The sequence below is a fragment of the Alosa sapidissima genome, chromosome 22, assembly GCF_018492685.1.
Source record: "Alosa sapidissima isolate fAloSap1 chromosome 22, fAloSap1.pri, whole genome shotgun sequence".
Classification (NCBI taxonomy): Eukaryota; Metazoa; Chordata; class Actinopteri; order Clupeiformes; family Clupeidae; genus Alosa; species Alosa sapidissima.
In genome coordinates this window covers 29,176,479-29,422,985 of record NC_055978.1, presented here as the reverse complement: position 1 = coordinate 29,422,985, position 246,507 = coordinate 29,176,479, and the positions used below count along the sequence as shown (strand labels likewise).

General features: G+C 41.3%; 4 protein-coding genes, 1 long non-coding RNA gene and 1 pseudogene across 16 annotated transcripts; 2 read left to right on the top strand and 4 right to left on the bottom strand.

The window, feature by feature from the left end:
- Nucleotides 1–6,088: 6,088 nt before the first annotated feature.
- hgfa (hepatocyte growth factor a) lies at nucleotides 6,089–31,678 on the top strand. Of its 4 annotated transcripts, none has more exons than XM_042079452.1 (20): nucleotides 6,089–6,196; nucleotides 11,586–11,739; nucleotides 11,910–12,022; nucleotides 14,879–15,035; nucleotides 15,124–15,236; nucleotides 15,549–15,663; nucleotides 16,514–16,653; nucleotides 18,085–18,205; nucleotides 19,010–19,128; nucleotides 19,882–20,047; nucleotides 21,230–21,363; nucleotides 23,126–23,219; nucleotides 24,362–24,489; nucleotides 26,850–26,882; nucleotides 26,981–27,083; nucleotides 27,969–28,043; nucleotides 28,458–28,595; nucleotides 29,392–29,498; nucleotides 30,610–30,752; nucleotides 30,836–31,678. In XM_042079452.1, exons 1-20 carry the CDS (start codon nucleotides 6,148–6,150, stop codon nucleotides 31,013–31,015), a joined length of 2,382 nt encoding a protein of 793 aa, XP_041935386.1. In that variant the 5' UTR covers nucleotides 6,089–6,147; the 3' UTR covers nucleotides 31,016–31,678. The 4 variants fall into 4 exon arrangements, with proteins under 4 accessions (XP_041935386.1, XP_041935389.1, XP_041935388.1 ...); XM_042079453.1 differs by lacking the exon at nucleotides 6,089–6,196 and adding an exon at nucleotides 10,401–10,446 and having other exon boundaries at nucleotides 11,586–11,668; nucleotides 11,970–12,022; XM_042079455.1 differs by lacking the exon at nucleotides 30,836–31,678 and having other exon boundaries at nucleotides 28,458–28,564; nucleotides 30,610–30,696.
- A 2,594-nt stretch (nucleotides 31,679–34,272) lies between these two features.
- Nucleotides 34,273–41,206, bottom strand: pax4 (paired box 4). 9 transcript variants are annotated; one of them, XM_042078134.1, is made up of 11 exons: nucleotides 40,976–41,202; nucleotides 40,828–40,887; nucleotides 36,867–37,077; nucleotides 36,677–36,765; nucleotides 36,460–36,590; nucleotides 35,972–36,187; nucleotides 35,818–35,887; nucleotides 35,580–35,729; nucleotides 35,250–35,332; nucleotides 35,094–35,166; nucleotides 34,273–34,635 (listed from the first exon to the last, which is right to left on the bottom strand). In XM_042078134.1, the coding sequence occupies exons 4-11, from the start codon at nucleotides 36,708–36,710 to the stop codon at nucleotides 34,403–34,405; spliced, it is 990 nt and encodes a 329-aa protein (XP_041934068.1). In that variant the 5' UTR covers nucleotides 36,711–36,765; nucleotides 36,867–37,077; nucleotides 40,828–40,887; nucleotides 40,976–41,202; the 3' UTR covers nucleotides 34,273–34,402. The 9 variants fall into 9 exon arrangements, with proteins under 9 accessions (XP_041934068.1, XP_041934071.1, XP_041934067.1 ...); XM_042078137.1 differs by lacking the exon at nucleotides 36,867–37,077 and having other exon boundaries at nucleotides 40,976–41,203; XM_042078133.1 differs by having other exon boundaries at nucleotides 40,828–41,202.
- On the top strand, nucleotides 39,775–177,057 carry snd1 (staphylococcal nuclease and tudor domain containing 1). The gene is made up of 24 exons (XM_042078130.1): nucleotides 39,775–39,996; nucleotides 42,073–42,222; nucleotides 43,626–43,746; nucleotides 44,393–44,474; nucleotides 48,839–48,999; nucleotides 49,486–49,577; nucleotides 49,718–49,876; nucleotides 50,222–50,328; nucleotides 52,033–52,123; nucleotides 59,676–59,780; nucleotides 74,519–74,620; nucleotides 82,162–82,259; nucleotides 83,103–83,213; nucleotides 84,279–84,351; nucleotides 84,595–84,736; nucleotides 95,145–95,254; nucleotides 137,182–137,370; nucleotides 152,394–152,538; nucleotides 159,724–159,847; nucleotides 161,331–161,400; nucleotides 162,874–162,987; nucleotides 164,369–164,572; nucleotides 175,328–175,372; nucleotides 176,194–177,057. The coding sequence occupies exons 1-24, from the start codon at nucleotides 39,919–39,921 to the stop codon at nucleotides 176,257–176,259; spliced, it is 2,739 nt and encodes a 912-aa protein (XP_041934064.1). The 5' UTR covers nucleotides 39,775–39,918; the 3' UTR covers nucleotides 176,260–177,057.
- lrrc4.1 (leucine rich repeat containing 4.1) lies at nucleotides 112,607–115,387 on the bottom strand. Its single transcript, XM_042078131.1, has one exon. It carries the CDS (start codon nucleotides 115,380–115,382, stop codon nucleotides 112,740–112,742), a length of 2,643 nt encoding a protein of 880 aa, XP_041934065.1. The 5' UTR covers nucleotides 115,383–115,387; the 3' UTR covers nucleotides 112,607–112,739.
- Nucleotides 173,063–194,424, bottom strand: LOC121696953. The gene is made up of 3 exons (XR_006026362.1): nucleotides 194,413–194,424; nucleotides 185,135–185,147; nucleotides 173,063–173,140 (listed from the first exon to the last, which is right to left on the bottom strand). It is a non-coding gene; the product is annotated as an uncharacterized LOC121696953 (long non-coding RNA).
- Nucleotides 194,425–242,334: 47,910 nt separating this feature from the next.
- Nucleotides 242,335–245,493, bottom strand: LOC121696827 (annotated as a pseudogene).
- Nucleotides 245,494–246,507: the final 1,014 nt, after the last annotated feature.

Sequence of the window (246,507 nt, the reverse complement as noted above, 5' to 3'; positions counted from 1 at the left end):
AAACTTTCTGTGATAAAGATGACATGACACTGTGTAAGCGAATTGATTAATTAATCAGACTCATATTTTAGCCTACTAATGGCAATGTTTCATAATTACATTACATTTAAGAACAATTAGGAAATATGAAAGCGGAGCTCGAAAAAAGAGAGAGCGGCAGCCAGACGTTCTCAGTAAGGCGCGCCAAAACCACGGCCGTATCCAAGTACGCACTGTGCGTATCAGGCTACTCGAGAGAGAATTGCCCGTGTGTGTGTTCACACCAAATAGGCCTAGGCTACCATAACTTCCCAACTCTGCACAGTATTCCATTAACTGCATGACAGTAGGCTATTTACAATTTTCTGTAAAGTAAGTTTGTAAACACGTTATCAAAATCAACTTAATGCAGAACTATGCACGCGCGCACCTTTTCTTTGAGCAGGAGAGCCTACATACGCATGCTACAGAAGTTGTCGGATAGCTTGTTGTACTATCTATGCTGGTTATCAGCACACAATGTTATAAGCTAATTCATTAACTCGAGACTCATCATGGATATAACACGTTTTTTAAACAACGTACAGAAAGGATGGAGACAGCAAAGCGAGAGGAGTTATTTCAAATGGGCAAGCCGCAAGCACAAGGTAGGCAAGATTAGTGCTTGTCAAAATGGCTAGCATTACCCCTGTTTAAAGCCATACGTGAACGTGGCCTTCGCTAGAACAAAACTAAAGGTAACTTTAGCCTTTATAGGGCTATACAAAGTTGTCCAAATAAATAGGTCGTTGTTAGGCGTTGTTGTTGTAAAGATATTGCATATGGATGTCATTAGCCTACTATGTAGACTACTTTTTAACTGACCAATGCAGGAACCTAACCGGGACAAATATTATCAAAGCATTGAAAGTTAGGTGGGTGTGTGCGTAGTCCAGAGGTGGGACCAAGTCACTGTTTGGCAAGTCCCAAGTCTTAGCAGTCAAGTCCAAGTCAAGTCCCAAGTAAATACAGAGAAGGGCAAGTCGAGTCCAAGTCACATCAAAGCCAAGTCGAGTCCAAGTCCAAGTCCCAATCTTTTTCAAGTCCTGAACAAGTCATCAGGTACTCTTCACTTAATAATGCCATTATTAGACTATCGATCATAATTTTAACACATCAATCTAATCTACAGTATTTTTTATAAATGCAGATTAAAATATGTTCAATGTTTCTGTCTTGAAATCCTTTACGATATATGCATGTGCATACCTGTGAAATATACGCATAAGCATACCTGAGTAATCTCTATGAAACGGATAGCTACAAGACACTCAGCACAGCAGCATATTGTTTTTCCAAATTGCGGCGTCCACTGTAAGGATGAGTACTAATTTGACTGATGGCGACTCATAAGGGATGCCAAGGTCATGGTTAATGATTACATTAAATGGTGACGAGAAGAATCGTCACATAGGCTACATTAGTAAATTGCTGCGGTTAAATATTTTACGTTTTTATTAGGGCTGTCAAATGATTAAAAAAAGAACTAATTAATCTCATATTTTGAAATGAATTAATCTATATTAATTGCGATGAAAAAGTACATTTTCTCACTAAAGACTAAAGCTTCTTATATGGCATATTAAATACAGCATAAATCACAAAATCACTGAGTAACCACAAAGGTAAAAGTAAAACTCTTTTTAACACTATAATACTGTAAAGGTAAAACACTTTTTAAAACACTATTTAAATGATAATAATGACAGTAATTTTGTTTTAAAGTATTCATTTCTTAAGAAATACTACACATTTGATGCTGTTTAACTCATTTGTAAATGGTGCACTGTCCCTTTAAGCCACTGTGCCACTGTCCACATGTTCTCATAATGATCTTTTTTACCAGCTCCATTCAAATGTAGCCTATGGCTAGTCCACAAACTCTAACATTGTTTGTGCCACATGTATAGCACAATATTAACAATGATAAGCATGATATTAAGTTGGCACAAACAGCTTTCATTCCTTTGGAAATAAAAGCATGTAATGACATGATGCTTGCTAGACATTTTCTGTTTGCAATTAAAAGTAGCCAGAAAGCCAAACCATCCACCTGTCAACTTGACCCCCTCCCCACACAACTTGTTAAAGCCAGCCTCCCCTCCCTTGCCCCCCTCATTTCTGCCATTATCCACTCCTCTCTCACCACTGGAACTGTCCCTACATCCTTCAAAACTGCTGCCATAACCCCAATTTTGAAAAAAACCTGGTGCTGACCCCTCTGACCTCAACAACTTCCGTCCTATATCCAATCTACCCTTCATCTCCAAAATCCTTGAAAAAACAGTTGCCACCCAACTCCATTCTCACTTATCCAATAATAACCTGTATGAACAGTTCTAGTCCGGTTTCCGCCCACAGCACTGAAACAGCACTTATTAAAATTACCAATGACCTCCTTATGGCAGCTGATTCTGGACTCCTCACCATCCTCATCCTCCTCGACCTGAGTGCAGCCTTTGATACCATTTGTCACACCACCCTCCTCAACAGGCTGTCTTCCATTGGCATCACCCACACTCCGTTCAACTGGTTCACATCCTACCTCTCTGGCCGCAAGTCCCTTAAATCCATCCCCTCCTCCGTCACTTCAGGTGTGCCCCAGGGCTCTGTCCTGGGGCCCCTACTCTTCATCATCTACCTCCTTCCCCTCGGCAATATCTTTCGCAAATTCAACATTAATTTCCACTGTTATCCAGATGACTCCCAGCTCTACCTCTCCAGCAAACCTTCGTCCACTCTCCCACCCACCTCCCTTACTGATTGCATCTCTGAAATAAAAACCTGGTTCACCCAAAACTTCCTTAAACTAAACAGTAACAAAACCGAGGTCCTCCTCATTGGTACTAAGTCCACTCTATCCAAAACAGACAGCTTTTCTCTTTCTATTGATAACTCCTCTGTTTCACCCTCCCCTCAGGTTAAGAGTCTGGGTGTCATCCTTGACAGCACACTATCCTTTCAATCCCACATCAATAATATCACTCGGTCTGCTTACTTCCACCTACGTAATATCAATCGCCTCCGCCCCTCCCTAACCCCCCACACTGCTGCCATTCTTGTCCACAGTCTCGTCACTTCCCGTCTTGATTACTGCAACTCTCTCCTTTTCGGCCTCCCCCACAAATCCCTCCATAAACTTCAACTAGTCCAGAATTCAGCTGCCCGCATCATAACTCGAACCCCCTCCATTTACCACATCACTCCCGTCCTCCATCAGCTCCACTGGCTCCCGGTTCAGTTCCGCATCCAATTTAAAGTCCTCCTGTTTACTTTCAAGGCCATTCACAACCTCGCCCCTCCATATTTGTCTGATCTCCTCCATGTTCCCACTCCCTCCCGCTCTCTAAGATCCTCTTCCTCCATACACCTGTCTGTCCCCTCCCGCTCTCTAAGATCCTCTTCCTCCATACACCTGTCTGTCCCCTCCCGCTCTCTAAGATCCTCTTCCTCCATACACCTGTCTGTCCCCACCGCCCGTCTCACCACCATGTGGAGCAGAGCATTCACACCTGTCTGTCCCCACCGCCCGTCTTACCACCATGTGGAGCATTCAGTCGCTCTGCTCTCCATCTCTGGAATTCACTACCACCCCAACTCAGAAACATTGATTCATTCCCCCACTTCAAATCACAACTCAAAACACATCTTTTTAAAACTGCTTATTCCATATGATGTTATTTTTGTTTGTTTGTTTTGTTTCTGTTTTTGTCTTTTCTTGCTTGTTTATTTTTAAATATTTTAAATTTGTATGTACGGTGTCCTTGAGTGCCAAGAAAGGCACCTTTAAATAAAATGTATTATTATTATTATTATTATTAAAAGTGAATTATGAGCCTGGTAGCCAGTAGCCACCTAGCTGAGTGGAATGCGTTTCAATCGGTATAATATCATGTGCTTCATGTAAACGAATTATTGAAGACTTCAAGACTCACCAGTTCCATTACACAAAGGCAAAGACAAGTCTTCATTATTCTTGTCCATTTTCCAAATCACAGTGAGTGCAGCCTATGTCAAAGTGCCCTGGCTCTCAGTTTATAACAGTAGTGAGAACCGGATAAATCCGCAATTTCCTATAATCTCGTCTTTGTTGCCTTCATGATTTCCTTTTATACGTTACTTATGTTTAAAAGGAGATATCAATCATCATCAACAATGACAAGCCAGCTGGAACCTGCCACTAGGCTAGCATTCGTTGAAGTCATTAAAAATTCGTTTAAGTTTGATCTTAATGGAGAGGACCCGAAAAGTATCATCTTTATGTAACATGCTGTTGGTGCATTTTGACATTGTAAACATTCTCTAAGAGTGCAAATCAGTTTGCAGTAAGGCTACTATTTATTTAATGTTGGTCCTTCCTCTGTCTCTTGGTGCCCTACACACAGTGCGTGATTCGTGTGGTGGTAACAGCACTCATCACTGTGCTCTGCCTGTTTGTGTCCATTATGTGTTTTGTTTTTTCGTCGCGGAAGTGAAAGCATCTCTGGGGTGACTGGTCCACGATCAGGAAATGTATTTTTTGACTCGAGACATGTCAAGTCATTACAAGTCAAAGAGGCAAAGTCCGAGTCAAGTCTCGAGTTAATAGTATTCAAGTCCAAGTCAAGTCGCAAGTCATGCCGAATTTTATCAAGTCGAGTCTGAAGTCAATAAAATCATGACTCGAGTCTGACTCGAGTCCAAGTCATGTGACTCAAGTCCACATGTCTGGTGCGTACCATCGCATTCATTCCTGCAGGCGCCTTGTCCACTTTTTTCAAAACGAGGATCAAAATAGTGAAGTCCACGTCCACCCCTGTCCCTGACAACGTTACCGTTATCGGCTCCAACACCCCCCTTGTTTGTATTTGATGTGGCTGGGCTGTGTGTGTGCGCTAGACTGCGTGTTTCAATGTATTTGACGTTGTGTCTGGCTAGGGCTGTGTGTTAACAATGTATCATGATGTGGCTGTGTGCGTGCGCGCCAAACTCTAGGCTACAATGTTTCATGAGTTTGGGAGTTGCACATTTTAGGCTGACCTGGGTACCACTGGCAGTTTTTTTCAAGCCTTAGTTTAAGTAATTCATTGATAGTAATAATATAATATTTCATGGTTGATTTTTTTTGTGCATTGCCCCATGTTTGTAGGCTAGGCCTACTTGTTTTTTGTATGTTGGTACAATTGTATGTTGGTTAACAGTTCCACAATATAAATGCAAATTTCATTTTTACATTATCTGTCATAATTTAATTGTCTCTCTCTTTCTCTCTCTCTCTCTCTCTCTCTCTCTCTCTCTGTCTTATGTATATTGATGATAATAATAATTATATATTGAAAAAAAATGGGGGGGGCTCGGGGAGGCCTCTGCCCCGGCCCCCAGATGACCTTAACCTGGCCCTGGAAACGACCCCCTGTTCGGATCTGTTTGTACACGGGGTGAAACCGGATGCATTAAAGTAGCGTTAAAGTAGCAACGTTGAGCTCCCCCAGGAGCTTCCAATTCTGTGAAGGACGAGGTAGCACACAGTCTATGAGCATGGGGGCGACATATTCCTATTTTGCCCAGGGCGCAGGATTGCCTTCCGTCGGTCCTGTGTTAGCACACACTTTACTCTATTCTTTGGTGCTGGCTCTGTTAGGCTATTTTTATAGAAATCTATTCAGTTTGAACTAGGCTACTAGAGGAAGAGCCAGCAATAGGCTAATTTACTGTATTTATTATTATTATTATTATTATTATTTTATGTATAGTGCATATTTAGATCAATAGCCTAAATAGTATAGGCTACCTTGTGTAGCCTACGTATGTTTATTTGGTAGGCTATTATTATTATACCTTTACCTATACCTAAATTTCAATTAATCCAAATATAGGATGCATTGTAACAGTATCTGTGTTTATGCTTTATAAAAGTCCATTAAATCAAACGAGTGTGTATGTGTGCATGCGCGTTCATGTTTGTGTGGTGTGGGCATGTGTGTTGGGGGGTTGAACCGAGGACAATCTCTCCAGAAAGAAGTGAGGTAGGCCTACAGTCTATGTTCAGATCTTTTCATGTTAATTCTGTTGGAGCGGAGGGAGAGCCAGACGTTAAAGCTCCGTTGACATACAGTAGGCTACTTGCCAAACACGGGACGGGTCGATATCATGTGGATTTGCAAAGCTTTGTGGTACATTGTAGTTGCGGTTACATTAGGTAAGCAGCTTACATGTCTTGTAATTTTAGTTTGTGGTTAAAAACAAACAAGGGCGTGTTTTTATTCCATAGAATAGGCTACACATTTTCTATTTCTAGTTGTTTGTGCCAGCTGTTTTGGGAGGTATCTATGCTGAAATGATGATACACTGGTTTTCAGTATAAGCATGACTGAAAGCAAAATTCTAATTTAGCCTACACTTGCTGGATTCACTTTATTTGCGAAGCTATTGAGGCGCTAAAATGCACCTGGCTCTTTTGAAAGCGTGGGTTTGCAGCTTACATCCTTATAAGATCTATCACCCAACCCAGGCTACTCTAAAATTATTCACTGGGAAATAGTAATTCTGATGACAAAAACATTTTTCTAACAAATAACATTGGAAACGAAATGTGTCACTTACTGCTATCGTTATAACTTATAATGCGCATATCAATGGCGAAGGAAGAATTTCCCAGCTAACACACAAGGACGTTGCCAGAAAGTTGTCATTTGGTCCCTTCTGGCCACGTCCTTGTGTCGCAGCAACGTTGTACAGAGAATGTTGTCATTTGGTACAGTGGCAGTGACATAGTAAGCTGGTCGCCTGATAAGTTGGTACCGTGGATAACGTTACCACAATGTCGTGCTATGATCATTCGCAAAATGTTGCTGCCATGCATAAAGTTGCCACAACGTCGCGACCTGGTCGACTGATAATGTAGCCAGCTGGTACCTAGGATAACGTTATCACAACGTCTTCATTTGGTGCCATGCGTAAAAGTTATCGCCACAATATCGCGACCTGGTCATCTGATAAAAAAAGTCAGACTTGTGAGAAATAAAGTATCAATTTAGCATATTTTTTTAATTTAGTGGCAGAAACGGGTATCCATTGAGAACACCACCTCAGTTTCAAACCTATATGTTGTGTCTGCTGCTGTGTGAGTTTTCCCAGAATTCTGAGAGTGTTTGCCATGTGACTGAATAATGTGTAGTGTTGGTTATTTTAGTCGTATTTGCGTTTATCATGTGTGTGTTTGTTACTGTGTATAGTCTGCCTTTGGTTGTGCCCCATGTGTTGATTGTTGATGTGTGTGATTACCCTTATTGTGTGTTGCGTGTGTGGGTGAGCCATCTCGTTTTGCCCCATAACTTTGGCCCAATCCAAAAGTCTGGACCCACAGACTCACGGACAGTTCAAAGTCTAAGGCAGAGCCCATAGAAAATCCGAAAATTACAAAGGTGACCAGTAGAGTGCAAAAAGAGGCAAAAAGAGGCAGACAGCATGCACTACGAGGTTTAAACGGCCCCCCGCTTCGCGTCGGGGCCGTTTTACAACCTCGACCGTGCATTAACTTCTGTGAACAGACCACGGTGTCGTCCATTATCTCTTACTTATACTTATACCAGAGATGGTTGATTACGAAGATACTTCATGAGAGGCCATTTCCTGTCCCTGGAAATTTATGCAAATAGGGTAGCAGTACACGCCCCCGCACATTTATGCAGTGATCGGGCTCTCTTTTTAACATTGAGGTCTATGGCAGAATCCAAGAATTTCCCAGAATTTGTCAAAGCCTTATTTTTCTGAGCAATGGATGCACATTTCATGATCTCCAAACCCTCCTCCCTATTTCAGTAGAATGTCGTGATAGTATGACCCTCCAGTCGGGAGAAAATCAACATTAATGAAGGTGTACACCAAGTTTATTTTGTACTCCGGCTTGTCTGGCGTGGAACCGAGGCTTAGAATAAAGATATTACGAAATACATCTCACGATGAGTAGTTATTCACCATCATTTGCAAATTGGTAATTATGGTTAAAAGTGATTAGATAGAAAAAAAAATACTAAAATACTAAATACTAAAAATACAAAAAAAAAACTAAATAAAATATCCACATAGTGTGCTTAAGGATGATCAGGCATGAGGCTCTTGCAGTGATAGGGCAGGGACTGAGCCTAGTTCCGTATGCATGGTAAGGTGCTCTATGAAGGTGAGTGTCATGGTGATGGTGCAAAAAAGTAAGTTCAACAGTGCAAAAATAAAGTCTAGAGACCAGCATAAAATAAATATGGACATATAAGAGAATAATGTAGAAAAGTAATATAAAAACTATATCAGTGCAAGAATAGGTTGAAGTAATAGGGTTGCAGCCATTGGTCAAGTACTGAATAAAAAGTATTAAGTATTAAGTACGGCCACAATCCAGGCTGTGGGAGGGAGGAAGGGGTTATGCATGTGCTAATATAGCATGTAAACAGCGTAGCAGTAAAGCAGTAGGCTAGTGGACAGTACGTACGAGGCGAGAGACACATATGGAGCACAGCTGAAGACGCACTGTCACGAGATATAAGCAACTCCTCTGCAGGATAAACATTGTTTTATTCGCTTTTGAACAATATTAGGCTAAGTGTTGCTTTTTTCAGCCTATGTTTTCGATGGTAACCCATTGTCAGTCAATAGTGAAAATAGCTTTGTATAACTGTTTTGTCTTTGACTGACACGTCAGTGAAGTTAGTTTGACTTTGCCAATGAGTTCAAATAATAGACGAGTGCAAATGTGTGAAGGCTATACTAGGTTTTAGTAAAGCATGGTTTAGTGGAATGACTGTTCCATACGGTCTCGCAAGCAAACTCCTTCAAATGCGCCTCTGACTGTCAAAATACCGACGCATTCTTTGACGTCGCACTTCGTGCTGTTAAAGGGAATGACAGATTCTCATTCTCATTGGTTTAAATGATGTTACGCCCCAAACACACCCATGACTGATTAAGAAACCTAGGAACACCTTGTTGCGCCATCCGCCCGACGTTTGATAACGAAAACACTCCCAATGTGGACTGGACATCCTACTAAATTTGAATAAGCTTTTGACTAGTGACCATGCGCTTTAGACTGTCAATAATAGGGCCCTAAATGTTTAAAAGTCATGATTCATATGCGCCCAATAGGAACAAAAACAAGAACTTCAAAGCACAATAAGTGACGTCCAGAGGACACTGTAGCAGCATAATCGACATTGCCAGAAAGTCCCATGCACGTACCTTTAGGTTACAGGAATGGAAAAGAAAGACGTATAGCCTCCTGTCAGCACTCCAGCAATTCACAAATCCAATTATGTGCTCACAACATCCTCTACACATAACTGTAGGTCACAGTTTTAAAAGGCTATAAACGACTGGGGAGATATTTTTGTTACTTTATGGCATGAGAAAAATTACAATTATATGTCATCGGGTTTATAGACACAATTTAAAGACACAAAGACTTGATTGATAAACATTGACTTGATTGACAGGGTTGGTCTTATGATTTTGAAAGTAACATAATTTGTAACGTTAGATCTTATGCTTGCAACTTTGCTTAGCAGCAACCAATTTGTAATTTTAAAGGAGAATTCCGGTGTGATATTGACCTAAAGTGTGTTGAAACATGATACCGTGTGTGAACGTATGTCTCATAGCTCATCTCGTCTTGTCCCCTGCACTCAGAAATCTGGCGCTAGTTAGCCGACGCTACCAACAGTTTTTCGATGGGGGTGCCTGGGGCATCGGTCTAGCTATGCAAATGAATCACTGTTTTACATCATTTACGAGGCTCAAAGTAGCTCCATACTTCATTGGTAGACTTCCGAGGGCCTTGACATTTAAAACGAGACATTGAGAACTTTGAAAAAGCACTGGTAGTTTATTTACAAGACGATTTATAGTGCATTACCGCTACCTGCTGGACTGAGGTGTGATGGCAAGTGTACCCAGTAGCCTCATTTTGGCTTACAATGGCCGCCGGATGAATGAGGTGAATAGAAGTCTGAATATGAAATAAATGTAGAGTCAAAACCCAAAATGTAATAGGCTTCTGCTACTCTACATGGTCAGGCGACTTACAGTGTTCTGGCAATCAGTGTTTGTTAAAGCAAACCAAAAACTGCATAATGTCAGGGTCAGAAAATGTGTGGTCTGGGATGAGCCTGATTATTTTATGTATTTAAATTGCAGGGATTTACTGGATTTACTGTTGAAATTTGAATTAAATATTTGTCCAACCCATGGCTTAGCCTACTGTCTATCAACAATTTCAGTGTTTTCCAGTTGCTTGGTTGAGATATGCTTGAGACTTGAAATTCAAGTGGTTTTGCTGGAAAACCACATATTCAGATTTTTTGCTACCAGGACGCAACCATCTTTGATTATGGTATATGATGATGTCACCGTTATGGTTCAACTTCTGTGGATATGACGCTAACATTGATGTACCATGATGTAAGAAAATGTCAAAACAACCGATGCATATAATGGAATAAAGAAAATTTTATTTGCCAGATGCCTTCATGAAGGCAGAATTAATCGTTGATAAGGCAGTGTTTTACCCCTCCATACAGTATCCCTATGGGCCGACGAACGCAAAGTTCATCCACATTTACAGCCATTCCTCTGTTGCATTGCACACAGATATCACATGCATGTCAGGTAAAACTAGACAGCCTCGGCTTTCGAATGGTGCTAATGGCTAGTTGCTGGGATAAACAGTTTGCGAGAAAATTAACTTTGAAAGTACATTAAATGTATGCATTTTATTTACATTCTGCATCCAGCTCTGCATCCATCTCCACACTCTTTTTTCTTGGTGCAAATGTATTAGACCATAGTGATCATAAGTTGGGACATTGAAACCCCTGCTTTTCTTTCTTAACAGTGATTTTTAAATAATGAGTCTTAACAGTACCCTGGAAATCCAGAGTTCTCGCGAGAGCACAATGGAATTGTCTCTGCGAGACACTCTGGCAATGAGCAATGATGCACGTTACTTTTACCCCAACATTCCGGGGAACCAGCTAACTGATGAAGACAGCGCTGCAACGTTGGAGGACAGTACACATTGGTCATGGTGTTATCCGATTGCGTCGAAGTCCGAAATCATTCAGAGTAAACATGGTCTAGTGTTATCCAATTGCGTGCAGTGAGATTTTTAAATGCATGCTTGTTGCCGCCCCTCGAGTTGGGCCATTACATTGTTCTTGGCCAGACCCTTAATCTTTCTAGATTATCAGGGTCTGGATTTTCCAGGCCATCTTAACAGCCCAAGCACATTATAAACAAACCTCTGATTAAATGTGAAGTTTGTGAAATATGAAAAATAGGTTTGGGTATCAGCCTTGTTCTGTATTAAATAAAGCTCTTTCATGAGGCCGCCTTGATTTTGAACTTACACGCTGTGGGTGCAACAGAAATGAGGATGTGTAACTCAAAAGTGTGTAAAGCGTGGATTGGAGAATTCGCCCCCTTAGTGAGCAGAGTTCTTATTTTGTGCCTGCTAATGCCTCTATGCTTCTGTCTGTGAAAGAGAAACTGATTGCCATTCATTTGACTCCCAGTCTTTTCCTTTCTTTTTGGCATTTTAGAGGGCAAAGAGCAGATCCTGCAGAGGTTTCAAAAGATTGAAGACACCAGACTGTTCTGTCCAGACTGCTTTCCGCCCATTAGGGTAAAATATAACCTCTCAGTTGAGAATTGTGCTCAGAAGTGCAGCAGGAGCAAGAAGACTTTCACTTGCAGGTAAACATGAAGTTACACAAACTAATATTGAAGTCTATGGAATCAATAAAGTTTGTATGTGTTCAAAAATAACCTAAACCTACAAGAAACTAAACTGTTCAGGAGTTGCCCTGGGTGTAATTGTTATGCTCTGCTCTGCTTGTTAAGTTCTGCTCTGTTTGCTCCTATAGGGCATTTTACTATGATCATCACAATAAGAAGTGCCATCTACTTCCTTTTGATCACTACAGTCCAGGCACCCAGAGGGAACAGAAGTCTCATCACGATCTTTATGAGAAGAAAAGTAGTTTTTCAACTCCCAACATTTCTGATGTTGCAATACAGAAACAATGACTACTATTCAGTAGAGTAATACTTGTCGACAACTTGTATTTCACCATGTCTGGCAGCATTGAGTCCACACATTCACAACTGCTTTTTCACTGTCTGGTTAAACAGAGATAGAGCTTTATGTCACTGTTTTTATATGTCCACAGCTACCTCCCTGATATGTTTATGGTATCAACAATTAACAACAGTAGTCAACATTAGAATATCAATAAAAATATCAATAGATCATAAAACAAACAAAGTATTAAACATATAATAATAATAATAATAATAATAATAATAACAATTACCAAGGCTGTTGAATGGTAGAATGCAGAATGGACAAAACTAGGTAATTCCACCACAACAACAAACAAAGGGGCAGGTGTGGGCTATTTATGTATTGTATGTACTGTACGTTATTATAAATTAGATGAAAACTTTTAAACTTTTGGCAGTTATCCTACAGCTAATACCCCATTACCATGGCACTTTTAACAGAACCATGGTGAAAATTATGCTATAGGGGAGACTGCGGACAGTTGTAAGTCGTGTCATTTTTCAGGTCCTTTCTAGCATACTGTGTATATTGTCAAAGACACTATGCGATTTCAGATATACACAGGAGATGTGTTGAATTTCTTGTGGTGTAGGTAGGGATATCTCACAGTGGCCAATCAGTCACTAAGCCTACGATGTATTTAACATTACACAACATGATGCAGGATACAAGGATAATGTAGTAGGCTGGAAGCAGACTGCATGTTGCACCCAGGATCCGTAATGGCCCTTCCTCGTGGTACCACATGCACTGAATGCCCAAAGAACCAAAGCATCACCAACAAAGCATCTTTTGCACACAAAAAAGCATCAAAGCATTTTACTGGAGTTGTCAAGGAGGCACTTTCCTTCATCTGTGCTTTGTTGAATTAGGCCACAACACCTTCAAAAGGCTCAACAGCCGTGTCTAGACCAACCGCCCTCCACACTCATGATGGGTCCTATAAAAACGAATTCTTCGGTCATTCCTCTTCGCTGCTGTGCCCATTGATGATCCGATCAGCATCATAACCAGACTAACCCTTGACACCAACAAATACCAACAATGTGGCCGTTTATGATCTGGGCCCGTATTCACAAAGAATTTTAAAGATAAAAGTAGCTCCTAACTGGCAAATTTAGGAGCAACTCCTAAAAATAATGGGCGTGTCACTCCTAAATTTAGGACTCCTAATTTTTTTCACTAAAAGTAATTCACGAAGCATTTTAGACCTAAAAGTAGCACCTAAGTCTGGGACAGCTTAAAAGAAGTCGAGAGGACTCCTAACTCACTAAGACCTATTCACACTCCGCTTTTTGTGGCATTTCACGTCGCGATGTTTTGCAATCCTATGCGGTTACCGGAGCTTCCAATCGTGAGGAAACAATTTTGCAGGCATAACTAACTGATGCAATAACGTCACTAACAACAACCAAAACTAGGCTACTCATTGTCAACATGTAAATTAAATGTAACATTTCATTGTGAATCAAATTAAAATGTTCTCCTCTTTGCAAACGTAGGCATAGGCATAGGCTATGGTGACAGATTAATTTAAAAATGTTACTGCATCAATCCGTATGTTTCATTAGGCTACTAGGCTATTTGTTTTGCCATACTCTTGATTCATTTAGGCTAGGCCTTTTTATTCAGTTATTCATCATCTTCCGTCCTTGTGTAGCGCACACATTCTCAGACCTGTCACCTGTCACTCATCAGCCAATCCAGGTGGTCACTTCAGTCAAGCTCGTGCATGAATAATGACGGCATCCATAGCAACGAAGACTCACTCTTAGTTTAGGAGTTGTCACTTTCCTTACTAAGAGTAGGTCTGAAAGGCTTTGTGAATAACTTTTAAGAGAAAACTCCTAGCTAAAATCTTTTAGTGCGATTTAGGAGTAATTCTAGTGGCCCTTGATGCAGCCACCAACAAATTCTTCAGTCAAACCTCTTTGTTGCCATTTATGATCCGATCAGTAACACAACCAGCCAAAATGTCAGCCCTTGATGCAGGCACCAACAATTACCAGACTCAATTCAGGTCTAAATTGAGTTCATTTCGAGTTCTCAAACCAAAATTCTACAGAATTGTTGTGACTGACTTTGCGTCAAAGCCTCTAACACCGATCTCCACTAGTCTTATATGTTTCCCAGTCACTTCCCTTACTCACTTACTTAGGCTACTTTAGTTATGCATACCTACTGTATTCCTCAATTTAACGCGGTTAGCATCCATGGCCCACAGCTCTCTCCAGCTGATCTTCCTCTTCTCAACACCACGCCAGTTATTTCCATTGTCTGTCTCTTTCATTTGAGACATCACTGTTGAACATCTAGCTTTTTAAAAATTATATCACAAAACTACATTCAAAGTGTCATCAATGTTTTCCACACCTGTCAGAAGTTATAGATTGAAGCTAGTTTCTAAGATGCAAAACTATTTACTTTTTCAAGATTTTGACTGCGCAATTGATGAGCAACACATTGTTATGATCACTGATGTAGATGGTGGTATAATTTTCAGCTGCTTCTTATGTGTTATATATATTTTTATTGTCTTGTCAAATATAACACGCGTTGCATTTGGTTGCAACTAGCAAGGTTGGCTTGCAGTAGGCTAGCAACATTGAATTAGTCATGTAAAGAGACCGATTTTGAGCAATAGAAAAAAAAAACATGTCATAACTGTCCCCAGTCTCCCCTAAGTGGGTTCATATCAGACTCCCAAGAGACCCTGTTTACATTCAAGACAACAATAGCACATGTGGTCTCTTTCTGTTCTTCACACAGGGGGCAGAGGTACACTACAGAGGTACCTGAAGACTGAGGCATCTTTGCTTTTGTGCATAGATTGTGTTCCCTGTCCAAGGGTCCAGAAAAATATCTCTCTAGAGGAATGTGCACAAAAGTGCAGCAAGGCCAAGATGAAGAATGATTTCACCTGCAGGTATGGGAAAAGCGAAGCATATAACATAGACACTCTGCTGTGAATTGCATAGTCAGTTTGTTCTCATTTTTCTTTGGACTTCTTGAAGGGCATTTTACTTTGACCACCAAACCAGGAAATGTCACTTGCTTGCCTTTGACCACCACAACCAAGTGGTTAGGCTTGAAAACAAAGAAAACCATGACCTTTATGAAAAGAAAGGTAAAATGTAAAATGTATCATGATCTTGTTGCATCTTGATCCGTTTGTATCTTCATCTTATGTAAGGGTGGGAGGACATGAAATAGTCTAGACATAACACATGTATTTGGTATACAGCATAAATGGGACTGAAGTATTCTGCACAGTTTCCTATGTGCCATTGTAAACCTATTGGCCATTAGGGCAACATGTAACACAAAATAAGGCAATGGACCATACTTCAGATTATAACGTTTTTTACCATAAGAAAAGCTATAAAGCTTTTTTACTGAAGTACAAACCAGTCACTGTGTGTACAATTTCTTTCTTGAGAATATGTGAGCGAGTGCATCACTGGCAAAGGAGAGAGCTACCGGGGCAGAGCATCTATCACAAAATCTGGGATCCGGTGTCAGCCCTGGGCGGCCTCTATTCCTCACGAACACAAGTAATATCTCTCAATCTTTCTGTCTCCATGGCCTTATTTCCTCTTTTCCACACTCGTTTATTTTTTAATCTGAGTTAGTTTGGTTGACTTTTCAAATATTGTTTCACTAGTTTAAAACAAATGTTCAACTTATCATAAATAATGGTTCTGTAACCTTTTCTCTAAATGCACAATGTCAACACGCTATTTTGACATATAAGGGTATGGTATTGTAGAAAGAAAATCATCAACATTTGAGAGATTTATTGACTGAAGTCATGTTCTGTTTGCTATCCAGCTGAACTCATAATACTACAGACACATGGAAATACATGTCCATAGCACATAGAAAGTGTTGCCAATCTCAGTCTCAGAGGGACACCTAAACTCCCTTATCTCCATCTCTAGTGTATGTGTTGGTGCCAGAACAACATTAATCAAATTCTTGCCTGTACCCAGAGGAGACTGCAATTCTTGAACAGTCTTTATTTCACAAGATATCCATCCTCAAATTCAGCTTAAATTAACTTTATTAACATGATGAGGTGAAGGATGAATAGCTTGTTTTTATTTAATGACTGGCTTTTGGCAGCACTCCACAAAATCAAAATGTACATGTTTTCAAATATTTTTGACTCCTGGATTTAATTTGAGATTTCCTGAGCTTAAACCAAGAACTCCACGACAAACTGGTCTGTTGAATGAGAAATATATGTGAAACATTTGGTCGGCCACCAATGGGAACTATCTCTGGCAGATATACAGTAGATGGATGGCTGGCTACCATCTGTTAGCACACCACATCACAACACGTTTCATTACTGCCAGAGAAATCTAGCTAGGCTTTATGCTCTTCATAACTTGGTTACAGCTTCCAGAGGCACAGTAAGAAAAAAGACCTTCGTGAAAACTTCTGTCGCAACCCAGAGGGTGAGGCCACAGGTCCGTGGTGCTTCACTAGTGACCCAGCGATCCGCTACCAAGAGTGCGACCTGCCTCAGTGCTCAGAAGGTAAGTGTCTGGTATGTCAGAACCAGCAATGCATCATTGTGATAATAGTTTTGGTCTGGGACTTATTGCAAATTGCAGCCGTTTCTTGTGTGCTGTTACAGGGAAGTCAGCGATCACACACAATTTCATTTTCATTCATATGGCAAAAATCAGAATCACAATTATTTTGGTCAATATGATAGTTATTGCTTATGGAGCCCAGGACGTGACATTGCAAGATATTTTTGAATACCGAGAGAATATGCGCACATTTTAATACATTTTGGTCTCATTTTACTAGATTGTGTGCTCAATTTTACTAATTTGTTTGCATGTTTTACTAAATAGTGCGCTCATTTTACTAAAATTAAAATGAGCGCACAATTTAGTAAAATGAGCGCACTATTTAGTAAAACGTGCGCACGATATAGTAAATTGTGCACACAATTTAGTCAAATGTGTTTACAATTGACTAAATTGAGATCACAATTAAAATTAGTGCACTATTTAGTAAAACGTGCACGCGAATGAGCGCACAATTTAGTAAAAGGATTTTCTGGATATACACCAAAAAATATCTTGCAATGACCCCTTCAGGGTTCTGTAATTACTCAATGATTTTGGAAACATTATGCATTTTAAATTAACTTTAAATTAACAGTGAATTAAATTTAATTTGAGATATAATTCATCTGTAAAGAAAAGGGGTGCACTAGATTTTAAAGGAGCATGTTGGGAAATTAGCTTATTCACCATCTCTCCCACAGTTATATACCCTTCTACTATATCCTTCATCTGTGTGTGTGTGTGCAGTAACTCAGTCTGACGCACCCATCTTTAGCCTAGCTTAGCATAGCTCATTGAGGTGATTGATACCAACTAGCTTATATCTCCCAAAAGTGACAAAAGAACTCCCAACATTTTCCTATTTACATGTTGTGTCATGTATATCAATGTAAAATGAGACAGAGCGATTTATATATACAGTACATACTTGGGACTGTATTCTCATTCAGGCAAAGCACTGTTATCACTCCGCAAATCACTCGCCTGAATGTGAACATAGTACCAAGTCTGTATACGCTTACAAAATGGCTGTGTTTCTTTTGACTTCGTTATTTGTACACGTTGTAACTATACAAATCACAGTATGTAAACAGGAAAATGTTGGAGTTCTTATGTCACTATTGGGAGGTGTAGGCGATTGGAACAGACCACGTCGAGAAACCTGTGCTAAGCTAGGCTAGCGGTGGATACATCAGACCAAGTAACCACACACCACACCACACACTGAGACCTTGAATTTCCCCTTGGGGATCAATAAAGTATCTATCTATATATCTATCTACCAGGAGATGCGTATGCACGGAGAGAAGGGTATGTATCAACTAAGCTAACTCGTAGTAGTAGTTTTATCTCCTAATATGGTATGTTTTTATGTGGATTTTACAGTAGAGTGTATGATATGTAAAGGGGAAGGATATCGGGGCCCAATGGATCACACAAGCAGTGGTCGCGAATGCCAGAGATGGGACACTCAGTGGCCACATAAACATGCTTTTCAGCCTAGCAGGTAAGACCACACACACACACACACACACACACACACACACACACACACACACACACACACACACACACACACATACACACACAGACCACTTCATCTTTTTAAAACGTTGCTATGTTACAGAGGTATGACCAGGGATGGATTACTGCACGGGCCTACCGGGCCCAGGCCCAGGGGCCCAAGGGGTCAGGGGGCTCTGAAGCCCAAGCCTTTGCATGAAATCATTGCCTCAATATCAACAAATCAGGATGTAGGTTATGAATCTGATTGAATTTAGTATTGGCCATCCCCAAAATGCAGCAGAATACAGGAAATCACATCAAACAAATTAAACATTTTCTGGGGGAGGACCCCCAAACCCCCCCTCCCACATATACAACAATAAGTGGGGGGCCCTTAATACATCTGGGCCCAGGGGCCCGAAAGTTCATAATCCGCCCATGGGTATGACAGTGAAAAGGGATTTCAAAACAAATGTATTAAAACAAGAACAGTGCAATATCTCATTAACATAGCATAGCATTGTTTTTGCTAAACAATGTTAGAATAAAGCTGCAAGCTCAATGTGAAAAAGTCAAGGGGACTGAATACTTTATCAATTCATGATACAAATACACTCATATAGAACTATAATAGATATAATATATATATAATATTTCTATTATTAGTTTCTATTATTAGTAATAATATTTATATTATTAGTTCTATTATATATTATATAATATATAATAGAACTATAATATAATACATAATAGAACTAATTGCCAATCCAAACAATTTCAACCTCTTTTTGCTTTATGTCTTAAGGCACCCTGATAAAGGGCTGACTGATAACAACTGCCGGAATCCAAGTAATGATATGCAGCCCTGGTGTTACACTATGGACCCTGACAAACGCTGGGAATATTGCAACATCAGTGTTTGTGGTAAGACTTAGGGTAGCGTAACATCAGTGGGTGAGTGAGAAAAATAAAAAGTTACTTCCATTTTGCCTGACACCATTAGTCTGACGCCTGGTGAAATTCTATAGACTTAAAGGTGCTCTATGCGAAGTCATACATTTTTTTTCGTCTAAAACATTTTTAGTCACTTACAGCAAACATCACCTCACCATCCGCTAGTTGCCTGTGTCCTGAATACACTGTAAAAAATGCGATCTCTGTGGACAACCCAGGCTCCAAAAACAGCCACAAAACAACTTGGGCAAACCTTGCCCATAAAAATTAACAAACTGTTCCAGCAAATTACAGACGCACGTGCAGGACGGTATCAATTGCACGGGAGGGAGGGGGAGGAAGTAGTGAGCTAGCTTTCTATTTAGTTTGAAGGCAACAGAAGTGGCGTTATCCAGCATCGCTGAGCAGAGGTTTTCCTTACAGCAGATGCCTTTTCTGATGTCCAAATGTTCCTGAGGATGTCTAACATGAGCACTGTACTATTAGTAGTATTTTAGAGAAGGTTAGTCAGTTAGACACTGTTTTTCCATATATGGACAACCGTAGACAGGGGTGCATTTTTTCTCAGGGATTAGGGGTAGGAAAGCTGGGTCGTATGTGCTCTTATTTCACTTTAAGTTATAACGCAGCTCTTTTTAGGTGAAGTAGTACACTGTGTTGTCACAGCTAGACATGAAATGAATATAACTGCTCTGTGTAATCTTCCTGCCTTACATCCACCAGACTATCATAATGATACGACTCTGGACACAACCACTTCCTGTTATTGGGGTCAAGGAGAAAACTACCGCGGCAACATGAACATGACCTCACTTGGGATCCCTTGTCAACACTGGAACATGCAATTACCTCATAAGCACAACTATACCTCACAGAATTACAAATGCAAGTGAGTTGCAGACGCCTTAGTATGGAATGGATCTGTGCGGTGGGGTGGTCTAGGCTTGGGGGTTGGTCTAGGACAGTGTTTCTCAAACTTTTTTTATGGGGACCCACTTTTTAAAAATGACAGACTATCGCGACCCAACTCTTGACTGTGGTAGTTAACAAACTAGATCCTTATAGAAAGCTGTTAGCTTTCCTAAGCTAGGCCTATATAAGGTATAAGGAACCAATGAGCTAGACAACAAATTCCCATTATGTTATTGTGTAGCTTAGTACCCTGGGAGTGAGACAGTAATAAGTTAGTATCTTGAGAGTGAGACAGTTGTCATGCGTGACTTTCTGAGTCACTCCTGAGAGCAGTGGTTCTGAAAAGTTTTCTTTCATTCCCCACTTTGATCAAGGGGGCATTCTCGAGCCCCACCTGTCCCTCATCACTCTAAAAAAGTGGTAGGTCAAGCTTAAAATTGTCAAATTTATTGAAATAATGACAAGTTCTAAATATATCCTCTTCAACAGAGTTAAAATCAGCTGGTGCTGCAGATATAATAATAAAAAATAAATACATAATAACACACATATTTCTGTTTTCCAGCAACATATTAGGAAGCATAGGCCATTTTACAGCATTGTACAATATATTCAATGAAATACCAACATGCTGCATTAAATGGATCCATAATCCAGTCATACTGAGCACTGCTGGTTGGGAAATATTTTTGAAATAAACTTTGCAGGGATGTGATGTAGGCCTACTGTTTAACACATGGGATCACAAGAGTGGCTCCCGAATCAGACGTTTCAGCCATTTCGCTCAGAAATCTCAAAGGCATAATACTGTCGCGATCGAGGCGCGTGTCCCATACCTCAAGTTTCTTTGCGTCTTTTCGGAGCTCAAACACGTGCGACAGCACTTTACCTCGGGAAAGCCACCTTGCCTCGCTGTGAAACAGTACAGCCTTTTGGTCAGCTACCATCTCTTCGCAAAGTGCGGAGAATAAACACACTTTTAAGGGCCCGGTTTTGATGAAATTCATCACTCTGACAACAACGTTCAAAATCTCATGTAGGTCGGGACTAACGTTTCATGTACAGTGACTACTGTCCCCCCTGGGAACAATAAACAAGCAAACAATAAGAGCAACATATTACTGTGTGTGTGTGTGTGTGTGTCTGCTTAACTTTGAAGGGATCTGAGAGAGAATTTCTGCAGAAATCCTGACGGAGATGAGAACCCATGGTGTTTTACTACTGATGCCTCAGTACGTAGGGCCCTCTGCACCAACATTCCCAGATGTGAATTTGATAAATCAGACAGCACAGGTAAATCCACCAGTTAACATTGAGCCTATTTGTTTGAAATGTGATGGTATGAATCAGGGTGCCTTTGAGTGACTTTGTGAGTCAGTGCTCTGGTTATATTTAGTAAGTAGCAGACATCCCAAGTATCCTGGAGGTTCCGGGAGTCTCCCGCATATTGATAACGACTCCCGACGCCCGCAAATTAGATAAAATCTCCCGGAATCTAGAGCGAGCGAGCAAGAGCGTGCACACGAGACCAAAACTTCAAATCGTGTTTGCATCTGAGTGTAGCGTGCACACGACGGGGATAGAGAGAGAGAGAGAGAGGTAGTGCGTGTGTGCCTGTTCAAGACAGAGAGCATCCTGATTGGCCTGTTTCAGTTCAGTTCAGTAGGAACAGGAGCGTCATTGCAGAGGCAGAGTGCCCCCCAAAAAGGAACATTTAAGACCCATTTCACATCAGACTACACGAAAGTGTAGGCTACCCTTGTCTCATAAGAGTTCAAAATAACGATAGTCTTGCATGCTGCACTGTTTGTAACAGTGACTTTAGCAAAGTCAAAGTCAGCTTTATTGTCAATTTCTTCACATGTTCCAGACATACAAAGAGATCGAAATTACGTTTCTCACTATCCCACGGTGAAGACAAGACATATTTTACCAATTTAAGTCCACAGACAAACATAACATTCAAGTAAACAAAAAAGTAAGTAAATAAGTAAATAAGAGGGCACATATATGAAAATATATGAAAAAATAAGAGCAGCAAAATTTGGTTGAAATTGTGCATAGACAGTCAATAAAATACTAGTGCAAAGTCAGGCCAATAAAAGGCTTGGGTAGTTCTGTTTGACCTAAGTAAGAAGAAAGTGGCATAGTGGTGCAAGTTATGTAAGAGCAGCAGAAGTGTTGTGTTTTCAGGACAACAACACCAAGTTGTAAAGTGTAGCATTGCCCATGGTGGGTTAAATGATTGCAAAATACATGTTGAGGTGAGTTTAACAAGTGTTTCATGTGCATATTATTCAGGACTAGCCTACTAGATGGCTATTTGCCAAGGCTACATTAAGACCAAACTACCAAAATCTACATATTTTATTATCACAATGTCTAACTATAGGCCTTCCTTATTTGGTGTGCTGAGTAGAGATAATTAATTAACAAACATAGGCTATTCATTATTCATCACTATTTCAGTATCTAAGAAGGCTAAAGTATTTTTTATAATTATTTATTTCTTTTCTTTTGGGGGGGGGGGAACCTCCCGGAAATGGCTTTTTGCAGGTTGGGATGTCTGGAGTGCATTTATATTCCTTACTTTTCTCAAGTATGTTCTTAAAAAATGCTGTATGTTCTCAACATCTGTTACAACATTGTTTAGAATGTTCCCTGGCCTCACAAATGTTATCCCTCATTGCTTTTAAGAAGACACATTTCTTTTCTCCTTTCGCACACTGAAATTCTGAGTCATTGCGTTGTCTGTTTTTACTCGACACAATATGGTTTCTGGCAGAAAAATGTCCTGCAGTCACTGATGACAGAGTGGTCCCTGATGTTAAATCAGTTACAGCCACTAATAAAACTCCATTTCAAATGTACTTACTCCCTGGTAAAACAAAAATAAAACCCAAAATTGCCTCTCTTCCTCTCAGGGTGTTTGTGGCCAAACGTTAGTGGACATGTATTGTGCATGTTAATGACAATTCTGTACTGTACAAAAACTATTGTTTTTCCATCAAGTCATGGGAGGTGTCATGCATGTCACACATTGCTTTGCTTCTAGATTGTTATGAAGGCAGTGGTGAGACATATCGTGGTAACCTAGCAAAGACCCGCTCTGGAATTCCCTGTGGCTATTGGGCTGACCATGACTACAGGTAATATCTATTTAGATTTTCCTTGACGCACAATCTGTCTGTCGACCTTTCAATGTCCATTAATTGATTCTGTCTACTCAGCCTCAGAGATGTGCAAGACACATCTCAAACACAATTTTGTATCAATGCCACAAATGTTTTGTGAGTGATTAGGAAACTCCAGCATGTCGTCAAACTGTAATAATAAAGTTTGAAAACAATCAGTTCAAACCAAAGGTTCAGGTGCTTTCAGGCATCTCAGATTTATTTTATTTAACATAAGGAGAAAGCAGATAATAGAGTATTTGGCCCACAAGAAAAAATATTTTTACCATGACGAGACTAAACTCGAAATTTTGAGAATAAAGTTGAAATTTCATTTTGACTTTAATCTCGACGTGTCAACATTAAACTCGAAATTTCAAGAATAAAGTTGACATATCATGTCGACTTTAATCTTGACATTTCATCTTGTATGTCCATCAACAATAGTTTGGAGAGAGAGCAACTGCTCCAAAGTAGCTGCCACTGAATCAGGACATTCAGTCTCAGACTTAATCAGCTGGCCAACAACTCAACAAAACACCTTGTGTAGCCTAGATGATTTGGTGAAAATGTACTTCAGAATCGGGTTTAGCAACAACTATACTAACTAGTTTGAATGTTGAGAATAAAGACAAAATGTTGAGATTAAACATTACTTACTTGACGGGAACTTTAAAAGCCAAAATGGCACAGACAGGGCCTCAGGGTTTTGTTCTTCCTGCTCTCCCCCCATGGTAGATCAAAGCCTGTTCATTTTCTTGCATAGCTTGTGAGTGAGTTAGGGCGCCATTCAAAACATTGAGTTCTGTCTTGTTTAACATTGGCACATAACATTATTTCACCTTTCAGAGTGCGTTTATTTATTAACTTGTTTGCACATTAGTCGATGACATGAATTTCAGTGAGCCGAATAATAATAAAGACTTAAGGGAAAGAGCTTCAAAAGTGGTTGTGGTCTGGGTTTTCCGGATGGTGATTCATATCAAATTATTTGATTTTTTCCCATTCATGTGTTAAAGTATCTTTGAGGAATATATAGCATACAGCTGCATACAGTATTACTGACAAAGAAGCTGTAGATGTGCAATGCAGATGTATGTGTTGCTGTGTTACTGCAGTGATGGCATACGTTCAGCAGCTGGATTGGTCCTGAACTTGTGCAGGAACCCAGATGGAGACAAACATGGTCCCTGGTGCTACACAACTAACTACTCTATTCCATGGGACTACTGTCAGCTACAGCATTGTTAGTATTTCACTTACTTCCACAACTTTGGGTATCAGGGTCTCAGATCTACTAACATGTGTGTGAGTGAGAATATGTGGATATAGTTCAGGCAAAGTGCTACATTTCATTTCAATTTAACATTTCAGGGATTGAACTGGCCACCCTTTAGTCCAAGTCCGCTTCCCTAACCAGTAGGCCACGGATGATTTAAAATTTAGAGTCAGTTATAATTGATATAATTTTAAATCTGAACAAACAAGTGTCCTGGCTATAAAGTAGCTCTTATATTTTCTGTAGTAAGGCTTTTCTTTTTGACCCTCCAGCCACCAGAATTCTGGTGGTTTTTCACATAGATCTCTGTTTGTCGAGGTCACAGAGTCGGAACAAAATAAAAATCTTTAAAATCATACTCCCAGAGTGTAGCACTATAGCTGTCTGGCTGGTATAGTTCAAGTTCAAGTAGTTTATTGTCATATACTCATTAAAGGAATTATAAGTAATGAAATTATTTTAGAGCCTTCAAGAGCCTTACACCTCCATCGTACCGATGCCAAAACACTCCACTGCAACAAGCCTTTAATGACTTCCGTCCAGTTGCACTCACCCCCTTCATCATGAAGTGCTTTGAGAGGCTGGTCCTGGCCCACCTCAAGATCTGCTGACCACCCTTACTGGACCCCTTCCAATTCGCCTACCGTCAGAACAGGAGCACGGAGGATACCATCTCTACGGCCCTGTCCCACCTTGACAAATGCAACATCTATGTGTGAATGCAGTTCATTGACTTCAATTCAGCATTCAACACCATCATCCCCTTCAAACTGATCACCAAACTCAGTGAATTTGGCATCAATACCTCCCTCTGTAACAGAATTCTGGACTTCCTAACCAACAGACCTCAGTCTGTTAGGTTAGATAACCACACCTCCTCAACCATCACCCTGAACACCGGCGTACCACAGGGATGTGTGCTGAGCCCTCTCCTTTACTCCCTCTTCACCTACGACTGCACACCTGTACATGGCTCTAATGCCATTGTCAACGATGAGACGGCCTACAAGGAGGAGGTCCAGCACCTAGCACTGTGTTGCACTGACAACAGCCTGACTCTAAACACCAAGAAGACCAAAGAGCTCATTGCGGACTTCAGGAAGTCTAAAGCTAGCACACACACCCCATTCTCATCAACAGGACTGAGGTGGAGTGTGTCATCAGCTTCAAGTTTCTCCACATCTCTGAGGACCTCTCTTGGTCCCTCAACACCTCTAACGTGATCAAGAGGGCTCTAAAGAAGGTCCACCTGTCTCCTCAGATCCTGGTGAACTTCTGCCTCTTCACCATCGAGAGCATCCTCATCCACTGTAACGGTATGGCAACTGCTCTGCCTCCCACCAGAATCATGATCATGAAAGATCATGAAAGACTGTACTCATCCCAACCACAGACTGCTCACTTCACTCCTCTTAGGTCTCTTCTCACCCAAACCAGCAGGTTCAGAGGAAGCTTCTTTCCTGCGGCTGTCACCTACTGAACTCTAGCTCTGCAGCCCGGTGACAACCAACAAACTAAGCCCCCGCTTCATACTATTCATCCTGCACATACACTTATTCTATCTACTCTCATAATGTTACTGTTTTTGCACTACCATGGTACTGTTACCACACTGCACAGAGCCGTACATACTGTACATATCTGTCTATATGGTTCATACTGAATATCCATATTTATTCTGTTTTTCTTGTAATATATTATGTTAATACACTGCATATATCTATATTATTTTTACTACTCTTATAATGTTACTGTTACTACACTGCACATATCTGTACATGTTCATACATTGTGTGTGGGGGAGTAATGGGGTGTGTGGGAGGGGGATGATGAAATGTGTGTGTGTGTACAGTATGTGTAGCTGTTGGCTGCAGCGTCTCGAGTTAGGTAGCACCGTTTGCACCGTTTTATTTCGTATCGACAGACCTCGAGAAACGGAGATCTATATACTGTATGTGAAAAATCACCAGAGTTTTCCTTTATCTCCAACAGATCCATGCTGCATGTTTTCACTTAGACATTCTGTGCAGCTGGCGTCAGTGGATGAATGGTGATGAAATTTGTGTTTGTCTGGTCACCATTTATCTCCATAATGTAAGCATGTTCATGAAAGAGCTTGACATTTTCCAAACCAATCTGTGGGTGCTGCTAACCAATGTCGCCTCTCAGTGCATTTCTTTTCTTTTGCTGAACTGGCACGGTTCCATGCCTGTCACTGAGTGCCTGTCATTTAGCAGGGCTTTAGATTTACATTTCTTTCACTGGTCTTTGATTGACATCTAAAGCAAATGTGCATAATATTCTCTGAATTCTTTCTCTTATTTCAGGTAAAACACTTTCAACAAAGGTACTCTCAAACCGTGAGTACAACCCCCCTCCACCATTCACAGATTCACACCTCCTCAGTGTGCTACAAACAAACTCAGTTTTAATTCAATAATTCTCTTCTTCATTCCAGTCAACATGCCTAAGCCAGCCTGTTTCATTCACAAAACCACCCGGATTGTGGGGGGCACTAACGTTCAGAGAGATGGCAGTTGGGTGGTCAGCATACAGAAGAGGTATTTATGGAAGATGCACAAGATTCAAGAGAGATTTATTTATCTCATACACTGTTATGCACATAACAGTACGCAAGGAAAAATGTTAACCTAGTAAACTCCATGACTGTAAAATTGAAGCGATAACAACAACAAAAACAACAACAACAACAATTATAGACACAATTATAGACACAATCTGAATAAAAACGAGAGAGTACCTTGTGTGTGTACCACTGACAACACCAATTACATCAATACATTTTTGAGATTGTCATAGCGTAGCAGACATGTCCATACTGAAGAGCGTAATGGCCTGGGGGAGGACACTCCTCCAAAGTCTCTCAGTTTTTGCCTCCAGACTACTGAAGCGTTTGCCTGATTTCAGTAAACTGACCAGCCTGTTATTGGGAAGGGATGGGATTGGTCACCTGATCTAAATGTCATGCGGAGGAGGGCCACCCTAGAGATGGGCTCAGCTGAGTGAATTCATTTAGTCGCCTAAGTGGTACATTGCCCTTTTTATCTGAGCTTGGACGTGATCAGCTCAGGTAAGGTCCCCAAAGATATTTGAAAGTTCTCCCTTTCTACCTGGGTTCTGCCAAGTATGTGTTGGGTATAAACAAGTATTGACATTACAATTATTAGAATGTATCTGTTATAGAAATACCTCATTTGTATATATTTGTGAAGTAATCTTGTAGCCAGGTAAAAGCAGACTCATTCACTTTGTGAATAGCGTCTGGCCTCGCATGATTGGGAAATGTTTCCAACTGCATAGTGACAGGCTTAGACTTTGCGTTAACTTTGAAACATTGAAACTTTGAAATCACTGGTCCAGCACAGCCAATCACATTGATCAGGGATTCCTAACATTACTTTCTTCTTTCTCCTTTTTACCTGCAGCAGTGCGCACTGGTGTGGTGGGTCACTGATCAGAGAGGAGTGGGTTCTCACTGACCAGCAGTGTTTCTCTTCCTGGTAATGTAATCTCCTTATCTTCTCCATATCTGCCCTTTAGATTCTCTCTCTCTGACTTAATTATATGGATGTTTTTTTATTCTCTGTCTTCTAGATTATCAGAGAGGATAGCTAACTTATGTGGGATCATAAAGAGAGTTTTATGTGGATATTTTGACTATGTTAAGCATATGTTTAGATTTTTAGCATACAGATTATGTTTAAATTGAATAATTTAAACATTAATTAAAATAATTGAAACAGCAACAAAAAGAAAAAATCTGATTGTAATTAGATTCAAACCACATTTGAAGGTGGTTTGAAATACTGAATAATCTGATTTCTACAGATGTGTCTCAGTCTGAACACTCTGGAAACTCAAAGGATTTCAAAGTATCATTTTGCCTAAGTGAAGCCAAAATCCTGTGTTCTCAGTGTTCCTGACTTGTCGGAGTACAGTGTGCTGGTTGGCCTCCTTCACCTCAACTTGTCCTCCCAGAGACCACTCCTCCGTATAGCACATGTCATCTGTGGGCCTGAAGGTTCCAACCTAGCTCTACTCAAACTCTCACAGTAATGACACCAACATCATTATGTCATGCCCCCCCCCACACACACGCATATTTATTAATACCTCCACCATTTTACCCCTCTCTGTTTGTTGGTTGGTTAATTGGTTTGTGAGTTAGCAAAATTAGGCAAACACCACACACCCGATTCTCATGCATACAAACCCATTACATTTTGGAGTAGATCCAACTCACGGGATGCCTAATACTTTTCACTTAGTTCTGAATGTAAACAAACCAACATTTTTGTTTTGATTAATGATACACTGATTATTGACACTTTAAACTCATTCCACCAGTGTGGGAAAGAAGGCCATAAATGGAAGTATGAGTTTGCAATAATCATGAAAAAGTACTAAATCTGTCAGAACAATTAATCTGTAATTGGATTGTACAAAAACACAATTCAGCAACTTTTTCCGGCTTTCCTGCACTTCCCTGCTCATCTGATACCATTGAAGGGTAGCACCAGGCATTTCCATGCCCTCAACTACATTCCATTGGAATATGCACCAGAACAGTTACTTGCATCATAAATAGCCTACACATTTCTTATTCAACACTGAACTTTGTGTTGGCTATGACACCTTTTCTAATCATTCACTGCCCGCTAGTCAGATCAGCACCACAATTTCATGGGTTTGTCCTTGGCCCATTGTTTAACGCTGACAACATACCAAATTAGTAACAAAAACACAAAGAAACATCCCCTGAGGAGATTTGGTGGAGGTATGCACTGTATCGAGTGCCGTTCTAGTTGTGTTCTTTATTTACACTGACAGTGTTTTCTTATCGTATAGCCCAGCTCCACTGTCAGAGATGGTTAGAACCATTCAGTTACCTGTGGCAGGGTGTGAAATGAAGGAGGGATCCTACTGTCACATGTATGGCTGGGGAGAAACTAAAGGTATTACTCTTTCTCACTCACTCTCCCTCTCTCTTTCACACACACACTCTATCCCTCTCTTTCTCTCCAGATGCCTTCACTTGCTTATTTCAAGCCATATGTAAGGGATAATGGATGACACAGTGTTCGGTTAACAGAAAAATAAAGCACGTTCGAGGTGGTAATGCGGCCCGTGATGCACAGTGGACCTATTTAATCGCTAAAACTGTCTGTAGAACTACTTCTTTCCGTCACTCTCAACTCTCAACTTGCAGGACAAACTGCCGTTACTAGTTCTAAATGGATGGTTGCTATGGCCAAAGGCCAGTCGTTAGTTCCATATCTCATTGTCAAGCAGGCATATCCCAGGATTCTCTTGAATCATAGCTTTGTAATATGTAAGGGATAATGTATAGAACGCCGGTCATTATTGGGAAAATAAGTCCCGACAGGGCGAACCGGACCCCGACGCGTAGCTTATTACACTACTTGCCTACATTACTTACATGCTGAACTTGAATCAAACATTCTTTAGAACACAGCTGATCAACCGTCTGCTTTTCACTTTTGAATGAAGTTCCAGTAGTTGCGGAGTGATATGAAAGACCTGAATTAGAAGCACAAACTCTGTTGCCATTGACAGCGGTCATTATTTTTTTCAGAGGTCCTTTAGTTGAAAATAATGACCGCTAGAACTTTGGGAAATCCCATTCAAGTCAACGGAGCGTTCTACTTGCATTATGTAGAGCCATGTAATAAAATTGGTTTACTTAGCCTACTGCAGTGCAACTGAGCTAAATGTCACAGTCATGTTACAATGTTGCTATGCTCTGAACATCCGTCAGGTCGCTAATTTGTACCTTCGTTGTAACGTGACAGTTCATTTAACTTCACAACAAGTTAGCAAATTAATATACAAGTGTGATATGGCCAAAAAACTGGAGCTACTTCATAGGTGTGCCAAAAATAATTTACGTTCTAAACACTTTATCACAATAGAAAATTCAACCAAGCAGTGGTAAGCAGTGGTAGCTCAAATTTTTCGCTGTGGACTTTCTTCTTGTTAATTTAACTTGGTTTAGATACATGAATAAACAATTATATACTTATGCATTGATGTTTGTTCCTCTAGGAACAGGCTACAAGGGCCATTTGAAAATGGTTAGTCTTCCCATTATCGACACTAAGAGATGCTCTGCTATCCATAATGTTAGTCTGCCAATCACAGAGGCCAAGTTGTGTGCTGGCGGAGAGAAAGATAAAGGTGTATGTGAGGTAAGCCCCTACATTACTCTTTCAGAGTTTTATCATTTCTTGAAGGATTGCCATGTTAATTTCTATTGGTGATTTTCTTGCAGAACGACTATGGTGGCCCTCTGGTTTGCCAGGAGCGGGAGAGCAAAGTCATTATGGGAGTGAGCATCCATGGGCGTGGATGTGGCATTGCCCAGAGACCAGCCATATTTGTTAATGTGCCTTTTTATGCAGACTGGATACGCAAAGTTTTTATACGCTTTTCTGAAGACAGAAACTATTAGACTCACAAACTCTTCTAGATTTTGTGTGTTTACCATAGAAGCAACCTCTGCTTTGACTGCCTGGTCATGCAGCAATGTATAGTTTATGTTCTTGCAATGACAAAAAGGAAATGAGTACTGAGATTTGTGCAGGTCAACATTCTTGTAATGCTCACAATGTAAACCCTTGTCACCATTAAGGGACTTTGATTAACGATCAATTTACACAGTATCTCAATGTTATTACAAGCCTCTAGTCTGCCATTTCTGTAAATATTTGTTCACAAAAATGCAAATTGAACTCCATTCGGGAGTAAAGTGTAGCCCCAGATGGGCTGTGTGATTTGTAACTGTACGTACACACCGCCGCAGACTTGAGCTTCCAAAGATTCAGGAAGTCATTCATTTTCAATGGAAGCCGACTTCTCTCAGCTGCAAGAAGCGGCAAATCCGTCAACTTTATGGTAATGAGCTATGACGCGGTTCAGTGACCAACGACCAGCAACCAATCGAATAGACGACCTTTAAATAAAGTATTAAGATAGAACATGATCGAACGTCAAATACTGTCACGTCAGAGCGGCCAAAGCGTCCAAAGCTTCCCTGTACTTTTTTGACAAGCATCCTTGTAGATAGATAGATAGATACTTTATTGATCCCCAGGGGAAATTCAAGGTCTCAGTAGCATACAGACATCACACACACATTCAGTAACAGCAGAAAAAAGTAATTAAAAGTATGTAATATAAAAAACACAACTAAGCAATAAGGACAGTAGAAGATAAAGAATATACTAAAATACAAATTATACTAAATAACACTTAATCTAAATCAATTCTAAAAACAGTATCCACATAGTGGGTGATTAATCAATCAAGAGGCGCTTGCAATGACTGAGGCAGGGCGACCAGAGCTTCTTTGGAAGCTCAAGTCGGTGGCGGTGTGTACGTACAGTAAAGCTTTATTTAATGGGCCATTAAAAGCATTCCCTGTGTTCAATTAGGTCTTATAGATCTTGCTTTCTTAAAGCAACTATATGTTTGTATGTTTTTACCAATTAAAAGGTTAATTTATGTGCAAACTAGTTTTGTGCTGCAAAGGAATGAAATGCTCGCACTCTGCTAAAACTCCCATATATTTAATGTGTTGCAACGTTTCGACCCGACTGGGTCTTCCTCAGGCAAAAAAGGAGGCCTGAGGAAAGACCCAGTCGGGTCAAAACGTTGCAACACATTAAATATATGGGAGTTTTAGCAGAGTGCGGGCATTTCATTCCTTTGCAGTTCTAGTTCCATTTGCCCTGCACCTCACCGGTGGGGATGTGCACACCTCCACTATTACTCATAACTAGTTTTGTAACATCCAGAAATTCATGTACAGTCACAGAAAGATGACCCCACATCTTTAAAAGATTGCCTTCTTTTTGAACAGAACCATCCTTTGTGGACTATACATGTTTAGCATGGCTAAACACGTGTGCTAGCCTGTAACCTAACAGACTTCATAGTGCCCCTTTTTATGAAATGATTCATAATGTGGCCATTTCTTACCACTCCTGTAGCATGCAGGCATTGCACACATGCTCATATGTTAATGTTTTCCTGCCAGTTTATTTCTGTGCATAGACGCTTCAAATAGGCCATGGCGAAGTCATCTTTTATTGATAATAGGCAGGTATCTCTGTTCTGAAGACTTTGGGAGCTTTTAATGACCTAAAATCCCTTGAGTATGGTGCATTAATATGATCTGTATGACCAACCGAATATGAAACAGTACTCTTCATGGCATAACAATGCACAAAGGAGCTGTACTCACAGAGGGACTACTTTCATTCCAGATTTATAGAGTTGCCTATAAATGGTATGGTATGGTATATGAGATTGGACAGATTTATGAGAAAGTTTTGTGAAGGAATCTGACTTGAGACCGGGAAATGCACTCTACATCTGTGGCATGAGCGGAGGAAGGTCACTGTAGCTTTATTAACTCTTTATTTTGTCTGTCTTTGAAATATTTGGACCAACTTCAAAAAATGTTTGGCAGGGACACTCAAGTTCCCACACATTTATCTCAGACATGTTTCCTCAAGAAACATCATCCCAACTATATGCAAAGTTCTTACTGTCTCACTTCAAAAGACTATAGGCTGTTTTGCAGCAAAGGGGTTTTCTAACCATATTAAAGCAACGCAATGCAGTAATTTCATCCATTTTCAACATACTGGGAAAACTGTTAGCACTACGGGGGTACCTTATTAGCCTAAAATCAATAAAAAAGGGTCATGCTCCTACCCGCAACATCAACATTGCATAGTGCAATACAGGCATTTCGGGTGTAATGTCAGAGACACCATTTAATTCAGGGCAGGGACATCCCTCTCCATTTTCAAAAAACTCCTGAAGACCCAGCTCTTTAGAGAACATCTCCTCTCATAGCAACACTTACAACAAGTCTTGCTGATCCTAGCACTCACCAGCCGTCTTAAACTGACACGTAACTGTTAAAAACAGCACTCACTGATGCACTTATTTTTACTGTACTCTAATGTTTTTTAAATTGTCCTAAAATTGTTGAGAATTGCTCTAAAACTTAAACTGTTTACCATGTTGTTAGTCGCTTTGGCTAAAAAAGCGTCAGCCAAATGTAATGTAATGTAATGTAATTCTCTGTATTGTTAATGTCAAAATTAGTTTGAAGTTGATATTTTAAGGTGAAAGAACTTAATTACATTGCCTTAGTTATGCAAAGTTAATGCAAACAACATATTTTGGTTTTTAATTCATTTATGTATTTATTGTTGACAACTTTTTTATAAATCAAATATGTGTGAGAATCTTTTTGTGACTGAACATTTTTGCAATTACAAACAAACAAATACTGTATTGCATATGTGCTGTTGCTGTACAGTGTGAGTGTAGCACTTGGCCGCTTCATCTACAGTAACAACATATAAGAGTAAGAACATGAGATTCTTCATTGTGGGGTTGATAAAGGATTATTTTATCTGGCCACAGTTATTTGGTGGGTTTAGTGGGTCAATTAATGATAAAGCATCTTAACATTACAGCATTTCTTTTATACAAAAGCTAAGACTTTGGCTAAGTGTACTATATACTGTATATTGTATGTGTGTAGTTCCTTTAGTCTTCATAGCAACTAACCAACAAAATATGATTCCTCAACTTCATCATGACCTTTACAGACAAGCAGTTGGTACTGTAGGTCTCACAGAACATGTTCTCATATGGAAACAGGTAATATACAGAACATCACAAAGGTTTGGGAAATGGAACCTCTCCATTAATATGTTGGTGGCATAAAGGTCCTCTTTAATGCCTTGTCACTTGTCAATCAAATCTCCACTTGTCAGTCAAAGCGATTCTGTTAGTATGGTTCCAAGATCTGTCATCATTGAAATGAGCCAAAGAGAGTCTGCTCATTTTGGGGATGCCCAAATGAAAATGTTGGCTGAAAAGAGTGATAGTGGGCCCAACACAATCCGGTACTATTCTCTGAGAAAGTAGTTATTTCAGAAGGATCAAACTGGAAATATTTTCTGCCTATATGAGAAGAAGACAATCTGTTATCCTGGTGGTAGGTCTGGGATAGAGTTGTCTTGTCATCATGCAGTGATGCAGGTCCTTCGGACAGATGAAAGAATACTGACATCATACATTTATACTACAAAGTCAGAAAATGACAATTAAACTGAGTAGTCTAGGATGCGCTTTTCCTGTTTCACATGTAAACACAATAAGATAATTGTATTTACGGTAATAACATAAACATGTGTAGATTAATATCATTGTAATATTTGGTTCCCCACCCTTTCTGCAGTTGTGCATGCACCCATTTCCAAACAGAAAACCCCTATTTACCGGAACTTGTTGGCAGTTATGCACATGGGACTCTTAGCAAAAAGATCTGTCATTACATTTGTGTGCAGCACTTCAGTATATAGTTTTTCATGAATTTGAAGCTATGCCCTAAACAGTTTCCAGTCTTAGAACATTATCATCAAAGAATCTCAAATACATCGGAGTAAACTTCCCCATGTGTATTACAAATGCAGTATATTTCATAGGAGTCCACAACATACCATGGGATGTACAGTTGTTTTGCTTGGTCTGACTCTCCCTTCTCAATTTGGCTCTTCTATTTGAGAACCACACCTGTATAAAAGAAAGAATCCCTTCATCAGAAGCCTGGTGTGTTGCTGTGGTAATGTAACCTGTCAAATTCTACATGATATTACCTTTATGGTGTCCTCTGGTACACTGATTTGTATCGCTATTCTTTCACGAGCTAACATATCTGGATAGTGATTGTGATGGAACTCTATTCCATGCATGGGGAGAGAGAGATGAGATCAATCAGTTCAATCATGATGCACAAATATGAATCAGAATCAGACACTGCTGACTGACATCTCATCAACCAGTATTGCAGGGGATAATATCACACGTTCAAAATACTTCAAATCAGAAATAACCTATGTTCTCATCATTGCAATGGTGAAAAACTGATCGAGTTCCATTTAATGTTTTGTCAAAAAAATGAGTCACTTATAAAGAAGTCTGGGAACCTTGCTCGAGAGCCTCTGCTTGTTTAGGGCTGAAACTGGTTCTATTCCGTTGTTGGGTACTGCTTGGATGATGGTTAGATGACTGAAGAACAGCCAGGTGTTCTGTCCCAGATACCTCACTCCCCTGACCTGGTACAGCATTCACAATTTCTGCAAGAAAGACACACACAAGGTGCAGGAGGACTTTCTGAAAGATGTGAACTATTTATTGCTTTATCTTTAAGACTGTGCTGTTCACCTGCATAGATGGCATTTGAGGCAAAAGTGTCAGTCTTCATCTTTCTCAGAATTCTATTGATGGAGGAAACCTAAAAAGCAAAGGCACCACTGAAATGTGCATTTCTCTTTTTGTCCCATGTTATTTTTTCTTTCTAGTCTATTCTTTAACTTACACTTGGGATTTTCTCAGCTTCATATGCTCTTGCTGCCAGAAGTCTTTGCCGAATTTCCCAAGCAAAGATGTTTGGACTCGCATTCTTGTGTTGAATAATTGTTGATATTACATCAGGTGTGAGCCTCCGAGGTCTACTTCCTCCAATAGCCTTTGGGCAGAGCATCCCGGTTTTCTTATATCGGTTGAGTATCTTGCTAATACAACCACTGGATACCTACAAAAATGTAAATATATAAAACATAACGGTTGTTCACTAACTGACAGCATAACTACACACCTACACAAGACATGAGCTTATAGCAAACGTGGATTCTTTGAAATGAATATATAAATATGTATTTGAATGGACAACATTGTGAGAAAGCATAGGGTAACCATTTAGACAATATTTTTTACTCACTTGGTCTTGTTAACACCCATAGTCTTCACAACAAACTCTTAACACTGAAACATCATTATATGCATTGCCATTTGGCCAAAGTGTACCTTAAGAATCTGTGAGATCTGAGAAGGTCTCACACCCTCTGATGCTAGTTCAATCATCATCCTGCGCTTGTAAGCAGGTAGTGGTCGGCCGTTTAGAAACACACCACCCAGCTGATTGATGCAGTTGTTTCCTGCATTAAAAACGACAAGAGAAACGTGTGAAAGATGCATTTACGCGCACGCATGACATTTTGGCATAATAAATAAATAATGTTACCTTCGTTTGTCGGATCCATGTCAGTGCAGCACATGGTTGTAACCAAGATTAATACAATGAATGACCTCGTTCTTTAGATAAATGTACTCCTAAAAGAACGTTAAAAACCCTTTTTCAAAAACGTTCTGATAGACTGTGAAAATGCTAACTTAATTCCTTGAAAGGGACAGTGAAAATCCTCCCCACGAACCTGTGCGCAACGCAGAGTTCACCAGCGTCTCCATTTAGCCCCGGAGCGCGAGATTTCTGATATAGGCTGGGGCAACACGCTCTTATCTGGATGACGCTTTGTCAGATATGGGAAAAGTAAATATTGGATGCAATCTTTTACAGACCTGTTCCCGTGCTGACTGGATTAGGCTATTATCTTTGCTTATAGCCACACAAGCATCTTCCTCACTCTGTGGAGGAACAATACTGTTATAAACCTCACTGCCACTTTTGGTGACATTTTCTAAACAGACAGAAGTAGGCTAGTCAGTGGATTATGTTGGACTAGACTAATTGACTTCTTTTCTGCATGTGGCATTATGAACTTGCTCTCTCTAGAGGAACATTATCTTTCTCCTTAACACTTAGGGTTATGATATAGGCTAAAGCGTGCTGATGAACGAAGTATAATTCATTTTCCTTATGGCTATCATATTTTATCACAAGAAAATTCCTTAAGAAGACCCAACACATTATGGCCTTACAAAACACTGAGATACAAAACACTGACCATAGCCTGTGGCATATGATGGAGTTGTAATAAGCCTACCAATTTGGAGTCAGCTTTATGCCCCCAGAGAATAACGATATGAGAAACTAACAAAGTATAAGCCTCCTGTGCAATGATGGTCTAAAACATAGAATTAAATCATAGGTAGCATAGTCATGACGCTAGAGTTGCGTGGTCACGTGACTCCAGCATTATTTCTGATAGTGGCGTTGCATGCGAATTAGATGCTTTCTTTTTTAAACAAACATTTGAAAATCTGTTCCACAGTCAACTGCCATATGGTAAAGTGCTTCTGATAAATCATAAATCGATAACTTTGTCTTTTTATTGCATATTCTTTCAAGCATGAGTAAATAGAGGCGGAGAGCAAAATATCAGGCTCAATTGGGATATATTTATAAAATAAAGAGTCTAAAAAGACCTCGCAGATGTCCCTTGTCTGGCCTGTAGATAAAATGTGTTGTAAACGTTATATTTAAATATTTGAAGAGCAAATATTAGCGAATGAGAATATACACAGGCCTCGTCTTTCTGGCTGTTTAATGACTAATTGGGGATCATTAGGTAGGTCCACACAGATCGAAGTACTGTAGAAATATAGGATGGTTTTTAAAATGCCATATGGTCCAAATTATATATTAACCACTGGTTACCAGATAATAATATTTTCATCGTTGGGTGCTTTGTATGTAGAGGACAAACATTCTGAACACCATTATCTCCTTGCCGACGGAGGAAATAGGTAAATAAAGTATTTATTCACAAGAACATAGTGCCCACGCAGTAGAGAATGTACTTTATGACTCACTTTATTAGTCGGAACATAAGTTAATAAAAGCAAGCACTGACTGCAAGGGAAATAGCCAAGCACACCTGGTGCGCAAAAGCCCGAGGGACTTCTATTGACTGTTCAACGTCTTTGTCTTAAGGGAAAATTTGGGGTCTGTACACACAGACAGTAATTCAAATAAATAAAAAAACATTTTTTTCTGACGGATGCGTTTGAATTTGGGATTTTTGAAGCATAAAACAAAACAAAGGGCTAGTATATTTTTCGCGTAAATGGGTACCTAAATCTACCCAAAGCGCACAACGACACAATTCGATATTCGTGATTAAACCAACCGTTTCCTGAGTAAAAACATACAGTACCAAAATAAACAGTTTTACGTTTTAATCAACAAAATGATGATGGGCATTTCCCAACAATTCCCCCCAAAATCTCGTTAATTTTCCATCGTTCGCATGGTCCCAGGAGAGCTATGTTAGACCTTTTGGCTAACCACCCAACACGGTCACCTTAGGACATCAACTATGGAAGGAAGAAAAGTAATAGAATCATCACTCATACAAACCACCTTCACGATCAGTAAGCCAATATCTTTCACAAACAACAGCATAAGCGCACTCAAAGTTCCCCTTAACATTTTTTCAGACACAGACAGGTGAGTTAGATGCGCTAAATTCAATCCAGGGGCGAAGGGCGAGAACAGTCATTCCACCTTTGCGCATAGCCTACCTAAGCTACAATAACAACTTCGCGTGTTCTCTCTTTTAAACTATTGTCTTACTTAAGCAAAATCATGTTTTAAACTGCGGCGTAATATGTTCATTTCTGTCAAAATTCAAAATCAAGGCTTGATGTAAATAAGAGCAAATTTCTGGACTACTACGTCAAGTTAAAAATGTCGTCTTGGTATAGCAATCTGCCTATCTGCAGCTGTCACTAGAATGAATAAAAGGGAAAATATCCCGTCATAGTTAAAACGAACTAACATTTTCTATGCAGGCATACATTCCAACACTCCCATTCCTATTCCTAGTAAATGGCGTCATCTAGTGATTAGTTCTTAACATCACTTTTAGAGTTTCTCAAATTCCTATTTTTTTTTAAAGCATGTTCAGCAAATTATTTTGAAACGTTCAGTCTTTTGCAAGTACCTAATGGTAGATATTTACGCCTATGCCACACAGGTTGAGGGCATGGATTGCAATTTCTGTAATGTTTTGGCATATTGTTGACAGCCATTGTTTTTCTGTGGACTACTAATGCTTGTTATAGCAGTTCTTGTGAGCCTATAGGCAACTCAGTGATACGAGGTAAGGTGGATATATGCATTCCAACATGTTACGATATTAAAAGTATAGGTTATGCTTAGTGTCAGTAAGTCACGTGATTTGAATAGCCGTATTATATCACTACTGGGCTACAGCATTTAGCCCACTGACTGCTCACTGTGTATGCTGACGTGTCGTACCTCTCCAAGTACCGGATACTACTATTACCATTTTTCTACGTCATGAGGTAATGAGCCTATTTAACTTAGCGTGGGTCTTTGATGACCCCGGAAGAGTAATAGTTTGACGTGTACATTCAACGCATGGGTCCGTATGCTTCCGGTTAAGCTTGTTTGATCAGCAGTGCTCAGTCTTTTACCCCTCTTGGCTTTCAGTGAAACAGTCACATAGGGCTCCTGGTTCCTCACCTGTCTCCCCTAACGGTGAACTTAAACCCACGGACATGGCATCATCGGTCTCGGCACACGCACAGTCTAACCCGGCTCCTGCTCCGGCACTCCAGAGAGGAATCGTGAAGATGGTAAGACCATATGGACACATAAAGTGTTGGGCTAAGGAATTGCTAGCTAGCTAACGATAATTATATAGCAAATAGCGGGTAGTCAAAGGTGGGTCGCAAATTGAGCTTTTGCACTGATTCAACCACTACATGTAGTTAGACGTACTTTCATGAACTTTTCATAGGCGTATAAATCCACTCCTGCCAACGTAGGAGACCTCACTCCCCCAGTTTCATGGCTAATGTCAGAGTGGATTGAAACGAAGTAATCAAGGATCTTTGCTAACGTTATGCTTGGGAAGATTCAGCAGTCCAAGCAGACTGTTCAAGACCAACTAACGTCAACTAGAATTCTCAAGCTTCACATAGGTAAAGTTAAGTGTTACGTTAACATTAAACATGGTAACGTTAGCGTATCCAACCTAGTTATTTGAATGCGCAACGTTACTTTGTCAGACATAGTTTCTCTTGAGTTTATAATGACCTTTGAAACGTCACCACTTCTGTATTTCTTCACTTTGTTCAAAACTTCAAGATTGATACCTAACGTTACCTTAACCAGTTTCTAACGGTCTGTTGAGAGAAATCGATTGTAACGTTAACGTTGTTTAACTACGTTAACTTTATATTAGCCTCCCCTTAGTCAGTGATATTACTTAAGAAATATCTGTCACTGATGCTGACGACTCCTCACATAGCAGCATGTTCACTGATTTAGCGTCTGATATGCACACACACCGTGATGTATTGGTGAACTAGCATAGCTTGCTAACCCAAACCAAAGTGGTCCATTCCTGACGTTAAGCTAAAGTTGTCTCTCAGCGACAGCAAGCCTACGGACCATGTTTTTACCTTGTCCACGTAGAAAATGCCTTGCACTGTCTGAACAGTGACATGGACCAGAGGATAACACTGTAGAATAATCAAAGTTCATGAGCTGTAGCCGCTATTTCTTTTGCTTTTTAGAAGACTATTCGTGTTAGCGCCTTTAGGAGAATACCTTTTGGTAGTCAGCCAACATCTGCCATACTTGCTATTATAGTCTTAAAGCGTTTCAAACGTTAATCGGAATTTCATCAGTTGGAATCAGTGCATATTTGAATGGAGTGGAGTAGAAATGGCTTCATGCACTGAGATAGCGTCTCAGGGTTAGTCAAGAGTTTTCTACTGTTTACTTATCCCGAGTCTTGAAAGGACTGTTTGAGACTACAGCTGGAAACTGACACGTAGGCCTAATCTCGCAGCCTCTGAGCCTCTATCTCTGTAAAGCTAGCCATAGCTATACATTTTGGAACTCAGAAGCACATTTTGGTGAAGGCTAGTTGAAATTGCAAATGAAAAACACGAGTTTCTAGTATGTGTATGAATTAGTATGGAATATATGTATGTATGTATGCATGCAGATATGATGCTCGGCATAAGTTCAACTGCTAATCAGTAGCATTTATGCTGTTTCTGGTTTTGCTTTAGCTAGTTAAGCATACATATTTCATGGTCTTTAATGGAAATACACAATCATATTAATGATGGAATGAGCCTGTAACTTAAGCGTGAGTATAATAACTTATGATGATGTTTTGTTGTAAAAGGTTGATGTCATCTTGATACAGCATTCTGTGAAATAAAAAGTAAACAGGCCCAGCATGTGTTGAATGAATAGCCATTCATGTGTTCTTCATATTACTTGATAAGACTATCCAGCCTATTGTTACTAACAGCCAATGTTACCTTTGTGTAGAAGACAAAATCACAAAAACTCCATGGCATGACCTCTATTTCTGATAGCTGGTGAAAAGTCAAACTGCATGGGACTGACAGGGAATGTTTTTTTAGGTTTTCTTTGTTTTTTGTTGTTTTACCTTAAAGGTGAGGTGTTTGCAACTACATTACCTTTTATCAATCCAGTTGTAGAAGGCCTAGTTCCCAACCACAATTGATGAACTGTCCTACTTGTGATTGTTTTTAGACATTGTAGAGGTTTCATACTGATGCCACAGACTTTGTGGCTGGTGCTACACATCTATTTACTTTGTAGCACTGGTGCTACTTGAAAAAAAAAATGGTAACATACAGCCCTGTTATGTGGTAATTTCACAGGTGTTGTCTGGATGTGCCATCATTGTTCGGGGTCAACCTCGAGGCGGACCACCCCCTGAGCGCCAGATAAACCTGAGTAACATCCGAGCTGGAGCATTGGCCCGCCGAGCTGCCCAGAGCCAGCCAGATTCTAAGGACATTCCAGATGAGGTAATTGTTCTTTTTACTGCCATCTATTTAAGTGTCAGTATTACCTTTATATTAGTATCAGTTAAATGTTAAGAACAATTGGATTAATGCCTTTCTGTTAACTTTGGAATCAGTAATTCTAGCATCTCTGCATCCAGTTAGCCTGACAGAAATCGCACACTGTCAGATTTCTTTGACTAGAATCACTTGTCACAATAGCTATGGCCGTTGTTTAGGCTACACATAAACTAATGTAATACTGTGTGATTTACATGTCCTATTGCTTGGATTGTAAACTACTCTAGACTACAATGGAACTGATGTCTCATAGCATATTTAACTCTACTATTATGGAGGTTAGAGGTGTAGTCAGTGGTTTTAGTGGTGATCATATTGCAATGAATGCCACCAGGCCTATGGAACAGGAAGAATTGACCTCTTAAGTAGAAAAATTGGCAAGTTCTCCTGTGTATCTGTCTTTTATAATTATGTTTTTTTTTAAATATTTAAGATAAAAAGGACGGAGCAGTGGACAACTCCCGTTAAGATTCAAACCATTTGAACGTCCCATGAGGACGGAGCAGTGGACTACTCCCGTTAAGATTCAAAACATTTGAACGTCCCATGATTTCCTGCAGTGGTTTTGGAGAATAACCATAGCTGATCAATCTATCCGTTACTCCACACATCACATTGGTGTAAGGAGGGAAAGTAGGATTATTAGGAAGTCAGTGCATCACTGCTGTCAAAACACGATTAAGAAAAACTCCTGCATGCCTCATTCTCCAGGAGGGTTGATTTGCCTACTCCAACGGGCTTTTCACAGGCCTTCCTGAAAAGACCATTAAACAGTGTCAAGTGATGCAGCACTGCAAAATGCAGCAGCTAGAGTTCTTATGAAAATGAAAAGAACTGACCACATTACTCGAATACTTAAGTCCCTGCAGTAACTTTCAGCAAATTACAGAATTGCACTCCTAAAGCAGTCCTGTGATAGAAGGGGACCAAACTACTTATCAGACATATTTCAGCAATACAAACCTGTCAGATCTCTCAAATCACAGAAGATATGCTTGTTGGTAAAATCTGCTGTCAGAACTAAACTTGGTAAAGCAGCTATACAGATCAGCTTTGGAACCAACATCCAGATGTAATCAAAAATGTCAAAAATCTAGACTTAAGGCCAAACTGTCTAGATACTTTCTTCTTGCACTTACTTTTGATCTGTGTTTTATTTCCTTTACCTATGGACCTCACTATCTACTTTTGAAACTTACTTACATTTAAAACTATTTTTATTTAGTACTTTTATGCTTTTATTTACTATAATTTACTATTCCTTGAAATAATCTTGCGTTGTCCTCCGACCCCTCTAGTAGCATGCTGTGTCTATTTCTCAACAGTGCTTTTCTTCTGTGTTTTAGCCATGGGCTTTCCAGGCACGGGAGTATCTGAGGAAAAAGTTGATTGGAAAAGAGGTGTGCTTTACTGTGGAGATAAAGACCGCCCAGGGGAGGGAGTATGGTGTGGTCTACCTGGGAAAGGGTAAGATATTGCATTAGTAAATAAAACAATTAACAAAACATGTAGTGGATGTCTCACACTCACAGTCAGGCATCCAGTACAACGACCCCTCTTATTTTCAGGCAAGCAGCTCAGCCAGATGGCTGTTTACTCTACAGATTTATTCATTTGTTTTGTTAGATTTGATATGGTTATTTTCAGCAGGTGATTTGTATGCCTGATGCTGAAGTGACTCGATCAAAATAGAAGTATGTCAACCAGCAGAGAAAAATTAATGCTTTGTCAGCGTATTTTGATGACAAAAGATTTGATTCCAGTCAGGCTTGAAACAAAATGCCTATGCTGTGTTGGATGTTTGCTCAGATTTCCGCATATACAGTATGTAATCTAGAGTCTAGTCTTATCTAGTATCATCAGACTTAATCAAACTGAGATCTGTACACATGCTCACTTGCCTGTTAAATACTACTGATGTTCTGTAGCAACTTTTCTATCCATTATGCTCCTGTTAAATGATCAAAATTAGAAATAACTCTCAGTAGGATGTGCCACAAAAACATTAATGTTAACAGTTGTTATAAGTACTCTAGGGACCTGAAACTGACCTTCCTGATCTCTCCATGTAACTGTTTCTGACCCAACTTTACCTATTTCTTGCCATCTGCAGACACATCAGGAGAGAGCATTGCAGAGTCTTTGGTGAATGAGGGTTTTGCCACAGTCCGTAGAGAAGGCATCAGAGGCAACAAGTGAGACTCATTATGTTCTTTATATTGTTACTGTCTGTATAAGTCAAATGGCACTAAAAATATATTAGAACAAAGAAGGAATGTCTTGCTTTGCTAGACCTGTTCTTTCTGATCATATCTACCAGCAGATGGCAGTGTTGTTCAGCTTATTAACCTCAGATGCTAGATGGGGAAAACATTCAGCCCAAACATATCTTCTGAATATCTGATTTTGGATCACTGAAATTTTAACTTGTTCTCAAAAATCCCCTCATGTTGTGTGTTTTGCTGATTAGATATCTAAAATTTGTCAGTTGAACGTTAAGCTGGGAACAGTGCCAGTCATTATTTGACCTATCTCCCACTAGTCCTTTTTCTCTCTTCCTGTCTCTCACAGAAACACAGTTGATTAGATTTAGATTTACACCTAGATTGACCCCACTGACTGTGGAATATGGCAGCCCTCCTCTGCCCAAATAGAAAGTAACGTTAGACTCTGATTAATGATTGAAAAACTTCTCCTGCCATGCATCTCCAGCTAATGATTAGTCCCCTCTTTGTGCAACTGACTTTTCTGTGACTATTGCTAAACAAACAACATCCATACTTATTCATTCAGTTATTTGGACTGCCAATGAGGGTGTTTGGTATCGTACTTCATAAACATTTCATCCTCATAACATTTCATAAATGTTTTGCTATAAAGAGAGTTAGTTGTGAACTATTCAGTATTTGGACATGAACAAAGCTAAAACGTCTATCAAAGCTCATGGAGTACACTGATTGAAATTGTAGTTATTATGAATAGAGCTCAGTAAGCTATGTCCCCAGCCATTATAAGTGCAATTCTAAATGTATACATTTCCCTTCCAAAATTAATGAAATATGTAAGTCTCTAGTAAAAATGAAGTTAATATTTTCTAGGTGTAGACATGGAAATCACAGATGTTTGACTTGAATAATTAAGTAGATTAGTAAATGCCTGTCATCTTGGCAATTTGCTGGTAGTGTAGTCCAGAGGTGGGGAAAAAAGTCACTATTTGGCAAGTCACAAGTAAGTCCCAAGTCTTAGCAGTCAAGTCAAGTCCCAAGTAAAGACAGAGAAGGGCAAGTCGAGTCCAAGTCCAAGTCACATCAAAGTCGAGTCCAAGTCCAAGTCCCAATCTTTTTCAAGTCCTGAACAAGTCATCAGGTACTCTTCACTTAATAATGCCATTATTAGACTATCGATCATATTTTTAACACATCAATCTAATCTACAGTATTTTTTTTTATAAATGCAGATTAAAATATGTTCAATGTTTCTGTCTTGAAATCTTTTACGATATATGCATGCGCATACCTGTGAAATATACGCACGAGCATGCCCGAGTAATCTGGACGAAACAGATACGACTGATGGCATTTCACTGTGTTAGGCCACAGATTTGCCTGCAATCAATTTATTAGGCTGTCTGCCAGTGGCGACTTATAAGGGAAGCCAAGGTCATGGTTAATGATTACAATAAATGGTGACGAGAAGAAGTGTCTCACAGGCTACATTAGTAAATTGCTGCGGTTAAATATTTTACGTTTTTGTGATTAAAAACTACATTCTCTCCCTAAAGACTAAAGCTTCTTATATGGCATATTAAATACAGCATAAATCATAATATTACTGAGTAACCACAAAGGTAAAAGTAAAACAGCAAAGCTACTATTTATTTAATGTTGGTCCTTCCTCTGTCTCTTGGTTCCCTACACACAGTGCATGATGCGTGTGGTGGTAGCAGCATCACTGATCACTTTGCTCTGCCTGCTTATGTCCACTATGTGTTTTGTTTTTTTCGTCGCGGAAGTGAAAGCATCGCTGGGCTGGTCCACAATCAGGAAATTTATTTTTTGATTTTTCGAGACATGTCAAGTCATTACAAGTCAAAGAGGCAAAGTCCGAGTCAAGTCTCGAGTGAATAGTATTCAAGTCCAAGTCGAGTCGCAAGTCATACCGAATTTTATCAAGTCAAGTCTGAAGTCATTGAAATCATGACTCGAGTCTGACTCATGTGACTCGAGTCCACATGTCTGGTGTAGTCTCAGGCCCAAGAACTGAATTTGCTCCAAAGTGGAACTCACCCTATGTATTCAGAAGTTTATTAATCAGTTTTGGTGAAGCATTAAAAGATAAGATTGCGTTATTCTTACAGAAGATATCATCTTTAGTCTCCATCATAGAAGACATGGGAGTAACCTATGTGTATGTGATATGTAAAAAACAGTATTCTTTGCATGATTTGGTTGATTGCTCAGCATAGCCAATAGCTATCCTGAATATTCCTAATTCTTCTAAAAAGATTGCACATAAAAACACCTGTCACCTTTTATAATGCGCTTTCTTTATTGTTGTAGCTTTGGTAACAGTTCTGAGTGAAGGCTTTGCTTCCACTAAAACCTGGAAGGCTGATCTCTCTGCCAAAGGTTGAGTTACTATAGACTCAACGACTGTTCAGTGTAGTTTAATCACCTGGTGAGTTCATGGTGTGAATTTAAAGAAGGGCACTCAAGCTGAAGTGCTTGGAATTTCACAACTTGCTAAAGGTGTGGCATTTGTTGTACAGAGTTAAAAAAATCACTGCATTTCTGATGAGGTTTTAAGCAGAATTGATGTGGCTGGTGCTCTAGTATCTTTGGGCATGTGTTCCCTTCTCCAATTAGAACACACTGCTCCATAACACACCGCCTCTGCTCTGTGCACTGAGTGGGTTTTAATTGAGTTCCTCTTTCTTTCCTTGTTTTTGTACTTGTAAAAAGTGAGAGAGAGATTTGCAAGGAGCCCTTTCAGAAGGCATGAAAGCCCTCTTATCCTCGCTGTGATGGAACCCCATTTAAAATCTTTTGACAAACTTCAGCAAAATTGTAATTTGGCTTTCTAACCAGTGGAATGAATTGAGACATAAGTTGGATATTGATATACAATTTGGAGTAATGAAAAGACTGTGATCTCAAGATGTCTCTGTGGAGTCTTTCTAGTTACACACTGAGCATGGCAACACAAAGCAATGCATAATTGCACAGAAAATCGAGCATCTTCTGAAAACATACAATGTGTTGTCGTATATATTTTTTAATAAAAAATGTTGGCCGGAAAATATGAACTCGGTGTGCAAAGGCCTTTACTCTGTTTCAGACCATACGGTAGATTCTTTCACACCATCTATTCAGACTGTTTTACCAATATTTACTGATGCATTTCAGTGATCTATTTGGTTTTCTTGCATTATTTATACACACCTTCACACACACACAAGTATACAGTGCTGCTTGAACGTTTATAAACCCTTTCTAAGGTCATTTTTTTGTACGTTTTTTACAAAAAATGAAAGTAACCTTATTAAATGTACATCCAAACCCCAATTTGTAAAGCGGACCTTCCAAATAATAGACAGAAACAAATGAAAGTTATATATTTTCATTATATATATTCAACAAAAGTGGTTTAGCTCACAAAAACTCAAAATATGACATGCACGAAAATACATGGGCAGCCGTGGCCCACTGGTTAGCACTCTGGACTTGTAACCGGAGGGTTGCCGGTTCGAGCCCCGACCAGTGGGCTGCGGCTGAAGTGCCCTTGAGCAAGGCACCTAACCCCTCACTGCTCCCCGAGCGCCGCCGTTGTAGCAGGCAGCTCATTGCGCCGGGATTAGTGTGTGCTTCACCTCACTGTGTGTACACTGTGTGCTGTTTCACTAATTCACCGATTGGGTTAAATGCAGAGACCAAATTTCCCTCACGGGATCAAAAAAGTATATATACTATACTATACTATACATGAAGCCATGTAGTTAATAGCTTGTGGCACCTCCTTTTGCAGCCCTCACTTCAACAAAATGTCCTCTGTATCCATTAACCAGTGACTCGCATCTAGTTTTGGGACTTTTTGCCCACTCCTCCTTGCAGAAATCAGCCAGATGAGAGGTAGGAGGGTCAACTGGCATGTACTGCCCGCTTTAGATCTAGCCAAAACATTTCTATCGGATTGAGGTCTGGACCTTGACTATTCTAATCCAGAGTATGAATTCTCTTTATCTTAAGACACTCTATGTATATTCTGAAGTACAAAGGTATGTTTTGAATGTCCTCAGTGGCTAGTAGGATTGACAAGTGTTTACTTCCCCTTCGTATGACCATACCACAAGTTAATTAGTTGATGGGCTTTATGCTATCTTACAAAATGTAACCTGTACCCTTCAACATGTAAACTTTGTTTATTCTTATATTTTTCCGTTTTTTGGTCTGTCCTATTTTGTTTTGGAGAGCCAAGCATTTACTTCAATTTCTGTTTGTCATAATCTGTGTGTGTGTGTGTGTGTGTGTGTGTGGGGTGTGTGTGGCCTTGTACACTGAAGTCCTGATCAGGCCAGGCTGTGTGATCTGGAGGACCAGGCGAAGGCTGCTAAGAAGGGGCAGTGGTCAGAGGGGGGCGGCTCCCACACCATCCGAGACCTGAAATATAGCATTGAGAACCCCCGCAACTTTGTGGACTCGCTGCATCAAAAACCTGTCAATGGTGAGGCACTTACCTCCATTCAGCCATTCAGTACTCCACCCACGCTGTTCAGCTATGCAGTACCTGTCCACTCAGGTGTTGTAATTCAGCAGACGCACAGATAATCTGAAGGTTGTGTTTCATCCTCGATGAAGTCACATATTTTATTTATTATTTTTTTTTTTGTTTTGTTTGTTTGGTTATTGATTTTTATATTTAATATTGATATTATTATCCTTTTTTACATGTACCTGGTCATTCATTTAACATTACCATTATTACTGTAGTCAGTCATGTGTTTCCCTTTATGGAATCTAGACCTTTCTAATTAGCTAGTGAAACATAACAGACTATGTTAGTAGTAATGTAAACAATACAAAAACTATACATTGATGTATGAATTGCAGTATAAATGTAAAATGTTTGTCTGGATCCTTGGTTTGCTCTGAAAAGATAGATTGTTTCAGTGGCTGTATGAATATCTCTTTCTTTTTTTACTCTTCCTAGCCATTATTGAGCATGTAAGAGATGGCAGTGTGGTGCGAGCTCTTCTCCTACCTGATTATTACCTGGTTACAATCATGTTGTCTGGTGTCAAGGTAAGTTAAAAACCACTTGCTTGCCATCGGTTGTTTCCTGATTTCCCTAGAAACAGTTTTTTTTCTAGTCCTCCCCTCTTACTAGTAGTCCTTTTACTTCATCTCTTACAAGTTACCGTTGTTTGTATGTGCATATCCAGTGTCCAACGTTTAAACGAGAGGCAGATGGCACAGAGAGCCCTGAGCCGTTTGCTGCTGAGGCAAAGTTCTTCACAGAGTCACGCCTTCTTCAGAGGGATGTCCAGATCATCCTGGAGTCCTGTCCCAATCAAGTCATCCTTGGTACCATCATGCACCCGGTATGAATGTAGACCCAGATCAGTGGTCCATCCATTTTGTTCTACTCCTTTTGATAAATGTTTTTAATCAGTTGATACAGAGATGTGCTTAGAGCAAGCCAGGTACAGAGATAAGTTCATATATGCATCAGGGCAAGCACTATGAGATCTGTTTATGTGCCAATCCAATAAGTGGTCCTGATCCAAGATTATTGCCCCCTGTATTGGAAGTTAGTGAGATGCCAATGCATATATTTTCCATGTCCATTTTACGAAATGAAGAGGTGCAATATAATTTGGGCTCGATTTGTTTTTTAATTTTTTATTTTTTTTATTTTAAATACATGTATGTGTTGTGTATTACAGAATGGGAACATCACAGAGCTACTGTTGAAGGAGGGTTTTGCCCGTTGTGTGGACTGGTCTATGGCTGTCTACACTCAGGGTGCAGAGAAGCTTCGAGCTGCCGAAAGGTCAGTATTTCACTCTACAGAAATGAATAGCACAGCCATGATATCAGGGTGTCCGCGGGGGTTTAAAAAGTATTAAAAGGTAGTAAATCAACTTAGCAAAAATGATGGGCACTAAAAGGTATTAAAATGTTGTAATCGTGATTTTACAAGGTATTACATTTCGTAACAAATTTTAAACAATATATATACAAATTGCCACTCCTCCTTTAAGTGTTGTAGTAGGCTAGCCTAATATCACGGACAAAGTAATAACTCACTTGCACATAGTTAAGGCACAACACCCAAAGTCATCTTGAAATTGTTTTGTTGTTAATCAGTAAGTTAAGTGCATCAAATCCTCACAGACCCTCTCATTCTTCACGATATCTACATAAAGGTTATGTAGCCCAAGCGAATCGGTGCATGTAATGCTAATGTTATTGGTCATTTTAAAGTGTTATTACAAACCAGATCAGTCACGTAACTTGACAGTGGAGTTAGTATGAAGGCAGACGTTTAAGTTAAACAAACTGCTTACTTATGACGTTTATTTCTGAATGTATAGTGTTCAGAACATGTACTAAGAAAAAAAAGCAGTTTTCCATCCTTCTCCATGTTTAGCCTAGCTATGGTTTTGCCACACCCACACGGTGCTGGAACTAGAACTTTGATGTCTACGGTGACAGTTCAAAATAAAAGTCCATTGACAGTTTGTGCACACAGAAGGTAATTTGTGAGCTGTAAGTGGGATAATAGACTCTGAAGTTTGCCTCTAAAAAGGACCCAAAGCTGTCATCTTTGCCCATATTAGGAGATCCTGGAGATAACCAAAGCTAACTACCTATTGCAAGTTGCACTCTCCCATGTAGTAAATATCAAAGTTCCACCAAGTTCTACCAAAGATCACAAAACCCACTCGAAGTCAAATTACAAAAGTGTGTAGGCTAACAGCTGTTTTGAGTCAAGGCTATATGTTTAGCCTATTGAATAACTTGATAGAGAAGACAAACCATTCTGTGGAATGATGCAGCATCGTATGAAATTTGCAATAATGTGAAAACAAACTCTGGTAGCCTACAGATGACATCACAATCTGTCTGCCACTTGTTGTCTGTATGTAGCTGATCAAAATGAAGTAAGCCTAAAGCTTTGAGTTAAGACTATATGATTAGCCTATTGAATAACTTGATAGAAAAGACAAACCATTTTGTGGCATGATTCATCATCATATGAAATTTGGTACAATGCGACTCAAAAATAGCCTCCGGTAACATCACACTCTGTCTGATCACGGTTGCATTTGTGGCATTCTGAAACGTCCTTAAATTCTGGATCATTATCGCTCCTTTCAATTTGGGACCTTGAAGTCGTAATTGTTGTTTGTTTATTCAAAGTGTAAAGAAGTCTGGGCTGCCGGTAGATATGGCTGTGTAGTCTGTGCACCGTAACATTTGTTCCTGAGACGGACAGAAAGACGTTCTTGTAATTAATAGATCGATGTATGGACCGCTGAGGTACACAAAAGATCATAGTGCTACGCATATATAGAAATTGTGATCAGTAGAAATTGCAGAGTGACCGTCTGAGGTTGTAATTTATAGATAGTTTATTACAAGTCACAAATTACAATTTAAGTCTTTGTTTAGTTAATGCAGTTGTGGTTTGTAATATGGGAATTGCGCAAGCATAATACACTCTGAGTATATTTTCATGTGTCTCTTTCAGGTCTGCAAAGGAGCGCAAAGTGAGAATCTGGAAAGACTATGTTGCCCCAACTGCCAACTTGGATCAGAAAGACCGACAGTTTGTTGCCAAGGTAGTAAGAATGGCCATATGTATGTGAGTGTATGAAAATACAGATGTGGATAAACTTGTTGGTACCCTCCATATAAAAGAGCTTACAATATTCTCTGGAAAAAGCACCTCTGGAAACCTCTGGTCTAAGAACAACTAAGCTCACTGTGTCAAATCGCTACTTAACTTTAAGCCACTGACTCAAAATATCATTATACTTTCATGCTGTTGAGGCCATCCTTAAAAATATTTTCGTTTGCCGTAACCCGACCGACCCTGTCAATTTAGAACCGACCCAAATATTTATTTTTTTCCCCTTTTAGTCCGACCGACTTGCCGGTTGTAAACTTGCGTTAATACCGACCGATTGTTTTTTTTTTACTCTAAACAACCAATACAAATGCAATAAAATAATATTTCTTTTAGTAGGCCCAAGTATTGTGAATATAAATTGCCTACATGCAAACGTGGCTCACTTAAAAAAAAAACCTGTGGCGTCATCTCTACACCATTTGGTTTTACACATGTCACACTATGGCCTACGCTTCGTTTCATTCACACAAACTGATAACGCTTTTACTTGGCACGAAGTTCTGGAAGAACTGTGGCCAGATCTTTTCTCATCCCTCCTCCCCCTAGTCTAACGGTGACCGTGTCGGAGTATTGAAATTGGTTGTGGTCTATTCAGCATTTCTCAAAATATGGGTCCGCAACATGGAGACTGCTGGTCCGCGGAGTCGTGGAGTGAAATTAGGCCCGGTGCTTCATCTGATAATTTGCTGCGCAGTTGATCAAGAAACCGCGGATCGACGAAAAAAGAAAACAAACGTTTCTGCTATCGATGTCATTAAACATGGAGCCCTACAATTAAGTGGTGGTATGAGCATTCATTCAGTGCGCGTCTGCGCGAGAGAAACTGAAACTAATCGATAACGTTGGTATCAAAGCTCCGCTTCAACCTGTTGGAAGGCTATTTATTTATTTAACGAAACTTAATAGAACGACGTTGTTTTTTGGAACTTCCTTAGAAACAGAGCAGAGACTGTATAATACACTGTATGGCATTGAGTATTGTATAGTCAAATTTCAATATAACGTGGCCAAGAGCTATTGTAGCCTTCTTTCTGGGTACATGTAGATGAGCCCTATGACCCAAAAGTCTGCCATGACCGGGCCTCAGGTCAAAGAAGTTTGAGAAAGGCTGGTCTATATAACCTGCATCAGAATGAGGTTTGCAATGGTGCGCCTGAAGGCACGGGTTGAAGACCCAGTCAGTTACGTCACGATATGCACATTTGTGTAAATTCATTCCTACGTAATCACCATGACCAAAATTGTGCTTTTTTTTTTACTTTGAATCTTAAAGGATGGCCTGAGGGGATGGTACTTTGTAAGTGTAAAGAAAGGGTATGAAAAGGACTGTTTGTGCAAACAGTGTATTACTTAATTGCTGCCATTTTGCAAGTACTACAGGCTAGATGGCATTGACAGGAAAAATAGTCTCCGTTCACCGCCATTTTGTGGTGTCCTTACAAGATGAATAAATAATCGATTATCACATCACAGTGCCATTCTTATTTAGCTTTTGGCGTAATCTGTGACCTTGTCTACATGTATCCAGCATTTTTCCCTTTTTGTTTCGAAAGGTATTACATCTATAGTAGAGATGCACCGATTGCAATTTTTTGGGTTGATTTCCGTATTTTCACAGAGTTTGACCTGCCGATATCGATTTTAGTCATTCCGATTTCATTTCTTTTAGCCACTTTTCAGCACACACAAATAGTTATTTTCTATCTTTTCTTTAATAGAACATGTTATAGAAATGTATTCAACTTATCAATAATGGATTGGCTGTTAAAAAAAAAAAAATGGAAATATACTCAAACTATAATGCTTCCCAGTGTGGGACATTCATTTCACACACTACTAATATAAATGCATTGTTATGGAACACCCATTTCCCCCCCCCCCTCAAATCCAATATCCAACTAAAACTACAAAAACAATTTTCATGATACATTTGAACATGCTACCATGGAACATATTTTCATATGCATTGATGCATTTATGGGAGGGTGAAGGAAAAGTGAGAGTAGACTATCACGCAAACACAGGGGAGGAGAAGTGCTAATAGCGATTGATTAGGTGCTCCACCATATAAAAACCGTGCACGTCTGTGTTGCGGTGAAAAACTTAAATCCAAATTCCGGTTAAATGTATCAATTATAGAAACTTTCAGAGACCGCTGATTTAGTGTTCAGAGCATCAGTTTTCTTCATTGTAGGCTACTATGTCAAAAGCATCTTTAACTTTTGTTTGCCTTTCTAATAGGCTATCGTATGTTAACGTTCACAACATCCACTTCCCAATCTGCTAGACCAGCGGTTCCCAAACTTTTTTTTCCTGCGGACCACCTTCTACATCCTGACTCGGCTCGCGTACCCCCACCATCCGACACATAAAAAAGTAACACATTCTATTCACGCATTCCAGGCATCATGTTTAATTAGCCGCCCTACATGATAACAAATAACAAAATCAAAATGTGCAACTGGTCTATGTGCTCTCATGCTAAAAAAAACGTGGAGAACATTAGACTGGTTAGATAGCATCTCGCTGCAAACCACGCACTGTGGCTTTGGGCAGTATGTCTCCCAATCCACGTGAAGCCTAGGGCTATATGCCTCATCATACTTTCGTTTTCTTCGCGCAGTCTTTTCTGTCGTGTCCCTTCTTCTATCCCCCTGCGCTCGGCTCCACCTCCACCTTCATCAGTCTGCCCCCCATCCCATTCAACTTTACCTGTCTCCTGCTATGTTTCTCTTCCTTCTCCTCTTCGATCGCTTTAATTAGGCCTTTTGGACAGTTTCCCTGTTTTTAGCCAGTTTTCCATGTTTGCGTAGCCTTCTACCTAGCCACGAAACTAACGTGCTAGATAATCTGGCTGCCCGCAGGAAATCACGTGCATTGTGGGTAGCTTATTTATTAATGAAAACATAGCCTATTATAGAGTTTACAAATGATTTTCTTTAATTTCACGTTTCCATATCATTATAACCCGATTCGAAATTATTTATTATTTATGAATCAATTAGATTATGAATTAAGTAATCATTTTTAACACCTTTCCGACATAGGGAGGGAAAGTAATCTCATCGCCATCTAGTGGTTGCGTTCCTAGAGTTTAGCGGAGTGGATGGGATTATTTTTTAGAAAAAATATATCTCGGTGCACATTGGGATCTTAATTTAATGCCTTCCATATGTTAGGCACTGGGGTCACCTCTATTGCTTCAAGTGGTCATACCTTATTTTTAGGATCAGTTGAATTGTTTTGAGTTTTTGTCGTAACACGGTGAAAAGGAACTACAGATGCATGTGACTTCACATGTTTGGGCGCTTAATCTCTAATTTATCAATACGCAATTTACTTAACTGGCTTAACATATTTTTGTAATAACGGAACGTGATGTAAACCGCGTGGTGATAACCTTTATGTCAGGATAACTGGTGTTGTGGTTCTACTCTCATGAAGAGCTAGCTGTAAGTGTTAAGTGTCAATGCTAACCAGGCTAATAAACAAACCATGCTACCGTGAGTAACGTTGAAGGGTGACTTCTTTTGTAGTTCGTTTATGAAACAAAAGGAGCAATTTCGATTTTCTTAAATAAGGCAAAATAGGGTCTGACATTTTCACAGTTAGAATATTATTACTGTATAGACACTGAAAAATATTTTTGGTGGATAACATCGCTGATTTGGCTTCACAATATATTTTTTAAAAATAGGTCTATGGGACTTAACATTGGAGCTGCTCTTCGATAGGAACGCAACCACTTGGGGCGCTGGTTTTCACTTTCCCTCCCTATTGCACTTTTCATCTCGCATACCCCCTAGTGGCAGCTCGCGTACCACTGGTGGTACACGTACAACAGTTTGGGAATCCCTGTGCTAGACTATGGCATTAAGGCATAGCCCTAGTCTACGTGCAGTACATAGTATTGAGTAAGTGGAGTTGAACTACTAGAACTGCTTGTTGACATCTTATCATGTAGCCTATGATGGCTACATTTTTTTTTTCTTTTTAATGTCGCAATCGGTTATCTCTGTTCAGCTGCGCTTGTGGTTCAGCTGTGGACACACAATTAACGGCAGGGACGGGCGGCGATGAGCGATGTTTACGTAGCCTAATGAAGTGACCGCTTAGTAAATTGCACGCAATATGGCAAAGCACAGCATTCGCTGCATAGAAAAACTCAGTAGCCTATTAGCGCTTTCTTTGTACATCCAGCCCTGGTTGCTAGCTTCTTCGAACTTTGCAATCTCAGCTGGGTGTTGTTACAAGTGCGGCGCGCGAGTGCATTTGACCGGCATAAAATCGGCATGTCTCAGACTGACCTGCCGGTCGCCGGTCATGGCCGATTGCGTGAAAATCGGCCAATTCTGGTCACCAGCCGATCAATCGATGCATCTCTAATCTATAGTGTAGCCTGACATATCCAACTCAATTCAGAATTCAGAATTTGAGTCTGGAACTGGAGCATTAAGACATGATTATAGGGCGTGTTTCAACCGATATAGGGGAAATAAATGCCTCTGCACACAATTGGATAGCCCTAATCAATCAGAGCAACGAAATAGCCTACCGTGAATCCTGTAGAGACAACAGCCAAAACATCCTTTTAGACAAATGCCTTAATCAGTGTTTTCTGTTTGTTTTTAAAGTTATTATACTGTCAATATATTGTACAACAGACGTGATGGCGACATCTAAACCTCTATCTTCTCTAGTGACAAGCTTTTTGCTGTAAACAAAATCAACTGAAGCGCACTCAGGTCATGTGAATGAATAGGCACCATTGCTCATTTGTTCATCATTGTATAAAGCCCACCACAACGATTTGATTGGTTGGCTGATTTTCATACGAACATAGAAGCTTGTCAGTGGAGCAAGGCCAGACCGAATTTCCCAACCTCAAATATTGAGGGCGGGGTTAAATTCATGCTGGCTTCCAGGCCAGGTCTTTTTTTAAGAAATTATTATTATTTTATTTTTAATCTCTCCACATTAGAATGAGATGGCTATTCTCAAATGTTCAGAAACACAATGGTCTACGCAGACACAAATCATTAAACCATATCCCTAGCTCATTGTTATGTTTGTTAACAATTTTACAGCAAACGGTAAAGTGATGTCTCTTGCCTGGTGCATTGAGCTGAAAGTTTCCTGAGTTTTAAGTGGAGATGCAATTTTTTTTTCCCCTCAGAGTTGAACTCTGAAAAATTAATGGCACCCATTTGGTTATGTAAAGGTGTTGCTCTGCAATCTGCTTACAAAACGAGTTTCCCTAGAAACTGCAAGACATAAAAAAAAAAAAAAGCTTGTTCGTGTGCTCAAGAATAAAATGTTTATTCCAGCTTCAGCTGGCCTCAGATCCATCATTGAGGCAATGTGAAATGGAGAAAATAATGAAGGTGGAGAGCTATGGGATAGATCTTACACTCAAACAGAAGTGTACTGGCCTGGGTGGTCTATAGGGGGGCTGGTAGATAGCAGTGCTGTGAAGCTTTTGCTTCATACTTTTTGTTAGAGATGAGGGAAATACTATTAATCATTTATAGGGATTATATTCTGGTCATTGGGACCTGGTTCATGTTTTTGTATAGTTTGCACTGCAGATGAAGGGTCTTGTTTAGCATGTTCGATTTCTCACTGGATTGCAGTGTGTTGTTTCCAGCTTGATCTGCAGGTGGCAGCACACACACACCACAGTAATGAGTGCAGTGACTCATGGCATTTGGACATCCCTCTTGGCAGACTGCGGAGAAGTGCTGTGCATATGCAGCTGCTAATTAAGCAGCAAATGTACTGGCCAGCCATTTGCTGCTCTTCCACCTCCATCTCAACACTCATCTCTCCAAAAAGGGGATGGCTTCTATTTCAGCTTATATGACCTTGTTTTATCTGTGTGTGTGTCGGTAAGAATGTCAGGGGGGCTAATTACCCTTATGAGGCTGTTGTGATGTGTGTGTGTGTGTGTGTGTGTGTGTGTTGGTTTGCTGATGACCAACATGAAGGGTTTTCTTTTCCTTCGTTCTGTTTGGCCCTGATTAAAGAAAGATTGATTGGTTGGTTGGAAGTTACAGTTCTGTGTTGTACTATTCCTTAGGTACTGTATAGGTTTGGAGCCATGTTTGGTATGTTTGTGTGTGCACTCCTGTGTCCAGGAGAAGGGGAAAGGATACACTGATGACTTCAGTTTTGTAGTTCTATACTGGAAGTGGTTGAAGCTTTTATTTGGAGAACATAAGATGTGTTTTTCTGAAATGGAGGATTCTGTATTCTCTCATAGTCATGGAAACAGCATCCAACTATGTGCATTTCACTTTGCAGCAGTATGCCAACCCATGACTTCTCTTGGCTAATCACAAACTTGTCTACAGGCAGAAACTCTTGACAAATGGTTGACTGATGCAAGCACTTAGTATTTCCTTAATAATTTCTGCCTTGGTGCAACTAGGTTCTCTCATTGGCTGTGGCATCAGAAGGGGGTTGTTAGCGAATGTGTCACCATTGCTGCTTCTCTTCTCTGGAGTCGGAACAGTTAATTCTCCTCCACAGCCTGATCTCTCCTCTGGGAATGAACCCATATGTAATATTTACAGAATCTGCTTTTGTTTTATTTGCATTTGAAGAAAGTATTTGGCATGAGTCAGAATGCTGTTTTATTCCCCATCCCTGCCATATTTGCTCGGAACAATGTGAGGTGTTTGTGTTGGCTGTATGGTATCATGTCTTTTTTCACACAGCAGCTTAATAGTATATTAATAGTGATCATACCAGATATTGGTTACCATTTATCACAGTCTGCTTGCTTTAAAATCTATCATTTCCTTTGTTGTCTTTTGGAGAGCAACTCTGATAAACGTACATTTTGTTGGAACACACCCCACTGCGTATTCTTAGGGTGCTTTCACACCTGGCTCTATCGTTTCGATTGGGTAAGCCTATATGTGAAGGCTGCAATCGCACTGTTTCGGAACAAAACAAACGGACCGAGACCGCTTGGACTCTAGAATAGTTCGTTTGCAGTGAGAAAGCAATTGGCCAGTTGCAGCAGAACAACTTGCTTGTGCTAACATTTTTGTAGGCCTACACATTAGGCTACAAGTTTATTCAACTTTTAACAAAGTAGAAATTTAGCTAGCTTTTGTTTTGAATTTCAAGCGAATGTCTTTGCGGCTAACTTTACCGGTGTTATGCGCGAGAACGGGAGAGAGTGTAAGCCTAGAAACACAGACACACACACACACATGGAGTTCTTAATAAGTTAAATGTGGGGTTAAGTGTTAGGTGACTGCGGGATAGTCTTCAGCTGTCAAATGTAACCGATCTGGGAAAAAGTTTAATCTCACATGGATTTGTTATATCATTTGTTCCGATATAAATGCTGCCATGTAAACACAAATGAACCCAAGGACAATAGAGAAAAACTGTGAATATGTGAACTATGAAAGCACCCTTAATTAGTGCTTTTAATCAAAACTTCTTTCTTGTCTTTTCTCTCACAGGTGATGCAGATAGTCAATGCTGATGCCATTGTTGTGAAACTGAACTCAGGAGAGTACAAGACAATACATCTGTCAAGCATCAGACCCCCCAGACTGGAAGGCGAGGTAAGCTTGCAGATTATCAACTGGAGGCTAGGATCAGACAAGGGTGAGTGCTTTGGGCACGAGAGCAATGGGATGACAATGGAGACGTGGAAATGGTGGTAAAGGTTTAGCTGTGATGAGCTGCTTGCTCCCATGTTATTCCGTCCATGTCTGAAATTATATTGCTATGTTCAGTTTCTTAAAATCTGTGGAATGTTTAATGATGTAGCTAGTGCAGTCTCAAGGGAATTATGGGGAGGCTTAATAGTGAAGAAAAGAACAGTTAAATATAGCAGTAGGAATAAGCATGAGAATCAGGCCTTAAGGATTACTTGCCTTCCGTGTGAACTTTGACCTTGCTGTAGCAAACTGATGACTTGGCAAATATAGAGTTGGTCTCCAACGACTTCCCCCCCCCAATGGCTGCCTTCATTAGCCTGGCTTTTGACTAATACCTATTCAAGCTTTGTCTTTTGCTCAGTTTGAGAGGCAAAATCTTCATACGCAGCTGTCCGACAGATACATAAATAACCTTGAATATGACCAATGTAAGCTGCTCCTATCTATGGAGACTGTTCGTACTTCGTGTGTTTGAGTCCATTTAGAACGTAGTTACCAGAGTATGGATTTAATCAGATCAAGAGGAAGCTTATGGAATAGCAAAGATAATATCCCCTGCATGGTAGCACAAGCTGTTATTGCACATTTACAAAAGTTCAAATGTGTCGCATCTAGGGAGGGGAAAAAAACGGTCACCACTATATTTATTTATGCGTTTGTTGTCTGAATCTATCGTCCTACTAAAAGCCACATAGGCAAGTGTCCTTTGATGTAATTTCAAATAAATGCATTAGGGAGGCTAGGAGTGGATTTGGACTCTAGAGGTTTTATTGCTGTGCTGAAGTACTCAGGATGCAGAGGTTTGTTTCCTTCACAAGAACTGACCACACATTTTCAGAGATGACATGCAGATGAAATGGATGCGTTTGTCTCCTCTCTGAATCATCGTTGCTTGTTTTCTTTCATTTTGTCTGTCTTTTTGTTCTTTCTTTCTTTCTTTCTTTCTTTCTTTCTCTCTTTCTCACTATCACTGCTTCTGTCTTCATTAGCTTTTACATCTGACACTCTTCCCTTCCCTTACACTCACTCACATACCCCCCACCTCCCCCTCCCCATTCTTTTGGGAGTCTCTTCTTTGGTCCAATACTGAGCTCTGTGCTCTCTGGCTGCCTCTCTGTACTGACATGTAGTTCTGCAGAGGCTACGGCTGCACCAGATGCTTTGACAGCATGCATTTTGTGCTCCACTGCACAGTCGTATGTTAGGGGCTGTTGAGTGAGCGGAGAGGGTTGGTTTGGCTTCACTCTACCACTCTTTGTGAATTTGCTTAAAGGATCACAGTATATAGTCATGTATGATCCTAACATGTGTTCCCACCGTCCCATGCACCCAGAGAGGTCAGTGTGTCCTTGAATCGGGGCTTCAGTCTTTAAAGGTACAGTGTACAAAGTACAAAAAGATTAAAAACATGTATTAATTATAAACTATGTTACTATGTTGTATGTTACCTATTGTATTTCCATGAGCATCAAATAGTTTATTTAGCCATTTCCTTTTTGAATTCTCTAAAATGTTAGAAATTCAGTATAATAAAAAACAAGCAGCGACCAGGGGTGTCAAGCCGCTCAGCCGATGGAAATGAAGGGAAAACGTGATTGGGAGTAGTGTGTAGTCAAGTTATGACTTCAATATGATGGCAACCAAAAATATCTCTACCAATACTGAAATGATAACAACGGCAGAGACCCAACACGTAAGGAAAAGTAATGAAATAATGAATGTGAGGCATCCTCTGTCACCTGCCCTGCTTTTCCAGCACTGACCAAAGCACATCATGATATTATTGCCCTAATAAATATTTATTAAAAGAATGAATGCGATCACCTACTTGATATTTTGATCAAGAAAAAGTATGTGAATCCATGCACAACCCAATAATAATAAATCATCTTTTGGAAATTGATCTTAATGTCTTAATTAACAAAATGAGGAAACAAATTTTCAGGGCGAAGATCCTCCATCTTGCCAATTTTGCAAAACACCCCTGTCAGTGAGACATATTTTGATCTGTTGCCCTGCCTTGAAAACCAGACAACAATTTTATCATCACAATTCTATAGCTGATGTTTTTAGTAAGGTCCCACTTTTGAAGGTTTTAGAATATCTTACTAGCATAGACATATTTAAGTTTCTATAACACACAATGCTCTGGCCATTAAATAGCCTTAGTTGCGGAAATGGCCTTAAACAAACAAACCAATTTTCAGGAAGGACACCAATTTTCTTTGTGGATGAATAATGTATTGTAAATAAATAAATGTTCTTCCTTAAAATACAGGGGACATAAGTATACACACTCCTACACACCCCTATGTTAAATTCCCACAGAGACGGGCATATTTTTATTTTTAAAGGCCAGTTATTTCATTGATTAAGGATACTATGCATCCTGATAAAGTTCCCTTGGCCTTTGGAATTAAAATAGCCCCACATCATCACCTTCACCATACCTAGAGATTGGTTAGCCTTTATTTCAGCTAGCTAATAGCAAATGGTTCGCAAAATTGTTCTCAATTTGCATTGAGACATAATCTTATGGAAAGTACCCCATGTGTATACCTATGCCCCCTGTATTTTAAGGAACATTTATTTACAATACATTATTCATTAACAAAGGAAATTGGTGTCCTTAAAAGTTGGATTTTCCCTCATTTTATTAATTAAGGCATTAAGATCAATTTCCAAAACATTTTTTATTTATTCCTCTTTTTAGTCAACTTTAGCATGGGTTCACACATTTTTTCTTGCAACTTTATATTGTGGAGGATATGATTTTCTTTGATAACTATATTTTCAACCACATATCATTATTACCGCTAATAATAAGACTGTTAATACAAGTTGTAGGACTACAACATACTGAGAAATACTTTTAAAGTAGCCTAATCACAAAAAATATATTCATATTGACAAACGTGGTTGGTATTTTGTAAAAACTTGCAAGCTGCTAAAAACAGGCTAAAGTTATGAAGTTAATTGATTGATTGATTACACATTGTGTTTGCACTAGAGATGCGCGGTTCGCGGTTAAACCGCGGATCGGGCGGATGACATAAAGAAATATAATATTTTAATTAAATTCAGGCAGGTGGCGGTTGAACCAATCAAATGAAAAACATATATAGCCTATACATTGTTAAATTGCGTTACCTCCGAAAAAAACGAGCACACTTTGAAATAGTCAATTTCCTCAGGCAGTAATTTGGCCTAGTTGCTTCTATGCATGCTGCTTTGTTTAGGCTAGGCTACTATCAGAGATGGTGTTTCAGAATTGGTGTATTCCGATGTTTCACTGAGCAACCCCTCTCACGCACGCACACACACGCACACTAAAGGTAACAAAAAGTGTAAATTAAGTAGCCTATCAGCATTTTTTTCTCTCCAGTGTGCAATAAGAAAGTAGAATAGGCTACAGTGCAAGTTGACCGATGATTCATCTCCCATGTCGCGTCTCGTTGCAGAGCCTTGGTAGGCCACTAAGCAAATCTGCAACCTATGAGCCCAGCTGCCAGTATTGGAGGAGGCCTAAACATCTCGTAGATGAGACTGCCTGGGTTATTTTGTTTCGATATTATATATAAAACACATAGTCATTGTAGCCTACCATTTAGGGAATAGGCATTTAAAAGAGAGACAGATTATGGAGTGATATGACTCAGAAATGACATCGGGCAATGGCAGTGCGAGATGTTCAGAACGTAAGAGGTAAAACTTCTACAAGCTCAATAACATCCACAGCGGAAAAAAGAAGGTAAGAAAAATAGTCGGAAAACTTAGATGTGTAAGGCAAGCAAGCAAGTTTGGCGGTTGTTACTTTATTTAGGTTGTTATTTTATAAGGATTTCTTTCTTTTTGCAAAAAATAAAGTACAATAGGCAATAATTAGTAGGCTAAATAGCAGCATGTTGAAATGATGTGCCAAATTGCTTTTTTTATTACACTGATAACATTGTAGGCTACAGGCCGATGTGCATTTTATTTGGAGACTGTTTTGCGAGACAGAGACTGAGTTTGCTGCTGATATTCTGGGGATAGGCTACAACATAGCCAATTTAGGACTTTAGCCTTTTAATATATTTGCTGCATTGGATCAGTCTTTCTAGAACAGGCAAGAGCTTTCTAGCCTCACGTCAGCAGCGCCGCATCACCCATATACATTAAAACAACCAGCGGATGGCGGGCGGTGCGGTTTTTAAAATTGGTCAAAAAACGTTGGTGCGGATGGATAAGTTTTGCTATGCAGTTACGGTTGAAATAATAGCCAATCTGCGCATCTCTAGTTTGCACATGATAAAATTGGTAACTAGGCCAAATTTAAAAGATCATTGTTGTTTATTGCCTTGTCAAACTCTTATTGCGGGCATAAGCTTGATGTCATCTATCACTTACACTAAACTCTCATTCTTTGAGATTGCGGACTGGCCTGCTCCCACTGCTAAAACGTGCTAATTATGTGGGAGCCAGAGGGAGCCGAGCTCCCTTAGAGTGAGGACTGGCTCCCATAAAAACAAGAAAGTCAAAAATCTGAGAGGGTCTCTTATATCTGAAGGTGTCTGGCATTGTAATTTAATCTTAAACAACGTTATTAAACTCATTATCCATCCCTGTACAATCTCTTACCATTAGGCTAGGCTACGTTAAATTAAAATATAGGCTACTACTGGACATAGACCTACCCTACGCTCTTGAACGCAGCATGACTGCACTTCACCATCACACCACTATATGAGCAAACCGCATAGCCTAATATCAATTTGACAGCACTCGCAAGTTCGAACAAGTCACCCTGCTTTGATGCGAGTGTTTTGTCTAATTACATAGGCGTTCATTGGGCTGGTTCAAGTCCTGTTTGTTGTTGAACTTGCGCAGACCCGGCGGCAGACACATATTCACGGACGGGCATTACACCTTTCCAGGGGGGCACGGGAACTTAAATTGATCACGGTAGTTTAAGCTTACACTTGACAAAACATTCTAATATGAAAATGTAGATGCAATTGTTGTAAAATGGTGCAGCTCCTTTTAAGAGAGCCCCGTGCGCAGGGATGGAGAGAGAGAAAGCGAGAGGGGATATGTGTGTTAGAACTGAGATGTGTGTGGAAAAAGTAGACGTGCTATTGAGACTGGAGCTAGTCATATTCAAAATAATGCAAAAATAAATCCGCAGATAAAACCAAAATCCTCGTTCATTTGCTAACCACTTTTAGATGGAGTGTTAGGGAGTTAGCCCGGAAGTTACGGATAACCTCGGCCCTGGAGTGGTAACAAGCTCCCTGTTCTCTGACTAGGTCAGAAGAAAAAAACAGTAAAGGTTAACGCTATCAAACAAACCCAGAAACTACTAGGCCTACTTCTACTAACTACGATATGAGATATAGCCTACTTGCGAGCCGATAAGCTATATTTGTCATCGGATGACAGGGGTTAGTGCCAGGGACGGATTAAACAAATATGGGCCCCTGTGCACAATATCAAAAAAGGCCCCCCCACCCCCTGACCGCGACGCACGCGTGTTTGCGCATGCACGTGCAAGTGACGTGCGCGTGCAGCCAGCGCTTCTCTCTTTGCTGTTGCTGTGCAGGCTGGTGCACAATTTCACACAATGAAAATGTAGTACATTATGTCCTATATTATAACTCAGGCCCACACAGAAATGAATTCCAGCAGCTGTTTTTTATTATTAGGCTGTAATCTCCCTTTGCTGGTCAAACAGTCTACAGCAACATTTTTCACTAAACGGACCGGACAACAGTTGTCATATTTCTGACAGACCGGTAGCAAGGACGTTGATAGTATTTTGTGAGAGGTGGTGCTGATCATATTACGGGGGGTTCGGTGGTGTCTCCCCCGGGAAAATTTCGAAATTCTGGCTGTTAAATATACCCTTTTAACACCGTTTGAAAGAGGCATACAAACTTTAACAGAGCAAGCAGGGCCTGTTTTCTGTCTGACTCAGGTGACGTGAACATTGGCTACCTGCAAGGTTTTCACTTCACTGCTGCTTGACACTACCTTGCATGGAGACATATTTCACGTTAACAGTGGAGATGTTGGCAAAACTATAGCGTTTGGTAAATGGAGATGCAGATCATCTCCCTAATTAATTTCTTTGCGCAACAGCCCACATTATGCGCTCACTCCAGCGAGACGAGTGAAATAAGTGTAGGCCTGCCTATCATCGGCATCGCCATAGGCTATTTGCTACGATATAAGCTACTGTTAGGCCTACAACAAGTCGCGATTTTATAGGCTATCCAATCGCTATGCTGTTTTCATGAACATTGCAGGAATCCACTTCATTCACCGACCCACGAGTGGGTCAGTTTCACTTTCGCAAACACGCATACACATTGAATGAGCACTCATAGCCTACCACTTCCACCTAATGTTATGCCTCTATATTTTATGAATTAAGAAGTATTTATTGATCAGGAAAACATTTAGTTATTATTTATTTATTTTTCTTTCGGTCCGCGGTTCCATAACACCATTCAGTTGTGCCGCAAATTAACAGACAGAAGCACCGGGCATAATCAAGCCTAAATTCATGGCAATTGTTTTTTTAAATCCGAGGGCCCCCATTGGCTGAGGGCCCCTGTGCACGTGCACACTTGGCACACGCCATGATCCGTCCCTGGTTAGTGCAGAAGTGAAGTGGATTGCGCCACGTAACCTCCTCTCCATTTAGGTGATGAGCTTACCTAATGTTCCTGATTGATTAGCTACGGAATAATACAGATTTTACAAGTTTTATTTGCTACTTGCTAGATTGACAAACGTATAATATAGGCCTACATTTAATAAGTGTTCAAAATCAATCTATGGGATTGGGGTTGGTTGGAGCAGCCAAGCTCGTCCAGGGCGGGCACAGATGACTTCCAGGACGGGCCTGGCCCCCCAAAGCCCCCCAAACCCCCCCCGTGCCGCCGGGACTGAACTTGCGCTTCGCCTCTTCTATGTTTATTGACAAAGCCATAAATTATGGCCCATAATACAGCCTACTTCAATGATTGTGTGAATTGATCTGCAACTATCATCTGCCATTCAGAGCTTCGGAAAGTTCCCAGATATCTTGAAACTGTTAGCAATCTCTGACGGCGGAATATTCAAAGGCTACCCGACAACATCTCATCATGCAGTGCACATTCCAAAATTGTTCGTCTATTTATTTCCACGGTTCAATACGCGAGACGACTGAACACCCCGGTGTTGATATCACTATGTGTACATTAGCCTATAATACTAGAACATAGTTTGGCTGCAATGGCTTTATTCATTTCTGCCAGTTAGTGCATTTTCCCGGTGTATAAGTTACAGACTACATGCATTACTGTGTTTTAGCCTATCTGAGACGGTGGTCTGGTTCAAATGAGTTACGTTGTGAAATTAAGAATGGCACTCAGACTAAACTAAGTTTAGTCTATTTTTTTGTATTGTGAAATTGAAATGAAATATGGACATTTGCAATCAATAATATGTTGAAATTAATTAAAAGGAATAGATTTCTATCAAATCTGTCAAGTTATAGCCTTGCGCATACTGCGCAAAAGCGCCACTCGCGCCTAGGCTATTTAATTGTATCGCCTTTAGACTGTACTGGATGTGCCAACTTTTTATGAGAGAGATCCCCTTAAAGACAAAAAGATAATTTGAGATTCCGCCCAGTAACTAATTTTTTTCATGGGTTTAACAGGGTTTTAGGGGTTCGAGTAATGTTGTCAAATAAGCCATTACTTCAATTCATCGTGTTTCCTTACTCTCTGACAACATATGGTGATCGTTTTTTGAAATGGTTACAGTTTATTTTCCATTATTTCCTACATACTGGTCCTTTAATCCAAACCTCTGCTTTTCTTATAAGATTACTGCTCTTCAAATGCTTTCTTGTCGTTTCTCTGCCTCTGGCTTTCTCCCTCTTTTTTCCCCCCACTCTCTCCCTCATGCTCTCCTCATGTGCGTGCACACTCACACTCAGCTTTAGGCGGGGCTATCTGAAGGTCTTATGTGGTGACCAGACCAGAGATGGACTGTGACAACTGCTACTCAGCCTCTCCACTCTATTCTCGCTGCAGGCTTCCCAGAGGGAGGGCTTCCCCTCCCAGAGGGGACCGCATTAGCCATGATTGACAGGGTGTGGACCCAATGTATTTTGATCAGTGCAACGTGATGTTACATTCAGGCCTCCTCTTTTTATTTGATTATTTTCTCCCTGTTCCTCCCTTGAACTGAGCATTGCTGTCTTTTTTTCATTTTAGAGATGCGTTCTATTTTGAGAAATACATTCCAGTAAGCTCTTTAAGGCTATGCAGCAGGACAAACTAAACCAGAGTCAAAGGAAAGCTTATGCCAGAGTAACTAGTCCTACCATGTAGGTATTATATACAGGGCTGTACAGTGCAACATATTTGTCGCACGTGCTACAGTCTGTGCGATGGATGATTTACAATATACTTGCAGCGTGTTAAACTACACTTGCAGGCATGCAACGCAAATTAAGCACTCACCGATAAAAGCGCACACCCTTCATTGAGGAGCAACCAACTGTCGTCGCTATCAGAAACTTTAAACTGACGTCACTATCAGAAACTTCTGACACAATGCAATCTCGCAGAAGCCTATTCAGGTGACGCTACATCCATTAAAAGTAGGGGTTGTTGGCTAATTGGCTATTGCCTCAACTGGCAGCCTAATGATTTAACCCTTAGAACCCGATTGACACAAAGTGCGTCAAAAAACGCACCCTTTCTTCTGTTACATTGCTCCGCAACTGTTCATCACAGCAAGACCTTTATTGCGTGACAGAGCAGAAGTGGGGCTTTCCAACGAGACCACGCACTTGTCTGTACGTTAAAGTATGAAAATAAAAAGAAATCATGAAATTAAATCAAATTGCATCATATTTACAGTCTATACTTCTCTGCGTTCACCTGCGCACCCATTACTCTCGTTTGAATTACTCGCGAACCTGTGATCGCATAGGTATGGCAAGCATATCAGATGAAAGAGGAGACACAGGGCTATCCATTAGTACCATGTATATCGATCCTTCTGGCTTATAAAAACAGATGAAGTGACTGCAAAATAATAACGTCATGTACACAAACCAACGCTGCACACCCATTACTCTTGTTTGAATTACTCGCTGACCCGTGATCGGATAAATATGCCACGCATGTCAGATGAAAGAGGAGACACACAGCTAACATTCTTCTGGGTTATAAAACAAATGAAGTGACAGCTAAAATAATAACTTCATATAGCTCGACTTTAGGGATCGACCGATATGGATTTTTTTAGTACCGATACCGATTTTTTTTCCATCAGCCTTAGCCGATAACCGATACAGGCTGCCGATTTTCTTGAGCCGATATTTGGAGCCGATACTGCTTTTGCTCCCTCAATTTACATCATACAAATGACACATAATTACACAAATGATGATAACAAATGTTATAAGTCTCAATTTAAAAAAGGAAAATGTATTGAACTTATGGATGGGTGCACTGCATATGGTTAACTGTGCAAGGGTAAAAGGCCTTCATCAACATCTTACAACACAGCCTTGATGATGCATTGCTTGCTGACATATAAGACATAATTCAGGTCATCACAAAATGTCCTGTCAACACATTTAAATAATTTAAGAAAACAATAAGCCTGAAAAGAAGCTGAAATAAAGTGCTTGATTTGTAATTTAAGACTGCATGGTTAAAAAAAGCTGCCAGATTTGTCAACCACATAACATAAATCAGCAGAGGAAAATAACGTGGTGTCAGATGTTTCTGTTCTAAACGGCATCAACGTTAAAAGGTATAAAAACATATCTCTCAAAGTTTTAAAAGCTCTCCTTCAGGTAGCGCAGCACTCTCATATCATATCGCTGTGATGCGTGTGTCCCACTGAGTGAGACAGACCAGACGCACACACAAACTTCTGTTTGGTAGCTGACGAAAACTCAACCACCGTTAGCAAACAGCTCTAAACACAAATAAGGCATACACGGTACACTTATGTCTGGTACATGATAAACGTTAACACAAATTAATATTTAACAACGTATAACACGTCTCTCATTATTAAAGCTCTGATATCACTGCGATGGCAACTCTGCCCAGCTCGAAGGGAGAGGGGGAGGGAGAGACACACACACCACACGCGTCCAAAACTCAGCCAGGTGGTCGCTGAATTAAACTCCCACAAATACCACGGAACAACGTTGGCATTAGGCTACTTAATCATATGATTGGCCAGTGTTCGTAACAGCTACCGCTACCGCATACATACGGATAGCCTACAAAGCTATTTGCAGCTCCCTAAATAGCCTACAATGGCAAGCAGTTTTAGACGAGGCATTCAGGGAGGGAGACACACAAACACCACACGCGTCCAAAACTCAGCCAGGTGGTCGCTGAATACAACTCCCACAAATACCACGGAACAACGTTGGCATTACTTAATCATATGACCAGTGTTCGTAACCGCTACCGCTACCGCATGCATATGGATAGCCTACAACTTAGCTATTTGCAGCTCCCTAAATACAATGGCAAGCAGTTTTATAGACGAGGGATTCAGCATTAAATAAAGTATCTATCATTCGCGTTTTCCATTTCCATTTGCTTAGTCTAGCAACTCTCCGTTGGCTTGTGAGCTCCAGAAATCGAAATTTAATCAGGCATTGAAATCGTGTATAGAGTCGTTTGGTGGGCTTAACATAATGATTGATGGCAGAGTTGCAACGGTTTGGCTTGAATTCCCTGCTACTTGAAAACAAATATCCTATTGCGTCCTATTGCGTGCAGAGGGAATTTGAAAGACAACTGATTTTCCCGCCCCTTGGACTGAGCACTGCGAACGGTGAGTGCCCAGACCCTACATTTTAATGTGGGTCTGGCTCGCCAGGCTAGAGTGGCAAGACCTATGGGTGAAAATATTCCATCACTAGCCTCCCATAGGGGAGCCCTGGGATGTTTGAAACACTTTTGAATTAATCATAATTTACAAAGAGATTGTACCACACTGAAAGCTAATATTTTGTTACTAGCAACCTACATCTATCTTCTGTAAATACCGTTGCATTTTCAGCTCATGAAAAAATAAAACGTTCAGGAATTAGTTTAGTAACAGTGAAACGTGTGTAATCTGTGTTTTCCAGAGTTTTTTCCAGCGGAGCGGTGCTGTTAGTCATAGGAAGCTAGGGGAGTCCGGGAATCGGGGGGCATACCCCCCCACCGTCCTGAAAGAAGGGATTGTGCATTAGGATATGTGGATGAAATTCATTATGTTTTCCATGTCATTTGTTAAAATAAATGCTCAAAAGCCTAACAATTCGAAGAAAATCCATCTTGGATTGTAGGAGAAAGTATCTTTTTGTTAGGCTGGAAACCAGACTCTCTGACTTCGCAGAGAGTCTGGCCTAGATCCATAGGCGTACGTTTATTTCCGGGTGGGAGGGCACAGTTTGAGGTTTAAAATCATTGGTGTTCCTTTGAACCGCTTTGAACCAATCACTAATAACCGGCGTTTCGTCATACAGAGAAGTTTCTCTGCAGCACGCCCATAACAAGCACGGGTGCATCTTATCAGCAAACAATCACACGTTTTATCTGTGTAACTCTCGCCAAAATGCATCATATAGTGTTTTGTGAATGTACCCAAGTCAAACTTTCATGAAAATGAATAAGTATGTCCAAAGCGCCACTTTTAAGCTTGTATGCGTTGTCGTTTTTGGGTGAAATGACCTTTTGAATGGGATTCCTATAGGGCCACTACTTTTTTTGATACAATCGCGTCAAAATCGCTATTTTTCAAACACTATGAAGGCTCGACACAACATGGAACTTTGATCGAAGTATCATTAGTGTCTCTACACATGAACTCGAGCATTTAGAACATTGTTGGTGTACACAGAGTTTACTAAAAGAGAGGTTTTGAACAACTCACTTGTTTTTTCTGCTCGCTGCCATCTTGCAACGAGTGAGTTGTCCAAAATCGTTCTTTTTAGTAAACTATGTGTACACGAACAATGTTCTTAATGCTCGAGTTCATATGTAGAGACACTGATGATGCTTCGATCAAAGTTTCAAGTTATGTCGAGCCTTCTTAGTGTTTGAAAAATAGCGATTTTGATGAGTACTGTAGGGAAAAGAAATCGACCGGAAGTACGTAGACAGGCCAAGGCCAGGCTATCTTTTTGTAATGTAATGCAAAATTTCTATGATTTTGGTGAGCTCTACAGGAATGACGAGGAACTATCTCAAGATGTAAATAGTTGCGTATTCTATTACTCAAACAGTATTACCCAACATTGGAGAGCATTGACTCTGAAACTGATATAGAACAAACAAAAAAAAATGAAACCCTGCATGGAATTGATCTGGGAATACTGAGGGTAGGGGCGAGCTACCTCGCTGGCGTGTTTCATTTGGTTCTTTGGTTAAAATATATTGTAGGCTATGTTTGTTTTGCACAAAATTGTGTCTTCTAATAAACTTAAACATAACACAAATTCCTGTGAAATCCCTGACTGCGCCTTCAACGTTACCCTACTATTATTTGTTGACATCAAACCTCGACTCTTTCCGCAGTTAACTCCCATTTTTTTCCCTTTTCTTTTCATGTGACATTTTTGCGACAGAGTAACTAGTCCTACCATATATGAAATTAGAAAGAGGCCACACATCTCACACCCAAAGTAGAATGAACAAAGTGGATCCAGGCCATCTTGCAATAGCCTGCATTGCAATTTCTGGATCACATAGAATCATAGATCAATGAATGTTGTTGCGCTGCATCGCTAACTGACAATACACATTGGAAATGTGCGCATGTCTGAATTAATTTCACTCTTGATACATCTGAGTGTGAAAGGTGGCATACGCAACATTTTTGTGCATACGCAAGCCCTTTTTAAAAAAAAAAAAAAAAAAAAAAAAAAATCAGTTTGAGGAAAAGTCTCACATTTTTCTTTGGGAAAACAGAAAGCACCCTGCTTCATGATGTCACCAATATTATGAAGTAGACCAGTCCCTTTTGTTAAAAAATAAGTCCGTTACAGGATGCTGCCATCCCAGGGATGGTGTTCTTTGGATTAAAACCCTTACCCCTCTTCTTCCATACATAATGTTGACATGGCCAAACAGCGTAGATTTTTCTGCAGACTTTAGCATTGTTTTTCTATGCCCGTTTTTGAGTAGTAGCTTCTTCCTTTGAGCATAGCCCTTCAAATTGTACTGATACAGTACTCTCTTTACTTTGCATGTAGATACTTTCTTACCAGTTACCTCCGACAACTTTAATAATCTCTTAACTGTTGTCTGTAAATGCTTTTGAACCTTATCAAAATAAGATAATCTGTAGGACTTGGGACACTTGTCCTTACTGAATGATGCGATAACTGGCCCAGTGGTTTTACTAGTGACTAGTCCCCTCTGCTGTTGGCTTCTGTAAGAGGGGTACCAGACACTTGTGGTTGACTATCTCGCTAGTGGCTCATTTCTCTTACAATTATTTTATTATTTATTTGTTTAAGAATGTTTTGGTAGTGAGTGTTTCTAATATAGTATCTTCATCTTTCTAGATATGAGCTACAGTATCTTACAGTGTAGCCACTTTTTGTGCTCTAAAAGTTTTCTGACATTTACCTTCCTCCTATTATAGTTGTATGCTTTGTGTAGGACTGTAAGAACATTATCTTCTCATGAGTCAAGTACTGTGTGCTCAGAGCCAATCAATGCCTCTTTTGCCACCCACATTGATGGGGGAGTTTCAGCTTCTCTTCTGACAGAACTGAGCCCCCCCCCCCCCCCCCTCTCTCTTTTCTTTAGCCTGCACTCCAATGCTGTGACCTCTCACAAGGTGATGTGATACCACTTTACATCAAGTACTGAGACCCCTGTGGCTTCCTCCCCCATGTGTTTGTTTGGCTGCAGGGGGAAGGAATGACTGTAGTTATTTGCAGGCAGATGAAAATGGGTTGTCCTCGCACTGTCTCAAGACGGATATAAAAATCCTGTTGGGGAACTCACGATTTCTTTCTCCCCCTTTTCTTTGGTCTTCATTGGAAGTGTTCTCAGTCCATCTTGGTGATTTCTGTCTGTCTCAGTGCATGTGTTCGTCTGTGTGTAAGCATACTACATAAGGTTCCTTCATTTCTACCTTTTCTAAAAAGTTGGTAGGAAAGAGAGGGATGCCACCATTTCACATCAGTTTCTGCTTTGACAGCAATAATGTTAAAGATATCTATTGGTTGTTTATAGTCATTTTCATGAATGTCTCTTCAAAATATGAAAATGGATTCGATTTCTGTACTGTAAGATTGTGCAGAGTATTGTGTTATTCTGTCATTCAGTATGGCCTGCTGTTCTGAGCTCTGCAAAACAATGATGATGAGTCTTCAACCAATTCCCTCATGAGAGGGATGTGAAGTGGGGAAAGCAGAACAATCCTTGTTGTTTTCTTGTTTCGTTTATTTAATTGAGTATTCAGATGGGGAAGATGGAGAAGCCAGAGTTTAGTAATGAATCAGTGAATCCACATTTGAATGAGTCCAATTGTCTCTGAAGATTGTTGTCTTTTTTTCCTGCAAGTCTTCACTGTGTGATGATCATTTGGTTTGTCTGTCTTTTCTGTTCTCTCAGGAAAAAATCAAGGACAAGGACAAGCGTTTCCGCCCACTCTATGACCTTCCCTACATGTTTGAGGCCAGAGAATTTATGAGGAAGAAACTAATTGGAAAGAAGGTATGTACCCCGTTGACCAAAAATGTTCCTCCCTTTAAGCCAGGGCATAGAACTATGCACGTCTATGCTCTGTAAATCCACTTCTATGATCGTGGATCTGAAGGACACATCTCTGTTCCAGATAACCTACTCTTAGCTGTTTGACACTATTATTTCATTGTACATTCTTGCAATTTTTCTTTCATTGTTCATAGAAAAGTTAAAATGGAGGGCCCCAGCTGTGGCGCAACTGGCTGGGGCACCTGCACCGTATGCCGGTGACCCGGGTTCGATTCCCGCCCCGTGGTCCTTTCCAGATCCCACCCCTGCTCTCTCTCCCATTCGCTCCCTGTCACTCTCCACTGTCCTATCATTAAAGGCATAAAAAAGCCCAAAAAACACAAAAAAGTTAGAATGGAGAATGGATGAAGCTGAACAACGATGTGAATCCAAATACACACTTGCGTCATTAGCACAAATCAAAATAGGAATGAATGAAAAATCTTGAATAAAATCCACTAAGTCCTTTGATATATCAGAGTTCTGTTCAGAGTTAACATTCTTTATCTCCTAGTATTGCTCTGAGATGTATTTCCTGTCTCGGGGTCTGTCCTGTAAAAGTCTCTCATATTCTGTCAGGTGATGAGGGTATAAAGATTCCAAGGTATGCCGTGGAAATTGCATGTTCATCATGTTTGAGCTCATTAAAATGTAATGGGATGCACAAAGTGGGTTTCATGAGGGGTTTATTGCACGGTTAAAGTGCTGCTGTTCCCTCACCGTTAAGTGTTTATGTGCGGCATAACAAGAAGGGAAAGTCATTCGGAACACATTGCAGTGTTTGTGTGTTCAGGCTTTTCATCAGCAAGTGCTTACACTACTCTGAAGCTGCTATAAACGTCTGGCAGCCCTGCACTCCAAGTGCACTTTCCTGTTCTGGTTTGAAGATATAGTGGGGGATGATGAAGCCGTACCAGCACTTTAGGGTAGTAAGTCAACAAGCCAATGATCCCTCATAGATATCTCTCCTAACCCTTATGTTGACGCTGGCTATACTACAAATGAGGGGGAGAGAGTAATGTTTTTTGCCAGGCAGGTTGAAGAGATTGCGTTTTCTTGTAGGCCCAAGACTTGTACTTAGCTGTGTGTGTGTGTTGCAAAAACTGCTTATCTAATAAAAATGTGTTAATCTTATATCAAGATCAAAAAATCAAGTTGGTATTGTTTTCAGTATAAAGACACTAACCTAGTGCTTTCTCGTAAAATCATTTGACTTAACTTTTGATTTGACTAATTTTAAGACGTGAAAACAAGCAAATTCGTCTGCCAGTACATTAAGCAAATTTGTCCTAAAACAAGCAAAGTCTTCTTAGAAAATTTGTCTTGATAAGTCTCCTTAAGATAAGTCAGACTCTTCTTAATGTGTGTGTGTTTTACTTATTTGTACCAATCATCATCTTGGTACTTAACATAAGATCATTGCAGAGCTTTTTGTATAGAAACTATAACATTCCCATTTATTCTCTCTTTGTTGTTGCTAGGACACAAGGCTGTCTATGAATAAACTCAACAACCTAACTGAAGGGCAAGCGGTTAAAACTGCTGTTTTCCTGCAGCTGTGCTGCTGCTCTAGCAACAGCAAAGGCAAAATTAGATTAAAGTTTTCTTCTTCAAAAGATACAAATTGCTGAGCTCATTACTGTGAATACTGAAGTCAGTTTAGCATAATTTGGATTGGGATATATGTAGGTCTTATGCCTTTTGATATTGTTAATAATAAATTATATGTCCTGGTGGATGTGCTGTCTTATTACAGTGGAAGGGTTTGAGACAAAAGGTTCCTCTGGAAGTATCCATTCTGCTAACTGTGACTTGCTGCACAGCTTTGGAAAAGGTTGGGAGGTGTCAGTTGAGGCAGATACTGCACCTTACTTCCATCCCTTTATATACAGCTTCATTGGCTGTTCTGTAAGCTTGCTGACACAGCAGTAAAGTCCAGAGGGACCAGCTCTGGCTGCTAGCAGTCAGCATGGTTGTATATGTTCGGCTCAGGCTGTAGATAATGTTTTAGTATCAGTTTTAAAGCATTGACTTCTGCTAATAAGCCACTGTACTACCTTCAGACACGAAGACATAGTCTTGATCGTCTCAGTGTCTTGTACAACTGGTCTTCAATCAGCCAAAGAGGACACATGTAACTCCTCTCCTGGTTACTCTCTATTATTTGAACTCATTGGCAAAGTTAAACTAACTTTACCGTGGTGTCAGTCAACGACAAAACAGTAAATACACAGTTAATTACTTTCACTATTAACTGATGATGGGTTACCATCAAAAACATAGCCTTGGAAAAAGCAACACTTACCCCAATAATGTTCGAATGACTGAATAAAAAAAAATGTTTATCCTGCAGAGGAGTTGCTTACATCTCGTGACAGTGCTTCTTCAGCTGTGCTTCATATTGGCCTCTCCATCATTACCAATGTGCAAATGATGGTGAATACTGTAACTACTCATTGTGAGATGTATTTCTTAATATCTTTATTCTAATTATGTTTCTCATTGTAATCGTGTAATTTGTAATGTTTTACATGGATGTTCGCCGGTGTGCGTTTGTGGATGAGAGAAGCATGGTGCGTTGTGCACCTGCCCATATCACTGGTGATAATGTGCTCTTAAAATAACATATAAACAACTCGCCATGGACTTCTGACCAGGTTTCTCTTGGTCATTGGAGTAATGTGTTTAAGGTAGTATACTGAAACGCGCCAGATCCCTCCTCAGGTCGTTAGTTGCCACACCCCTTGGCACGTTTCTCAAAAAAAGAGACGTGCAAAATAAGAATTTAAATGTTGCGCCAAGAAAATAACCCGTTTTCCGCCATAGGGCCCCTAGTCTATTTTAGCTATACATGATATTTTGCATTTTCATGCATTGCAAATTTCTTGGAACTGCATTTCTAGTTTGTTTATTTTTGAACAACATTGTTGCATTGTTATTAATTTTTTTTCCTAATTGGTTGCAATTTTCACACGTTTGTATCGATTTTTAGCTGATTCCCGGTGCATCGTTACATCAACAATTGGAGGTCCATTATGACTCTGAGGGTAACTATTTGATGAAGTGAAAAGGGGGCAGACACTGAAGGAGTCCATTTCAGATTATTTGATTCCCTTTGAGAGGAGTGCTGAGAGGTGTAGGCTGAGAAGTTTCCTCTCTATCAGTAATTAAGGTAAACCTTTGGAAGAGCCCCCCCCCCCCCCCCTCTTTTATTCAAGCAGTGCTTGGTTGTGACCATAATCCAAGGCCAGATTTGGTGAACTTCATAAGTAGTGCTTCTGTGCAGTGTCTCAGCCTCAGCAGAAAAGTCAAATGAAAATGTAGCATTAATCCACTTATCAGGAGAGAGCACATTCGAATAATCCCAGCCTCTCAAAGTGGCTCCTGTTTTGTGTATGTGTGTGGCTATTTCAAGTTTTATGTGGTGCTTTTGATTCTTGTATGTGTGTGTTTGTGTGTGTGCTCAAGAAGAACACAGTCACACTCTGAGACCTATGGTTTTGTATATGCGTGTGTAAAATGGGAGCTTTCTGTTTGAATCAGTCAGTGTGAGGATCTGAAATCATGAGTGGGTATATCATAGGTGTTTTTGGTGTTCAAATTACCACCGGCTGCTCCAATACTGCTTAGTCTTGCACTCAGATGAAGTCATCTCCTCCCGGACAGGGTTTAAAGAGAATTACAGCTGTGTCTGCGGAGAGAGGCTCACTTTAATCCATAAAATATGTATTACAGACCCCCACCCCCACCACATCTAGTGCAGGAGCATTAAACTGTACCCAGATGTATATAAGCTTGCTGTGAATTCATGATTTCAGCTTGCATGTCAGGCTCTCTTGCTATCTTGTACTCCATCACTCTCATAGGCTCTAGTGTGTGATTTTGCTCTGTTTCACCCAATGGTGTAAGTTAGGTCAGTAAGTATTTAGACACTTTTAGTATTTTTACCTCTGTATATCACCAGAATGGATGTGACTACTAACCTGTCCCTAACCCTAACGTAACAAAACAGTGTGCTCGAAGTGTAGACCTGCAGCTTTAATTCAAGGGGTTGAACAAAAATATCACATTAATTATTTAGGAATTACAGTAATTTGTATACACTGTTACCCTGTTACTGTAGGCTATTTTGGTAATGGTAGGTACATAATGTAGGTATGCAGTTTAATTTTGATTGAATTTTGGATTCAAAATGTTATCTTTTTTTAAATATATCTGTTTGAAGTTAAGCAATGGTGCATTTCTAGGTATTGGGTTTATTTTAAATGATAAGGGTAAATGAATGTCTACAGTCAACAAGTGTTAAAAATAATCAAATCACTTTGTATTGCATCGAATCACACCGAATCAAATAAATCAACCCTGTATAGTATTATAGCCCATGCATCTAGATTTGCATCAGTCTTGTAAGGGAGAGGTATACACTAGTAGTTAGCTTTATAAAACTGGATTTAAATAGCCTGACGAGCCATACCCACATTAAAATGTAGGGTCTGGGCACTCACCGTTGGCAGTGCTCAGTCCGAGGGGATAGTAGCCTACACAAGTCAAGTAGCAAAATTTACAGTGGAGGAGGTTGTAAAACTTAACAAGAAACAGTGTAAACAAGTTGGCATAGAAAGTTAAAGGAACCGTATGTAAGAAATGTATTTCAATTAATCATAAAATAGCCCTGATATTGTCAATAGACATTAAGAAATCATGTTCATTTCAAATACTTATATCACTGGCAACAGGAGTCCGGCCAGGATATTGTCATTTAAAAAGTTAAGTTGCTGTTGTGTTTTGTCATGGCATGTTGTGTTTTGGCCTGACCCTCCACCTATCTACTAATCACAAAGTCAGTAGTGTTTCGGCATCTGGGTTGGCAACCTCGAGTCAGGGGGGAGGGGATACACCGCTCTACAGTAATTTGTAATTAAAAGTGATTGCAGTACCAGTTTTGGCCACAATATTACATATGGTTCCTTTAAAGCAATTCTGTCTAATGTCTGTGATATAAAAAGTGTGTATTACTCAATTTTTTGTGCATCTATGTTAACATTAGCTGTATAAGTATAAGTATACTCTTTTGATCCCACGAGGTAATTTTGGTCTGCATTTATCCCAATCCGTGAATTAGTTGCACGCAGTGAGCTGCCTGCAACAACAGCGGCGCTCGGTGAGCAGTGAGGGGTTAGGTGCCTTGCTCAAGGGCACTTCAGCCGTGCCTACTGGTTGGGGTTCGAACCGGTTACAAGTCCGAAACGCTAACCAGTAGGCCACGGCTGCCCCCCAAATTATATATATATATATATATATATATATATATATATATAGCTGTAACTATTAGTGAAGTTACTAGCTACATTTCTTAGGATAGATTTTTGTCGGAAACAGATTGCTCTTCAATAGCTTCTGCAGCTCACAGTAACAAGCTTCCTTCTGGACGCTCATGAATGTAAGTTCAGTAAATCTGACGTGATGCATTTGTCCATCGAAAGCTGAGAAGAGACAGGCATTGATCCTTTATTGCACACCCCTGGCAGGTAAGCTGAATTCAATGGTATCCATGGGCAAAAACTCATGACATTTGGCGAACACCTCATCCCTCACAGTCTCTACTCAGGGACAGAGATTTGCTCCAGGATGTGGCCCAGGGACTCCATAGTGCCCCCTCGTGTCATTCAGCATTGTGGTTGGCATATGGTTTCAGTGTTTCCCATACATTGACTTATTTGTGGCTGCCCACCACAATATCAACATTGACCACCACACAATGATTTTCCTGGAAGTGCTAAATTGTGCTTAAATCTGGTTAGAATTATAACCGCGCTGCACTAATTTGTTGAAAACTGTTGCATTCGAGTTAATTCTGCAAACCTACCACCACAAATAGAATTCAATTCTGTTGGAAACACTGGGATTCACCCACACACACCAAAGTCGGTAGGCATGTGGAGCTCCCTCAAACGAACATGGGGGGCCACAGGTCGCGGAGCTGTAGATGCTCGGGCCCGCCATCGCCGCTTGTAGCTATATTTTGATACTGCGTTTCATTTTAATGGGAAACAGTCTCTGTACAACAGTCCTCTCAGTCCTACTTGTGGTTTTATTCTTCAAAGCGAACATGTGAACCTCTTTTCTTGGTGTCACATTGGAAAGAGCATCACTTAAAAAGCAGGTTTTATCACAGTGATATCCCGGTGCATCATTATGCAGCCTCATGAACATGATCAGAATCTTGTTATACCTCCCTCTCTAATCCACTCGGTTCTCTTTATATTCTATCTTTTCTTTCTTTTCTTTCTTTTCTTTTTGCTCACGTCCATTTCCCTCCATTTCTTCTGTTTCTCTCAATCACCGTTGTCACTTTCCCGTTTTCCCTGTCTGCACAGATTCTGGGACATTTATCCACATTGTGTCTGTCCTTGCCCTTGTCCAGTGCTGTTCTCTCCCAGATTAATGACAGATTTCTCTCTCTCTCTCTCTCTCTCTCTCTCTGTCTGTCTGTCTGTCTGTCTGTCTGTCTCTCTGTCTCTCTCTCTCTCTCTCTCTCTCTCTGTCTCTCTCTCTCTCTCTCTCTCTGTCTCTCTCTCTCTCTCTCTCTCTCTCTCTCTGTCTGTCTGTCTGTCTGTCTGTCTGTCTGTCTCTCTGTCTCTCTCTCTGTCTGTCTCTCTCTCTCTCTCTCTCTCTCTGTCTCTGTTTCCCCCCCACTCCTTATGTGTCCAACAGATGGGGACTCCTCCCCTCACTATCTCCACCTCCACCTAGCCTTCTGTCTTTGTTTGCAGTGGCCTGGTGGGAGGATGTGCTAGATTGCTGAATGGTCTGGCTAGACTCGGCCACTGTGTGGCTGGCTGGTCCTGTTTGTTTGCCAGCTGTTAACTCGAGCCCCCTATACGCCCCCTGGGGGTGTATACAAAGGCCCTGTGGAAGATGGGGCATTAATGGCCATTGATTGTGCCCGCAGTAGAGCAGTGTGGGAAATGTCCGTCTCCCTCATTCTGCCCTCCTCCATTTCCTCCCGTCCGTTTCCCTCTGGTAGAACTTAAACACACGGCACTCGTTAATGTATCAGCTCTGAATCATTCTGAACTGCGCTGCTAAAAACGGCCAGTCTTCCGATCTGTGTCTCCCTGATTGTGTGCGTGTGCGTGGGTGTGCGAGTGATAAACATTTTCCATGTTTGGTCTTGGTTCCTCTAGGGAGATGTACAGTCTAGCGTGACATGATTCACACTGACTGTGGGTGACCTTGAAAAGTAGCCCACAGACAAACAAGCACACACAGCCAGTGCCTACCCAATTTGCTGCGCTATACAATTGAGGGCTAAAGCCCTCTTCCTGTGTAACAATTTAACATGTTTTTTTATTCTCCATATTTAGGTTGTATCATAATTGTTTACTACACAATCACCAACTTGTGTGTGTGTGTGTGTGTGTGTGTGTGTGTGTTGGAGAGGAAGAAAGATGGAGAATCTGAGTACTGAACAGCGTTTTGGCTTGTTTGCTTTGCTTCAGGTAAATGTTACAGTGGATTACATCAGAGCAGCAACAGAGACAGGCACAGTTCCAGCCTTCCCAGAGCGCACCTGTGCCACTGTAACAATAGGAGGCATGTAAGTACTATTTGTATGATTCATTACACACAAAAACACCCCACTCATGTAACACTGCACCCCTCGCCACAGATAAGTTTAGAGAAAGTGATCATTGTATTATCATCATCCTATCATCCTTTGTATATTGTAACATTCTAATTGTATGCAGTCTTTATAATGTTAAAGTAGAACCCACTGCAGGGAATTGGCATGTCATTTGGAGATTTTTACTGAACTAAAAGAAGGCTGATTTATTTTGCTGTGGTTCTGCTTGATTATAAGTGTGTGTGTGTGTGTGTGTGTGTGGCCCCAGCACAGGAGGTCACCGTCTTGCTCCAACTAATTGCCCATCCTGACTGAGCAGCGTGGTGCATCATGGGTAACAGGTGGTGCATAAACCCCAGGGCCTTGCAGAACAGACAGGGTAGCTGGTTGGGCACTTGGCGATATTTCACCCTGCCATGTCAGCAGTGCATTGTGCATTCCACTGAACACAATAAGGCAGACTGAGGATGCCAATGCATGGCGATCTGTACAGGCCACTGCAAACTGAGTCCACTGTAAACAGAAAAGACAATGAATAGGTTGAATGTGCAGACCTTATATTAAAAATGTTTTATCTATATTGCAATATTAGATGAGTGTGTGTGTGTGTGTTGGATGGTTCCGTAGTCAGCCTGGACATTGGGGTATTCAACATAGATACGGTCTACACCAGATGTCCATCTTGCTTCAATTTGATAATGGTGGAAGAGACATCAAGCGCATGGTTACGGAGCAAAACCTTCCTCATGCACCACTCGGGCACTGATCTCTTCCTCTCTGGTGTGTGTGTATTTCTCTCCGTCTCCCACTTTGCAGTAACATTGCTGAGGCCCTTGTCAGCAAAGGTCTGGCCACTGTGATTAGGTATCGTCAGGATGATGACCAGCGCTCCTCTCACTATGACGAGCTCCTGGCTGCTGAAGCAAGGTGAGCCGCTGCACACTCACACACTCCACAGGGCATTTTCTCTCAACTTCCAGCTTTATTTTGGTCAAGTGGCTTATGCATTAGCGTGTCACGCAGCCAGACAGCTACAGCGCTGCTCTCTGTGGGCATATACAAAGTGTTGCGCTGTAGCTGCCTGGCTACATTAGCTGCTGGCTGTAGCAACTCTAGCTAGGTGAAACAGATTGTTTTCACGTTTTTTTTTTTCCGTACCGACAGTACTCGGTGACTTCGAGAAACGGACATCTATGTGAAAACTCAAAGGATTTCTCGTTTAATATGGCTGCATTTGTGGCAGTGGGTGCATGACATATGGTCAAATACCGGAGCTGCAGATGTGTAGATGGAAATGCTGCACTGGTCCACAGAGAGTCATTGCCCTGACCAGATCATATGCAGCTGTAGTCAGACCTGCACTGCACGAGGGATCAGTCATTCCCTGCTGAAAATATCAGTCAGTGCAGCACAGCCTATTAAATTCACCTTTCTCTGTGCTTTGTCCATGGATGTAATTATGTGCGGTCATAGTGCAGAGATTAAGGAGGACTTTATGACCGTAATGGCAATAGAGATCCGGTTAGCTGAGGAGAGAGGGAACCCACCCCAGTTCACAATTGGCAATTGGGCCTATAATTTCCAACCAGCTTTATATTGGGTTTGTTCTCTCTCTCTCTCTCTCTCTCTCTCTCTCTCTCTCTCTCTCTCTCTCTCTGTGTGTGTGTGTGCTTTGTCTCTGCCTCACTTATCCATTGTCTTTCCTTTGCTCTGGGTAATGTTCCACTGTAGATGTGGTGGGGGTGAAGTATACGGGGTCTGATTTTATTTTCAGTGGGAGTCGGTATGGGGGGGGGGGTGGGGGGGTCTGTGTTGGTGTAAAACAAAGTTACTTTTTTCCTCCGCATGTAAACAAGTAAAGTGTTGCAGTGTAGTGTATGCAATGTGAAATCCTCTGTGAATTTTCTTCAGTAGTCAGCTCACCTTTTCCTGCAGCACCTACCTAGTTTTCAGTATATGTGGGCTGAACAGTTGCCGCATGATTGATTGCAGAGCCATCAAGAATGCTAAAGGACTGCACAGCAAGAAGGAGGTCCCCATCCACAGAGTGGCTGACATTTCTGGGGTGAGTAAAGGGCTATTTGTGTGTCTGTGGATTCACTTTTTTTCCTTCTGTAACGCGTCTCGCACCTTAAAGCTGGTTAGTGCGCTGGTTCTCCTCTGCTGCAGCTGGATCCAAGGCTCTTATGCCTTTAAAGGGGAACATGAATAAATGAAGATGGATGAAGGGCTAACGTGTGTGTGTGTGTTTATTTATTTATTTATTTATTTATTTATTTATTTTCCCCCTTCTCCTTGCTTTCCTTAGGAGACACAGAAGGCCAAACAGTTCCTTCCGTTCCTGCAGCGCGCTGGTCGCTCTGAGGCTGTGGTGGAGTACGTCTTCAGTGGCTCACGCCTCAAACTCTACATGCCCAAAGAGACCTGTCTCATCACCTTCCTGTTGGCTGGTCAGCAACACATCATACACAATTTCACTACTGTTCCAGGAATGCATTTCTTTTTCATTAGAAAGCTTATATTAATTTACATCAACATCGCTGCCATCTTGCTCAGTGATGTCTAAATATATCCTGTTTGTCATATTGTGCCCTACCACAAGTTTCACATTGAGTAAGTTCGTACTGTGTTGTTGCTACGAAGCAATTACTATGTTGCTACTTTTGTTCTAACTGAATTGGGCCCCTCATAGGAATAGGTCTTCCTCTAAGAGCTGGGTAATATGATTGATGCTGATCTATATCATCTGACTTTAATCTTTCACATTATAATACTCCGTCATGCTCTTTACTGCTGCTAGTGTTCTTTAAGTCAGCTTGGTTACCGTTATGGCTGATTGCAAATAGCAACTTTTGCATGACATGGTTGCTTGAATTTTGTGTCAGATTGTGTCTAAATGCCATGTTTGATTTATAGTTAGGGTTTTTGGAAGAGCTGTTGCTCCCTGTTAAATAGCAGTTAATTTATCTGTATTTGCATAGTGGTTAACCATGATTGTTTTGCAGTAACCGCAAGTAGTTGAAAGCCAAGTTTACTTGATCTGTTGTCACTGATCATCATTGTACAGTAGTCGGTGAGATTCTTTTGGTATTTTAGGCCTTATTTTGTTGGAAAGGAAACTGGAAAAGAAATGGGCCTTTCTGTGTGGTGTTCATATTTGAGTGACTTCCTGTTGGCATCTGCCGTGGCAGCTTGCTGTTGGAGCTGTCTGATGTACCGGCTGTTTAGCATTGAAAATAGCCCCCCAGCTGATGCAAGCATTTACCGTATTCTTCATGTAGACGTCTGAGGACATCTCGCATCACTCCCAGACATTTCCTCTCACTTCCAGATGCTGCCATGCAAGTGGTGTGAGGGTTTTGGAGACCTCTCCGCCGCCACAGCTGGCTTGTGTGCTTAATGTGGTTTGTGGTGAGAGGATCAATCTGAACTGGGTTTCAAAGGTCATGGCCTCTAACTGTGTGGACCAGAAATGCTGTTTTTGAAGTGGCATTCACTGTGAGTGGTGCAGGTGTCTGTGACCTTGGGTGTTGAACATGGTCATACTGGGCTAGGTGTGTTGTGGCCCAGGTATGCAGAGAAAATGGAGCTAAAAATTAGCTTTTGTTCAGTGAGTCGGCTTGTTGTTGCCTAGGGGCGAAACAACGCAGTGATCTGTATCGATGCATCGACCTCAAGCAATGCGGTTGCATCGATGTGACTTATTAAGCATCGATACATGTTTATTTTCGCGGCATGCAGGCTTGTTGTAGTGCACCTTACATTTGAGAGTTTACACATCTGCCTTATTTCTAGTCACTGTGTGAGTAGTGGCAGAACTTTTGTAGCAATGGAGCAGACAGCTGCAGTAGATGTAGCCTGTGGCCCTGATGGCAGCTAAGAGAATACACTCACTCTGTTGATGGGCAGCACTCTCAGTTGAGCTTGAGCTTGAAGTTTGAACACTCTTGGGGACAGCTGACGCTGGGCGTCTGACTGTGGTCATCCAGAATCATACAATAATAAAATTATCCCACCTGTGAACCCACCAGTAACGAAGTTCGATATACACAAATATCAATAGCCATCAACATAACATATTGTAACAACTGACAACATTTATTTAAATGTAGTAAGCCTATCTAATGTTATGTGGGAATTGCAAGAAAATGAGTGAAAGCAATTCCTTACTGTGACCAGGCGAGTGCGTGTGTTACCGATAGGACAAATCTGAATCAAAAATGGCACTGTCCATCAACAAAAACAGCATGGAGTTCGAACGTAATTTAATGTCATGTAAAGGGGCAGCGATCACTCAGGACATAGGCTTACTGTACACCACAACTGAGAGTGAGAGTTGGAATAGCCTAGGATACAAAACACTGCATTTGAAAGACGACAGTGTGTATAGACCAAAGATTCTAGAGCGGAGCTCTATTCTAGAATCTTTGGTATAGACCCTTTCAAGAGTTCCATTATCAGCATCATAGTTGGCCCCACAAGGCTTCCGTTTTAACATTCCATCAGAGAGGGTTAAAGCTGTTTTTATTGTTGAAAGGGTCCTCATGATGGTATGACCACACAAATCTAGTTAAAACTGCAATCTGGTTTCTGCCTGAAATTGCACAGCGCCTGCTTTAGAGGCCACTGTTCCCACCTAGTTTGGCCTATAATCAAATGCTTTACCTCTTTGGAAAGCTGAGACATTGTAGTTTCTTGGGAAACAATCAGCATAACTGTGTGATGTACTGAAACAGAGGCTAGAATCTTTTTTTTTTTCTTTCTGCCGGATTACAAGCATCTCTGAACTGACCAAATTTCAGCCCTCTAGGTCACTTGATATGACTTAGAAACACAACTGAGCCCTAGCACCGGGTCCTGTGAAGCTGTGTGTAAAAGTAGATCAATATAGAATGTAAAATATGAGTATTTTAGACCATTATTTGTAAAGGTATGCTCATGCGTTTTGTAAAATACCCTATGGAAACTCCCCATAGGACTTTTGGGTGCCCGCAGGCTGACTGCACAGGGCTCTACACTAACATTTTTTTCCAGGAGCACTTGTGCGCCCAAGTTAAAAAATTTAGGAGCACAGACAAAAATTTGGGCGCACAGTCAGTTCTGTACTTAACTTACACATAATCTTCTAACATTACACTGCAGCTAACAGTTAAACATGCCAGTGCACCAATTGCGAATATTAAGAATGACTGACAACATTTAGGCTACAGGACACAGGATTTTAAAGATCAGTGCCTATTTTATTATTATTTTATTATATTTTTTTTATATCAGTCTGTTCCATTTTTCTACATTTTGTTAATGTAAAATAATATAATACATTGCCATATTTGCATTTAGCCTGTATATCAAGTATCCTGCCAAATGTAGGCTAATTTATTTATTTGTGAATCCATCTGTAGCTAATCCAAATATGCCCATGGTGACCTATCTGACTGCATACTGCCTAATACTACTACTAAAACAGTCCATTTTCTCTTCCACAAAGCCCATAGGCTAATTAAGGATATATATATTATACTTTCATTTGAAATATCTGCATTGATGGGGGCAGTAGGCAAACGTTAGACCTACTTTCGTTTTGCACTTCAGCTTGTATTCGGTGTAAACAAACAAGCATGCGTGGATGCCTGGAGCTGTCAGTAGCGTTCTACCTTTGAATAAAATGGGAGTATTACGGGAGGCTACTTTTGTGCCTGTTTGCTACAGCTATATTTTGCATATTGCAGCCAATACGTCAACTGGGCTAAAAGGCATGTTAGGTTACCTTTCCTTCTCTCACTGCATTCTCAGAATCTCATTCTGTTCCTCCTACTGTATATCCAATGACTTCGGTGGATAGAAGAACTAATTTCTTCAATCTTTGCATCTTGGCTGGCTAGTCTAACTTTCCGCTTTTTCAGTGCGCTCTTGGATTTGATAGAAGCGACTACTAGCGAGTCACAACGCGAAACTGCTAACGTTGATGGGAGGTGTAGTTTTTATGCTGCATTTGTGACTTGATTCTATGGTTTGCACCAGTAATGTTTCTCGACGTTGCGGTGTATTTTGTAGTTAAACATTGACATGGTTAAAAGTCATTCGCACCAGTGCGCCTAAATATTTTTTTGCACTCGCACACCATGATTTTTACTCGCATGTGCGAGTGAAATGGGCGCGCTGTAGAGCCCTGCTGCATATGAACCCCTTTGTGTAGAAGCATAATCTTGGTCTCAAATGAAAGGTAACACATGAAGTTTCATGCTTGCATTTGGATTGTGTAGAAGCATCCTCCCCCGCTCTTTCTCTGTCACTCAGACACTCTGTCTGCTTGTATGAGTAATGGGTGGGTATTTCCTGTGGTCGGAGTGATGCGGACTTCATTTACTCTCCATGTAATAGAGGCCTTTACATCTCTCTATCACAGCATCATTATCTGCTGGGCTAAGCAAACAGTGTTCGCATCTTCATCCATTCCCTACAGTGCACTATATATTTATAATGGCATCAGTGCAGCTTAATTATGCATGTCTGCTATTGTGGATATTTCAATTAATTTGATAATTTGTTTTTAATGTCCCCCCCTTCTTTTGTTGTTGTGTTTTTCATGGCATTTTAGGCTCACACTTTGTGCTCGGAGATTGTGTGCATCTTTGGTGGCTTGCCATTGTCTGCTGATAATATACTCAGGACTGTTTCTCACACGTTTCCTCGTGTGTGTTCCTTTATAGGCCCGACTATGTTATGTTCCATGTCCAAGTATTCATTGCAGCAAGAAGGTGGACATAACATTATCATGTGACACAGCATGATCTGATGTCTGAATATGCTGCTTTCCTGTATGTGACAATGTTTTGGCTAAAAAACTAATTCTGAATTCACATCCAATTTAAATAATTACCACCTTCCCTCAACTCTCCATCCCCACACGATTGCTCATATCAACTATATTGTATTGATAGCGTTGGGCTCATAGGGTTAAAGACTACTCCACAACACCCCATATGAACAATAAAAAACCCCACTATTCTCATGGATAACTTGTATGTTTTATTAAAACTAATGGTGGATGGATGGATGGTGTGGACTCCCAGAAGGAATTAGGCTAGTAGGATTCATCTAGACCACCACCAATATTTACTAAGTTACAGACATGGACTGAAATAAAGTACATTTTATCAAAATCAACTCTCTTACAACTGACTTCAGCTCAAAATCATCACAACCACTTCTGGATTAAAAACGATGAATCCAAAAGATTCTCATTAACTCCAGATAGAAATTATGGCCTATGTTTAAGGTGAAATCCCACAAGTCTCCAATTGACTTAAATGGGCTAGTGCTTTCCTTACATTCTGGACTATTTGTGTTTAACAGGCTGATCGAATCTTTTTATTTTTGCCAGTGGACTGCCGTAGTAGGTTGAATTGGTATAAAATGGTCACATAAATGAGTTGTTTTTTTGGCTTTGATTTGCAGTTCTACTGTAGAATAAAACACTGTCTACCAAAAGATCCAATGATGTGTGGATCACAGCTGTTCTTCCTCATTTCCCCTCTCTTTCCTGTTGTCTTAATATATGAATGGTTTGGAGAACTAGCTCAACAACACTGAAGTGAATGCCAGGAGGCACTGGGGAGCAGCATTTCCTTATTTGTGTGTGTGTGTGTGTGAGACTGAAGTGCCCCTAAAAGGTGAGTCTAGCCTGTAGTGGTCCAATCTGTTTCCATAGCTGTGTGCTCTGTTTCTCTTGCTGCTCTCTGCTTTGTCTGAGTAAGAGAAATATACTGAGCATAGGCTTTTAGATAAATTTAGCATGAGGAATAGTTGATGGATAGGGTTTCTCTTACCATTAGCTGAGATAAATGACATTCCTCATAGAGCAGGGATCAAGAATAGTGGGCACGCACATGAGTCAGTGTTGTGAATGTGGTGAATCTCTCTCTCTCTCTCCCCCTCCCCCCCCCTCTCCTTTCTAGCTCCCTCCCTCCCTCCTTGCTCTCTCTCTCTTCCTCCTCCCTCTCTTCTCTCTCTCCCATCCTCTCCCCCTCTCTTCTCTCTCTCTCTGTTCTCTCTCCCATCCTCTCCCCCTCTCTTCTCTCTCTCTCCCTGCTCTCTCTCTCCCATCCTCTCTCCCCTCCTCCCTCTTTGCTCTCTCTCTCTCTGCTCTCTCTCTCCCATCCTCTCTCCCCTCCTCCCTCTTTGCTCTCTCTCTCTCTCTCCCATCCTCTCCCCCTCTCCCCCTCCCTCTCTGGCTGCTGCAGTGCACCTTATGTTGATGCTCTGCATTCCTGGAAAAGCAGAGTTGATCTGAGTGCTGCTTTGCTGCAGCCATGCTGCTCACTGCGTTGGTTGTTCTCTTCCACTGCTTTTGTCTACCCGAGAGAACACAAAAATATTTCCTCTCATTTTTAGTTTTGTGGATAAGGCTATCTGTTCCTTTTCAGAAGCCTCTAAAATGTTAATGAATTATGGTATGTAGAAATGATTTGTCCTCTGCCTTTGTTTTTTTATAAGAAACTAGTCGCTTTCTATTTACTGATTCTTGACAAAAAGGACCAAACATGTGTAGCAGTTGTAATTGCTATCAGGTTTAATGATTCACTTATTTTTCATCGTAAATGCTATGAAGGATTAATAATATAATATTATATTATATTATAAATAATACAATGTAATGTAAAATTGATATTGTTCATTTTAGGGAATGCATTATGTAAAATGGCTAAAAAGAGACTTTTTCAACAACACACATTAAAACATAAGCAAGTGTAAGCAAGATTTCCAGACCCTTAAATGTAGAATTTCCTGTTAACATTTACATTTAACTCAAATCAGTCAGAACTCCTAGTTAAATTGTATTTTATATCCCATCTATGAGGAAAGTTTGAAACACACGACAAACATTCCTCATACCCAGTACATGTTTGGGTCGGAGGGATTGCAAATGTTTTTCCCCACACAGTGTAGTCATTTTAGCTTGCATAAAACACAGCACAGACTGCACTTCTGTTGCAGGTAGCACAGATGCTTTTGAGTTCAAGAGTGCAGCACGCACATCCAAGTAGTTGAGTACTGGGTGCTGGACAGGAAGGCACAAGCAAGTAGAAGAACGTTGAGTCCGCACACCAGAAGCTGCTCCTTAGCGTTTTTTATTTGTAGACTATATCACCACATGTGACGTTTCGGGCCCCAGATATAGCCTACAAATAAAAAACGCTAAGGAGCAGCTTCTGGTGTGCGGACTCAACGTACTTCTACTAGCACAGATGCTTTGGCCACAAGTGATTTGTCCAGCAGTTATTTCAGGCCAGTGGTGGGCTAGGTGAGGAGGTGGGGGAGACGAGCAGTGTTTTATCGGCATCGCTCACCAGCATCACCAAACACCAAACATCTCCAAACAGGCCACACATCAGGCCAGAGGTGTGTGTGTCGGTCGGTGTGTGTGTGTGTGTGTGTCCGTGTCCATCCCTCTGTGTGTGTGTGTCTATATTTGTGTGTGTGTTTGTGTTATAGGGTAGGATAAAGGAATCAAGTGATAAGAGAATTATGGGAGGATAAGAAGTGGGAAGAGACCTGAATTCTGCAGAGATGTACCATGTTTAACCGCCTCAAAGCCCTATGCAGTCTCCTACACCGCCTCCTACACCGCCTCAAAGCCCTATGCAGTCTCCTACACCGCCTCAAAGCCCTATGCAGTCTCATACACCGCCTCAAAGCCCTATGCAGTCTCCTACACCGCCTCAAAGCCCTATGCAGTCTCCTACACCGCCTCAAAGCCCTATGCAGTCTCCTACACCAAGAAACATTTATATTTGCATGTTTGTGGATGTTTACAAGAGAGGGCGATCGTCACAAAGCTGGAACATAAGTGAATGTTGTAGTCATTAGTGTAGAATCGAGAGCAGTCATGCCTACGGCCTAATCTTCATAGCATCAAACTGGCCCATCCTAAGCACTCGGCTCCCCTACCTACCTCTTCCTTATGCCTTTTCTCACTCCTTCCATATAGATGTGCTGACGGGCAGTTTGAGTGCAGAGCAAAGGGGAGTCATGTTGCTCTTTGCTCTCTCTCTCTATCTCTCCTGTTCTGCAGCTAAACTCAAGTGTGCTCCTCTCCTCTTCACCAACCCTCATCTTGCTCTCATGCCTTCAGATGAGGGGGAGAGAGGAGTGGTAGAGGAGAGGGCCCTGTTGGAGTGAATGCATGTTGCAATCTCTCCCTATCATGAGTCATTGCCGAGTCTTGTGGAGCTGGAACTGTGGCTTGCGCGAGGGCGTCTCTATTCAGACCCTGTGCCCCCTCGCCCATATATTTAGATCTGTGCAGTTATGTGCCAGCTTGTCCTATTTCTAATGCCTGTCAGTTACTTCACAGCTTTACCGCTGGCAGTCCTCTATACATTCTATCAAAAGGTTGAGCTGAACAGAAAGCTTCTTCCTCCAACTTACTGCATGTTCTAGGTGGACTTGAAGTGCAACATTTTCTGTTTTCAGTTTTACCACAGCTTGGTTATTTGTTGGAACACACCTTATCTATTAAGCAATGCAGCACAGATATTTGGCAAAGTTGGCAATTTACATATGCCTTATGCGTGGGCATTGACTAGCACATTAAATTCAGTGGGCTATCATGCTTGAGTTGCCTTGATAATGGAGTGACCTTAGTAAATCTCATCATTGGATGGGGCACCACGGAATGTGAAGTGTTTGAGAGCTTCAAGATTGTACTTAAAGGTGTAGAGGATTAAATTAAGTGATTTTGTCCTTAGAGTTCAAGAGCAATGAATGACAGAATTTCCTGTTAAGGGAAGACATTTTAATGTGATAGGGTCTGGGGAGTTTGATTTCAAACAACGGTACCCATTATCAGGTAAGGCCTACAAAAAAAACATTTTAGTTCCATTCCTGCTGTTACCCTTTATCAATATTAACATGTGAGCGGATAAGAATTATCAGGATTTTATTTTTTCATCATTAGAATTTGTGATTTTGTAGTGCTTTATTGGACTTGGCTGGAAAAAAACTCCTATATGCCATTAGGGTAGACTTGACTTAATAAAAAGTCAATCAGTTCCTTTTGTAGTGGCTGGTGTCAAGTGACACGGATTCAAAACTGTTTTCCGTCTTATTCAGTTCTACATAGGCCTATGGAATATGCACTATGTGCGCATGAATTTGGTCACTGTTTCTAATCTTTTGGGTAGCCCTCTTTCCCCCATGAGCCTTCCTGCCCCCTGTCTCATGTAGAACGTGCCTGGCCAGATTGGCCTTGCTAACCCAATCCCAGTGTCTAAAAATACTCCCAACATGGTTGCGGCAAAGGACTTCCTGCTTTGTGCGGCCCAGATGCTCCAAGCAATTTAAATGCTAATCTGGGAGTATTTACGGACTATTAAAAGGCAATTGAGTTGTTTCATTTGTCTAGGCAACACAGTGCAGATTAAAAAATAAGTTTTTTTTGTTTTGTTTTTTTGAGTGTCTGCAGGCAACCTTGTGTGTGCGCAGGCACATGCTTGCGTATATCCTTTAGTAAAGTAGGCTTGTTTTCCTGCAAACACAACTATCCTCTACCCAGATCTTTTGTATGCAAGCACCCATTTGCAAGTGATAAAGATGAGTTCTTTTCTGATGATCCTGTCAAGTGTGCTGTAGATAATTCTCTACATCCCCATGTGGTGGTGTGATGTATGCATCAGTTGGTCCCGGTGTTTAGAGTCGATTCTTTGTGGAAGAGTTCACCTGATAAATGAAGACTAATGTGGCTCTGTTAGGGGGAGGTTAAAAGGTACTCACCTCCAAACCAGGCTATGGCTTGCTCTGCATAAATCGATCACCTTTTCTGCTCCCATTGTGCAAACTGTGCTGGATAGAATCTGTGTGTGTGCGTGTGCGTGCACAGGCATTAAAAGAGGGCTCAGTGACAACTTGAACATTCTGACCTCCTATCTCAGAAGTCCCTCTTGATCAAACTTTTTTAACATTGAAAAGCAAATGGAAGACACTGGTGAGGTGTTTTTTCCCTGAAAGCAATGCTTCTGGCATCTTTAAAGAGGTGTGCAAAACTCATGGCATAGAAAGTGCATCTCTTATCATGAGGGGTTCCAAAGCTTTCTAAAGTTTGAGGAGCATTTGGAGTAAAAATAAAGGGTTGCCTCTCCTTATTACCTATTACATATTACACCCACACTCATTTGATTTTATTGTTGCAGGCCATAGCCCACATGTCAGTTTGCACAGTTAGAGTTAGAGTTCATTGGTAATTTGTTAATAAACTGAATAATTTAACTATGTAGTTTGTGTTTTATTGCCATTTTAATATTAAGGCGGTGTTCACAATGACACGTTTTTCACCTCCAGGCGCTGTAATTGAATGTTTTCCCTGTGGAATGGAGCAACGGTCCATGGCAGCGCGCCTCGCATTTATAACAAGGGAGTAAGAAAAAAAAAAAAAAAAAAGCGAGGCTTCTAAAAACACGAGGCGCTTAAAGTTCCAATTAGTTTAACTTTTGAGGTTGCGTTTTTTTCTTTCAACAATGAGTTGTTGCTAAGCTGCCTGCCTTAGCTAAGTCAGGGAGCTAGCAATTTAGCTAAAATCTAACATATAATCGCAGCAACATGTACACAATCAATGTCTACCTCGCATGTTTTTAACATTCACTTATTCGGAATACTCACGTTCTGAAGGTGAGAAAAGTGGACGTGAACTGTGAACGGCACTTAAGGCAATATATGGCTGTTTAAAACACGGTATTCTGTAGTGAACCTTTGTAGCGTTGCATGTGATCATTTTTGCTTGACTGGTCTTGGTGCTCCTGAAGCTGGCTGCGGAGCAATGGGATTTGCTGACGCAGTGTGACGCGTTCTTATTTCCTGTAGGCATCGAGTGCCCCCGTGGCTCCAGGAACGTTCCGGGCGGTGTTCAGGTAGCGGAGCCGTTCAGTGAAGAGGCCATGCTGTTCACCAAAGAGCTGGTCCTACAGAGAGAGGTAAGGCAAAGGTGTACGGGCTCTGTTGATGATGGTATGGAATTGGACATCCATTTCCATTCCATTTTTCTTGTCTAATGTTGCTACAGTCAAGTCTAAAAAAAAAAAGCCAAACACACACACACACACACACACACACACACACACACACACACACCGTACTACATCAGTGACCACCTCAGATACTCACTCTGCTCGCGTTCCCCTCTTTAAGTCCTATCTAAGTGTCCATTATAGGTGAGCTTGATGGAAGATTGACTATTTTAGCTCATTGATTACAGCTCATAAACCATAGGTGGAGGTAAGGGGTACTAATTTAGCCCCCTAAAGAATCCAAAGCCCCCGTAAGCCTCCCCTTTTAGTGCCTTTAGAGTTGGCAGAGATGAACTCCTGAACTGCTCCTATTCATCCCTCTTTTTTCCCCCTGTGTGCCCTGCTCCATTTACCCCCTATCTCACTGTTAGCTGTCACCCTTCTTTATTATGGAAATGCCTCGGTCTCTTCTGAAAGAACTGCTAAATGAGTGTAACCTAAATTCAAGGGCGCTGCTCTGTCCTCCTCCCTGGATCACTCCTTTCTTTCTTTCTTTCTTTCTTTCTTTCTCTCTTTCTCTCTCTCTCTCTCTCTCTCTCTCTCTCTCTCTCTCCCTCTCCCTCTCCCTCTCCCTCTCCCTCCATCCCCATCTCTTCCCTTACTCCCCTCCCTGCTTTTGAGAATGCTCTTGTCCGGCTCATTCCTGATTGTCATGGAAATGCTACTTTTGGCCAGAGGTGCAGTTGAAGTAGAGCTAAAAAGCTGGCTCTGGAAATGTTAAAGAATCTGCTTTCAAAAGCACTCTGGGAGTGGAAAGGCATTAGTAACGGTGCTGCAGGAAACAAAAGTAGCTAAATTCACACCATTTATGTAGTGTTTCCTCCATTGTTTCTAGAGTATGTGGTCCATCTAACCAGGCTAGAAATCTGAGCCCTATTCATGTCAGTAGGAGCATAAGGGTGACATTGAACATCCAACAAATATGTTTGAACTTGCATTGAGTTGTACTTGTGCGTTGCCTGCGTGTGGTTCTGTCTGAATGCTTCTGCTCTCGGGATATTTCATCTAATTTGTTGTGAAGCTGAGAGTGTAAGCAAACAACAGTCTATTTACAGTCGAGCTGTCTGTGAGCGTAGTGGTGATCTGGGACCCATGCTCTCCTCCTTACCCCACTATCCGAGATACCATTTATTCATCTGTACAGGGAGTTAAGGTGAGGGTGGACACAACTTTTTGTTATTCATGTGTTGTTCCTCCTATCCTGAATAAATCATTCTAATCTAATCCATAGTATTTCTGTTATATCCAACCATTTTTGAGCCCCCACACACGTTTTAAGAGTTTTTGCTATAATTGCCCCCTCCCCCCTTTTTTAATATTTTTTTTATATAAGTGGTTTCACAGATATGGAGAAGGAGTGTAGACAATCTGCCTGCAAGCCAGGGGTCAACCTCAATCAGTCTGAGGTTTCTTTTAAAAGAGATTAGCACAAGCCTTACTCCCTCAGCTCCGCTTTATTTACTGTAGCACGGCTGTGTGGGTAGAGGGCTTCGCCATGGGATGCTTTCAAGAAACAAGGTCAGGGTGTGTGTGTGTGTGTTTGAGGAAAGTGTGTGTGATGAATGACACTGTTTAGTGTTCAGCAAAAAGGAGGTGTGAGGTATACAAACTTTGAGGGTCCAGTCAGAGGTTGTTGGGGTGGATGGGGTAAAAAACAGTAGCTCCAGCTCAAGTTGGTTGGTGAGTCATCCTCACACATGACGCTACAAATGCCTCACTCTCCTGCAGATCAGTCGGCACCAATGACCTTTATGTTCAAACCGTTTACTGGATTGTGGGGGATGTGTCCTCAAGCGCATCAGGTGTGTGTGTGTGTGTGTGTGTGTGTGTGTGTGTGTGTGTGTGTGTGTGTGTGTGCGTGTGCGCGCATGTGCACACTATATGCTCATGGTGGAAAGTGGTGCACCATTTTGTACATTTTCTTCCATATTTTCTTTGAATGCACTCACTGCGCCTCTGTTGTCCTTGTTGTCCGGTCAAAAATGAATTGGATTTCTCTTAGTATGATGCCCGAGCATTGATTTCTGAATACCAAGAAATGATGTCGCTCTCACAAATTGTGCTGCTGCTCGCCCTCTCTGTCATCCCTCGTTTCAGTCTCCCTCTGTCACCATCATGTCACTCCTCTCTTACCTTCCGTCTCAGCCTCGTCTCTCTCTCATCCTCAATCCTCTTGTCGTTTCTCTCTTTCTGTAGCTGTGGTTTGTTTGAATAATTGATGGAAAGCTCCACAGACAGTAGTGTGATGTGGAGTTTCCAGGGGAGGGCTAGTGGGGCACCATCAGAGCCCAGGAAAAGCTGTCAGATCTCCTGCACCGTCTGGCACTGTACCACATGCTCCCCCACCACACCCCTTAACACAGACCACAGGTACAATCAAAGACCCCACTTTCACATGACCTGAGAAACCTATAAACCAGGGGTTCCCAAACTTTTCCACTACAAGGCCCCCCAAATACCACTAGGTTCTGGCCAAGGACCCCCTTGATGTGTTATTAAACCCATCGTCAATACTACGGCAAATGTGAAAATAAATGAAGCTAATCCTAATAATTATTTTAGCCACAAGCACTTTACGATGGAGCATACAGTGTGTAAAAATTGCATTTGGGGCTTTCTGCTATATGAGAGCTATCACTCTACTATTATTCCCAGTCATCATCATGGAAAATATAATGTTCAGATATGCAACAAATTATTATAATGGCATTGTATAACAACCCTCATAGTAATAGGTATATTTAAAAAAATTTAAAATGTATTTATTTGTTGCTTTTATTTTTCCTTCCAACTTGCTGAGGCCCCCTGACGGCCCCCTCGTAGCCCCCACTACTATAAACCATAAGAAATTGTTTCCCACATGTTATGAAGGACAATACGGGCCTATTTTAATTACGATCTTCACATGTGGAACACAGCTTTTCTAACCATCTGTTGGTAGGTTGATTTATAGTTGGCTTTCCTTTGCAGACCAGAAAATGTAACTTTGTGTTTTTCTGGTCTTGTACTCTCACTTCCATATCATTCTCACAGTTCACTGTGTGACGCAGTCAGGCTCACCAATCAGAAGGGCCGTGCTCCTCAAATACCAGGCATGCTCACAAGAAGTGGCCCAACGTAGCTGCTTTTAGATGGACTGATGCTCTGAATATTTCAAGACATAAACAGTAGCCTAATCAAAGTAGCCTACTCAAAGCCCTGAGTAACCCATGTGAAAGGTAATGTCCAAATCAGAGAGAGAGAGACTTCGAAAATTTGAAACTGGAAAGGCTGCCACTCATGTCAGCTATATTTTATCAGTAGCTTATAGTTTTCCTTGCGCTAATTAGCTTGCTCTAGCTTTCTACTATATCCTTTAATATTTCTGTATAATATATCAGTGTTCCTATAGTAGGCTACAGTCTTATCTGATTTTGCAACAACATGCCAACAAACACAGGTATGCAGTGGCTATTCAAAACAACGTAAAATTGTGCAATAAACTGACACTTCTACTACTTTGGACTGTCTTTAGACTTCAAACAAACAAACGACAATTCTGACTGCAAAGTCCCTTAATGGTCCCTAAAGGGCATTTCAGAATGCCACACCAGCAAAACATAACCAGCTACAGACAACGAGTGGCAGACAGAGTGTGATGTCACTTATAGGCTACCAAAGACTGTTTTTGAGTCAATCGTTGCAAATTTCATTTGATAATGCATCATTCCACAAAATGGTTTGTCTTCTCCATCATCAAGCTATTCAATAGGCTAAACATATAGCCTTGACTCAAAACAGCTGTTAGGCTTATGTCATTTTGATCTGTAAAAAATGTCACATGCAACCATGCTTAAATTCTGCTCACTGCACATTTATTATATTATGTAAGGGATAATGTATAGAACGCCGGTCATTATCGGGAAAATAAGTCCTGACAGGGCGAACCGGACCCCGAGACGCCAGAGGCTTGATGATGACCGGGGTTCTATACATTATCCCACTTATTATATGGCTACTTGCCAAAACAAAAAAATAAACTCCACATGATATGTGTCTTAACATTTATTTGTGACCGTTTCGTCTTGGCTTTTGCTGAGAAACAAATAGTTTGCAACACGCTGAACTTTAGAACACAGCTGATAAACCGTCTGCTTTCACTTTTTAATGGCGTTCCATTTGAAGAAGTTACCAGATTACTTGCGGAGTGATACAAAAGACGTTAATCAGACGCACAACACTCGTTGCCATTGAAAGCGGTCATTATATGTTTCAGCGGTCATTACATGGTACATATTTGACCGTAGAACGTTGGGAAATCCCATTCAAGCCAATGGAGCATTCATCAATATATTTTTAAAGTAGGCCTACCTGCAGGCATGTAATTGGGCTACAGGTTTTCTACAGGAATAGCATGTTTGAACAGGCACTGCACTAGTTGAATAGAGTACAGAAGCCATGACGTAGCGTTGCCAAGGCAGCAATTTCACTGGATCTAAACAAATCAATCTAACCATTGAAATTACCATTAACGGTGGCTTTCTTAATCTATTTCCATAATAACGTTTCTAAGATGTTAGTATATTTTTTTTTTTACACTGTAGGAATCGCATACTACAACATATTCATACCAATACGATCAAATTCGTGACTACAGAGTTTTATTTTAGCATGGGTTTCCTCCGTAAAAGAGATCTGCATGTAACTTCACAGCATGCAGTTAAAATCCTTAAATACATGGACGTATTTTGGCTTTATTTTTTAAGCATAAAACCTCACTCTTAACAGCCGCCAGTCTTTGAGAAGACGTGAAATATCCACTGAAATGTTGTTTCTTTATATTACACCTGCCAGGGAATCCGTGTTATGTGGGTAAGCTACTGCCTAGCAGGTAAAGCACGTTTAAATGGCTATAGCCTACATTTAAAACAATTAATTAGCTAGAAATGGTACCACATGTCTACATTCAATGCTATTTAAGCCACTTCGAAAGTTTGTTTAAATCCAGTGATTCTGCCGTCATGGAAACGCTACGTCAGACTTCGGTACTCTATTAAATTAAATTAAATATAGACCCTTTCAAGAGTTCCATTATCAGCATAATAGTTGGCCCCACAAGACTTCAGTTTTAACATTCCATATGTTATCTTAATGCAGAGGAAGTAGATTGGGATCCAAATAGAATGTTCAAGCATTGTTTTTGTTTTTATTGTTGAAAGGATCTATAAAGCATCTAGTATTTTGATGTTCTCCCTAGTGGTAATGCTCCATCACATGGTTTATATAGTAAATATTGACCTCTTAAGCTTGACTTTCAAAAAATGTAAAATCTGTTAGGAACATCACAATTCAACATTTTCCCCAGATTGTTCAGCTCTAGTAGAACCCCTCGGTGACACCCCTTGGATATAAAAAATGAACTGGAAAGAGTCCATCCAGACCTGTCCAATATACTCTGTGTGTGCGCGCGCACGTGCGAGAGAGATGTTTCATCAATGACAAATTATAAACTATGATGAAAGTGTCACTGATTCTTTGTAGACCTTGGTCTGACTGGTGATGTTGCCTCATCATCTATTAGGAATTCAAAGGACATTCTGCTGTGACACTTCCCCTTAGGGAAGGGTCTATGTGTGTGCGTCATTGTGTGCATGCGTCATTGTGTGCATGTTGTGTGTGTGTGTGTGTGTGTCTGTGTGTCTGTCTGTGTGGTGTAAAGCTTAAGTAATGCCTCATCTCCTCATCATCAAATGAATCATTGGTCCCGAGACAGAGATTTTGCTTTATACATCCATTGTTTTTGCATTGCAGGTAGTCTTCTTACTCTCTCTGTCTCATATCCATCCTATCAACTGGCCCCTCTTCCTATCCCCCTCTGGTAGCTGTGACGGTGCGTTTGTAAATTCAATCTGACGCGTTCTGGAATGCTCCGTGAGTGTGGCGCTCTGGATAAACACGCAATAATTCCGCATTTACAAACGGTTAATTGTGCTCGGAGTGGCAATTTACGAATGCACCCTATAGAGTAGGCTATATTCCTTCTATGTGGCATGGCGGTGCAGTCTTCATCCCTCTGTAAAGCTTCTTCCTACTGCACGGCCTTGCTCCATTGTGAATCTACCACCCCCTTGTGCCCTTCTTCCGGTCATACCCACCTATCTTCCTTGTCGTCGTTGTTCCTCATTCTCTCTCTATTTCAGCAGTCTCAAACCACCTCTCCCTCACTCTCCATCCTTTCTGTGTCCCCTCCCCCTCTTCCTTACTGGCGACCTAGAGACTGCAGCATTCTTAGTCAAGCTATGAAGCAAGCTGAATCACACAGGATATTTTTAACTGCCAGTTGGTCAAGTTGTTCAATCTTTTTTTGCCCCCTCTCCAATTATGTTCTCCCCCCTTTGCTCTCTCTATCCATTTCTCCCACCTCCATCCTCCCCCTGTCAATTTCAGTGCCCGTGAGTGTGAGAGGCCTTTTTGAGATGACAGTGTGTTGCTAAGTGACTGATATAGTAGAACAATTGCTAGGAAAGAGTGGGGCAACTGCTATGGTTATACAATAAGAAATATATCTTGTTTCTATCTCAATCATGATCTCAACCTCCCTCACTTTCCCTCTCTCTCACTTTTCTCCAGCCACCCCCTGCTGAAGTCACTCTCAGCCTGGTGCTGTTAGTGGCGTGACCAGGCTTGCTGGCTCTGTCACTGCAGACTGTGACATAACCTCCCCCCAGGACGTCAGCCATTTGATTTGTCCTCTTGCTTCACTCTGACCAGTGCCTCTGACACTGTGTGTGTGTTTGCAATGCTTAACAGAAGATGAAGTGGGCTTGTTTAAATGAGTGCAGACGGGAGGATTGTGCAGCGGGGACTGTGGATGGGTTTGAGCTGGCCTACAGTGACACTTGAGTGGACACGGAGGCCGAGTGCTCTCTGTGGAGGACATGCTCTCTCTGTGGCTTTGCAGAGGGCCCGCTGTTTTGTGTTCATAATTAGCCTCTGAGCAGTTTCTCCAAAAATAGCAACAAATTAAAATGTTGTCATTATTAAAACCGCAGAGATGTGGATTCACTTCAGGTGGTTAAGGCAAAATGTCTCTTTCGATCTCCTTCTCTCTATCCCCACACAAACATGTTTTCAATTACAAAATTGAAATAGGCAGACTTGAATGAGGGTGGTTAGCTATTTGGCGAACGTTTCTCGCACCCATCAGCGTCCTGTTGAGATGTGGAACAGCCCTCTGTGTCCTTCCAAAAATACCAGATATCCTTTGAAAGTAAACCCCTCATCCTGTGAATGCTTTCCTCCTACAAGTCTCAGTAATGATGTGATCAAAGGACTTTATTTGTTTCCCCAAACTGTTCCCACAAAGTTGGGAGCATGGAATTGTCCGACATCTTTTGGTATGCTGAAGCATTCAGAGTTCCTTTCACTGGAACTAAGGGGCCAAGCCCAGCTCTGGGATGGCCCCTCCTGTTCCAACCAGTGCACAAAGCAAAGTCCATAAAGACATGGATGGACATGTCTTGAGTTTGGTGTGTGTGAGTTTGGTGTGGATGAACTTGACTGGCCTGCAGAGTCCTGACCTCAACCTGATAAAACACCTTTGGGATGAATTAGAGCGGTGACTGAGAGCCAGGTCTTCTCGTCCAACATCAGTGTGTGACCTCACCTCACAAATGTGCTTCTGGAAGAATGGTCAAAAAATCCCATAAACACACTCCTAAACCTTGTGGAAAGCCTTCTCAGAAGAGTTGAAGCTGTTATAGCTGCGAAGGGTGGACCGACGTCATATTAAACCCTATGGATTAAGAATGGGATAGTGTATATCCCATTCAGCTCCTTCTTTCTGTTAACAAGGTCAGACTGTGGAGCATTGCAAAAGGAATAACCGGCAACCTCTCATTGGTGCTTACAGTACCTGCTGGCTCTCCATCTGATCTCTGACCCCTTCCATGATGGCTTGCTGAGGTGATTTGAGCTCTGTCCTGATACAGTACTGTGGACATTTGAATGTGTCCTAACAGTACTGGAAATAGAAATAGGATTGTTTTCTATTTTCCTCTTTTCCATTTTTAAACTTCATCACATCCACAAATATATTTGCTTTATTAGTTAAGACTTATCTCCTTACGTTTTCGTGCAGAGTGGGCATTATTTTAAGATATTAAATACAGAAAATACCCTTATATACAGTAAAGTAATATTATCTTTGAGTCATAATGTTTGTACGAACATGCTTGTTAGAGCTGAGGTAGGACATAAGTTGTAGGGCATAATTTGCACTCTGTCTAACTCCCAAGTGCCATACTATAGAGGTTTCCATGACAACAGGATGAGTTATCATTGATCTGACCTTGTGTTTCTAGGCCCAAGCTCACCTTTCCATTTGCCATTCAACACAAAGCATCTTTCAATTTGGCTCCCTTCCCTCTGTTGTTTAAGGTCTCTTTGTCCACTGCTTACTCCTCCATCCTCCCTGCTACCTTACACTCAGAGACGGATTTGGAGGAAGCGTCCACCAGTTTAAGGAAGGCTTTTATAAGTTGTTAGTGAGAAGCGTTTGGCTCTAGCCGACGACAACTAGGTTCAGCGCTGCAGGTTGCCAAGGCCCAGTCGATGTGCTGCTTGGCTGGGCCCTTTTTATCCATAGGAATCAGCTCTGTGAAGGAGTAATCCTGTGCTAGCTTACCCCAGCACAAAGCCTGACCTCTCCTGGCTGCCAGGACACTCGGAGCCTAGAGAAAAGGGTCTAATCTCAGCCACAGCGTCAGCGCTTTCCCCCTAAAGCCTCCCTGGAGTGGGAAGACCGCAGTCAAAAGGAAGGGCGACTGGAAGGCGATCCTTCAAAGGCTGCATATCACTTGGATACTGAATAGCATAGACAAACTTTACTATTCTGTAAAAATAGTATTGTGTGTGAGAGAGAGAGAGAGCACAAGAGATTTGTTGAGTGCAAATTTGTTGACATTTTTGTTTTTGAGTCTTCTTCTCAAGGCCTGTGTTTCATGAAAAGTAGATAAGAGTGTGTAATATCTCAATCATAGCAATAATCTTCTTTGGACGAGATGTTAAATGTTTAAGTTCCCTATGTGTAGTCTCTTGACACAGCTTGTCAGACACACACAGACACAGACAAAACACCAAACTTTTGTTATATTTAAATCTCTGGTGATCCATATGGAACGTTTTTGAGTGGTGCCTTGTTAAAAAAAGAGATAATGAGTTAATTACACTAGTGCATTAGAGGCGTTGCTCCAACAGAACTGTGTTTATGGTCATGTCAATTTGAGGCACTTTGTTGAACATGTGGTACAAAAATATATTGGCTGCACTACATGACCCAGCCCCCCCAGCCCCCAAGGTTGTAACCCTGAAGTTGTTTTTGAGGGTTGGTTCCTAGATTTGTGTGAGAAGGTCTGTTTTAGTGCAAAATGTTTTCATCCAGGAGACAAGACCAACAAGTGTAATTGCTAAAAGGGAGGCATGTTGACACGTTAATGTTGATTGTATCTTGACAGACACCCAGTTCAGTTCCTCCCCGTCAGCAGAACCCCTTTTGCTTTCAGGGCACACATTTAGAAAGCCTACAAGCAGTCACTCTTCAGATCGCCTTGTACTAGTGTCAAAGCAAACCACTCACTCGTGTCATGTTTTGCTAGGAAGTTTTATCCCTTGTCATTTGAGAATGTAGTTCGTTCGTTGTAAAATGGGACTATAAAAATAAAAAGGGAGCAAAAATACCCTTTGCCACACTGACATTTGAGCTCAATTACTTTAATGTGCACATTAAGACAGAGCATGCATTTGCACTTCTGCCAGCAAGCTCTTTGAAATGGAGCTTATTCACGCTTCAGTAAGGATCCTCAGCTGGAGCCGCCTTCACTGGAAACAGCAGCTCTGTTGCACCACAACACACATGTCAGGGCTCCTGTTTTGAATCAGGGAAGATACCCTACAACAGCCAATGCGTGCATCACCACAAGTCCATTTTTCTCCACGCATTACGTCCTCCACCAATACAAGAGGTGTATATAGCACCCAGTGTATTGTTTTTTTGATGGTAGCACATCCCCCCCCCCCCCCCCCCCCCCCCACACACTGTTGGCTTATTGCTCATGTTGTGGAGATTACTGTGAGGTGTTAAGTTTAGTGTTGGTTGAGCACCTCCTGCACAATTTTAAGGATTTTGTTAATATAGTTAGTTGCGCTGGTTTGAACAAACAGTTTGTAGAATTTGTGCCAGGAGAACGGAAAGGTAGAGGTTTGTCAAGATGTTTGATTCACTCCTCCACTGCAGTGAAGATGCCGAGTTATCAGTGGCTCAACTACTGGCTTACTGGGATACGGAGTTATGCTGGTAAACCAGACTTTCTCGTGTAACCCTTCTAGACTGCACATGTGTAAGTGGAGACCACTTACAATTTTACATGTTTGTACTATTTTAGGTTCAAGTAAAGTAGGTCATTAATTTCAGTCTTAAAATATCTCCACATTTTAAGTCTCATTGAAAGTATCCAATGGTGATGCACATCTTAATATATCCCCCAAGGTTACTACAATTGTTGTGCAACCCCTACCAGCAATGCCCAAGCTCAGAACCCAGTGGCTGTCACCCACTCAGATTTAGGTGTTTCTAACCTCATTAATGAGCCATCCTCTTCTACTGGGGTGGAAGGCAAATGTCAACAAGCTGCAAGCTACCATTTCCCTGCGCATCCCTCAGGCAACTGGCATATGATTAGAGAGGAGCATTCACAAATGAGCGAGAGCAGCGGAATAAAATAATAAAGTTAAAAGCCAAGTGCAACGTGTGTGCGCATTACATCTTTGATGTATAAGATTACCTTTGTATTTAATTAGACAGCCACTAATGACAGAGAGGTGTGTGTGTGTGTGGGGGGGGGGGGGGGGGTTGTTGGTGAGGGGGCTATCTAATTATAAGAACCCCCTCCAGGGATACATCCCCATCTTGGTGGGACTGACAACCAAATAAGTGGAGAGAGCGGTCTCGTGAAGCACTCGTTAACAGCTGAATGGGTGCCGCTTTGTTCTAGTGGCATTCTGTTCTGCAAGGAATTGGTCCTGCTGCTGTCCTTGACTTAACATTGGAGGATACAGGTCGATAACAAAATCAATCTAAATCCTATTTCGGTCTGTGTATACTACCGTTTCTTACCCTGTAGTATACTAAAATCTGTCCCCACTGTAAGTGCACAGAATGCTCATACTATTTTGCATCAGTGGTTAGATCTGTCAGTTGTGTTTGTGTATCTCTTCTGTTGTACTATTTTGTTCTTTTGTTAAGTAATAGAGTGTGCATGTGTCTATTTAGAGCTGTGTGTCACAGCAGAAGTTAAAATAATGTATAAATAAAACACACAGAAACCTTTTATGTCGCTGCCTGCTATGTGTGGAGGCATACTGTCTGTCCATTACAACACAACATTTTTTTTGATGACCTTTTAAGCAGGTTGAAGTATCTTCATCAAGCCTGACTCGGGTAATCACTATAAAGGCTAAACTGATTAGGTATTCAAGGTCACGTGAGGCGTTGCATATAATAGACCATTTCTCAAATACATGATTTCTTGTGTAAAGTCTCCTGCCCATTGATTTATGTACTTATGTACTGTAATCATAAACACTACATGACATTATTACAGGTGAATTTAAAAAAAGATTTCATATCATGGAAAAGTTTTATCTAAAAAAATTAAAACTTTCATATAATCTGGAGTTGTAACACATAAAATATTTCAAACCTTTTTTGGTTAGAATCTTGATTATGATGATTATGGTTTACAGCAAAAATCCAGTATCTCAAAATAGTATAATAAAGGATTTCTAACTTAGGCTGATTAGAGCTATTCTCAGGTCGACATTTCTAATTAAGTCAAAACACCTGGCAATCGTTTCCTGAGCATTTAATCTCTCTGGGCAGGATTTTTCCACAATATTGTATTTTTTGTCTGTCAATAACATTGGGCGTCTAAATTGCATCACTAAATACTATAGCCAGATGAGCATAAAGACCTAAACTCTTCTAAGACTGCACTGATTTTAAAACGGTCCCTTAAGGCTATGTTAATACTTTGTGTCTTTCTTGATGCTGCCAGCGTCTGTTTGAATTTTAAACCCATGGAATAGACTACACCTTGTTTCCAAAAAAAAGTCCTGCGTCTTTCTTTGCAGATCAGGGTGTCTTAGTTGAAAGTTTACCTTCTCAGAAAAAAATACTTTTTTGACAGATGACCAATTATAAGCTGAGTAGTGAGACGTCCGTTTCCCATAACAAACAGCAGAAATGGAGACTGTAGTGGTGGAGAAGTTATCAAATTTGAGCACAGTGAGCTATGACAATACAGCATCACCATATTCATTTATGCAGTAGAATTGGGCAGGTCCCAAGGTTTATGGTTAGTGTGTGTGTTAACTTTACAGCTTTTAGCTCACGTTAATATGGCAATAAAAGACTCCTTCAACTGCTGTTTTGGAAACAAATGCTGACAATGTTTTTTTAATAGAAAAGTGCCCTGCTTACCTTTTCTTGTCTTAAAAAGACGCCAGGTGTGAACATATCCTAACATCGTAACACATACCAAATCAAGAATACACATAGAAGATGCACCTTCTTTTTTGTTATTTAAAAAAAAAAATATATATATCTCATACCAGCAGCTGTGGTTGCTGGAATTTCAAAGTAAAATTATGTTGACAATGTACATATACGGCAAACAACTTTAATTAAAAACAATAAATTGTATTGTATAACACAATGGTATGCTTTTTGAATAACCGTACATTTTGTAGGCAACATTCTTTTTTGATGGTTATTATCTATGTCTATATTAAGTCAAATGGCTTATACATGGATGCCATACCAAATCCATATTTATGGGCTGTATCTTGAAATACATATGTATGTAGTAACACAGTGCTCTTAACTTATTTTGTCCTGTCCTCAATTCTTTTTTTTCTCCTTCTCCCTTGCTGAAAGCAGTGTGCCAATTCTACACTGACATACTGAATCACAATGCCTTTGATGCTGACAGCATTAAGCAGCTACCTAGTTTAATTCCTCCCCTTTAAAGCATCACTGTAGGAGCTGTTTGTCAAGCCTGAGCAGCAAACTGCGCCATATAAAGGCATTTTGCCGGAGCCTTTGCACACTGCAGCATGCTTCAGGGCCTTGGGGTCCTGTTGAAACATGTGCAGAGGGGCGCTCTTCTGCTGTTCCACTGCCATCTTCATTATGTTCAAACAGAGACACAGCACAGCGCCGTAGCTAAAATGTCTCTCTCTAAGATTCTGCTTCAACCAAAGGCCACAGCAAACACGAACAGAGACACAGTACACTAATCCTAGGCAGAGAAAGTCCTTGAGATGTTGCGCATAGCTTTAGAGAGGCTACATAGCTATTGACACTGGGTGATGACATGGGCTCTGACTGTTCCTGCAATAGATTGTGTTATGTTTGACATTGCATTTGCCAGAATGCATTGGTTGTGTGAGTGTAAAAACCGTTACTTTATTTTACACAATTTTGTTTTATTTTCTACCATGGAAGTTTACAAAAACTGTAAAATGCAATGTTGGACAAATGAACATAGTTGCCTTGTGAGGAAGTGTACAGTATGTACCATGTCTAACTGAATTTGACCACTTACTGTTTGTACTCTCTTCCAAAGAGTCTGTATTAAGCGTTTGCTTTTATAATTACAATATCAGTAGTCTTTGGGAAAGTATGCCAGTTTATTCTACCCTACTGCATGCAACCCCATTATGGAACAACTCAAGATGATTTTAGAAGTTGGATTGCATCATTACACTTTATACCCTTACATCCCCCTTATATATGTTTAGGGCAAGGCCAGGATGGTGAAGAACACATTTGGCCCAGTGTCATGCATAAGTCCACCCTACTGTACTTGTTAAACATGTTGCCTCACTGAAAAGTAACCATCATTTTCCTTAGGAAACCTGGGTACCAAGCGCCCCTAGTGTGTCTAGTGGTATTTTGTGGTGTTTATGGCATACAGGATGAACGTATTTAATTTGTAGGAGGTGACAATTTATTGTTTGCTATTATTAAGTTTATAACAGTTGTGTTATCCAAGTCGTTTCATGTAATGTAGACTACTCATCAGGGTCAGTTTATGCAATGAAACTAAGGCCATTTGTCCTCAGAAACCCCATGAGAATATACTTCCGTCCATCAATGGTCCCCAACGCACTGTGCATTCATGTCCTCCTTATTAAGGCACCACCCCCACCCTCAATGGCTCATCCTACCTGGCAGATCTGCTTTGGATCTGAAGCTGGCACTCTTGCATCATGCTCTCAGAGAACCTCCCACCCTCCTCAATTCACTCATGTCTCTGTTCTGTTTTCTATATGCTTGTTTTATCCAGGCCTCTGCACATCTGCATTTTTCTGCCTTTCAGTGTGTGTCTGACGGTGCATTTCATCTTATGCTATGAATGTGCACCGTTTTTCATGATGGTTATTTTCCTCTGCATGTCTCTCTCTCTCTCCCTCCCCCCTCTCTCTCTCTCTCTCTCTCTCTCTCTCTCTCTCTCTCTCTCTCTCTGCTTCTCTCACCCTCTCTCTGCTTGTGCTCCATGATCTGTCGCTAACATGGTGTGCTGTGTGCTTCTTTTCCAAATCACTTCCTAATTGCAAGTGAAGCGCACACAGCGAGTGCTTCCGCTGGAGCCACCACTACTGTCGCCCTATTGAGTGGGCTCGGGCCTGACTGGATGCTTGGCAGACTCTGGCAAATGCCGCCTGTTAGCACAGCACCACAGTGCTGATGGGCTTTTTAGCCCTGCAGAGAGTGCCACCCGATCCCTCTGCTCTGACTCTTCCTCTGCTCTTTTCAACTCCATCCGTCTTTCACACTCGTATCCCCACTCTTCTCCCACCCTTTGCCTTCAATTAATGCTCTATGTATGTTTTAGAACTCAACACTATCGGTTAAAAGTTTCAAAATTTCCATTCCACTTCATAGACAGAATACCAGCTGAAAACAGTTGCGTTGTTTTTTTTTAATCAGGGCAGCAGTTCAGATTACATTATGTGCTTACATAATTGCAAAAGGGTTCTTGACTGTTGTAGAAAATCTTTAATGCAACATCTACATTGCCCATTATCAGCAACCATTCATCCAATGTTGCAAAGGCACACTCTGTTTACAATCTGACATAATTTTAAAAGGCTAACTGAGAAAACATTGGATAACCCATTTGCAATTATGTAAGCACATAATGTACGGTAATCTGAAAACTGCTGCCCTGATTAAAAAAAACAATGAAACTGATCTCAGCTGGTATTCTGTCTATAATAGAGTGGAATGGAAATGTCTAAGTGTCCCCAAACTCTTGACCGGTAGTATACATGCATACATTTTGTGACACCTCATTCCATAATGCAGTAAGAGGTAACACGCTCAAATGTGTAATGAATAGTCAACATTTAATGTTTTAGCAGCATCAATGGGGAAAAAAAGGCAATTAATTAGTAACACTACCTTTTCTGTGCATGTGTGGAATAAGAATAACATGAAATGTAAAATATACCATTAAGCTCACCTCCCCTAAATCTTTCCTGCATCACTCAGTCAACCCAATCTACACATCAGATACACATTTAGCTGATTAATAATCAAATCCAGAATCACAAGGTAATATTACATGATGTCAGCCATCTCCCCTTGCAACCAGACTGCTGGACTAGGCTTAATCCATGTATAGAAAACCAGTCCTATATTTGTCTGGGATGGTGGCCAATATGAGATGTCCAATGCACTATACACTTATAACAGTCTTTCCTTTAATTTTATCATTGACAATCCTCCCCATTTTTAGCCAACAGTAGTATTTAGTTGGGTCTTTAGTTAGGTCAGTTAACAAGGCATTACTGTGTTTTTGTCCAAAATTACATAGCTGACTAGCTAACAGACTACAGACTGTTGGCAGACAACAAAAACCAACCACAACTCAACAAGAGCGAGTCAAAGCTAGATGGAAAGACTCAGTGATGTTGGGTCTATGGTCTGTGTATTCCAAACATATGCCTGTGCATGCAGTCTTTTACTCTGGACTTTATGTGCTGTTTACAGTTTCACTCTCCATCGTTCAGTAAGATGGCCATCTTCTGTCCCTCATGCAGTGACAAATTGTAATGCTTATCATAGAAAAATGAGTCATGAATGTCTCTCACATCTTGCATTTGTCATTATGAAACTGTTTTGGCTTAAACAGAACAGGGGGAAATGTAATTTAATATACAATATAATAGATAGTTAAGTATTGATACATTGTTTGTGTTCTATTAAAACTGAAGACCAAAGCAGTATGAAATGTAACTTTGCAAAGCCTTAATTGTTTGATACGTTCAGAATACAACACCCTGTAATTCATTCCTTAGTGTCTACCATTGCACAATATTCAGTACACATATTTTGTAGAAGGATTTTGTAGTAGATCTGGATCTGTTAAAAAGATTAGTCTGTTTGATGTATATATAAAAAAGGGAAGATGAGGAGGCAACAAAAAGAAAAACATAGGCTAATATATACAATATAAGATATTGTCATCACATTGGAAAGTGTTTTTGAATTATGAAGGTATTTTGTTTTTGAAGGAATAAGACAGATAGCTGTCTTTTTTTTAATCACCAGAAACTTCTTTGTGTTTTCACATCCAGCAAATATGGGGTTAAAGTATAGCTGCAGAGTCTTACTGCAGTGTCTAAAGCGTTTGGCTGATCGCTACAGCATGACAGGAGAGGAAAAAGCTACTTTTTTCCTTTTTCATCCAAAAAATCATTTTATTGCATTTTATAACATTTGGCACAGTACAAATTCATAGTGCTCTTACAAGATAAACCTGTAAAGATCAACACAGACCTTTTTAGTTTGTATATTTTCAAAGAAAGACTCTTCAGTATAAATGTTTTGTTTCTTAGCACTGCATTCTCTGCATCATGTTTTAGAAATTACACAGAATGCCCTTATTTTAAAACTACCCTCATTTCTGAAAGTCGTGACAGAATCTTGAAACAAATCTTATTTTTAAATAAAGTAAGAAGTTAGAAAATAGGTTTGATTTATTTTTTTTAATATAATCTGTTTCTCTTTGACCAGCCCATGGTAATTTCAAAATGTATGTATGTATATATATATATATATATATATATATATATATATATATATATATATATATATATATATATATATATATATATATATATATATATATATATTATTTATAAGCATATACAACAAGATATAAGTCTTTAGGCTTTTGCACTCTTTATAAAAAGTAATTCCTTTGCTCTGTCTTTGTGCATTCTATTGCATGATTTCACAGAGGTGGGGTGGGGTGGGTAGAGGAGGGATTGGAGATTTAGGATCTTAAATCTGAGTTTCCTGGACTTTTTCCTTTGCGTGAGCTTTTATGATGAACTGCTCTGGGACTGCTGTGATGGTGCTAGGCAGCGTTCGAGGCAGAGAATTTGCAATGCTGTTCTCTGTCCATTTTGCCCCATGCCCAGCTGGTTTGTATGTGTTGTATTTAGGCTTCAGTGTGTAATCAAACTTGTGGGGACTGTAGTCCACTTTACGCGGGCTGTAATCCATTTTGGGCTTAGGGGGGCTGTATTCCGGTTTGTGCGTGATGTAGTCCACTTCAAGGGGCCTGTACTCTGCCTTGAAGGCAGTGTAATTTGATTTGAATGGGGTGATATCCTTCTTGAAAGGACTGTAGTCATTTGTGGTTTTGTGTAAGGTATGTTCCGTTTTGGATCTGTGGGCACTGTAGTCCATTCTTGGTTTGTGAGTGTTGTAATCATCTTTGAAAGGGCTGTATTCAGGCTTAGATCTGTGAGTGCTATAATCTGGATTGTGAGTGCGGTATTGAAAAGGGCTATGGTCTGGTTTTTGTTTATGCATTCTGAAGTCAGGCAATGATTTGTAGTCCACAGTTGGTTTGTGAGTGCTGTAGTCCATGGTTGGTTTGTATGTATTATATTCAGGTCTTACTTTATGGCTACTATACTCCCCCTTGTGTTTGTGAATAGTACAATCCATTTTGGTTGGTTTATAAGTCATGAAGTCGTGTTTTTGTGTGTGATGATAGCTGTTGTCTGTGTGTCTGTGAGTTAAACAGTCCAGTTTATGAATGCTATTGTGGTCCTTGATTTCTGGCAGAGTTCGTGACCCCTCTCCTCTTGCACTTGATGAAGCAGGAGGGGGAAGTTCTTCTTGTTCTACATGAACAATCTCCACTGTTTTATCAGCCGCGACAGTGCTCCTCTTCTGGTGTCTTTTGCGCAGTTTATAAAAGGCAATCAGCATGATGGCGGCTAGCAAAGTCACAGCTACAAAGCAGCCGATGATTATCTTTGTGGTCTTCATCACCTCATCCAGACTGGTGCCGCTAGGGTTTGGAGGTCGTCCTGTTGTCACTTTTGAGTTTGGCACAGAAACTGGGCGAGATGGTGGTGAATCAGTGCTCTGGAGCAAAACGGTGGGTGTGGAGATAAAAACTGGTTGATAAACTGATGGGGATGTTGTGGTCGTGGTGGTGCCTACCCCTGTGTCTGCAGTCGTCGTGCTGGTAGTGGTGGTTTTCGGCTTGGGCATCTCTGATGTCGGCCCCAGTACCTCTACTGTGACCGTGGAGAAGTAGCTGAGGTTGGATGTATTGAGCTCGGCCGCACTGACATTGAGGTATGCAGAGGCATTGGAGTTCCCTGCTGCATTGGAAACCATGCAAGTGTGCATGCCCGTGTCACCCACTAGCACATTGGAAAAGTTGAGTGTGCCATCGTTGAGCACACTGATCCGTGGGTGCTTGGATGCATGTGTTAGGATGGTGCCATTGGGCAGCAGCCACCGCACTGCTGACATGGCTGCTGTGCGACACCGCAACTCCGCTACCCGCTCCGCAGAAATGTTGAGATCACGAGGGGCGTCTGCGATAAAGGGTGCTGAACACTGGAGGGCTCCATTGTCTCCACGGTCCAGCTCTACCAGCTGACGGCCCCTCATGTGTGCTGGAGCATGGCACCGACCACAGCAGGTAGAGTTGGTTGGGATATACTCCCTCAGCCACCGTGACAACCATAGTGAGTCACAACCACAGTTCCAGGGGTTGTGGTGCAGGTGCAGCTCCACAAGGTACCTCAGTGGAGTGAAGAGGTCATGGGGCAAAGTGCTAAGGTTGTTATGGGCCAAGTTGAGCTCGACCAGGGACATGAGCTCGTCAAATGCATTGCGCTCAATTAGCCCTATCTGTGAGTTCATGATCCATAGCTTCTTTAGTGAACGCAGACCTTTGAAAGAGCCTGGCTTGATTTCTGGGAAGAGGTTCTCTGAGATCTCCAGCTCCTCTAGGCCAAGCAGCGGGCTCAGGTTGGGCATTTCCCCTCGTATGTTGCACATTCCCAGGTTGAGGTACTTGAGGTTGTGCAGACCCTCAAAAGCTCCATCAGAGATGTATTCCAATTTGCGTAACTCCCCCAGGTCGAGCCTCATTAGCGAGGGCACACGGTTGAAGGCATAAGAAGGAATGCTCTCAATGGGGTTATTCCTCAGCCATAGCTCCCGCAGCTTTGACAGGTACTCAAAGGCCCCACTTGGCACCACTGTGAGGCGGTTGTCAAATAGTTCCAATGTATTGAGGCTGGTGAGGCCATTGAAGGCCCCCACCTCTATCTGTCTGATGGCGTTTCGACCAAGCTGGAGCACCTCCAGGTGGTGTAGGTTGCGAAATGAGTCAGCCTGTATTGCCTCAATGGAGTTCTCCATCAGGTTGAGGTGGCGGGTATTGGAGGGGATACCCGGGGGCACACGAATGAGGCCGCGGCGGGTGCACACCACCTTGCTGAGCTGATTATAGCAGGAGCATTCGGGTGGGCAACCTTGAGGCCCTGCTGCTGCCACCTCCACATTCATGCTCCACTCTTGCACTATGAGAAAGACTACACAGAGCAGGGCGGCTTTCCTGGCTCGACGCACAGCTACCCGCCCCAAGAGACTCATGATGTGGCACATTCATAATTCACCATCGTCTGGGGGGGGGGGGTTGGGGGTAGGAGGGGGGCGGGGGATGAGTGTATGTGGTAGCGATTGGGGTGGGGGGGTGCTGGTAGGAATTGGGTATAAGGGGAGGGACAGGTTTGGGTCTGAGTGATGGAGGAGCAACCCTACCCTGGATTAAGCAAGATTCTGGCTCTTTTTTCCATGGACAGAACTGACTGCTGGTAAGGGACAATATTGTAACAGAAATTAGATGGGAGGAATTTCTATATTTAAAAAAAAAAAGGTTTGAAATACTATAGACACCTACCTCTGGTTTTTACAGGTCCCTTGTTTTTTCAGTCACAATATACTTGAGTTAAACTGATACATCCCAGAAGCAGTGAAATACCCTCTCTATAAGTCCAGTTAGACAAGTCAGGTGATAAATAGCAAAATGGCCGTTAATAAATCCACATAGAAATATCCGATGGAAAGTGATGATGAGCCTTGGGCCCACAAAACTCTAGACAGCAATAGGAATCCAAACCTGCTCCCAAAGTTGCTCCTTCTCGCTCAGTTGTGATTGTTTTACTGACGTGTGTCCTTGGAAACTGCGATTTGACACTGCTGCTGAATGCCGTTTCCAACTCTCCATGGCACAGAATTCACAAGCCACTTTAAAAAGCCAAGCTGAATGGTGGGGGGTGGGATTGGGTGGTGGGGGGTGGAACGGCAGTTGGAGGGGATGGAAAAGGATGATTGAATGTGAATTCCACAGTCCTTAGAAATTCACCCTTTTGTTTCCAAGTCTATCCTCTCGTTCCCTTTAGTATAAAAAAAAACAAGTCCATCGCCTCAACCTTTTCCCCAGTCTTCTCAGTCTCCTCTTGTCTGTGTCCCACTCCCAATAAGAGACTGGTGGTCCACTTGGATTTTCTGTCCGAATTAGAAATTGAAAAGCTTACACCACACACACACTGAAGCCAGCCGTTTTTCTCTCTTAACTAGCTTCGCTGCTTCTCAACACATGCGCACACGCACACACGCACACACACACGCTCATCCACACTCAAACAACAACAGCTGCAGCCTGCCCCTCTCTCATTCCAGATAATCCGTCAGTTTCTTCGGGATGGGTGGGGGGTCGTCCGTGGTCTGGGAGGAGGAAAGGTGCAGCAGCAGCAGCAGTGTGGTATAGAAGGCTAGCTAGACAGCTCTCCCCCCGTCTCACTCGTTAAATGAAGGAGATAAAAAAATGTCTCCTTTCTGCGTGACGTAGCGTTGGTCTGAGAAACATCTGTGCCATGCGGAGTGAGCGCCACTGCAGTGTGCAGAGGTAGTGTGGTTGCAGGTGTCCGTTTGTCCTGTCTACAGCCCAGGCAGTCTGGCGCAAGCCATGTTGAGGGACCAAAAGCAGTGAATCAGCAAGGGTCTGCAGTCCTCTCCCCTAGAGGCTCCACGTGCAGTTTTAATCCCGCTCTCCCCACCGTGTGCGCCAGGACTCCTCCACCTCTCTCTGCATCGCTGGAACAGGCAGCCGGGACGGGCTGCACACGCTGCCTTCCTTTTGTCCTTCACTTGAAACGTGAATGTACTGCTGACGCATCCAGCTCCAAGCAGTGCATTGGTTTGATGCAGTGTTTTTGTGCATTAACTCATCCGCCCCCCTCTCTCTCTCCTTCTCTCTCCTTCTCTCTCTCCCCCTCTCTCTCTCTCTCTCTCTCTCTCTCTCTCTCTCTCTCTCTCTCTCTCCCTCATGCGCACGCTCTCTTCCTCACTCACTCTCTTGCGCACACTCTCTCTCCTACCCCCTCCCTCCCACTCACACACTCATCCTCCCCCTCTCTTCACTCTGTCAAGCTTGCTCTTTTGACTCCGTTCTACCCATTTTGCCTCCACTTTTATCCTCCTTCTCTTCCTTCATTGTTTCTGCTCCTGCACACAGCTGTTCATGCTGTGTCTCGAGGTCCATTTAGAGTGGCCCGTGTTAGGATATTTCACAATGAGCAATTTCAACAAAGTCTATTTTCTGTTACTCTAAAGCATCCTCTTCTCCTGTGCAATATTTAAGATGATCAGATTGATGTGAGTGCGTGATGATTGGTCGTCACATGGAGCTAGGACTGCAGGATGCTGACTGTGCATGCTGTCTGACTAACGGGCCAGGGTGCTGCCTCCTCTGGGATAGCTCTGTCTTTGTGTGTGTGTGTGTGTGTGGAAGGAGGCTCTTGCATCCAAAATACATTAATCTAACTGACAACAAAGGAGTTTGGGCACAGTCTTTCCTAAAACCTCCTTTAGATTAAAATCAAATCCTGGCGGTTGGTGACAGGGGTTTGTGTCTCTTGCATAGGCCAGGGTGTTGGTTGTAGGATCTGTGTACACTTACCAGTGCCACCTGAGACTACTATGATCACTGATGTTTGCTGTTAAATCTGTCACTCACCTAATCAATATTTGTCAATTCTAAAGACATTGATTACAAATTCCATCTACCATCTGAAAAAGGTCATTATTTCATCGGTTTAGACCCTCATGTCCTTTCAACGATGGAGCCCTGAAATGCCGTATGCCCTTTGTGTACTCTGAAAGACCACTTACCACTGGTGGCGCCACTGTTGCTGTCGGAATGTATATGTTTTTGTGTGAAGTTGGGGTTGGCTGGTGGCAGTGCTCAGATGTGATGTGGGACACAAGCACAGCCTGGTGCAGTGGTGGGGGGGAACAACATGTGACCTAGAATAACAGGCTGCTGGCGACAGTAGCTGCAGTGGTGTCTCACTCTGTGGCCTGCCAGGCAGATCTGGGGGAGGGAGTGGGTGGTGCAGTGGGAGAGGGCTTGGTCCTCATGCCCCTGGGCTAGTGTGCTGGTGTGGGATGGAAGTATGTGTGGCGACAGCAGGAAGGGCGTAGCTGCAGTGGACATCAGGCGACCCACTTTGGCACTGGTCGTCTGTCTGTCAACACGGAGGATGGAAGAGGAGTGCACAGTGCGGGCCGGGGCCCCTCGGGGTGTGTTACTGGGTACGGGAGAGGGGCAGCTGTATGTAGGTCACCCTACTTCACAGCTCAACTCAACTTGAGAGGACCAGTACCACCGTCACAAGAGTATCAAAGACAAAACACTCGTAAAACAGCCAAGGCTCTTGTTAGTACCAACATTCGAGCCTTTTTAAATGCATGTTTTAGTTGGCCATTAGCATTTATTATAAGCAATCAATCAGTTACAATGCCACAGTGGTGTGAAGTGGGGATAGGAGCCGATATTGTTAATTTGGTTAAGTCGTACCGTCAATCCACCCCACTCTGGCAAGGGCTGGACTGGGACAACATCCACTTGTACACCATCCTTGGTCCCATAAGCATGTCCATTGTACTTTTCTCTAGTTGCCATTGACAGTAGTTGCCATTGACAGAAGAGGTGGTCTGAGCCACGGAGTATGCAAACTCCATACTCCATCGTAGATATACATGTAATTGTAAAAAGAAAATGCTCTGCTAGAAGTCAGAGTATCATTTAATGCAGTTTATGCAGAAGCATGCTTAATGGACAACAGCACCAAACATTTGAACTTGGGCTACTATACTGTAGGTGGACGGCTACCCCACAGTTAATATCAGAAATCTACCATAGTATATGGTTAACAGTTAACGATATACCTAATTGATCATAAATATGGGACAACTATATTGCATAGCTAAAACAAAAGCAGGGATTCATATTATATGAGCACAGTTGCTCTACAGGTGTTTTATACACCCTTTTACCTTGATCTTTATCAAGAGAGCCTAGCCAAATCATTTTAATAATCGCATGACACAGTATGGACTTCAGTTGCTCATAGCAACATCGACTTCAGCTTAACAAGCTAGAACACGTCATGATGTCAAGTATATCTTTATTAATTTAATGGATACCTGGGCCTGATATGCGTTTTGTAACAGTGGCACAGAAAACCTTCCATTTTATGCTACCAAAGTGTTGGTTGATGATGGAAATGTGCCGAAAATACTTAACACTGAATTTATGTATTGCAATGCTGACCAGACGATGCTGTTGCCTGGTTGCTATGGTTGCCTAGTTGCCGTGTTAGAAGCACTGATGGTGTCTGTGCAGATTCTCTGCCTGCCCTGCAAATTCAATTTTTAAATTAACAGGTAATTGTGGTGATTTTGTTGGTATCGCCATTAAGTTAGATTGTGTTCTCATGTGAATGCCAGTGACATTACATTAATTTTCTTATGTGTCTTTTTTTCTTATGATTTCCAGCTCTTTTCGGTTATCTAGATCAGACACTGACATTTCTAATTTCATCAGATCTCGAGATTTCATAAGATTGTGTTTTTTTGTTTGCTTGTTTTTTGATGGGTTTGAATCTGAAATGTTCACCTCTGGGAGCTTGCACCCCAAGCCCCTACTCTGCACAAACATTTGGACTCAACACCAATTATTATTGGTGGCACAATATCAATCTCTGGGCCTCAGACAAAAAGAGCCGTCATTTCAGCAAACACTGCTGACCTTGAGAGGGACGAGGAACGGGACACTTCTGCCCCGTTTCATTTCAATTTCCAGGAATTAATTCCAGGAGAGATTACAGGGTGGCCTGTGGAGGCTTATATCATGTGCCAGGGCTTTTCTATCTATCGTTATTCAAATTGCACGCTTCAGCTTCCCACCACAACATGCTTCTCGTCAACTTGTGATTCTTTTTGTCTGTCGATCTGTCTGCTTGATTGCTTTATCATAATAGTTTCAAAACACTCATTCTCTCTGATATTCATCACTCTTCTTGAGGATCCAAAACTCACTGCTTTTTTCCCCTCCTTTTCCCTTTTGCTTCTGACTATGTAGGATACTGTATGGGATGGATCATGCTATTATGTGCATAAAGGTGTAACCATTTTCAAAAAAGATTTAAAAAGTCAGATCATTAACAAAATATATAACAATCTATTTAATACTTTTTTAATTATTTAATGTATTTATTGAAATAGTTCTTGCTGATTTGTCATGCAAGCACGGCATTATGCAATATGCATTTACCTGAGCTGTTGTTAAGCTCACGTTGGCAGGCAATGTTTGATAACTGACTGAATTTGCTTGCAATCACTCTGGGTCAACAAAATAATATCAGGTTGAGCAAACATATGTTCCCTAATAAACATACAGCTAATAACAACTATTCTACCCATGGTACTTTTTGAGATAAATGCACAGCTTGTAGCAAAATAACAAATGCTCAACAACACCCTGATGTAGGTTCATGCTGCTATTTACAGTAAATTCAAATTATACCACTCCAGATCACCTGTGTAGTAATCCTCTGAATCAGTTGTCCTTATTTTTTGTTCACCACGATTGTCACCCATTCGCTTGTGACCTTTTAGTAATCATACTGTTAATCATAGATTAGCCACTTAAATTCAAAATACCTTCATTCCAGAATCCAACTTGGTCATGCAAGGTCATTTAGGGGTCAACACTCCAGACATAGACTGCCAGGCAGCCATGAATGACCTGGCACGGAATGATCCAGACGCAGGTGTTGTGATGAATCATGTGTAGGAAATGGAGTCTGTTAATATCTAATATCCTATTCCATCTCGCATTATAGGCCACATAACATGCAGTGGCACCTTTTAAACTGTTGAGTTGTGGGAAGATTGAGGTCTGTTACATTTAAATGTACAATATGCTGCCTGCCTATTCCTAACGGGATCAGCCAAAGATTACAAGAGGCTGCAGGCTGAAGAGAAGGTAATGTCTGGTCTCGTAATCAAATGCATGGAAAATGGTATCAGCTAGAAGACACATGAAGGTGAATTTCATCTTGAAGGGATGTGTAATTCTGTGTGGGTGCATAAATTCATTTTATAGGCAGTATTAAAAGGTTTTATGTATAGAATAGAATATATAATATAGAATAGATGTGTTTCAGACGATCCACCTCATCCCATACCCTCCATAAGTTTGCCTTTGCCCTCCCAGTGATGTAAGTCTAATCTCAGCAGCCGTCAATGTGGAGAAATACATAACTGCATGTGCAGTGTTTTGTTCTCTTACTTGTAAACATGTGATTACTAAAGCAAGTTAGGAGAAGAGAGGAACAGTGTGCAGCAGTATTTGATAGGCAGGAGAAGGAAACACTGAAGAGACAGGGGTGGAAGGATATGACTGAGAGCTTTGAATGGCTGTGACCTTTCTTAAATGTGTTTTCTGTTGTGGTGAAATTGGGGATTTCCCAGAGGTGTAGGGAAGCAGTGAGGTGGAGGTTGAGTCAGCACTTTAAAATTGAAGTCAATAACACAGTGGTCATTCATCCAGTGGACATTGGGTGTTAAGCAGGGGAGAGTATGGGCACTCATTTAGCCCTCTAGCCTCTCAGCGGTGCAGTCACTGTGAATCTTTTGTGGTCTGTACAGCAGGAACACGCACGCTTGTTTCCTGGGAGTGAGTGAGTTTCCTGGGAGTGAAGTACAGAAATCAGATGGAATTGATCCAATGTGGTCACCTGCCCTAACCACAGTGATTTCACCACACATTCTTCTTGTCTCTGTGGTGCATAAAATCCTCCTAATGTCAACAGACTGGTCACAGATCCATTTCTCAGAATCCCTTTTCATAAGTGCTTTTCATCTGGTTCATGGAATTGAACTGCCCTCTGTGGTATGGGCCTCAGGACCACTGCAATATCAGGGGAGTGGAAATAGATATAGAAAGATAAATAGTTAAATAAATAATTAAATAAATAAATGTGGGTGTTCACCTGTGTCACCTGTGTGATGGTAACTAACATTAGACAGCCTTATAAAATGAGTTATTAACATTATGTGGTACAACATAGTTGCAGTGTTACTGTACATTTTGTAGTTGACATTGAGGGCCAGATGTACTAACGCCTATGCGCCCACTTCAGGCGTATTTGTTTCGCACGTGCGTGTAAAAACACTGCTCGGTATGTTCAAACAGGCCGCATTGAGGTCAAAGCGCAGACTGCCTCTCGCGGGAGCTGAACATGGCAAACTGCGCTTTTCCATGTCATGCATATGCATTCATGGGAGGATCGAGGGGAAAGTGGGAGTTTAGCGTAAAGAGATGGGAGGGGAAGAGTAAAGAGCGCCTAATTATGTATTCCGCAATATGTACAAAAACTGCTCCTGAAAGCGTACAGTACGTCTATTCTGCGCCTAAATACTAACGCCTTGTAAAAGCAGATGTCAATCCAAATTGCAGTTAAATGCGTCAATTAGAGAACCTTTCAAAGACAACAGAACATTGTCTTTGTACTATATCAAACGCAACCTTAACTTTCGTTGGCCTTTCGAATGTCTTACTTTCACTTTCACATCATTCACTTAAGCTTTCCTACTTGCTAGATTTGACCAATCTTCCATAGCCTACATGCACAAGTAGTTTGAGTAGAACTACTGATCTTCATTATCTCCCTGCTTGTTGATATCTTATCATGTATGATGGTATTTCATGATCGCTAAACGTTTGATTCTTTTTAATGTTGTCATCAGTTAACTTCATTCAACTGCGCTTGTATGTACAGTAGGCTATTCCGTTCAGTTGTGAACATTTGTAAATAGCGGTAGGGGGCGGAGAAAAGCAGAGAAAGGCGCAGATCACACTATGAATTGAAAGTTTAATAAATACGACATAAACTTGGGTATGACAGCATTCGCTATCTGCGGTTTGTCCATAGCACTGATAACGCTACATTCGCAAATGCACGTACATCTGGCCCCGAGTCCCTTATTTATTCATGCCTGATTATTTTTGAGGAACAAATATAAAGCTTATTGTTGATGTATGTGGCAGTGCAGCTCTTTGTGAGATGAACAGGCCCTCTTAGTAGGAGCAAGATGTAGTAATATTGGTATGTAGTTTGGAGTCGGTAAATATTTTATGAAACTCAAGTGGTGAATATGCAAGCGAGTACAAACAAACCGACTGGCTCAAATTCTCTTTGTTTGCTTGGTCTGGTGAGGCAGTTCTAGCTAAAGAGAACTGTAGTTCTTGGACTTGGCAGAGCAGTGAAATGTGTGATCAGGATGCTTCCTCTGCTCTGCTCCTTCTGTTTGTCTCTTCTCTCACTCCCCATTCTTTTCCTCCTTGCCTGTAAAGAGGTTGTTGAGGAGATGCTTTTGTGCCACGAGCCGTGCTTCCCAACAGTGGCTTGGCAACGTGCCAGCGATGCTGGCGCCCTCTATGTGATGAGCCTATATTGAAAGCCATGCCTGGGGGCTGTGTGCTCGCTCGCGCTCCCCTCTTCCACCTTCCACAGGAGGAACAGGCAGAACATCAGTGTGAGGATGCTAAAGGAGAGAGAGAGGGCCTTTGAGAGCCAGAGAGTGAACTCCTCTCAGCCCCAGAGCTGCTGACGACAGGCCTTGCGTCACCTCATGTCTCTCAGACACACACAGACACTCACACGTGCGCGCACACACACACACACACTGCTCTGCCTCCCAGCTGAATGCTTTATGTAAGACTGTTTGTAGATCTACAATACAACTGCATGAAATTGTACTGTATTACTTCTCCAGTTGTTTCTTGAGAAAGGACAGACCTAGAACCCTTAATCCTACTGCTATTAGTAACAACAGAAACCTTTATCTAACCTTGGTTATGGACTAAGAGAACCTTTTAAATTATTTATTTTTTCAAGATCCATATCAAAACTATGTATTCTTTCATGTTGATTATCTGTACATTCAGATGTACATGTTGTTATGAAACCTTCACCTGGAAAGATTGTCTGAAACTCTGGCAATGAATTCTCCCATGGCGTTTTTATGTAGGCATGGTGGCATTCTCGGTCAGGGTAAACTTGCATGTGCCAATCACAAAGCCTAGTTCTAATTTATCTATCTGGCAAATAGATATGTTCCCTTTTTTAAAATAGTGCATTATGCCTACATGTGTTTGAATTGGCAAGGAAGCAGGAGCTTTGTTAATGGTATGAGTTATATCTCAGATATTATCAGAAAGACAACCTAGCAGGCTTTAGAAAGAATTAAATGTTACCTAATTTGTTCAGCATAAATGAAATGTCAGCTGTAAACGACATGCAAGAAGTGAATACATAGTAATGATGACTTTCTTATTATTTCTGTTCATATATTGTAGTCTAATTAGGTAAACAAAGAAATTCTGTGCATGAGTGTTTTTTCCCACAAATGATCTCTCTTATTGGCATGACTGCAGCTGCAGAAAGGGATTTGCATTTAGGTTGGTGCAGGTGTTCAAATGAACATGCATATTCCTCACCACCTTCCATATCTTATACAGTCCCCGTTAGATATTTAGCACAGCGGTCATTGCTTGTCTTGCGTTACATGTGTCGGTTTCTTTCTCCCCCCTGAGCACTGCTTTTGGTGGATGCAAAAAGGCATCAGTGTATCCACACATACGAGTAGCCTCACCTCATGCAAATTAATTTTGCATTTCCCCTTGGGGATCAATAAAGTATCTATCCATCTATCCAAACTGAACATCCACCTTCTTTCTGTTAATATTTTAATAGTGCCGTCAAAATGGAGTGTTTTTCCAAATGGAAGTACTTGTCCTTTTAAATCTTCTGCATCCATTATCAAAAGAGACAGCACTTAATGTTTAAGACTATGGAGCTAGTGTAGGGTGCACATTTCTGACTCGTGATGTGGGGCTTTGTGTTTAAAGTTCATTTAACATCAATCTGGCTGATCTGGTATTTTAAGTGATGCTATGCTGTGGATTGTAAATGACGAACTACTTTTTAATTGAATTGTGGTGATACAAATGTAATATTTTATTATTTCTCGTGGGAAGTCAGACATGAGACAAAATAATAACGTAGACATTGCCACCTGTCAAACCTGCTGCATACTGTGCAGTAAAGACTTACACACAACATATTAATGAGAGGCTGGTTCACATGCGCTCTCTCTCTCTTCACACTCCCTGTTTTTGTCCCTAGTCTCCATGGCAACTAGTGGCCATTTGCTCCACTGGTGCTTCAGGTTGAATTAGAGCCAGCTTCTGCCCTTGAAGATGACACTGGTTATCATGATTGCTTCATCTGTTTGAGGGTCATTTTAGCAGTTTTCACACACATAATTAATTCAGATACAATTTCTTACATGTTTCATAGTTGTTACTTGAGTACTTTTGGAATGACTGCAAGTTTGGTTGAGTTTTAAGTGAAGAGTGCATTCTGGATGTTTTTGGACCCCTTCACTTTTCACATTTTGTTTGTTGTAGCCTTATGGTAAAATAATTTTATTTTATTTTCCCCTCATTGATAAGGGATAGATTGTCGAGTGAAATTTGCATGTAAGCTATGGGGTACACCGTGGTTCACGTCACACACGTTAGACGGTTAATGTCTGAACCACATTGGAAGATAGCAGGCACCTGTATTAAATGTCAAACCGTAGTGTCTGAACTCTAATGTCAATAGCAGGGTTTCCATTTCTTCTTTTAAAAGATTCCCAGAAATGTCCAAATACTCTTTCCACTTCATCATGATGGGATACTGAGTGTAGATATGAGGAGAAAATTAATTTGAACTATGTTTGCATAAGGCTGCAACAACAGCTGTAAACTTGAAGGGGTATGAACTGAATACTATCTGAATGCGCTGTAAAAGCAGGGCACTGTAGCTGGTAGACTTGTCAAACCAACCAGCATAATGGTGACATTTATGTAACTGAATGTTTCATGATGCCAATCAGTCCTCCTCTTTATATATTTATACATTATAGGTAGCATGACTTATTGTAAAAGGTGAAAGACCCTTGCCATCATCAAAGTTTGTTGACATGCTTAAAACCATAGTTAAATGCTTTATTGTGATGAATAGTTTTAATTAATATTAATTAATTTAATCTCATCCATTGTTAATTGGCTGTGGTAGAATGGAGCCTCAGTGTGTTTGTATTCAGGTCCCATTGTGTCTTTGAATGGAGGTGCTAATATAACATAGCAGCTGTGTCCAATATGTTTTCCTCCTTTTCAACTGTACCGAACTGTGATGTCCAAATCATGACTTTTTGTGTTTGAAATGTAATGTTTGTATGATTTGTCCACACTCTAATGTGCCTACCGATCGTCTGCTCTCCTATGGATAGTGTAATTATCCACAAAGATAGATCACATTATGTAGAACAGATCTGTGGCAGTATGGACATAAAGGAAGCCACACCGCTGTTTTGACATTTCTCTGCAACCTAGCAACTGGCAATTCCTTTTCGTGACAACCATTTTGAAGTTGATAAAAAAAAATAAAAAAAATGCTGCCATTATGTCAGCCCTCCTTTTCTTCATCATTTTATTTCAGTAGAAAATACTTTTCTTTTTTTCTTCCCTCTTCCCGCTAGACTCACTACAGCGAGAAGAGAAATGGCTTTTGAAACCCTCTGCTTGAGGTAGTAGCATCCTGTCCATCAGTGAAAATGTGCTTTCAGATAAATGATGGTCACTTTATGATTGCTTTCACTATCTGTGGAGGAGACAGGGCAACCATAGTGGAAAATGCCTTCCCAGAATTGGGGAGTTTTTTTGTTGTTGGTGGTGGACTGCAAAGGAGGAGCCTGCGTGTGATTGCCCTGTCCTTGCTGACTGACTGATGGCTTTGAAAAGTGCCATGGCATAGTCATTTGTCGTCGGTTCAATAGTCGGATTAAATCCCAATATCTGTCAGATGAGTAGACGGGTGGCTGAACAGTTGTGGTTTTCAATAGTCTGATTGGGTTTAGTGAAGGATCAGTGAGTAGAGACAAATTGGCATGCTGTGCAATGTAGAGGTTCAAGTTAATTTTATATTGGGATAATCATTTAGAGTTTTTCTCAGTTTTTATGTTTTCTATATATTTTCAATTTTCTCATAAAATTGCTGGAAATGAATAGGGAAAATGCTAAGCAAAGCGACAACACTGTTTTTCACTGCCGCTGTTCATTATGGATTTTATTTGCAGCCTGATTATTGTCCTTATTCCCTCTTCTGAAGGAATAATGTCAGGAATGATGAAATATCATTTGTGTCTGCTGGTTGACTTTAATTGACTGGTAATACCTAAAGAGCAACAATACATGTCTTAGTTCATGGTGTGCATAAAGAGATTTGTTTCTTGGTGACTTCTTATAAGAGTGCTATTTTACATGAACCACATGAAGAAAGCAGCATACTCTTAATAATAGCAGTCACAGTTTGTAGTGTTGACCAGTATGTTGCTATTGTGTTTATTTTGAATTGTGGAAGTTCCCAATCTGATCTTTGTGAAGCTTGGGAGAATTATATTCGAGTTTAGCAATATTACAAATGTAGCTCAATATCCATTGATTGGTCAGAGTGCAGGCTGTGGAAGAGATGGATTGTATTTACTGCTGCTATTGATTTTAATAACCATGTTGGTGGAGACCAGCCAGTGCTCATTTTGCCTAGGAAATGCAACTATCCCTGGACACAACACTCACCTGACCAGTAGTCACCCCAGTATGTACAGTATCTTCACCTACTTTAAAGTGCTAATCAGTCCCTCTATTAATACATTAGTATCAGGAAATGCATTTCCGTATTTGTACTGCTTTCAGCAAATGACTTCCCTGTATCTCTTTTGACCTAGCTGGGTTCTAACCATAGGCTCAGCGGTCACACCACTAGCTGGGTTCTAACCATAGGCTCAGCGGTCACACCGCTAGCTCACGTGCGCTTCAAGCGAGCTGCTCCTGAGGGAGTGTGTATTGAGCCAAGACTCTGCAAAGGCATCCAGAGCTCTTCAGGGCAGTATTGATCACCTCCTTGCTGGTCACTGTTATGAGTTCCCTTATCCTAGACCGAGACTGACTAGTTTTAGAGAGGATATGAGCGCTCATTACATGGTCAGAGCTTTCATTATTGTATGACCCTGGCCGGGGGACTGTCCTGCTGAGCTGTGTGGATTTCTGATTGATTTGGTGCCTTCCTGGTGGGTGGCGAGATTCCCAACAATGAGAGCTTAAGGTCGATAGGGCCAATCAAAACTCCTATAGGCTAACCCTCAAGCTAGTATTAGATCCTTACTTATATGTTGTCACATATGTCAGATGCAGAAATGAAATGAGTCATTGGGTCCTTTTCTTTCTCTTCACCCGTGTTTACAAAAATGGATAAGGCAAGATGGCAAGAGGTCCTTTATCAGGGTTCCTACACAGTATGGAAAACCTGGAAAAGTATGGAATTTGATTTTAGTAATTTCCAGGTCTGGATAAGTATGGAAAAAAGAAACAAGGCTATGGAGAAATATGTGTGTTTCCAGACTATTGCATTTGCAGTACTAATCACTTCACTCGGGTCATAATGAACCATTCCTACTGTTGTGTAGCTTAACTGTCAGTCCCCATCGTCAAGATACAACTATGATAAAACTAAGATACAACTAAAAATTACCCAGCTAAATGGACGAATATTAAGTGTCATTTTTTAATTCACTTCAGTTGTCCATACGTTTGTTTTCACCGAGTTATCCCAAACCAGAAGTGGCCGCAATGTCGAGAATATGGTCAGAAAAATCTACCGAGAAGTTTGGAAATTTGAGTATGGAAAAAGTATGGAATTTTGAAATGCAAAATGTGTAGGAACCCTGTTTAATAATTGATTTTTCCAAAGTGATGTAGGTCATTGAGAGGTGACCACCTCATTTTATTTGTTAGTGGCCATTCTTTTGCGAGGCCTGAAAAGGTTGCAGGCTGAAGGCTTCCTATCTGTAAAAGGTAGATGTTTTTCACATGATTGGTATGGGGGTTCAAAATAGGCCACTCTGCTTACTTTCTCTGTCCTCTCCAAAAGCTTTCCAGACAGCACCTTTACAGAAAATGTGACCATACATCAAAGTATGGTCCTGCTGCCAGTCTTTTAATTGGTCACTTTTGGGTGCTGCAGTAATAGCCTTCTCAACATCTTTACTAATTTGTGGAAAGAAATTGAGCAGCCAAGGGTGAAGATTAAGTTTTAATTTCACTTCTCTGCACTTCCCTGTGAGGTTTGTTTTTGATCTTGCGTCTATCCTGTAGAACAGATACTGCAGTATAAAAGGATCATTTGAAAAATACTGAAGGTAACAATTGTGTTTTTTGAGTGTTTTGTCTGCTCTCACTCCAGGAAAAAGGTGTTAAATAATTCCTTCCCACTACAAATCTCGTTCTGAAGGCAGTAGTAGCATTTTGGTAACACGTTTGTCTGAAGAAGGCCTAAACATTACATATATGTAACACATTCATAAACACAATATAATTTATTCTAATTTATTTTATTTATTTTACATGTATTTGCTTCATCCGCGCATTCCTGAAGTGTAGTAATGACAATGTAGTGCATTAGGGAAAAGTGGCAATAGCCACTCATTGATATGTCATATGGGTCTTTATGATATGCCATCATATCATATGAGCTAACGGGTATATCACATCTCTTGTTGTTTACCCATGGCATTCAGTGTCATGTATTTTGTGAAAGGAAATGTAATTTTGTAAATATTGACAGAAGAGCTCTATAAACACATTTCCTTTTTAAATGTGTTATTCAGTGTTTTAAAATCTTTAGGTACAGGTACAGTAACCTTCAGGATCAAACAAACATTTATTCTTTTGTTCACACATCTCTTGTTTGAGTGTTTGCTGTGCACTTTACTGGATTTACTGGATGCTAGTGTTTGACACAGATTTATACATTTCCAACCTTATTGATCACGCCTCACTCTAAACTCACATCGATAAACACAAAGCACAGGGGCAGCTTCTGTCTGCATATGTACATAGAATATTTACCTCACTCTGGTAAATGGCACTGGTATTTGCTACATCACCAATAAACGCATGGTTTAATGTTATATTGGTTCATGTTACAGCAGTTGCCACACAGTTCTCTCCTGTGAATTAGTGAGGGCCTTGCTTGCCAGTGTGATCTTGACTGTCTGTACATGTTTAAAGTGGGTGAGTGTACTGTATGGATACATGTAACCCTGCTATTATCTGTTAATAACTGTACGTTTATGTTTACAAACATAGTTATTTACAGATAATAGCAGGCAGGGTTACATGTATCCATACAAGTGCATTTCATTGCCTCCCTGTTCTCATCTGCTCTCTCTCCTTCCTGTTTGCTCACTTTCCTCTTTTTTCTCGACAATTCCCCTAGAATGATCAGAACTCTCCGCACCTCTCCCCTAGAATGATCAGAACTCTCCGCACCTTTCCCCTAGAATGATCAGAACTCTCCGCACCTCTCCCCTAGAATGATCAGAACTCTCCGCACCTCTCCCCTAGAATGAACAGAACTCTCCGCACCTCTCCCGTGGCCATTCATTGCTTAACTTTTGAATGTTTGAGGTTTTATTCATGTTTTTATTGCCATATGTGTAGCTTTCATCGACACGCTCAGATGTTTCATACAGGCAACAGTCCCAAGATTTGTGAGATTTGTGCCAATACTCCGAGCATATGAGGATGGTCTCGTATTAACAGTTTATTGTGGTGATGAATTGTTGGTGGTTGCTGCTCTAACCTGTAATAAATGAGCCTCTTTGGTTTGATTGTCACTGCTCTGTTGGGCAGACTGGTGGAGATTGCGTGGCCTGCAGTGGCTCAGCCGGTTTTGCTGGCAGGGAGGCGTAATGGTGTGGAACACATGTACACACTTCATGTGGGGTGAACAACCAGGCATTAGGAACCTCGTACGCACAGCTCATTTTCACCAAATCAATCTCACTGAATTAGCCCCCCCCCCCCCAGATCGACCAGCCCATTTATTTGCCTGTTTTTCATTACCTGCCATTTCTTTTTCATTAAAAGGCTCATTAACAGTATGTTTATACTTAGAGTAGATCTGTGTCATTAGGAAGTCAATGCCTCCCTTTTTAAGCAGCTCCACAAAATAGATTTATGCTCAAGCCTATTTTTGGTCTTTAGTGCAGGGTGCAGTCAAGGTCTTTTGTTGTTTGCTTGGTTTAATTATTTATTTGCAAATGGTGCAGGCATGGGTCCATTTGGTCAGATATTTGCTGAGGGGTCAACTTCTTCCCACAAGAATGGCACAGAATATCAAAATGTTTTTTGCCACTAGCAGCTTTTAATACCGTAGGACAGAGCTGACCTGTGGCAGCAGACTTGCCAAGGTGACCGGTGTGTGCTTTTGAAGCACAGTCATGTCAGGACAGCTGGGACACGTGGGGCAACAACCTTAATCTGCAGCTCTGGGGCAGATGTTTGCACAGCACCCCTTACCCCCATCTATTGTGTGTGTGTGTGTTTGTGTATGTGACCCGAGAGAGTATTGATCTTGCCGGACTATCAAACAGCATTATGTATCATTTAGGCTATTTATCACACACACAGTTCTGCGAGAGCTGTTTTGGCACAATATCTGTAGTTGCCCAAGGTTAAACGCCAGATTATTCCCTTACTGCCTATGTTTCTTGGTGTGTCTGCATGTCTGTATGTGTGTGCGTGTGCATGCATTTCAGGGAGCTGTGATGGTGTGTGAGCAACAAGGGGAGAGAGTGAGAGTGTTGATTGATTTTGGCATTAGTGCTTGGATCAAAGAGTGAATGGTGAGAACTGCTTTATTGGGTGTTTTAAAATTTGTTTGGCGCATATGTGTGTTTTCTAAGCATCTTTCACAAGCCTAGTAATTAGACATGCACCGATATGGAATTTTAGGGCCGATAACGATAACCGATATTTATTGGTTTGTTGTGACCGATACGATAACCGATAATATTACTCTACAAAAGTGATTTGGGGAAAGCATTTAATAAGCATAATTTTATTGCAGTAATTTTACCTACCACCAAATGATGGACAGAACTCCTAATAGTCCTCAATAGTACAGCAGTCAACATAACAGTAGCCTAGCCCTACAGTATGTGTGGCTCCTTTAAGTGAACCTGACGTCAGTGAATTGCGAGTGAGTGGCTAGAGAGTTTGAATCGTTTTCATTTAGGACTAAACACTCATAAACGGCTGGGAATAAGCTACAGTATAGTGACCAAATCAGAGTTTGTGAGGGAAACTAGTTTCAACTGCGGGTAACTGAATAAAGCTGCAACTCCTCAGACTGTATCTTATGTCCGTCTACTCTGTTGCGCACAACCTGCTGCAGCAGAAATGAAAGGGGTTAGCCCCGAAGGTTTTAATAACTTATTATGATGACCTGTCTGAAACTGAAGCAGGAATGGTTAGCATATTTCTAGGTAATAATACAAAACCCAAGCTAAAGTAATGCAAATATAATACTAAAACACAACTTAGAACTAGGCCTACTTATGTATTCATCCCACTAACGAGTTTGTTTATTTGTTTTCCCGACCAGCGCGGTAAAGTGCAAACACATCATTACAAGACGACTCTAGATAGGGCTGAGCTCCGCTCTGGTAAGGTTAAATGGCGGATCATTCACGAGAGGATTTTGAGATGCACAGATTTCCAAATGAACGCATATCCACAGATTTTGTTAGAGTGGTGAAATACATTCACACCGCTGACATTATATTGAGGAAAAAGTATAGCCAACCAAGCTTAAGTAGCTCAGTGTATCCAGATGGACCTTACGTAGGCCTTAATTAGGACTTAAAATATCGGCGTAAATTATCGGCCAGAATTCTGTTATCGGACCGATAATAATATTTTAATTTTTTCACTTATCGGCCAATAATATATCGGCCGTCGATATATCGTGCATCCCTACTAGTAATCTATCAGAAAAAAGCTAACTAGTTCTGAAATCTTCCTCCTCACTCAGTCCTCTCTCATGTAGAAGTCAGGAGTGTCACATATTTCAGTTAACTGTAGGCTACTGAATACTCAAACTCTGAAAGTCCCTTGAGGCGCAGTACCAAACGCAATGCAATGCAGGTGGAACAGTGCTTTCGCAATTGTATTGGTGAGTTCAGCTCAAATCCTACAGAATTCTGTACAACAAACCCCCTCAATTATCTAAAAGATGAGGCAAACAAAGAGAGGGAGACAGAGGGAGTCTTCCACTGTGCAGTTTTCAATTGATTACTAAGAAAATGGAGGCTGGTGTAGTGATGAAATGCCCTGTTCTCTGTGTTTTCTTTACTTCCTTAATATTGCAAAACATTACTTGGAGACACACCTCCTTGACAGTTTGCATTACTCAAAATGTGACTGCATTTTAATGAAAATTAATGAAAACCAACCTCTCTATCTCTCCCTATACTCCCCCTGTCCTAGTCGTCCACTTGTTATTCAGTTGAAAGTAATGCTTACGTCTGCAAATTAGAGGCAAGTCACTGAATTCCCACCTAATGTGATATTAGAAAGACATGTTTGGAGGATTTCACTCTGATACTCCTTCTCCCAGTATTTATTTACCTTTTTGTCTCTTTTTCAGTCACTCATTTAACCTGCCAAACACATTCAGAGTAATTGCTTGGTGACATTGAAAGAGTATTGCAGATGACGATTGAACTGTTGTGTTTCTATTCCTGTTACAAGGATATGGACAAATACATGACCACATCAAATTTCAAGTACTACTGTATAAACCATAGTAAAGATATATGGATAAGATATTATGTTGACAGCACATGCTTAATGTCAGTATTTTCATACACCACTACGCCCAAACCCCTATTCTTGGTACGATATGAAGTTCTTTACATTTTTTTCTATGGTCATCTTGATTCTAGTGTTCCATCTTCATGGAGCCATTTTGGCCGTGTAGAAAAGTCTCCACTGGGAGCCATTTGGGCTCTTTGCAAAGCTCTTCCTCTCCTATTGTGGGTGGATTTGCTTTGGATTGGAGAGTAAGTGCTGTGTGGGCCGGCAGCATCACTCGGGCAGATTAACTCTGGGGGTGTGAATTTTGTCTGTTACCTCACACTGTGAGAGACGTTTAAACAGCCGCGTGAACAGGTGCTGCTGGGGCAGGTCTGTTACAACAGCGAAACGGCCTGAGCTCAGAGAAGGGAGCCGTAATCAATGGGCTACATTATCACCTCTGCCGGTAGTCAAGTGGCCCTCTCAATGAGACACCACACTGAACCCTGCTGTCACACTTTATGCTGATTACTGCACAGTCAGAGCTGACGTCTGTTGGATCCTTTTGCAGCAAAAAACAGTCGCAAAGTGACAAAAGCACCTGACTCCAAATAATTGGAGTTGGCTAGAATTAGTGGTTTGATGTTATTGCAAAATGATAAATGGCTTAAGTTAAAGCTCTGGACTGTGTAGTCTATGTGGTATTGATGCCTCAGTGGGGCAGTTTGTTGTAATTGTGCTTCTTGGACCCCCTCCCGTTAAGTGAGAATGTGTGTCATATTCTAGTGAAAAGCAAATTCCTCTTCCATTACTGCTGCTGTAACATCACTCTTAGTTTAGGAGTTGCCATTTTTCCTTACTAAGAGTAGTTCTGAAAGGCTTTGTGAAATAACTTTTAAGAGGAAACTCCTAGATAAAAGTGTGATTTTAGTGTGATACGGGCCCAGGTGTTTTAAGGTACCCTAAAGGCACGCCTTGAACAGTGGGTTGGCATTAAGGTACAGCATTAAAATAGTTCAACTCTCATCTTAACCATAGATCATTCTCAGTGTCCATAGGCCAGCATTCCTCTTCCACAGACGCTGTGTCTTGTGGAGTATCCCAGGGATCCATTCTGGGCCCAGTTTCCTTCTCCCTGTACATGCTCCCATTAAGTGACATCATTAGAAAGTATAATATTTCCTTCCACTTACATGTTGATGATTCAGACCTGTATCTTCCACCTAAATCCAGGGACTCCCTACAGGCTCTCCAAGAACGCCTTAATGAAATCAATCCCTGGATGGCAAATAATTCCCTCCGGCTCAATAATGACAAAACAGAGGTGATATTTTTTTGGTCCCACCAAATCTAGTAACCCCCTCACTGGCAACTTATGTGCGTATTATCTTGTCTAGACTCTGGGCTTTGTCTTGATAAACAGATCTGTTGTCAAGAGTAGCTTTATCAGCTGAGAATCATCACCAAACTTAAACCCTTTCTGTCATACCATAAGCTGTGTATAAATGTGCTTTGAAATAAATTCTACTTACTTACAAAATACATAAATGCAGGCTGTATGTGTCTCATAAATGCTGGTTTATAATGGCCCACTCCTCATTCAACAGAGGTATGACACTTGTAACTGTGGGCTCAGGTGAGGAGGCATATAGGAGGAGGCATTTTGAGCTGGGCAGAGGTACATCGCCATAGTGAACTCACAAGACCCCATTCCCTACTTTTTCGTCTGACATTTGGATGCTTGGAGGTGCAGTCTCACTCTGATAGCAGTGCACTTCCAGCGGAAGGGGTAGAGCGAATGATGAGCATGAGCAAAGCAGAGTGTAACTGTTGTGGAGAGATGCGTTTGCTCAGACGTCCCTCTGTTGAAGAGAGCCCATCCTCTTTCCTTTTATGGAGTCTACCACTGGCACAGAAAATGTATTGTTAAAGAAGAAACGAGCACAAGAACAGGTTCATTATTTAAAGGGTATTTTAAGCTTCAAGGAAAGCATTTTGTCTATGCTGGAAAGAAACTGCTGTGCCTTTTAGGCTTCAAAGTGTTAGGGGATCACTGGTGCTGGCACTCTTTCTTATATCACCATGGGTCAGTTTTAGATTTCAGTGTCCCAGCATTGTTTAGAGTGCGCACAGGTCAAAATGTAGTCGAGCTCTTGGACACAACGCAACATTGGTTAAGCACCACACTTGTTTATTTACAGTCCCCTTGGATGGACAAATAGATGAGGCAAAGCATGTTTGCTTATCTCAGTAATATAAGGTTGCTTGTTATTACTGTGTTTAATCAAAGTGAAGATTATGCACTCATTAAAAAGCTTTTACTCTCTGGGGACTCATGGCCATGCTTGGTGAAATAATTGACGTTAGATTTCCCATGAGTCTGGGAGGCTAAGCAGCCAGATCTTAATTGTTTGACTCTTTTCATCTCTACCCTTCAGTATCTTTTCACAACATCTGTGTGGTCCCACTGTTGATACTGTCTTTAACCTGCATTGCTAAAAACAAAAACCCTTCCTTTTAAAATGGGATTGAGAGTTATGTAAATTTGTTAATGTTGTCCATGTTTCATTTTACAGTCATAGCTTGTCCGAGCTCAGAAACCAAAGTAATACGTTATCAGTCAGTGTGGAGGAAGCTCCGAATGTCCAACTGCAGACAGAATCTGTGTTGGGTTTAATTGCGCAAGAAAGATAAGCAGTGTTGAACAAAAGAAAGACACTGATAATGTGGGTGCATGCTGGAGGGTGTGTGTTGCGTGGGGGACGCAGTCTGGTGTACAGGGCTACTGGCAGTCGATGGACCGACTGCTCACAGGTCTCCTATGATCTGTTTATAATGACAGCGCAGAGGCCAGTATTTGACTGCACCGTTATACAGAGCAGTGATGGGTTTCTTTTTTATTCTTTAATACAGAACTTCAAAAGTGCAATTAGTGTTTTGTTTTTTTTGTTAAACAAATAATTCTTCTAGACTTACAATAATGATGTATATGCTGTTTATCTGAAGGATAATAGTTAACAATTAACCATTTGTTTGTATCTTCCTTGCTTGTCGATGTGTTGTTTTGAGGTGTTTTTTATACATTTGTTGAGAGTTTAGTGGGCTCAGACATGTGAACTAATCCATAAAAGGGCTGAAATAGAGTAACAAAAAATGTATTTAGTACTACGTAATCAGTAGAATTATTTAGATTTGCGATACATGGTAGAAATATAACTTTGTTTTTACAAAAAGTAATAACCTCTCCCTCTCTCTCTCTCTGCTTCTCCCTTATCTTTCTCCTTCCCTCACTCCATCCCCCAGGTGGAAGTAGAAGTTGAAAGCATGGACAAGGCAGGCAACTTTATCGGCTGGCTGCACATTGATGGGGCGAATCTTTCCGTGGCCCTGGTCGAGAACGCACTCTCAAAGGTCCACTTCACTGCAGAGCGTAGTGCCTACTACAAGACACTGGTCTCTGCAGAGGAGCCTGCTCGTCAGCGGAGAGAGAAGGTAAGTCATTTCTTCTTGTTTGTAGCACACACTTGCATATATTCTTTATCAAACTGGCATTCACTCATACCCCTTTATTAGCTCACCCTTTCGTCCTGAAAATATTCCTTTAAAAACCTGTGCAATAGTCATTCACAGCACCTAAAATATTTCTCTTCACCACTTTAGTTCTGTCATTTTGCAATATGCAGGTAGGTCTATTAGAGCATTTGTACTCTAAAAAGATCAAGTACAGTTCTCTGGTCAGAATTACTAAACATAGTGGGTGGTCTAACTCAAGCCGCTAAACAAATGTGGGAGAGTAAAACTAATGTGTAGCTTATGGTGTGGAACATGGCCATATATTTTGAGCTTATCAGTAAGGTTCCTCTCCTTGGGGCTGTGATTGATGGAGCCTTCTCTCTTTGTGATCCCAATCTTCCTCTCCATTTTCATTACGGCTGGTGAAGCTGAGGCTAGTGTCGTGCTGGCAGATGAATTTGGGCTCGCCAGCTGTTAGCTCGTCCTCTATCCCTCACCCTGAAAAACAGCACTAGAAGAGTCTGAGCTCATATCAATATGATCTACTGCCCAAGCCAGAAGGGACTCTCTCTGCTCTCCCTCTGAATCAATCATCACCCTCTGGACAGAAATATCTCACTGCCACCCTCCCAATACAGCATGGATCTGGACTGAAATATAGGTTTATCAGGGTGTGTAGCCCTCACCTGAGAATGAAACTAGCTGAACTCAGACCACTGCACACTCACTATGAATCTGAATCTGAATCTGAACATTGTATATCCAATCATTAGTGCAGTGCCTACTCACTTGTCACTTTTCCAGCATTCACAGCCTGCCCTGATGGGTAGCCAACCTGACCATGTGCTATTCAGACCCATCAACTTATAGCCACTTAAAAACCTGGCAAATGAAAGAACACTTCTCTTCTTCTCTGAGTTTTCTTTTTTTGCCTGTGATCCAGTGGGTTCACTGAGCTAGAACTGATGCAGTGGTATTTGAAAATAGAATAGCACAAATGACAGAGACAAGATAGACACATTATCTCTTTTGATTGGGCGTGAAACTCCCCCCCCCTCCTTTTCCACCTTCCAATTCTCTATTTTTCTCACCAAGCAATGTGTATGGAGAAAGGAGTTGTGCCTCTGTGTGAGTGTGGCTCACTTATTTTGTAAAGTAGAGAGCAGTTAGCAAAAATGTAAGAGGTTGCCTACTATGAGCAACCTCTGTGTCCGTTTGGGATTTATATGTGTGTTTTTTTGTTTTAACCCTTAATGGTGTAGGTTTTTGAACATTCTAAGGAAGGTTGGGTAATTGAAGGTTCTAAAATTCTATGTTGAATTCAATGAACCCAGATATTCTTTAGAATGTTAATTTCCCAACATTCCTACTCCTTTAAGGGTTAATACAGATAGATAGACCAGGCAGACTCTCTCTGATTAGACTGTGCTATTACTGTCCCCCGGTTTGGTGCCACATTATTACTTTATTGTGTTTTAGCGCAAATGCTGCATGTAGGAGAATCCATGATGTGTGGATGTTTTTGCCCTCCTAAAAGATCTGTCCCGCTGTATCATCTTGATAAAAAGCTTTTTCTATGTTTTAAAAAGCTATGCTTGTAATTAGAACAAGCTAATTACAAAGAAATAAATCAAGTCTTGAAAATAACCAGTTTTCTGTTGAGCAAGGGATTTTCTAATCTAATTACAGGGAAGTATATAGATTAACCAGGTCCTGATGGGCTCCCATGTCTCACAGCATGAGCAGGCAGTTCTACTCGACCTCTCTCTCTCTCTCTCTGATCTCATTTACTGCTCTCCCTTTCCCCACCACCTCCTCTCTCACACTGATCTTCAGCAGACCCCTCTCACAACCACACATCCCCATCTCCCGCTTCTGGTCTCTGGAACCCGCGTTCCTTTAATATCGCCTTCATCCTCTCATTGTCCCCTGGCTCTCTTTTATAGGCTTTGTAGGCCTTATCATAGAGAAGCTTAATTCTGTCTCCCGTGGTGAAGCCACGGCATGATTACTGCCATTTTTTTCTTCTTTCTTCTCCTGCTTTGTATTAATGTCATCTAGCTTGAGAGGGTCACTTGGATGCTCTGGCATTCTGACCATACAAGCAGTAAAACCTGCAGCAAGATGGTGTCTTTCTCTCACTCACTCACTCACTCACACTCACTCTCATCCCCCTTTGTGCCCACTCTGTGTCCGACTGTCCGTGTTGCTTGGCTGTCCAGCCTTTGTGGTGTGCAGTCCATGTCAGTTTGAGTTCCTCGGCATACACTTTGACATTGAACACAGACATGTCCTTGTGGACGGCTGATCGAAGTGTAATCCGCTTTGAATTTTTTTTTTTGGAAGATATCCAATCACTCTGAGTAACTTTCAGCAACACCTCGATATAGTGCTTATGAATATAAACCTATGAAAATTCTTCCTGGAAAAGAATTTTGTGTACCAAACTTGCCATGTCTTTTGTTAGATCGTTGCCAACATTTTTTCCTTGCTTCCCCCAGAAAGGACCAATTATAAAGGATCTACTATGTCCCCTTGAGCACATCACCCATAGAAAATACAAAAAAAAGCATTTTGTCTTTACTTTTGTTCTTCTTCTACCAATCTATCCATCCATTAAAAGGGTTCTGACAAAAAAGTAGAAAGAAATGGTCTCACTGTTAAAGGTCCCAAGGAGCACCATCGTACATAGTCAGCATATTACACACCTGGCTAAACAAGAACAAGCTGAGGACGAATCAAGATAATTGGAGTTTGAGAGTAGCTAATGGGGCTGTTTGTTTGCCCATCAGCTAGGCTTTTCACAAAGTATCACTCTATGCACAAGTCAGAGCCATAGATGGCTTTACTTTTGTTATCATAATCTAATATCAGTGTTTATCAAAAAGAGAGATTGCTCTAAATCAATCCATTGCCTGTTGTTCTTTGATCTGTACACAATCTGTTGTGGATAGACAAGCTTAAAGAAGAGAAAGGGAGTCATTAAAGGGCACTTGTACTACACAATATTGACTGATTTAATGGTCTCAATTAATTAATTCAACGCCAAACAGTTGTGTTGAGTTCTGATATCAAAACATTATGCAATGAACAATACAGAATTGCTCAATCAATTAAATGTTTGATATAACATTTTCGGTAACACTTTATTTTAATGTGTCACTGTTACAGTGTACCTACCTAATTAGGTACAGTGGTACAACCTGTGTAACAACATGTACTATCAGGTACGTGTACAGATATGACGTGTGTTGTGTCTTCGATGTCTTGGAACAGGTGTACTAATTCACATGTACTGTGTGGTGTAACAGCAGACACGTTTCAACACATCAATTACAGGATGCATGACCTCATTGACAGGATGTATATAATATGTACATGTAAGTACTTAACTGGTACACTTTATTTTAATGGGTTTATTCCACTGTATCAAAAGAGTAATAAATGTGTACCAACACAGTTGATACATGTACTACAGTATGTAGGGTAATGGCAGACATGTTCCAAGACACCAATGACACAACATACATGTAATATGTAATTGTAAGTACTTAACTGGTACACTTCATTTTAATAGTTTATGCCACTGTATCAAAGAGCAATAAGTGTGTACCAACACAGTTGATATATGTACTATGTAGTGAATTAGTAGACCTGTTCCAAGACATCGAAGACACAACATACATATCATATGTACATGTAAGTAATTAACTGGTACACTTAATAGGTTTATTCCACTGTATCAAAGAGTAACAAGGTTGTAGCAGCACAGCTGTTACATGTACACTGAAGACAATGAGGCCTTGACTGGAGCTAAGAATGGTTTGTATATCAAATCTATCATGACCAGATTTACCCCATCCAGCAGGTCTCAGGTCAGCGCTTTGCCTCTTTGCATGTTCATTTGTCCATGCATCAGTGCTACAGTAGCAATCCCAGTTAATCTCTTTAAGCAGATCTTCATCCGCTATATTGCCCAGCCCTCCCTTTTGATGGCCTCCATGAAGAGATTTGTGTGCCGTGATTCGTGTGCTTTTGTCTCCTCCTGCTCTCTGGTTGCTAAATTGCATTAGCCCCAGTGAAGGATTGAGACTAATGGCACTTGGGTAGCAGGTGAGATATATGTATATTACCATTCTGGCCATCACTCCTCACACTACTGTCATTGGTGCTGCTAATTTAACAAATGGAGGCCAGGCAGTGTCAGGTAGGAACAACGGGAGTGACACAATGCATCACAGAAAGAGTTATCCAATTAGACACAGCACTTGCCCTCCACATACCTTCACTGGTTCTCAGCAGCAACGTTGTGCTCCAGGTTGGATGCTTCATCTGCTCCCCCATTCACTAAGTTTTATGGATTCCAATGCAGAGATAAAAATCAATCCCTGGATGTTGCAGGGAAGGTTGACATCAGTGAAATGGAATACAAATGTTATCAATGAAACAGTGTCTCAGTGCAAGTCCAGTGGCCTCACAGAGTACATTAACATCATTTAATCAGCTGTGCCAGTGGTTAGTCTTGTTGTGGTTGGCACGGTGTGTGTGTGTGTGTGTGTGTCTTTATGTGTGTGCGCCGCCCCTCTTTTACAAAGAATTTCTGTGGTCATACAAAGCCTAACCCCTCATCACATCAATTCTATATATCTAATGGCTTACATATTATGAGCTTTACTGTTCTGGGCAGTGTGATACACATTCTCTGTATCTTTCCCTCCCCTCCCCCCTTCACTTGCTTCACCTCAAACGCTAGAACTCCCCTGCAGGCTAGTTGCAGAGGCATGCGTGCTCATATATACACACACACACACACACAGCACAGGGGGGTTGGGAGAAGAGATCAGTGCAGGAGTTTTGCCTGTACATTTTATTCACACATTCTCATCACGTGTTTTCTGTGCGGAGTTGTCCCCTATATATTTCCTTTAAATATTACTCATCCAAAGACGAATAAAGTAGTTATATGCAGGTGTGTGTTTAGGAGTAGTTTTTTAGTAGTACTTTTGATTCCGTATTCAGAGTAGGGCTGGGCGATATGGACCAAAAGTCATATCCCGATATATTTAGGTTGAATATCGATATACGATATATATATCCTGATATTTTTTTTCTGCAAAGTTAGAGCTGTAAAATGAAATGTTCAGTCAAATAACAATAAAATGTAAACATAAAACTGGAGTGCCTTTTTTGAAATTCACGTTTAAATAAAAAATAAATAAATAAATAAATTAAAAAAAGCCTATAAAATAGGCCAATCTTTTTCTGAAATAAATATATTTATATGAGAAGTAGCGTGCAGTTTCACAGCAGTGCAGAGAGCTCCGGTCAGCGGTGGGAGAATTTTACATTTTTATCACACAAAATTAGTCTTACTAGCAGAGGCTAACGTCCACTTAGCCTCATGATTTTTTCTAGCTGAGAGTCCATACACTGATTATGTATGAATGTGAAAATAGAGTGATACACATAGTCCTTGTTGGAATGTCCTAGATATTGCTAGATGTATTTTAGGAAATAAGAATAATGAATCAGAACATATCTCAATTTGGCATGGGTATGAATACATATGGGCTTAGTTATACCTCTGTAAAATCACATTTTTGTTATTGACCTTGAGCTTATGATTGAATGCATGTGTGAAATAACTTATTCATGGCCACACATAATTATGCACAATGAAATATGCAGTCATTATTAGATAATGAATTTAACATCTGTCAGATGCACATGAAATCTCCTTACAGTATCGCAGTACAGTGACTCTTTCCTGTTGAATTATTTCTCCATATGCATGTGCATTTATTCATGTGCAACCATGTGTCCTTGGCCCTTTGAGTGTCCTTCTCCAGCGCTCTGTGGATTCCTTTAGGCTCTTAGCAAAGGTCCTCGGGGGCAGGTTTGTGGCTGCCCTTGGCCTGTCCAAGCAGAAAGAGTCCACATGACTCTTGAGGACCATGGTTGTAATGTGTGTAAAGGGAGGGGGGCAGTGTGACACAGACAATAATGAGAGATGACACTGTAAATTGCATTACTGCTGATTAACACATGCTTCGATACGCAGGCAGCCAGAGTACAGAAATGATTGCCATCTCTCTCTCCTTTCTCTCTGTCCCCCCCCCCCCCCCCCGTTCCCACTTCTCTAGAGAGAGCTGTTGAGTGCTGGTGATTGTGAAGGACATGTTGCACTTGCCTATAGTTGCTTTAGTCTTTGGGAGCTGCTGCAAAAACAGCCATTTTTACACTAGTTCTAGTTGAGGTCAGATGGATGTACATTGAGTACATGAATTTTTTGGTCTTGATGTTGAATGTTTGTAACATCCACATCTGCAATTAGAATTTCTCCCCAAGTGCCAGTGATGTAAGCTGTTAGGTCTGGTAATTGCAAAACAAGCAATGTAGAAGAATCAGCGTCAAGTCATAGGCACCCCATAACGAGCCAAACTGCATGAATATCCATACCTTCACTTGCGGTTCCAAGGACTGGTGGTCTGTGTTAAGTTCTTGATCATCGAGAAGGTGTTTAGTCACATGGGAGAATGTCTGTACAAAGACATATTTTGTTTATAACAGATATCATTTTTTATGTCAAACCAAGCTTCCAATTTTCTAACCATCTTCCAAATGGCAGAGACAGTGCTCCTCTTGAGGTAAGTGACCTGATGAGTCTTGTTGCCTTGAATCTGGCTGCCAACTCTAAACAATTAAAGGTGACACATTATCAAAATGTCCCTTTTTAAGGGTTTTTATATAGTTGGGTATCTGGATTGGTACCAGTGCCAGCCGCTTGTTTATGGGCTGTCTACATCTGTAAACATTATTCAGTGAGCCATTTAGATAAGTGATGTCAAGTTTGGCAGCTTTTTAAATAAAACCACCTAAATTCTCCACTCATGACTAAAGTGGGAAAGTTTGGTTTTATTTCGCAAAATTGGGACCTGTTAGCAACATGTCAAAGTGAAGCAATTGGGCAAGATGCTTTTGTTTTTAAAGGAACAGGCACACAAACAGGCCACTTTGAACAGGGGGGTATTCCAAGTACGTGGTTTAGTGACAAACCTGGGTAAGTTAACTCAGGGTAAGTGGTAAACCTCCTACAACAAGAGCCCTATGGTATTGTTTTGTTAGGAGATTGAATCCATATAGCTCTTCTATTAGGAGGTTTACCCCTTACTCTGAGTTAACGTACCCAGGTTTGTCACTAAACCACATACTTGGAATACCCCCTGGGCTCTTCAGACTGCATTGAAAAGGTGTTAAGGTGCTTTTTCCTTTTGGTATTTTGACTAAAAAAGGGGGTGCAATCTTTAAACAGTTTGAGATGCAAGAGATGTATAAATTGATATTGACTTTTTACATTTCCTTTGGGATTGCAGTGTTTGTGTGATCTAGATTTAGGTATGTCACACTGACGGGTCTCTATGAGAGAGCATGCATGAGACTACTGAGCAGCAGTAGTAAAGTAGCAGGAGAAAGGGACTGGTATAAGCTCCTCTGCTGGGGACTGGGCTAACATCGGAGCCAACGGCTCATCAATTTTCTTTATTACCTGCTCTAAAAAAAAAAAGGTCTGATAGTGCGGGGAGGCTATTCTTAGCTCTTCAGCCTAATTCACTTCTAAATGCACTTCTAATTCTCCATCTCACTCTGCCTCCTTAGCTCTGAACATCAAAGACTGATACTTGGCCACTTTTATTTTGTTTGTGGAAATTTTTTTTTTTTTGAAAGCAGAATTACAGCTAAATGCTGCCAATCACATGTTAAAAAGCCATGGTTGTGGAGTGGCAAATATCTAAAAATATGTGTTTTTTTGCCATCTTACATCTCCTAACAAAATAGAGCACTGACACAAATCGCATTGGTGGAAAAATATCAAATTAGCTGTTTAGACTGGCAATGATAATTGTGTGGTATGGATTGGTCAGTGCCATTGCTCTTGGGTGCTCCTTGTCGGTGCCCCCCACCCAATCCCAATCCTCCCCCACCTTTTTTATGCAGCCCTTGCCACTTAATCTACTAAACCCCTCTTCTACTGCACTTTTTACCCCCCCCCCCCCATTAATGCACTAATAGGCTGACACCAGACATAATTTCACTGCATTTCTTACTTCCAGTAACTATATGCACGTGACAATAAACTTCCTTGTATCCTTGTATCCTTGTATATATAGTTTATGCCATACAATATCAGGATTTAAAGCATAAACATACAGTATATCAACATTATAAAGTATTATAAAATAAATTGCTGAATTTCACAAGTAAGTATATGTGAGCTTTCTGCCATATTCCCCGGCAACACAATTGAAGTCACTTCTATCAGCATTGAGTGTAATTGCTCTCAAAACTCAGTTGACTTATTTATTGTCTGCTTATAAGTTTTTAAATTTGCTCCCTATCTGCCACGTTTGTTAAATCAGGGTCTTGGTCTTTTGAAACTTAATGAAACACGATCATGTTTAAACACTGAAACACAACAGTGTATTGAGAGAAGGTGATCATACTGTTTGCCTATTCTAGTATTTGGAGAAACAAAAGTCCCTCTATTCTGTTAAAGTGATGGAAGCCAGTCTGCAGTATATGTCCTCTTAATATCAGACAGACTTAGGCCTCTGTCTCGCCTGAAGGAGACACAGTTACGTAAATGTGCACTCAGTCTCTGTGCCTTCACGATTCTCTTTCATCTCTCTGCATTCTCTTTAGTCCTCCCGCTCTTTTATCCATATCTTCAGTAGCTTTTCCCTCCCCTCAATATCTCTATCCCTCTTTCTGTGTTTGCTTCACTCTGCACACCCCACTCTCTTTCTCTGTCTCTCCATATCTCCCTCTCTGTCCCTGTGCCCTGGGCTAGTTGCCAGCTCAATAGGCAGGACGTGCTCTGACATGGCTGCAGAGGCTTTGGAGGACTCCTCCTGGGCATAAGTGTTTTCCTGCAGGGCAACTGTCCATTACATTTCCTCTTAGCCCATAACTTCACTTCCTTACTCCTTTGTCCTCATGAGCACAGTCAGTCGCGCTTCCTAAGAAAACAAACAGGCAAGAGCAGACACGCGTACGTGCAGCTAGAGGACGGCTGTGAGTGCGAAGCAAAGATAATTGAACATTTGATCTGAGAAATTAGAGGTACACTTTAAGAGATAAGTACCAATGTCACCATGGACAAAAGCAGTGCATGCCCAAAAAGCTGTTTGATAAGTGTACTTAAAATATGGCAGCACATTAATCAGGCATTCCAATCCCATTTATCCTCAACGTAAGCTCTTTGCTGGAGTCAGTCATAATGCATGTCTCACACATTGCTTCATTGTCAGTCTACCAAGAAGGGAGAATAGATTGACTTCCTGAAAACGGCAAGCCATCTCCATGCAATTGACCAATGCAAATCCATGTCTTCCTTTTTGATATCAAATTAATTCATAACACAGATGTCCCGTAGAATGGAATTCCTCCATTTTAGTGGTATGCTTTATGTCTGCTTTTAACCGCAAGATGTTGTATCATGTGATAGTGCTTTCTATGATTTTGCTTGCAGTAACTGTAGCATGTAAAGTATAGGCTGCACTCAGGCAGAAAGGGGTTCTGCATTGCATAAGGGTCCTTATGTCTTGAGCTTCTGCCTGCGGCAGTGTCTCTTGAGATGGGGGTGGCATGGTGGAGTATGGTAAGATCTCAGCCTCTAAAGAGCAGGTTGCACACTCACACACACACACACACACACACACACACACACACACACACACACACACACACACACACACACACACACTCTACCAGCACATTTTTTTTTCTTCTTCAAGACCACCCGCCACCACGCAGATGTGTATGCCCTGTTACCATGGTTATGGCCTGTGGACATATCAGTGTGAAACAGACTCCTAAGCGATGTCATCTGTCCACCCATCGCTGAAGGCATTTATTAAGCCCAACCCCAGTCAGCTCTATGGCAGTATACAGTTGCATTCCGTTACACCAGAAAATACCTCTGATGTAACAGTCCTGGTGTGTGTGTGTGTGTGTGTGTGAGTGAGTGAGTGTGAGTTTATGTGTATGTGTATGTGACAGAGACTTTAGGGAAGGAGGCTATATTAGCAGTGTAAGCTGCGGTTTAGAGTCGACTGCTGTGGAACATCTGTTGGCTGTGATACGAGGCTAAGAAGAGGTTCTCCATCTGCTTAAATTCCCAGCTGCTCGCTCAACCCCTATGTGCCACCTGTGACGTTTTTAATGCACAGTTTTATCTGCTAAGTAAGCGCATCCCAATCTTCTCATATGCCTCCCCTCTGACATGCTGTCCGAGTCGGACAGGCAGGAAATATCCGCATTTAACCGGATTATAGTGCTTCTCCGAGTTGACGTCTCACAGACAGTCTAACAGCAGGAAATATTAAGGCTTGTAGGGTTCGGCATGAATTGCGTGTGTTTCTTGAAAAATAAATTTAAACAAAATTTGTCTAGTATCGGTGTGTAATTCTGTACCGTGTTAACCTGGCTCATGTCTGTTTTACTGCGGTTGGTTCCTTTGTATGGAAAAGAAACGGCACACAATGACCTATTGTTTTTGGATTGTGCTTGAGTTATGGCTGTGTGTTGGGCATAGTTTTGCTTTTCCGTTTGTAGTTGCAGTATGGCGGCATGGTTTTTGTTGGAACACCTGAGGTGTGTGCGTAGTGTTTGTTCTGAGAGCGAAAGAGATGGAGAGGGACGCGGAAATGTTGACGTTCTGTCCTCAAGGCTGCTGGCTGTTTTATGATTGTGTTCAGACAGGCTGCTAGCACAGTGCATTTGAATATGACTGTAGCAGGGCCTGTGAAAGTGGTTTGAATATGTATGCATTGCCCATACCTTTAAATCAGTCATATCATCTTCCATCTCAAGCCGCCGACAGCTCTCTGCCCTCGGGTTAATGACTCTTCAACCAGTCCCTCCTCTTTGGAGCAAGGTGGGAGTAGGAGGTGGGAGTAGGAGGTGGGAGTAGGAGGTGTTGGTGGTATGTCTCAACTTGCACCTTGTCAAGTCTGTCACCCCAAGAGGTCACTTGTGAGATCATCAAACATACAAACAGCATTCCCTGCAAGTCCTACAGTGCACCAACCTATTGATGAAGCATGTGGGTGAGCATGTCCAAATGTGTCATCTGATGGGGGGTCTGATCAATTCAGTTAGCTCCCTTACCCTGTAGCATTCTAGTTTGAGATTCCTCTAGCAGACATAAGCATCACATTTGAAATTGCATTGGGTTGTTTTGGAAGATTATATTAAATAGGGGAAATATATACTGTAATGTAAACCTGTGTCAGTTATTCTTTTAGCAGATGGTTTTATCCAAAGCGAGTTATAAAATGAGTAATACAATTACATTAAAGTTACATTGCAAAGAAGACCTTAAGTAATAATAAATACTATTACATTACTACCAGTACATTTATTGTTGTGGAAAAAAGCCAAATGTTCAGGGACTGGGAATATGGTTTTGTTTAATAAGGTGGTTTGGGTTTGGTATTTCCTATCATTTTCATAATGCTGTTATTATGATTAACATTATGGTTTTGATGTAATGGTGGCTGTGATTGTTAATCTGTTGTATGAGATCTATGCCATCACACGCCATGGTTCATTTTGTCCCCAATGCTTTTAATGCTTCAATCAATAGAGTCACAATCATTGAGCCCAGAAAAAAACCTGAACCATAGACCACAATTATCCATTGCTGTTTAACCCAGTACTTTCTGCCATTGTTATGCTTATAGTGATGGATTTCTTTTGCTCTTTGACTCCATGTAGTTTCACCAAACAGCCCCATTCAGCTTGGAGAGAGCTAGCAACTTGCAGCTAGCTATAGGAGATCCATTTCGAGCCAACAGAGTTGACCGACAACTTGATTGCAGAGCAATTAGCAGTGTCTGTTCAGTTTTAAATAGTGTTACACATAGCTTATCATAGCATAGCTTTCACACCTATGCACTGGAGTTCAGGGAAACTATATGTCAGGCACCTTTTTTCTAGAGCGTTCTGGTCCAATCCTTGGTGCACACCAGAATTTGAGAAACGGAGTTCACAAACAAACCCAATGAACTGTTCAAGTGGACTCTCTAGTCTACTATAATCTCTGTACAAAAAGAGGAGCTGGGAGCAATAGGCAGGTGGAACGGAAGCAGGGATTGGGGAAAAGTTATGCAGACTTGAATATTCAGCTGCTTCTTGAATACAAAGAGTTAAGAAGAATTCCGGCAGTTTTCAGCCTAATCCCTATTATTAGCTATCATTAGGTTGCTGGAGTTCTCCTTCAAACAACATATTGGCCATTTGTTCTCCCACAGTGGCAACAATTAATATATAGAGATGCTACATTTCTTGTCAGTTGGGGCATACTGAATTTAAATGTGGGAAAGACCTCCTCCCACATATCCCAGTGAATCCTATGTCCCCATTCACTTGTTAAACTTGTGATTAGCAGCAAAGAAATACAGTGACACAAATAGTCACATAGTAGACCTGGCGTTTAGTTGACTCTCTTGTCTTCACTTCCATCCATGTTTGTCTGATTGTATTTTTCTGTGCCCATTCTCTCTCCACTACACTTTCCTGTTCTCTTCCTGAGTGGCGTGGACCCTGGCTGAGTCTGTGTGCTCTGGGTGTTGATGGGGCTTCGCTCTTACAGGGCTGAACACATTCTATTGGAATTGACACGCTGTCACCTTTAATCAGTGTTTGGGATGTCCCCCTCCTCTTTTCGTTGTGTGTGTGTGCGTGAGCGTGCGTGCGTGCGTGTGTGTGCACGAGAGAGAGTGAAAGAGAGAAGAAAAAGAGTTTTCTTTAGGATTGTGATAGAATAGCCCAGTAAAGGCACTGCCTTCCCTAGCCCATCACCTGAATGCTAAGTGCTACTTTAGTTAATTGCTCCATGGTCACCTGAGGCCAGAAACTGTGTTGGATTGCAGTTACGATGGGGTATGCAAGACTTTCAGTAGCCTTTCATCAAAAACATTAGCGGAGTCCCGGAAAGGCACCTCTGCGAGTATCACTCCTCATTATAATAAGCACGCTGCAGGTCTTCCCTTGTAATAAAGTGTCTCATTTGCTCTGTATGTGGTGTTTGGTCTGAGTAGCATAAATAGATTATTCTGGTCCCTTGACAAGAGCGATCTTCCCTCCCTTTAAATTTGTCATCCATTTGGTGCTGATAGAATTGTGCAACACTTGGCCTAGTGAAGGTCAGAGCTGCATCTGTTAAGGAAAGACCCTCATTTTTGCCAAACCTTTCAAACTGTGGTTTGTTGAATCTGGAGTTTGCTTGCTCCCTCTCTCCCGCTCTCTCTCGCCCTATCTCCGATTCTGCATATCTCCATTTGGGTGTCGGCACACTCATTGCAGTTCTGGCTGCAGTAGTGACTGAGCAGCAGCAGCCACACCTGCGCTCAAGTGGAACAAACAGGAATGGTTGGCTACTCAGGGAAGGTCATCTGCCTCAGGCAGGACAGAGTTTGTGTGTGTGTGTGTGTGTGTGTCTGCATGTGTGTGTTTGCAGTTAGGAGTTATTTGTGTAGGGTTTTTCAGAATTGTTATTGCTGTGGCATTAGGACGCACATGTGTGTGTTTCGGTGTGTATTTGTGGGGTTCGCTGCGGCGGGCGCTCATGCCCTTGCCACTGCGGCATGCGTCTGCACACGTCAGAGGTCATTCAGCCACTGGGTTTGAGCATCCACGGTGACCAGCTGTGCCAGAGACGACATTGTGATGGTCACCACCATAATGAATGGTGACACTATAATCTGTGTCATTCTGATTGGCCCTGCCTCTCTGATTAAAAGCTTCTCTGTGCTGCAACATTGCATTATGGGAACAAAATGTAGCAGATTGGTGCTGGGTGCAGAGGGCTTTGGGCAGAGCGCTGCTGTAGCATGGCTTATTTACATCTTCATTAACGCTCCATAATCTCTAAGCGCTTATTTGTAGGTTTCTCATTTATTGCATGGCTAGGAGGTGAATGATTAATTGCAATTGTGGATGGTTAACCCAGACTTTTTGTCAAATGTGATGTGGCAAGGTATTTAAGGCTCAGTGTTTGTGTCACTTGTACTGATAACACAAGATGTTTATCCTGGTGCTTTGCCTCTGCAGCAACAAGGGTAAAAACATAGTGAAGTCCTCTTGGAAATGTCTGTTCTGCCCAAATCTCAGACTTAATTAGTTTATACCAATTCTGTATGAAATATGTATTCCTACTTTACTTGTAACAAGGCTATTGAAACACTGGTATGAATGGCAACACCTGACAGTGAGTTAGTTTGGAGACCGGTTCAGAAAAGGCTAGTCTGACTTTCTTGAGAGTGACCGAAATGTTGACAGATATTTTTATAATGGTGGTGAAGTTGTTAACGCTGGTTGATTTTGTGCAACAATTGCTTAGCTGGTCGGCAAGAGATGTTGTCCACTGTCTGTGGTTTTTCTTTTGTTGCCCCAAGCTCCACTCTTTGGTGTAATGAGCCCGCTGCCCGTGTCCTCTCTCGCGGAATGACAAGAGAATCGGGCAGCGGTCCCGCATACAGTGCTGTAACTGAAAACCTCACATCATTCTAGTCATTCTAGCTGTGTGTTCCATGTTCACACTTAAAACATTCCAGTGTTTATTGACATTTAAATGGAGAGACAAAGTGACTCAGACAGAGTTGAGAAATATTGGCTGTGCCATTCAAACAATGTTGTTTCAGTAGCACAGAAGAAACTGTTGCAATTTGATTGGCCGTTAACTTCAGATATCAACAACCGTTTGCCAGAATCAAGGGTGGCACCTTTAATCTAAAGTCAGTGGCTAGCCTTGTCGATCCCCACCTCAGACATGATCAGTTTTTACCACGGTCATGGCAGTGTTGATGCTTGCTACCTGACTGGAGGTTTCATTTCTTCTCTCCATGTACGGCATATTATGTAACTGTACATTGCAGTTAACTAATACCAGCATGTCTAATTATTCTTAATATGCCTTTGTGTCTCTGATTCCGTGACAGATCTGGGCCAACTACGAGGACAAGCCAACAGAGGAAGTGGCAGCTCTGCAGTCGGAAGACAAGGAGCGGGTGGCCAAGTACCGAGCCGTATACGTCACTGAAATCACAGATGAACTGCACTTCTACGCACAGGATGTAGAGACGGGTGAGTTCTACTGGCTGATCTCCTGACCTTTCAACTTTCATTTGTCGCTGCTATGCCATCTACTGTACTTGCAGAAGGCGTGGCTTGTGTTCAGCAGGAGAAAATAAAATCATTTTAGCTGCTCAGACATCAGATCCATGAACACTAAACTCATGCTGACTAAATACAGAGTTTTACTCATCATATGAAACACCCTTTGGCATATTTAACTTTGTGGAACAAGGTCACCTGCATAAGGAGTGAGCCTTCACAAATGTTTATAACTATTCTGTTAGTTCAAGGGCATGGTTATGCACTAAATCTGGGGTTGAGTTATCCATTTGGACACACCAAACACGGTCTCTCATGCATAGTCCAATTTGGAAACACAGCAGGTTATGTTTATGCAGAGCTGTAAAAGTGTCTATGAGGCTAATTTTTTTACATTTAGCTTGTTGGTTAATATACATTAATTCATATCCATGTGAATCCAGTCAGAACAACATTGCTTTTGCAAAAAAAAAACAGATAATTTTGAGAGGTGGGGCTAGATTGTATGTTGACATACTTTATACAGTTCATGTATTGCCCTTAAGTAATTTGAATAATTAAGGGTCTTCGCTCCTGTCTCAGTTGTAGTCTACTTTGACAAGGCCACAAAATCGACTTTCGTCAACACTTAATGCGTTCTAATGAGATAATTAATTAATTTGCATTAATTTGGAACCAATCTCAGTCTTCGGTTGCCAAGAGCGTGACCAATCCCATCACATTAAGTCCTGCTTTTAGCTGTGGATAACTCAATGGAGCAGACCTGCAGGTGTTCAAGAATGCAGTTATTCCCCCAAGTACAGCCCTGGCTTTTCCAGTCTCCGCGTTCCTGTCCGCTTGATAGGAAGTAGTGATAAATATAACCATGTCTGCTGCAAATCATCACGTTTATCTCGTAGTGAAAATGCCCAATAGGCCGACGGCATTCACCCGAGGAGATCAAATAAAAAAAGGGGGTTGGGGTTGGACTGCCCTATGTGTAGCCTACCTCATTCCGCAGTCAATGTTTCTTCATTGTGTATAGTGTAACGTAAGTATTTGACACTTACAAATTCAATGTTTAACTTATAGCCTATATTTTTTAATTTTTGAATTCATGGAAATGGAATTAACCAGATTATGTGAAATTACCCAAATTGTCGAACCCCAGTATCAAATTACATCTCTGCAAATGTTGAAATAATACAAAGAATCTTATCATTGTCTAAAAAGATTTTCCAATTGACAACAGATTTTGAGGTTGCTATATTGCCCAGATTGGAGGCAAATAGCTGGCAATCAAAAATTGCTGTGTGCTATGCCATGTGTGATATGAGGGTCTCAGCAACATGTTGCAGACCACGACTAGATTTCTAGCAAATAACTTTTTGAAAAGTGGTCGTTGTTTGTTATTTAAACAAGTAATATGTATGCTGATGCTGTCCCTGACACTTCTCTGATACTGCAATGCAGTTCAGTTGGTGTTGGGGCCTTTGCTGATTTGGCAACTGTGTCAAGCAGTTCTTGTCACTGGGGTTTAAAGTTGGCATAAGAATGTTGCCTAATGAATATAGCAGTTTTTTTTAATCAGGTCTCTGTGCACATTTTCATCACCCTGCTTTTAAACCAAGCAGATTTTTCTCACCTAATGAAATCAAGTCTTATGAACCTACCCTGTGTCCAGAGAATTTTTAAACCCTTTGAAACCCTTTTTTCCCACTGTAAATATGGAACATCAGATGCTTTTCATTTACTGTTAACTCTCTAGATAGATAGATACTATTATTCATCCTGAGGGAATCTGTGGTTTTTGAACACAGAACACACACACACACACACACACACACACACACTAGCAGAAGTCGGAATCCATTGCTGCGGTGCCCGGAAAGCAGTTGGGTTAGGTGCCTTGTGCTGTTCAATCGCTGGCCCTGCCCACATTTGATTGAACCAACCACCCTTTGGCCACTAATCTGATTCCCTAACCAGTAGGTGAAACAAGTGTGGAATAGCTGCACACTGGAAAAGCTCCCAAAATGTAGCTAAAACATGTTGTTTGACTATCTGTGTAAACACCTAATGGTGCACCTCACCCTGGGTGTTTGTTTCCCTGTGGTTGTACAGTACATATGTTAGAGATATTGAATTCCCCCTTTGCTTTCCTCGATAGCTGGTGTGTGTTCATGTTGTATGCTTTTTCTCCTTTGCATTTTTTCACAGTTATAGGAACATCAGCTATTACCAACCGTCCCGTATTTCCAACCTCTTACGTGTATGTGTCACTTAATATTCATTTCTATACAAACCAAGACGACGGATTCCTAAAGAAACGCAAGCACTCACACCATAAGTTTATCTACATTAGCTATACCAAAAATTAAATTTTACCGTGACTCGAAGAGCTGTAAACAGTGTTTAGTGATGTGACAGTTGATGTGCCGTGAGAAAGGTTGGGAATAGGCACCCACCAGCCCAGCACTAAACTGTGAGCGTGGTAAACAAAATCGGATATTTCAGGCAGTAAAAGCCCCTGTAAGAACCAAACTAGATTTTGTTCAAATCTACACACCTATGGCTACTGAAAAAACGTAAGGTTCATTTATCAAATGTTATTTTGAAGTATTAAAAAACATTTTTGTTTTAGAATTTTCGAACAAAATTGTTGGTAATTGGCACGTTTACGATAAGTAGCTCACAGGAAAGCACTATCCACTATCTAGTGTTTCACGTTTTTTAACATCGACCCAAAGAATCCTAGGCTACACCATCTACAGCAGTCACAATCAAGCAGCACTGATAGTCCTGACTGATATTTGGAGCCAAGGCACTATGTACACAGAACGGAGCATCGCAAATGTAATTGCTTAAAATGTGATAACAGCTGCAGCCACAAAACTGTGTCTAAGCAGGTTACCCAATATGAGGAAAGGAGAAATGTTTTCTTTTTTCCCCTACACCAGCACCTTTTTTTCAGGTCAGCACTTCAGCTGCATACACGGCAAAGCACGTCAACTCACAGGAGACCCATTGTGTAGTTAGATCAGCTGGGAGAGAGCTATTATGCACCCTACCTACAAACTCATTCCTTTGCAAAGCCTGACGAAATTCTCTTATTCACAGCTGGCCACTCTTTGGATGCTATTAGCCAAAACACTATATGTAAAAAAAAAAAAAAAAAAAAAGCCCTCCCTTTTATTTTTTCACTGCTGCATCTAACCCAGTATGACTATGTTTATCTCTTGCAAATGCAAGAGATGCCAAATGCAAATGCTTTGTGCTGGGGTTTAATTTTAGATTCTGTTGCAGCACTATTCTACTTTTCTTATGCCCTGCACATTGCAGGGCTTTAGTCTTTTGTGTGGGCTGAGAGGCACGACAAGTGGTACAGTAGTGGTTTGTTCATCACACTATGGACTGCTTTTGAAAATGACTCTGTAGAGCCTCTCAAGGAAAACATTATAAAAACAGATACCAAGCGAGTATTGTTAGCCTATACAAAGAGATTCCTTGTACATGTCTTTGCCTCACTTTCCTTACTGTAAATGCACATTTATGCCATGGTCTTGGCATTTTCACTATCTTCTAAGAACATCAAATCACAAATCACACACGGTTCTGATTTACCATGTGTGTAGTAATGAAGAAAACAGCCTTGATGCAGCATTAAAGTATCTGCATTAGTATAGAGTGCTCTTTAAATCTAGTACAAGCTGAAACTCTGGTTTGTCAGAGGAGTGAAAAATGTGGAGAGAACAAAACGGATAGTGAGCGAGAGAGATAGTGAGCGAGAGCTTCGTATTGGTAATGTATGTACATGTGAGGTGTCTACAGTCTCTTCTCAGTTCCTTGACCTAATAAATGATTCCACCCACACTCTTGAAAGGGTCGTCAGCAAATCTTATCTCAATGAGACTCGATGTCTTAACACATCAGTCAAGGTTATCGTCAGACAACCAATCTTCAGACTGTTAAGAGGAGTATTCAATTTGGCAGGAAAATTTGAATATTTTGAAAAGAAATATACATTCCATTGAGATTATGGCTAAATATGTAATGTAATACTTAAGAAATGTTGATGGTCTTATCAAGCATGTTGATTTTTATTCTCTTTTATTAATTATTTCTTGCTAGATATCCAGAGATTGTATGCCTTGAATGTACAGCCTCCAGTAAAGAGGTCTGAAACTATAGTAATTGAAGTTGGATCCAGGGTTGTGTCCTCTACTAGAGTGCAATGACCTAGAAGGGCGGCGGGGGGGGGGGGTCTTAAGGTGCCACACCTTCCACCATATGGTTTGGACTTGGTCCTGTCACCCCTGTCGTATAAAGGAGTACACTACACTCATTTTTGGAGCCTTCTGGTTTTATTTCTTCATTTTCGCAGTTACATTGACTACATAATTACAGGAAGATCTTTCTCATGATTAGTTTTTCTGTACTCTTGAAAAAGCAGCAATGTCAAGCGTTTAGGTAGTGAACCAGTGACAATTGAGTGTGTAAAAACAAAATTGATATGGTGACCTATTGCGATATTTCACTGGCCCTCATTTACAAAACGAATGTATGACATAAAACAGGCGTAGGAAAGGTGTATGGTCGTTTCCACGCAAAGCATGGAACACTCTCCATAGTGTAGCCTCTTACGTTGACACATTTGATGATTTAGGATACCCATCATGTGGACAGAATTGCTTTCGTCAATAAAAATAAGTTCATTTTAGAAAAGTGCTAGTCATGAATGATGCGTTTTGTTTTCTTCTGCACAAAATGATATGCTATCCTCCAACCTGTCACCAGTGTTCCAAGGACATAATTGTTTTTGCAGGGAAAAGTGGCATGCGTCGTCGGTTTTGTAATAAATGCATTTGGAAGTAGCACATGATGCATTCTGTGAAGTCTGTTAGGCTTAAATTCCTAAACTTTCCTGATTTCCTTTGAAGCCACTTTTTCTGACTGCCAAAACTAACTGGTTCAGCTGGCTTCTTGATGTCAGAAAAATTTTACTTTTGGACATACTGTATTACGCACCTCCATGCTGTAAATTCTTGGGGCGGAGCCTCTAAAATTATAATATATATGGGCGTGATATTTCAATTACTCTTGTTTTCAACACGTGTTCATTCGTACGCTGGACTAGGAGTTACACGAATGCTTCATGAATCACATGTGAACCCTGTCATAAGATGATTCTTGCACTCAAATCTGCACTGGTTTCTACGTTTGATTGATTTCAATTGATTCGTTTGATTTTTTTTCAGACTTGGGACCGTTACCACCCTCCATCTTCATGTCTAGAGATGCTGATATAGTGGTAATGGGCATGAAGCACTATTATAAATGGCAGTGAGAAGACATTCTCTCAAAATAAGCTTACAGTTACTGGCTGGAATTGGAGTGTTCTATGCATTTTCTCAGTTACAAACTGTGAAACTGACACAATTTAGTAAAAGAAGACATCATTCACGGGCATTTTTTCTTTGTCCGTTACACATAAATTGTGATGTGTTGTTGAAGGTTGTCTCGCAATTTATCAAGTATTGCAGAATCTCTGTATTGTGATGCCATTGTAATGTGGGCAGGGCAGCTGTGGTGGTATAAGCTTAGTATTGTCAGTTACTCAGTTAGTCCCACCCATAGTTACATACAGGGTTCCCACGGGTCATGGAATTCCTGGAATATCATGGAATTTTGCAAAGTCTATTCCAGACAGGGAAAAGTCAGGGAATGTTATCATTTTGGGGGCAAAGTCATGGAATATCAGGGAATTTTGTTGTAGCAGTTTAAAATTGACTTGCCAAAATACATTCATACAAATATTTGCACGGAGAACTGGTGTATCTGGTTATTTGCTTTACTGCCTCCATGAGTATCCCAACATTGTTTATTCAATGCCCAATTATTCATCTCCCACTCTAAACAGTAAAATATTCTTGAACGCTATACATTAGTAAGTATAGTATAGTAAGTCATGGAAATTAATTTTTTTTTCTGTCAGGGAAAAGTCATGGAATTTTACATTTGACTGGGAACCCTGTACATGTATATATTGAGGCTGATGATGGTCTGCTGATGGCTGTGATTGGAGATGTTTAGTATAGAGGTTTGCATTCTAGTAAGTGCTTTGCTCCAAACTCTGACTGCCCTTGGACAGTAACAGAAGGTCTCATATTAATTAGGTTAAATGAAGAGTCTCCATTAAAGCTATATATAGCATTCTGAGGAGTCCCTCACATCTTATTTATTATTTAATGAGATCTGCAAGACTTAAAGTGGAGCACAGCAAGGAAGCCGGCAGTGTGGGGGAAAGCACTCTCTGCCTAGGAAAGCAGACTCAAACTTTTTTTAATTAGATTAATAAATCAGAGATGAGACTTTAGCTGTCAGCCTTGCTAGAACATCCCATCACTGGCGGAGAACAGTACAAACAATGCCACTGGGACAGTGCAGGTCTACTGGTCTGCCTGCGTGAAAACGCCTTCTGCTGATTCAGTATTATGTCTTTTTGTACACTGTGGCAAAGATTGGCCTTCATACGCACTGCTTCATTTTCCTATTCCTGACGTTAGGGTTAACAGACCTAAAGAGATGGAGTGTGAAAAATCACCTTGGAGGACAATAGCTTTAAGCTTTGCTTCAGTGCAGCAGTGATCCTCTCACCCGTAGAGTGGAGGTGAGCATTTGAGTTTTAACCGAGTGTGTCTCAGTGCTCTATTTCCAGTGACACTTCCACCCACAAAGAAATCAATGGAAATTGACTGTCAACAAATCACTGTAATTTCATACAGGCATTTTGCTAAACTAGCTTGAGTAAGCGCTCCACACTCTCCATTGCCATCAAGCCTGATTGCCACTGAATTGTTGTTGCTGTGAGCCTGTGACTGGCTTGTTATTGCAGTTATGGGAGCAGGCTTAGCATGGCATATCTGGTGTATCTGCAGACTTGAATATTAGTGCCTGCATTTACTGTAGCGGCGCTTTACTTATTGGTTGACAGTACAAAATATTATTGTGAGCATAAGTGACTGATCATGAGCAAATCTAATTTTCTGTGTCCCTTTTTCACTCTCTCGCTCATGCACACACACACACACACACACACACACACACACACACACACACACACACACACACTGCTGAACCTGACCCTTCTCTCTTATTATGTCCTCCTTTCACCAGGCGCCCAGTTGGAAAGCCTGATGGAGACCATGCGAGCCGAGATTGCTGCTCAGCCACCAGTAGAAGGGTCCTATGCTCCGCGCAGGGGTGACTTCTGCATCGCCAAATTTGCTGATGGAGAGTGGTGAGTTCACGGGGCAACAGAACAGTCTGTAGAAGGGGACTAATAGTCATTTCTATGGAAGTCACAAGTCCTTAACCTACAAAAGGGAAGAAAATATAAATGGCCTGTTGTAAAGTAGAGATGAAACATGGGCTGATGGTGGTTGTATAAGCAGGCTAACTGCTGACTCTGGGGCATATTAGCACCACACAGCTGCTGTCACCATGGGAATCCCAGCTGTGCCTTGTGTGGTCTGTCTTGGGCCAGTTGCCTAAAGCAATGCAGTTAGCATAATTAATTGTTGAGGATATCTACACTTGCTCTTTAGTGGGGATGTCTATGAGAGAATTAGATGAATCTTCCCTTTACTTTTTTAACTTTTCATCAAAGTCCTTGATCTTATGATCTTCTGACATTGAAACATATGAGTAATTTTTCTTTATAAAAACATATGTAGTCTCTTTTGGCATTCAGGGTAACGAATGCAACATTTTGTCATTTAATTGCTGTATTATGTTTTATTCCTCCCGTTGGAAAACGAGTGCCAGTTACTTTCACTAAACACGGGTGACTGAATTAAACAGGGACCTTTTAAACTGAAGTCAAACCAGAATATCATGTAGAGCACCTGACTTTACAGATGGCTGGACACTGGGAATTCATTTGACCTTTTTTACATCTGAAGATGACATTGCATATCCAGAAAAGAGATGATTTGAGTTTGAGGGGAAAAAAACAAGACTCTGGTTAAAGGGGGAAAAGAAGTGCAGTCTAAGTTTCCTCTTAAGCAAACTTCAAAGTCATTCAGTAGCCCTGTCATTTACTAGTGAATATGTTTCTCTACTTTTTCATTTACTTGTGATCACTCATTCTCAGCTTCATTTAATGGAGTATGTCTGGGGTCTGTCATAGGATAATAGGAGCTTTTATGCTTGTTTTCTCCTCTACTCTTTTTTTTAATTAATTACTGTCCTGGCAGGAGACTTCCATTCGAGGCTTATTGAATGTAGTGAATGTTTGAAATAAAACCGCTTTGTACAGCTGGCAGTCCATAACTGTGCTGTTTGGCCTAATTTTCTGTAGCATTCACTTTCCATCCGCTCTGTCTTTCTGCTCCGGACTCCTTTCTCCCTGCTCTGTGTGCCACCTACAAAGGGTGTGTTTTCACCCTTGACGCCCCAGTCTGGTCCACATCATTCTCATGTCATGTGTATCATGTCCTGAAGAGTCGTCCATGTTTATGATCAAATAATTTTGTTCAGTTGGCAAAGAATATATTCCACCATGTACAAGTGAGGAGACTTGACATGGGTCAGTCATTACAACCAGCCCCCATTTTAGGGAGTGGAGTGTAATGAAGAGCACCTGCTGGCATGTGGTTGTAATAATCCCCAAAGTACACATTTACAAAGGCACCTGCAACACATCCCCTAGGGACAATGTTAAAAATGTTTTCTAGTTAATTTCTTGTTCAATATCTCACTTCACCTGCATTTTCCCCAAGGTACAGAGCCAGAGTAGAGAAGGTGGAATCCCCTGCCAAGGTTCACGTGTTTTACATCGACTATGGCAACGTGAGTGGAACATGCAGTTCTATATTTGTCTCTGCAAGCGCGGAATGGAAACGGTGTCTCTGTCTCTGTCTGCATGTCTCTCTCTCTCTCTCTCTCTCTCTCTCTCTCTCTCTTTCTCTCTCTCTCTTTCTCTCTCTCTCTCTCTCTCTCTCTCTGTCTCTCTGTCTCTCTGTCTGTCTGTCTCTGTCTGCATCTCTCTCTCTCTCTCTCTCTCTCTCTTTCTCTCTCTCTCTCTCTCTTCATCTCTCTCTCTCTCTCAGAATCATGTTGGGAAAACTGCTTTTAACAAGGTTATTTAAGAGTTGATGGCTTTCTGTGTGGTGGGATGAAAGTGCTGGACGTGCATTATGTGTTTTGTCTGTAATGTCCGATTTTTTTTGTAAGCTCCTTGTTGAAAAATTATGCAACAACATGACTAGATATTTTGGGGGTTGCACTGTAACACCTCATAATACAAATACATGATCTGTAAATACAGTTGAAGTATCTCCTGATGGCTTTTGGGTTGTTCCTATTTAATGATCCAGCATCTTAGATTTCCCTACAGTTATATTTCGTACAGTTAACTGTGCCGTGGGACTCTATGGTGACCCCATAGCAAGAGGCCTTGGGCCCGTCTTGTAGATGTGATGCTCCTTGGCATCCTTCTGAGCTACAGCACGTCTCTTCTCCCGGACCTCTATCTCTCTCTTCTCTTCCCTCATCACAACCTTTACTGTGTTCTGCTGAATCTCACCCCATAAGCTTTATCACACTCATGTCATCAAATTTAAAACGATGGTGTGGCCATTGCCATATATCTACTAATTGCATGGTCTTTTGGTTTTAGATTTTTTTTTAAGTATGCCATGAAAATATACAGCTTTTAATATTTTTTTTTTTTCTTTTCGCATAAATCGTTCAGGTCCAGCCAGATCATTAAATGTATCCATTTTTTTAACTATTTTACATGTTAGCATAGGAGTGCTCCTCTCTCACTGTTGTCAATGATCAGGTAGGCTAATCTCCAGTTTCATGAAGGTTAAAATCTTCATTCCTTTTTCTGCTGGAGTGACTAGGCCTGTGTGGCCTGATTTTAACAAAGCAACAAACATTTGATGTAGCTAGAAGGTGGAGAACAAAAGAACCAAGTAACTATTGAATGTGGCTACTAGTTTATACAGTATATTAATCCAGGAAAATCATAAACTGTCAATGTTCAGAATAAATGTTCCCCAAAATGAAAGAAAATGGCCAGTTTACAAGCATTTTCTCAAATTTTGCAGTTGAAGTTAACTTGTACGAAACTTGTGACTTACACAAGGAGAACTTGAACAAACCCAGGGTCAGATGCACTGCTTTTTGGGTTGCTCACTGTATCGTTTCAAATCTGATTTGATTTGTTTTGATTTGTTTTGAAAGGTAATTTGTGAAGTGTTAACGTCCAGGTTGATATGCCTACAGTAATCGCGCTTTCTTTCTCTCAAACTGCAGAGAGAGACCCTGTCCTCCACACGCCTGGCTCCTCTCCCACCAGCGTTCAGCACCCGCACCCTGGCAGCCCAGGCCACAGAATATGCCTTTGCCTTCATCCAGGTGCCACAGGATGTAAGTACATGTACATGCTAATACATATAGTGGGATGTATAGTAGTTAATAGAATTATAAGTAGATGTTTTGTTTTCTGATTCTGGTGTATCTTAATATGTACAAAAAGTGTATGACTACTGCCTTTTAGTATAAATTAATTATTTGTTTCTTTTTTTTTGTATGTGTAGTTTTCATACTATTATAACATGTGAACATCAACATTGATCAACATATACTTTTGATGCACTGTCCTCAACCCATCCACCTCCCCCCCAGAAAGCTTTATGGGGCCTTCAGATACAACATGACAACAGCCCTGCTCTAAAACTTATTATTTCTAATTGCTTGCGATGCCACTCAATAACAGTTTGCCGCTACGTTGAGCAAAGTGCAGGCGCAGAGCAATTGCGCCACTCGGCGAGCTTGCGCTCACGCTCTGGTCAAAGTTCACCAATGTTCTACAGCCCTATGAGGACTACTGCTTTGCACTAAACCCAGCAACTAGCGCTGTGCAAATCACGTCCTATCTGAAAGGCCCATCATGCGTAACCACCAAACCTCAATACAGTCAGCAAATTGAGCATTCACATTAACCCCCCAATTCCCTTCCACCATAGAGCTTAATCAGACAATCCTCATTATTCCTGCATTTCCTTTCTTCTATTCATACTTCCCCCATTCTCCATCTTGGTTGGAGCTCCCCCATTCTCCATCTTGGTTGGAGCTCCCCCATTCTCCATCTTGGTTGGAGCTCCCCCATTCTCCATCTTGGTTGGAGCTCCCCCACGGCGTGAGTGTGACATGTTGACCAGGGAGAGAGAAAAACAAAAAGCCCTGTGAGGTTTTTTTTTCCCTTTAAAGCGTCTCCCTCCATCTCGACCACCCCAAGGGCAGGCAGCACTTGCAGGTTACCATGGAGACTGGTCATGATAGGGAGAGTGATGTCCGGAGCTTGAGAGAGAGAGAGAGAGAGAGAGAGAGAGAGAGTGAGTGTGTGTGTGAGAGAGGGAGAGGGAGAGAGAGAGAGAGACGACTAGAGAGCTTATAGCTTCTTTGGCTCACAGCCTTCACTAAAGAGAGATTGATTGGTTGCTTCAGACTGAAGGGAATGAGTTATTGGCCAATTTTTGAGTGTCGAGTGAATGATTGGCCCAGGGGTGGAGGCTGGAAACCTTGAGTGTCCTGTCTCTTGTGGGCATGATTGGTTTATTTTTGTCTTGTATGTTCATATCACTCTTTGTTTGGTGTCTACAAGGATGTCCCCTGTGAAGTTGAAGTGTGTGTGTGTGTGTGTGTGTGTGTGTGTGTGTGTGTGTGTGTGTGTGTGTGTGTGCAGTTTTAAGTGTGAGAGGGAGGAAAAAAAGAGTATTCCGTGCTGACCCAGTGCCGCCCCCTGCAGGAGGACGCTCGGGCTGACGTGGTGGACTGCATTGTGCGGGACGTCCAAAACACACAGTGTCAACTCAATGTGGAGTACAACGGGGCAACGTGCCCTCATGTCACTCTGCAGTTCACTGACTCCAAAGACGACGCGGGTCTCGGCCTAGTCAAAGAAGGATTGGTGATGGTGGATGTCCGGAAAGAAAAGCATCTGCAGAAGATGGTAAGATCACAGACTCTCCATGAAACTCTGAAATGCTGAAATGATATGTGTCTTCCGCAGATGAATGATCATTCCAGATCAAACGGCACATATAGATAGCATTAGCATTCCCACTGGGTTTTCCATGACTGCAAAGTCCTGTGTTCCCTGTACATCCACTTGACTACATATTACTCCTGAATGTTGAGACCAGGGGACCCATCAGTGCTGTTTGCTCATTGGTTTAGAGGCAGTCCAGTCCACCGGCAAGTCACAGACAAATGGCCCACCGTTTTTACCGCTTATTTCTTTCAAAACACTTTATTCATTCACCTATACTGCCCTGCAAAGCCAAAGTGCAGTAACTGCATTTTTTGTGAAATTCACTTTTTTACACCAATATAAAATGCCATATCCTCCGATCAATCTATCAAAATCTCATTAATCTACTGAAACATTTCCTGAAGATATAGGGATTTTCATTTTCCACTATCTGCTAAAATACAGTGTGAAAGACAAACATCTGTTAAATATATTGGGCGTCCAAAAACGGACCAGTAGCACACTACTCCTAGTAGGACGCTGACCGAAGTCCAGTGGTGGTCCAGTGGTAGCAATGTATGCTAATATGATTTTGCTACCTTGTGAAGTGAATACTGCCAGCATTTCTAGTATGTAAAATGGAGGATTAATTTACGGCACACTTGTGGTTAAGGTTCTATGTCAATTCTAGCTACAACTAGACGCATCCACTCATTTTACCATTACTGGTTCTAAGGAGATGGTTGCTGTGGTCAAAGCCTAGCCTGAAGGCAAGTCAAGAGAAATATTTGTACGTTAATATGAAAAAGCATTTGTGGCAACACTAAAGACCACACTGTCCTTGTGATGCATATACGGCCAAGCATCTCACTGTGTGTACTTGTGTTTGTAAAATCCCTCCCAGCAGGCCTATTGACGGCAGCCATTTTAGGGGGTTATGAAGCACCAGTGTTTTGCTCAGTCTCATTATGCTAATTTGGCTGCAGACCCATGGTTAATGGGAGATAAGCAAATGGGAATGTTGATTGCTGTGCCCTGGCATTTCTTTAGAATGTCTTGTCACATTACACACACACACACTCTCTCTCTCACACACAGACACAGACACACACACACACACCATGATTTGCACAGGCTTACACACAGTACAGGTGTTGTAGCTCTCCCGCCTCATGTCTGTAGTGGCCCATATTTCCACAGTGGGAGCCCTAAAGCTCCAGAGGGCTGCTCCTCTGACTGGGGAAGGCTCCAAAGTGGCTGCTTAAATACTACTCTCCCCAACTCTCAGGGGGGCGTGTAGCAGATGGCCATATGGAGTCTGTTTGTTTTCCCCTTTTCATGGCCATGTTCATTGGTCCTGTAAAACATGCCACTCCCCCACGCTGTTCTGGATTTTTCTCTCTTGCTAGTTTCAGCTGATCTGACGCCTCTTTCACACTTAGGTCCACTGTGAGCTGATATGGGCGGCGGTAGTGTAGCGGCTAAGGAGCTGGGCTAGCGTGCAGTAGTGTAGCGGCTAAGGAGCTGGGCTAGCGTGCAGTAGTGTAGTGGCTAAGGAGCTGGGCTAGCGTGCAGTAGTGTAGTGGTTAAGGAGCTGGGCTAGCGTGCAGTAGTGTAGTGGCTAAGGAGCTGGGCTAGCGTGCAGTAGCCTGTAGGGTGGTGGTAGTGTAGTGGTTAAGGAGCTGGGCTAGCGTGCAGTAGTGTAGTGGCTAAGGAGCTGGGCTAGCGTGCAGTAGTGTAGTGGCTAAGGAGCTGGGCTAGCGTGCAGTAGTGTAGTGGCTAAGGAGCTGGGCTAGCGTGCAGTAGTGTAGTGGCTAAGGAGCTGGGCTAGCGTGCAGTGGTAGTGTAGTGGCTAAGGAGCTGGGCTAGCGTGCAGTAGTGTAGTGGCTAAGGAGCTGGGCTAGCGTGCAGTGGTAGTGTAGTGGCTAAGGAGCTGGGCTAGCGTGCAGTAGCCTGTAGGGTGGCGGTAGTGTAGTGGCTAAGGAGCTGGGCTAGCGTGCAGTAGTGTAGTGGTTAAGGAGCTGGGCTAGCGTGCAGTAGCCTGTAGGGCGGTGGTAGTGTAGTGGTTAAGGAGCTGGGCTAGCGTGCAGTAGCCTGTAGGGCGGTGGTAGTGTAGTGGCTAAGGAGCTGGGCTAGCGTGCAGTAGCCTGTAGGGTGGCGGTAGTGTAGTGGCTAAGGAGCTGAGCTAGCGTGCAGTAGTGTAGTGGTTAAGGAGCTGGGCTAGCGTGCAGTAGCCTGTAGGGCGGTGGTAGTGTAGTGGCTAAGGAGCTGGGCTAGCGTGCAGTAGTGTAGTGGCTAAGGAGCTGGGCTAGCGTGCAGTAGTGTAGTGGCTAAGGAGCTGGGCTAGCGTGCAGTAGTGTAGTGGCGAAGGAGCTGGGCTAGCGTGCAGTAGTGTAGTGGTGAAGGAGCTGGGCTAGCGTGCAGTAGTGTAGTGGCTAAGGAGCTGGGCTAGCATGCAGTAGTGTAGTGGTTAAGGAGCTGGGCTAGCGTGCAGTAGTGTAGTGGCTAAGGAGCTGGGCTAGCATGCAGTAGTGTAGTGGCTAAGGAGCTGGGCTAGCGTGCAGTAGCCTGTAGGGTGGTGGTAGTGTAGTGGCTAAGGAGCTGGGCTAGCGTGCAGTAGTGTAGTGGTTAAGGAGCTGGGCTAGCGTGCAGTAGCCTGTAGGGCGGTGGTAGTGTAGTGGTTAAGGAGCTGGGCTAGCGTGCAGTAGCCTGTAGGGCGGTGGTAGTGTAGTGGCTAAGGAGCTGGGCTAGCGTGCAGTAGCCTGTAGGGTGGCGGTAGTGTAGTGGCTAAGGAGCTGAGCTAGCGTGCAGTAGTGTAGTGGTTAAGGAGCTGGGCTAGCGTGCAGTAGCCTGTAGGGCGGTGGTAGTGTAGTGGCTAAGGAGCTGGGCTAGCGTGCAGTAGTGTAGTGGCTAAGGAGCTGGGCTAGCGTGCAGTAGTGTAGTGGCTAAGGAGCTGGGCTAGCGTGCAGTAGTGTAGTGGCGAAGGAGCTGGGCTAGCGTGCAGTAGTGTAGTGGTGAAGGAGCTGGGCTAGCGTGCAGTAGTGTAGTGGCTAAGGAGCTGGGCTAGCATGCAGTAGTGTAGTGGTTAAGGAGCTGGGCTAGCGTGCAGTAGTGTAGTGGCTAAGGAGCTGGGCTAGCATGCAGTAGTGTAGTGGCTAAGGAGCTGGGCTAGCGTGCAGTAGCCTGTAGGGTGGTGGTAGTGTAGTGGCTAAGGAGCTGGGCTAGCGTGCAGTAGCCTGTAGGGTGGTGGTAGTGTAGTGGCTAAGGAGCTGGGCTAGCGTGCAGTAGTGTAGTGGCTAAGGAGCTGGGCTAGCGTGCAGTAGTGTAGTGGCTAAGGAGCTGGGCTAGCGTGCAGTAGTGTAGTGGCTAAGGAGCTGGGCTAGCGTGCAGTAGCCTGTAGGGTGGTGGTAGTGTAGTGGCTAAGGAGCTGGGCTAGCGTGCAGTAGTGTAGTGGTTCAGGAGCTGGGCTAGCGTGCAGTAGTGTAGTGGTTAAGGAGCTGGGCTAGCGTGCAGTAGTGTAGTGGTGAAGGAGCTGGGCTAGCATGCAGTAGTGTAGTGGCTAAGGAGCTGGGCTAGCGTGCAGTAGTGTAGTGGTTAAGGAGCTGGGCTAGCGTGCAGTAGTGTAGTGGCTAAGGAGCTGGGCTAGCGTGCAGTAGCCTGTAGGGTGGTGGTAGTGTAGTGGCTAAGGAGCTGGGCTAGCGTGCAGTAGTGTAGTGGTTAAGGAGCTGGGCTAGCGGTGGTAGTGTAGTGGCTAAGGAGCTGGGCTAGCGTGCAATAGCCTGTAGGTTGGTGGTAGTGTAGTGGCTAAGGAGCTGGGCTAGCGTGCAGTAGCCTGTAGGGTGGTGGTAGTGTAGTGGCTAAGGAGCTGGGCTAGCGTGCAGTAGTGTAGTGGTTAAGGAGCTGGGCTAGCGTGCAGTAGCCTGTAGGGTGGTGGTAGTGTAGTGGCTAAGGAGCTGGGCTAGCGTGCAGTAGCCTGTAGGGTGGTGGTAGTGTAGTGGTTAAGGAGCTGGGCTAGCGTGCAGTAGTCTGTAGGGCGGTGGTAGTGTAGTGGCTAAGGAGCTGGGCTAGCGTGCAGTAGCCTGTAGGGCGGTGGTAGTGTAGTGGCTAAGGAGCTGGGCTAGCGTGCAGTAGCCTGTAGGGCGGTGGTAGTGTAGTGGTTAAGGAGCTGGGCTAGCGTGCAGTAGCCTGTAGGGCGGTGGTAGTGTAGTGGTTAAGGAGCTGGGCTAGCGTGCAGTAGCCTGTAGGGCGGTGGTAGTGTAGTGGTTAAGGAGCTGGGCTAGCGTGCAATAGCCTGTAGGGCGGTGGTAGTGTAGTGGTTAAGGAGCTGGGCTAGCGTGCAGTAGCCTGAAAGTTGTCGGTTCAATTCCCGGCTTCAACCGTTGTGCCCTTGAGCAAGGCACTTAACCCCAAGTTGCTCCGGGGACAATGAGATCCCTTGTAATATAGCTGACATATGTAAGTCACCTTGGTCAAGAAGTGTCTGCTAAATGTAATGTAATATACAGTAGAATGACGGGTGTACCTGCCTATAGAGATGGAGAAAGGCTGTTTGGTGTGGTGGAATTTTATGTAATAGAGCTCATTGTAGATGTGAAAAGGTTAGGCTTAAAGCTCATTCAGCCAGCTCGGTCATTAGTTTAATCCGGAAGTCTCATCATTGTGGGTCGTGTAGTGGAAGGGCTTTGCATTTCACCTGCTCTCTCTGTGTTTTGCCCATGGCATCACAGAGGATCAGCAGAAAGCATTGCCCATGTCTGAGTCAAGCCAGAGGAACTGGATGTGCCTGGCTGCAGATGGATGTTAGCAGAGGGCTATAGGATTAAGGCTGAAGAGGTGCTGTAAACCCCCCGCAATCTGGGCCCATGCTTTTGCGTAAGGAGCAAGAGCAAGTGAATAACCTCTTTATTCTCTCATCTGTAACTTACAATACACGGCAGATTGGAGAGAGGAGAACTTTACTAGAGTATATTGAGGTCCCATGCTTATTACCAATGAGATGTCTAATATTGGATATGTTGGAGAGATTACGGATACCTAGCCAGTATGAGAATCATTCAAATGTGGCCAGATTGGATTTGAGGATTAAAGGTTTAAGGTAGATATGATATGGTAACATGCTCTGGGATTAACCTATTTTAATGTAACTTGTAGACTGTGTATTAAATGCTTCACTGGAGGTCACAATGACTCTGGTCAGGGAGAGGGCTAGCTAGACGGAGCATGGAACTCCCTCTGTGCCCCAGATCCAGGGCTGGCCATACCCTGCGGGCAGCCTGGCACTTGCAATTGTCTTTAGGGAGAGAACTGGCATTCCCACTCTGTCTAAGAGAGTGGCGTTATGCCACTTGGGAAAAGTGCCATCCTTTTGCCTGCAGTGCTCTTGGCCCTCTTCTCTCACTTTGAATCTCTCTTTCACATGCTCTGTCATTCCCCATTTCTGTAATAAGGAGCCAAGTTTCTCTCTATGATAACTTGTATAGTTTTAACTGAGTCACTTTCCACCTTTTGAAAGCAGACCGATTTATTTTAGTATTTGTATTTTAGGTATATATGGAGGATATATTTTCAAATCATGTTTATAACAATATATGAGAGATAGAGACCGAGAGAGAGACAGTCATATTCTGCTCCCCACTGAAGAAATCCATTCTCCTGATAGCTGCCATCATGAATCAGCTGTCTTCTGAATCAATGGCCATGTATTAGGTGGGAATCAATGTTTTGTGCGCCGTGCAGTTTTACTGGGCAAACACCTCTGATTTTATTACACGTGGCCCAGACCCCTGCCCCTCCATCACACAAATGGTAGATGTGCTTTTACTGCCCCCTCTTTGTCTGTCTCCCTGCTTCTGGTGTAGTGTGCTGTGGTGAACATTAAATTATTTCTCAGATTGCATTTCCAAAAGCTTTTCTTGCCATATGCACATCTGTGGTGGTGTTTAACAGTTGTGGCTACTCCATAGTATACATCTACACAGTTCTGTTATGGTAGCGTGTCTATGGATTGGCCCACAACCTGCTCTCTGCCTCTTGCACGCTTAGGTTGTGTTAAGTGACTGATGAAATTTGAAGTTTTATTAGCTTTTACAAGCTAATCATCTTTTATGAGCTAATTGCAATCAATTATACTAATGGAGCAAGCCCCAGCCTCATGGCAACCTGAACTCTTCAGGGCCTGTGAAACCAGCTCTTCAGTTGGAACTCGAGTGGAAATGCCACTGGTCTTGTGTTTCTTCTCTTCGTTTCTCCTTCTTATTATGACCACTCGAGATCGTTTTTTCCACTCTGATAGTGCTATTTGTAATCTATACAGTGCCATTATTAATGACTATTAGAATACTACGGTCATTGAGTATTGGTAATTATTATGTGCCACTCTTCAGCTATTGATAACCTCCAGCTGAGTGGAGGGAGTTGTCTTGCCATAACTGGAATTGTAATGTGTTTCCCTCAGGAGGGGGATGGTATGTGTCATTCTAGTGTAGTATGGAGGTAAGGTGCCCACTGGGAGATGTAGTTTTGGCAGATGTGTGGGAGTTGTGAGCAGAGCCAGCATGGTGGTTCACTCTAATAAGGATACAGTAATGATGAATGGAGCTGCCATAGGCTAGCACTTCACATCCACACAGTTCCATGCTCTTAACCCCCACCGCCACACCACCCTCCTCAACATAGGCTAGCTCTCTCTTTTTCTCTCTCTCTCTCTCTCTTTCTCTCTCTCTTTCATTCAATCATGGTCTCAATCGCTCAATATTTCTTTCTTTGTCTGCCTCCCATCTGTTCTTTTTCCATCTGTCTCCACAGCATTTTAGTATACTGCAGTCCAACCTCGTGTCATGATTACTGGGAATATTTTGTGATGCGTGCAGTGATAGGATCAGATAAGCACAATGAGGTCTGACAGTTTGTGTGTGTGTGGTGCTTAGAAGGCTTAAAGCCGGTAACAGATCTGACGTTGTATAATCAATGCTTCATTGTTTTGGCCACATGACCACAGATGCTGGTGGTCAGTCTCCTGACATCACATATCCCTCTCCAGAATGACCACACCTGCCAAATACATACAGCACCTCCACCGCTCTGCTGTCAGATCAACCGCAATGTCACCGCCACCACACTGTACTCTAGAGCAGCGGTCCCCAACCACCGGGCCGCAGGACCTTCCTAACCGGGCCGTAGCCTACGACATGAGTTTAAAAAGAAAAACATGCAAACTAAACTAAATTTAATTCGCAATAATGTCACGTTTTTACATGGCATAGGCCTATATGCAGTTGTTTGCATTTTGCAAGGTCTATTTTCTTACGTGTGTCTGTCCCGCCTTCAACACTTTTACATATTGCCTTCAGCGCTGCGCAGCCTCAGGTCAGCTCACTTCACTTGATCAGTTCTTGGCGAACGGTAGTGTCACACGAAGTTAGCTAAACTGCTAGACTGAGCAACAAAAAACAAGCATCTTTAGCAGGTCACTGGCCAGAGTGTTTGAGTTGCGAGAGCCGCTGCAGAGATTTCTTACAGAAAGAAAGTCACCGTTAGCTGCACATTTTAGCGATGAGGACTGGGTGTCAAAACTCGCTTACCTGTGTGACATATTCGGGTTGCTTAATGACCTCAACCTGTCACTCCAGGGGAGAATGACGACTGTCTTTAAACTGGCAGATAAAGTCGCTGCATTTAAAGCCAAGCTTGATTTGTGGGGACGACGATTGTGGGGTGTATTTGATATGTTCCAAACAGTAGTGGGGGTTTTGGGAGCGACTGAGGCATGGCCCTTTCTCTGGCAGCTGGTGCGCAATCACCTTGTTGCGCTTTCAAATGAGTTTGAGCGTTACTTCCCATCCTCCAAAGATCCACGGCAAACCAATGAGTGGGTCCGCAACCCATTTGTCAATATCCGATTCCCGAATAGTCCTAACTAACCTAACAGCGCAGGAGGAAGAGCAGTTGATCGAAATTGCAAATGACGGTGGTCTTAAGAGTGTGTATAAGGAAACCTCTCTGGCGGGTTTTTGGATCAAAACCAAAGCAGAATATCCCGAGATAGCCGTAAAAGCGCTGAAAACGTTTCCCACCACGTATCTATGCGAGGCCGGGTTTTCGGCAATGACTGCAACTAAGACCAAATTGCGCAATCGACTGGACATTTCAAACACACTGAGGGTGTCACTGTCTTCCATCACCCCCAGATGGAACCTTCTTGTTGCAGGGAAACAAGCAGGGCTCCCACTGATTATATTTGTAATGCACGTTTAGTTCCCATGTTTTGGGAACTAAACCCCGGACCCCGCCGGTCCGTGAAAAAAAAAAAAAAAAATAGGAATCAAACCGGTCCATGGTACATAAAAGGTTGGGGACCCCTGCTCTAGAGAGTGGGTTGGTGTCTACTTTCTACTGACAGTTTGATACCTCATTAACCAGGAAGAGTCAGACTTATTAATGGACATTCTATGCTTCATGCAATCAGACCTTTTTCAATCTGTTCTTAGAGGGTTTTCAGTTGAAACGTTGAAAACCAAAGCAGATACTTTGAAATAAAAATGAATCGGACTTCAGCATAATGCTCTACAAAAAGTCAACAAAATGTCTGCCTTTGTCCCCAAGTTACCATTAGCTCAGTGTGCTTTTCTGTGCCACTGGAAATGCTAATGCAGTGGAAAGGGTCTAAACAGACACATTAGTCATAATTAGCCCAGTCAACATGCCAAAGGTAATTATTTAAGCCCGGAACAGATCTAGCTGTAACTTTAATGGTTGTCGTATAGAAATGATGAGCTGTTTTGTTAGCCATTCACAATGATCAATCTTAAAGGAACTTGCTACTCTCTAATGAAATTGGTTTTATTGATGGAAGTTGCAACACAGCTTTTCAGGTGCTGCATCCCATCACTGTGCCCAGGTAGCAGTGCTTCCCCAACATGAGAATGTCATTTCAAGTGTGTGTCTGCTTAGAACATTGCTGTGTCTCATTTTACATTACACTCCATGTGGTAAATGCACATTTTGGAGTTGTTAGGATGTTTACAGAAGTTTTCCTAGAAGTTTGCATGTTCCTTTAACAATGCCTCACGTGCTACCAGCGTGCAATAGAAAGAGAACTATCATATGCGGCAGATGCGGTCTTATACAGGACTTGAGGGACATGCTCTCACTTACACCACTGATTGAAAGCCAGTCGTTCATATCAAATGAATGTTTCTATGTCTGCACAGGGCTCAAAGTGATAAACTGTTCCCTTCCTATTAAGTATTTATACAACACTTAAGTGGCTAGATGTCCACAGTTTCTCACTGCAATCTGTGCTATGATGGATGCAAATGCACTGTTTCCTCATCACTGAACATGCCTGGAAATGAACTTGATATTTTTCTGCCCAGTACATTTTTAACCAGTTCCATACTATTAACCAACACAATGAGAGCAAGGGAAATCTGCTCTCATTGTTTGCATTTTTTGTAAAACAGTGAGAGGCTTATTGAGATTGCTGTTGTAAAGCTCTGTAGAAATGGGATGCCAGTTTAGTAGGATTTGGTTGGACAGTGTGATGAAATTCTCCCTTGGCAGTTTCTGGCAGAAAATCTTTTGGTTTCTTTTTTTTTTTTTTTGGCTAAATCAACAAAGCTGGTCAGCATATACAGTAATGAGCTTTGCACTAAAGCACAAAGACATTCCTCCTCTCACCAACACGGTTTTGCGGCCAGAGCACTGCATATTCCTTGCCATGCTCTCTCTTGCCATCCTTATGCAGTGACAGCCGACGCAGACTGGGCAGAAGCTCCCCTCTTGCTTGGGGCATCTGCCCAGCATATGGCACCCTTTCTGGGGTCATCCAGCTGGGTGGAAGCCTAACCCATCCCCTTTCCTTTTAGACGTGCTGATCAGTTAGCTGAGATGCAGAGGGGATCGACGCTCATGTTAGTCTCAACGATTGCTGAACTTATTTGTCTTTTTGTCGGCTAAGTCAACTAGCTTCATTCGTTTTGACTGTGGTCATTTCTCCATGAATGCTGGACAAAAGGACACCCAGAGAAGGGATTTCACATTCTGGAATCGGCAGTCTGCTGAATCTTGGTCTTTAGGGGACTGATTCATGAGAATTAGCAGGACTGCAGTCACTCAGCCCTCAGGCAATTGTATGCTGTTAAGGCTGACATTTTGTGCCTGTGTTTTTGCGTACTTTTCTTAGCGAGTGCATGCAGTAGAGGGCGGCTGTCTGGGCTAGCTTAAAGGTGTTGGTGCTTGTTGGACATGGCAGGGATGTATTCGGTTTGTGCCTGCAGATTGGTTGACTGTGTCCCTCTAATGGATGCCCAGTCCAGAAGAATTTTGAATGGAGAATTTTTGTTTTGTTTCCCTTCCTACTCTTTTATTTCCCTCCTTATCACACATGGTCTCAGCCAATGGGACTAAAAAGGCCAGTCTGCCAGAAGCACTCAGTATGTGTTGTCCAGGGATGCACTTTTGCTTGTTTAGTTGTCTGCTGATGCCCAGAAATGGTGGCATCAACAAACATCTGCGCTCTGAATGTTATAATCAGACTTTGTATCTGATGCCTTATTATGTACACTGATAAGTACATCTGTGTTGTAGTTGACCATCCATTATTGAAATGTTGACAGGAAATAAATTGTTTATATATATAGAAGGAGCATGTCCATGTATTGTGTATTACTTTTTTAAACAAATGTCTGATTGCTTGTCTGTCACCATTTAGAACTCCATATTTCATGTTTGCAGGTGACTGAATACCTGAATGGCCAGGAGTCAGCCAAGAGTGCCAGGGTAAGTGGCTAATTCAACTGTTCTCTCTCTCCTTCTCCTTCCTCTCTCTGAGCCGGTGGGAAGATGCTACACATGCTATTGGCAGACTGCAGCGCTCCAAGTGGATCCGTGCCTGGTGTATCAGCCTCTTTTGGAACCATGAGTGTCAAATTCTCCTTGGCAGAAGTGCAAGTGTTGTACCTGCTCAAGCATGGGAAAAGTGTTCCCTGCTTAGACTCATTACACAAAGATAGAAGCCCAGTCCCCCCTCGCTTTTAACACTGTGTACAAATCACCGACTGCAGTGTGCTCAACAAGCGCCAAGCTACAGTGTTCTCTGCTAGACACATACAGGAGCCGTTGATGTTTTTGCTCCTAACGACTGCACTAATTATCTTTGGCGCTAATTAGCTGTGATTGTGTGAGTTAACAGCTTAACACACTTACTGATGAGAGGAATAGGGTGTGTCAGGCACAGCGCAGCTTCAACACACCCTTGGAATCCTCATGAAAATCTAGGCTCTAAACGGAACATTTAACATGGAAATGTTTTATGAGAAGAGACCTAAGTGAGATTTTATGCAGAGGGAAAGGACAGGGAGGCATCCATGCTCAACTGAACCAGAAAAGTCTCCTTTTAAATAGTGAGGCATTAATAATGACCCTTTCTGCCTTTCTCTAATATCCCACAGTTCAGTGGTTGACTGCATTTGTTCTGCTTGCTGCTGTATGCGATCCCATTTTTAGCGGTGCTACATGTTCTGTTGATGTTGGAGCACAATTGCACTAGTTATGGATCATTTCTCACTAAGTGCATCTCTTTATTGCCGTCTCTTCTGCAGCTGAACATCTGGCGCTATGGAGACTTCCGCGCTGACGACGCAGATGAATTTGGCTACCGTCGCTGAAATGTGCCATTCCAAAGACCGTGTGGAAGGCGAGATGCACACATGGACAAGAAAAGAAATATAACAAAACATAAAAAAGAAAGCATCAACATTCTCAACTTGTTTCTCTGTCTCTGGTCCTTTATCCTCTGTGCATCTCCCTGTCTTCCCTTGACTCTTTGGGTGAGTCATCAAAGACTTTTCTGCCCCAGCACACCTTGGTAATCAAATATCTTTAATATCCAGTAAAGCCCTTTCACTGTTATCCTTATCAAAAGCCAGTGGCCATCATCTACTTTACCTTTTAGCCAATTAAACGACTTCTAGCCCCATGTGGCCAACTCTTTTAAGTGCTCCTCCTCAGAGGATTGCGCACAGTAAAATGAGTGGGCTTTACAAGCAGAGGGAGGTACACAGAGGAATCATGAATTCAACAGCTTGCTGAGAAAACACTTCCTAGGAATGAAATGAAATAATGTATTGAAATGTAAATGGATATTATTTTGAAGTTAGATAAACCCACTCAAAGTGAACTAATGACTGTATTTTTGTCTTTAATGTATATCTGAGTGTTTAATTACATTTAATGACTTTTTATGTAGGGAGTGTTTTTTATTATTTCTTGTGGCAAAGAGCTGCCAACGCCTTGACAAGCATTTCTCGTCCTCCGCTGTGAAGTTTACATTCAATAATGGTCATAATATCTCTTATCTCAGCCTGTCTTTCTCCTGCTATGGCAGATACAGTGTTTGACTTTGTTTCCCCTTTGATGGGCCTTTTCAGTGTATTTAAACCTGCTAAATAAAACAAGCAAACCTATATGTATGAGTACATGTTATTGACTTTGTATTAAACATCAATTATTCCTTACAAAGCAGGAAAGCAGTCATCTAATTATTGTATTCATGAGAGGTTTGGGTTCCTGATCATTAAGGCATGTGTACAGGGAAACGGATTGCATCTCTAAGATGAATGTCTCTTTTATTTGTACAGTATACAGCAATGCAGTTATTGGACCTTTAACTTTTATCTTGCGTGTCCTTAAAATGGCTAGTAAGACATGAAGTTATGACAGGTTAATTAAATTGCTGGTTTAACTTTGTTATAAACAGTGATTTCCAACAACTGCGGTAGTTCACCGTCAATCTCAAATAGATCAAAAGGCACTTGAAAATGAGCACAAGTTAATTTCTCTCTGTTTGTGAAATAGAAGCAAGGAGAATCAATTTTTCATAATCCCAAAGCATGTTTCCCTGGAAGGCTTTTTGGTGGGTTGGGGGTGAAACACTGTTAATAATTTAAATAGCAGAATATGTTTCAAACTCTGGATCTTGAACTAATGTAAGTGCAGTACTTATGCAGCGACAGGCATTTAATTGTGCAATGTCTTTCAAAGAAGGTGTGACTAGTCGTGTATATTTTAGGAATCCACAGCAGCTGATTCCACTGTTAAGGTACATTTACTGTATGTCTGGAACACTATTGCTCAGACATTTATCTAGTCATTACACAATTATTGGCAGTTGTGAGATGAGGTGGATAGTGTAAGCAAAACTTGTTCTCAAGTAAAAATATTGTTACTTTATTATGATAATGAAGTAGAAGCATGGGTGGCATGTGGCAGTTGCTTAGGGCTCAAAATGCAAAAGGGGTACAAAAGTTTTTGAAGTATTTAATTTCCTCTCCTCACCCCCTCACAATGACTAGAGAAGACCACTTAAGCCTTCTACTTAAGCTTCTCACCCAATTTGTATGCTTAGGCTTGAAGTAAGTTGTAGCTTACAGCTTCATAAACAAGTAGGCTACTAACGCATGCGCTGAGACCACTGTGCGCTAGCGAACTCCCATGTGGTTACAGAGTGTCTGCGCTTCCATTTAAGGCAATAGGGACATCTCATGAGTTTTCTATGATCTTTTGTAGTTTCAGCTGTAGATCTTTGCACTGTGCAGATTATGATCTCGGTCCATATTCACAACTGAAACGCACTTGCACAATCACTGGCCATGCAAACATCTCCTCATTAAAAACACTGCAAAGATACTGTTAAAAGATAAACATCTCATCATTAAAATCACTGCAAAGATACTGTTAAAAGATAAACATCATCATAAAAAACACTGCAAATATAGGGCCCTATATTGATGATCAGAAATGCAGCACTTAGTGTATTCTTATCACAACGCAAAGCTTATTCCTATCTTATGTTTTTTGCCATGCGCTTTTCTTTTATGATGCACCCAAGTGTCACAAGCACGGTTCGTTCGCCGCTCACGGGCCTCGAACCCTAGCCTGACGAGCCAGACCCACATTAAAATGTAGGGTCTGGGCACTCACCGTTTGCAGTGCTCAGTCCGAGGGGCGGGATAATCAGTTGTCTTTCAAATTCGCTCTGCACGCAATAGGACAGCGGCAGCGCTATGAGTCCCATGCGTTTCCCACCAGCGGAGCTAGTTGGCTAGTTCAAACGTTTGCCAACTTAATAAAAGCTTAACTCGTGTCACACTGTTCGCCAACAGCAACATCCATCTTATTTGTTTTCAAGTAGCAGGGAATTCAAGCCAAACCGTTGCAACTCTGCCATCAATCATTATGTTAAGCCCACCTAACGACTCTATACACGATTTCATTGGCCTGATTGAGTTTCGATTTCTGGAGCTCACAAGCCAACGGAGAGTTGCTAGACTAGCCCTGGCCGCTAGGGGCGCGTCTAGATTTCTAGGCTACTCGAACCCGCCACCTTGACACAAACACCGGCATGGGAGACGAACGTTCCAACCACTGAGCTAAAAGCCCAGGCTTCCAAATCAGCGGTTAGAAGTGTTCTTACGGTTAGGGCTGTGAGGATTTACATGGGCAACTAGCATGCTAGTTCAGTCTGCCTCCGTTACACAGGGGTGTGGCAATTAATGACCTAAGGTGTGGTCTGGCACATTATCTGAAAATCGTTATCTTACTCCATCTAAAAAGCATTACAAAAAACCTGGTCTATAGCAAAATATGAAGCACAGCTGAAGATGCTAGATGAGATGTCACGAGATAACTCCTCAGCAGGATAGGTTTTTTATTCAGTCATTCGACCATTATTGGCAGTGGCATAACTATAGTAGGTAGGCCTATACCATTAAGAATCAAACTATCAAATAAAAACGGCTAAATCAAATCACCATCTTTCTTTGTCGTCATACTGTTTCGCCAGAGTATCTTTCTTTCTACTGAGATGCAGCAAGGATTTCTAGGTAAGCTAAGTGATTTGTTGTGATTTTTTGAATGGATGGTGGCTGCACATTTCAGTCATCGTTCCGACCAAAAGAGAGATACTTCAAAGTGCAGGTATTTAATGCAACTCTGGACATCATAATCAGTCAGCTCTCCCAAAGATTTGCAAGTAGCCTATGCGGGAAACTTGTGTTTGAGTCTTAGACCCTTCAACTCGCAGGTGATGATGAACTGCTTGAAAAGGCAAGACGTTTGTCAGACCATTATAGCAGGGACATTGCACCGACATTCCCAACACAACTCCTCTCATTCAGGTCTTGCTTTAAAGCAGACATTTCACAGAAGTCATCTATTTTTCAACTTGCCAAAATGCTGGTGGTAGATTATGACAGTGTAACATCCACATTCGGGGAAGTGTGTACTGCTCTCATGTTGTTTCTGACATTGCCTGTGACTGTGGCAACAGCTGAGCGATCTTTTTCCAAACTCAAACTTATTAAGACCTACCTAAGGAGCAGCATGGGGCAGGAGAGGCTCAGTGGGTTAGCTATCCTGTCCATTGAAAATACGAGAGCCAGAGCATTAAATATTGGGAACATCGTTGACGATTTTGCACAACGAAAGGCTCGTAAGATGGCCCTCTTCTAATGGCCTAATTCACGCATATTGGGGATTGTATGCATATGAATGATTTTATTTGGTTTCTGCACGGTTAAATAAGTTAGGCTACATTAAGTTTTGTTTCTGCGCAGTGCGAGTTTAAGCAAGCAATCTACCAGTACGCTTGCAGTTTCAGCAGAGGGTTAAAGAGGCGCATTGAGTGTTCCCATAATTCCATGCGAGTTGATGTTAATGCAGTAGGCCTAATACTAGATTACCCTGGCCTGCAGGCTGTTAATAAAATTATTTTTAATGTTTTCACATGTAATGGATCCTATGTAGTCTTGTGCTTTTTATTTGAAATTGAAATTGTAATCTGTAACTACTAAACTACTTCGGTGCCTCAGGCCCTGTGCATAAACAATTGAAGTCACCCTCATACTCTGTATTGCATGTATCAGAGCTAATTCATCCTGGGTCAAAGTATGTTAGTATGAGGCCTGCGTAGCGCTCTCGCACCTGGCCCCACCATTGGTTTAATACGCCATTGATTATTGGGAAAAGTGAAGTGTTGCTTTTTTCAGGTGTCTGATTGTCAGTTAATAGTGAAAGTAGTTGATTGTGTATAACTGTTCTGTCGTTGACTATGACACCATGGTGAAGTTAGTTTCACACCTTGCCAATGAGTTCAAATAATAGACGAGTGCATATGTGTGTAGGCTATACTCTGCTAGGTTTTGCTAAAGCAGTTTTAGGTGGAATACGTGTTCCATACATTATCGTGTGCAAGCAGATTCCTTCAAATGCGTGGCTGACTATCAAAATACTGATGCGCTGTTTGAAGTTGAGCTGCTTGCTGTTAAAAGTAGCCTACAGATGTCATTTTCATTGGTTCAAAGGATATTACGTCCAAAACACACCCATGACTGATTAAGAAACATAAGAACCGACGTTTGATAACAAAACCACCCCAAGTGTGGACTGGACAAACCCCTAAGCTATTTAAGCTATTTGCCAGTGACCATGTGTTTTAGATTGCCAAAATAGGGCCCATAGAGTTAATCAGGGTTTTTCTTTACTATTTCGTTTTGTAGCCAGTCATCTTTATTTATTTATCTATCTATCTATCTATCTATCTATATCTATCTATCTATCTATCTACCTACCTATCTCTCACCCTTTGCGGTAGTCATTTAGTGCATGCTTATTACAAGCACAGACCTTTCAGCCAATCACCATGGTCACTGCAAGCAGGCATGAGAAATTATGTTAACCATAGCAACAGAGCTCTTATCCTAGGAATTGTTTTTTTTTTTACTAAAAGTTGGTCCCAGCAGCCTTTTAAGGGAAAACTCTCAGTTAAAAACCTTTAGTGCAATTTTGGAGTACTCATAGCGCTAAGACAAAATGCTTTGTGAATACACGCCCAGAAGAGCCATATGGATGGAATGGATTATTTGATGTGTACCCTCAGATTACATGTCAGATCCTTTTAATTTGTATTGTCCGTAGAGAAAGCAATTTAGCGCTGAATAAGCTCTTCACCAACAACATATCCCTCTATGAATACACTATACTCCCACATCCTTTCAGCCTGTAGGAGTAGGAACCTTATTTACATGCAACACATGCTCTTTAGATATCAGCTGTCATAATATCTGGCACCTCAACCTAATCATTTACAGTATCAGTAGAGCGATACCATCTATAGGGTTCTCATGATCAGTCCCCTGATGACCTGCCATCCCTGCTGTATCATCACACACTGAGCTCCTGATAGGATGAATACAGAGAGAGGAGTGTAAAAGGCCCATTCTGTGCTGATGATGCACTGGAGTTTATCATGCTCCTGATCACCTAGTGAAATCTCTAACAGGCATACAACATAGATCTGCCTCTTGTACTTCCTCTGCTCACTGCCAGTCCTAGAGAAATTGGACAAGCAAAGCATCTAGCAGGCATCCCCCCCTTATCATAAACCAAACACACTCGACTCATCTTCCAAAACCCTGTGTCACTGTGGTGTACATGAAGTTTAGACAGATTTTTGTTGTTTCTTGGAAAAGATCCACCTCGAGATAACATCCTGTTGAAAATACTGACAGAGAGGAGCTGCGTTTCATGAGTACCCCACTGGACTAGCCCGGCTTGTTTTGTCCAGCCGATGACATTAAGTCAGTCACATAGGCTGCCCCATGCCATTTGTTGTGAATTTATTAGCCTTTATGTGATTGATTGAGTTATTTAATTATTTGTTCTAATCTCACTAAAACTGCCTGTGGGCTGACTGAATAGAAATGACTCTATGGAGCATAACTAATTACCTTAATTAGCATATGCAGATGAGCTGTGTTATCTTCTGTACAGAATGTTGCTTATAGTAAACAGGGCTAATCACTAACAAATTTAGCCATTTAAAGGCTGGTAATTGCATATTGTTTAAACAGATGGGTCCGATTTGTCCATTCATTCTGGTGAGCTTATGGAGGGAAATTTTGTCTTTATTCTTTTCATTGAAAACTACAGATACACCTAAATCACTCACCACTAGACAGAGAAGGGACACTAATAAGATGTTTGGGTCCATGAATGAGAAAGTACGATTCTGCCTTTGGTGACTTAATTTGAACATGCGCAGATTTTACAGTTACATGATGACAGCAGTATGGTATTATGAACAGGAAATGTACCAATTAGACAACCTTATTTCATCCCATGCAACATGAAGCACAGCTATTCTTGAAGCATGTGTGTTTGCCCATAACAACTACATAACACTGTTTGCAATGTGTGAGTCAGTGGTTTGTAAGGATGTTTAGCTTGTCAAGGAAATACATTTCTTTCCTTTTACAATGTAAGTGTCATTGTGAGAAATCAATGAATAACCACACTTTGTATGTGTGCACGGCTGTGTATGTGTGTGTGTGTGTGTGTGTAGATTGAAATTACCCTCAGGGTTACTTTTCCTGGCTCTCATAGCCTCCCTTAACTATCCATCTGTGTTTGTTTTAGTTTGTCCTTGTACAGTATGTCTGTGTACATGTGAACGATTCTGCCAGGTCTATTACAACGTCTCTCTTTCACCAAAATGATCATTGTTTCATCATGTGGCAGAGGACTAGCCACCTGTTTTAATGGTTTTCAACTGACACCAGAATTCTATAATGACAATCATGACACAGAAGACGGGAAGACAAGAAAATGAAGAAAATGATGATTATGAAGAGCGGCATTATTTGTCAACCCTTTTTTTTATCTTTTCCAACCACTTTTAAGCTCAGTTCCCAGAACGCACTGCGGACAAACCTCCCATCATTCTCCCTTCTGCCAGCCTGTTATGGGTAATCAGCCATGCTGTATGTCTCCATGTATCAAATGTTCCGCTCGGCAAGTCGTCCCAAGAGGAGCATCCATCTTACCTGCTGAACGGGGGGGTCCTCTCCTCCGTTTCCTTTCTCCATCTCTATCAGTTCTCCCACTCTCTCCAAGGACACAGAGTCATTATAAGGGAGGACATGCACGCTATGGATTTATGTACGCTGGTGAAACCTGTCCCGTAGCTATGTCTAACCTTGGCCATCGCCTTTTCTGCTCTGGTATCACATGAACAGAAAATAGGCCGAGGGAAGCGAAGAGAGTCTCTTTTCTGAGCTCTGCAGGAATCGCTGGGCTCACTGCGCATATGGCCATACTGAGCTCATAATACATAATACATGCTCACTGCACTATGTTCTCAGTGTAGGGCTGTTCCAGATTTCTTTCTCAGCCTGTAAGTGTAACCAAGAGGAAATGCTCCTTCGAGACGGGAAGACATGATGTGTTTAGTAAAGCTGAACTGCTTTGACCGCAGCTACCATCAGCACATGCAGTCTGTTAAATATAAATCAGGCCTCACAGTCACTTAAATATTCATGAAGTATGTTGCGTGTTCAGGTGGGTGGGATGGTGAGGCAAGGTGCTGGGAAGAGTTGCAGTGCTGGTGTTTATGCGTGAGACACATGTGAAGATGAGCCCTCTGAGTGAAAAGGCCCTGATGGTGCCACCCACACTCCAGAGCACAGAGCAGAGGATAGGAGGGAGGGCCTCAGTGTTGTGTGTCTCAGGCTGGAGTGTTGTGCTAAGCATCACGCCCTGCACTGCTGCTGAAGTGCAGCTCACTTATTTCCCACTGGAGGGGCCTGCTGAGAGAACACTTTCATAGTGGATGTGTGGGTGGATGTGACTCACTTGCTATGAGAATATAGCAGTAGGCTACCGCAGTGCCTCTCACATGAAGACATGACAGCTGTACGGCTGCCAAAGAACTTTTCTGTAAAGGGGACACAAGGAAGAAAGAATGACTCGAACATCATGCAAGATCAACTTAAATGGTTGCCTCATGAAAGCCTTACCAAATGATGGAAGACCACAAGCAGTTGTCTTTATGTTGGTCATTTTAACATTATTATGACCATGTTACATTTTTCTTTATTTGTCCCAAAAATAGTCTAAACAAATGAACATGACAATTCAGCAGTTTGATGCATCTCATCTCTTGTGCTGGTGTGTGCAAGTGTATCACTGAAAACCACAGCAATAGAGCAGTCCCTGAATGCCTTAAGACTGTACCCTGAATACCCCACACAGTGTTAGGTCTATTTAAATTAATGAAATGAATCTGCCTGAGGTCGGTTGCTTTTAGAGCTAATTACAACACCCATACCTACAATACCTTACTGTTAATAAGGCCAGAACTGCAGTATCTCTTTGTACAAATGCCCCTGCCTGTCACCACTGTAAATGTTTGACAAAATCTAAAAAAAAAACACTCATATCATGCTTAATTGGATTTCACATTTTAAATTATATAAATCTACATAATAAATCTATTAAATGTTGAAGTCTACAGCACAATCTCTTTCATATCTAATAGTTATGTATTTCTGTTTCCGTCTGAACCAAGGGTGTTTGCACATTTCTGACAAATGAAGTCTATTTGTCTCTGCTCTACAAGCTCTCAATTGGCTAAATGGTCATTCTTTACAAGCTATTTTCTTAGGAAATGTTAGGCTAGACAGGCAGCTGTTTGACTAAACCAACCATAAGCTTTAGCCTATCAATGAGAATGAAATCATTGCCATGGTTACTTGTAGGAAGTGTTTCTATGCTCTTTCTTCCTGTGCATGTTTGTGTGTGTATGTATAATCCCTAACTAAGCTCCTATTGGACATTCATCCCAATGATTGATGCTCTCTAATTTCCCCAATGTGTCTTACTGTGAGATTTTTCAGCCCTACATACAACTGATGTTACTTGAGATCTTTCTTTAAAATATCTGGTTTGACATTGTTAGAAAAGATAATTTTCCTAATTGTACTGACAATGAAATGTGTGTGGTCCACTTAATAAAACTCAAGTGAATGTAAAGACAGCATTAAGAGAAAAGAAAAGGTGCGTGTGTGCATTTTCATTCGGCGGTTGGTCAGACATCAACACCATCTATCCCATCCAGATTTAATAGCTGAGTTGTTTATGCTTATGTTTGTGTTCATGCTTATGTTTATGGTATTTGGCAGATGTTTTTGTCCGAACAGAAAGCCTCTGAAACATCTGCAATACACATGTAATGCAATAAAAGGTTATTAAATCTAATATTACACAACTACATGGGCTTGGGCCTGCATGGGCTCCCTTAATCACACACAAGCTGCTATCATGTGCTGACTGTGCAGTTGTTAAGATGCACCGCAGGTCATGCTGTTGAGAACAGATGTCAATTAACGTAATGATAATAGAAAAGTCAGTACACTGAGAACAAGATGACATCCCCCAAGGGCTCTTGGGATTTGGATTTGTCATTTAAACATAATACAAATGTGAATAAAAACAAATCAAGACAACATATCAACTGCTGAAGGAGAGAAATGTTAGTGTTTAAATTTAACTTAAATTATTTAATTTAAATATATATCATATTCTTTATAATATGTTTTAACAATATTGACTGTAGATGATGTAGACAAAAATTTAGATTAATGGCCTTTGAGTTCTTAATTTTACTTTCAAGTTGGAAAAAGTTTACATTTTTTTAACAGAAGAGCATTTAAGTAAATTTACAGATGATTGCAAAGATGTAAATGATGAAAGAATTATTTTGAGGCTAGATGGATTATTATAGCACCACCAATAGGTGCAGTGCCTCAAGTTTGGGGGTCTGAGTAGTGAGGGGTCTCCTGGACCATATTCTTAAGTTTTTAAGTTCCTAGGCCTTACAGTTTTGGCTGCACAACCACTTTTAGCAGAGAAAAATAATAATTATAATATTAAAATAATAATAATAATATGGAGAACAAAAACAATAGGGTTCCCGCAGCTGTTGCACTTGGACCCCTAATAATAAAAAATACTCATCAAAGCCCTTATCCCAGTCTAAAAGGTCTTCACTCTGTTTTCACAATCAAAGCAGAGGACCATTTGAGGTGGGGGGTCATTACTGCACGCAACTCCTCTTCATATCAAACAGCTCTTAATCTCGTGTGATAGGAAGCCACGGCTCCAGTCAAAAGGCATCACTTCCTCAAAGACCACTGACCTGCATGCGCTGAGCTTCTGTTGCCTTTTTATGTATACACACTCCGAGAGAAGCACAACGTATAGAGTGGGAGGTAAACAGAAACAGATGTTTAGGGATGTTGCAATTGTTTCACCTATGTTCTGTTTCCCAGAACATGACAACTGTATATATATAGTTGTAATGTTGTCATTATGTTTATATGGCCATATTTGTATTTTATATTTATGATGGGTCTCAGACTGATTTGACTTGTAACATTAGTTGTGTTTTGAGGTGGAGGAAACAAATTCATCATATTTCTGCACTCATTTAGCCCTTCTGGTTTCGGAAAGTCCATTGACACAAGGCACACAACCATGTGAACTCAATACTACACTGCATCTAGTTTCTAGACAGCTTGCCAGTCTGTATATCTCCCACTTCACCAAATCTGTGAGACGCTAATGTGATGTGAACACTCGGAGGTACAGTAAGCACATCAGCCTTTTTAAAATGTAGCCTCCTCTCCCAAATGGAGGGTGTATACAGTTTTCTCAGGCCACAAGAGAGCTCTTTGCCAAGTCTGCTTTTCTGTTCCACAGACTGAAGGTCACAAAGATCTCCAAAGTCAGAGTCTGTTTGGGAGACTGCTAGCAGTGGCAGCTTTCAAGTATACTTTCAGAAAATGCTGTCATTATATGGATATGCACATTTGTGAGGATTTCAAATATGTCATGCATCCACTATTCAATAAGCAAATATACACAAATGATTATTATTATAGGCTGGTTTTGAAACCAGATTTGTGTGTTCTCAATGTACTGTATATCCATAGTGTCCAGGCATTCATATGGATGCAATACATTACTCTGTAGTAGCTGGTTTGTGCATTTCATCTATGGAAAAGTGATGCATGTTCTCCATAAGAAGATGTTCAAATGCTGATGGGCTTTTTTGAGCATATAAGAAGCTTTGTGATATGGTATAGTGTCACAGGGGGCTCAAAGTATGAGGTCCTCGCAAAGTCCTCTGATTTTAATTTCTTTGATGACTAGAACAGTGCCACTGAGATGACATTGCGAAGCCCCCCCCCCCCCCCCCCCTTTAATAAAATCCCTGGTTGTAATCTAATTTTCCTCCCATTTGCACTCTTTCCCCTGTTTTACATGTCCTTATCTTGGTGCTATATATGGCCATGCTTAACCCCTGTGGCAAGTGGCCGTGTGCCACATCCACGTGTTTCCACCCGGGAGAGCATGCATGTGCCCACTCCTAGCTGCATGAGCGCGTGGCGTGGAGCGGGTGGGGGTGGGGGGAGAGCATGCGTGTGCCCGCTCCATGCTGCATGAGCGTGTGGCGTGGCGTGGCCTGGCGTGGCGTGGAGCGGGTGGGGCTGTCCCATGTGCCAGCTGTGCTCCAGTGCTCCGAGGAGGAGCAGAGCGCCCAACACTGAACACTGAGGGATCACACAAACTCATGCCACAAGTCATCACCAAAATATGCTCTATTTTCTATATTAAGAATTATGCATCCTCATTTGACAGAGGGGAATATTAGCCATGTTTGACTGTGTTTGTCAAAAGACCACTGCATATCCATGTTACAACTTTTCTATTTAATCCTGTAATGCATGATTGCTACATCCTTCTGCCAAAGAACCTTTTGGATGTCCACATTTAACAACAGACTACATTACTACATGTGCCCAAGTGTTCAGTGGCCTGGGCCAAGCACTGCCTCTATGTGGGAGCTAACTGCATGGCAGGTAATTAAGGTAATTAACACCCCATCAACGTACCATTTAGACAAAGGGGGGGGGGGGGGGGTGTTCAAATTCAAAGGTGCTTTATTACCATGACTATTTTGGTACAGTGTTGCAAATAACAGCTGTATCACAATCACAAAAGAAAGAAAATAGAGATACAGCAATGTGGGTATTAAAATGTCAACACAGAACACAGAGTGTACTTTTATGTGCATGTGTGTGTGTGGCGGGGGGTTGTGTGTGTGTGTAGGGGGGGGGGGGTGTTGTGTGTGTGTGTGTGTGTGTGTGTGGGGGGGGGGGGGGGGGGGGTAACCTGTATGGAAGTAAATAAGTAAGTAAGTGGACTTCAAAGCGCTCCAAACAAAAACAGCATGCCAGACAGAGAGGCAAAAGACACCAGCGTACCCGTTACTGGGCAACACACATACCACACAGTACATGTAGCACAGTAACTTAAGACATAAATGAACAAATAACAAAAAATAAATTAAACATTTCTAGCACAAGAGTCCACACACACTTTTCATAAACATGTAGACAAAGGCAGCAAAAAAGCCAGGTCCATGGACGATGGTGATTCTCTTGCCGTAGGCAACACAGAGCATGATGTTCTTGAACAGTCCAACCAAGTCCTTGGGCCATCTGCAGAGTTCTGGAAAAACATATCTGAAGTCCTGAACAGTCTGATTAGAGTAGGCTGGAGTAGACGCTGAGAAGACTTGCAGATCAGCAACTCAACCATTCCGATAGCGACCATTCCATTCCTGAATTCCCGCCCACGTCTGTCCAGGGTGATGCTGGTTGAGGCAGCCCGCTGTAGCAATGTAGCAGTATCTCAGTTGCTTCTGATAGGCTAAGTTGGCGGTCTATTTGGTAAGTCGAGTGACCATGGTGCACGGCAGCTTTCACATCAGCAGTTCTTCACGTCCGGACAGCAATTGACGTTAACGTTAGCGACGGATACCTCAGCTCTTGTCAGCCAAGACTCAGCCCAATGGACGTTGACTGGCAAAAAATTTAGAATCATTAGAATCAGGCAGAAAAGCACTGAAAGCAATGCCTATAATGTTAGCCTGAAGTAGCCTTACTCAATTCTAGTCAGAATATGAGTCTGATACTGCTCCATTGGGACGTAATTATGGGGCGTGTTTCGACCGATACAGGGGGGGAATGCCTCTGCACTCAATTGGATAGACCTAACCAATCAGAGCAACGAAATAGCTTACCGTGAGGTGTAGGAAGAAAACACACAAACCATCCTTCTTCTCCACAAATGCCTTAAGATTGTTTTCTGGTCTTTTGTAAAAGTTAGTGCCGTCAATAACTCCTAGCCTACAACACTCATTAGCGAAATTTAAAAGATACGTAGTAGGGTAGGCTATTAGGAAAAAAACAGATAGCCTATATCCCCTCCGTTTTTAAAAATAATTCTGTTGAACACTGATATGCTACAAACATGTTAAACAGCTGGGAAAGGCTGTTGCAAATCCCTCAAACAGGTGGTCAATCAGAGATTTCAAACGAACGAGGGAACATGTCGCAATGCAACAGTGCTGTTTTCCCTTGATGAAAGTGAAACCACGAGTTTTCAGAAATAATCGTTTTCAGTGATAAAACCTCATTAAATAATATGCATTTTCCATATGGGGTCTTAAAAGCCATGTATCCTTCTAGCCACAGCGTTTTTGTTTCAAACATAAGCCTAATCTAAGCGTGCTCAGAAGATGTGATGCTGTTGCTCACCTGTCCATCATCGTAAAGCCCGATTTGATTGGTCCACCTTATCTAGGGCGAGCATACTTGCTCCACAATGGAGCAATGCCAGACCGAACTTCCCGACCTCAAATGTTGTGGGCGGGACTAAGTTCGGAATGGCACCCAGGCTAATATAATGTTATTAATCCAGACAAATACAAAAACAGAACAAAACATCACATTAAATTACGAAAATTATAAAACAAATCAAACAAAAACAAGATGCCAGAAGAAGTTGCATGACTCGCCAGCGTACCCGTTGCCTGAAGAGTGTGTGTGGGTGTGCGCTACTGTGTAAGTGTGTGATTCTGTGTGTGTGTGTGTGTGTGTGTGTTAGCTTGTGAGTGTGTGTTTGTGTGCAGTTTATGGATGTGTGTGTGATCGTGTGTGTGTGTGTGTGGGGGGGGGGGGGGGGGGGGGCGGGGTATGGTGTGTGTGTGTGTGTGGGGGGGGTGGGGTATGTGTGTGTGTGTGTGTGTGGGGTGGGGTACATTTCAAAATACACATCTCAATTTCTCAACATCCCCTACCAGCAACCCATTACTCAACACCACCATCTACAGACCGATGGGTGTACAGTCATTAAATATATACATACCCCCAATGGATGGAATTCTTCAAAACTGAAATGCCCACAAGTTTCATGTGCCTCAGTGTTTCGGTGTCCCAGGAATCACAAAAATTCAGGAAGTTCATGACAGAAAAAAATCTATAAAAAAAACTCCTACATGACTGCTATGGGGGTCAGAACAATACCCATGCTAAAGTTGACTAAAAAGAGGAATATAAAATCGTTTGGAAATTGATCTTAATGCCTTAACTAAAAAAATGAGGAAAAATCCAACCTTTATGGACACCAATTTTCTTTATGAATGAATAATGTATCGTAAATAAATAAATCAGAGAGATCGGCATGGTTTTATTTCAGTTAGCCTATAGCTGGTTTAATTTGCATTGAGAGATAATCTTATGGAAAGTACCCCATGCCAATCCTGAGATATGGTGAAGGGTATGTGATGATGTGGGGCTATTTTAATTCCAAAGGCCAAGGGAACTTTAACAGGATGCATAGTATCCTGGATCCATTAAATAAAATAAATATTTGCCTGGCTCTATGGGAATTTAACATAGGGGTGCGAATACTTTCTATTTTTTTTTCTTAAGACATTAAGATCAATTTCCAAAAGATGATTTTATATTCCTCTTTTTAGTCAACTTTAGCAGGGGTTCAAAAACGTATGAGCCTCACTGTATGTGCCAAACACAAATCTTTGAATCCTTGAATAAAATGCAATGCCATTTATGTCACTCAGGCAATAATGACCAATAATGACCCACACCTGAAGCACATGTTTGCCTGAAAGATTGAGAGACTGCACCACCTACACCCTTCATTCATCCTATTTCCAGATTAAGACTGACTAATAACACAGTTCTCATGGAATATTGTCAGTGTTTGAGCCTGTCCGTTTCACATTCACTATGTAGATTCTCAAGTGTCTGGCTATCTGTGCGTCTCCCTCTCCGTATTGTCTTGGCATTGCCTTCATACCTGGCTTTGCCTGCTGGCAGCAGATGCCATCCATCAGCACAGGGTTCCCATTAGGCAAGCCATCGCCAGTCCTCCAAGGCCCCATCACAGACGTGAATGAGTGCATACACCCATCCCCATCACCCTCTCTGGGAAAGAATGGACAAAGGAGCTTCATGCTAGGAGAAAAATATAATATCAGAGCAAGGTCATACTAAGACTCCCCGTGGATCACTTCACTTTCATTGCAGAAATCTCTTGAAGATAGCAGTGTGGCCATCTTAAATACCTCAGTAGCAAGAGGTTGGATTGTACGGTTAAACAGCGTTGTTGTGGTTCTCTAATCACAGCCGTAGTAGAGATAAGACATCATTTGGTCTCCATTTATCTAAAACCTATGATGACAACAATAAGGAAGTCATCCATATCTACATCTCAGCCTAATGATGAGTGTTCAGATTATAGAGGATGGCTGGGATGTTAGTGTTACATCAGATCCATTTAAAGGTAATTTAATTCATCTGCTTTGTCAACTGAATATCATAAGAAGTATTTTTAGATCCCAGCTGCTCACTCTTGAAACCTCCAGGGTCATTTTGAAAGAAGAGATCTATAAAGCAAAATTTGGCTGGAAAAAAATACAGCTGTCAACTTAGAGAGAATATGAAATATATTGGATACACATGAGTAAACAAAGATTTTTGATTAATTCAAATATGAGAAAAAAAGCAGAATTTTTAAAAGTACCTTCAAAAAAACAAAATCAATCTGTTTTACCTACCTTGAGTTGCTGCATTCAGCAGTTAAAGCAGCGAGGCAGCTATAGCGCTACACTCTGGGGGCGTATTCGTGTGAAAAATCCCCAGATTTCTTCTTTAATATGTTTTTATGCAGTTGACGATACACCAATATGACAGTGGTACAGGATTAGATAGAGCTACCAGTAAAAATAACCTCCTTGCATAGAAATTGAACACGTGATATGCTCATTTTTAAGGTCACCTTCAATACACTCAACCGTGATTGACAGCAGTACCACTGAGTAAGGGATTATTGCTGAATGCTGTTTGCATACTTGAACATGAGAGCATGGCTATGTGTGGACACATGTAAAGAAAGACCAAATGGCTTGGGCAGTTAAGTTCCTCCATGAATGCTGAGTCTTACATTTGGAGCACAATAACCTGAAGACCAGGACAGCACTTTGCATTCCGTTGCTGGATGAGGAGATTGGTGGATTATTAGGTGAGGCAACACAGAAATAAATTTGATGAGCTCGGGCTTGATAACGCCCAAGCCCACACCTCCTCCAGGTCAAGTATTACTTTATAAATGTTATCTGATTGCTGGGAAGTTTCCAGTGCTTAAATTCAGCAGAGAAATTAATCTCTGACTAAAATATTGATGCTGCGCAAGTGAGGTGAAGCAATCAGGTAATAAGTGGGTGGGCTCCAAAAGCCCTCTAGATAAGCAGAGTCAATCAGGCAGCTTCACCCAGGGCAACAGGAAGGTGAGTGAGGAGAAGTGGTGGTATGTAAAGGGTAAATAAGGTACTTATTTCATCTTCATTGCTTTTGAAAGTCATATTGTACATATGCATAACTGCATGAGTCTGCAAAATTAAATTCATCCCATCAAATAAAACAGATGTGACCTTTTGCATTAAGTGCCGCTGCCTCAAATGAGAAAATACACATGCACGTGCACACACGCACAGACACACACACACACACACACACACGCACGCACAAACACACAATGTTATACAATTTTATTCAGGGCTGTCACAAAGAAGCCATTTATAGCCTGTATAATTCATAGTACAAGCAACAGGGGGAAAATAACACAGCACAATGAAAGATTCATGATTTTTTTTACAATGCTAACGTATAAAGTGCTTGCACACACAAATACAGCTACATATGCAAAATGGCAACTGACACACGCTTTCATGTGGAAAAACAGTGCTAATTCAGCCCTGATAAAGGGAGCACTGTTTGCAATATTCATCTACCCCTGCAATAAAAAGAGGACAACCCCAGAACTGTTGTGTGCTAAGAATAGCATTTTCTCCCTGTCTGGCAAATACAGGGGAACTCTCTACTTGAACTGACCCAGATAAAAAAAAAAAATAGTCATAGATAGCCTAGAAATCTAGACGCACCCTAGCGGCAGCAAATTATATTTGTTTCCAGGGCTAGTCTAGCAACTCTCCGTTGGCTTGTGAGCTCGAAAAATGAAATTTCTATCAGGCCAATCAAATCGTGTATAGAGTCGTTAGGCGGGCTTAACATAATGATTGATGGCAGAGTTGCAGAGCTCCTACTTGAAAACAAAGAAGATGGATGTTGCTGTTGGCCAACAATGTGACACGAGTTAAGCTTGTTTTAAGTTGGCAAAAGTTTGAGCCAACTAGCTCCGCTGGTTGGAAAACGCATGGGACTCAGCGCTGTCCTATTGTGTGCAGAGGGAATTTGAAAGACAACCGATTATCCCGCCCCTCGGACTGAGCACTGCGAACGGTGAGTGCCCAGACCCTACATTTTAATGTGGGTCTGGCTCGTCAGGCTACGTCATAGAGGACAGAGGGGCACAAACAACAGTCAAGGGAATAATACAACTTGATTAGACCTGATACAAATCAAGAACTTGCAAAATGATAAAATGATTTAAGGGTATTTGAATGGCAAAACATCAAAACTGTTTCACCACAAATATCATCTTATAATGTTTCTTTTTCATAATCCCCAAGTACTGTGGAATGGAATCATCACTACAGAATGCAGTACTGTCATTATGCAGTTGCACTGTGTGCTGTGTAAACCACAGTTCAGTTAATTGCAGCAGCACACTGTTCTTCTCTAGAAAGTGGACTCTGATAAGCAGGTTGAGAGACTGATCCCATTTTCCGACTTAGATGGGCAATCTGGCAAATTTTGGCAAATGCCAGATGGGCCACTCCACCTAGTGGACTGTAGGGCCACCAGCAATATGAGGCTGGTTGTGGCCCACTTGATGTCTGAACAGTTCACCCTGTCCCACATAGGGTACAACTGGTTAACAGGTGAGAGAAGCTATAGCCATGTTTGGGTTCAGGGAGCACCAAAGCCCTGTGCATGTGCCTCATTTTATTTCCATTCTGCCCTTGCCCATGCCCATGCAGATAATGTCCATGCTCTCTGGGTCAGATTGTGTCCTGCCACAGCTTCACTGCACTCCTAGCCACATCCATAGTATGGCCGAACCCTCTGGTCATAAAATCAGGCATACTTGACATTGTAAATTGCCTCAAATCAATCCTACCCTACATATTATAGCTACATGGTGTCCCTGTAGTAGAACCACACCCATACACTATTGATTGAATCCCACAGAATGTTACGCAATACTGATGTCCCTGAATCTATTTTGAAGCACTAAACGTTATTTCTTAACACTTTGACAGTGAATCCTAATGTCAGTAAAACATTACATGGTGATAATAAGACTACAGTATAATTCAGGCTGTAGCACAGATGGGAAAGCAGTAATGGACACATGATAATAAAAAACATAATTATAAAACGTTTGATGACTGAGAATAACAGTATGTAAAGTAGCCTTGGTAGATGATCATCTTTGCCCCTGTGGTTAAATAAAACCTGGAGTGCAATGGGAGAGAGCTGTAGTTCCAGAACATTCTATTTTGGGTGTTTTTGTTGTGTGCGTCACTAGAAGGAGAAAAGGGCGGAGGGGAGGGAAGGAGGATTTGTGAGGTAGAGATATACTGCCTCTGCTCTGGGTATTAGCTCAAGCCTGCTACAATGCCACTGATGCTGCACCCACACAGGCACATGGAACACAATGACTACCTGCAGAAAAATGAGAGAACTGTCTGAAATGTGCCACAAGCGAATGTGGAGGAATTGCACAATGTGCACAAAATCCAGACTGGTAGAGCAGTTTTAAAATAAGAAACAGTTTGATGTTGATCTAAATTAGACCTAAGGTAAGGGTTACATTTAGAATGGGTTAGAGGGAAAGGGGTTAGTTAGGGGGTAAGGGGTTAGTAAATGTGGCAAACATAACCAATTGAATACTGCATTATGCAGTTGCAGGATATACAGGAACATCCTTTTGAGTCAAAGAGACTCAACAATAGAGACTAGACACAGAGAGACAGCACAAAAGAGAGGGAGAAGGAGAGGGTTAAGAGCTTGGAGCAACAACTTGGCTATGGCATAATAAAATAAGTGCTCTTGGATACAAACCAGCATGCAAATTCTACTGTGTGACTTAAAGCCCCCCATGATAAAAATCAGTTGAAAGGGGTTAGTGCCAAAGACTTTCCTCAAAGACATTATTAACCTTGTTTCTTTGGCAGATGCTGATCATAGACATCTTGCATTGTTGCCCTAGGCTCATAGAACACAAATGGCATGGAAGAGAGGAAGTGTGTGTATGTGTGTGTGTGTGAGAGAGAGCAAGAGAGAGAGAAAGAAAGAGAGAGAGAGAGGGAGGTGAAACATAGTGAAGGTGCAAGGCTGTGGAGAATGTGAAATAATGAGTCCTGGTTCATAAATACAGATGGGTGATAATTTAGGGCCAGCCAGAGAGCGAGTGGATATTTTCTATTAGAGAAGATAAGGTACATTGACAATACAAGAATGGCGGCTTATTAAAAGTAACACAATACCTAATCTCTATGTGACAGATAAAGGGCCCTCTGTTGACACAATTATTAACATGACAATGGCATATTGGCTCTTCTGTACATCCACCCTATTTCCTTAGTAGAAAAAGAGATAGTTCTAGATTTGACATGTTTCTCATCAGTTATACCATATTGAGTACTAACTTCCAGTAAGTCGCAATCTAACTTTCAGTAGCAATGCAATGATTCCAAATTGGACTGTATTTAAATCACCATCAGACCTTGTGTGCTCCATTCTCAGTTTCCGTGCCCCTTACACTGCTCTCTCCCTCAGTTTGGACTCAGTGGCCCCTCCCTCCCATTACCTGATTGGTCCCTTTCTCAGACCCCGCCCCCTGGGTCACTCCTGAGCTCTGCCTCAGAAAGGCAGCTGGGCGCCGGCTAGAGAGGCGCTACAGGACATCTGGCCTCACTGTACACCTGGAGGCTTTCAAAGACCACATCAGGGCCTATAAGGAGGCTCTCTCTAAGGCTAAGACACTCTGCTACTCCACGCTCATTAATAACCAACACAATCACCCCAAAATGCTTTTCTCAACCATCAACAGACTCCTGCACCCCCCTGACAACCCCCAACCCTCTGATGCAGTGGGCCTGTGCTCCAGCTTTTCTGGATTTCTTTGACAGCAAAGTGTAAGCCATCCACAAGCAGCTGCAATGTCCTACTCCACCCTCTTCTACTCGCCACCATCTAGGTGCCGACACCCTCACTGCACACCAGCCGTGGCTCAACGCCCCCACCTCTATTGCCCCCACCTCTATTGCCCACCCATCACACTGCTGCCTCTCTACCTTCACCAAGCTGGACATCGACCATGTGCTTGCCTTGGTGTCCAAAGCAAAGACCTCGTCCAGAAAACTGCATCAATGCCTAACACCCTGGTGAAGACTTGTCTCCCTATCCTTTGTCCCACAATGGACTAGAGTTCTCAACGGGTTGGCCCGACAAACCCGACAGGACCTGCAGGTTCGGGTTGAAAATATAAGCAAATGACTCGGACCTCGGGCTTAATCTTTTCCGCTCAGTGAAACTGCTGTTCACCATAAAGAAAGTCTGGCTGCTGCGTGCAACGTGCATCATGGAGAGGGGCAGGGGCAGACCTGACACCGTTGCGTGCACACCTTTAGCCTGGAGAAGAAGATGGAGTTGGTGAAAAGTAAACTTCCCGCAGGTGAATTCACCGTGGCTACAGGAGTGGAAAAATCAGAGGTGGAAAGTGTTTGGAGTGGTGCTGGATTCTGATGGAAATTCTACAGGTTAGCCTATGTGCAATGCTCAAAATGCAAGGTGCTGATGAAATATGTGACTGCAAGGCGAAACCAGTTGCTTTGGTAAAATTTACAAAATTAAAGGAAAATTCCGGTATTTAGCACTTTGTCCCTTTTCTGGTTTGTTTTGGATGAACTAGAGTTCTACCAGAAAGACTCAGTAGACAGAATAGAATCAGTTAACAATTTAATTAGTAAAGGAACGGCTTGGATACAAGCATGATGGAGTCCTGAATAGGTAACAGTCTTTGGCGTAGGCCCCGTCTCGGATCCGTCCAGCGATGAGCGGATCTCATCTCCTGCCGATGGATGAAGGCAGGGGCGGGGAGCCTACCCCCAAAAGGATGAGTGATGCCCGGGCGGAGACTCAGTAACTTGGTTCTGAGAGGAACAAAGACATAGTATACATACAAGATAATTTAAACAGCATGTCTGGGCAGGGGTGATGAGGTTGTGCCAGGACGCCGACAGAATTTTAAAGTGGCTAGGTGTTAACCATTTAACCTAGGGTTGCAATGGGGCCCCGCAGCATGCTTTCGCTATAGTGGGATTTAGAAGCTTGACGAGCTGGGCAACCAGCGTCTAGGGCAACCTAGACCAATGCGGCGGCCGGGCAACCGGCGTCCAGGGCAACCTGGACCATAAACACTTCATGATCTGGGCGCCCAGTGACTAGCAAGCTAGTGCATCGTGACGAGCCAGGCAACCGGCATCCAGAGCAACCTGGACTTTAGTGCTTATGCGAGCTGGGCAACCAGCATCTAGGGCAACCTAGACCACGAGACGTGCCGGACAACCGGCGTCCAAGGCAACCTGGATTTGATCAGATTGCAGGGCTTTCCCGAAAAGTAGGCAAAGCTAAGATTGGCTCCATGTAAGCATGGGAGGAGTAAAGGCTACACTACGAGTCTTCCTAGTAGAACTTTCGCTGAAGCTATCATTGGTGGACACCGAAATTTTGACGATTGGTCCTGTCGACTTTTCTGACTCGTTTTGAATTGCCTTTGACTAGTCAGAGTGGCTGCCTACAGGCATGCTCAAACATGTCCTAAAACAACCCTTAACGTTCATTTTCAAAACTGTGCAACTCACCGAGTGGTTAGTGGTGTTCGTTGATTATTAAAATATATCGGCGCAATAGAGTGGTTAAGTCCCGCCCCTTCCGTTTGCCTCCATGGGACCTTTCTTTCAAAAAAATTAGAACGGCAGTCTATGGCGAAAAATAAATTATTTTCTGGTCCCGGTTGACTTGTGCCTTGAATTACCCATATGATGTTTGTCAATTTTAAAGACAATTTTTCATGTAAAGACATTTGCAGTTTGTTTCGTAACTATTGAATTACAACATTGTGAAAGATTGTAATTCCAACGACTACAAACCCATCAGTTGCGCTACTGACGTTAGCTCATTCACAGCCACACTAGATTGTACAAGCATACCAGCAACAGGTCTTAATTGGGCTTTCCTTGCCGAAGAAAATACCATGAGTCAGAGGATTAAACACATCAGGTAAGTTGTATTCGTCCATAGACTGTACATTACATACTGTTAAGTGACATAGCAGGCAGCAAGATGCAACCGTTAACTAGCATAACAGCTCTTATCGTTTCATTACGTTGGTGACGTACATCGTTCGAGACGAGAGATGTAGTCCACTGAGTGGATTCGCACAAAACCAACATAACTTTTGAAGTCTATCGAACAACAGTACTTTCTTGACGTGAAAAATTATCTTTTAAATTCACACACATCATATGTGAAATTTGTGGCACAATTCAAACTGGACCAAAAAATAATTGTTCTCTCTCCATTAACTCCCGTTCATAATTTTTTGAAAGATAGGTCCCATGGACCGGAAGTAGAAGGGGCGGGACTTCACCACTCTATGTATGATTTCCAGCCGTCTTATTTGTTATTGTGGAACTATTTTTTCAGACACCTCACAACCGCGTATAAACTTCCGCTCAATATTTGGGTATTGCTTCTGTATACTCAGTATATAGTATTACTTGTGTCGGTATGCGTGATTAGTGCCATGTTCCATGTTCACCGGTGTCTTCCTGCTTTTGTCCAATGGTTTATGTTCCCTGATTAGTTTGCTGTGTATTTAAGTGTGTTTTTGTCATGTTGCTCTGTCTGTCGTGATCCTTGTGTAAGTAAAGATCCTTTTGAGTTTAATCTAGTGTTTGTTATCCTGCATTTGGGTCCTCAGTAAGCATTGTCACATTGTTGTGCCTGTCATGCAAATAAGCTCAATCACGTTATCAACAGTATTTATTTCCTGGTTTTAGAACGGATAGCATTCAAACCAAAGCGAACCACACTGGAGTTCTAGCGGACTCTACTCCAGACCACCGTTTTCAGGCGGACTCTGGTCCAGTCTTGGGTTTGCACCCGAGTTCGGTAAACTGCGTTCACATGATCAAAATTAACCAAACCAATGGTCCAAACAAACTCAGAACTGTACCAAAGGCTCCAGTGTAAATGTGCCCTGAGAATGTGTTAGAAATTGTGCATGTGTCTGACAGTATTTCTGAGGGTGTTTTCCTACAGGTGGATTGTTTGGTCCACATAAGGCAAGAAAAACACAAAGATACAAGTAGATATGTTTTCTCTTTTTTCTAGGTAAATTGGTTAATTTAATTAGTTAATTTAGAATTTGTTTATTCTACCACCACTCTCTCCTTACTGGTCAGAAACCTCAGTATAACATCCAACTAGAAAATGGAATTCAAATGTAAAACTACCTGGCTCATTCATCCTTGTCTCATGAAATAATGTTATGGGTGTTATTTCATTTCTGACTGTTTGCATTATCACAAGACCAAAAGCAGTATTCTGACATGACATTTGTACTGTAAACAATTCACTATTATACCACAGATGATAATTTCACCTATAGGCAAAATAAAGCTCCATTTACTTAGGTCTTAGGTGTAACTCACAGCCAAGTGCTTACTGCACAAAATAATGAAAGCATTTGAGACTGTTACGAAAGAGCTCTGTGTCACCAGTGCTCATATATAATGTATACTCAGGACTAGAAAAGCTCGGTGGAGTGTCCCTGACTAATGCAGTTCATATTCATTCCCAAACTACACCTGCTAATGGAACTCCTTGCTTCATGACACCACAGCACACATACTGTAAACATACAGTGCATTCACATATCTTTCTTTGTAATTACGTGTTTGTGTGTGTGTGTGTGTGTGTGTGTGTGTGTGGAAGGGGTAGATGGATAGGTCCATCTAAACCAGTCTAGTTTTGTTATATCACCTCCAGTGACAGGGGTTTCTCCAATGACATCAGTCACATCAGTCAAAGATGGGCAGTAAGGATGATCATTCTCCTTAGCAGTTTGGTGGAACCTTGCAGTCAGGGAACCTGGCACAGTAAAACATCCTTTTGTTCAGGTAGCATGAGTAAAACAGAACAGTAAAAGGAGGAGAGGAGTGTGTGCTGCTCTTGGCCATAGTAATTAAACAGCTGGCCCTTATCATCTCTTCATTCCGCAGGTTCACTCTCAATGCCAGGCTCATCATTAAAACATGATCACTGAAATGAGGTGAAATGCTATTAATCCTCAGCATATTTCCACATACTAATTACAGTGGGTCATTAGGTTGGAGATTGGCAAAGCCCCACTCACTAGCCAGCTTTCCATGGATCTCATTTGCATATTCTATGCGCAATCATGAAGATCTGATATTTGAATGGATTCAGTGTTGATTCAGGACAGAGCTGCATGGCAGTTGGTCGCTCGCATGCAGTTAGGATACGCGGTTACATGCATTTTTTTTTTAATTTCACACACATTATCAAAATATTTAGCTATAAAAGATGTCCAGCCATTAGAGAAAAGGCCACTAGGGGGCAAATTTCCCCCATGTGCGTAAGTAAAAAAAAAAAAAAGGCGCAACTTTCAGCCTGTACACATTCTGCCTTCTGTCATTTATGTTTTGGGAGTTACTCCAAAATCTGGGCGTTTCTTTTGAATACAACTATTGTGCACATTCTGCCACTGACTAAGCACTTTAAGCACTTTTCCAGCTAAGCACTTTTGAGGGCTGTAGGCCTATTAAAGGGGTGGTTCAGTATTTTGGACATAGGACCTCATTTCCAAGTTAGCAAGTGTGATATTTATCAGTGGAGACCGTTTTCAACACGTTTCATCCAGTCCTTCTAGTTGCAGAGTTCGTGGTGCTAGGCTAGCGCAAGTCAACTGTATGTGTTAGCCTGCCACTAAAAACAGTCTTACCCACTCCACAGTACACCCAAGGCAAATAAATTATAATGCCAGACTAACATTGACTTGCACTAGCCTCGCACCTACGAACTCTGCAAATGGATGAAACGTGTTGAAAACGGTCTCACACTTAGTTCTAAAACATGTAAGTTACACAGAATGGTAAAAATGAACATAACAGTATCAAATTTGGTGCTATGCTGAAATGGCTTTATGTTTTTTTTACCATTAACGTGTCACAAGGTGACAAGGTGGTGGAGCTTACGGACTGTGCACCTTCAGTTTTAACTTGACGTGAAGTCATCATTCCATAGCCTACATCATTCGATTCTTTCCATTTCCAACTTGACCGAAGTCATCCATACACTTGCGCAGACGCCTGCATATCGAGCAGCAATTATCGTTTATACAGTATTCTCCTGTTTCTGATTCGTTTCTAATGGTGGCTGGTTTTGTTATGCCAGTCTCTATACTGTATTAGGCCTGTCGCACTAACATCACATGTGATGAAGACAATGGAGTGACTGGTCTTAGGTATGCTCAGACCCCAGGTACGCCATGCACTAGACCCGTTACAGTTTGCATACCAGGAGAAAGTGGGCGTGGACGATGCCATCACTTATCTTCTACACAGGACACATTCTCACCTAGACAAGGGGAAAAGTGCTGTGAGAATCATGTTCTTTGATTTCTCAAGTGCTTTTAACACCGTCCAACCCCTCAGACTGGGAGACAAGCTCTTGCAGATGGGTGTGGATGCTCACCTGGTAACCTGGATTACAGATTACCTGACCGAGCGACCACAGTTCGTCAGACTGAAGCACTGTCTCTCTGACACTGTGATCAGCAGCACCGGAGCGCCACAGGGAACTGTGCTCTCTCCAGTCCTGTTCACCTTGTAGACATCTGACTTCTGCTACAACACGAGTCATGCCACATGCAGAAGTTTTCTGACGATACTGCAATTGTGGGGTGTATCAGGAACGAGCAGGAGGAGGAGTACAGGAGCCTGGTGGAGGACTTTGTGAAATGGTGCAAACTCAATCACCTTCAACTCAACACTTCAAAGACCAACGAGATGGTGGTGGATTTTCGCAGGTCTAAGCCCACTCTGCTACCAGTCTCCATTGATGGGGTCAATGTGGAGGTGGTAAGCACCTACAAGTATCTGGGTCTCCACCTGGACAATAAACTGGACTGGTCAGCCAACACTGACGCACTCTACAAGAAAGGGCAGAGCAGGCTGTACTTCCTGAGGAGGCTGCGGTCCTTCAATGTGTGCAGCAAGCTCCTCAGGATGTGGAGTGTCATCCACTCCACAGCACTATTGTAAAGCAGAAGAGCCTGATCAGCTGGAGACTTCGCTCACTGCCTTGCACAACAGACAGACTGAGGAAGTAATTTGTCCCCAGGGCCATTGAACTGTTCAATGCTTCACTTAAGGGAAGAGGAGAGATAGACTTCTCTGCATAGTCTGTCTGCCTCTTCACCCCCTCCATGTTTGGATACTGCCTGTCCACTAGCCACTTTTTACCACTGTCTTACTGCCTCACTGTTTGCGTGCTATATTAGCACATATGCTAATATGTGCTAATAAAACACACCACATTTTTGGTGTGGCCAAAAATGTCATGTTCCCTGGTGTTTCAGTAACCCGGAATCATTGCACAAATTTGACAGTAAAAGAAAGAAACATATTTCTTTTTATGTTCATTCAAATCTCCATGCTACATATCACAGTTTCGGCAGTTTCCTTCAAAATTCACAGAGTTTGTAGAAAACCTGTAATCTCTCATAAAAGTGTTTCTATTTCATGTCACATCCATAACGCTGATAAAATGCCTTGTATTCTTAGGATGTAAATGATTATATAAAACTTGAGGATTTGTCAGTATTCAGAGGACAGAGGTTACATTCAAAGTTATGCAAATTAATTCACGGATACTAATTTTGCCCCCACTCTAAGGCATTTTGTTTACCAATATGAGTCCAACTGTCACATCCATAACGCTGGAACTGCCCTATATTCTTTATCTTCTACTGTCCTTATTGCTTAGTTGTGTTTTTTATATTATATACTTTTAATTACTTTTTTCTGCTGTTAGTGAATGTGTGTGTGATGTCTGTATGCTACTGAGACCTTGAATTTCCCCTTGGGGATCAATAAAGTATCTATCTATCTATCTATCTATCTATCTATCTCTATTAGAAAGTGCTGGTGTCAGTCTACAGCTTTGTTAGTGTAACGGAGTGTAACGAACTGTAAATCCTCACACCCCTAACCTTAAGAACGCTTCTAACCGCTGAGTTGGGAGCCTGGGCTTTTAGCTCAGTGGTTAGAGCGCTCGACTCCCATGCTGGTGTGTCAAGGTGGCGGGTTCAAGGGGCGTGAGCGGCGGACGAATTACGACCTCGGTTACAGTGGTGCCGTGACCCGGATGGGAGTGAGGATTTAGGGAGGTGGGTGTAACGGAGGCGAACTGAGCTAGCGCTTAGTTGCCCGTGTAAATCCTCACAGCCCTAACCTTAAGAACACTTCTAACCGCTGAGTTGGGAGCCTGGGCTTTTAGCTCAGTGGTTAGAGCGCTCAACTCCCATGCCGGTGTGTGTTGAGGTGTGCGGGTTTGAGGGCCGTGAGCGGCGGACGAATTACAACCTCGGTTACATTAGCATTGATACATTGATATTATGAGAAACAAAAAATGGGTGCAAAATAGGGGTGGGCGATATATATCGTCTGCGATAATATCGTGATCGTTGTTTTAACGATGTGCAAATTTACATTATTGAGTATTTAAATTACTTATGGGAAAAAAACACTCGAAATCACGCATTGAAACCCCATACATTCACTAAATCCAGGAGGTGTATGTAAGAGAAGCCCTATTGCAGCAGAGCAAGTGTCACATGATCGCTAGTGGGTCCACGTTTTCACATGCAGGCCTAATGTTTATTTTGTGTAGCGAGATCAAGACATATCCTACTTGGGATTTTGTGCAGCTACTTCTGTTCACGTAGCATTGATGAAACAGTCACATTTCCTACATGGTATTATATGTAGAGAAAACATTTGCCTTTGAGTATTTTAATAGTCAGTTGTAAACAAAGAACTCTTTTCATGTAACACTTTTGTAAATGGACTAAAGTTCGCTCTAAATATCTATGTGTATCGATTATGCTAACCGTTAGCATCTCTATGGGATTTCTCATATACATTAGCCATAAGTTAACGCATTAGTTTCTATTCTGTAACGCTGGAATGCTAGCCTACATGATTTCTCTTAAACAAAACATCGAAGGAAATAATTGAGATGTACTCTGTTGGTCTGCTTAGTTTTACAGTGAATCCTAAGTAAAGGTTTTTGAAAGGAACTTCAGCTTCAGACTTTCTCTTGGGAAACTGTTAGGCCTAGTCATCTTCTCTAATGTAGCTGGCTAGACCATGTCATTGCCACACACACAAGTGGGGGCAAAATTGGAAATGTGACAGAGTGACAATGCATTGGTTGATTTGGTTAAAAAGTCACAGGATAGGTTATTGGTTATTATTTTATTGATGCTATTCATAAACTAGATGTACCGCATAGCGGTACAAAATATGACCGCCGCTCAGTCCTGTACATCCATTCCGCGAAAATAAATCACACTTCAATTTGTCTCCATATTTTACTCCATCCCCCACTCTTGAAACTTTTGTGTATGCTTGTTTGGCATGCCTGAGTGTGTGTGTGCGGCTGCACAGAAAGTACCCTACTGGTGCTGAAAAGGTGAATAGATTGTAGAATAGCCAAAGAAGATGTAGAATTGTTATAAAACCTTTAAAATCTCTAAACAATCTCAAGTAGGGCAGTTCATCACAGTTCATCCATTGCAACTGGATTGATGAAAGGTCACTTACACCTGTAGGCTACATTGTATTTGGGAAAAGCAAAAGGTATCAGCATAATGTTATTTATTTATTTATTTATTTATTTTTGATGTATTTTTAAACAAAAACATCTCTGTCAGTTCCATGCCGTTTTCAACAGCTATCAAAAACAAAGGTCATTTTTGGATGGATGGATTTTTTGTGAATGTTTCTTCTTCTACATAAGATTTTAGTCATCTTTAGTTCATGTAATACTTTATTGTCAATGCACAAATTAAGTAACAGTAGTCTGAAACGTTATTGTTAATGCACAAATTAAGTAACAGTAGCCTAGTCTGAAACGAAATGCTGTTTTACATCTAACCAGTGGTGCAAATAACTGACATGTCCAAATGGGCCTTGATGAAATGCGTCGCTAGACTGTTCATACACATTTTAACGGGCCAAAGTTGAAGAGCTTTTGTCCGTTATTGTTAGTGCAAATATAGGCTGATTCATGTTCCCTTGCATTGTTTAACTGAGGTCCATGGCTAGTCTGGCTTTCATCAGACCAAGCTCAATCTTTTAAGAAATCAAAAAATAAATAGCGGGCAGATCAGGCTGGGTTCACCCAGCCTAGTCCATAGGCACCCGATATTGTTTAATTTTCCGATTGAGATATACACGCTCTGGCTATTCTAAATGCAAAAATGCATCAGGGAGTTATGACAAAACGGTAACTAACAAACTAGATCCTAATAGAAAGCTTCCCTAAACTACAGGTAGGATTATAAGGTAGGCCTATTTACAACATAAATTGTCAATAGGCTATGCTGGCGACACAAATAAAATCTCCTTTGGAAACCAATGGCTTACGCCTTACAGTATCAAGCGGACTTAAACTGTCATATCGTGGCGAAAAGTTGTAATAACATTCACGCAGCTCCATGAGTCAAGGAAAGCGCGAATGAAGTAGCCACTTCTAAATGGGACCCACTACACAGTAGCTTAAGGTGTTTTGCTAAAGCAGCCATAATGAAATAAGGGTGTCATTGTTTGGATACTTCACACACACGTGCTTTTTAATTTCACAGACTACAACTACCAAGCTGTAATCAAAGCACATCGATTCCCCTCTCACACCCTGCACGCACTTAAAACAAAATAAACAGGCGTCTCAGTCTCACACATGTATAGGCAAAACTGTATCAGACCGGTGTAACGTTGGTAAATCTTCCATTGCACAGAATGATTTTGTAGCACGTGCAATAAATGACAGTCGAAAGATACAAACAGTGCTGCTATACATTTGCTTGGTATAACCGCATGTATAGTTTTCTACAAATGCAATAAATCAAATGCCTCCATCACTCAACCAACGCTAACGGTAACATTACCTAGGTCCTTATTGATATTACAAGATTAACGTACCTGCAGTAAAAACCAAGCATGTCCGATAAACATCCTCAGATTTATTTCGGTTTCAAGAAGAAATGGGAATTACACTTCATGTGAACATCGTCCTATCCTTATTAGATGTTCACTGCGGTAAATTACAGTCCTTGTATGAAGAGTCCATTGTTTTTTCCAACCCACTTTTAACTTCCAACAAAATTACGTCTCACTGCAACGATGCGCCATCTAGTGGACAAACGACTACTTCTCGCCAATACTGAAAATGCAGCCATGATGATGATGATGAATATTTATTTTGGCTTTCTTTTAATCCTACTGATTTTCATTTTTTACCGGGGGGGGCAAATCACAAATGAGTGATTATGAGCCAGGTTGATGTGGACCCTTGAGACCAACATACCATAAAAGATTCACAGAGAACTGTGTCTGCCCTACCCTCCTTTCGGGGGGTCCAGTCCAGCGGGGGGGCTACAGATCAAAACGAAGAATGACGGTTCCATGCTATCCATGTGGGGGTACATGCCCACCAAGTTTCGTGTACCCCGGTCTTTCAGTGTCCCGGGAATCCTTGTTGGTGTATGTCACTAAATGTACACATAAATTATTTTATTGTAAGGCCCCCCATGAACGAAAGTACACAAAACTTGGCATGCATTCAGAGGGTGTCATAATGATCCTACACTTTTAATTTCGTGCAGTTTTGACCTTGTCAGCCAGAGATATTGAGATGAAAACACCAAATTTTTTGCTTTTTAATTTTTAACTAGGTGGCGCTATACATGAAATAAGTGGTAATGGGATGGGTTGACATGCCCCCTTAAGACCAACATACATAAAAAAGGTGGACCTCCTAGGCCCTACGGTTCTCGAGATATTCACAGAAAACTGTCTCCGGCCACCTACAGGCCAGTTGGTGTATAGTAACATAAATTAATTTATTGTGTGGCCCCCCATGAACGGAATTCCACGAAACTTGGCGTGCATACAGAGGGTGTCATAATGATCCTACACTTCCAATTTCGTGCAGTTTTGACTATGTTAGGTCACAGATACCTTCAATTACAACACCTCATTTTTACTTTTTTGTGTTTAACTAGGTGGCGCTATACATGAAATGAGTGGTTATGGAATGGGTTGACATGGCCCCTTGAGATCAACATACAAAAAAAAAATGGTCCTCCTAAACCCTACGGTTTTCGAGATATTCACAGAAAACTGTGTCTGCCCTACCCTCCTTTCGGGGGGTCCAGTCCAGCGGGGGGGCTACAGATCAAAACGAAAAACGATGGTTCCATGCTATCCATGTGGGGTTACATGCCCACCAAGTTTCGTGTACCCCGGTCTTTCAGTGTCCCGGGACTCATTGACGGAAATTTGGGCATGCGAAAAAGAAAAAAAAGAAAAAAAAAAAAAAATCTGACTAAACCTATATGACCGCCGCTTCGCTGCGCGGCGGTCATAATAATAAGCTGTAAAGTAACTCAGACTTTTACAATTTTTTTTAAAGGATATCGACTAATTATCGTTATCGTCAAAATCACAAAAAATATCGAGATATTATTTTTTGTCCATATCGCCCACCCCTAGTGCAAAAGGTAAAGCCTACAGCACAATCTTTTAGTGCAGGCCCCTTGGCAAACACATGTGTAAACATGTAACACTTATAAACATGTAACACGTAAACATGGGTTAGTTGTTAAACCGTGCCCTAAGTCAAACAAAGTTGCTTTATGAGCGTTATAGTATCAACTCATTTTCCCATGCAGAAAAGGGAGGCATGGGGTTGAAGGTGCTGCTTGCTTCTTAATGAGCCACTTAGCATTACTGATTACCAGCTAGCGAAGTAGAAACTTATTAAAACTGACTTCTTGTTCACCAAACTACATTAATTTTCTTGCTAACCGTTTATCACAGCCACTAGTAAGCCTAGGCTATTATCATTGTCTCGGCAATGGCTTTTTTTGTTTGTTTTTTTTGCTGAGGGTGCTGAGTGCTGCGAATGCTGAACTTCATAGGATTTGTATAGAAATTCGACACTGCCGGTGCATAAAAAGCGGAGAACACAGGCCCTTAAAGATGCTGTCAAACAAATCCCTGTCAAGCATTGTGTACAGTGATGTGTGGGTTTTATAAAATAGGTAGGCTACAATAGCCTACATATGCCTGACTTCTTGTTCACTGTGGCAGTGGAAAAGGTGCACATACAATATTTTGAATGTTTACAGTAAAATGTAAAATGTATCTTCGTCCTTCTCTGATTTGGTGATAAAAGTTCAATACAAATTTTGAAAGTGTCTATGCTTCACCACATTCTTCAAATATGGAGAAATTGTAAAAGGTTGGTTGGAAAAAGAGGCCAACATTACCTACTTCAGGCTCAGAAGAAGAAAAGTGTCAACAATAGTAATGAAATGAATGCTTTAATAAATCACCTGTCTAAAGATGGAGCAATGTCACACAGGTTCGGGGGGAGGGAGACAAATGGATTTTCTGCCATGTTGTCAGTCACTGTAAGTCTCCAGGACAAAAAGGACAAATACATAGACAACTTTGCCTCTGGAATCTCCCCTAAACTTTCAGTGAGTTGAGTAATTACTGCCGAAATAAGGACAGATAGACAGAGAATCTGATGGATGACATACAGTGACTTGGCATACAGTGTTTCATGCAGAGCATGTGTTGAAATGTTTGCTGCACCCTTGGGCTTTCTCTTTCAAAACCTTGCAGCCATCCTTTGGCTTTTCTGGCAACGGCTTAAAATACAGTGTGTTAACAATCCATTTACAAGGTATTGTTAAATGGTTAATTAACTCTTTACTATCATTAGAAAACATTCATAAATTACTTACCAGTTTTGAGTATCTTATAAACTAAGAGTGAAAGATCAAGAATCACCGCACACTGATCACTATTAACTTATTTTTTTTTTTTTAACAAACAACGCGTTTCACCTAGAGCTTCATCAGGTTAAAGAGTTAACTAACCATTTAGAAATACCTTGTAAATGGTTTGTTAACACACCTTATCATAAAATATTAATGTTTTTTCTTGTTTTTTCTGTTCCTACCTTCAACTATATTACAATGTATTTGATTAAAATTGTCTGGTCATTGTCTAATCATTTCTAATCATATTCAAACACATTTAAGACTCTCTCTCTCCATGCAGATTCACGTCTAGATAAGGCCATCTCAGGTGGCTTTAAACACCATGTCCTATTCTCTACACCTGACTAACTTATGCATCTGTCATGTATACAGACCATACTGTTCTGTATCTGACCCTATGCAGATGGGTCAGGCCCTTGAGTCGTGGATCTGCTTGATTTCAAACATGACAGATGTCTTGCTACGGGCACGAGTAAGTGCAGTGCCAAGTTTGACTTTATTTGGAGAAGTAATGCAAAAGCTATCGTTAAATATATCGGTAAAAGAAGCACACGTTGGCTTTCTCCGCTCTACCGTAGCCACTTCCCCTCTCACACAGCAAAGGGCAGGACCAGAGAGAGAGGATTTAATAGGCAAGATGTTTAGATGATTATCATGTCTGACCTCAACAATAAAGACTAGAGCAGATGCAGTTTGCTTATATAAAATGATTCCGCGGATTTTGCAACAACACGCCAACAAACACGGGTATGTAGTGGCTATTCAAAATTAAATAAAAAGTATGTGTAATAAACTGACGCTTCGATTAGCCCAAGCTACTTTGGACTTGAGACTTTGAATAAACAAATGACAATTTGTTGTTGATGTTTTTCCCTATCATCCTATTTTTAAAGCAGACATACATGCAGGCATGTATTTGGGAATGGCATGTTTGAACGGGCACTGCACTAGTGTAATATGAATGTTAGAAAGGGCACTGCACTAGCACTGCACTAGTAATATGAATGTTAGAAAGGGCACTGCACTAGTGATATGAATGTTAGAAAGGGCACTGCACTAGTGATATGAATGTTAGAAAGGGCACTGCACTAGCACTAGTAATATGAATGTTAGAAAGGGCACTGCACTAGCACTGCACTAGTAATATGAATGTTAGAAAGGGCACTGCACTAGCACTGCACTAGTGATATGAATGTTAGAAAGGGCACTGCACTAGTGATATGAATGTTAGAAAGGGCACTGCACTAGTAATATGAATGTTAGAAAGGGCACTGCACTAGCACTGCACTAGTGATATGAATGTTAGAAAGGGCACTGCACTAGTAATATGAATGTTAGAAAGGGCACTGCACTAGCACTGCACTAGTGATATGAATGTTAGAAAGGGCACTGCACTAGCACTGCACTAGTAATATGAATGTTAGAAAGGGCACTGCACTAGCACTAGTAATATGAATGTTAGAAAGGGCACTGCAGTACTAAGGGCAGTGCACCGTCTCTGTAAAATGTCTTTCTGAATGTTAGAAAGACGGTTTACAGAGACGGTTGCCTTCATGGAGACATCTGTACATCTGTATTGGTGTGCATGAGGCAGAACACACACACACACACACCCTTGGGCCTTAGTTATGTGTGTATAATTACAGGGAATCTCTCACTGATAGAGTGTGTGGCAAACAAGGACAGCTTTACTAGAGCATTGAGGGCCTCCTCTTCTACCAGTCTCATGGGGCAGTGTCTCTCCACACGGTAGCCTAATTAAGAGCAGAGAATAATTGGGAGAGAGGTGAATACAGGACAAAATGAAAAGAGTGATTGGAAGAAAGACAGATAGAGAAGAGTGCAGAGGAGGAGAGAAGGCAAACCGAGGACAGAATTATTCAAGAGGATGTACAATTAAACTAACATGGTGCACATGGCATAGCACTCCCCAGAGAGAGAGAGAGAGAGACAGAGAGAGAGAGAGAGGATGGAATGCAAAGAGAGTTGCCAGGGATGCTAGGAGCAGCCAGCTGAGGAAGAAGACGGATGGAAAATGATTGCCTTGCTGAGACGAAGGGGCCTGCAGACAACAACCACACCTTCACCCACAGAGGGGTTCAGGATTCTGAGTAAACATCTGTGATGTGCAGTCGACCTTGAATGCATACTTAACATGGAATTGGACCACAGCAACACAAGCAAGACTGATTAGCCAGCATTATGCAACTTTTGATCAAAGTGAAGTGTATCGCCATGTTAAAGGTATACTCTGCAGTTTCAGGTATTTTTTGTGACTCTAGAGCTCCCCCTAGAGTCGTGATATATTTATATTTTACTTTGCCATTGTAAATAGTCTACTTCTTATGGCTTGACGCCCCCTGTACACAAACGCAAAGGACTAACAACAGGCAAAAACTATCTCCAATGAGCTATATACTGACAAGGTAATGTTTCACGATTCTCGCGATATGTCTTCGGGTCGGCAATTCTTGAAGTTACATTGCTGGTTCTCTCGGTAGCGACCCGCTACGGCTATGCTCTATGGCTATGTTAGGTGAACGATTCCCCTATTACAAGTTTGTTTACCATAAAATTGGCTTTGTAGAGGTTGTATTAAGGTTTAAAGTGTACCTTTAAATGATTTTTTAAATAACCTTAGTCTCCATGCACCAGTAAACCTATTGCTGTAAATGTGATATGTTCACTAGTGGCCAGAGACCGCATTAGATGGGAGTCAAAATAATATGGGCAGTGCTTAATCTATTAGACTTCACCACGTTTTGTCTACCAGGTTTTTTTGACCAATAATGTATTAGACAGAGAAGCAGACGCCAAATGACAAAAATGTGTGAATATGGTAAATTAGTGTTAAACTATGGTGTAAAGTTCCCATGTGTTTTTTTGTATACCAGAGACCAAAAAAAGACCTAGGAATAGCAACAGAATGTGAAAAATACCTTAAAATATCTTACTAAAGTTAGCATGCTAACCAGTTAGCTTCAGACCATATGTCACCCACAGGGCAAGTCCCACAACTACACAATCATTTATAAATCGTCTTTTATGAGATAAATGGTAAAGTCAAAAGGGGAAATTCTGTACTAAAAAGGTCCAAAGTGTACCCAAAATGTCCAACACTACAGCAGCCAAAGAGGCCTTGGTAGGTCAAAGCCAGAAATACCAGATCAGTCCCCTACAGTCTGCCCAAGCAGAGTGTGAACATGTCCAACCCATTCTATACTCTACTGCTCCAGCTGGGGGACTGCTGTGAGAACCTGAAGCTATTTTTACATGTTTACAGTTTACAGTGTCCAAATGTGGACACTAAGTCTAGTATATAATGTAGAGCCAAATCTATATGTCCAACATGTGTCCAAATCGGTGTCATGTGTTTTTCTCAAATCTGTGTTTCCATGGGTAGGCCTATATGTCACTCCGTGTCTGAAGTCGACGTCATGTGATGTAGCAAACTCTACTGTTGTGTAATATGATGTTAAGCAGGATGTGACGGGGACCCTGTACTACAGGAGCTGCTGTCCTGCGGATGAGACGTTAAACCGAGGTCCTGACTCACTGTGGTCATTAAAGATCCCATGGCACTTATCGCGAAGAGTAGGGGTTCCCTGTGTCCTAAATTCCCAACCTGGCTCATTCAATCTGACCCTCTAATCATCCCCCAGTGTAATTGGCTCTTTTTCTCCCTCACTCTCCACCTCAAGCTTCTTTCTCACTCTCCACCTCAAGCTGGTGTGTGGTGAGTGTTCTGGTGCATAATGGCTGCCAAGCATCACTCAGGTGGGTGCTACATATTGGTGGTAGTCAGTGAGGTTCCCCCCTTCACTGTGAAGCACTTTGAGTGTCTAGAAAAGTGCTAAATAAAACGTGTTATTTTGTTGAATCTCTACAGATCTGTGGAAATTAATTTCCCCAAGGGAACAATACAACTAATTAACTAACTATGAGGTTACATTGTAAAACAGAAAAGTATGTAAATAAATAAAAACATCATGTAAATAAATGGTATAATAATAACATGATCTTACGAACAAGCATCAGTAAAAATATCAATTAAAGATGGACAAGAGCTTGCCAAGTTCAAAAAGGGTTGCTGCTGGAATTCTCACCTTGATTGGATACAGGATTTTACCGACAGTTCCTCATTAGCATGTTGATAATCATTGTTGTAGGACTAACATTTCTAATGCCCTTATTTTTCATAACTTCACGTGCAGCATGAGGTCTGTGGTTTCTGGTCCAACTATTTCAGTGAACCATTATTTTCTGCAAGAGAATACTACTACTACAGTGTGCAAAAGGAGAAACCAGAGAGGGTTAAAGCGGAGCGAGAGGCGCAAACGTTCGACAATTTCCGCGTTCGATTATTGCAAGGGGGAGGGGGGAAAATCCCCCTTTATGCAGACCAGAGTAAACCCTCGCTGCACTAATGTCAATGGAGACTTGTGGAATTTTACCAATAAATTGGTCATTATGTCTTTCTGAATTTGTTGAGGGTTTTTTGGAAATTTTTGTCATAATCTGTAAGTGTTTGGGATCATTTCAAGCCTAAAACTGTAATTTTTTAGTGTTCGGATTTGTAATAAAATAACTTAATATCAGACCATGCTGCTGCCAGTTACTGTCCGGTTGTTAGCATGCTAGCTAGCCTCTTAGCTAAGGTAACATTTTAAACGGAGAAGTGTAATTTCTTTGAAATGGCAACTAGCTGAATAACATTACTGACATTAGTTAAAGTGGATAGTTTATACTCAAATGAATTTGCAACAGTATATTAAGTTTAAGCAAAGTCCTTCAACTACTAGTAACTTGTTAGCGCATAGCTGTATTGCCATAGCTACTCCCATCCACTTGTATAGCATTTTAAGCTTCAGATGACTAATTCAATTATTCATATCATGTCCTAAAGAATGATTAATTGGTATCATACATGATTATAGACAATAATACTGTAAACACAATTATGTTTATCTGTTCTTATTGCTTATTAAGAGAGAAAGTTTATTTAGTGACGTAAGGTGACACTCCCACTCAAAGATTCTAGAGTGGAGTGCTCTAGAATCTTTGCTCCCACTTATGCAGACCGGAACTGTCCCGTTTTGCTCCCATAGTAACGAATTACATTGCTCTATCTTGCTAGTAATCAAGGATCTTTGAAGAAACTGCATCACTGCTGTTGCCTTCCCTAAGGAGATCATTCGGCAAATATCACTCCAAGAACAGGACATACAGTAAGATAGCACAGGTCCATAAGCATCTCAGGGTAGGTTTCAAGGATCTGCAAGTATCTCTGACACTGCCTTATGTAAGTTTATTTCTAGCAGCTGAATCCTGAACTACAATTGTATGCATGGAAGGATAGAAAGAATAGTTTCTTTCTTATAGGCATATTGACTTCCATGTAAAGTTTAAAGAGATCACCTAAGTCAGTGGTCCCCAAACTACGGCCCGCCACCTCATTTTGGGTGGCCCCCCAAAACATGTCTGTGGTATAGCATCTGGCCCGCATGGGAGTACGACATCGTCAAACTATAACCTCCACAATTTCCCCCATTCATTCTTTATGGCGAGTCTAACAATACACATGTAATACTCTTTTTGTCCACTGGTGGTTGTTTTGGCGTTGTTTCGCGTTTGCCATCGAAAACGGAATGAACCTACCTGCAAACAATGTAAGAGGCCTATGCTGACTGCATCAGTGCTCAAAGTATTCTAAAAGTTTATCAATGAATTGTTACTCATCTTACACCAACAATGTCAAGCTTGGCAGGCTATTCACCAGCATGACCATCTTACACCAGCTGTATCCCACACGACAGGGTGGTCACACCAGCATCACCAGCTCCCTCAGATGATCATGCAAGCATGTCCACCTGTTGGCCCAACCAGCTACACCAACAAAGACCAGCAAGAGCTGGAAAAAAAACATCAAAGACCAGCTAAAACCTGGTAAAACCAGTGACCAGCATACGTTGCTTTTTCAGCAGGGAACACACTGCATGATATACACAGGCATGTGCATGCAGTCACACAACCACACACACACACTCTCTCTCTCTCTCTCTCTCTCTCGTGAACAGTATCACGTATCACTACAAATTGTACAAATAAAATCACTTTTCATTTGGAGCGCATCATGACTCTCCCTTCATTTGTGATCTGTCTGACACTTGATTTTCTTAGTAGTGCAGCACCATTGTTGTCTCTCTGAGATCTCCATTCTGGACACACAGACATACTGTAGATGCATTTAAGATCTTATCTCTGCAGATTGCTCTTAGCTATCAACCTAGGGTCTATATTTGGATGATAAGGAGTGTAAACTTTCATTGGGGACCAAAATGATGTTAGTCAGAGTAGTTTTGAGTAAGGCCGTTTGAAGTGGATTAAATGGCTGCACAATGCATTGTAAGCAAATTGCTCGGAACTATCTTGTTACAATGCTTAAATGACAAGGTAAACATCAGGCTTTCCATTCAAGACATAAGATAGCACAGATCAAAAGTTTGTTTTGCATATTCTATCCACATTCATTCTGATCAGCTTTAACCACATATTCTATGAACATTTGTGAAAATTATGCTTATTCTGAAAGAATAATATGGATCTGCATGCATTTCCATCCTCAGTGTGTGAGTTAAAAGTTGACTTATCTAGAGTAGAATTGTGATCAGCTGTGGGATTAAAACAAAGTTGTCTGCGTTTATGGAAAGTTGCAGATAGAAAATACAACAAATATATGCAGATAAACGATTTCCATAAACTTTAATCGTATTATACCGATATTGTGTTATATGCATGTTATATCAAGAGTTAATCCACCCGCCTGTAGTAAATCAAATTTCTATTAGAAAATGGAATGCACATTTCAAGTGTTTCCAGTTAGATTTCTTCTTTGAACAGTTAAAATGTGCATTAAAAAAGTTGAATGGAAACCTACTTGCCATGGGGAGAGACAGGATAAACAACAGCTGTTTGGCTAAGGTGACACTGCAAAAATACAGATGAAAATCGCCAAACATATACACAACAACCAGATGTAATGTCTGTAGCTTAAATCAATAGCAGACACATTCCAAAGGTGCTGTATTTAGGTTCATTGGAGTTAAAAGGCATGTACCATTACAGCTGATGAACTGTTCATCATCAAATAAGAAAGGAAGCTAATGTATTTCCTGACCCCATGCAGGCAAATAATAGGCTGGCGTCATCATACTCAATTCTAGTCAGATGGAGATTTTAAACAAACGAGGGAACATGTCACAATGCAAAAATGCTACAGTATGTCCCTTGATGAAAGTGAAACCGGTGTTTTCCCACATATCCACTTTGGCCGAGTTTTCAGAAATAATCGTTTTCATGATTAAACCTCCGTTTTTGTGTAAATGAAAGGCCAAACCGCATCGAAAAATGTATTTTAAACAGTGATATTTATAGGATTTCATTGTGCTCTACTCCATGATACTATGTAAATTGCCCCTTGGGGATAAATAAAGTGTTCATTTAATGCAATACATGCATTTTTCCTACGTGTAACCTGTCTAGCTTCTAGACACAGCATTTTTGTTGCAAACAGAATCAACCGAAGCATGCTCCAATGACGTGATAGACGAGGCACTGCTGCTCATCTGTCCATCATCAAAGCCCATTTGATTTGATTGGTCTGAACAGCTCTGGTTCGGGCATAGTTGCTCCACAACGGTACAAGTCTAGACCGAACTTCCCGAACCTCAAATGATGGGGCCGTGGCTACGTTCGACTGGCATCCAGGCTAGGCAAATAAAGCTGCTTCATCAATATCCATCGTTTCCCAAGTTTACCATCGCAAGAAAACAGTCAAATACAACCTAAGTTACAGCTCTTAAAACCCACCTTTTCAAGATAGCTTATAGACTTTAATGTGCCTTTTACTACCACTATGGTTTTTTTATTTGTGTGCTGATTATCATTATTTTTCACTGTGTTTCTTTACTCTGTAAAGCTGCCTTTACAATTATTTACTTGTCCCAAACTCTTTCAACAGTTGAAAACGCATCTTCTGAAACATTTTTGTATTTTTTCAAAAATGCACACTGGTTACATTCTGACTCTCCTCATACCTGCAGTCACTCTGTGTGAAGGTTGATTTTTCATTATAAATGTATCTGGCAATTAATAATACAGTGTGTAATTAACATTTTCAGGTTAGAGAGGCTCTTTCTCGACATTATCACCATGCAGCCTACCTTTGTGTCATTCAAGTGTGTGCTAAGTGGGTCTTTATATCTTGGTGGTTACGCGTTAGCGCTCATCAATTATTCAGAAACTGTAATTACACATTTATGTATTCTGATAATTACATTTTTTAATACAGCACATGCCGACCTTGTTTAATTCAGCTAATGAAAATGAATGAATGACAGCCTCAATCATAGGAAAACATGGATGTTGCAGCATGACTATGTAAAGAGCACCCTCTATATCCTCTTTTAAGGATACAATTATCCTTCAAGTTATTAGGTTTTCCTATGAACACAACTACAATGTGAACAATTTTTAACTGAATGATGACAGTTATTCTTATTTCTGAGTTGAAAATGAAGACGTTGTAATAATTGGATAAAATATGGGATTATGGGAATCCGTTTCCAAATTAAAGGGATATTCCTCCATAGCTCTTATAGCTCCAGCCTATAGCATAGATCATTGAACCAGATTAGACAGGTAAAAATCAATTGTTTAACTCATGGGGAGGTGGAAAATGAGTGTAATTCCCCAAATGGTGGAATATCCCTTTAAGGACCTTTTAATGTTAAAGGGATCTTGCATGATTCTCTTTGTATTGTGCTTTATCATGAAAGTGATGAATTCATATTGTATAAAAGACAAATTGATGAAACACGTCATGGTTTTTGAAAGGACTTAAGTAAAATGACTCAATATCAATGGATGTAATTGTTTTTTTTTCTTTTTTTTTGCAGCAGCAGTTCCTGTATGCTGTATCATTCAGCTCTAAAACAACTGAGTACTGTTAATGATGTCGGAGGAGTATCAAATATCATAGGGGCAGACTCTTGATGTGGGTGGGGAGGTGTGTGAGAGGCGTCTCTGATGCACATCCATGCAAAACAAACAAATCAATACATATAGTGCCCTCCACATTTATAAGCACCCCAGTAAAGTTGAGTAAAACAAATTATTTAAAGAAAAAGCAACACAATTTGTTTGCTGGGGTGTCACGGAGGTTGTGGCGTAGGCTACATTGAAAAATGTAAATTGATAAAGAGTCCACATAGTTAAAGGCTGAGTCTATGGTGCTCTCTACAGCTCACCTCAACATAGACTCAGCCTTTACTAGGTGGAGTGTTGAATTGGATAATTCTGAGTTTGTCATTGATTTTGCTTATGACTAATATTTTGTTTCATTTCCTATTCTGAGTTAATTATTGATTATTTAAATATTTTGGAAGTTTATTTTATTTTTTACTTTTGGCTGAATAAAAGAGGGGAACCCTCATTTGGCATCTTATCTGGCGCAGTCTTCCTGCTTTTCACAACACCGCACGGCTATCCTGATCACAGCTGGTGTCAGAAGTGGGATATGATGGGATACCATGTTTAATGCCAGTGATTGGATGGTTTCCAGTGTTTCCAGCAAAGTATTTCCATGTCCCCTTGTGCTTTCGCACAGTAATGCTTTAAGATATGGGTAAATTATGTATGCATTTGGTGAAGGGTTTCTTCTCTAGTGTGGATAATTAATGATTGAGTTAATTTAGTGAACAGTCTGATTTCAGGTTTATAGGCCTTAGGATAAGTGGATGCAGTGTCTGCCCATGTCTTCGGCGGTTTAGGAACCGCCGAGTCAGAAGGGGGGTGGGGGGGGGTGGGGGTGATGATGTGGGGTTGAGTCTCTCTGCTCTCAGGTGTTATAGTTTCATGCGGGGTAGAGTGTGTGCACATTTTTTGGATATTTTGGCTAATTATATAACTAAGTTTTTCACGTTTTCTGCTGACTTCATTTTCTGGACCCTGCTCGGACTACATTCTCACAATATAATATTAGAAAGACTTTTTCGCTTTTGACATAGTACAATGAAGAAAACCGATGCTCTGAATACTGATTCAGCTGTCTCTAAAAGTTTCTCTAATTGACGCATTTAACCGTGATTTGAATTAAACCTGCTTTTAACAGGTGCAAGTTTTTCACCGCAAAACAGACATGCTCTGTTTTCATACATATTGCGGAGTACCTAATCAATTGCTATTAGCACTTCTCTTCCCCTGTGTTTGCGCGATACTCCCACTTTCCCCTGACCCTCCTATGAATGCATGCATGACACGGAAAAGCACAAATAGCCATTCGCAGCTCCCGTGACAGGAAGTCTGTGCTTTTTGCTCAGTGCGGCCTGTTTGTTCATACCTCGCCATGTTTTTACGTGCACGTTCCGAATCAAATACGCCTGAAGTGGGCGCAAAAACATTAGTACATCTGGCCCTGTGTCTTTGAATTACACATGTAAAAATGTACATTTTCTAGGCCAAGTATACTTGCGTATACAAGTAATTTGGTCTCTGCATTTATCCCATCCGTGAATTAGTGAACACACAGAGCACACAGTGAGGTGAAGCACACACTAACCCGGAGCAGTGAGCTGCCTTGCTACAGCGGCGCTCGGGGAGCGGTCAGGGGTTAGGTGCCTTGCTCAAGAGCACTTCAGCCGTTCCTACTGGTCGGGGATCGAACCGGCAACCCTTCGGTTACAAAACCAAAGCCCTAACCAGAAGGCCATGACTGCCCCTAGACATCACAGATATTCAGCTGTTATTTGTATGGCTGATATACACATGGAAAGCTTGATAAAAAAGCACAACAAATTGGTCTTCTTTAATATGTACACAAATGACACTAAATACCTTCATGTCAATGATCAAAGCCATTATTCTTCCGGAAAAAAAAAACCTAATAAAGTGAATAACTGAAGTGATCTGAAATTAGACTTTGGGGGAAATATTATTCTTTTGGTCTAGCACTGAATGGCAAGGTGTTGTAGGAAACAGTAAATAACTTGCCCTGTTTTCCATTTTCCCCAAAATAAAAATGAAATAGCATTTGCTGTAGGACATGATTGACACGTTTGCCAACTATAGCAGGAATAACACCAGAGACACTGAAATTGATATTGTGTTGACATGATTATAGCAGGAATAACACCAGAGACACTGAAATTGATATTGTGTTGACATGATTATAGCAGGAATAACACCAGAGACACTGAAATTGACATTGTGTTGACATGGCCTCAGCTTCAAAAATCATTTCCAAAACATCTTCGGCCTGTTAGATGTGAAACAGACCTCAGCATCATCCCCTTCTCTGTGGAAGCATCACCTGTCACACTGATGTGTACCAGCGATTAAAGCACAAAGCAACCCTTCAACCAGACACAAATAGCAACCATTCAGTACACAGACTAGGACATACTAGGCTCTGAAAGGACACACAAACACGAACACGTGTCCGTGCAGATGTGTGTTATGCTCTTAATGGAGCATTTATTTTTTTTGTTTTTAATTACTGCATTACTGCACAGTCTCAACTGCATCCTTGTTTCTGATTGAGATGGCAGATGAGAAAGCTGAGACAAACAGATCACAAGCTGTGTTTACAGACATCTGTAAGATATCAATGAGATCAAGAACTTAAGTTTCACAGCAAACATTTACTCACAGACATAACTAGAAAAGATTTCTACAGAGAAAATGCAAAGTGTGCTTGCTCAACTGTTGTAGGCCACAAAGTCACTGGGGCTAGACATTGGGATTAAAACACTGCAGAGCATTGGTTAACCCTTAGATGCATGACCTACCAACACCTACACTCTTCCATGAGTGGGGTCAAAAATGACCCCAATTAGAATGAATGCGTTTTATGTAGTGCTGTCAGTTAAACGCGTTATTAACGGCGTTAACGTAAACCTATTTTAACGGCGTCAATTTTTTTATCACGAGATTAACGTTCTTTTTGGTGTAACAAACTTTATAGTTTTTTCACATGCTGTTGCAACAACTACAGTAGTAATGTTAGAACAACTACAACACCACACTAGGATCTAGCTAGACCTTATGTGCCGCATGTGCACGCCTCCTTTTAGGGGAAAGGGAGCTGTTTTGATAATGGAAACCTATGCTGCATCGAAGTGGGGAGCGAAAAGGGCTTATACAAATGTGCACAAAATGGTTGGTGTAAGAGTTATCTGTGTGTTTATGGGATTAATGTGACAATTATGTTCCTATTTTTTGCTCTTTCCAGTTTAGCCTAACAGGAGTGTTGAATGTAGGCACAGTCAAACTGCCCGTGCATGGCTGACTATAACTAATTTCAAGATACAGTACATGTCATAACATCAACTAAACACGAGTCACACATTCATTCTATCACTTGTAATATGAACGTAGCCTTTTTCCTACAACTAGTTGAGATAATTGGCTATGCCTATGTTATACTGAAGTTCCACAGTTATCTAGCTAGCAAGCTAACCGTTTTACATGGGATATTATGGTAAGTGTAGCTACGTGCTGAATTGTAATGTACATAGTTTCGACATGAGCAAGTTACATACAAATAATTCTTCATAACTGCCTTGTTAGTAAAATGATTGAATGGCCTGTGAATTAATAACTAGATGTAACAACAAGGTGTGATTAGGCTAGCTGTCTTTCCCATTGGAATCAATTATATAATGTTAACTTGTTTTCCGCTAAAATGGGGCGTGATGCAGATTAAATGTAGCATATCTTTATGATGATGCGCCTTTAGTAGGCTACGTAAAGGCATGCTGCACACACTTGTTTGGGCTTACGAGCCGGCCAAAGAGTAGTAGCCTAGGCTGACACATTAATCGTGTGCCGCCAAAGATTTTTTCACCATCACTTGTTGATTTTTTCATCATCACTTGTTCTGTTATCAACAATCCTCTTTGGGTGCTACTACTTTGACTCTTTGGCTTTGATGCACCGTTTCTTGTCCTCAAACTGCTGCCAGACACTTCCTAGCAAATATTCTAAAAACTTTACGTCCTCCTAGACCTCCTCCTGTAGTCATGGAGATAATAAACACCAACGCAGTTCTGAACTTTGCCGGCGTGTAAATCACGATTCAGTTATATTTGGTCGACGCCGCTCCATAAAATCCATTGTTCATCCAGTGTTGAACAATGGATGTGGCAAGTGACCGTGCACCATAGACTGTAGGCCTATAAAATGGCAGTGCACTCATGTCGAAAAGTTCCTTATTTTCAACTGAACTCAAAGATACTGAATATAATATTTTATGTTTGTTATGCTATTTCTGAAGAATATATTGTGTTGCCTCAGGTCTGCTGCACATCATTTGAAATTTGATTTGAAATGATCAAATAGACCTATGTCTTAAGTTAATGAAGTAGCTTGCTTTGCTTTCATTTGAATCCTAATCAAGAAACACAATAAATGCTTTATATTGTTAATATGGACTCCTGGAAAGTTCAGAAATGCAAAATAATAGAATTTTAATCATGCGATAAAATATGTGATTAATCGTGATTAACTATAGGAATTCAGCGATTAATCGTGATTAAAAATGTTAATTGTTTGACAGCACTAGTTTTATGCTGTAAATTTAAAGGATAATTCCGGTATTTAGCACTTTGAGTCCCTTTTCTGGTTTGTTTTGGATGAATTAGAGTGGTGGACACCGAAATTTTGACGATGGGTCCTGTGTCGACTTTCTGGCTCATTTTGAATAACCTTTGACTGTTTCAGAGTGGCTGGCTATGGGCATGCACAAACACGTCCTTAAAACAACCCTTAACCATTAAGCCTATGGTACACTCCCGCGTGTGCGGGACGCAGATGAGTGGTGAGCGCGTGACGAGAATTGCGTCATTTTTACAGCATACGTTGCGTCTTTGAGTCGACCGAAATTTAAGACCGCGCGTCAAAGTGACGCGTAGACTGCGCATGTGTGAAACGGAACTGCTGTAAACACTCCCCTCCAGTAGGTGGACCACATAGAATTCTTCACTTAATTCAACACTTAAACCTAGAAACAAACCTAGACAGAAGAAGACTTGTTTGGTTACCATAACGACGATGGAGCAGAGAGAGCGCCTGTCCTCAGCTTGCCTGGCTTTGAGTTAGCCTACGTGAGACACCACGACATGGAGTCAACTTCGACCGATTAAAGCCACAATCCACAGATACATTCTTTAACATTATATTTAACGGTAACTTTACCATCTATGGTGTAGAACCCAAAGTATTTCAAGACACCACATTTTAGATGAGTTGGGGACGTAATTATCTGTCTGCTGGCCGTTCTGTGCCTCACCTTTGATTGTCGAAACAGGGTGGCTGCATGGGCTCATTGTGGCTACTGGCTATTATATTTGCTTGATTTGGTCATGAGCCCGCGATCATATAGCACTGAATGAGATGGCAAACAATAAAATAAAACTAATTATAGACTGTAGAAATGCGCTACACAGCACTAAAAACCGAATAGTTTATTTATAGTTCGACTACGGATATTTCACATCATGTTCGAATAAAAAGTGACAGCCCTACTCCCTGCATAGAGAGCTGACATGACTTCGGATTAAATGCATCTTTTAAAAATGAGCATAGCCTAGCACCTATTACTGAACAATGCTGAAATCAAATCGCAAAACCCAGAGCCATATAAAGGTAGCCTATCTATCTACAACGCTCAGGCGAAACCCAGTAACACTTGCTGATCGAGATGCATTCTCGCCTGTTCCGTATATAATGCGTTATCAATAGTGATTATAATAATAAAGGGAATGTAGCCTACCTCTCCCAAGTGCAATCATTATCACCTAGCCTACTCCTGAACAATGTTGAACTCAAATCTCAAAACTCGCCTGTCAACACCGGATAATGCATTATCATAATAATAATTGAAGGAATAACCTAGGCTACCTCTCGCTCTAAATACACCCATTATCACAGTGAGACATTATACATTATGAACACAAATAGTTACTTCAAAACTTTTATTGACACGTCATATTTACAGGTTTTTGGTTCATACTTTTTGGTATGAGGCAGGTGTGAAGACTCAATACAAATTTAATTGAGGACATCTGTACGCATCTGTAAACTCTTTCTTACCATGCTGTGTTTAGAAAAATGTCTTTACTTTGTATCGCACCAATATTGCCGCTCTCGCAGCACCGAGTCACTTAGCTATAGGCTAAGTAGCCTAATAAGCAAGTAGGCTAAGCTAGTCTCTCAGCTATACCAACAGGTGTGCTGTGTGTGTTCTGGTGGATGATAAATGGAGCGATGCGATGGGCCAACTTCCCAGCAGACAGGCGAACGTACCCTATGGAACGTACTCGTGGCAAAGATTGTTAAGGCGGAGCAAGATATTTCATCAGGAGCCACTTCCGGGAACCCGGATCGCACGAGGGGGGGGGTCAAAATCCCCCTCTATGCAGAGCAGAGGCAGCGACTGCTCCATTGAAGTCTATGGGCATAGCTCAGAATTTCACCACATATGCTAAGGTCTTGGTTCTATAGAGTTAGGAATGTGAATTTCGGGCACGTTTTCATGATCCTCAAACCCTTTTTTAGCATTTTTGAGCATTCCAGTCTGGAGAAAATCGACCTTATATCAGGTGTGCGACGGTTATTTATGCAGCTGCTGTTGGCCGGTTGCAACGTACGCTCGTCAATACGTCATCGACACGCCTCTTTATGCAGACAGGATTCGATCCCCATTTCGCGCCCATAGACATGAACTACGACGAAGTATCTTGCTCCGCCTTAACAATCTTTGCTCATGGTGCTTTTTCCTTCATCAGCTCTTCCTTCGTTCAGTGCTCGCACATCCCACGTTCTTCTTTTCTTCAGGCGTTTCAGGCTTCTTTGGTGGTTGTGTCCTACTTTCAGGCTCGATATACCACCCCCAGTTGGTGGGGCAGAGTATCAGTTAATCCGTAGTGCGCAGGCGCTAACCGTCCACGGCAAAAATGACACGCGCAAATGTGACGCATGACTATACCAGAGCCTTTAGAACCAGATTGACGCAAAGTGCGTCATAAAACATACCCTTTCTTCTCTGTTTCATTGCTCCGGAACTGTTCATCGCAGCGAGATTATTGCGTGACAGAGCAGAAGTGGGGCTTTCCAACGAGACTACGCACTTGTCTGTACGATCAAGTATGATAATTTAAAAAAATCATGAAATTCAGTCAAATTGCATCATATTTACAGTCTATACTTTTCTGCGTTCACCTGCACACCCATTACTCTCGTTTGAATTACTCGCGAACCCGTGATCGCATAGATAAGGCATATCAGATGAAAGAAGAGACACAGGGCTATCCATTGGTACCATGTATATCGATCCTTCTCGTTTATAAAAACAGACTAAGTGACTGCAAAATTATAACGTCATGTACACAAACCAACGCTGCACACCCATTACTCTTGTTTGAATCACGCATATCAGATGAAAGAGGAGACAGAGAACCATCATTTGATACCAAGTACATCTGGGTTATAAAACAGACGAAGTGACAGCAAAATAATAACTTCATATAGCTGGACTTAACCCACGTGTTTGTCTTTTTTTGTGGCAAAGCATGTTTATAATCCAACGCTATTGTGTGTTTCTCTATGGCAAAGCATGTTTCATAATCTGGTTTTGAGATCCTAGCAAATTCCTGCATGGCATCCAATTCAAGGCTCGCATTGCATCCCAATTTGTTCAACAAAGAAACACCTTTTTTGCCTTTACTTTGTTCATGGCAATGCAGTAAAAAGTTGTTGTAGAGAATCATTATGAGTGCATACACCACCATAGGCACACACAGGCTTACACGCAAACTCGGGTCAAGTCAGGTCAGATCAGTTCGTGTCACAGATATGGAGTGCAGAAAGGTCATTTTTCATCACTAAATAAAAAAATGCCATTTATTTCTGTAAGGCGCACACCACATGGCATGGTTCTCCTATAACGATACGCCAGAAGAGGAGAAAATCACCTTTTTAAGTAAATAGTCACGTGTGATAGTGTGAGGGCACAGCTACCTTATGATTAGCCTTACGGTAGCGTGACTTTGAAGCGGATGACAGACTATGCAGTTTCAACCATAGTTTCAACCGTGCAATGAGTCTTTTTCTGCCCACTAGTTAATACCTGGGACGGTCATAAGGTGTCACTATAGAATATAATTATTGTAATTTTGGGGAAGTAAAGGGAGAGGAAGTTCTGTGTGTCAAAGATTGTGTATAGCCTAGCCTACTTTTAAAATGCGCTAGCCTAGTTCAATGGAAAACTTCTCCTGGTCCCTAAAACAACGCCAGGATATTTCTAAAAGTTCGTGCTTTTGACCGTTCGTGCCCTGAAAGTCTTTCACATTCATATTCGGTTACATCTGCCAAGAACGATATAGAGCTGACACACATTGAGTAACAAGTAATGAGTAGCCTAATGAGTAAATTAGCTCTACCGTACCCTACCGTAAAACCTTATAGCGGCATGGACAATGGGAATGACTGGTTACATGCTGCTATTCCGACATGCCGCTACTTAGACATTCACGTCTAATTGTCGAAGTTGCGGCATTAACATTAATTTTCAAGCGTCCCACTACTGTGACAATTTTTTTCCATTGTCGGAGTAGCGGCAATTGACCTTTTTTTTAAACGTCCTGCCATTCCGACATGAGGTCATTAACAGTGGCATAGCCAGGATTTTTCAACGGAGTGGACTTTTGCGAAGTAGGCCTAGGGTGGGCCTTTATTTTTTTATTCCAATATGGGTAGTAGCCTAGGCCTACAGTAATCATCCCAACTTTAAACAACACACGATTTCATCACAGCTCAGACGATTCATGGCAAAAAAATAATAAAAGGCTACATTGATAAATAGCAGGGGCAACAGGATTGGATTCTATAATAGCCTACACAAGAACTTCAAGAACTACCGAAAGGTTAGTCGCGTCTCAAGGAGTCCAAGAGTGCGCCTCACACACACCAGCTCCGTTGAACAGTGTATTTTTCGTGTTTAAGAGCTAAAAAAGTTGAGAGTCACATTTGAAATGTCGGGTAGCTTAAATTATAGCCTATAGCGCGTGCATCTCAGAGGAAGAATTTTGGAGAGAGAGAGAGGATTTAACCTAGGTGATGATTATTTGTGTCTGGTGGTAATTAGACTTGAGTATGGATACCTACGAATTGTTTGGAATAAAAAAAAAGATGAAGACAACGAATGAAATGTGACCCTGCCAGGCGAAACCAGACGTTTTGGTAAAATTTACTAAATTAAGTTATTGTACTCACACGAACGGCCATAAGCTTTCCAACAATATGTATATCGAGGGTATTGCAAATATTAATAATAGGCCTATTGGGTATTGGATAATCGCCGACCCTCATTAGATGTGGATATTTGGAGGTAGGATAGCCTTCAAGAAACAAGATTATCGCAGTTGCTGTGAGACATACGGCCCTTCTCCAGTCTCTGTCAAAATCAAAACACACCTAATTCACGCTTGGACTTTTCGATTAGGCCTATGTTTCTAAATGTTGGGACTGATGGACACTGAACTCTGGGGGTTATTTGAACGTTTGTTGTGAAGTGGTTTACTGTAAAAGGAGCGTCGGATATCCCGCCTGTCTTTGCTCCATTGATAATGCATGCGCTAGCCTAAAGTTGAGAGAAAGAAGACTAAATAAATATGCTGACATGTTATGTGCAATTCAACAACTGCACGCATGGCATGTAAAAGATATAGGCCTAGCCTACATTATTGTGTAGTAAATTGAGTTTATCCAACCTACTGGCAAGCCAAAATGCGTTGCACATGACTATATCATTGTCCTCTAAAATGCAATAAACTTGAATTTATCGCACACCGTTTGGACACTGAACTCTGGGGGTTATTTGAACGTTCACTTAAGTGGTTCAGGCTGGAGCGTAGAACTCCGCCCGTCTTTGCACAATTGGCCATTGATTGACGGCCATTAATTAATTAATATAGGACTACTAGCCTGCACGTACACAGAGTTTGTTTGATGCATGGAGTTTCCGACCGTTTTTCCCTGAGAGCTTAGAAAATAAAGTGAGGAGAGCTACCTGTGTTTTACATAATGTGTAACATTTATTCACATGGCCAGTTCAAAATCACCTAAGGTTTTGACTGAAATGTGTGCGGATATTAATTATTGGGAAAAACATTGTTTGGAGTGGATGGCGGGTGGATGTAGCTGCAGGTGCAGATGACATGACTACAGCTCATCCATGCATCTAGGATGTTGGAATTTCAATCCGTGTTATTTGCTATTGTGGGACTATTTTCTCAGATACCTCACAAGCGTGTATAAACCTCCACTCAATATTTTAGTCTGAAGCATAGACAGTAAAACAAGGTCTCGTGGAAAGACTACAATCAAAGATTCTATAGTTAACTAAGATGAATCATAAGACGATTCATCAATGGAACGAAATGGCACTAGTTCCGGACTCCTAAATAGGCGTGTCAAAACATAAACTTTTCTCTGAATAAGCAATAATAACATATACATATAATTTTGTATACTATTTTACAGTCATTGTTTGTGTGTGATGCCAATGAAACACTCTTTCGGACACGCAATGAATAATTTCATTTTGCCCCGTTAACCGAGCTAGCTAGCTAGCTAGCTAACGTTAGCATAGTAAACGGAAAGTGAATGGGAATGTTCGCTAGCTAGCTAGCAGCTAAGAACTTTGGTTAAACTTATATATTGTTGCAAACAAACCTGAAATAACATATGTTCAGCAACTTTGTGGTAGTCTACTAGTTCTAGCAAAAAATATGTTAGGTTAGTTTATCAACCATCTCTGAGTCTAGAGCCTCTGAGAACAGGTGGCTGTGCACCAGAGCTTTGAGGAGACAGTGACAGATCACGAACAAAGCTATTTTTGTCTTTATTTGTTTCGTTGGAAAATACAATTTCAATGTCGGAATGTTAGGGAGACATGTGGCTTCTAGAAAATGGGTTCAAAACTTACATCGCTGAATGTAGGGCTAAGGGATTGGTCATATTCCGTGAAAATGTTAATTTCTGCCATAGGAATACATAGACACTGGACCTACCGCTAGACTCCTAAATGGGCGTGACTGCTTCGAACCCCACGTCACAACGTGCCAGAATTTACCCTCTTATGAATCGTCTCGCTTTATCAACCGTCTCTGCTACAATACAACCAAATATAAACAGACCCCCTTTCCGTTTCCGGTAGCGCAGTAAAATCAAGGAGTAATGAGTCTTCCAACAGAAATGCCAAATAAAACACGACAGAAACTGTCTTTCGCTACGCTACTTGTTTTGGAACAAGGGTTGTTTTAAGGACATGTTTGTGCATGCCCATAGCCAGCCGCTCTGAAACAGTCAAAGGCGATTCACAACGAGTCAGAAAGTCGAGACAGGATCCATCGTCAAAATTTCGGTGTCCACCACTCCAAAACAAACCAGAAAAGGGACTCAAAGTGCTAAATACCGGAATTATCCTTTAATCAACCCTCCTGCTTCTCTACCTGTAATTTTGTCCCAAACACCAACTTTTGCAACTTGTCATTCTGTGCTTGAACAACGTGCAAACTAGACTACAGTCTTAACCATGAGAAGTCTGTTTATCATAAGACACCATGCCATAGGCCTACTCACAGTTAGGCACATGTTGTAACTCATAATGAAAATGAAATACTGCACAGACTTTAGTTTGACATAATGTGTTAGACAATATTCACGTGGTAATGTGATTACCACATCTGAGGTACATTGTCAAACAGAGGTGAACGTTTGTGGCGAATATGTTTTCTCTTGTCAATAGTTCTCTTGTAACAGTTCTGACAGTTACATTTGAATCATTTAGTGTAAACATTCCATTGTACTGTAACAGTAACACTTCGTCCAGCCCACGTCCAGCTCCACATGTTCGGAGAGCTACTTTCTCAAACTATTTGCGAGTCTTTGCAAACGTTTGCCGATGTAAATGTAAATCAGGTTTATAGGCCTAGTATACTTGCATATACAAGGAATTTGGTCTCTGCATTTATCCCATCCGTGAATTAGTGAACACACAGGCAAGCAGAAAAGTGTTTGCAAACGTTCACCTGTGTTTGCAAATTTGAACGCACCTCTGGTTCACGTAGTTTCTCTGATGGAAAACAACAAGCATGAGGTAAGCAAAAATAACAATCTCGTAGAATAAAATAAACATAAGCATTGCTGCTCCAATGTAGTTGCTTGAGTAGCAGAAAAAACAAACAAACATGGTAATAACTGATCTGGGGGGTATTCCAGAAAGCTTGTTTGCTTGCTTAACTGGGTATGTTAACCAAGTGGTTAACCTGGGTTTTCAGTTCCAAAATGGTCAGGCTATGTAAGTCACTATGGTAACATAGGCTCTGAACCTGGTATTGGGTAGGTTTTGTTTGGAATACAATAATAATAATAATAATACTTTTATAATGTATTTTTATAGTGCTATCTGCAAAGCAACTGGTTTATCGGTTAGGGCGTAAAGTTTGCCTTGTGCTAAAGCAGTTCCTGCGCAACTTCATTTGTTTTCCTGGCCATAAATACATAAGGTTCATTAAAGTGGAAAAGTTTCACCAACTGGCAGGTCAGCATCACTTGTTTTAAGTTTTCCAAATTTGCACCGAAATCATCTTTTCTGGTGAGTTATTTCAGGCTTTCTAAACGTCATTGGCAGCATTGATGGGACGCAAGTGCCCATTAACGCGCCATCCATAAAGGAAGTCTAAGGCTATAGGTCACTTAATGGTGTTGGTGTTTTTTGATAATGTTTTATTTTAATAATTACCAGATGATATGTGATAAGTCAGATTACCAGATGAGAGTAAAAAGTTTGCTTCATAAGTTTGCCATGTGACGCACACAACTCTAGGTTAATCAATACGAGGTTGATTGAATTAATTAATAACCAATGTTTTGGTACTGACAGCTTGGGGTTTAGTCATCACAGGTTCAGACAACCTAGAGTTTAGGTTTATCTCAATGTTTGTTAAACCTCCTTTCTGGAATACCCCCCTGTTCTCTTTGCTAATCCTTACACTTATCCTATCTTTAACCCAAATCCTAGGATATATATGGTGTCATATAAAATGCAGTTAATGTGTGCATATCCCTACAATACTGGCTCTTTTTTACTCATACAAAAGCAAATACACTAGAATCAGGCTTTACTATGCAAAATGTGAACCTCTATTCATCAGATTTCCCAGAATCCTCAACCACAAACACAACAGGGCTTGACTTTTCCACTCACAGCTGTTGCTTTTTTACCAGCCCAGCAATCCTCTCAGATTGAGGAGATGTGAGTGCAGTGAGTGGGGAGTGCCAGGGGCGACAGAGGGAGATTTCATCGACCTGGACACGGAAGGACTGAGAAGGCAGTGCAGAGTGACAGCCTGGCAAGTCTGAGTGAGACAGACTCACGGGCAAGACCTTTTTGGAGGAAGCCATTATCAGATGTGACACCAGTGAAAAGTGGGCTCACGAGCGGAGTGACCCTGCCATCCGTCACCACTGGACTCTGCATGCCAACATCAGAGAGTGAAAGTCGCAAAAACTGTTTTAATATTCTGTTTCACAATTTACAATGCAGGAAACCAGGGAGAAAAAAAGAAAGAAAGGGTGATGAAGCAAAACTGAATCACCTCTGGATGAAGCTGCGACCTGCGGCTGTGGACCGGACTATTGCTAAGTGCTAATGAAGGGCGTAGGAAGGAGAGATGATAAAGCCAAGGGAAGTCTGTAGCAGGAAAAGCGTGAAGACAAAACATGCAGAAGAAGAGATCAGCGCTCCCAAGGGCAGGACTGTCTGACAGGACATGCTTAGTTACACACTCCCCGCGCAGGACTGTCTGACAGGACATGCTTAGTTACACACTCCCCGCGCAGGACTGTCCGACAGGACATGCTTAGTTACACACCCCCCGCGCAGGACTGTCCGACAGGACATGCTTAGTTACACACCCCCCGCGCAGGACTGTCCGACAGGACATGCTTAGTTACACACCCCCCGCGCAGGACTGTCCGACAGGACATGCTTAGTTACACACCCCCCGCGCAGGACTGTCCGACAGGACATGCTTAGTTACACACCCCCCGCGCAGGACTGTCCGACAGGACATGCTTAGTTACACACCCCCCGCGCAGGACTGTCCGACAGGACATGCTTAGTTACACACTCCCCGCGCAGGACTGTCCGACAGGACATGCTTAGTTACACACTCCCCGCGCAGGACTGTCCGACAGGACATGCTTAGTTACACACTCCCCGCGCAGGACTGTCTGACAGGACATGCTTAGTTACACACTCCCCGCGCAGGACTGTCTGACAGGACATGCTTAGTTACACACCCCCCGCGCCGGGGTTTCCTGTGCCAGGGCATCTGAACAGGCCAGCTGAGTGTGACTGCCAGGGGCTGCACTCAGGTATTGCACAGCACAGACACAATGAGAGAGACAGAGAGCAGATGGGGACCAAGATATTATTAAACAGGCCTGGTAGGCCTGGGAAAGGTTATTGGCTTTTCCTGAATGGGATTCTTTATGTTTTAATTTTGTTTTAGAAATGATCTACAGAAAAGTAAAAAGTAACCTATAGAAAACAGGTAACATACATTATGTGGAATTATTTTGAACAATAATTGGGTCCTGTGTCTTCATGCTAACATTTTTTTCCTCTCCAAATGACATTGGAGCTGGGAGTTGAAGGGCAGAGTACTGGGAGAAACATTGGGAAGGAGAGAATAAAACTAGACTGCATTTCCGGCAGGAACTGCGAAAGTGTGCTTGCCCTGGTCCGGTCACCAACGTGAGCAGACAGTGACATACGCTATGCTGAACCTGGCTTGATCCAAGCATTCTAACAGTGCCTTTCAGTGTTGGAGCAGTGGCAATACCTCAAAAGCTCTATTCAACTATTGCCTTGTGGGGTGAATGCGGTTCGTTGGATTTTACCTGTGGCCTGCCTTCGAATTTAGCTTCTATGACTAAAATGAAATCAATAAAATAAAACAACAGCAGTGATAGGCTGATAAATAAATAATGTCACGCGTCTTGCACCTCTCAAACTGGGCTATCAGGTAACCTAGAGAAAAAATTGAAATTATGAAATATGACTAAGGCATTAAAATGCTGCTTGTTTGTCAGGATACTTTTTCACTGATTTATTTAAAAAATATGAGCTATGAGTATGAATGTTATATATTCCATCCCCTAATTCTGTTTTACTGGTTTATTTGACAAATAATCTATATGGATTTGCTCTATAAAGACCTTATGTCTGTTTGGGATTGTTTTGAGAGCCTATTGATGTATCTCAGAATAAAAGAAATGTCCACAACATTAGTGATGTTTTTTGTGTGTGTGTGTAAATGTATTTTACTTAACTCATTGAATGTAGCTGGATACTCATGAACGCATGTCTCTAATAGCCACAATAGAAGTAATTTTAGCAACATCGTATTTTGTGTGGCCCATAACGACCCAGTGGATCATGAAAACGTGCCAAAATTCACATTCCTTGCTTGTTGTTGGTACATTTTAATCCCATTCAGATTGCCACTTATCTGTGATGTAAGAGTTCAGTATAGGTTTAAGGTCTGGGGCAGGGATTTGACATTCTGTGACTTCTTCATTGAGGGCTTGCTTAGCAGCACTGTCCACTTTCTCATTTCCCCTCAGACCAACATGGCCTGGGACCCAGCAAAAAACTACACTCAAGTTCTGGTTCTTTAGACGTTCTAGTTGATCAAGCTCAGCTTTGGTTGTACTTTTTGCGTGACATTAAAGCCTACTGGAAAGATTTTTAATTGCAATTTAATTGAATGCAATTTACTTTTACGATTAAATAAAATTAATTTATCCCTCTCACCCATAGTTTTCTATTTATTTACAAATGTACATAGGCCTACTGAAATTACATTTATACATAAGTTATTCTACTGATCTTCATACTATTCATCCTGCACATAGACTTATTCTTACTACTCTTATAATGTTGTTTCTGCACTACAATGACACTGTTTCCACACTGCACATAGCTGTATGTTATGTACATATCTGTTATATATTTGTCATATTGAATATCCATATTTATTCTGTTTTATTATATTCTGTTAATACACTATACAGTATATATCTATATTATTATTTCTACTATTAGAATGTTACTGCTACATCTACATACATTATTCTACTTATTGTATGAGATAAATGCTAATACACTGCACATATTTATATTTAATTCATATTACTCTAAACCACCTTCTGTAAATCAACTGTATACTACTGTCTACATTGCACTATATTTCTTGACCTGTCTATGTATATTTTATCACCTTTCTATACTTTGCATCACATTGCATGCATACTGTAGCTACATGAATCACAGCTAAGATCCTTGGTTGCTATGAAGGCCAGTCATTCTAAATGGATGGTTGCTATGGCCAAAGGCCAGTTATTTCTGCCGTTGTCAAGCGGGCATATCCTAACCTTATCTTATTTGAAACATCTCTATTTTAGCCTACTTCCATACAGTGAGTCCCATTAAGAAGTGGCCACTTCATTCACGCTTACCATGATTCACGCAGCAACATTATTTAATTAATCTGTCACCATATGCCTATGCCAACGTTTGCAAAGAGGATAATCTTTTAATTTGATTCACAATGAAACGTTACATTTAATGTACATGTAAACAATGAGTAGGCTAGTTTTGGTTGTTGTTGGTGGTGTTACTGCATCCCTTAGTTATGCCTACAATGCAAAATTGTTCCCTCGTGATTGTTAGCTCCTGCAGACCCATTTAAAAACATCGCGACGAAATGCCACCACAAAACATTGTTTGTGAATCGGTCTTATTAGGAGTCCTCGCTTAAGGTGTCACAGACTCAGGCGCTACTTTTAGGGCTATGCTTCCTGAATTACTCTTAGAAAAAAAAATAGGAGTCCTAAAGTTACGAGTGACGAAGTTACGAGAACAAGCATCTCATATCAAATGACCATGGCATTATGCTAAGCAACATATCCCATAACGTTAAGGCAACATCTCCTCCCTATGACATAGCTAGCTAGCTTCTAGCCACACAAGAAATGAATGATGTTAAATCTCCGCTTAGCATTCTAATAACAGAAGGACCACAACATGACTCATTATGTCTGTAACTCTATAAAACACTTACTTTCATAAAGGACGCACACCATCCAGCACATGGAAACCGATATTTTAGGTTCTTGGCCACGAACTCAAAACGTGTCTCTCTGAAGCTCTGTTCTAGAATCTTTGCTCTGAAGTCTGTTCCGTTGCTAGGCAACATCAAATAAACTAAATGAGAATCTTCCAGGTATTAAATGTGTAGGCCTACGTGTGATTACGAATGGATGTGTGTGGTTTGCAATTAGAATAAACAAGAAATAACATTTCCAATAATTTCCCATGATAAATTACATAATATTTGCACCTTCCTTCCTTGTGAAGCTCACACTAATGCCACCACATTTAGTGAAATGTAATACAACGTTGCCACCTAGCGTTCAGATGTAGGCTATTTAAGATTAACGTGACAGCTGCTTATTCTTTCGTCAACTCCATGCTTTTAGGAAAACAATCTTTTTATCATAGTTTCCTCTTCAATGAGCGATTACCAGCTCGTTTTTGTAACAGAGATAGCTGTTTATTGTCCCTAGGTTTACAGAAACACCTATTCATATTAATATGTATGGAGTGCTGCCGACCACTGTTCATTACATGGCCCAGAATGCCTTGCATGTCTTTACAACAAAACAACACAGTAAAACCTAAGTGCCAGTAAACATATGAATTGCATATGCATAACATTTTTAATAATACTCTCCCATCATGATATTTAACAATAATGAAAAATGTAATTTGAATACCGTCAATGTGAAAATAACTTTACTACATCAGCAATAAATAGCTAATGTTCACCTTTTATTTTAGTTCGTAAGTCCATACTATCCCATGGCTGAGCACCTCATGGTTGAGCAAGGCTGCCCATAGACATTGAGCATACTTGGAAGGCATTGTGATAGATGTGTCAATACAACTGCAAATGTGGAAGGTGATAGTTACCAAATATGGGTAGGTGGTTTGCCAAATGCTGGAAACTTTTGGAATGTTTTCTTTTTTTTTTTTAGCTTATGCACCCTCACATTGGAGTCCCGAGTTGAAATACAAAATTTGGTATCGATATGTGACAGTGTTCCTGAGATATGGACAACTTCCTGTTTCGGAGCTTCGCCGCCGATTTCGTTTGGCTGTGACAGGCCAACGCTTTCGAAAATCAAAAATCCTGGTAACTTTTGTGAGGCTTGGTCCAAGGATAATGTACGTCAAGTTTTGTGGTGTTCGGACCAAATTTGTGACCTTTCTGTTCAATCCAATATGGCGGACGAACGACACGCCCACCTGACGTCATCTTCGCGACCAACTTACACCGGTACTGACCGGACGTTTTAAAGTTGGAACGGTGTCTCTGTCTCAAAGGGCCTAGGCGCTAGAGCTGACAAAAAATTAGGGAGACGGGAAAAATAATAAAACTTAAGAAGAACAATAAGTGTGCTGCTTTGCAAGCACACTTAATAATAAAACTTAAGAAGAACAATAAGTGTGCTTGCAAGCACACTTAATAAAACTGAAAATAACATCCCAAAATGTGTGCATTTGGGAGGGCTGATCTATACCACAGATGGGGGGGTGGAGGGGTTATGGCTGAGATATGTAAGTACTAAGTAACTAAGATAAGTACTATCAGCAGGATGAAAAGGGATAGGTCCACAGATAGCCTTTTTCCACCGACAGAGAACTGGCTTCATTTCCTTTTGTGAATCAACATTTGAACCATTCGGAGTATTTCGACCAAACAAAAGCTGGTTCAGCACGTGGCACCTTCAGGGGCGGAGCCAGACATTTGTAACATTGGGGGCTTAGCCCGGTGTCACACACAGGAAGGTTAGGGGGGTCCAGGGGCATGCCCCCCCCCCCCCGGCAGAACATTTTGAAAAGTAACACCTTAAATAATGACTTCTAGTGAATTCTGTGTAAACTAATGGACACATTGATACTTTAAAAATGTGAGACTCAAGGTATATCTGACTGGCACTTTGGGTCTTTCAAGGGGGGTCTATAGGCATAGCCTATCTGATCAGCATGCACTTAGTTAATTAAGCATTTTTTATGAGTTATGGGTTGTATATTATTGGCTAGTATACTATGCTGAGATAACCCTGATGGGATGCTACCTTGTCTCAATACATTTTTACTTTGAACTCTGGCCAAAGTAGCCTTATAGTCAGGTTTAGCACAGCCCCACACATTGTGAAATTGTGATTTTTCAAAATGGGGGGGAATTCCCCCCTTCAGTGCTTCACATAGGGGGACTAATTCAGTTGGGGGGGGGTACATTTTACAAACTGAAATCACATTTTCCTTATAGACCTACAGGCGACAATGAGAGAACACACGTGACAACACGTCATGATACATTTGATAATGTTTGATCGTTGTTTTGGTATGAAGCATCTTTTACGTAATGAATGCGCACTCTAGAAAGTGAAAGTAGCCTGTGTCTGAGCTATCTGTGCACGTCTGCAATTGATTAAGTTCCTCACAACACAGAACACATGAATCCCATGGTATTTTTTGAATACCATGGGAATACCATGAAACATGCCGCCGGTAGCAACGTTATATCTCCCGTTTAATATTTGCCTAGTATCACAAGGTCAGTTTGTTCGCCGCTCACGGGCCTCGAACCCACCACCTTGACACACATACCGGCATGGGAGACGAACGCTCTAACCACTGAGCTAAAAGCCCAGGCTCAGCAGTTAGAAGCGTTCTTAAGGTTAGGGCTGTGAGGATTTACACGGGCAACTAGCACGCTAGCTCAGTCTGCCTCCATTACACTAGGCTACTAGCCTACAATAAATTAATTGAACGAACTCATCTGACAACAGGTAAATCTACTGATTCGGTCATTGAGACTCTATGAATACAGTACAACAAACTTTCTGTCTTTCTGAAGTTTATTTTTGTATTCCGGGGTACAGTAGCCTAATTGCCTAATGGCTTGACAATAGTTTTTCTTACCAGCTTGCTGTTTAAACTGATTGCGCCGCTCGGCTCTGGCATTGCCTAAACTCATCGTGTGGGAAATCAGATTATCTGCCAATATTGGGCTTTGAAAATAAGGGATATTTGCTCAGTAATAGTAGCCTAAATTTTGTAACATTTATAGAGAAACCGAGGGGAAGTTAAATTAGAAATTAGAATCGTTGGAAATTGAAAACACATACCAAAAAACAATCGGTGCTTTTGAAAAAAGATTCGGGGCTTGAGCCCCCTCGCTCCGCCAATGGGCATCTTGGTTCAGAGTTTGAACCAGAAAATAGTTGTTTTTTCCTGCGAACCGGAGTGGGCGTGTCATTCTGCCAGCAAGAGTTTTCCATCCATATCAACTGTTACCATGACTAAACAAACTAGTAAACTAGTACTACACCGCAGACGTTGACTAACATGTTAAACAGCTAATTTCTGCCGTTTTTACGGGACAGCTGTTCATATCATTCTCCCGTTTATGCCTCTCATTAACTTTTGTTTTGCATGCAACACCCATTGTTGATGATGCACCCTTGGTTCGGTTAAAAAATGGTGGAAATGTGGGCCGCATGGTTCACTAGATGAACCAAGGTTCAAAGAATTCTGAATGGAACCGGTTCAAGAACAGAGGCCAACCACTACAGCTATGATGGATTCATCTTAAAGGTGATTTCAGAAGTGCAGGATAGCGAGGGAGCAAGACTGGTAAAGAGTCCAAACACGCCACGTTGGCCCTCAGGGCTATAGATCATATCCACGGCTCAAGTCAAGTTCGTCACAGCTAATTAAAGGTACACTTTGCGAGATCTTCACCTTAATATAACCTTTACAAAGTCAATTTGATAGTAAACAACCTTTTAATAGGCGAATCGTTCACCTACCATAGCTATACAGCTATAGACATAGCGAGTTTCTACCAAGAAAACCAGTCTTGAACGGTGGACCGACAAATCTCGCGAGAATCGTGAAATATTACCTTGTCAGTAGATATAGCTCTATGGAGATTTTTTTGAAGGATTGTTAATCCTTCACCTCCACATCAAAAGCATTTTCATTTTGTACAGGGTGGATAAGTCACAAGGTGTTTGCTATTTACAACATCAGAGTAAAATATAAATATATTGCGACTCTAGAGGGAGCTCTACAGACAGGCTTTCTCACAGACAGGGCACATAATCAAAGATAGCAGATACCCCTGTAGCCCTCTTTGGCTGGTTGGCAGAGCTATTTGCAGCAGCAGATAAAACACTAAGGTCCAATTTGCACTTGAAGTTCTCCAGCATTTTGTTGATTTGTTTTACTTCCATAATTTGAAGGCTTCACATGATGTCCTTTGTAATATGCAAGGCAGACATAATAAAGCTTTATGACTGTCTTGAGGAAGATTTCTTGTGCAGTTCTGAACATAATTATTCAGGAGATGGAGCAAGTTTTTATTCTGTTTCATTTTAACAATTTGTAGAAGAGAACCTGAACGTTGTTAAAACACCTGCATGCAATGTAGATTTCAGTTTGGTTTTCCTTGGATGTTGTGTCTATGTACACTGAAACACAAAAATACATACAAAGACATTTTGTTTCTTCCTATACTTAGTGGCAGACATAACATTTCAAAGTAAGGCATACAAACACAACCCATGTGTTATTTGGGTATCTGAAAACAATAAACATGAACAAATATTACAAACCTTTATTAAAAATGTAAAATAAAAACATTCATGCACATAAAAGCCATAGTTCAGTTCCCATACCACACCGTGAAGCAGTTATATTATAATACACAGAATGTATACACATCCATGTTTGCATACAAATTGTCAGTGGATATACAGGACATATGAGTGATTTTCAAATAATTTCAGTCACAATTGTCACACAGCAAGTGGAGCTTCAGGGATGAGAACTGCAAATAAATGGGGGTGGGTCAAGCTGGCATCTCAGTGAACACAACTACAAATCTATACACAGTTTTAAAATGTCCAAACAATATTTCCCAGTAGATGTCTAAAACTGTATGAGATAAGTTTCAGTATTACTTTTGATAATAAAATTGATATGCAGTAGATTACAGATACAGATCACAGCTTGCTCAGCCCTCTGTATTCTGGCAGGCATAAACACTTGGGACTATTTCTCACAGGAAGGTTAAATATCAGATGAGGATTTGCATTTGCAGACTGCTTGACTCCTCCAAATGTACCACTTTAAGTGGGAAAAGGTATCAGAGGAATTGATAAGGGAAATGCACAGCAAGCTGATTTAGCACATCAGAGGATGTGGCCAATTAGAACAGCAAAGTACCATATTATTTAGTGCTGGTGATTATTTACGGTTTATTATTAACAATTTCAAAGGGTTTTAGATTGACATTTTTTCCTCTCAATGACTACATTTTCAAGGATGTTGAAATGCCTAATGTGCAAGCAATTACTTTATCCATTTCCCTCAGTGGAATACTGCATACTAACATGTAATCCAATACAGCATCTCATCTTGGTTTCCTGTGTACACAAATCAGATGTATCTTCAACTTGCTGTGCGACATGACCAAAATCTCATATTCCGATATACAGTAAATAACTGTATTTTTTTTTATTTCACAGCAACAACAGAGTACCTTAAACAATACATTAATGCCCCTCAATAGTAACCAAGGGCCCTTAAACAATACCTAAATGCCCTTCAAGAGTGTAGGCTTACAAATGCATCTGCACAACAGATAGAGGATACGGTTCTGTGACACTTGACATTTCCAACAATGCACACATGTGGTGTTATATGCACATATCTGATGTGTGTGTGCTACACTGCACACATTTTAGACATTGTAAACACTTGCTCACTTCCTTTTGTACAGAAAGTTAGAGATTGAGCTCCTCGAGAGGGTAGGCTATGATGTTTTGGACCTAGATTGACTTTGGTGAAGCCAGACTGACCCTCTGAAATAATGTTCTTTTTCTACTTTCACAGCAAATGAGCGAATAAAGATGAACAAATGTATTTCTCTATATATTGTATTTTTTTCAACACGCACAAAAGATCTATTAAACAAAGGACTTCAACAAAAAGCAACAAAAAAGCACTTCCTTCCTTGAGGACACCCACAAATTATATCAAACATTCACCTACAAATAAAACCACATGTCTACCCAAAAAACTGGTTGGTGATCGCCTGTCTGACAGCCACTCCTGTGGGATGGTCTACAGTGATAGGGTCCACAACGTCATCAGCCACCAATGGCACATGAGGGGCTCTCCCCTTCCTTAAACTGGCAATGTTATGGAGCACCACACAGGCAGTTACTATGTGGCTCTTTCCGGCTTCGCCCTCAGACCCCGGAGGCAGTTGAAGTGGGACTTGATTATTCCGAATGTCATTTCAATCCTCACCCTGCATGTGCTGAGGGCCCTGTTGAATGCCCTCTGACCCACTCTGTGGGTCACTGTATGGAGTTATCAGGAACCGCATACAGGCATACCCTCTGTCCCCTACAAGTAATCCATCATAACGGCCTATTAAAGGGGGAGAACACGGTGTGGTCAATGCCTTACTCCACATTTACAGTTAGTGATCTTGTGTAATTGCCACACCTTGCTGAAACTGTCGGCAAAGACTTGACTCCCAGAAAATATGCGGTTTGTGCACCGAGCCGGGCCATTTGGCATCCACACTGGTTACCATCAGCTGACATCAAGTCATCTGCAAATGGCATTTCTTTGACATAGTCTAGAGATTATGAAGCACCAGTACAAAGTTAGTACCTGCATGCATTTGTTCATCCCACTAGCCCAGGTAATACTTTACCTGCACATTGATACTATGAGTTGACTTTCGGTTCATAAAGTCAGCCTCATGTTCCCCTAAAGGTGCATTGATGGGGACATGGGTACAATCAATAGCGCCTATGAGTTTGGGGAATCCTAGAAATGGATTAGAGAATTGTAGAATGTTACAAATGCACACATGTAATACACCACACTGGCCACACTGTAACAAGATTCTGTGATTTTCACAGCATCACTGCTGTTTTTGAGAAAAATGTGTACTGTATTTGTGAATACAGTATGTTGCTGTAGTTTCGCTATGAATTATGGTCAAAAATGGTCAAACTACAGTAATAAACATTTGCTGCGAATCATAACACAGTAATAAATCTGACTCCTCCCTCACTTGTCAGCTTTTTGAAAATGTTGAAAAAACATGGCGGAAAATCAGTTGGGGTTTTCTGTTTTCTTTTTGCACATAAATACAAAGTTAAGCTCCCAGATAGCAAGGTGACATTGATATTACGTTGATTTTCCACCCAAATCATCATTTTGAAAAGATATTGAAAAGTCATGGATTTATGGTTTACTGGGAAATTTTGACGTGGTGATTGAAACGTGCACCGCGCGACGACGTTTGAACTGTCCGGCGGCGGGAGATCATTTTTGAGCAACAGTTCAGTCAGAGTCAGACCAACGGTGTTCAGCACTCTGTCAAGTTCGCAGCTCCACCTTAATGGTAAGCAAGCATTTATTTATGTAACGTTAATGTTTCATTGTGAAATTGTACTACATTAAATTCGGGCATGTGTACAGTCTATGTACGTTGTACTGTCTAACTTACAGACTCATCCATGCTTGTTGGATCAACTAAGTAACTTTAGGCTAGCTATCATAGTTGCTGTTGCTGTGAAGGTGGCATTAACGTTAATGTGTTATGTTACGTTAACGTTTTGGCAGTCTCGTTTATATTAGGCCTACCTTAGTTCTCAGTAAGTTACAGTTTATTATATTCATATAATTTATATAAAACATTCGCTAGTAGTGCTAGGCCTAGTATGTTACTGTCACAATGTTAGGCTGAAGATGATGTGCTGCTGGTTAACGTTAACGTGGAGGTTTAGCTGCTACCAGCTAACTTATGTAACGTTAACTCATCGTAATATACATATATCTATGTGTTGCTGCAAGCAAATATCATCAATGAGCTCACCCAGCTGGCTAACGTTAGCAGCTAAATATACCTTGCGAAACTGAGTTATGCTAACACCATCTTCAGCCTGGCATTTTGACAGTAAACTCAAAAAACATACAGTATATATATATAAATGATTATTCTAAAGTTTCACTTGTAAGTAGCCTTCAGGTTCAGTTGAAAATTGTTATCTAACACTGTTTATCTTTTTTTCTTCTATTTCTGCTAGGTGCTGCTTCACTCTGCTACTGGTGGTGGATCAGGCTGACTGCAACCGTTGGTCTAACGTTAGGATGCAGCACACGAGAATTTCTAAACGGGAAAAAAAGTGAATAAATGTACTTGCTTTTCAAACTGATAACAAGTTGTCAATGGTTATTTATGCAAGTTTGTGTAGCCTAAACCATACCTAGGCCTAGTGAAATTTATCCTGGCTGTAGATAAAGCAGGATATGAATTTCCCAAAATTACTGTATATAATATTACAGCACTGGTATTACTACTGTACTAAGTTACAGTATGATCCATAAGTACTGTGATTAAAAATACGGTAGACAATTCAATACTGTATACATTACAGCACTGGTAGTACTACTGTAGTTTGCATTTACAGTATCAGGCATAGGTACTGTGATTTCATATACAGTAGGTGTACTGTAGAGTGAAATACAGCAACTTGCTGGTTATTTGCTGCCAGCAAGTTGCTGTAAATTTTACGTTAAACTTTTTACAGTGCATACTTCCATGACCTTTAGCGAATAACTATTTCATATGACAATATGGACTATTCAAGCCCTACACATAAGTACAGTATGTACTGCTTGAGGAACCAACCCTGCACGCACACATTCAAGACTGACGTTCTACCGCCACACTACACAGCTAGTGATTTTGTATCACCTGAAAGTTGATAGAATCCTTCCTTCACAGTTTGAGCAGGCAAAAAGCCAGGAAACACCACGAACACGTCTAGTAATTTATTGAGCGCAGCTACATCCTTTCGAATCGCACAGCACACCGTGTTTTTGCTGAGATTTTCCGCATCACCAACTGCATGCAAATATGTTCCCGTGGCAAAAAAACGCAGTGACATACAGACCCACTGCACAACAATAAGCGCACGGCTTCTTTTTGTAGCGTTGCCTACATAAGGTCCAACAAGGACGATCAAATAGCGAATACCCTCTGATGAGAACCTGTATCTCTCATAAAGAATACCCTCAGGCAATGCTAAGAGGATGCAAAGGATGGGATCTGTCCCGAAACACCCTCTGGCTCCGGAGGGACCCTTGTACGATGCGTGCACCGAGGTCCACGGGAATACTATACGAATGGTGACGCCATTGTCAGAGGAGGGGCTAGGAAACTGCACTTAGTGCTTTAAGTAGCCGATCTAACCCGAAATCTTAGCTGATAACCTGCTCCCGACCAGGTTTTGTTGACAGTATAAGATACCATGATGATACAGTAACGCTAAAACAGAGCCACTTTCGTGTCACAGCATACCCTCTTAGAGCGCAACATACCTCGCTAACCCACTAATCGAGATTCGTAGTATACAGTAATAATAATAATAATAATAAGCTTTATTTGTATAGCACCTTTCATACACAGAATGCAGCTCAAAGTGCTTTACATTTGGAGCATGTAACACAATAATAGTCAGTCAGTCATTATCAATCACTTTCACTTTTCTTCATTGCTGTGGCCGTTTATGATCCAATCAGTGTGCCACAGGCCAAGCTCTGTAACCACTACAAATGAAAAATTAACAAAAATTACTGTCTCCGCGGCTTATTTGATATGTTTTAATCAATTTTCGCCAGAATTACACTTTAATTAAAACATGCACGTTCCATCTCAGCATTTCTATTGTTTGCTTGACAAGGCCAGCAGAATCCATTTACAATGCTCAGTTGTCAGAGTTGTCACATCTTGAGGTGGGCTTGTGATTGAACATCCATACAGTATATTATAAATAAACAACCAGAACCAGAGTCTGTTCAAAGATATGATGATGCATGCTGTAACAGCAGCAAAGTGTCGAGTACATTAGATCGGCCATGTAAATGAAGATGTATTAGCACATCTTTGTTCAGAAGTACTTTTTGTGAACACAACAGAAAAAGTATAGAGTAGTTTTGGATGGCTGTTCAGCTGAGAGGGCATGAGATGCCTGCTATTTTAATGTCACTCCGTGAAGGTTCCAGATAAACATGACTACCTTGTTATTTGATTACCTGCTGAAATCCAGGTGATTCAACCTCTGCTGTCTGGAATGGTGAAAAAATCCATACATCTGAAGTGGAAATCAAACACTGCAAATTGTATGACAAGCTATGCTTCCACTCTCACATT

Bases quoted from the DNA above. Each gene is read 5' to 3' on its own strand.
- hgfa (XM_042079452.1), top strand. From the start codon at position 6,148: ATGTGGATTTGCAAAGCTTTGTGGTACATTGTAGTTGCGGTTACATTA. The intron at 15,664-16,513 runs GTAATATCTCTC...ACTTGGTTACAG, and splicing joins TCTATTCCTCACGAACACAA to CTTCCAGAGGCACAGTAAGA. The intron at 24,490-26,849 runs GTTAGTATTTCA...CTCTTATTTCAG, and splicing joins CTACTGTCAGCTACAGCATT to GTAAAACACTTTCAACAAAG.
- lrrc4.1 (XM_042078131.1), bottom strand. From the start codon at position 115,382: ATGTGCCACATCATGAGTCTCTTGGGGCGGGTAGCTGTGCGTCGAGCC.
- snd1 (XM_042078130.1), top strand. From the start codon at position 39,919: ATGGCATCATCGGTCTCGGCACACGCACAGTCTAACCCGGCTCCTGCT. The intron at 49,000-49,485 runs GTGAGGCACTTA...TACTCTTCCTAG, and splicing joins GCATCAAAAACCTGTCAATG to CCATTATTGAGCATGTAAGA. The intron at 50,329-52,032 runs GTCAGTATTTCA...TGTCTCTTTCAG, and splicing joins AAGCTTCGAGCTGCCGAAAG to GTCTGCAAAGGAGCGCAAAG.
- pax4 (XM_042078132.1), bottom strand. From the start codon at position 40,909: ATGAACTTTGATTATTCTACAGTGTTATCCTCTGGTCCATGTCACTGT. The intron at 35,888-35,971 runs GTAAGTTAAAGA...TTTGCTTTTTAG, and splicing joins AAGCTGAGAAAATCCCAAGT to GTTTCCTCCATCAATAGAAT. The intron at 35,333-35,579 runs GTTCCCAGACTT...TGCATGGAATAG, and splicing joins AGCAGAGGCTCTCGAGCAAG to AGTTCCATCACAATCACTAT.